The sequence below is a fragment of the Hirundo rustica genome, chromosome Z (assembly GCF_015227805.2).
Source record: "Hirundo rustica isolate bHirRus1 chromosome Z, bHirRus1.pri.v3, whole genome shotgun sequence".
NCBI lineage: Eukaryota > Metazoa > Chordata > Aves > Passeriformes > Hirundinidae > Hirundo > Hirundo rustica.
The window spans coordinates 18,151,671-18,428,753 of NC_053488.1; the positions used below are offsets into that span (position 1 = coordinate 18,151,671).

General features: G+C 37.1%; 3 protein-coding genes across 16 annotated transcripts in view; 2 read left to right on the forward strand and 1 right to left on the reverse strand.

The window, feature by feature from the left end:
* The window catches only part of NUP155 (nucleoporin 155), a 14,286-nt gene extending 4,038 nt beyond the window's left edge, over positions 1 to 10,248 (forward strand). Inside the window, exons 5-18 of the mRNA XM_040089951.1 lie at positions 1 to 83; positions 1,858 to 2,049; positions 2,676 to 2,814; positions 3,489 to 3,624; positions 4,049 to 4,202; positions 4,459 to 4,563; positions 4,677 to 4,831; positions 5,267 to 5,396; positions 5,656 to 5,769; positions 6,231 to 6,351; positions 6,793 to 6,903; positions 7,632 to 7,768; positions 8,440 to 8,540; positions 9,752 to 10,248. The exon at positions 1 to 83 is cut by the window's left edge and continues 51 nt beyond it. Coding sequence (XP_039945885.1) covers positions 1 to 83; positions 1,858 to 2,049; positions 2,676 to 2,814; positions 3,489 to 3,624; positions 4,049 to 4,202; positions 4,459 to 4,563; positions 4,677 to 4,831; positions 5,267 to 5,396; positions 5,656 to 5,769; positions 6,231 to 6,351; positions 6,793 to 6,903; positions 7,632 to 7,768; positions 8,440 to 8,540; positions 9,752 to 9,890 — 1,817 coding nt within the window. The 3' untranslated portion in view covers positions 9,891 to 10,248. The remainder of the gene's footprint in view (positions 84 to 1,857; positions 2,050 to 2,675; positions 2,815 to 3,488; positions 3,625 to 4,048; positions 4,203 to 4,458; positions 4,564 to 4,676; positions 4,832 to 5,266; positions 5,397 to 5,655; positions 5,770 to 6,230; positions 6,352 to 6,792; positions 6,904 to 7,631; positions 7,769 to 8,439; positions 8,541 to 9,751) is intronic.
* A 5,171-nt stretch (positions 10,249 to 15,419) lies between these two features.
* On the forward strand, positions 15,420 to 72,129 carry CPLANE1 (ciliogenesis and planar polarity effector complex subunit 1). Of its 8 annotated transcripts, none has more exons than XM_040090175.2 (53): positions 15,420 to 15,565; positions 15,696 to 15,842; positions 16,631 to 16,766; positions 16,947 to 17,066; positions 17,862 to 18,091; positions 18,412 to 18,518; positions 20,246 to 20,402; positions 21,154 to 21,257; positions 21,398 to 21,580; positions 22,955 to 23,204; positions 24,194 to 24,346; positions 25,582 to 26,339; positions 28,700 to 28,884; positions 29,773 to 29,853; positions 30,522 to 30,686; positions 31,378 to 31,551; positions 33,887 to 34,115; positions 34,354 to 34,487; positions 36,035 to 36,252; positions 36,486 to 36,650; positions 37,712 to 37,850; positions 38,194 to 38,303; positions 39,370 to 39,525; positions 39,688 to 39,796; positions 40,150 to 40,450; positions 40,887 to 41,820; positions 42,975 to 43,135; positions 44,123 to 44,259; positions 44,831 to 44,913; positions 45,745 to 45,813; positions 47,996 to 48,075; positions 50,464 to 50,656; positions 51,275 to 51,532; positions 51,705 to 52,454; positions 53,324 to 53,490; positions 54,688 to 54,817; positions 55,731 to 55,785; positions 56,834 to 56,938; positions 57,422 to 57,514; positions 58,179 to 58,291; positions 58,541 to 58,739; positions 59,001 to 59,242; positions 60,565 to 60,658; positions 61,302 to 61,469; positions 62,874 to 62,904; positions 64,125 to 64,253; positions 64,973 to 65,138; positions 66,756 to 66,817; positions 67,227 to 67,391; positions 68,679 to 68,794; positions 69,636 to 69,719; positions 71,042 to 71,211; positions 71,610 to 72,129. In XM_040090175.2, exons 2-53 carry the CDS (start codon positions 15,762 to 15,764, stop codon positions 71,748 to 71,750), a joined length of 9,540 nt encoding a protein of 3,179 aa, XP_039946109.1. In that variant the 5' UTR covers positions 15,420 to 15,565; positions 15,696 to 15,761; the 3' UTR covers positions 71,751 to 72,129. The 8 variants fall into 8 exon arrangements, with proteins under 8 accessions (XP_039946109.1, XP_058280082.1, XP_058280080.1 ...); XM_058424099.1 differs by having other exon boundaries at positions 50,467 to 50,656; XM_058424097.1 differs by having other exon boundaries at positions 44,126 to 44,259.
* Positions 72,130 to 85,730: 13,601 nt separating this feature from the next.
* Positions 85,731 to 235,333, reverse strand: NIPBL (NIPBL cohesin loading factor). Of its 7 annotated transcripts, XM_058423982.1 has the most exons (48): positions 235,181 to 235,333; positions 227,516 to 227,623; positions 180,447 to 180,590; positions 177,867 to 178,032; positions 176,632 to 176,762; positions 173,435 to 173,534; positions 171,685 to 171,836; positions 170,572 to 170,732; positions 167,631 to 167,724; positions 157,397 to 158,029; positions 143,505 to 145,025; positions 129,277 to 129,459; positions 124,753 to 124,950; positions 124,514 to 124,585; positions 124,339 to 124,428; positions 123,092 to 123,195; positions 121,824 to 121,910; positions 119,393 to 119,624; positions 118,054 to 118,205; positions 117,266 to 117,346; positions 116,144 to 116,244; positions 114,928 to 115,066; positions 114,640 to 114,722; positions 113,462 to 113,594; positions 112,413 to 112,556; positions 108,707 to 108,796; positions 108,245 to 108,459; positions 108,042 to 108,144; positions 107,118 to 107,216; positions 106,880 to 107,026; positions 105,166 to 105,300; positions 103,699 to 103,797; positions 102,157 to 102,210; positions 100,934 to 101,042; positions 100,224 to 100,360; positions 98,518 to 98,658; positions 98,116 to 98,209; positions 97,851 to 98,005; positions 97,491 to 97,581; positions 94,238 to 94,411; positions 93,550 to 93,740; positions 92,710 to 92,817; positions 91,145 to 91,345; positions 90,683 to 90,829; positions 88,847 to 89,142; positions 88,377 to 88,551; positions 87,616 to 87,801; positions 85,731 to 87,054 (listed from the first exon to the last, which is right to left on the reverse strand). In XM_058423982.1, exons 3-48 carry the CDS (start codon positions 180,508 to 180,510, stop codon positions 86,689 to 86,691), a joined length of 8,334 nt encoding a protein of 2,777 aa, XP_058279965.1. In that variant the 5' UTR covers positions 180,511 to 180,590; positions 227,516 to 227,623; positions 235,181 to 235,333; the 3' UTR covers positions 85,731 to 86,688. The 7 variants fall into 7 exon arrangements, with proteins under 7 accessions (XP_058279965.1, XP_058279964.1, XP_039945136.1 ...); XM_058423981.1 differs by lacking the exons at positions 227,516 to 227,623; positions 235,181 to 235,333 and adding an exon at positions 226,021 to 226,640 and having other exon boundaries at positions 124,759 to 124,950; XM_040089202.2 differs by lacking the exons at positions 227,516 to 227,623; positions 235,181 to 235,333 and adding an exon at positions 226,021 to 226,640.
* Positions 235,334 to 277,083: the final 41,750 nt, after the last annotated feature.

Below are 277,083 nucleotides of genomic sequence, written 5' to 3' on the forward strand. Positions count from 1 at the left end.
TTCGCAAAACCTGCCAGGCACTGGCTTTATGGAAGTTGCTATGTGAGCACCAATTCAGTGTTGCTGTAGGTGAGCTTCAGAAGGTAAGATCTGGATAATACAATTTTACTTTGTTATGTACTAATTGCCTTAATTTCTTTTGCTACTTAAGTATTCCAAAAGAACTATTATTTAAATTAATTGAGAAACATATTAATTTTAAACCACATATATGTGTTTTTTATGTTGTGACTGCATCTATATGTGGTCACAAATGTTTAAGAGACTGACATGTACTATTGATATAATCACTCAATTTATATTGGAGGTGTCACTAACAATAAATTGTTCTACTTTTTTTCTTAGTTAATACTGAGTCTTGTTTTATGAATGACTGTTTTTTACCTTAAGCACATTCTGCAAAATGTGCTGAAAAGAATAGACCAGTATTTTCTAGCCAAGTGGAATTCACTCTTTGCCTTAGTGTTGGTGAAGGGTGGAGACCAATAGGGTAGTAAAGTCCTTGCTCTTCTGTGTAAGTAGGGTACCAGAATGTATCACAGTACAGCTGAGGTTGGAAGGAATCACTGGAGATCATCTGTCCCCTGTGCAGTGGAGGGAATAATCTAATTGGCTCTCAAAGCACGGCAGCTAGAGCAGATTGCCCAGGATTGTGTCCAGTAAGGATTTTAATATTTATAAACATGAAAACTCCACAGTGTCTCTGAGCAACCTGTTCCAGTCTTGAACCACTTCTAAAGCAAGAACGATTTCTATTCAGGTGAAATTTCCTTTGCTTCAGTTTTTTACCATTGTTCAGTGTCCTATTACTGTTTACAGTTGAGAAAACCCTACTCTGCATTCTTTACACTTTCTCAAAAATATTAGTAAGTTCCCACATACTGCCCTCTAAGCCCTCCAGGCTAAATTATCGCAGTTTTCAAGCTTCTGGTTTGTGAAGAAGGAAACTTGTAGAACAATGGGTGCTGCTGCTGTGTACCCTTTGATAGCATCAAATTCACAGCCAACCCAAAAAAGCTATTAATTTGAATACTAGGCATTTTGTCCTAAAACTTGGTAGGATTATTTGACAAGGTGTATTTTTTCTTCACAAAAAGAATCATTTTAAAACCTTACAGAGGCACAGAAGCCGTTGCTTTTTGTGCTGTTGCATTGGGGAGCTTTGGGCAACTTTTATTTGTCTTGGACAAGGAGCTAACTAACTGTTTAACAAGTAAAAAGTTTTCCTTTGTCTTCAGTAGATTTAGAGTTGTGTAGTCATAGTATCATGCTGTTAGTATCATCTATAGACACTACATAGACACTACTGGCAACTTTGTGTGCAAATGTTCATAATAAATTTTAAAAAATTAGAAATCTTCAGTGTAACGTAATCTTAAAAAGCATGAACAGTTCAGACCTTGAACTTTTCAAACTCCTGCTTTTATTGAATCTGTAATTTTTTTAATCTATAACAGTAATTAGATTATTAAAAACTTTGACAGACTCATAGGGTGTGAATTATGACAATGCCCTGTGAAGTAAAAAGAACTGCTAATTCCATTCTTACTGTCAGAGATCTGAAACAGAGGTGATACAGAGTGAAGATGGCAGAGGAAGTCTGTTAACAGTTTTCGCTGTCCTTAGGCATCCAGGGATCTAGTGTCCTCAGTAGTAGCTCTTGCTTTATTGTTTTTATTTTGCTATAAAATGTGTATTTTAAATAATGTATTTCTATGCTATACATTGTAGACATTGGAGTTTTGTATGTTTTTAATTATTAGAAACAGTTAATTTTGCTGCTGGAACATTCAGACGTTTTGAAATAGGGTCAAGTAAAACATTTGGTAAACTAATAAAATTCTGTCTCATCTTCAGGAACTTCAAGAACAGCTAAAGATAACTGCTTTTAAAGACTTGGTTATTAGAGATAGAGAGCTGACTGGAGCACTCATTGCATCTCTTATAAACTGTTACATAAGAGATAATGCAGCTGTGGATGGAATAATTGCCCATTTGCAAGATATCTGTCCTCTTCTTTATAGCACTGATGATGCTGTGTGTTCAAAGGTAAGTACGCCTCCAGATTTTACAGCTCCAAACCACTTGAGAGCGTGCTCAAATGAGGTATGTTGGGCAGCTTGTAAGTCATTATTATGCTCAAGTAACTTCAGAAGCAGAAGAAATAATGAAGTCAATTTGTGGGCATATTTTCGTCTTCTAGTTGATTAATGCTGAACATTACACAAAAATTATTTGAAGCATTTGTGGTTATTTGTAATTTTCATAGTCTCTTAACTTAGTCTGATCTCTAATCTTAACTTGGTCTTCTTTGTGTTGATAAAATGTTTTCGTATTCCAGTCTTTCCTCAGCATAGTATCTTGGTTTTCATCTGTTCCACAATTTACTGGAATTTGTGACAGACAATTGTGTTTAGGAACTTAGATCTTGGAAGCTTTTCAAATCAATTTGAAACAAATAACTGGTGAGGAGAGAACAGAAAACTAGTTGGTCAAACCTTCAGCTCTTCTAATGCTATTGTAGCCTTTCTGCTGGAAACTTAGTGACTAGAAAATGCTTTTGAGAGGATGGTCTTTCTGCTGTTTCAGCTCTGAAATTTGGGATAATAGCTCATTAACAGTATCCATGATCTGTTCACAGTGTGCTCATGTTAATAATTTCCATTTGCTTTTAGGCAAATGAACTTCTTCAGCGTTCTCGACAAGCTCAAAGCAAAATGGAAAAAGAGAAGATGCTGAGGGAGTCACTGAAAGAGTACCAGAAGATCAGTAATCAAGTAGACCTTACTAATGTTTGTGCACAGTACAGGCAGGGTAAGAGCCAGTTACTGATCATGCTGAATAATTCTGTGGTATACTTTCATGCCATGTTTTCTTTTTGTTTTGTTTACTAACTTAGAACTCAATTTTATAGTTTTTTACCATAAACACTTGGTTAATAACTCTTACAATTAAAATGTGCCAGCCTTTTCTTTTTTAGAGCCTTGCTAGATTTCACAAACCAAGCAAGAAATCCATTTCTATATTAAAATAGTCCCATGCACTTACTTTATATTGCAGTGTCCATTTGTTTCATATATGTAGTTAAAATATTTTTAGAAAGTTATTAGGTTCTGTGTAAGCAGAGGGTTTCAGGTACCTTTTATACAAAGTACCCTGTTTGAAAGATGGTTCTGAATCCTAATTAGTGAAGTAGAAGCTAGTGTATCAGTTACATACATATTTCAGTTATGTAACAGTTAAGAAATGGACCTCTGTGCAGTATTATATATTGTGCAGGATATTCTGTGTAACTTAGAATTTTAACTTCAAACTTGCATGTAAGAGCCAGAGGGTAGGAACAGTTGTAGACTTTATATGATACAGACCAGAGTGATGAGTGTAGCATTTTCTTGCAGGCTAAAATGAGAAATGTTTGATGTCACTAACCATTTTGTTATGAATTTAATACACTAATGAACAGTAATGTTTGTTTTGATTTTTCCTAGTGCGTTTCTATGAGGGAGTAGTAGAGCTCTCTCTTACAGCTGCTGAAAAGAAAGATCCCCAAGGTCTTGGCCTTCATTTCTATAAAAATGGAGAACCAGAAGAAGATGTTGTTGGACTCCAGGCTTTTCAAGAAAGGCAAGTTTTCAGGATAATTTATGATCATTATATGGGGTGCTTTATTTCAAGTGACAGAAAAACTAGCTCTTTTAGGGAAGGAATGCAGGATAATAATAATCAAGCATTTTAATGATAAAGGACACAATATAAATATTTTTGCCCAGTATGCTCCCCTTGACTGTGATTTATATGGCAGCAAATTAATCTGAAATAAGGGATGATAGATACAGAAAACATTGCAATCAGAATGCTACAGAAGTACTTCTTAAAAAGATGAATGCGAACAAACTAGATTGTGACAACCAACTGACAATAATCTGTGACCTTTTTAAATTTTAGTAACTGCCTCCAAAGGCATACAATAACACACTAGAGAAGACTGTTTCATAGACAGTTGCAGTGAAAATTAGGAGTCTTTTATTTTCTTATGTTCTGTTTACAGATTGAACAGCTACAAGTGTATCACTGACACCCTTCAAGAGTTAGTGAATCAAAGTAAAGCTGCTCCTCAGTCTCCCAGTGTACCCAAAAAACCAGGTCCTCCAGTGCTGTCATCTGACCCCAACATGTTAAGCAATGAAGAAGCTGGACACCATGTAAGAAACTCATAAAAAAGTCATGACTGCACTCCAGAAAATAATGTGAAGGGGTTTCAAATTTATTAATTTTAATAAAACTATGGAGTAGTTTAGTGAAGTGAAGATTTGTCATGAATTGGCCTCAATATATAGAGCATCCATCAACATGATGACATGTAAATAACATGAATCTAAATATTGTAATATGGTAATTCAGGGCTTAAAGTAATGTAGGCACTTCTCTAATAGCAGCTTTGGCCTTTTCTTCCCATAGTTTGAACAAATGCTAAAGCTGGCTCAGCGTTCAACAGATGAACTCTTCAGTATTGCACTTTACAATTGGTTGATACAAGCTGACTTGGCAGACAAGCTGTTACAGGTGAGCTTGTCTATACACCGTGAACTGGGAGAGGTGATTATGTAATAATGTAATAATGCTTTAAAAAATGGGGAAGAGCACGAGTGTAATTGTTATCTTTCTGATGTCTGCAGGTTACTGCCCCCTTTTTGGAACCCTACCTGGAGCGGATGACCAAGATTGACCAAAACAAAGTCCGCTATATGGATTTACTCTGGAGATACTTTGAAAAGAACAGAAATTTTAGTAATGCTGCCAGAGTCTTGGCTAAGTTGGCTGACCTCCATAGGTATGGATTATGGGTGATCTATTGTTTATATATTGAGGTAATTATGAGGGTTTTTTGAGGAAAAAATAAAACTAAAATCAAAACCTTTTGTGTAAGTATTTTAAGAAAAGGAGGTTTTCTAAAGAAAAAATAGAATGTGCTAGCTTTAAATCTAGGCAATTGTTGGAAATAAATGATAGTGTTTATTTTTGTATTATACATTACTTTGCAATGTATTTCCTGTAACTACAATATATTAAGTGGCCCGTTCTTACTGAGAAGTACACTAGAACTGAGCTTGTAGCAAAGGTGTCATTGAGTAGTTGGATTTCATCCTGCATGATTTAGTAAAATCTGGAAAAGACACATATTACTTCCCAGAGTCTAGCTGGAATATAACTGACCCTCAAATAATTATATTAAGTACTCATTTTATTATGAATATTTGTTCTGCAGCACAGAAATTTCTCTTCAGCAGCGTCTTGAATACATTTCGCGTGCCATTTTGAGTGCCAAAAGTTCCACTGCCATATCCTCTTTAGCTGCAGATGGTGAATTCCTACATGAACTAGAAGAGAAAATGGAAGTAAGAATCTAAGCTACACACTAAATGCATTGTTTCACTTTGTCTCATTGGCTCATAACAGTTTTATTTCCAGTTCTGTATAAATGAATTTCTGTGCTTTCTTCCTGACATGGCAAAGTTAGGCAGTTGAAAACAGACTTAATGGTGTAAGGCAGCAACATTTCTACATTTAAATAACCTAAAGTTAATTCTGGGTATATTCTTAAACTTTGATTAAATTGATTCAATCTTGAAATTCTGTATTTTCCTCTTAAACAAGGTTGCAAGGATCCAGCTTCAAATACAAGAAACATTACAGCGGCAGTATTCCCATCATTCTTCAGTACAAGATGCAATCTCTCAGCTTGATGCTGAGCTGATGGATATAACTAAGGTGATTGAAATTTCCTTGTGTTAAAGTCCAGTTCATCAAATTTTGGGGAGAAAAAATGTTTTGCAAAAAATGATTCTGTGCTGACTATGAAGAGTAATAGGTGGTTTATCATTCCTGGTCTCAGAATGTCAGTTACCCTAGACTGTCAATTTCTGTACTTGATTAGTCTGTCCGTCTTCAGTATTTTAATTTCTTTCACATATTTATCTTCATTATGAAGTCTCTTAGACTTCTTCATTTGTTGAAAAAATTGTTGGAAAATTAATTTTTCATTTCAAATTCATATAAAATTTAGTGCTGTACCTAAGAAATTAAACTAAATGTAGCAAAAAAATTAGTGATTGACAACAGTTACTTAAGTTGCATCTTTATTAGTCTATCAGACAAAATAAGGAACATCTGATTTTTAAAATTTAATTTGATCCTGCATGAAAAATAAAGTTTGGTCATTTTTCTTTCAGCTGTATGGAGAATTTGCTGACCCTTTTAAGCTCTCAGAGTGTAAGCTTGCAATTATACATTGTGCAGGTCATTCTGATCCTATCTTGGTGCAAACTCTCTGGCAAGAAGTCATTGAAAAAGGTAGGTCTCAGTGGAGTAGGAGTTGTGATGATTTTTCTCATCCTTTACCATGAGTTAGTAATTCACTCTCTGTACCTGATAGTTTTGATTATTTGGGTTTTTTTCCCCTTGGTTTTTGGGCTCACATTTACCATTGTGCAAACAACATTGATGGAGATCTGAGGGTAAAGCTGTTTGTTGTGGGGTTCTGGAATGTGGTTTTGTTTGTTTGTGGTTTTTTAAGTAGGTTTGCATGGAACTTCATGGAAGCATAAAAAATTCAAAATGTACATGCACAAACAGCAGAAAAGGTTGTATTTTTACTCTCATATGCTGATTTTTTGTTGGCAAGAGTGTAAGATTTTCATACGTTATTTAAAAATATAGATGCTTCAGTGTCATTCTGTATAAATGTGGAACTATTCCTCAAGTTCTCTCTAAGTGTTTTGTTTTCACTTCCAGAGTTGAGTGACAGTGTATCTCTGAGCCCCACTGACAGAATGCAAGCCCTTTGTCTGAAGCTGGCATTGCTTGGAAAGATCTATGCTGGCACACCTCGCTACTTTCCTTTAGGCAAGTTGTTGGCCTGTATAGTAAATAAGCATATATGTAAAGTTCTAAACTGAGAAGTGTTTCTCATTTTCTAATCTCAAAAGAAATGGGAAATAAATGAAGTTTAAGTGGCTGCAGCAGTTGCTTTTGGATGGTTGTGCAGATCCCATTTTAGTAAGTAGTAGAATTTGTTTGCATCAAAGCACAAAGTACAGAATGTGTATTTATACGTTTAAGATTTTAAGCAAGTACATTTATCTTCAGTTTCTTGAAATTATATAAACCATCTGCTAACTGAACAGGTAGATTCTGAAAACAGTTTGTGAGATTTCTAGATAATTTATAGAATTTCTGCTTTTCTGATGCTCATATGTTTTGACAATATGCTATTATATAAAACCCTGGGAAATAAAATGTTCAGCAGTAAATCTTCTTTCATAATACTAAAATATTGTGCAACAACATTAAATATGAACATTTAGTGCTGACCAATACACTGTTAATTGTTACGGGCAATTCAGTAATTTTGCTGGCCATTGTAGCAAATATAGTGATACTATGTGTTTTGTGTAGAAACAAAAGTTAATGAATTTTTCTTAACAGCACAGTTGCGTGGCAAAACCATAACTAGTAAGTATGAGTAATCCCTGCAGTGCACTGCTGATAGTAAATTACTTTTAAATGCGTTTGTTTTCTAGAATCCCAGTAACAAGTTGGAATATAAATGTTCCCTCATTTATGTCCTCCAGATTTTCTAGTGCAGTTTCTAGAGCAACAAGTCTGCAGTTTGAACTGGGATGTAGGTTTTGTAACATACACAATGCAAGAAATTGGAGTGCCATTGCCAAAGCTGCTTGAAGTATATGACCAGCTGTTCAAAGCACGGGTAAGGAAAATGGCACAAAATAGAAATTCTGTTTTCAACTATTATCAAGGTCTCTCTTTAGTGGGAAACATGAAATAATATAACAAAGGATATAACAAAATATGCATTCAAGCTTTGCTTTCTCTACTCAAAAACTTTAAAAAAGCTGCATTTTCCCCCTATGAATAAAATCTGTGGATTTTATTTATTCCAATCCCACAGCATGGTGAGGAAATTTGTTAATTCCTTTAGTTCATCTGGAGCTAGTTTAGGATTAGAATCCTTATGTTACAGAACGAGCAGCATATATTGAATATATTAGTTTTATTTGTTTCCTAATAATGATTAAAATTTATTATATTATTACATCTTGTCTGATCCATTGATGCAATAAACAAAGAGATTTGATTTGTCTGAGTTAAATCTCATAGAGTTAAATCTATGTATATTTTTATATGTAATTCAAAATAATATTTAAATGTAGACTTAAATATAGATTAAGGTAGAATTCCCATTTATCTAACTTTTTTGATACAATAAATAAATAATTGCTACAGCTGGCAATTTCTGTACGCCACAGCACACTTTTTTTTGTCTTGTTTCCTTAATATTTGTGTCCTTAATATTTTGTGGTTGGTGGTTTTTTTGTTTTGTTTTGTTTGTTTGATTGTTTTGTTTTGGTTTTTTTTTAGGATCCATATTGGAGTAGAATGAAAAAGCCTTTGCACCTCTTGGAGTGTATTCATGTATTACTATCAGGATATGTACAGGATCCAAGCAGAGTACCTATGAGGTAAAAGGATAGTTATATCCTAATGAACAGTGAAATATAAAATATTCTAAAGTACTTGACTCCTGCAATTCTCAAAGCTTTTTTTCTTTTCTTTTGGGTGAATTTTAATATTGTGTTCCTAACACTTGTCATTCAAAACCATTTGGTAGAAACCTGTAGAATTCTCCATTACAAACTACTTCCACAAAGGTAATTTTCTTCACATCACTGAAGACCTATGAGGAACTGAGAGGATTATTTTGTAATTTTTGGCAATATACTTTAAGGATGTGTTCAGACAAATCTGATGCAATGTGTGAAAGTGGGGGAAAATGAGAACTGGGCATTTTGTTACTAAAACAGTGAACTGTTTTGTGTACAAATTCGAGAAGTTCTGGGTTACTCTAGAAAAGAGAAGACCAAACATTGGGCTGGATCTTCCCCAATTGTTTCTAAGAGGCTGATAATGAGTCAGTTTCCAAGACTAAAATTCAGCTTAGTTCACATCAGGAAGAAATTGAGGTGTAATAATAGAAAAAGTTTCTAGAGAAAAAAGATAGCTAAGTACTTTAAAAAGTTTCCTTTGTATTATCTCTAGCTTTGACAATTTTTGTTTGAATAGACTATACGAACTTCAGTCAGGGCTATCTTGTCTCAAAACCAAAAAGTAGAATAAGGCAAAGTGTTGATAACTCTTCTAAATATGTTTCTGATTCTTTTGAAAAATACATGTATAAATATCCCCTGTTCACATCCAGTTTACTTCTATATTTTATCATTTTATTGGTCTTTTATGGTTGGCTGATTTAAATACCTACTTAGATAATACATAAACTGAGATTTGAATTAAGACATTTAAACTGCTATCTAAATAACTTACACATTACACATAATAATTTCTAAAGTAATATTAAAATTTATACAATATAATAATTTCTAAAGTAATATTAAAATATTTCACATTGCTGTAAATTGCACCATGTTTGTATAGTTTATATTTAATATCAGATAAATAGTAATGCATCATTTATTTTCCCATTATGCCTTAGTCACAGGTATTAGATTTCAAAAATAAATTTCTCTTAATAGTTAAATACTTAAAAGTGGCGGACAGATGTCTTACTGATATACTATTGCATTGCATCTCAAAGGATGCTCATGTTCTAGTTCAGATGAATTCTAACATATGGGATTAAAAAGGAGCTCATTGTTATTCTGTGTTTTCTTTGCAGGCGACGATTCACAAATGCTTGCTTGGATGCTGTTAGTTGCTACCTGGTTGAACTTCAGTCTATGAGCCCCACACTAATGGTGCAGACTACTATTGGGAATTTTAAATCTCTACAGGCCAAGTTAGAACGGCTTCACTAATTTACCAGTACAAGAACAGAATCATTAGTGCAAACTGAAATAAAGGCACTGAATTATGAACAAACAAATGCTCAAATGTGTTGCCTGTATTCATGCTATTCTAAAAGTATCTACAAATTGTAGAATGTAAATGTGACAAATGGAGTTTCTTTTACTACAACTAGGTTTTTTAACGATAGAAAGCTTTTTTAATACTGTTGAAATAAAATACATTGTGTGATCATTGCCTTGGGGATAAAGAATATTTCAAAAATATTTTCTTTTTCTTTGTTTTAAATAATGGGGAAAACCAAATTATTTCCCCTGTACCGTCTTAATATGATGTATCTGTTAAAATCAAATAAAGATGTCAAAAAGTAATTTCTGTCTATTTTTATTACGTGCATTTAAACACCTAGAATCCCCTCCCTCCCCTGCTGCCCATGAGGCTCTGGATGCAGCCCAGGACACGTTTGGCTCTCTGGGCTGGGGCACATCCAGCCTCTCACCCAGCAGCACCCCAAGTCCTGGGCAGGGCTGCTCTGGGTCTGTTCATGCCCAGACTATGGTGATACCAGGGGCTGTCCCTACCCAGGAGCAGCATGAGCACTTGGCCTTTGTTAAACCTCTTGAGATTCCCATGGGCCCACTCTTCATCTGCAGATTTGCTGATGGTGCACGCAATTCCTTTGTCATTAAGGAAGATATTAAATAATGGTCCCAATACCAGGGACCCCTTAAGGACACCACTTGTCACTGATGTCCATCAGTTGTCCTCTGGATGTGACCATCAAACCAATTCCTTACTCACTAAACAGATCACGCATCAAACCCATGTCTCAAATTTTGAGAGAAGTATGTGTGGGGGACTATCTGAAAGCCTTTGCAGAAGTCCAGACAAATGCCATCTGCAGCCCTTCATTTGCCCACTGTAGGAGTCACTCCATCATGAAGGTTATTGAGTTGATCAGGTACAACTTAGCCTTGGTGAAGCTGTGCAAGTTGTCCCAAATCACCTCTCTGTCTTCCAAGTGTCTCAGTACAGTTTCTAAGAGAACCTGTTCCATGATCTTCCCAGGCATAGAGGGGAGGCTGACAGTTTAGTAGTTCCCATGGTTGTTTTTTCTTCTCTTTCTAAAGGTGAATGTTTTCTTCAGTCACCTGAGACTTCACTTGACTGCCATGACTTTTCAATCATGGAGAGTGATTGGACAATGTCCTCAGGACTCTTAAGATCCACCATGTCCTACAGACTTAGGTAAATTCAGGTTCTTTAGGTCATCATGAACCTGATCTTTCTATGCAGTGGGAAGCACTTTGCTCCCCCAGTTTCCACCCTGCTGTCCATCAACACAAGAGGTGTGGGAAGAGAGCTTTCTGTTGAAGACTGAGGCAAAAATGCTGAGTACCTAAGCCGTCATCTGTTAAGTTTTCCATCACTGTTTATCAGGGGGGTTACACCTTCCACGACCTTCATTTTCTAGTTCACAAAGCTGTAGAAGCCTTTCCTGTTACTTATGTCACTTGCCAGGTTCAGTTTGAGCTTCTCCTTGACCTTCCTCACTTCATCCCTACATAACAAATCTTTATAATCTTCCCAGATTCCCTATCCTAGTTTCCATTATCTGTGCATTTACTTCTTGTTGGAGTCCAGGGCATTCCTCTGGTTGCCCTGGAGGGTCAGGGACCTGGGCAGGGGGGTCTGGGACCCCAGCCCAGAGCCCAGAGCTCAGAGAGACACTGGATTTGATTTCAGTCCATGGGAGAGGCTTCTTGCACTGCAGGAAGCATTGCAGGCCACAAGAGTGTGAAAATAGTAGTTTAGAATATCACAGGGTGAAAAAACAGTGGGTTTGGGATTCTTGGCATTGAAGTGAATGGGGCAAGATGGAGAATTTAGGGCGTTGTCCCTTTCTTCTTCCTTCTTGTTCCCTCGCTCCATTTCTGCAGTGACGTTGGCACAAAGTAGTTAGTGAGGATTGGGTCAGAGTAAAGATGACCTTTTTAGTAATAGTGATAGACATTGGTAATAAATAGTAAATAAAGAATATGTAGCAATTAGTATAAAAGATAAGGACAGCCCAGAGACAGGAGGAGTCACCAGATGTCCGAGCCGCGGCAAACATCTTTTGGACACTGAGAAAATTGTAAGATAAGAACTAATAAACGAAGCATGTAACCTTGAAGACTCCGTCTTTTCCTGCGTTTGGCACAGAGCTCTGCAGAGGGCCAGAACTCTAAAACCACCTGAATGCCGGGGAATTTAAGCTCCTGAAAAGGAGCCCCAACAACTTCTTTCCCTTTAGACTAACCAGTAGTTCCCTAATCTGCCTTGCTGGTCCCTTGCCTTCCTTGCCCAATTTCTTGCTCCTGGGGATTGCTATGTCTTGTACTCTATGGAAGACAAAACCATTAGAAGAGGGTTTTAATCCATCAGCCTGTAGGTTTAGCACCCAGCTTGCTTCCTCTGCTCCACTCTGCTCCTCCCAGTGCCTCTCGAGGACATGGGACCCCCATCAAAGGGCCTTTGTCCAGACAAGGGGAATGATAAGTGTTGGAAAATGAGGACATTGATCTTGCTGCTTCTCATATGCTGAGTGCTCTGCAGGACCTTTACTATGAAATATGATTGCTCTAAAATTTTGCTTAAAGTACATTTCTTTTCTCTGAACTACCAGATACATTTTAGTGATTTTAAGCCAGCAAATGCATTCAGTGAAATAATATAAAAATTAAAATACAACTCTTTTTTATCTTGTTAGATGAAAAAAAGAGCTGAAATATTAGAATTAGCTTTTTTTTTATTTGTCAGTGTTAAAAGCTCCTTACAAAGTATTTAAATAGAAGTAGTCCTGTGTGTCCTGGGAAAAACGCTTCTTTCCATATAAAATATACCATCTTTTAGTATTAGAAGTTACTTTCTGCTAAGCTATATCTCATACCAAGAGTGTCATGCATTTACTGTGGTCTTGTTAATGCCATTCTCTTCACAAAAATAATGTCCAAAGTTTGCCTGATGTATTTAACTAAATTTCAATATTTGCATAAAAATATGTTCTGTTCAGCCACATTCTATAATCTATGTGATTACTAAACAGGTTTCTAATTTCAGATTTGGAGAAATAACTGAAAAGTTGGGAACACACACAAATCACAGACTTGAATTTCAGCTCTTCTGGTTCTCTCTCCAGTTAATGGAATAAGGATCCCTCTGGCAACATTGCAAATTTATCAAAGTAGTAGTGTTTCAAAGTGTCTCACAATTTACTTCTGATATTTTTCAGATGACAGCGGGTAATTCCAGTATACACATAACATTTTGTTTTCATAACATTTGCTCTGCTCTCAGATGGAGAAAGGATAGGTTCTGTGTCCCAACTTAAATTTGGAGGTATATGGAAAACGGATGAAAGAGAAGGGTGGATTAATGCAGTAGATGAAATAAATGATGATAATTACAGGGAAGTAACAGACCAACATAAATGTGAAACATTGCTCATTAACTGTATTATCAGTATAATTTTTTTTTTTTCTTCTGTAACTTTCAATCAAGACTGTCATTTGAGAAAGGCGGCAGACGATGGGAACAAGGGTGAGTTTCAAAGAATAGCTGCTTTAAGGGAATCAAGGGCAATTCTTCAGGATGATGAAATATGGTGACAGCTTACCCTACTTGTATTTTACCTTGTCATGGTTTAAACCCCTCTAGCAAGTATCACACAGCCACTTCTCACTCCCACACCCCTTTCCACAGGATAGGGGGAATTGGAAAAAAAGTAAAATCCATAGGTTGACATAAATGCTTAATAATTGAAAAAAAGTTAACATAATAGTAACCAAAAGGAAGGTAACAAAAAGAGGAATAAAACCAAGAAGCACAAGTAAGGCATAATGCAATTGCTCATCATGGATTGACTGGTGCCCAGCCTGTCCCTGAGCACTGTGGGGTTCCTCCCACCCAATTCCCTCAAGTTATATATTGAGCGTGATGTTCCATGGTGTGGAAAATCCCCTTGGCCTGTTCATAGCAGCCCTCCCGGCCGTGTTCCCTCCTGTCTTCTTCTGTACGTGGTTGGTGACAGAGCACAGGACACTGAAAACTCCTTTATATAAAGTGAGTACTGTGGTGCAACAACTAAAGCATCAGTATGTTATCAATATTGTTCTGCTAAATCAAAAGCACAGATACTTGGAAGAAAGTTAATTTTAACTCAGCTGAAACCAGGACAACCAAAATTCCAGTAACTCCTGTATTTTATAGAGAAAACAGATCCCTTACAGCTGTCTCCTGCTGTTACTGATGCTCCTCATCCCTAAATATGGATGCTGATGCAAATTGTTCCCCATGGAGCCACAGCACTATGTCCTGTTGCCTGTTAATATTGTGTCTGGCCTTCCCCACTGTGGGAGACATGTTGATCATCAAGTCTCCATAGTCAGTTTTGTGAGACTTCACAGAACCCTAAAATGGTCTGAGTTGGAAGGGACATTAGAGATCAAATAGTTCAATCCGTCTGCCATATGGCAGGGACACATTCAAGTAGACCAGGCTGCTCAGAGTCCCATCCAGCCTGGCATTCAGTGTTACCGGGGATGAGGCATTTTCAACTCCTCTGGGTGACCCGTGCCAGCGCCCTCCTCATCCTCAAAGAATTTATTTCTAACATTTAATGTAAATATTTTATCTTTTAGTTTAAACTTATTCCCCTTTGTCCCACACACCCTTGCAAAAAGTCCCATTTTTCTCTTTTTTAATAAGCCCCTATTAAGTACCGTTTTGCCTCAATGAGGTTTCCGCACAACTTCCTCCAAGCTGAACAAGCCCAGTTTTTTCAGCCTGTCTTCATCGCTGCCCTCCTTGGGACCCTTTCCAACTGGCCAAATGCCCTGCCCGTGCTGGGGACCCCAGAGCTGGATGCAGCGCTCCAGGGGGGATCTCACCAGAGCAGAGCAGAGCAGAGCAGAGCAGAGCAGAGCAGAGCGTCTCCATCATCCTTCTGACCATGCTGCTTTGAATACAGGCCAGCATGCGGGCGGCTTTCTGGGCGACGAGCGAGGCTTCTACCCGTCTTGCCAAGCCAGCACGTTCGGAGACGCGAGGCCAACCAGCCGCCGCGCGCGGAGCCCGCCCGGGGCCCCTCTCGAAGCTCCGCCCCGAACTCCGGACGCTCCCGCCGGGAGCTGCGGGGCGGGGCTGCGGCTGCGCCCTGCGCTCTGCTCCGGCCCGGCCCGGCGGCTGCGGCGGCGCCGAGGAGCGCGGGGCGGCGAGGTCGGGCTCTCTCAGCGTCCCGGCTCCGGCGAGCGAGCAGCGGTCTGGGCGTGCAGCACTTCCTGCTGCTCGTGCCCCGGAGGAAGAGTCCGCCCCGGGGGCCATCTCCGCCCTGAGCCGGGCACAGGCAGCGCGGGTTGCCGCGGGTGGCCCCCGGCGGCGGTGGGGGAAACCCGAGCCGCCCTCCGCTCCCCGCGCTGGGCTGGCGGGCTGGCCCCGCGCACGGCCGGTGCCCCTGCCCTGGAGTACCGCCTCTCCCGCCGGACCGGGCTGCAGGACTGTTTCCCCATCTTGTGCATTTTTGGAGTCCTTAGCAATGCACTTGCGGCTTCTGTCTCTCAACTGCTTTTGAACTAGTGTGGCCCTCACCGCTGAGCAGCACATCGCCCGTGAGCTGCCCGGAGGAAATTTTAGTCGGGAAGTACGGGTAAGCAGTTCTCTTTGTGTTTAGCAGGAACCTGCTAGAGATAGTCAAGACTGTTCGTCTGAATTCGCCTCTGCACCTATCTCCAGGTAACAAAAACGTCTGGTCTCTTTTTCTTTTTTTCTTTCTTCAGTTTCTCTATAATTGTGTGAAATTGTGTGAATTGTGTGAAAAAGCCACTACTTGCTTTTCTGTAAGAATGAAGATTAAGCTAGATGTGCTCGTCTCTACGTGTATCAAGCAAAGAAAACCATGGCCTCGCGTATCATGGGTTGGACAGGTAAGTGTAATAAACTTTTTGAGTTTTAATTGTATAATACTTTGCACTTCATTTGCATTCAAAGGGTGTAAAAACAACCTCAGTAAGCATTTTGAGAGACCTTAAGAGTTATAAAAAATGTTACTTTTATGTTACTGATATGAGGCTGGAGATTCAACATTTTTCAGAGAAACATTGCAGAGTCTTTTTTTTTCCTACCCCCAAGGACCCACACCTTAGATGAGATTTTTGTTTTGATGGTTCTATTTTTTCATGGCCTTTTGTACAGTATGTCGTGGAAAATGTGGGTGATTATTTTTCCCAGTTTCATCCTGCATGTCTTGAAAGACATACTGTCTTAGACTTCTTTGATAAAATCATACTAAATTTCTTTCTTCTGTGATTTGAATTTAAGTTGGTAGCAATTTAAGGCTTATTATTTTTTTTTTTTCCTATTGAAGTCACTGGCAATTACCTCACTGAATTGAACACTACTAGACAAGATAACTAGTGTCCAGTTTTTGTCATTTTTAGCAGGTAGTGCTTTGAATAACTTTTTAATAATGACTGTAAGGTAGGTTTGGTATTTTGAAACTGGTGAATCAAATTCATCATCACTGTAACTCCATGCTAGATATAATCTACTATAAAGCAAGTATGCCAAAGAATGAAATTGATACGGCAATTGCTGCCTTGTTGTATTTTTTAAAATTATTTTTCCCCTAACATTTTTTATCTCTGCAGTATTCTGTAGTGTGTGTAGAATATGGCATTTTGAAAACTTAAATGCACTTTTATTCTTTCAATAGGAAAAAGAGGCTGTTTTTCTTCTAGATGGTAAACATATAAATGAAATTAACCTGGCATCAGGGAAGACGAAGAAGAAAATCCCTTCTCTGCAGTCATTGTTGAAAAATGTGGTTGTCTTAACAACATCAGGAAATGGTTAAGTATAATATCTTATGTATTATAAGCCCCGGTTATTTTATTTGTTTTTGTAACAGTCTGGAAAGGCAGATATCTAAAGCATCTCCCACTTTACTTAAAACTGTGGCTAAGATGGAAGAGAATTTTAAGTACTTCACAGTAATATTTTTCAAAACTTCTCTCCCCCAATGAACACAGCTGCTTGGTTGGCAGGAATACTTACAACAGGAGAGCTCTTTCTTTGGAATAAAGATCAGGACTGCTTGAAAATTGTACCATCAATCGAAGAATCCAAGAAAGTAGTAGCAGCAGCACAAGGTAGGTTTTTTTCAATTCATCCTGTGGAAAAATGGAATAAAATGGAAGTTGTATTCCTTTCTTTAAAAGTTATTATATGAGTAAAAAATGGATTCTCACATTAGTTTGCATTTGTGTATTTTGTGTGCTAGCTAAACTTTGTCGTTTGGGTTCTACAGGTTTTTCATTTAGCAATCCTCTGTAAATAGTTCATTTTCACATACTGTATTTTTAATGGTTAATTTTTACTGTAAAATATTCTCTACTAAGTTATCGATGAGGGCAGATGATTTGATCATATAAACAATATATGGATAATTTGAAGCTTATTCTCTAGTGGGCTTTTATGACAAATGCTAGCTGGAAAGAATAAAATATAGACACATATTTGTAAACTTAGGTATCAAATTTTGTCTTGTATTGGATAGCATCACTGATACTGATTTAGATACTGATCTAAAGTTAAATGTTGCATGAGAAATTCTGTCATTTCAGGGAAGATCAGTGGTATGCTTAAGAGCTAAAAGTAATCCATAGTAGAGCACTTAGGCAATCTCAGGAAACATCTCCAGTGGTTGAGTGTTGTGGGAAAGATAATTCATAGGAAGCATAGAGATGAATATCCATCTGACTTTACTGCTGCCCAAGATTTGCTGTCAGTGATGAAGCTGGAAATTAAAGATACTTAACGTGGCAGCTTGGATTTCTTGTTATAGATGGGAAATTTCCTTTTTCTCTTCTTTTCAATTCTTTGTCTAACAAAGGAACAGAAACAATCCTGGCACATTGTTGTGTTTGTTCATTTTTTTCCTCCAGAGTGTTTAATGAGGTTGTACTTATATGTATCTGGAGATGGCAGAAAGATACTGTTAACTACTCCTACATTGTGTGCCTTTTTGTGGGAGAACATAGAACATGAAAATACAGCCTCTGGTAAAAACTCTCCTTCTGGGCGTTGGACACAAATTTTACCAGAAGAATCAGTCATACTGCCTTCTACTGAAGAAAAAGAAATTGGAGTGGATGCTGCTTTTGTACACAGTGAGGTAAAAAACAAACCCTAAAGCCGTAATTTTATTTCTTAATTAAATTAAAGCGATAAAAGCTACAGTGAATTTTGAAAGCAATGTCTGTCTCTTTGGCATTTTGCATAGTTACATTTGATAGCAACATAAGAACAGCCCTATCAGATCATAGTTTTTGGCCCACTTACGTTCTTGCCAGCCTTTACATTTCTGAATCACAACATTGTGTTATTTAATCTGATTTGTAGTAGCTATTGATGTAAATGTATAGATAATTAAAGAGAAATGTGTATATGACAAGCTTTTTGGCGTTGTTTTGATTGTTTTCTCTTTTTTTACAGGTACTAGGTGATTGCTGCTTGTGTTCCTTTGTTTTTTACTTTGGCAAGTGTTTGGTGCTCACATTTTTGACTCTTCGATGGCATGAAAATGCCTTTAAAAATGCTTGGTAAGTTCAAAGGTATCTGAAGTTACAACGGTGTCAGGAATGTTTTAATTATTTTTTGGAGTTGGGATGCAGAGATGCAACTGAACACAACTATTTACTTGGATGTTCCATTAACCTGTGGTTGTATAACCTATACTTATGTTTACATATGGATGTTTATAGTATGCCCTCTATCATTTTAAAGCTGTTCTCCCCTGTCCTTTACATGTCTCTTTTAAAATGTGTTTATTACAACAGCATTTATTTACATATTCCATACTTCATTATTAGCTTACACCTAGATCAAACTGGGAGTATTAATCATTCTGTATGGGTAGCTATGTATACATATGCCTGTTGGTGCACATGTTTTAGTTTCATAGTTTTTGCATGATGATAATAGAATATACTTTTCTAGTTTTTTCTTATATTGCTTATATATCTTATAAGTAATATAAGAAAAAATATTTTCTTATATTTCTTGTACTGTGTAGCCATGAATGCCCTATCTCTTTGTCTTCTTTACTATGTGGATTTCTGTATTTTATTTTTTTTTTATGTTTCCCCCTTCATTTCTTTTGCTTGATGTTAGAGTGTGTGTATGCATTTCTTTATCTGGGTTGGGATCAAGTACTGAAATAATTATACTGATACAATCACTTAAAAATGCAGTTGAGTAATAATCTGGAGCACATGCGTAGTCCATTCCTCTTCTTGGGTCCTCTCCATCCTTGGGTCTCTGGGTTTAAATGGATACGCCCTCTGCCTGTGTTATTTGAATAACTTGCTAAAATTTTGCTCTGAGCAGAATGTGGTACAACTGCTTTTGTTATGTGATGTCCTTTTGATACTTAGTAATGATGTCCTCCTATCTTCAGTTTATCAGTGGCATGGTAATTCCTTTCTGGTACTATATAAGAAATGAAATAGAGCATAATATACACAGTGCAGAAATGCATATGTATGTGTGTATCTAGCAAGCTAGCTATTCATACCATAGTAATTGCAGTCTGAAATTGTACCCACATTTCTCAGACGTCTTACTCATATTTTCTTAGGCCAGCTCATGCTTAATTTCACTGCTTGCTGTTGTTTAATTCATTTTTTCATATTAATGCTTCTTTTTTTTTCCTGTCAGTTAGATGGCATAATTCAAGACAGAATCCTTTTTGTGTTTTCTGTCATGTTTTGAATCTTTTTAGGATCACAGAATGGTTTGGATTGAATAGGACCTGTAAATGTCACATAGCCCAACCTCCCTGCCATGGGCAGGAACACGTTCCACTAGATCAGGTTACTGGAAGCATAATCCAGCATGTCATTAAATACTTCCAGCAATGGGTCGTCCACAAATTTTTTGTTCCGAGCCTCGTACTGTTGATTTTCAAATTGGGAGTATTCCTGTGGTGGGTGGTATTGCAAGGTCTGAGGAAGCTGTTCCTGGCTGGAATGCAAGTGCCTCAATTATATGTCATTGATCTGTATATATTTGCATGTTCTAGACTTACAAATCCTGTAAGAATCCCATCCCATAAAAATAATTCTTAGTGCTCAGACTTAATTTTTAAATGTGGTTAAGTACAAAATATTTTTTAATTTGTAAGGAATTTGAAGAAAAACAGGTGGTTTTTTTAATAGCTCATGCTTTATATGTTTTTTGTCTTGTGTGTTTTTTACTATATAGGAATGATCCCATTCTGCAAAATGGAGTAACCACTTGGTTTTGTTGTCTTTTTGTTGGTATTCAGTTCTTTGCCATACCAGATCCAGTGGGTACAGCAGACTTGTTCTCTTGTTAATTTGGTTCCTCAGTGTGAGTCTGTAAAGTCAAGAGGAGCTCTTCTATGTGCATTTGCAAGAGATGGACTTCTGCTTGCAGTAGCTGTAAATCAAACTGATCCAAAGGTATGTATGACAGTGCATCATTTAAGCTAAGAGTTTAGTTTGAATGAAGTGGTAACAAGGATTTAAGAGCATAGTTTAAGATGATTTGTCAGCACTCATAACGGGACATGAAATTATATTTACATTGTTATCCATTGCTAAAAACTTTAACTAAAACTCATAATTATTTGTGTGTGATGTTCAGTTAGAAGTTGGTATAAGATCCTCTGTCATTTCTAATCTGTAATAAAAAAAATAATTTCAGTTACTACATTTTATCTGCAAAGATTCTGGGTGATTGTCAGTCAAACCTCAACCTTACATGTTTTGGAGTTCCCACTTCATAATGTTATTCCTATTTATAACTCAGAGGTCAAATTTTAATGTACTTTAAATGCTAATGATGACAGGGAATATGGGCCAGATTTTTGATGTACCAGGTTGGGATGATGCAATCTTTCAAAGCTCCAGTTGTTAAATATCAGAAAGAAGAGTGATCTTATATTGGGTGTTTTAGAAAAAGTTACATTAAAAAGAATATTGAATTACATATTAAGTATGTAATAGTCCTTAGTTATTTTTCAAGTGTGGAACAACATGTAGAATTCAGTAAGTGTTCAAACAGTAGTAAATATTGAAATGCAATGTTACTTCCATGTATAATGATGTTACCACTGCACCAAATATAATGCATAAGTTAGTAGCAGACTTTTTTTTACAATAATGACATTTTAATACAAACATTTATGATGTCTTTATTTTTTCTTTCTAGGCAACTCAGGTTTTGTTTTTAAACACATTGAATTTTGTAACTATTTCGGGTAGCCTTAAAGGTTGTAGTAGCAAGAATAGCATTATCCCATCCAGGTTCATCAGGTCAGTAATTGATGCTGTTTTTGCAGCTGTTATGGATCTTTTGGTTTTGTGTTTTTCTTGGTTTGTTTATTTTATAACCATTCTAATCCTCTGATGTAGAAGTTTGACAGAAAAAATATTTTTTTACCTGCCCAATTTAGATCTTACTGGGTTGGCGATATGAGTTGGACTCCTGATAGCCTTTTCTTGGCTTGCATGTTAAAACGTGGATGTTTGGTTTTATTGACATGTATGGGGGAATTGCTGACCTTAATTGCCTCTGGATGCTCTGTAGAATTTGGACCAGCACAGTTTATTCCATTTCATCCACTAATAACATACAGGTAAAAGGGTTTTAAAAAATATTTATGTTTCTGTCTTCTGGTCTTACCTTACTTTCAATCATATTTGTTATAATTTTGCATAACTGTTATCTTTAAGATTCACTCTTTTGCTTTTCATGTGTCTTTTCAATATCTGTTTCTCATTCATAGTTCTCTTCTATTTCTTATAATATGTTTGTCATGATGAAAATTGACATTATGACAATGTAAGTGTGCATGAAGTGTTTTGTTTTCCTAAAAGATGTTTGAATTTATTAGTAATTAAAATTAGCATGCTTTCATGATATATGAAGAATTTAAACTTACAAAAGTTCTAAAAGCGCAAGTTTATTTTCATTCAGTGCTATTTCTCTGCTTATTGCCTAATTTTACGTATAGAATCTGATCTAAGATATTGTAAATAACATATTTGCATGGACAGAAAGCAGTTAGATTTAAAATGTTGTTTTAGGAGTCTCCACATCTAAATTCTGAGATTATGCTGCTGGATGCATGAGAGAGTAGAAGGATCTTTGATAACGCACTTCAGCGTAAACTGAAAGTGATGTGGTCTAAATAGAGAAAACAAAATAGAATCTAAACTTTATTTTTCAAAATCTTATTTACTTTGCATGACTTAAACCAGATAGTGTGTAAATATAACAGTTTGTGAAGACATTCAAAGCAGTATATTACCTTCTTACACTATCTGATTGAAAAATTACATACTGAAATGTATTAAAATGCATGTATAATGATGATATATTAAATGTGTGCAGCCAGTTTGTTGGGGTTTTTTTCAAATAAACATAAACAATGCTATGTGGGTAATATTAGAGTACACGTCTTACACAATTTTCTGGAACTCAGTAAGGAGGGATTTCAGTACTAGAAAGACCTTTTTGAAAGACAAGACTTGTGTGTTTATAAAATTTTTCTGTTGAATATCTGAACTGATGCTGAAATCATAAGATTCAGATTTTCAAGGGGTTTTTGTCTTTCATATATGACTTTCATAACCTAACCCTTCAAATTTCTTCTTCAAGCATTTATCATACCAAATAAGAGCTAGATAAGAAAGTGTGATATAGAATTTTAGAGTCTAATTATGAAAAAATACAATTATTACTAATGAAATAATAAATGGATACTGAAAGCTGTTTTAATTTATTTAAATTAAAAGAAGTTGCTGTTGTAGCAAAATATTGGCATCTTGCAAGCATAAATAGTGTTATCCAGAGTGTTCACCCTGTGAAACCATAGATTCTTCCCAAGGATTCTGAAGAGATTTATTTGAATAGTAGATTGCATGGTATTACATGTTCTGAAATTATTCTGTTCATGATTATTACATATGATAGTTGTTTCTTAATTTATGACATATTTCTACTTTAGACAGCACCACTCTTCTTGTCGAGATTCCAGCCAGTCTCTTGGTTCTTCACATTCTGAACGTGATCTCATGAAACAGAAATTCTCTGTGGCTTCACATTCACGACTGCCCTACCTCATTGTCTCTGATGGATACATGATAACACTGCTAAGATTTCCCAACAGCTTCTCACCATCAGGGTTTATAAGATCCCTTTTGCTTGATTCAGCCCAACAGCTTGAAAATATCTGTCAGAATTTGCTGAACTTCAAGGTAGGGTTATTAACTATTTTGTAAGTCTTAAGTAAAAACCTTTATGTGCATGAAAGAGTGTAAATTCTAGACCGAGTCCCTTTGAATTGTAAAGTTAAGTAACCATATTGATCTGCAAAGCAATGAATACAGAGTTCCTGAAATTTTATTCCTTTGATATCTGAGTGATTTTTCAGTAAAATGTAGTGAGTGAGACAGTATGAACTGTCACTATATTATTTTTCTGGAATTGTAAAAGAAACAGGGATTTCTATACCTGTAGAGTTGATTGGGGACGTTGACAGTCATTATGCTACTCTCATCAACTCACCCTTTCAGAATGATGCAGAAAGAACTCTGTAAATCCTCTATAACTTAGTCCCAATGGTACTGCATACATTTGTCCACTAGGTCTCCAGTCAAGGGTGGCATAATTAAAGCATTTCTGTTTAATTTTCTGTCACTTCTGAATTGATCTAAGTCTGGGAGAAGGGAAGCCATTGAAGGCAGAGGTCCTGCAACTGTTGCTGACCCCATAAGATGTAATAGATATTTAATTCAGAATAATTGTATTTGCTGATAGAATGCTTCTTCTAATTCAGTTTCTATTCTGATTTTTGGAGAAGTGAGCTATCTTGATATTCCTGCATAAGCTAGAATAGTGAGCAAGGATTTAGGATTTAAAGAGATATATTACTAGTAAAAATACAGAAAAACCCCTACATACAGGCAAATTTTTGGAGCTTTTTCAGGCATCAGGAAAGCATTCCTTCTTTCAGTATGAAGTAAACTAAAGTTGTGTGGTGTGAAAGAATTCTGCTTCCCTGAAACATGGTAAAATGGTAGTTTGTTTCTGTGCAACAGGTGCTTGCTGACCTGTTCTCCCTGTCTGTCTGGGACTTTTGAACTGAAGTTTTTTGTATCAGTGACCGATTTCCTTGACTTGTTCAGAAAGTATCTGTCTTGCTAGAAACTGATAATATGTTTTCTGTTATTATTATTTCTTTTAGTGTAAAGAGAGGTCTCGGTACTTACGATCACTGTTGTCTTTAAAAGCTAGTCTTTTAAAACAAGTTCAAACCCAAAATTCTATCTTTTCTACCATTCCAAGATTCCTGGAGGAGGACACAACAGAAATGAACCAGAAAACCATGGATTTACTGGTACTTAATAGCATTTTCCCCTTAAGACTGTGAAATTATGTAAATTTAAAGTATTCTAAATGGAAGTAACAGTGGGGGCTTTTAAAAATTAATAATATTTTTTTTTATTTTAACTATTTAAAATAATTCTATATTTTCATTTTCTTTATAGACATGAGGAATATGCTTATTTATAAGCATATATATATAATAGTATGCTTATTTTCTCAAACTGATACTTGATTTTTATTTTTAGGCAGGTTATTTCTTTCAGCATGTATTGACTTTTTGAAGAATATCTGCCCATAAAACTGTATCTCAGTTTATTGTGTTTCAATATATAGAATGAGGATCATCCAGTTCCAGCCCCCTGCCAGGGTCAGGGACACCTTTCATTAGACCTGAATTTCTCAAAGCCCCATCCAACCTGGCCTTGGACATTTCATGCATAGGGCAGCCAGAGTTTCTCTGGGCAGCCCATTCCAGAGTCTTACCACGGTAAAGAATTTCTGCCTGAAGTTTTATTTTAGCCTGCCCTCTCTCAGTTTAAAACCATTGCCCCTTGTCCTATCACTATGTGTCCATATAAAAGTCTCTCTCTTGCTCTCTTGTAGCCTTCTTTATGTAATGAAAGGTGCTGTAAGGTCTCCCTGAAACCCTAATACTTTAGTTTCGCTTCATAATACAATGTAACACTAGCTGTTAGATATACTGGGGCTGTGGACTATTTTAGTAATAGTCTTAATATAAATAAATACTTATCCTGAGTTCTAGAGGATTCTTTATTCAGTTCCAAAATCTGTATTTGTCTTTTGGAAGAGTGGCCCTGCTATCATAATTATTGAACAGCCTTTCCCAACTTCATTTCATCCTTTTGAGTTTTGGTTTGTTCTTTGAAGCTTTTGTGCTTTTGTTGAATGACTTTTATATCTTACAGGTATCTGGCAAAATCTCTGTTTTGTGCTCTAGGCTTAATGAAGGACGGGGTTTCACTTTCTCATATAAAATCTACTGCTGTATTGGCAGTGGAATTTTGTTGTTAGGTAATTTAATTTCTGTCTCCCCAAATGTTTTGCAAATAACAACATTTAATTTGAGATGAAACTGCAGTTTATTAAATGTACTAGCATTTAAGCAAGGTAATTAAGCATAAAATTTCATTTATGAGGCTGACTAAATGGTGATTCTTTGCAGTCAGTGTGCTCTCTCTCAGTAAACTCGAATTAAATTGTTGGTTTTTTGCTTGTCTGATTTAGGACCATGAAGAAGAATCAGACAATGAGAAGCAGTTTTACAACAGCACTTCGAGCTTCTGTAACCAAAGAATCTATTCATTTGTTGGTAAAGCTGATGAGGGCTGCTTAGAATTCGCATCAATGTTTGATACCATCCATGCAGAAGATGATATTGAAGAGAAAGATAAATCATCGTTGGAACTATATTCCATTCAGAAAAAACTTCTTGCTGCATGGCAGATAGGGATTTCAAAAAATATAGAAGAGAAAGGTGCCTTACTGAATTACACAGTGAACTGCATTATCCATTTTTTCAGCATTGTTCACTGTATGAAATGCACTTTGCTAAGCCAGGATGAATCTATAAACAAGTCTGTGAAGAATACTCAATGGATGCGTTGTGTCCTGAAGTATTTTCAGCAGTGTTTGACTGTCTTGTACTGGCATTCAAGAGCCAGTGTGACTGGGCATGTAGCAAAGCTAACATTAGAAACTTTAAAACTGATGCTTATACAGCAACAAGATCAGTTGTTTTCAAAAAACCTTTTGGCATGCTTCTGTCTTCTGAAAATGGTTTCTCACACCTTAAGCAGAGTGTGTGTGCTACAGTATGAGAATTTTTTTGCATCTCCTGACAGTAATATTCTTGTGGAACTTGACTCCCTCACTGTGCCTCTTTTCTTAGTTCTTGATGACAATACTACTCATCAGTTCAGCTCACTGAATTCTCTGCTTAGAGAATGTCCTCAAGTAAACTATGACGCAAAAACAGAAAAAAGGTATGAATAAACTTTGCTTGGGGAAAAAAGTGTACAGCAACTGGGTGATCAGGCCCATCTGGTGCAGGTTTATGAAAGGCAGATCCTGCATGACCAACCTGGTCTTCTGTGACAGGTGACCTTCGTGATGGATGAGGGAAAGGCTGTGGATATTGTGGATATTGTCTGCTGGACTTTAGTAAAACCTTTAACATAGGTTCCCACAACTTTCTTCTGGAGAAATTGGCTGCTTGTGCCTTGGATAGAAGCACTCTTTGTTAGGTTAAGATGAATTAATGGCTGAGGTCTGGGCCTAGGAAGTGGTGGTGAACGGAGTTACATCCCGCTGCAGCCAGTCACTGTGGTGTTCCCTAAGGCTCGGTATTGGGGCCAGCCCTGATTAATATCTTTATCAATAATCTGGGTGAGGGGATCGAGAACACCTTCAGTTTGCAGATGACACCAAGTCGGGCATGAGTGTTGATCTGCTGGAGTGCAGGAAGGCTCTGCAGAAGGATCTGCATTGATGCATTGATGTGCTGAAGTCAATGGTGTGAGGTTCTACAAGGCCACGTACCAGGTCCTGTCCTTGGTCACAACAACCTCATGCAGCTCCAGGCTGGGGTAGAGGGGCTGGAAAGCTGCCCAGCAGAAAAGGACCTGGGGATGCTGGTTGACAGCAGCTGCATTGAGCCAGTGTGTGTCCAGGTGGCCAAAAAAGGCTAGTGGACTCCTGGCAGCAAGACCAGGGAAGTGACTCTTGTACCTGGTGAGGTCAGCATATCAAGTCCTGTGTCTAGTTCTGGGTCCCACAGTACCTGAAAGCGTTGTCAGGCATTAGACCTGGCTGCCTGGGGGGGTGGGCTGAGTCTCCATTCCTAGGCATTTAAAAGATGCGTAGTTGTGGTGTTTAGGGACATAGTTTAGAAGTGGGCTTGGCAATGTTAATGGCTGGAGACAAAGATCTTAAGGGTGTTTTCCAACCTAAGTGTTTCAGTGTGAGAGAACAAAAATACTATGTGTTAAAGTATAATGAAATATCTTTTTTTTTTTTTTTTTTTTTTTTTTTTTTTCCTTCCCCCTGCCTTTTACTCAGTGGAAAGGCATGATAAACAATTAAAGCATACAGGTTAAGGCTCAGACCTATAGTTGAATTTAGTTCGGTTATGGTGACTGAAATATCACTGCAAATCAGTTGGGAGATAACTGATATGTTGATAGCTGACACCAGGCCTGGTAGTGCAGCATCAATCCAGATATTGAAGCTTTAGATGCTTTAACTGTCTCTTGTGCATTTTACTCCTTCCTAGTTGCAAACTCTATGGAGCAAGAGTCTGCTCATATGCATTATATCAATGGTGTCAATTTAGTCAGCAAAGTTTTTATTCATTATGGCTGTAGTGTTTCAGAGCAATAAGAAAAACCCATTTGTGGAAATTTACTAAACTGTCAGAGCTATTTCTTCCATACACATAAACTTGACTAAAGTGTGCTGTCTAACTTTTGGGAAGGTATACTGATATCACTGGAGTATTTCTGTGCTGCAAAACTCCAGTGAATCAAAGTGTACTGTTCACATGAGCAAGCTTCTCCTTTCCAGAGATTTAAAACCTAAGTTGCATTATAACTCACAAATTAATTCCTACTACAGTAAGAGGTATTTCTTCCATAATCCTTAAATACAGTACTGTGTTCACTGCAAATCTGATACGCAAGTTTCAGTTGTCTCAGAGAAGATAATCTATAGTTTTGATTAATTGTCCTTCAGGTGCTGATAGTTATATGCTCACTGTGCATATGACTGACTGTGTTAATTATGAACCCAGTAGTACTTCAAGATACAGATGTGTTGCAGTTTGGTGCAAGCTTTTTCAAGTTTCTAACAATGTATATTTGCTTGTATTGTTAAACTTATTACATATCTGAGGTATATGCTACAACATATCCCTCAGATATGTAATAAGTTTAACAACTTGCTAGCCCTAAAGCCATACTCTTCAATCTTTTTTTCTTGTCTTTGCTTTTCTGTGTTATGCTTTAATTGATTTTCAGTTGTGTTTATAAAGATTCTAATACCTGTTCTGAGGTTTCTCTGTCTGAGATGATTTCATTTTCCCATTGTTTAGCTAGCAAGGGGATTAATTTGGGGGGGGTCTTAAGCTTCTTAAAATAGATTTCTATGCTTAAGAAAATTCAGAAGAATTAATGTTTGTTAGTCAAAAATGAGGCAAAATTTCTTCAATTTTTTTCCCTCACTGATTTCAATAAAGTAGTTGATGCAGCTTAATTTTCAGGTGCATAATGCAAAATAAAAGAAATTGATATAAGCAACTTCTTTAATGCTTGTGTAATTTCATAATATTATACTTGTTGAATTACAGGTTGGCTGTACTATGGCGACTATTGTATAAGAAAGTGGTTTGGTATCAGGTGCAGCTGAAAAGAAAAGTGAACAAGAATTCAGAAGAGGCTTCTGTTGTCTCACTGCTTTTAAGTCATATACAAGCAACCATCCAGTCTTCAGGAGCGACATTAGAACAGCATCTGAAGATTAATTCTGTACCTGGTTAGTAAAAATGTTCATTGAAAACTAGGAAAATTATGTCCAACTTAACAATGAGTAACTTACTAGCAGATTTTTAAAAACTGAACTTGGGACTTCTCTTAAAATTCTGATCATAATTCTGTCTTAAATACTTAGCGTCCTGGTATGTCGGTAGATTGTATTATGGTTCTTTAGAGCCTGTTAAACTAAATAAGAAGACTGAATTGACTTCAGTTTGCTTTGGGTCATGTCCTAAAGAATCTGAATGGAAGATTTTAATTCTGACCTTCTGTGTTGTTTCTTCTGAAGTAAATGGTCATCACAATGTGTTTCTTAACTGGATTTCTGTGTAGAAAGCTTGTTCACTCCATGTGGTCATTGTGGGCATGACTGTGTTCTATTAATAAATGTAGTCAGCTTCAACTAAGCATCTAAATTAGTTTAACCTAAGGTACTTGGTAATCTAGCATATTTATTTTCCAAAGAATATATGGTTATAGCCTAATTTCTTACATTTTACATCTATGTTCTACCTTCCTTTTGGCTTTTTGGACTGCTAAGCCCAGCTTCCCATTTATGTCTCCATTTACAATTCTGTTTCCTTGCCACGTTCTTGGTCTCTCTCCCTTAAATGACAATTCCAACTCCTCTTCCTACAGCACTCCATACAATACATTAGCTGCTCCTGGAGGAGTGCTCATAGATTACCTGTCCTGGCGAGGAATATTCGTCATCTTCTCTCAGGTGCTCAAAACTTAGACTTAATTGTGAGAATAGAAGTTTACTGGGGGCTCACATATTTTGTTCTGCTTTCAGTAGATCTCTGATGCTGAAATAAGAGCATAGGTATTGGTAAATGTAAAAGTAATTATGTAGAGCTTTTAATTTGTTAATAAGTGACTTTTATAGGTGAGGAGCAGTTCCTTTTAGGCTCATACAGAGAATCTGTGGACATTTGGAAAAGATCTCTTTGTGAACTCAAGACAAAAGGTAAGGGATAAAATCTTTGAGGGTGGAGGGGATAAGCTATATAATCATTTCACATTTGTAGCTCTGTTTGCCCTTGAAAAAGAAGGAGGAAAACCAGGTGAACAAAAATCAATTCCTTTAGTAGCTGTAAAATGAAAAGAATTAGTTTTGGAAAGTAACAAAATAAAACTTGTGTCAGGAGTTTTTGTAAGAGTTGATTAAGAACAGATATACCAGAGTCTCTTGCCAGGCATCATGAGAAAATTTTCTGCTGGTTATTAGAATAAGGAATACTTCATTGAGGAAAAAAATTCAGAATATTGGAGACTTGGTGGATGTCTAAGCAACTCTGCTGTGGTTCAGGCATTCTTTCTTTGAAGGCTAGGCTTCCTTAAACTCTCCTGTCTTAAAAGTGTCTTCAAAGTTATGCATAGTATTGTTTTGAAAACTCATATCTCTAAAAATAAAAACGTTGTGGATGAGCATTAGCTTACTAGGGACTTAGAGGCTGTATAGAAGGATCATGTCCTAAAGTAGCTACTCATGATTTCTACTCCTCAAAGTGTACTGTTTATGTAGATGTGTTTCTGAAGAGGAAAGAACTAGTACTTTCACTTGCTGCATCTGTTTTTGTGTTTACTGTTTCTGTTCCACTTGGACTTCTACCCTTTTTAAATCTTTTAATGCAGGAGGAAAAAGAGCATGTTTTCTTCAGTGTAGATACTATCTTGCAATATTGTTTTGTCACCTGTATCAGTATAATATGTGTGAAGCTCAGGGACTCTGTGATCATCTGGTAAGAGAGATTCTAAGGCGATCACACCTTTCCACAAGACACATGGAAAAGTTTTCTGGTATGTTTACATTGCCTAAAAGTGTGATAAGGTATGTTGACACTGTTTGAATAACCCAGTGTCCTTACATGCACACCTGACAGCTTTTGACACTTTTTGCTTTACACTGTTTTCAGTGACTTTTTCTGATCCTCAGATGATACTTCAGCTGCACTTGTGGGAATATTGTCTCATTGTCTACTAGTCACCTGCTAAATACTTTTAGATATCAAATCCTCTCAAAGGTAGACTTTGAATAAGAAAAATAAGAGGGAAGTTATATTATTTGATTTTATATTAATTTCTTTATTATAGAACATGAAAAAATAGCAGATTTTAGTTTGGTCACCAGTCCTGATTTGACAGTGGGATGTTTTTGCAGATGCTTGTAAATTTTTTTTTTTTTTTACAAAGTCTTAAGTGAAATCTGAATTTCCAAGTTTGAACAATGCAGGTCTAAATTTAGGTACTAAAGGTCCATCTCCAGTCATTAAAAACCTGATATAAAAGTCTTCTAGTATTAGTATAATGTTTAATTAGTGTAAAAGATTAAGCTCTCTAAGTTATGAAAGCTTGTCAAGGAATTATGTGAGTTTGTTTCTTTAAAAAAGCTGTATAACCTGTGATGATTAAATAATTTTAGCATTCAAATTTAAAATAATTTTTCTCATCATGTTGTAATTCGATTTTTTTTTTTTTTTTTTTTTTTAAGATATCAAGTATTTTCAGCATGAACTATGGATAGTAACCAGCATTCCTACTGACACTGCCTTGGCTGTGATTCGATCCATGGCACGATTCATGGCTGCTTATTTCACAAAGCAGCTGCTCTATATCTTCCCCCCCCACAATGTTGACATCCTTCATCCACTTCACATCAAACAAGGTATTTCCTGAACAAGCAGTTCTAGTTGCATGAATCGTAGAACTTTTTTCACATTTATCAGTGATGTCTGTTATGCTTTAACTTGATGATCAAGTTAGTTTATCAGTGGAGTATGAGACAAAAACAAACCATAAGGATGTCTCAAGAAAAGTGTAGCTGATACAAGCTGATACTAGAAGACAATCACTACCCAAGTCCTGCTTGGCCACACTATTCCTGATACAAGCCAGGATGCCCTTGGCCACCTGAGCACACACTGGCTCGTGTTCAGCTGCTGTCAAGCAGCATGCTTTTTCCACTGGACAGCTTTCCAGGCTCTCTTCTCCCAGCCTGTAATGTAGCCAGAGGTTGTACAGAACCTGACACTTGGCCTTGTTAAATGCTGTTAAATTGTCCTCAGCCTGTCAATCCTGAACCCTCTGCAGTGCCTTCCTGTACCCTATCATAGAAGGAGATCAGGTTGGTCAAGCAGGACCTGCCTTTTTCAAATCCCTCCTGGCCGGGCCTTATCCTGGTTGTCCTGTACGTTTCATGATGGCCCTCAAGATGATTCATGACTTCCCCTTGCACCACATTCAAGCTGATAGATCTGTAGTTCTCCAGACCTTTCTTCCAGCTTTTCCTGTAGATGTGTGTCCCTTTTGGCTACCTCTAGTCAGCTGGAACCTTTCTGGTGAGCCAGGACCATGGCTAATGATGGAAGCTGTCTCAGTGAGTACTTCCTCCAGCTTCCTCAGTACCCTTTGGTGGATCCCACCCAGCCCAGTAGAATAGTGTCTTAAGTGGTGTGTCAGGTTGCTTGACCATTTTCCCTTGGACTGGGATCTTCATTCTGTTCCCCCTTCCTGTCTTCCAGCTCAGAGGACAGAAAACTGGTATTACTATTAAAGACTGAGGAAGGGAAGGCATTAAGTACCTTAGCCTTTTTATCATCCGTTGTCACAATTTTGCCTAAAGATCTGTCTCTGACTGACTTTGATCCTCCCAAAAGTGAGATACCAGCAGTGCTGGAGAAGTAGTTGAATTGGTTCTGATGTGGTGTGACCCCAGTTGAAAAGCCAGAGGAAAGCATTTTTTGCCTGACAGTCGAGTTCTTGGAATTCAAATCCAAAATTGTCTAAGCAAGTAGGAATGCCAAGTTGCTTGGTATGGAACTCAAGTAATACTTGTTAGTTTAAGTCCTGCTTCTCAGCTTTCTTCTGAGAATTACTGTTTATCACAGTGAGTGTTTTCAGATTCCATTTAAAGATTTCCTTTGTTAGGAAATTTTTATTTTCAGAGCCACTTTTTCAAGTGTTTGTGGGAATAAAGATTTGTTTGAAATCATATTAAGTACTCTATCAGTAAGATGATATTATAATGCCACACATTTTTTTACAGTATAAACTTACTTTCATTGATTAGGCTTTCTGCCATGTATATGGATACACTGAGTATTTTTAATGTTTCTGTTACTGCAGCATGCACTGGTATCTACTTCTTTCTTCATGGTCTTTTGAGTGCTTTATTTGGACAGCTTTCAAGATAAAACCTACAAAATAAAACCTTGGAGTTTTGATTTTCATACTTGATTAGGCAAAGATCAATGTATGTGGTGAGACAGCAAGGGTAAAATTACGTTGCACAAGCTGGTTTAGTATGAATGTCTCCTAAGTAATGCTATTGTCTGAACAAAACAGAAACTGTGAGAGAAGCAAATAACTCCTTAGAATTCATGTCGATCAGCATATCTCCAGGAGAACCAGGAAGCAAAACCTTGAAAAACAAATCTAAATCTAAGCAAAGAAGGAGATTCTAAATTTGTCTGAAGTTTGTCTCTATATACTCTCCCAAAATCAAAGAGTCACAGAATATTATGTGCTGTTCTTTCTCAAAAAAGTATTTTAATGTTCTGTCTTCTGCAGTAAGCACAGTGTGTACAAACAATGTGGGTACACTAGGAAAACTCTAGAAATTTCTGTTTATCTCAGGTGTACCCTCTGGTATATCCTACAGATATTAGGAATATTTGCAAATGGTCCATCAGTGTGATCAAGTCTTTAAAGTAAAAAAAAAAAAAAAAACAACAAACCACAAGTTTTGCACTTGCTTTCATATCCCACATTATTAAGCAGGAAAATAGCCTATTCTGAACACGCTGTTATACCATTGCATGAGCTGCATCTGCTGCTGCAGATCCTCTTCCATAGTGTACCTCTAATAAAAGTAAATTAATAATAAAAGCAGCTATACACTGAAACTAATCCACAAGCAATGTGAATGAATGAATTCTAGATTATTCATCTGTTAGCATAAGGATTTATGTCAACTTTAAAATGTGTTTTTCATGTCACAGACTTACCTCCTCGTGTCATTCCCCTGCAACACTGTTTGGTTACCAGAGCTGTCAGGGACCAGAACCTTTCATCTGTGTGGACAGCTGAATATGCTCTTGATTTGTTCTTTATTGGTGGACTCATTCCAGAGGCTGTGTGGTTTTCACACACGCTTGGGGACTGGAAGCTGTCTGTTTCAATTGGTCTGGCCTACCAGCTATATTATCAGAACTCTGATGAGTTCTCAAGGTAAATTTGCTATTGGAATTACTATATTATATTTTGTTACATAGTTATTTCCATGACGTTTATTGTGACAAGCCATATATATTGCCTCAGAAATTCATATTCCTAGACTCTAGTAGGTGTAGAAATTAAGGTGTTATGATTAGTTATTTTGGCATAGATGTTTGTTTAACAGATCGTCATTGGATTATGTATGGATATTACTTTGTTATTCATGACCAGTTTCTTGTTATACTTTCAGAATGAAAAAACCAGAATGTCAACTGCCATTAAGCTTATTACCAATGCAGACTTTTCAGGAAAAGTTACAGTCTTTGCTAGGACAGCCAGTAACTTCTGAAACATCAGGACATATTAAATACAAGAAGTTCACAGGTATTTCAAATAAAAAATACTTGTGGTTATTTTTCATGTTATTTGACTACATATTCAGTGTTATACACTGTCTGAGAAAGAAGCAATTGCTTTGTCTTCTCCAGTGTGTGTATTACTCTTATAATATATTTGAGCACTTTGATTTCATGAAGGTGTGTGGTTTGGCTTCGACCATTCCAGAAATGGAACATATTATCAATATTGTCTTCTCATTTGTATTGTCCAAATCTTTCTTTGACTATATTTTATATTAATTTCTTTGGAAGAAAATGAATCTTCATTACAATAAACAAGCAAAAAATTAATGTGTTAACAGTATGGAAAGTGTCATCACACTTGAACTTAACTACAAGGAGGTGTTGAGTTTTGCCTTTTCCTTTCTGATAAAGTGGATCCCCAGGTCCAGCAGCTAGCAAGGCTGAGAATGTATTCCCGGTAGGCACGTACACGAGCACACATACACAGCGCCTAGATATGACTGGCCACACATGAACACCTACATGAACACCTCACCTATACCTGCCCACTACAGGCACCACCAACAATCCTGTCACCTTTCCTTCTCCTGTAGGGTGAAGGTCTGCATATTTTGTACACCTGTTTGTACAGTGTGTATCACTCCACTAGCTGGGCCAGTAACGTGACCATTAGCTGAGTAGATGGCCAGCAGACCCAGCTGCTGAGTGTCACAGGTTGCTCATGTCTGTGTATGTGAGCCCCCAAAGCCCCTGCCCCTCTGGTACAGACGCACTCACAAACACCCTCTTCCCGCCCACGTGCACTATCCATACACCTCCACAGCAGCTGGCCTGGAGTATACAGTCCTGTCAGTATACAGGATACGGCAGAGAGCTGGTGTGGGCTCCTCAGCCTGTCCAGGTGCCTGACCTTTAGAGACACACACACCTATGTACACTCTGTCTTTCTGGCTCATGGCTCCCTTGGTCTCCTCTTGTCTTGCCCTTACGGACGTGAATACACACAAGCAGGCCTCTCAGTTGTCTCTCTGGCTTTTGGCCAGGTCTTCACTGGTCCCTGCAGATACCATGAGCTCCTGACTTGATACTTAGCTGCTGAAATTCACACTGTTAGCTAGATCCCTGTCCTGACTTACAGTCTACAGAAAGTTTACTGGTACAATCTCTATATTTTATTCTCTTTTTGTCTGAAAACATTTCAAGTTCATGTCAGCAGATGGATGTACTTACTGATAAAAGAGTTGCTTTAGTCATTAATAATAAAATACCTGTTTATGCCTTCTTTGTAAGAATGATTTGCCAGAATGTTATGCCAAGCAAATACCTGGCTAAAAAGTTCAGTCCTCTACCTAGAAAGGCAATAAGCTTCTTTGTAATGGGGCAAAACTTAAAATTAATCATTGAATACTAGTTTTTAAATGGATGAGATCTTATCTTAAAGCAAGTAGATGAGGTTTATCATTGTAATATATGAATGCAAATTTAAACAACATAAACTCATGTTGTCAGAATGAGGATCCATGTATTGATTAAATAAGTTTATCAGTTTCTGGGCTTAATATTTTATAGATCCCATTGAAGAGGAAGATGCAGATGTTCTTTACAGTTCAATACAGGAACTACTGAAAGCAGCTGTTATGGCAGATGTTGATATTCTCTCAGAGACATTTCAGCTTTTGATGGATTCTGCCAGGGATCTTTGCAGAAAGTTTTATGGTTTGGTTCCAGTTGGGCTCTGTCTTCCAGCACCACCATTGTACTGTCCTCAACCAGCTTCACTCAGTGATGTGAGTGTGTTTCTTGTATGTTTGCTTGAATGTATTTATGAATCTTTATGAGCTTTATTCTGGTTCTTTTGCTCATTTACCTAAGTAATACAGCAGTGATGAGAAAGTATGTGTGCCTCTGTGTTTTTTCCATAAATGATCTATGCTGTAAGGAAGAAGAGATTAGGACCAGTAACAACATTGAGTTATATATCCTTTCTAATTTTGGGCTTTGTTTGTGTTTGCATTTTCAGGAAGACAGCGATGACATTCTTTTAAAAATGGAGAAAGAAGTCCGCCAGAAAGTGTCAGGAGTTCTTCAGAGAATTATCTTGCTCTTCCGGGCTGCTCATTGTTCTTGCTCTGCAGCACAGTGGTATATTACACAACTGAAGTGGGCTAGAAAAGTTATGCAGAAAGTAAACATTTAACTTTATATTTTTAACTTGTTTATCAGTTGTAAATATTACTGATGAGTTTGTAGTTGCAGAAGCATTCAGTCTCACCTTGGTTTTTATGTCATGTTTTTACATGTCATCTAGTTTTACATGTCATGTTCATTTTTTTAGGAAACTAGATCTTGAAGATACAGGGTATCTAATTCATAAAGTGTTTCCTTTTGGGTGTTTTTCTATATCTACTTGGTAACATACAAATTCATTTATTTTCCATTGAAAGAAAAAAAGCAGATTTTAATTGGGAGTTATTGCTGTTAGCTGGAAATAATCTCCAAATCACTTAGCGCTGAATAAGTAACAGAGAAGGTAATGCTCACTTAAGGTAAAGGGATCATCTTAGCAGACAGAACTTGTAAGACCTCATTTTACTTTTGTGCAATTTTTTTGCACAGAAGCAAGTTTAGAATAAATTAATTAAACATTTCTGTGTAAATTCAGTCTTAGGTTGTTGTAACATAGCTACTTAAAGAAGGTTGAGCTGATACAGAAGGGAGTGTATGTGGCTCTCCCTTCCTACAACTGCCCGGCACCGGCATTAATGCAGTGACAGAGACCAGGAACTGGTCTGACTGAAAAGTATTTACTTCTGTTTGCATGGTCACATGCCTAATGTTGGTACGGGGAGCTGGTCAGACATACCAACTGAAACGAGGCAAAGCTGGTCAGCCTTCGTGACAGCAACCTGCTGAATTAGTTTAGGTTTTTTGGTTTGGTTTTTTTTTTTTTTGATTATTGTGATCTTAGTTCTTCTTACACTTTGTGTTAGTCTTGTATGGTAATCATGGTAATCATGAGTGCCATTCAAACAAAGACGTTTTTTGTGCCATAGCTCATATTAAACATATTCCTTCAAAGGAATTTTCAGAATAGTGATTTGAAGAAAATGGAAAACAGGCTTCAAAGGAGTTTTACTGATCTTGGCAGTATTCTAATAACCAAAAGGCTGTCCATTTAATAGAGATACATGTAAAATGTTAACTTTTTTATATCTGTTTTGGTTGGGGTTTTACCTATTTTTATAGATTCGAATGAAAGGTTCTCTTCCTTTGCTGAGTCCCTTCCCAGAGACTTTGCTTCGTTATTGCAATTTCTGCACTGTTCTCTATGGATCTACATCTTCTGGAGACCATCAGTTTGATGACATTACCTGTAAAATTTTAGGTCTGTATGCAGTAACATAAAATAATGTAGACCTGGAAAAAAGAACACCAGTGAAAATTCACAGGAGGCAAATTAACTCTTATTAGCTTGAAATAGTATATTGCAATGCATGAGGAACACATTTCATTTTCAGTTTTTGTGTTAGTTATCAAAACTCTTATTCTAAAATGTGTTGTTCTGGTTTGGGGATGGGGGTCATGTTACAGACCTGACAGGTGTGAAAGAACACGAACACTTAAGTGGGATAAGGAGCTCTAGCTCCAGAGCAATACTGAAAAATCTCAGGGTGTTCTGTTTAATTTCTTTAAATAGAGTTTCACCATATTGCATGTTTGTATTGTAGGGTGGTTCAGAGAGTTCTGTGCGTTATGTTGGATGTTTCATGTTCGTGAAAAATTATCTGACAACTGTAGGCGGTACCAAACTGCAAGGGAAAATATTAACAATATCAAGGTAATTGCATACTAATATAATAGAGATGCATCTTTATGTAGCTATGAGAAGAATTCTAAAGGTCTGCACTATATTTCTGTGAGAACTTCTATTTGCTTAAGAGAACAAAATGAGCACAGTGCTTGCCATGTAAATTATGTATTTGATGCACAGTGTGCTGTGCATGTGATCTCCACTTTCCTGACAGTATTTCTGTTAGGCTTTTGCTTGGTGTTTGAGTCAGAAGAGCTGCCAGGAGAGCAATAGCTTCCATACTTGACCTAAGAATTTACTTTCTGGTTTGTTTTCTTTCCCCATTAGGTCAAGATATTTTGAGAATTTCTTGAATAATATATACCTAAATACACCAAAAATGAGGTACATCGTGTGTTAAGAGTGTCAGAAAGAGTAATAAAAAAATTAAAATTTTGTCACGTTTTCTCTACTTACACCTCCATCAATTGATGTCAGAGGTCCAGGAAGAAAAAAAAAAGAAACTACTAGCATATTTGTCATGTATTCTGTAAGAAGTCCAAGATTTCTTCACCAGAAAAAACAAGTTTCAGATAAACAGGATGGCTCTGTTTCAAATGGTAGAATGTTCTGATTTTTTCTGTACTTTGTGTGACAGTGACAAATGAGATAGAAAATACTGTTCAAAATAAACCGATCCATCTTAAAAGCCTCTTGCAAAGGTTAATTATTTTGCTCACAAGAAAGAATTTATGATCACCTGAAGTCAATGTAGATTTATTTCACAGTTTAGGCAAATCCTCAAGTTTTAATTGTGACTGCAAACAAACTCTTCAGCAAAGTGCTAATGGAATTATTTCCTAATCTGGTTTTAAAAAGCCCTTTCTTTTCTCTATCTCTTTTGAGATACATTTATATAATGTACATTTTTAATGTACATTATGATCTGTTACAATGTTGATCCGTATCCTGCCCTCATACACTACTCTGCTTGGCAGATCAGGTAGAGTTTATTTTCTGTGGGCTAGGAAAGAAGCAGAACTATTTGCAGTGTTTGAATAATTTTGCTGAAGTATATTGTTCATACAATAATGTTTCTGGTGGTTTTTTTTAGGATTCAGATGGATATGATGCCTACACAGTTGAGCATTGTCTGAATGCAGTAGAGTGGGCTTGTCGAATGCTTCCTTTCTGCAGATTCATGAATGTTGAAGAATTAGTTCAAGATGTAATTTTGAGTCTGCTTGGGGAGTTGCCACCAGTAAAAAAGGTAAAAGACCTTAAAACTAGAATAAAAGCAATAGAGATTATCACAAATATTTCTTCTCCTCGGAAAACCTACTTGTTAGATTTTTTCATGGTGTAAGTTCTGTCTGAAAAGACACCTACTTGAATGATAGCTGCTGGAAAAGATGCTTTTTTCTTTGTGTAGGTGGCAGAGATTTTTGTAAAAGCATTTCCTAATCCTGAAGATATAAGAGTTTCATTAAGAGATAAATATCATGGACTTCAGCAGCGACTCAGACAGAGTACTGTTAAAGGTACTGTTCCTCATTCTTCAGGAAGTTTTAAACATGATTTGTTTTTTATCCTAGTTATCAGCTTGTGACAATACTTTCTTTCATACCCCATGCAAAACAGTTATTGTAGTTTTCAGTTGGACAATTTTGAGTCTTGTGACAAATTTTGTGTTTTCTTTCTGATACGTCTATACCAGCCACAGAGTATCATGGCTTTAAAAATGTTGATATTTCTTCACTTTATCACAGTTTCTTGTTGAATTTGTAAATGGCTCTAATTTATGATTTTAATTGACATCTAATTCGTGTCTCAATTGGAGAGACTAACTTTAAATAGAAAATTAAGATTGAAAACTTGGTTTTCTTTCTTTCAGTAGGTCCTGAAAGCGAAGAAATGATGTCTGTTGTTATACAGGCTGCTGAAGAAGTGAGAAAGAAGGCCTTGAGACGTGTAGTAAAGAACATAGGCCCTATAGAAATTAATATTTGGGAGCCATTAGAAGAGGGAACATCAAATGATGAGGAGCACTGTTATGACAGATTCTCCCTAGGCACTAGTCTAAGCACAAGCACAATTACTGATGTTGGGAATCCTCAGGTACATAGTGATGCAGACACACTTTCTGATGCTTTGCTTAATGAAGGAACAACACCTGAAACACTTTCATTCCCAAGGTATGAAAAAATTGCAGCAGAAAGCTTTTGATTTAAATTAGGGCAGGAAAAAAAATGAAAAAAAGAGAGTTGTCTCCTGCTGATCAATCTCTTCACCAAACAGGTTAATTGTCACTCTAGGTGATTTATCAAGTGAAGAATTACAGACTTTCCAAGTCTTAGAACTGCCAGTGTTACATCAGTTAGTATGTGACTAATATATTATTGGAAGTGTAAGTTACTATCAGCTATGTCTGCGTTCATATGTGTTACTGCCTTGTTTCTGCCTATAGATTTTGAATTTGATTAATTTGCCACCTATACTACTTCGTACTAATGTAAATTGGGGGTTGTTGGCTATTTTTAACTTCACTGGAAGATCAGGAATTAATGTTGTGTGTAATTCTTCTTAAAATGGATTTGGATATTAATGGTTCTTATATTTATTGTCTTACAGGGAAAATGAACTCCAACGACAAAAGGAAATAGATAGCAAAAATACTACACACAAGATAGAAGCTCCTAACTGTAAAACAAAACATAAAGACAAAGTGTGTAAGAGAGACACGTCTAATCAATGTAATTTGCCTGTAGTTGGTGCATGGGAATTTGAACGTGATGACGATGAATATGTTAGATTTTTAGAACTCTTTTTGAGTTATGTTCTTGAGAGAGACCTGATAAAGTACAGTGACCTTGGAATTCCATTTCTCACTAGCTTTTCTGGGCTGCTTCAAGAGCATGAATTGAACTCTCTCTTTTTTGATGTTCACACAACACTAAAACGGCGACAAAACAAAACTAGGAGTCAAAGTGTGTTTAGAGCGGGGTCTTGCTATACTATCACCCTGGCGTCTTGTGATCCTGAAAAAGGGTCTGCCTGTAATGAAAACAAAAATATTTTGGAAAACCCAACAATTGTACAGTCTGTTGGACAGACCACAAAAACTTCTGTGTGTAACCTAACAAAAGGACATAAAGAAGGCTTATTTGGTTTAAAATACAAGGCAATATATAGAGCTCAGACTGACAGTCAAGGAGTCACTGTTGCACAAACAAGCCAGACCTTTCCTAACCGTACTTCCTCTACCCTGCAAACTCAGGCAATTTCTAAATACATTTACAAAACTCTTGATGTAGTTGGTATTGTACCAGCAGAAGAACTGCCTATAGAATTGATGGGCAAGTTCAGCAATATTTCAAAATTGCTGGAGTGGATGATCAGATGGTCCGATAAAAGACTGCTCTGTGGTTCCAATAAACGAGGTTCCTTAGAAGAGACTCTCCCAATGGTACATTTGAAAACATCATCAGCAGCTGTCCTTACATCTTTATGGTTGTTAGAACAGTTATACAGAGACAGATTTCAAACAAGGAGCATAAAATTTGAGGTAAGAAAAAGGATGAGACAAGTGTCAATGAAATGTGTGAGTTATGCCAGTGAAAAAAAAATCACATACATGTTTTACATCATATTTCTGTTTTCAGTAGAATGTGGAATATTAATTAATTACCTTCCTTTTAAGGGTTGCTAAGAAAAGGGAAAAATTCGAGAAATACTGAATTTCTGTCAGTAGAAATACTTGAGTTGGAGATGAAAGTTCTCTTTGGAAATTCAATATATAGGTCATTCATCCAGATAACACATTTTTTGCACAAATTCCTGTAAATTTGGCCACTGTGTCTAGTTTTAGACATCATCTTAGAAAAAACATACTGTTGGAGATAGAATAGGGCAAGGTATAAAGAACTCTCTTGCGAGAGTTTAAGTTTATTTGTCTTTGAGGACAGTGCGGATACAGTCTAGCTGCAGTATTTTAACTGGTTAAAGACCAGTGAAAAATGACTAGCACTGTTACAGAGATTTGGAGTGTATGTGTGGATATGAAGGAAGAGATTTGCCAGAAGAATCTGGTACGTGTTGCTTTAATTTATACTTTAGGGACAACTGGATCACTTAGCTTCTTTGAGTACATAGAGTCAGGGAATACATGAAAGGCTTTGAGGAGAAAAGGTTGTGGGACTTCATTTGAGAAGGCTTTTCTCCAATTTTAAAAGAGGTTTTTTTTCTTACTTTTGGTTTGTATTTTTTGGGGTGACAAGTATTTTATTTACAACTAAATTTTGTGCATGCATCTTACCACAAGTTTACGTATGTCTTTTTGCCTTTCATACTGTTTTCAGTGGTAATTTGAGAGTTCTATATTGTCTGGATAAGGCCAAATCTTACTGTATATATTTGTCTTGATTATATTGTCATATTGACAATTCTTTGATAATTCACACTCAGTTGGCACTGACAAATCTTTCTTTATATTTCCTTTGGATAATTCAAAGGACCATTGCTTTACTTAATGCAAAAAGGGGAGAAACTCATGTTTCACAAGCAGCTATAAATGGAGGATTTCTTGGCTCTATGATAAAGAAAATTATATGAATTAAGCATAATCATTCTATATGAAAGCATTGTGGAGTTTTTTTTAAAGTAACTGGTATAATTCTTTTTTAACTAGTGAATTTTGATTATCAATATTTTTATTAATAGCATCCAGAAGATCAGTATCTGAAAGAAATTGCATCTGTATCAGAAGCCCAGTCTAAAACAGTGGAAGAAAGCAGTATGGATGAAGGCTCTTCCACAGTGGCCAATTCCCCTCTGGATGTCCAGATCATACAAGTTTATGATGATCTTTGTGGTGATTTGGGGTAATTTTTTTTTTTTTTTCCCTTAACCTAAGAACTCTAGTTGGTGTAATTCCTCTACTGAGCAGCATGAAGAAATCTACTGTTATTATGTGTTATATACATGTTTAATTCTGTGCAAAAAGTCAAACTTGGGCATATTGGTTACAGCTGTATGAAGCAAATTAAATATTCTCTATCAGCACATGTACATTAGGTAGAAAATAGTGTAGCAGTTGCATATTAAATGAATTTTACATGGTCATTTATAAGCTTAGTGATATGGAAATAGAATCTAGATTTCCAATATAACGGGTGTCATGGTTTTCTCAAAGAATTCAGATAACTTCCTCTCTCTTCATTGTAATTTTCTTTGATTTGAGATGAGTGGTCCAGAATGTTAGTTTATTTCCCCCTGGATCTGTAATCTAGCTTTGTTCATATGTGTGCATGTCAGAAAAATAGATGTAAAAAGCAGTAAATATTTTATTTGTTAATATCTTGCACTCTCCTGAAGATAAAGAATCCTTAACCTAAATTCTTCCGTGGCATTTCATCTTATGTTGCAACAAAGAAAAAAATAGATCTCTAGTATTAGAATATTTAAGAGAGAGTGAGTTATATAGATCTCTAGTATTCTGAAAAAAGCCTCTAGTATTTTGAGACCTGACTGTACATCTTGTCTGACAATTTTCTATTTTTTTAATAAACAAAGTTTCTGTGAGGGAGGTAAATGTAGCCTTAACCAGATGATTTTGAAGGCATGGCACAGTTCGTCTGGAAGCAGCCTATCTGAAAGAATTTACCATATTAATGACACTAAAATATCACAGTTATGTGAAAAAAATTAGGCTTTGTTTAAGTCGTAGTCAGAGAGAAAACCTAAATGAACTTTGATTATCTCATAAGAGTGTTTATTTTACAGTTAAACACTAGCCTGCAGTCTGAAAGGAATAGCATACTTGAAGTGAACCAGATACGTTGTTAATTACATTTTCTAATCCCTATTAGCAGAATGTCTGCAAAGTCAAAATATTTTTATAAGAAGGAAATTAATCATGGAAATAGTTCTGTGCCTCATATAACTGAAGACCTGAATGAAGTGGGACCATTTGTTCAGCAGGAGTTGGCTGTAACAACAGAACAAGGTTTATTTTAATGATATATCCTTTTACTGTGGTGTGACATATAAAGTAGTAGGTGTTTGCATGAATACGATTTTATGTCCCTCTGTTTATTTAACCAAAAATTGTGAATGTCTTCATTGTTCTGTTGGAATTATTTTATCCAGTTTGTATTATAACTGAATTATGTAAAATTGTTTTATCAAGACTTTCTGATTGCTTTTTCACTGTGCCACTTTTTTCTATAAAGATAGAACAATGTATGTTAACATACATTGTTCTGTTCTCTCATATGCTTTCATTCTGGAAATAGTCACACAACTGTGCAAAACTGTTCACAAATTTTAAGAGCTTATTATGCATAAATTATCATATTCATACTGTTTACATAAACTGGGGATTTTTTATGTCTCTCCTTGGGTGCATGCATCAACACTAGTAAGAACACAAATTTTGAATTTGCTGAAACCAGACCGAACACTTCGCTCTGCATTGGTGGAAAAAGTGGACTAATGTGTCCTGCTGTCAGAAATCATGTAACAGTACTATAATCTGTGCAGTTTTCTAATTTAGAGTAATTGTGTTTATTTTGTAGACGTCTTTGAGGAGCCATATGAAACTTCAAGGAGCTCCAGTATTTCTGTCAAGATCAGACCTGTAGAACACCAAAGAGAACAGGCAAGTTACCATGGAATCATCAGAGATCATATAAGCATTTGGTTTTGGAAGGGACCTTAAAGATCATCTCATTCCAAACCCCATCCTGTGGACAGAGATAGATCAGATTATCCAGGGCCCCGTCCAACTTGATCTTGAATGCTTTCATGGATGGGACATCCACAGCTTCTCTGTGTAACCTGTTCCAGTGCCTCTTCTTCTCAAAGTAAAGAATTACTCCCTAAAAATCTAGTCTAAGACCACCCCTTTTCAGTCTGAAGTAATTCTTCCCTCTCCTGTTACTATGTGCTCTTGTAAAAGGTCCATCTCCATCTTTCCTGTAGACTCCTTTAGGTACTGAAAGACTGCTCTGAGGTCTCCCTAGAGCTTTCTCCTCTTTATGCTGAACAACCCCAACTCCGTCAGCCTTTCCTCATGGGGAGAGGTACTCCAGGCCGCTGAACACCCTTTGTTCTGGACTTGTTTTATCAGGTATTGTCCTTCTTATACTGGGGGACACAGAGCTGAACACAGTGGTCCAGTGAGTCTTCTGAGGACAGAATAGAGGGGAGAATTGCCTTCCAAAATATGCTAGCCATGGTGCTTTGGACACAGCCCAGGATATGTTTGGCTTGGACAACCTGTCAGTATTCCTCACCCTGTCTTTGTTTCAACCCTCTGTAGGCTTCATTTTTGTGTTTGACTTTGTCCGGGAACTCCTTGTTCATCCATTCAAGCCTCCTGACATTTTTCCTAACTTCCTCTTTGTTGGGATGCATCCCTCCTGAGGCTGGAGGAGGTGATTCTTTATGGAGGTGAATATTAACTAGATTGTGCCCCTCTTCCTTCTAGGGTGCTATCCCATGGGACTCTACCAATCAGATCCCTGAAGAGGCCAAAGTCTACTCTCCTGAAGTGAAGGTCAGTGAGCTTTCTGTGTGCCCTCCTTACTGCCCTGACGAACTCAAACTCCACCATTTTCTTGGTTGCTGCAGCTAAGGCTGCCCTTGAGCTTTGCATTCCCATAGTCCTCCTTGTTGGTCAGAATGAGGTCCACCATAGTACCTCTCCTTGCTGTCTGTTCTGTTACATGTGGAAGGTAGTTATTGTCAATAACTTCCAGAACTTCCAGGATTGCCTGTGCCCTGCTGTGTTGCCCCTCCAACAGATACTGGGATGGTTGAAATTCCCTGTGTGGACCAGGGCTTGCAAACACAAAATTGTTCCTATCTGCATATAGAGGACCTCATCTGCTTTGTCTTCCTAGTTGGGCAGCCTTTTATTAGGCCCCCACTGTAATGTCCCTGTACCTGCCCTCCCTGTAAACCTGAGCCATGAATTCTTGGTTAAGTCCTCATCCGTTCCCAGGCAAAGCTTCATGCACTCCAGCTAGTTACTGACAGACTCAGTCTGTCACTCCTCATCTCCCCTGCCTGTGCTTCCTAAAGAGCCTGCGTCCATCCATGCCAACACTCCAATCATCAGAGCCATCATACCACCTGTCTGCAATGCCAGTAAGATCACACATGGCAGATGTATGTCTCCAACTCTTTTTTTATTTCCCATGCTTTATATGCTTGCATCAAGGCCCCCGGTGAAGCTGAGTTACTGGCGGGAGTTATTTTAATTCCTTTGTGTAGCTCTTCAGCTGCTCTGCTGACATGCAGTTCCTGCTGACATGCAGAAAAAGGCATCTTTTTCTGACCCTGGCAAAAAATGGCTCCTCCCGTGGCAACTTTAGTTTAAAGCCCTCTTTCCCCTTGCTGAGACTACGACCAAAGGTGCTCTTCCCCTTCTCTGATGGATGAACCCCATCAGCCTTCAGCAGACCAGGTTCTCAAAGCAAGTCCCCATAGCTGAAGAAGCCATACCCCTGGTTTGAATCTGGTGAATCAATCATTTGTTGATTCACCGGATTCAGACACTTTCAAACCTCTTCCTTTTGACTGTGCACTCCAGAGCCCTCACTGCCACTCCCTTCTCAACCTGCTCATGGATGTGTCACTGGCACCCACGTGAAACAACCGTAGTGGGTAATAGTGGGCTGTACAGGGCTTGGTTGTCTCTCGGAGACATCCCTGACAGGAGCCACAGGGAAGCAGCACCTCTCCAGAGAGTGTGTCAGGTTGGCAAATGGATGCCTTGTTGCCTCTCAGAAGAGAGTTGCCTCCTGCTACCACCCATCAACCTTACTTAGTTGAGCTGGTTGTAACACAGGGAACAGGTCTGGCTGCCTTACTCAGCTCCAGCATTTTTCCTGACGTGACAGGATCCTACATGGGATTGTTATGAATACTGTTTTCAAAGTATCCTGAATTCATCAATATATTTGTGAACTTGAGGGGTAAATAATTTAGGGTTGGTGAATCTTCTTCGTTGATTAATAATAAAACAATTAAAAGGTAGTAAAGTGAGATCTACTCTGAACCCTTTTGAAAATGTATGTGCTTTCATATATGTATATATAGTAGATGTAATGATATACATAAAATTGAGCTGATTTTTCAAAAATTTAAATATATCAAGATCTTTATTTTGCTTCTCTCTGCTTCTCTCAGTCTGGATTTATAAATGAGACTTCTTTTTTCATGAATAATTTTTGGTCATAGGTATCTTTTCCTTGAAAGTGGCTAAGGGCAGGGCTATTATGCTATGTTTTGTGGTCTTCAGTTTTTTTGATACATTTTACTGTAGTGAATCTATGGCATGTGTAAAATCCTACATTTGTTTCATTTTCTTAGTTTGTAGATAGTTTGTGAATAATGGGATTGTTTCTACATTTTCATCTTTACCTAGGGGGTGGGTGTGAGATTAGCAGAATATATATCCAGGGTACTACATGAATATGAACTTGGGACTAAAATCTCATAGTAATGAGATTGTTGTAAGAAAAAGAAAGATGCTCAGGTGAATTGTTACATCTCTTTGTTGCTGATCTGTAACTGTCTTCTGATAAGTATGTAACTTTGATTTTTAGTCAGATTTTTTTAATTGGATGATTAATCAAAAATACATTTGCCATAGGCTAAAAAACTTGTATTTTATTGAAGCAGGAGGGACAGAAAAATTTGCGAGTTCAGATACATCTTTTTATATTCAACAGGTTGCCATTTCAGCAGTAGATAGTGCTCAAGAAGGTCAAAATGTGGAAGAAACAAAGGAAGAAAAGGCTGAACAGAATATGTAAGGGACTTGTTGTGGTTTTTTTTTTTAATTCCTCTTTTACCTTTGCTTAAAAATCTAAAGTAGTTTTGTTAATGATTGTATCCAGTTCTTGCTCTTGCTTGTAGCAACAAAGCCATAGTTTCAAACCGTTTCAGTCATCTCCTATTTCATGTAGAGGTATTTCACATAAATGAAGGCCTGAGTCATTATTTTAAAACAAGCGTGGTTTGTGGAAAGGTATATTTTGTCTAGGAGAAACAATAACTGGAAAAATGGAAAATCTTATTACAATAGCGTATAAATAAATGTCCCTATGTATACATAATGTTTGTGAAAGACTTTAAAATTACTTTTAGAAAGACTTGAAATCCTCTACTTTTTAAAATCACATATTTTTGTTTGAACTGAGTGTAAGATGCGCCTCGAGAATTTATTATGGCATTGTTTTTTCTTTTCTAGAGATGCAGATTATAGTGATAGTATAACATTACTATTAGTTAAATTAACACAGTATTAGTTAAATATAACACAGTATTAGTTAAATTGGATTTTCTCTTCCTTTGTCTACCAGAATCTACCTCTTTTTTTTGCCTGCTATTTGTCATGAGTAGCCAGAACTTTTTCAGTGCTTTTGTTTGAGTCAGTTTCTGATTGCTAGGGGAGACAAAACATGAATGTCAATATTTGCCAGCTCAGATTGCAGTGTAATGCAGTAATTGAAGCAATGCAGATCAGTACAGCTTTTGTCAGGTGGCTTTCAGGTATTTTATCTCATACGAATTAAAATACTTTTTCAGGAGGATATGTGTATATTTGTACACATACAAGTATATAAAATGAAAACAGCATAACAAATTATTATATTATTTTCAATACTAATTTTTCTCTCTTTATAGTATGACTGAGTTTCTTACTAGCACTATTTCCCACCCATTCTCTTTAAAACAAGATGCAGAAGTTCTTAGGTCAGGTAAACCCATACTGTTTCACGTAATGAGATGAAATTTGCAGTTTGAAGTAATGTGATGTGTAGATTTGACTGCAAAATAATTGCAGGTATAGTGTAATTTGCGCTATAATCCTTGTGGATCATATACTCTCCTCTGTTGTTTGGAATATCGCATGAATCAAATGTTAATTCACAGCTACCAGATTTCAAGAGGCATGACAGTTTTGTTTTCTGGTCTGGGCAGATTTTGTTATATAATATTACTATAGAAGATACTTGGTTATATAGAACACCTGAACAATAATATTTTAAACTTATAATTAATTAAAATTATTAAAATGTGTCTATTGTATGGTAACTGATAGATTTACATAAATATATACAAAATAGAGAGAATGTTGGAATTGGGAAAAGGAGTCAGGAGTCAATCTCAGGCTTTCAGTTCTAGAACAGTCCTCTGTGAGGCTTTTTTCAGTTTAGAGGAAGATTTGAACTATGCATTCTTTTGGGTTCCATTTTCATGTCTCTTTAATCCCTTTTCATTCATGAGCTTCTCATGCAAATTATTTTCAAAAAAAATTTTTTTTGTCCAACTTCTGGCATCGCTTGCACATTCTGATTGCCTTCCAAAAGATTTCATATGCCCCTTCACACCTATTACATATCTAAAACTGTTACTCGTTAGCCGTTCCCTTATGCCTCTGTTTGTTCACATGCTTAGAGGCCATCCTGTACAACTTGGAAAAGTCCTCCAAGGGTTGCCTATATCCATAGCAATGTCAGCATTTTTCTTAAACAGAGAAATGTCTTTTGAGTCAATTTCTGTTGGTGTAAGTAAAGTCCTTCAGTTTCTTTGTAGCTGAATGTAAATCCTAGCCCTCTCTTCTTCATGTACTTAATATTCTTTACGTACTGAAAGATCTTGTTATCACTGTGGGAAAATGCAATGTATTGTACATGCTACTTTAATTTCAAATTATTTTCTTTAATCTGAAATTTTGTAACTTTTTAACCCCAAATATCTGAAAGACCGTTACTTTAAGTCAAAGTGCATGTACCTTTTGCCTTATTTCAACTAAGAATTCCCTCTTCATTTTCCATCAGCTGTTCGACTTTATGACTAACCAGGCCTTTTTTCTTTTTTGTTAAATCAGTTTTCTACCTGCACCTCTAGTGAAAATAATATTTTAGATACACTTGTGGCTACAAAATCAGATAAAACATACTTCTTTACTATTGTTTTTCATTCAGTATTTTAAGAAATGATAGGAAATATGTCCTACATGCTTTCTGGTCAAGACTGTGCGCTTTTAATTATTAAGTTGTTCCTACAAATTAATAATATTTTTAAAATATACAGGTATCTTTAAAATTTTTGTGGATTGATTTAAGATGACATTTTATATGTGTTTTGAACTCTGAATGTTTTTTCATAATTTGTTTATTTCTTTCTTAAGTAGTGCAGACATTTCTGTAAGCAGATCTCAGCCTTCTCAGACTACTGTGTCAACTATGCCAAGTCTTGCCTCCCATACTTCTTCTTGTGCAAAGAAGCAAGAAGTCAAGGAAGAAGTCCCTAGAGAAGAGAAACCAAACACATCAGAAACTGTCAGGCAGATACTGCAAGATGAAATGTTTAAATTAGTTCAGGTGAGAGCATCTAATTATTTTAAGTAGTTTTCGTGGTACCAACTGTGTTGTTTAAAAAATGGAATTAATTACTGTTTTAAAGATCTTCTGTGTGTGGTTGTTCTTGATTTAACCATCATGTTAACCGCTGTTCCATCAGTTCTATGTTAACCACTATGAAACTTATTTTAGACTTAATTCTTTCTTTTAATTCAAGAAAATAAGTGAAAAAATAATAGATATTTGAGTGTGTTTTAGCTCACATAAGACAATGTCCTTTAATAGTTCACATTTGGAAAAAATCTGATGCTGTAATAACTTCTCAGCTGTACTAGAATTTAAGTGATGGTAGTACGTTGAGCCAATTCTAAGTGACCTTACATTTGTTGACACTTCACAAAAAAGAGAAGACATTTGTCTTGCTTTAGTATAACCTGTCTGTGGCAGGTATTTATTGTATTTTACAAGAAAGTCCAGTACAGTGAACAATCATACAAATTAATCATTATTGAATTGTCCCATTATTGGGTTGTTGTTTTGTCACCTGATGGGGAACAGCTGTAAGATAGGTTAGACATTTTTGCTAAGATTTCTGTTAAAGTTATTGGCATTGTTAACTTTGTTCGTGTGTGTATTTAGCTGCAGCAGATCAACTTCATGAGTCTAATGCAAATAGTGCAGTCGTCCTTTACCAATGTGCCAAATGTGCAACAAATGTTACAGCAGCATCAATCGGTTCACCTGGCAGGGATCCAACCTGCACCCACTGCTCAAAGCAATGCTTCTCCAAAAACACAAGTGCCCACTCAAGAAGAAAAAGGAAAAACTGGTCAAGAGAGCTCTGTTTTTCAGCCATGGGAGAGTCTAGAAGATGAAAGCAACAATGACCAAATAAAAGTAGGTATATCAAAGCGTGGTTTAGGAGGACTGTTCAGTATATCTGATGTGCTGTCTATCCTGTTGAGTTAGGAAAAGTGTTCATAGTGATTGATGTAGATAGAACTACTTTTGTGCATATTTAGTGCATGGTTGATACATAAATGGTGGCTTGTTTGATTTTCTCATTTAGAATCATCTGGATATGAGTGCGTCTTTGACATTATTTGAAAGCAACAGCAAGGAAACAGGATTAATGCCACCATCCCAAGATTTGCATTCTTCAGTGCCTACTAAACCACTTCATCTTCTAGCTCCTTCCTCAGGCATCCAGAAAAAAATGAAGCTTATCCCTGTTGAAAAAAAAATTAGTTATTCAAATGGATTTCCTTTGCTTAAGTTTCAATCAAATTACCATGTCAAACCAGCATTTCTGCATCCAACAGAAATGTCATCAGCATTTGCCAGACCACCAGCAGTACCACGAATAGCTTGGAGTTCATCAGATTCCTTACGGAACCACCAGTCATCATACCCACCAAGAAAGAGCAAAGCGGAAGAGGATTTCCACCGAAGTAGATACAACCATGAGATTCCAGGAGAAATGCATAAGGAAAAGGAGAGATGGGCAGAAGCAGTGCATGAGGGACCTCTCAAACATCTGAATTCAGATCAATGTGAAGGACAGCAAGAAGATTTACCTCAGCCTCAGTTCCCTGCAAATGTCAATGTGTTCAGAGCACCGACCACTCAGAACCTGGCTGGTATTCCACTGCTGCACTTGCAACTTGACCCAGTACCTGGAGTTCCACCAGCTGTAAAGCAGCCAATCACTACTACTTTAATACCTGTTAAACCTGCAACAAAGGATGCTGACTCCAGAGAAACACTACAACATGCAGGAATATCACTACTTCAGATTAATTTACCTCAGAAAAAAAAGGTGCTGGATTTTAATAATAACATTTTTCTAAGTTCTAGTGTTTTGTCAGTTTCATGGTTTCTTACTCATCACAAGTAAGTTCATGTTTACAACCTGTGGAATTTGGGATTGTTTGGCACAGGTACCAGGAAGATCTAGAGCTAAGGGTACCTGCTTATTGACGTGTCAATATGAGGTAGACTGCAAGCCTACCTCATATTGACATTTGATTGATTCTACATTCCATAGTCCATCAACATTCAGCCCACTGGTAATGAGTGTAAAGAATTTACCATCTAAAATACTAGACAAGATTTGTATGGTTAAAAAATAGGCTTTTTTTCCCAGAAATTATAATAGAATTATTTACAGAAATAGGATGTGGTGAAAAATCACACAGGGCAGAAGTGGAATGGTAAAAAACTTGGTAAGAAAATCTTACGGACGCTGAATACTGGATGTTTTGAAAAGTGTTATTTCTTATAGACTTACATGCTTGCATATCCCAGTTGAGAAGAATGGAAATGCTTTTCCTTTAAAGGTGCTTCTTCAGTCCTTGTCTGCACTGGATGGTTCCTAACTTCACGCTGAACTACATGAATAAGAAATGCAAATATTAGTGAAATATATTCTGTGGAGAAAATTAATATGCTCTGTGGAGAAAATGCATACATTTTAATTAATTTTCAGAAAACAGTTTACACGTGTACAGATTGGCAGAGGTTCTGGTCTGATGCTATTAATATTCCACTTCCATATTCTTTACCAAATGCTACAATAGTTTTGGTTTTGTAACTGAAATCCAAACTGGACTTAATTTTTTCATCCAATATGACTGAGGTTCCCCTCCCTATTTTATGTCTTCTTTATCTCTCTCTGAACCCTCTTAGGCACCAAAACTCATCCCACTTCAAGATCTCATTGCATTTGAGCAACGCCACAAGCATTATTCTGTGCCCAGTACTTCCTTTGGACAAGACCAAACCAAACATATCCAGCTACTAAGAACTGATGTTGAACCATTTGAACTTAGAGATGTGCGGAACACTAGAAAAAGGCAAGCCAGATTTTTAAAGTGGTACTTCATTTTGACAGACTACATAGTAACCTGTACCTTCTAGCTTTGACATCAGAGAGAGTGTATACTCTCAGCAGAGAATAAAATACTGTGTTAGTAAAGACACAGCAGAAGTGTATCATTAGGGTGTGAGGAGTTCTTGCTCTTAGGAGATTAATAGGAAGAAGATTCAAGAGGAAATGTTTTTCCTTCCACTGTTTTAAAGTCTTGTTGTCTTCTGACTGTTTGCTCTGCACTCTTTATGAAATGCTTCATTCCTTACACAGTGAATTTTAGTAGACTGCTGTCTGGGCTGCACATTGCCACTGCTGTCATCTTCAAGGAGGAAAGGATTGTATGCCCTTTCAGCATGATTAAATATGTAGGCTGTTTTTAATACAAACAGTGATGAACAAAATTCCTGCTGAAGCTGGATTGGTTTTTTATTGCTAAGTACGTTATTTATAACTTAGAAAATTTGATCTGTTTGATGTTAATTGATTGCACAAACAGTTAAAACAGTTTGTTTAAGCTGCTTTGTTCATTTCTCATAGAATGCTGATAAAGTGTTCCAGGATAGAATATTTGGTTTCTTTAAGTTATGATGCTTTTTAATTCTGTCATTTTGGAGTGGAGGCTGAAGAGGAGTTTTTCACTCTTAAAGTGAAAATTTGCTACACAAATAACTGCAGATAGGGTTTAGAATACATTTTAATAGTATCTGTAGAAGTGCTTAAAACTAACTGCTGTCATATAATCTACTTGTCACATATTAAAGAAGAAGCTACAGTTGCTGTGTCATCTACTTGTCACCTAGTAATTAGAAAACTGCTATGTTACTGAAGTTTGCTTCTTACAGGTTCCTTATAGGTGTTTGGTATAGTAATTATTAATTATACACAAGATATAGATGTGAAATGATACGTGGTTTGTAATATTTAATATAAATAGCTTATTAGGCAATTAATAGATTTTAGTGTGATTGCTGGTATTTTTGTGGGTTCCTGCAACATCTGTGTAGATTTCAAGCAGGCAGAAACTGTGGTTTGAACGGATCTGTATGCAGCAGCTGTTTATCTTTTCTAGTCTTTATTTCAGTGTTTATTTCTATAGCAATGTTACCTAGAAAACAACAATAAGTATTGTTATTATTTCAGAGCACTTCTTACTGTTTATCTGTAATTAATATGTTGACAGTAAAAAGAGGCGTAGTAAGAAACAACTGAAAGAGAAGGAGGTTGAGAAGAAACCAAGCGTGTCCTTCCGTCCAGACGACTCCATCATCAGTATTAGTGACACTGCAGTGGTTGCTGAATCAGAGACTGGGGTATAGAATTATGGTTTTTTCTTAGCCTTTTTCCATTCAAGTATTATCAGAAAAGAAGCAGAAAACTGTAAACCAAACAATAGTATACTTCTCTTCCAGGCTTTAGCCTAGAAACAGTATGCATATTTTTAATTCACATACTTGTGTTTTCTGAAAACAGGTGATTGATTTTTATAAAGGATTCCAAGGTTGCTAGTTTGGAACATGAACTTGTCTGTTTTGATAGGATATAAGTCTGTATGTACATTTATAGTAAATACATTTAAAAATGTTAAAAATGAAAAAATATATTTTTTTTTTCCTGTTAGTAACGATAGGACACGTGATCTAGGCATTTCTCTTTCCACGTGGGGCTGGATGGATGACAGTATAAGAGTAAGGATGCAGAGCATTGGAATCTCAATTCTGTCTCAGCCCAGACACTGAAAAAAGAAAGCCTTCATCAGACTGGGTTTTGATATCTTTATGGGGTTATCCTTGCAAGTACAAAATTTCAAGGTGGAACACTACAAATTTAATGCTGGATCACTACCCAGAGCTGTTTCTGGTCCATACCGTATTTCCTCTGAGACTCCACTCCAGCGTAGCAGCTGGAGAGCCTCAGCAGACCTGGAGATGTTAGCTGGGGTACAGCAGAGGTAGGATAGACTCAAAGAGGAATAAGGAATTTGTTACTGCAGATCACCCCAAGGTAAATAAGAGAATGTTTTATAGTCAGTAAAATTCCTCTACGTTGGAATCGATATGGGGAATTTAGAAAGGGATTGAGAAAAGTGAGTGACAATTATTCCTTTTTATTTCCCCCAAACTCATTACCCGTATGAGGTATATGGTATAGTTAACATCACCAAGAAAGCCTTTAATCTGCACTGCACCTGTTTTTAAAGATGGTTCTTTCTTTTTCTTATGTTAGGATCACAAACCAAAATCAACATCTGACATTCAAGATGGTTTTTTCATCTCTGTGGGCAAGTACAAGTCTTTTTAATGCTTTGAGTGCCCAAATAAAAAAGAAAATCAAGAAACATGAGTCTATTAGAAGTCACATTAAAATTCTACAATCATCAATGTCTTAAAAACTAGGATAATGTGGTCTGTGGGCAATAGAGCTTCTGGGATCTTTCCCCAGACCTTTCAGGATGTACAACAGGTGTCCAGAATTTTGGGGAGATACTAGTTTTTTAGGGAGTTGGTTTGGAGAGAGATGCAGGCAAATTTAAGATCTTGTATAAATTATCTGAATGTTCAGAATAGTTTTCTCAAAATTTTATTAGTATTTTAATTTTTCTTCAAAATGAATTATAGTCTGGTATTTATGTTTATAAACAGTAGAGTTAATGAAATTATAACAGTATGTCAAGTTAATTTAATTAGCTGTGGTTGACAGTGATTTTTGATTAATCAAAATAATTCAGTAAACATTTCAAATCCTAAAATTTTTTTTATTTTAAAAAGATATTATTCCAACATTATTTGCCTGCATATTCTAATTACACAAAATTAGGGCTCCTGTAAAAGAAACTCAATGCATTCAGTGTTTCTAGCTTGCAATATGAAGACTATGCTTCTGGAAAGTTTTTCTTCTTTATAGTATGTTAATTCAAGACAATAATTCAGTTCTGTCACAGGACACAATGTAATTAATTCTCTGAAATTTGTCCTTAAAGAAAGGCAAACTGTAGAAACAACAATAAGGAAATTAAGATCCTCCCTTCCTTTTAGAATGTAAAGCAGACTGTTCAGCATACTAAAATATTTAATTTAAAATCACATATCTAAACTGAATCTTGGTTTTAATTCAATGTAACATTGTAAGTGTCAGTTGTATATTCACATAAAGTTGGTAGCACAAACTTTTCTTGGAATCATTTATGAGGTATGCTTAGAGAAAAGTCAAAATTATCTCTCAGAAATACAAATAAGAAAATGTTGGAGCCCACAGCTGTAAGTTAGTATCATTGCTTTCAAAGATGTCTAATTTTTATATCATGCCTATTTTGTATTATCACATTTTAGATGCAATGGAGAAGGCAAGTACTACCTCAGCAGATCTACATTATTTGGCTTCTGTAGGGAAAAAACCAGCAGAAACTCAAGATGCAAGTACAAATACTAGCCCAGGTAAGTGCTGTCCAGGTGAACTACAGAAACCAACTGTTTCTGGTGTTGTTTCTTTATTAGTTGTGATATTTAGTCAGTTTTCGAAATGCAGTAGGCTTGTAAAGGGGAAGCAGTTTTTTGTGCTCTCATTTCTTATTTCAAAAGTAATTAAATGAGAAAATATTGGAATATACATTGTGAATCAGTCATTAAAATAATTGTAATTGAAAAATATTGCTTATGTAATTTCGTGAGAGTCTCCTCATGCTTTCTGTAAGTCAGTTCTCCTGTGACTTTTTCTGAAAGCTTGTTTTAACTTGACTTTTTTCTTAATGCACTTTAGACAATGTTACATACTTGACTGAAATTCTTTCCTTGCCTCTTCCCCCACTTTTCTTTGGCTGTGAACTGGCAAATCGGAAATGTACACTCAGATAATGCCATTGGTATCTATACGTTCCTTAAACTCATGCATTCTGGTCTTCTTTTTTTTTTCCAATCAAGTGCTCAAATCATATCAAGATCATGGAATCAATGGTGGAAATGAGGCTTCTGAAGTTCTGAAAAGCAAGCTGGTAACAGCTGCTCCTGCATCAGGTGTCGCTGCAGTCTTTCTCTGCTTCATTTATTGTTTGGAAAGTCTGTAAAACTGTTACTGTTCTAATGTGGGTTTTGTACCTGAGACAGCTTAATGCAGGGTGTAGATAATATGCTAATTTATCTGACTTCTTGAAACCCAATCCTTATTTTATGGATTTTAGCTTGATTCTAGTTCCCACTTAATCTTTGGGATTTAGTGTAATGTGGAACAAATTATTTGATCAGTGGGATGTTAAAACAGTTCACATGAAATTGAGCTGCAGTAGCATTGTTCCATAAATACATTACATAGATTTCAGTGCCCAAGTATTTTTGCTATGGTACAAAGAGAGCACACTAATTTTTGCATTATTGTAAAATTCAACAGTGTTTTTCTATTTGAATATAATTTTACATCACTTGACTCATTTGCAGATAGCTTTATTAGGGGTTTCTATCTGAGTAATCTAATTTCTTTGGATTAAGTAAAGATGCAGATTTTTTTTTTTACTTAAGTAGGAGGGGCTTGGATATTAATAGCAGTCTAGATGGCAGCTTAGTCAAAGCCTTTCTTATCTTCTAAAGAATGCAGAGCTGTTTCCAAACAGTCTTTAATTTTTTGTGGCTTTTACTAAATATAAATACAGTAAATATAATACTGACTATTATTATTTACTTGTAGAATCATCTAGCTTCTCTGTGATACCACCGCCAGACATGTGTTTAAACTTGAGTTTCCCCACCGAAGTGAATGAGGAACCTTTGCCATCCTTTCTGTCAGATGCACCTGATTTGGTTAGTGATCTAATGTACATATGGCTGAAATGCATTTTAAGTATACTGTTTACCTTCATGAATTTGGGTTCTTTGTATCTTCATGAGTCAGTTGTGTAATATGGTAGGGAAGGTTGTATATATTTTGTTCACAAAACAAAAGCCTTTCATTTACAAATGTAAAGAGGTAAGCACAAGAAATGGTGAGCAATGCACTATCACCTCATTCAAAACACATACTGCATAATTCTTCATTATCTTGTTGTTTAGCATAAACAGGAATATATCAGTGTGATTGACATTGAAAGCAGTGGCATCCATAGCAATTTGCTCATGATATCTGAGTCTGCAGAAGAGGTAGCTGCTGCACAGCGGAATGAGAAGCTTGAAATTCCATCTACTGCTAAACTTCATCACGCAGCAGCTTCTGTTACTAACGCAGGGGCACCTGGGGCACTTCAGAAGCAAGGTAAACCATTTCATTTTTAAATCCAAGAGAAGGTAATACTCTTGTTGTAATACTCCCCCAGAAAATCTGCAGCCTTTCCCAATTAACCTCATGGTTTTTCAGTCTTAAACATCAACGTTGAAACATTTGACTTCTTCTGTAATGATTCTTGCCTTCTAAAACACCCTATTAGGTATACCACATTTATGCCTAATTACTTGCAGTGTTCAGGTGCTTGTGGCTTATTCAGTGATATTGGTGCATTTTTTTTTTAATTTTAAGATGTTCATCAGAAAAATGTATTGAACAAATTGCAAAAGCAAGATGTGTTAGATTCTGCTACGGATATTGTAACTTGGAACATAGCACATGAAGATGGAGGAACTCTTCCTTCTTCAGGGCTTCCTTCCAAAGTAATTGAAAAAGACTACTTTTCCACAAAGCAGAAGGAAATGATTATGCAACTACAGACACTACAGAACATAGTACAAAATATGGAGCAGGATTTCAGGAATAGCAAAATGGTGAGTGCTAACTCTTGGTTTTTAAACAGTTTATTTTTTCATCTAAAGACAAAACCTACATTTCAGAACAATGTGTTCTCAAATCTGCTTAGTGTCTGTTGAGAGATATTGAGAATTATATTATATTAATGATAGGATATGATACTATTTTTGTAGTATTATACATTATATATATATATAATATTATCTATATTATAACAAAAGTTTTACATACATACATATATATATGCACACACATATATACAATGTTCTTTCTTATTTAATAATGAATCTGTTGTCTGACATGGTTGCTTACAGTGGACCAAATGTTGACCAGAATGGTTGATGTTATTAGGGAATGGGCAGAACACATTTTGTTTCTTTGTAACTGAGTCCAGGCTGAGCACAACACCTTTTTGGCAAAGATTTCTGCAGTTGTGCCTCTGCAAAACACTGTGTGACTGCTTCTAGAAAGTGATCCAATTTGTTTTATAAAATATTTGCATTTTTGCCATTTTTATAAATCCTAATATGGAAGTAAAATAAAAATGGGCTTTGATGGGTCATGTAAATCTCTTCTAACTCAGGGTTTTCTGTGATTCACAGAAATACAAAGACCTCATTGTGTCACTTACATACAGTTATTACACTCAGGTGGATTATTTACATTCTTCATCAAGGTTGTTATTTCAGTCAGATTTTTTAAAAGCTTGTAGGGAAAAAAATCTTGATATATTCTTATTTGTTTCAGCATTTCATAGCACCTGGGTTTTAAAACTTCTGGGTATCTAGCCAAATCCTGAAGAAAACCCCTTTTTTGGCCTTTTTTCTTTGGTTCATACTAGTTGGTCATTCCTTTTGTAGCAATTTCTCATGTATTACATATCAGTTACAAAATCTGTTCTTTTTGAGATAATGCTCAGTAAAATGTCTCACTCTGGGTCAGTCAGTTTTAGTTTTCATTTTTCAGTTTGAAACTTCAGACTTAAGAAGATGGTGGAAGTATTTTAATATCTGTGGATTTTAGATAAAATATGTATTAGAAAACTTCAGCTTTTTTAAAAATAATGTGATCAATAGGAGTAAAACTGTTCAAACAAATAACAGATATTTTTCTCAAAGTAAGTATCCAGAAGATTGCAATTCTTACATGAAGTTAATCTACTTGAGCTACTTAGATTCCTAACTTCCTTGTTTTCAGTCGGAAAACTGCATTAAAATGTTTGTAAAATGCTGACAAGAAAAATATATTTTAAATGGACTTTGAATAAATATATATGGTGTAAGTCTCAGAAATATCTTGAAGAAAGTATCATTACCTAGTTTTTGGGTTTAACTTACAGTTAGTGAAGCTGATAGAAGATTTTGAAATGGCTGCTGATTCAGACCTTGGTGCTCGTCCTGCAGTCTCTGAAGCTGCTGGAGTCATTGGTGCTGGTATGTGTCCAGTTAGCAGAAGGATAATAAACATGCCATGGAATATGCATCTTAAATAACTTTCTGTTACCTACCACTGGCATTTAATGCAATCCGTAAAAGGTTTTACTGAAAAATGAACTAAAAATACCAGAGAAAGAAGGAAAATGAAAGGTAGCAGATCTGAATATTAAGTTATAATATCTACTGGTTTTATTAAAATCAGCTTAACTATTTACTAGAGCAGATGTATTGAATGATTTATTGTTTATTTAAGAATTAAGTACATAGTACCTACTTAAAGCTACCGTACTGTGCCAAGAGCATAGTCTAATCTACTTACGGAGTTAATACAAAGCCAAGTGGTGGAACCGAATCGTGGCTATATCTGTATTCATACGTAAGACGATATTTAGGATGTCCTTGAGGCTCACACGGAGCAGTTCCTGTTCCAGTCATTTCCTTTGTGTGTGCAGGGCTGGGTCACACTGCACAGCCCTGGACGTGCCCTTCCATACGGAGGCACAGCTGATCCAGGTCCAGACTGTTGTAGGTGGCAGATAAATTTAAAATGCCACTTGCCGAGATATATGAGAGATAGTTTCTGCACTGTGAGGATTCTCCATTGGTCTACGTTAAGTACAACTTTTTTTTTTTTCCACAGAATCAGAACATCATTTGACAGGCATGATTTTTGAACATATTATAGATGATCAAAAGGAGAGCTTAAACTTGGAATATCCTATGACCAGTTCTGCTACAGTGGATGCACACTCTCCTGCCTCTGCAGCCTTGGCTTCTAACTCTCCCAGTGGCCTGAAGTCACCTTCTGGTATAACCTTTATTGTATATTTTTCCCCTTTGCATCTTTTAAAAATAAGTAAACCTTCTCTTCATGCTGTAATATTTCCTCATGGCTGTTACACAGGATGTTATGTAATGCCGATGAGCTCATTAAAGTCAGGCGTGAGTCTTTCTAGATTGCATTATTTAGAATGACTTCGTTGATGTGCTCTGATAAAGAGTTTGTTACATGACATAACAGCATCACTAAGCTTTGAAAAACAGTTTGGCAGTGAATCATACTTGCACTCAAATTCACTGTTACTGAAAGAAAATAGCAATGGGTCTGTTTCTGAAACCCATCACTGTCCTGATTTGTTCTTATTTATCTAAGTTTATATAAATAGCTATGGTATCACAGAACACTCAAAGCTTCCTCCAAAAGCTGTCTTGATCATCCCTGTCATCTACCTATGTCTAGAGAGGTGACATCTCTGTTAAATCCAGTTTACATCAACAAAATCAGTTGGTTTATTTCTCGTACATTAACTACTGTCTGTGTCCTAAAAGATTATTTTATGAGGTCTAATCATTTTGAAAACTGAGAGTAAATTGATTTTTGCAACTATGAAGTCTGCAGTAGCATTAAAAGGAGGAGGAAAAAATGATTCTGCAAGAAACCTGTTGCCTGAGGTTAAAAATGCATTTGTATTTTTTCCTCTGCTTATTGCCTGCATTGCTTGCAGTCAGGTTCCCAAAAGTGATACGTGCTTTGCACATCTGAATGTTCATTTGATAGTCACATTTACAGCAATCTGTCTTACTAAAATATGGTTCCTGTGTCTGTATACAGCACAAGTGAATCTCAAATAGTACACACACCCAGTTAAATTTTGAAAACAGTAATAGTTTTTTAAGTATAGATTTGTTATTGCAAGCTAAGAAAACTATAGGCAATACTAAGTTACAACTATAATTTTTTGAGATGGAGAGATTAGGTTAGGAGAGGAAGCAGTGCTCTTCCTTCCAAGACAACCACGCTACTCTTCTGTTTCATCTTCTGAATTCCAAGCTTCTTCTGAGTACCAGGACTCCTCAAGTAAGTGTCAGTCATTAATTTTCCATGAAACACTGTATAATTAATTGGAACACATAATTTCCAGTTAGTTGGTTATGACAGAAAACTGTCAACAGCAACAATACCTTCCTCGCAAAACCACCCACAAAAGCCAGGAACTGTTAATGATCTCTGGAGCTTCTGTGCTCACATGGCAGTCAATGATATGTTGTATCACAGGCTGTTAAGCTTATGTACAATATTAATTTATTTTTAATGTCAGCATATTGAGGTTGATCTGTTTCTGTATTTTATCCCACAAGCTGTTTAACCTGTGTATGATTAGTGAGTGTACAAGTGCAAAGATATTATTAACAAGGATTGTTTCTGTTTCAGGTTCTCACATATGCAGAGATCTATGTCCTGGGTATGTATTTTGAGACTGGCTTTTTTGACAGTTTACCAAAAAGGTGACTGTCAGGGTGGAATCACCACTTCATAAAAATCGAGAGGGGTATTTTTTTCCAGCTGAATAAAACCATGTCTTTTTAGCTAATTTCAGGCATTTACTCTGACTTCGGTGATGCCTGTTAGATATACTTAATGCAAAAGCTGCAGAAGCATTCCAAGTTTTTTTTCTAGTTACAAGTACTGAAGCTTAATGTAAGTTAATGTAGATGGTACTCTTGTCTATGTGGATTTTTTATCTCTCCTAATTGCAAACCACGTTTTCAGCAAAGTACATGCAACTGCTGCAGGTAATTTTCTACAAAGGCCAGCTATCACCAGATGGTTTTTAAAGTCGTACTGTGTGAAAAGTGTAAAGCAACTGACTGAAGATTTCAAAACTGGAAAAGAGCCTGTGCATTAAATAAAATGCTCTGACACATATATTTTTACTTTTAGCTACTGTTAGTCTTGTGGATCCAGTAGAAAAGAGTAGCTGGTTTCTTTCCTTTCTGGTCATTCTGCTCCATCACCCTTCTTTATTGCTTTGCTTGAAGCATAGCAGTAAACAGAACGGTTTATCCTATTTTTCTAGTATTTTAAGTGGAACTGGTTTTTGTGACTGAAGTAGGTTAGGAAGTGATTACATTAGGTGGAGTATGGGTGTGAGGCACTAAATTTTAGCAGACAGTGATAGCTTGTTGTCCTAAACTATGAAATTTGTTTTTTACTGGGAGCAACTGATTAAAAGAGAGAAATGGGGAGAATTTACACAAAGCTGTGCTCTCACTGACACTCTTTCTTGCTCAGAAGGTCAGTGAGATGTGGATTGAACCTGGTAGCGCCCCATAACCTTATCTTCTCAGGGCAGCAATACAAACCCTGTGGGTGCTCCTGGCTGCCAGACTCAGTCTCCTCTGGGCCAGCCATGGTCCCACACCCCACAGCAGAGCTCAAGCATTTCAGTTCTGGGTCATCCCTCTGATGCTAAGCCTTGCTCCTTCTGTCCTCATCAAAGCTGACTCAAGTGTACTTACACAGTGGAGATGTGGGGAAAGAATATTCAGTCCAATTGCTTTATGTAAAACGATCTGGATATTGTTGTTTTAAGTATAAAAGAAAGAGTTTTAAATTGTTGTTCTTACAGGAATATTATACATTAATTTAGTAACAGCTTTTTTCCTCCCACCTAACATCAAGCTCTCTAGAAGATCCCCTGCAAATTACTGGTCTGAGTGACGTTACTGATGTGAAGGATCGTGTGGTAGAAAGTGACACCTCTCTGTTGGAGCTGGGTTTTGCGAAAGGACAGGCTAAGAAAATCTCAAGGTAATACCATGGCTGGTTTTTGTTGTGTGTTGCTAAAAGCATTTTAGCCCTGGTTATTCTCATAATTCACACCTTGTAAACAATGGAAGCAAGTATATAGTTTGATGTTAATTGGACTACCCACAAACCTACTAGTCTTTATTGCCAAATGTACTAATTGTTCTAATATTCTGGTTTTGAAATTCTTTCCTTCCCAGTTGCTTGTTCCGTCTTGTTCCTAGGTGTAGGTTGTTTTCACACAGCAGCCCCAGATTCCAGCTTGCCATGCTCCCCTCCCTGCTGGAGATTTCTATACCTTCCTGACTGTCAGTTATAAAATCAGCTGAATTCTTTCCTGAGAGAGATCAAAGTGACAGCTTTGAAAGTTTCCTACTCCAGTCTGTGATATCAGTTGCTTACAAGGCAAAAACATACAGCTGTTCAGGTTGCCAATCTACTGCCTTGGTGACAGAGTTCCTACCAGTTTAAGCTCTAGCTCTATAATCTGAATGTGTCTGACAAGTAAAAGAAAAAAATTAATTTTTCGAAATCACTTGTTTACCAGGATTTTATGTAGTAAAATTTTGCAAAAGAAAAATTTCCCCTCTTGTTAATTACTTGTGATTCCAGCTGTGTCAGAATTTTGAAGGGTTCTCAATATTTTTGTTATATCAGGTAGTTGCCATTGTTTGCAATTTACAGGATATGCTAGATTATTTCCTGTTTACATCTGCCCTCAGGGTTCTTGATTCTGCTTCTGGGCATTCTCAAAGAACAGAAAAGGAGAGGAAAGAGATACAAACATGGATGAAAAGAAAGCAAAAGGAAAGAATGAGAGAATATTTGAAGAAACTGGATGAACAAAGACAGAAAGAACATCATCCATTCAACTTGAGAAAGAATATGGTAAGATTGACAGCTGTCTTGAAGAGTGCTTATTATACAAGTGTTGATTATTCAGGTTAGACAATGTAAAGGCTGGGAGTAGTTGTTTTTTCCCTTATTGTAATGTTGTATTTCTACATGTAAGATTTTATTTTACTGGAGCTGGCCATAGTTGTATCAGGTAAGTAAATATAGCAGCGTTCTTCACAGGCTGCAGTGGTGACTATTGGCTGCAGATGGCCCTGGACTGTAATGGACAGAGCTGAAACATTCACTGATGAAAGATGGTTTTTTCAGGGATTGATAGCTACAGCAGTTGTTAAGATGTGTTTACAACTTGTTTCATCTTCCCACACACCTCCCCAAAACCCCCAGAGAATTTAAAAAGCAGAGTTCAGATGCCAGCATCCTTTACAAACATGGCAGGATACTGAAGGCAGCCATCACTGTCATTTACCAACACAGAGGTGCGTGCAAAAATCATAAGGGGTCAGTAGAGATGCTAGAATAAGCCATATATGTCAAGTATCTTACAAAATTTCAGTGAACAGTTCACTCCCAGACTTTTTTACATTTTAAATTTAATTAGTAAAAACATGTTTATGGCCTGACCTGGAAAGTTTTCTGTGCTGGAAATAATGGAAAATTAAAATAAAACATAGAAAAGCATTTCAGAAGAAAATTTCCAATCTGTATTAACTCTTAAAATATGCATTTACCATCTGGATGCCTTCAGGACCTGAATAGACCCTGCTGAGTCCCAAGAAGCTCTGGAGTTACAAGAGATGAGACCTAACAACACCAAATATATCCCTATACTGTCTACTTGTTGAATTCAGGATATGCTGTATATATTTCCAGGCTGAAGCTCTATTTGTTTTGACTGCCAAGCAGCAAATACGTAACATACACAAGTTCCCTGTTACTAAATAATTAAATGGTATTCACTTTCAGAAAGAGTAACAAATCTATATGGAAAAAAGTATTTCCCCTAGTTTTAAATAGTCTTTCTGCATGGAACTGGGGTGCTCTTCTGCACATGTGTGGGGAGAAGTGATTTAAGAAAAATGAGTCCTGCTTCTCTCCCTTTCTTGTGTTGTCAGCCCATAAATATATACTTGATACTTTTGCTATGGGCTTTTCTCCTGAAATCATTAGTGGAGGAATTCTCAGCTTTCAGTGGATGGTTTGGGTTTGGTTTGGATTGGTTTGTATTTTTTTTTTAAGAAGTATTAAAGACTTCAAATTGTACTTGATCAAACACAGGTCAAAGGGCAGCATTGCCCTGTTTTTTAAATTAATTATTGGGAACATCACTGATTTTTAGAAAACTGGAGGTGAGGCCATTTGAAACTTTGAGCTTACTATGAGGACATCTCCTTAGGGATGCTAATATTTTAAGCATATGAGATATGGAAGATGTGACTGCAGGATTTCAGTATATTTTTTGAGACTGGAAATTTATAGAGACAATCTAACTTGAATTTCCTGGTAGGGCATATGCTTTTGTACTGATTGTTTTCTGAAGAGTTCCTTGAGCAGTAATTTTCAAATAAAGTGAGTACGTTTTGAGAGTGAGAGACTGGAATGAGACCACAGTACATAATTAGTTAATGATTTTTATACTTTCTTAAACAGCATCATAGTCCTACTTCAAAGGATATTAGAGTCTTCCAGAAGAAAAAAGAAGAAAAAGACAAGTAAGTTGCTGTTTGTATATTAGTTTTCCAGTCCTGAGAAAGAGGTTAGAGATACTTCTAACTGTTTTGCTTACGAAACTTCTGATATGAATGAAATTTCAACCAAAAGCATAAGTAATTCATGTTTACTTTACCATTTGGAAAACTGAATATTTTTCATCCGTTGACTATATATGTTGCTTTCCAAATATCATTGTTTGTTTTCTTTCCCCAACACTTACTCATTCATTCTGTCAAACCAGTTGGTAAGAAATCTTCTAACTTTTTGCTAATGATCTCTTAAAAGGCTTAGTATATTTTATGTAAGATCTTGTAAAAAAACCATTCTTCATGTAGCCTTACAGGACTCACAAGCCAGCTGTGGTGAAATGAGTGACAGTGTGAGGTAATGTATAATATTTCTCTGCAGAGCCCTGTTGTCTGAGCATCACAGAATCAGAATATCACAGGCATTTTCCCTGATGAATGAAATGTTATCTGAAACACTGGCATCACCAGCAAGTGATCACAAAACATTGTCCAGCACAAGATCACCTCAAACTTACAGAAGGAGGAATGTGGCATCTAGTACAGGGTAAGTATTAAACCTGCTCTGTTCTACTGATGTCTTTACCACACTCCAAATCTTGTAGCAAATTTAGACAGGATTAGCTTGAGAGAAAAGTCATATGCTGGCAGAATCAAACATACAATTTGTGGGGATCAGAGGACTCTTGAGTCCCTGTTCCAGGCTTGGTAAAACCAGTACTGCAAATCTTGGAGGGAGCCTTAAAAATGCCTTTTGGAGCACCGAATAAGCTAACTCAGGAGTCGAGGTGTAATCAGCGTCCTAACCCATTCCGCTCAATATCGATTCCTTTACAGAAAGGGTGGTTAAACACTGGAACAGGCTGCCCAGGGAGGTGGTGGAGTCACCATCCCTGGAGGTGTGACTGGACATGGCACTTGGTGCCAGGGTCTAGTTGACAGGGTTGTGATCCCATCGAAGGTTGTACTTGATGGTCTTGCAGGTCCTCTGCAATCTTAATGATTCCGTGAGTTCCACTGATCTATAACCAGCAATACAGGCCTGAGGAGCATCTTAACGACAAGCAAGAAGCTAATAAAAATTCTGCGGTGCAAACTCTAGACTTGTTCTCTTTCTTGCTAACTTTTTCATTGCTTAGGGTTTCCTTGTTCTTTCTTTAGCAGTTCGCTTATTGCCTTCTGAGGAGGTGAGGGTATCTGAGTATTATAAATTGATACATTTATTCAGTTTTATGGCATTAATTTTTCATGTGTATATGTGTAATCCAGGTGTATATTGCGTTGTAATTTTGCTTCTTATATATATTTTATGCTTATCAGATTATTAGAGGGAACTTTGTGCTTCAGATAATCCTGTAGTTCAATATTTCTGCTTCTTTTTTTCAGTACAGTACCTTTTTTAGGTACAGATCCAGGATACAGCATTAAACTGAATGTAGTCAGTACTGTGCAGAACCTTCTGGTGGTGTCCAGGGGAAGTTTAAGTGCATCAGCCCAGCCAGAATCAGACATGCTAAGAAACATCCTGCAGGAAGCCACTTAGGAGTGGCAGGAACTGCTAGTTAATAAGTTTTGTTGTACCTACAGTGGCTCTCTGTAAAGCCAGCTTGATGCATCTTCACTGTGATTGCAGCAGTTCTGAGTCTGGTGAGGTTTATTGTCCCCACAAGTAGTGTGTGGTGCTGATCCTCCGCTAAAGAGGCTCAATGTGATTTCTCTGAATTTCTCTTTTCTGAATATGCCCTGTGAGATCTAAGTTGTGAGGAGGAATGGTACATGGTACAGAGTAGCAAGTATTTAGCTTTGTTGTGTCAGGTTTTTTATCTTCTTGTAGAGGGCATCTGAACAGTCCTGTTCTGGCAGAAAGGAGCAGCAGAATTGCTGCCAAGCCTGGCTGTGGTCAAAAAGTACAACATTTCACTCCAGCTCTTGGTTTAACACAGTCCAGAGGTAAGAACAGAACTTTTTTAATGATGGCACATACTGAAGAGGATTTTCAAGTGACTGCTGGATTTTTGGGAGGGAGGAGCTTTGATATCTGTGTAAAACATGAGATTTATAATCCTGGATATTTTCTGTCCTGAGCCTTTGCAGTTCTGCTGCCATTTGGTAAAATCTTGCACGTGGCCAGAATGGAATATGCTACATGAAGATTTATCGAGTCTCTGTGGGTGTCCAGCACTTTTTAGAATGGCTTAATAATAGCGAGATGGCTCCTTAGAGGTGTTTTGTAAAGCAGTAAGTTTTAATAAAAGCAAAATAACAAACCATTTAGAAATAAAAGGAAAAGCCAAGCATAGGTGTTAGAGAAACCTCTGAAACCTTGCTAAAAACACCCTAAAAAGCCCAGTGCACCTCTGTGCTGGTTCTTAAGTACTGAACGACTTAGAGGGGTTCTATTGGCAATTTGCCAATAGAAACAGCTCTAGGTTTTGAGAAGCATTGCTAAAGCCCAACCAACAGCCCTGTGCTGGCATTGAGCCAATACTGATGAAAAGGGTGTAGAGCGTTCTAGTTTGGTTTCCTTATATGTTTAAAGGTAAGCTGAAACTTCTTCCCTTTTATAGAAACACCTGCTTGGATGTGGAAATGCATTCCTACCCCTACTGACCTCCTAAATTATGAGAGTTACCTTTTCTTATCACTTCTCTTTAAATCCAAAGTAGCTTAAATTGCCATAGCAAGAGTACTGTGTAATCCAGGCAGCAAACTTGTAGATGAAAATTTCTAAGCATCTTTGTGTATATTTGATATTACTTTTAAAAAGGAAATGCTTACTTTGTCTTTCCAGGAAATGCCTCTATGCTCCTTCCGAAAAGTACCTCCAGAAGAAGGCTGAGAAATGCTACAAATTGTCCTGTTAAATCCAGACACTGTAAGTTACACAGAACAATGGCATAGTGCTATATAACACAGGGCAGGAAATGAGATGCAGATACAGCATTTGTTTAGGAGACTAAAACCCATAGGTTTTTCCCCATGTAAAAGTCCTTTTAATTAGAAACTTATGAAATATTGTAGTCACCTCTGTTTACCTTCTGAACAGTATTAGCCAGATGGCAGTTTCAAGATTACTGAAATAAGGGTGTTGGCTTTTAGTGAATTCCTGAAACACGTTATGAAATCATGAGAGATGGAGGCTTTGAGTCTTATTTTTTAATTCAAACCCACAGCAAGAAAATTAATTAGCAGACTAGGACACAAGAATTATGCCTCTCCCTTACCTTTCTATGCTGCTTACTTTCCAAACTTTTTAAAAAAGGAATTGTCTTTGTTATCCCTCTGTAAAATATGACATCTGTAAACATGACTTAAGATATCATTTTGTCATAATGTTAGCATGGACAATTTTTACTAAGTTTAAGAAAAAAAACTCTTTTGGATTTTAGTGATTCTTTTTTCCATGCCTATCTTTGTAGGTCTGGATCCATGAAAGATTACTCCTAATAAAATTCTTTATCAAATATCATACTTGTTAACAGAAGCAGAATTTCTGATCAAAGAACGAGGAGTGAATCAGTCTGAGACTTTAGGAAATACTGTGGCCTGATTCTATTCTGCCTTACACCAGAATTACACTATTTTCATACTCTGGACAGTCAAAGGTCAATGTATTTGACTTGACAGCGTAGGAAATTGAGAGAAGCAACAATAAGTAGAAAGGCACTTTTCCTGAATCACTTCTACTCATCTGGAAAAGCAATTTTTTCTCCATTCCATATATAAACTCTATATTCAAGTTGTTCTTTCTCTGATTTCCTGGCACCTTCTTGTATCTGTTTTTCCAGTATATCACATCACTGCTGAGGGTTTCATCAAAGTTCAGTGTCTTCTAAAGAGGCACAAATCCAGAATTTATTTAGTTTAGTCCTCTGCCAAATAATTAAGCAAAGTGCTTTTTTGGAGGGACTGCACCACAAAGCCTGGATGCTGTAGGCACCATGCACAGTCCTGTTCCACTTTGTGTTCTGCCTTTGGAAGGCAGTTCAGAGCCTGTGGCTGGAAGGGGCCAGCAGCCTTTTTCTCACCATAACCCCATATCAATTCTAGATAACGGAGCTTGCTGTTTTTACATGGATTTACACACAGCTTCAGTTCTTAGAACCTGGAGCTTCTATTCTTGAAGGAGTTTCAAGAGATTGAGATGAAAGGTGCAAGAAGTGTTACAGTGCTATGTCTGGCCTGTTTTCTCCTCAGCTGCTGAGTGCAGAGTCAGCAGAAGCTCAACAAAAAAACCTCCTCAAGTTGCCACTGCAGTTCAGACAGAAGGTGTTGATCTTGACACTGATCGAGACGTGGTGAGTCCGTGGACTGTGCCTGATGATATCCAAAGAATACTTCAAGATACTTCTGACTCCATGTTCCAGGTAGAGTACCTACTTACTCTATAAACTGCTTGATACTTGCCACTTAACACTTTGTTTACTTCTGTTTTATTTAAAAGTGTTTCTCTATTCAACACCTGTGAGAGAGATAGATACAGAGGGACGTAAATGGTGGGGCTTCAGCAGAACTACTTTCTTTTTCACAAGCAGAGTCGTTCTTGTGAGCCTTGAAACTGCATGTTCCTTTTAACAGTTGTTTAGGCAAATTGCCTGCCCAGGCAACAGACACCAGTGGGAGGACTTAAACAGAAAAACAGATTGCATTTGTTGCAGAATAGTTAGACACATGACTTGATTTGGACATGTTTTAAAAGAGTGGGATCATTTCTCCCGTCCACGAATGAAGCACAATGATCAGTTTGTTTTCTCTTACCCCACAGGGCTCTGCAGTGCACGGCATGAGTTTCTCTCCTCTCGGCAGTATCAACACAGACAGTGTTTCTGAAAGCACAGGGAGCATCCTCAGCAAGCTGGACTGGAATGCAGTAGAGGCTATGATAGCAGATGTGGAAGACAAGTGAATATCCTCATACACTGTTCTCGTCCAGACAGTTGCTGGTGTTTAGGTTTTGTTTTTTAAAAATAGTACTTGTTCTTCTTAAAATGGATTGAGGCCTGCATTGGTTTCATTCTTAAGCAGCATGGAAACTCTCACTGTTTCCAGCCTTGCCTAGATGAAGCTGAATTCCTTAAAATGTCGTTTTCCCTCCAAATATCTTCAGGTCAAGAAGAACTAAATATAGTTGGTAACGGCAGACTCACAGTCTTAAACAGATCTGGGTCAGCTGCTTTACACAGAAACATATAAACACAACAGATGTTATTTTATTTTAAGAGCATTGTACTACTACTTTGCTTTTGTATTTAATATTTAACATTATTATGAAGCTATTTTTGTAACATAAGGGTTGTGTTAAACTGGTTTAATAAAAGTGATTTTATTAGTTTCTGCTGTAAATGATTTACACATGTAGCACTATTAAGTATTGTTGTGTACCTCTAGATTGTATGTGTACATGTGCACTACCCTCATATTTTAAATCCAGCCTGTTTGTGCAGTAGTTTTGAGAAATCTTATACGAATTTGAGTGATTGTTAGAAAGAGGTCAGAAATGAAAATGAAAAATAGACTGTTGTTAGGAAAGTCAGGCAGCAGTGTGAGAAACAAGGGGCAAGTACTTAACTGTGGTAAAAACAATATAGCTGTTCATCCATCTGCAGGAGGCTGCTGTTTGGATCTCCTCCAGCAACCCTCAGGGGTTTGTACAAAAATTTCCCATGTGCTCAGTGACCATCAAGTAGTTGTGATGTCTGAGCAGATGCAGCCGTGGTGGCTTTTTCCCAACAGCTGCAGTTTTTACTTTGTAGTGAAGAAATCTGAATTTTTCATAGAAGTCAAAGGTGTATTAGTTTCCAGTGGTTAACTACTGTCACTCCAAATGAATAGTTAAAAACCTTGAAAATTTCATGTTTCCAAGTGAAGCTGCATCTGGGTAAACATCAAAAAATAAGGTTCAGAGGGAGACTGTTACAGGATTACACACATGCCTGGATAGAACTGATAGTTCCTCTATGCTCAGAGGTCCAGACTGGCCATGCTTCTTTTAGCCATCCTCAGAACCTCCATCAGCTTTTCTCACAGGATTGACCAGAGTGCAAAACTCAGCACTGGGTTTGATCATCTTCAGATGAAAGGGGCCAGTGCCTTTGAAGAGACAGTCCAAGCATAAGATTGTGACTTTACCCCAAGTATAATACTGTATTTCTTCAGAGTGGCAGCAAACAAATAATCAAGAAGTACTTTCTGTTCCTGGTGGAAAAATACTATGAGAAATACCAGTTTAGCCAAGTGTGGAATCTGGTAATGCCCACAGCCATCTGTGAGAAGGAAGAAGAAGCAGTCAGCCCGTTTCATTTTAGGAGTGGTATAGGAAATACTCTCTTGACATGCCTCCAAATCCACAGCATCACAAATCATTAACACAAGGGCAGAGAGACAGTTCAAAGACCTCTCAGTCAGGATTGTCAGCATTGAACTCACTTTGCCTGAGCTGTGACAGCAGCAGAGCCTGGGCAGGCAGAGCTGCTTCTGCAGAGCCACAGCAGTGAGAAAAACTACTTGGGACACGTGAGAAGATCATCAAGAGCGATCTCTTAACCAAGATGCTTCCATGGACCCTCAAATTTTTTTTTGCAATTTCTCATCTTCTATCATGTAACTTTTAGGGCTGAAGAGGAGGAAACTGTTCAGAATATCTTTTTCTGAGAGAAACAGTCACTTGAAATTGATGAAATCTTGAAATAGACATTAAAAAATCCTTGAGGAGATCTGCTGTCATAGAAGCAATAAGGATCAAACAAAAATCTCTAAAATCATTCCAACCTTTTAGAAACAAATTTTAAAAAGCCCATTTTCTCTAATGTCCTAGTAAAGGTAGTCAAAATGCAGCTGTATATGTATTTACTAATCTGAACTGCTTTACTGTTTAATTGCCTTATTACTTGCTTAACTTTTCAGGCCCAAAGTTTCTCTTGAAAAGCTGAAAGAGAAGTTAATGCTATGTTCAAATCTGAAAGCTTAAGATTTTCCTCAAGCACTGAATTGCAGAATTTGAAACTTTGGAAAAGGAAGAAGTTGGTAAAATTTTCTTTTTCCAGTCTGCCTCATTTTTGCCCATCCCTTTGAGGGTTTTTGTTAGTATTTTGTGATTTTTTTTTTTTTTGACCACAGCCTTTCACCTGTTCCAGTGACTCACCACCTTCAACAGAAAAAATTCTTCTCTATATCTGGCCTGAGTTTATCCTCTTTCAGTTTAAACCCATTCTCTACCACTATATATTCTTGTAAAAACTCCCTCTCCAGCTTTCTTGTGGGGCCCCTCCAGGTACTGGAAGGAGCTCTAAGGTCTCCCCAGAGCTTTCTCCTTTCCAGGCTGGACAATCCCAATTCTCAGTCTGTCCTCGGAGCAGAGGTGCTCCTTCCCTCTGATCATCTCCATGGCCCCTGGCTGCAGTGCTCCAGGTGGCTCTCAGCAGAGCAGAGCAGAGGGGCAGAACCCCCTCCCTCCCCTGCTGCCTGTTCTGGAAAAAAAAGAGAGAGTCAGAGACTTGCTCTTTTTATATGTTGCTTTATTATCAAGCCTGGCTCTGGGGGAGCTTGCTTGCTCTCTTGGCAACGAGGAGGAGGAGGTACACACAGCTTCGCTCCACAGCAAAGCTGGGGACTCCCCCACCCCTCACGGGCCTTTTCCCCTTGCCGGGGAGTCCGTCTCTCTTCACTGATCAGGGGGCATCCAGCGATGGGGGACTCCTCCTCCGGTCACGGCGACTAAATAAAGCTGCTTCGGCGGACCCCCCTACCCCTTGCACTAGTCTAAAGTGTGACTTCAGTCCTGGATTCTACTTTGGTTCTCTGCTTTTTGGAGTCTCTCGTTCTTGAGTTGTTCCCAGATTTCCAGTGTTCTTTTTATTTGCATATTCAGACACTATCCGGCGAATGGGAGCAGAGATACAGGTAATAAGGTGAATTCTTAAGTAATAAACAAGTAAATAAGGTGATAAATCAATATTAAAGCAGGAATAAGGCAAATTCTTTATACAGAACTAGCATTAACAATCTTAATGAAATTACTTAACAATTAAGTAACTAAAACACAGATTATTTGAATAGAACTTATTTATAACACTGCCCATGGGGCTCTGGGTGCAGCCCAGGACACATTCAGCTTTCTTTTCCAGGAGTTTCCTGGATTCCTACCTACTTAACATTCTCAACATTCCCAAGCAATGTTTACACTTTGCATAGAATAAATATTTAGAAACATAACTTTGTTTATTTTAATTTTGGGTTAATGGGCGGCATGGAAAGTCTTCAAAGTAGCCTCTTTGGTAAAATAATTAGAAAAGTGAAGAATAACATTGCCAGAAATGACAAAATCCTCATTGTTCAGTTACAGTGTCTGTTCTGCTTAATGTACTTATCAATGGTCTGGATGCTGGAGTTGAATGCACCAGTAGCAAATTTGCTGATGATCCAGACTGGGAGGTGCTGTGGATTCTCTTGAGGGACAAGAGGCCTTTGCAGAGGGATCCAGATAGACTGGAGCACTGAGCAATCTTAAATGGGGTGGAATTTGACAAGTCCGAATGCTAATTCCTCACCTTGGGATGGAGTAACACCGGGCACAGGGATAAAATGGGAGAGGAGCGGCTGGACAGGTGCAGAGGGAGATGGGGCTGGCCGGTGCCGGGCTCAGTGTGGGTCAGCAGGGCCCGGGCAGCCCCGAGGACAAAGCCCATCCCAGAGCTCCGAGCACGGCACCGCCGGCCCGCACAGGGCACGGCACCGCCAGGCTCAGCCTGCAGCGGCCTCCACCTGGGCCCTGCCGGGCCCGCAGGTGAGGGGCGGGAAGGTCCTTCAGTGCATCCTGAGGAGGGAAACGGAGCTGGAATCTCCTGCGAGGAGCAGCTGAAGTCTTTGGGCTTGTCCACTTGAGAGAAAAGGAGGCTGAGGGGTGACGCCACTGCTCTCAACAGCTTCGTGAGGAAGGGAAGGGCACAGGGAGGTGCTCTGCTCTTCTCCCTGGCATCCAGGGGCAGGATGCGTGGGAATGGTTCAGACTGGATACTAGAAAGCATTTCCTTACCACAAGGGTTGTGGATGGTCACAGAGAGGAACATGCATCCTGGAGCAGTGATCAATGCCCCACATCAGTGTTCAGGAGGCATTTGGACAGTGTCAGTAGCAGTAGGCTTTAATGTTTGGTTAGTCCTAAAGTGTTCCTTGGGTTAGCAAAAAGGTCTTTGGAAGTGGCAGCTGGATTAGATGATTGTTGCAGATCCCTTCCAGCCATAGCAGTTCAGTTCAGTTCTGTTCCATCCCACTCCATTCCAATTTCTCTACTGTGACATTGAAATGCCAGGTTAATTTCGTTAACCAAGCAGTGACACTACAGTGCAGCAGCTGCAAATTCATGGCAAAATCATGGGGCAAACTGTGGGAGCCCCTGGGGCCCCCACAAAGAAGTGTGCTCTCCCATGGAGAGAGAATAAAGTATAATTGTGCAGAACTCCTCCACAGGAGCGTATCAGGGAAGCCGATGGTTAGAGGCACTAAAGTGCAAAGAAAACCCCTCACCCCTTGCCCCCCATGCAAATTCCTCAATCCCCATTGGTTGAACCTCACATCCTGGTTTTTCTATTCCCCCATTGGTGTAGATTTGGATCCTTCCTCTGATTGGTTGTTTCGCCAATTCCCTTTCCTATTGGCCTGTGTTTTAATCCCTGCCCCTGTAGTTCAGCATAAAAATAGGGCACCAGAGGGCTTCCGGGTCTTTAGGTGGAGTCCTTCCGAAGAGGGGAGGAGCCCTGGGAGACCAAGAGCTGCTTCCTGGCTATTGTTGCTGCGCCGCCTGCGGAGGAGCTGCTTGCTCGGCTGCCTGGGCAGTAGCCTCTGCCCCCCTGAGATCGCTTGAGCTGTTGAGGCTCGGTTGCCCCAGTAACCATCACAAGGGAGCTAAATCACGGGGGAGTGCCTGTGCCTCTGAGACCCAAGGTGCCTTTTTAAAGGCGCTTCGTCGAGGAAGGTCGCAGCACCCCGAAGACCCTCAGGGACCTCCGGTGGTCAGCAGCAAAAAGCAATGAATATTACACTGGGGGTCATTAACCCCAGCAGCTCCGCGGCATCTTTTACCACAATCACTATGTAAGAAACCTGTGATATATGTCCTAAAGTTAATTCGTGTTAAAAGATAAAAGTGTAATATTATCCCTATAAATAAAAGTTTTGTTTTAATCCAGTAAACTATGAGTTAACTCAGAAGAAAGCAGCTCAGTAAAAGTGCAGGAATCTCTCTCGCCTGAAAAGACAAAGTGGGGGGCACGAGACACAACATGATTAAGAATTACCAGAAGGGAGACACAAACATGCCTTGGCTACAAATCGTTAAAAAGGAATGTAACATCTGTTCTAAAATTATTTCATGTTAATAGAATATAAAATGTAATACCGAATGTATAACCATAAGTCCTGTATAAACTAGCATGTTAGAAGTTAAGTTTTGTTTTAGCATTTTGTGGGTTAACTCGGGAAGAAGGGGATTTAATAGAATACAAAAATGTCCCTAGCCTGAAAAGGCATGGGAGGGACACGGAAAGAGCTTGATTGGAATTACCAGAAAGGAGGACAGAAGACTGTCACTGCCAGGAATCGCTGAAAGGAAACAAAAGGCAACGGAACACAGAGATGATAGCCCGGAGAACCCGATGATGGTTTCAGATCTGTATCTCGATGGTCTCCGGCCAAAATCAGCATGTCTACACCACACCTGGAACTGACCATTAACAGCATTGTCCTCCTCTGCTGATCCATTCAGACTCTTAGAACTGAAACCTGCATGTTTAATGAAGCTGCCTCGGAGGGAGGACTTTCGACATCCCGAGCCTCTCTCTGCGATCCAGTGTATAAAAAGAGACTGCTGCAAACCCCAGATGTGAACTTGGGGGATAACAGACTGGCAGAGTGTGTTATCGTTGTTCACCCAGCGCCGACCCCGGGCTCCACGCTGTCCTTTTAATTGTGGCTGTCCGAGACTGTTATTTTGTCTCTTAATAAATTTCCAAATTTTGATTTATAGAATTTGGTCCTCTCATTTATAACAAAACCTCATTTAAAATATTAAAGGCCTATTTTCTTCCTTAACACAGAAACATGTGAAAATCCTCTTTTGAGTTTTGAATTTGCTCATCTGCCTGTGCATGCTACCCCGTAGATATAGGATGACCCAGAGGTTTCTTTCTCTCAGCTCTGTAGCTGATGCAGTAGCCTCACTCAAACAGAGTGCCGGCAGGATGCCTTCTGTTGTCATTCCCTACAGGACGCCTTGGCAGATGCTCCTCCGGGCTGGCAGTGCAGCAGGACCATGGCAACCCCTTCTCTGATGCACCTGACACAGCCAGGATGGTGCCGTGGCGACCATCATTAAAAGCCATTTCCTGAGCCTGCTGCCATGGACGCTTGTGCTGAGATGTTGCTGCGGCTGGGTGCTGTGGCAACCAGCCACTGCTGCTGCTTGTTTGGAATCTCATCCAAAGAAGCATAAACTTCCTTTAGCACTCTAATAGCATGACATTTCCATCTGAATGAAAGATAGAGAAGTTCAGAGATAAAGCATATGATTATAATCTTTGGATTAAATCCTATATAGAGGCTGTACATCATGCATTTTACATTTTAATATGTTTTGATCTTTGTTTTCTGTGGTGTTTTCTGTCAGAAAGGTTTCAAAAGTCAAAAGCAACTTATTTCAGGGAGTTTAAAAAAAAACAAACAGCAACAAAGCAAAAGCACAAAACAAAAGCAAAACTTAAAAAACAAAAAAACCCACCCCAAAAACAAACAAACAACCAAAACCAAAGCAAAACAAAACAAAACAACCCACCAAACCACTAACCAAACCCAAAAAAGAGATATTGGAGACAACATCCAACACCAACTCTAAAAACCCAAAAAAGTACAAGAATTAAAATGAGAAGATGAAAAAGACAAAGCTACAATAGTAAGAATATACTGCTTCAACTGTTTAGGTTCTTTAATATGACGTCTTGATTATTGAGGGAGTCAGGGGTAATGAAGTCAATGGTTCTTACCACTGGCTGACATGAGAGAAGCACTTTCAGCAGAAGTATCTCTAAGCCAGAACTCTAGCTGAGATATTTAAACTGAGAGGCCACTAACAAGATGTCAAATTCTGTGAAAAGACAGATTAAGACAAATAGGGTTGGCATTTATGTTTTCTCTTCAAAACCTCTGGCCACTGAAGAAAGAGAAATAGATAGGTTTCAAGAGGAACATACAAGAAAAGACAAGTGAAGTTTCTTTTCAGGCTCCCTGTCTCCTCAAAGCCAAACTTGCACCTTCTAAAGATGGAAGTGGGTGTCTTCAGCTATGGAATTTTAAGGATCCTACATAGGCTTCAACAAATTATGTGTGGCATTGGAATGTAATTGTAAAATTGTAAGTTTTTGTAGAAAAAAGAAATAAAACTTTACTACCCAAACAATAAATACAACTCTAGAACTTGCTTTTGAAATATTGTCAGTTTGAGATACAGACAGGAGGTAAAGCGTCAAAAGACTACCCTGAGCCTCACCTGGGGATTTTTCAAATACACTAAAATAAGGGAAGGAGTTTTGTTTGTTTGTTTGTGGTTCATTTTTGTTTTGTTTTGGTTTTTTTCCTGATACGGAAAAACACAAGTAATAGATGGAAGGAAAGTTCAAAAAGTACTTAAATTTGAAAAGGGCCTGCTGCCAGTAATACCTGCTTTGTAATGACCAGTTATGTGCACCTTCCAACAAATATCAAGTATGACATTAAAGAAGTGGCCAGAGTGGGTTTCCCATCCAAGACTTTAAAAAATTACTTGACTTTCCTACTTAAAGGTAGGAAAAATTATACTAACTATGGAGGATCCTGTAACTGGGATCAGTTGTCCAAAGGAAGAAGTCAGCATATAGAAGCCTATATACATGGCTGGTCTGGAAAGTTTGGTCTGGAGGACTCGAAGGCTGAACACAGACTTAATAACAACTTCTGCACCAGTTATTTCATGTGGCTTTCAACATGAGGGGAAGGAATGGAATCCTCTCTCTCTTGAGCGGAACAACCACACTACTTTTGGACAGCACATAAAAAGCCTTGATGAGGAATTATCCAAACCACGCAGAACTTGGTACTACATGAATCTGTCCTGCAGGTTTGTCAGTGGAGATGGAACTGCAGAGACTCATCACACAGGTGATGTTCAAGGCTAACCCTGAATCTGAACATCTACCTCCACATGAGACTATTCAAAACAATAATAAAAAAGCTCTCATAAATAAGAAACAAATAGCAAATAAATTTTCTCAAGGAATCATCACACTTTCTTTGCCCATGATCACTGAATACATTTAGTCTAAGCAAGGAAACTGTCAGAGTCCAGGGCATTCCTTTGGTTGCCCTGGAAGGTCAGAGACCTGGGCAGAGGGGTCTGGGACCTGGGCAGAGTGGTCTGGGACCTGGGCAGAGAGGTCTGGGACCTGGGCAGACGGGTCTGGGACCTGGGCAGAGAGGTCTGGGACCTGGGCAGAGGGGTCTGGGACCTGGGCAGACGGGTCTGGGACCTGGGCAGAGTGGTCTGGGACCTGGGCAGAGTGGTCTGGGACCTGGGCAGAGAGGTATGGGACCTGGGCAGAGGGGTCTGGGACCTGGGCAGAGTGGTCTGGGATCTGGACAGAGTGGTCTGGGACCTGGGCAGAGTGGTCTGGGATCTGGACAGAGTGGTCTGGGACCTGGGCAGAGTGGTCTGGGATCTGGACAGAGTGGTCTGGGACCTGGGCAGAGTGGTCTGGGATCTGGACAGAGTGGTCTGGGACCTGGGCAGAGTGGTCTGGGATCTGGACAGAGTGGTCTGGGACCTGGGCAGAGTGGTCTGGGACCTGGGCAGAGGGGTCTGGGACCTGGGCAGAGGGGTCTGGGACCTGGGCAGAGTGGTCTGGGACCCGGGCAGAGTGGTCTGGGACCTGGGCAGAGGGGTCTGGGACCTGGGCAGAGTGGTCTGGGACCTGGGCAGAGTGGTCTGGGACCTGGGCAGAGGGGTCTGGGACCTGGGCAGAGGGGTCTGGGACCTGGGCAGAGTGGTCTGGGACCTGGGCAGAGGGGTCTGGGACCCGGGCAGAGTGGTCTGGGATCTGAACAAGGGAGTCTGGGACCCTGGCACAGAGCCCAGTGAAACACTGGCTTTGATCCCAGTCCATGAGAGAGGTTTCCTTCACTGTAAGATGAATTACAGCCCCCAAGAGAGTGAAAGATAGTAGTTTAGCTTATCACAGGGTGAAAAACAGTGTTTTTGGGTTTTTAGTATGGAAGTAGATGGGAGCAAGATGGAGGATTTTGGGCGTTGTCTCTTGCTGCTTCTTTCTTCTTCCTTCACTCCATTTTCTGCAGTGACAGTGGCACAAAGTAGTTTAAGGAGATTGGGTCAAAGTAGAGATGACCTGTTTAGTGTAAGTGATAGGTATTGGCAAATAACTATAAATAAAGTGTACGTAACCATTAGTATAAGAGGCAGCGACAGCCCAGTGCTGGGGGAGTTGTCAGATGCCCAAGCAGCTGCACAGACCTCAGCTGGGCATTGAGAGAGTTGTAAGATAAGAAACAGTAAACCAAGCGCGCAACCTTGAAAATCAGGACCTGAAGACTCCGTCTCTTTTTTGCGTCTGGCTCAGGGCTTTGCAGAAGGCAAAAGACTCTAAAACCACATGAAAAATCTAAGAGAAGCCCACTAAATGTCTTCCTCTATACATGTATTTCTGGATTTCAGGAATTTAAGTGCAGTGAAGGAGTATTTCTTTACAATCGTGAATCCTAAAAAGAGAAAAAAACATGCAAAATAAGAGGTTGAAAGAAGACTTGCTTAAAAGAAATGTCTTCAGTCTGTGCTTGTGAAGTCAAAATGAAAAGCAGATGGTCCCCTGTATGTTTTCTCAAAAATAAGGTACACATAGTGACAAAATGGGGATGTTTCCAGCAAATTTTGTAGCCTTTTATAGTTGGGGAGAGAAATATAGACAAGGGATAGGTAAAACAAATGCAGAAGCTCTCTTGGGAGAAGGGAAAGGAGGAAGTGCATTGGAAGTGAGCTGATGGACAGTATGGAGAGTGAGGTGCTGCCAGCACCAGCAGTGACCCACCCAACACAGCTCAGCGCTGGTGACTGCAGCTGCTGGGAAGCAGAGGTCACACTGCAGGCACAGCTGCAACACCCTGTTAATGACCATTCCCCAGGAAAATGGGGGTGACATCAGATAAACCACCTTTCTACATTTTAGGAAGCAGGATCTTATTTTAAAATAGAAATACGAGCCTTTTAACACAGTTGCACAAAGAATAGTGATGGAACAAAGCTCCTTTGAAGCCCAATCCAATTGCTTTGAAGAAGGAGCTTCTGAAATAACGAGTAGCATGGGTCACTCAGTGCCTGACACTGCAGATGGGACAGGCACCCATCAGTGATGTCCTGCTGTAACCGCAGTGCAGCGAGTCCCTCCCCTGGGATGGTTGCCAAGGGCACAGTGCACCCTTGGGCCGCCACCCCGCTGGTGCTGGTGGCCTGAGCCAGTTCAGTTCCTAGCAGGATAAACTCTCCCCTGCCCCTGCCCGTGCCCCCAAACCCCCAGGGCAAGGATTGTCTGGAGGATATCTGACCCCACGGTTTGGGTAGCTGTGAGCAGTGCATGCAGCTACACTGCCCCTGAATAACACAGAAATTAGAAATTATGAAGTTATGTCTGATGGGGTGAACACAGACTGGCAACAGATCTCCAACAATAATCTGCAAATGCATTCCCTGGATGATTTACAGGTGCCCAGACATAATTTGAGCACTGCGAGCATAGCGAGAGAAGGACCAATAAAGTGAGTGCACTTTCTAGGATTAAAAACTTGCAAGTTTCATTTTGGAAGGGTCCAAACTGAACTCTTAAAACATTTATTTTAAATAAATGAAATATGAAAATACTATGAACTTATTTGTATATAACAATAACACTTTAATATTTAGTCAAGGAACCATGAGATCTAAAAACTTGCTACTTACATTAAGAACTCACCCATTACAACTCAGAACTTCAATGATAAGATGACAAATTCTCTGAAGAACATGGAAACGCTCATACGATCATGGTGTGACTCTTTGGTGAGTGGAGGAACACCAGTATATAGGAATTGTGGCTTGTACTCCTGCTATGTGTAGGGGTTGAAAGTTCAGGAGCGTTGGGACATAAGAAAGCATAGAAATGGTGTTTGTCCGAATTCAGCGTCACTAAGATCTGCCTGGGGCTTGGAGTCAAGGCAAAGGATCAGTGAACTCATCTGTTCGTTTCCCTGGAATATCATTAACACATGCATTTGGCAGAATGTCCTGCTGTTAACTAGCACCAAATGAGCCAGACCTGATGAAAGATTAAAAACTTTTTTTTTTTTAACATAAGCCACAAACACATTTAAGAGCTATTTTAGGGCTGCAAGGTATTTCATGTTAGAGCTACTGTTTAGCACAACCTAATTATTCCACAGTAACAATACTCTTACTAGTGACACCACAACAGCAAAACAAAGGCTAAAGCTTGACTCAAATTTTAAAAATTTAAATTGCATTTTCTTAATGGCCACACTTCAGTAAAATACTTATGCTGAATATTTCCCATGCCTACTTTGTACACATTAGAGTTAATATAAGCAATAAAGAACCTCAAAAATACAAAAGGGTGTTATTGAATAATTTAAAAAAATACTTAGAATTACAGTTCTGTCAAAAACTATTGTGATCTTGAAAATATTCAATAATTATTCTGAAATTTTACAGTACTGAAGTGGAAGATTAAAAATAATAATTTCATTCTTATTTAGATTGCGGAAGTGTCTGTGTTTTCTTAAAAAGTTCAATATGGCTAGTGTTAATTCTAAAAGCTTATACCCCTTAGTTAGGTAAGCTACTGCAACAAGTTACATGTACAGATCCTGTACTCAAAGGGGAAAAGCAGGAAAAATAAAAAAATTCAGTAATCTTACAGTTATATATGTAAAAATCTATAGCCATACAGTGAAAAAATACTACAAAGCTATGTCAATACAAAGGAGTAAAATTGTGTCACTGAATCAATTACTGCACTGCAGCACTTAAACAAAAACCAAAACCAAACCAAACACTTTCTCATGTAGAAAAAGTTTTAACTTGATATTTGCTGTTGCTGCTGATGTGGTTAATGCTGATAAAACTGCAGTTGCTACTCAAGAGGTTGAGCCCTGCACCGATGCCACTGGTGTTGAGACTGGGCACTCGACTCCATGCAGCAGAGAAACATCAGCCCGAGACACACACAGCAAACAGGAGTTTGTTTCCCACAACGGGACACTGCTACCTTTTCCTTTCACAGCAGGTAACCAGAGTACTTGTGATTGGCAAAACCAGACCAGGTATTACTCTGTACTTTGGGAGGGTAAAATTCAACTCTTAACTAGTAAGAATCATATTCAATTTATTTAATCATCTATAATCAACTTAATAACTGTAAATTATATAACAGCCATCACATCCCATCAAGGAGCATGTATGCCACTGGCATATCATACAATATAGCAACGGTCAAAAGCCTCTCAACTAAGACAACTTTAGACTTCAGGTTTATATTGTTTAACTATATTTTTTTCTGATAATTTTATTCCAATAAATACCAAGAAAATTGAAATAATCCCCCATCTTTGCTACTGGAAAAGCCACATGAAATGAACAAGGAAATATCTGTATTACCTATTAAAAATAAGATGCTTTAATATAATTGCATCAGAAATTACTAACAGCCAACTTAAACTGCAACTGTATGAAATCCTTGGATTTAACACTTGGGAGTTTCTTGGTGAAGTATTTTCAACTCTGCTTATCAGTAATATCTGACACGTCATACAATCCCTCTAGTCTCCAAGTATGAGTGTGACAGTATAAAAGCTGCACTTGGCCCTGAGATATATAGTCTTTCATTGTTTGCTACAAAAATGTTCTGTTTTCAGAGCTGCAGAGGGCTGACTCCTGCTTCTTGTACTTCTCCCTCCTTTAACAATACCGATCTTAGCCCAAGAGGAGCCTTTTTTGTATGGCAAAGAGAACACTATCAACACTATAAAGCAAAGAGTTGCTAAAACATTTCTGTTCAGAAAAATTCCACTGGTGAAACAACAAAAAGACATTCCCCAATGATCTACTAACTGGATTCTAAGGAGTTATTAATAATTTGTTTAATTGTTGTTTGGACTTTTTTACATATCAATATTTTGGAATACTGTTACTATTCTTTGCAAATTGAATAACGTATTAGAATTCTGCAAGTTAGTTTCATAAAAACAGTCCCCTACCATATATTAAATTCTTAAAAGAAACAAAACATAATATAAAAATAATTAGGTTGAGGAACACCTGTTTTTGATAAATACATTTGAAAAGACAGCAGGGTTTAATAGACTCCTACAAAGTTCAGCTGTTTTTAGATTTTTTTTCCTGTTTGCAAATACGCTGTGTTTCTTGCTCTCTAAGAAGACAAACTGCTTATGAAAGGTTGTGGAAAGGCAGTTGAAGCAAGTGCTTCTGGAAGATTTCAATAGCATTTTTTCAATTTACAGAATGTGAAAACATCTTTCAATTAGTAAAAAAATTAGTCTAATATACAAACATTTTTTTAAAAAATTCATTTGTGAAGGAATGTACTGTAATTGCCTACTTATACCCATTCACTCCTCAGACACTGGTAGCTAGCTCCTCTTGATACAAGCCTCTCTATATTAATCCAGAGAAATGTGTACATGGCCAGTTCGCCCAAGCAGAAGAGTAATTCAGCTTTCCCCAAATTTGAACTATCATAAATTACCACTTGGACAGCATTAGAAAGAAATTGAAGCATACAAGGAATAAACTATAGTTTCTTTTTATATCAAAAGGTACTCTTGAAAATGTGTTTGGCACAGTGCTAAATCATAGAGTTAATACTAAATATTGCAGGATACAATAAAACTCTGAAGTTAACTTGTGTTTACACCCTTTTAGGGATAAAAATAAAAAGATACCAATTATTCAGAAGTCAGCCTATACAAACTGTATAAACAATATTTTATGTCTTGTTTTGAAAACCACTGATATAGTAAATTTTACATAAAAGACTGCAAAATAATATAAATGGATTTAAACAGATCTTTACAATAAGAAATTCAAATGGAAACAGACAAGTAACAAAGAGAAGTAAAAAAATTTATTGCAGTATTCGTTCCACCAGATTTGCTGGGGATCCCTTTTCTTGTATTATTTCAGGGTGACCTAATACATCAAAATCTACATTTACAAAAACTCCTCCTGCAGATAGGTCAGAGATACTGCATGCTTTTTTTTTTTTTTTTTTTTTTTTTTTTTTTTTTTTTTTTTTTTCCTTCAACAGAATAAATTATATATCCAGGAGATTCTGCCACTTTACAGCCTGGAAAACAATGCTTTCCTGGAAACTGGGCTAAGCTAAAGAAAGCCATCCGCTGCTAGGTTAAACTCCAAGAACACTTTATTAAGAACATTAACAGACTAATTTCCAACATTCACTTGTTTATTTTTTTTAAACAGAAAGGTTTTTTTTTCAAGATATAAACAATTTTTTTGTTAAACTATAATACAGTGGGAGTAAAAATGAACTGAGAAGTTTCTGCTGCACAACAGCGAAGGAAGCTCCCACAAAAATGTTTACCAAACATTTCCTTCTTTTTTCCCCGCGTCCCACGTTCCATTCTTACTCTTCATTTAACTGATTTTTTTTTGCCAGAAAGTTGATATTTCAAGTTTTTCTGTTATTTCAATTCCTGTAAATTTGGCTGCATGTACAAATTCATTAGCTGGAAGTTCCATCCTTGGCGGCATACAGCGATCGTAAAGTCTGCACAACTTTATTAGTCAGCTTATTAGCACTCGTTAGAGCAATTTTTTTGTAAATAATGTCTGACTCTTTAATAGTGTCTACCCAAGGCACCAGTTTGCGGCCATCACGGCGCTTAGCCTCAGTCCAGGAGCCACTGTAGGAGCCTGCCATCCACTGAACACTGAAGCCATTGCTGGTTTTCTGTACTACTCTTGCAATTTGTGGTCGGTCTTTGTACTTTGGACAGCAAATAGCGATGACATCCATGACATCAACACTTTCATTCATCTGTGCTGCCAACTCCGTAGAGTCTGAATTTCGTTTTGACCTTCTCAATGACTAAAACATTGGGGGGAAAAAAGACCAAGTGTTACACAAAAGAACTTTAGTGAAATTATTGCTTTTATTGCTTTTAATCCCTTGACGCCGGGAGTTGGGATTCCCCGGCACACATTCCATTGCCGGCAATGAGACGCACCGCGACCGCCAGCGCCAAGGGGTTAACATATCCTTGTAAAACCACATACTCTTAATTTGTACCCGTGTCTTTATCTCTTATTGATATATAAAATTATATATACACATGAATCATAAAGCTACATAAAAACTTGGCAACAATAAAAAGGATAACACACAGTACATTCCAAAGGAAAATTAATAACTTTTTATACGGGATAAATCTCATTTTCTAGTTTGGTTTTTTTTATTGTCTTTTCTGTTAAACTTTCTACAAAAGTTGTATAAACGGTTAAGTAGAGAATCTCTATCTACAAAATGCTTTTTTTCATGTGGATTACATTACTTGGTGTACATTTAATATAATAAACTGACATTTATAAGCACATAAAAATCATTTTACGTAATACGCTGCGAAATACGTTGACTCCTCCTCCGCCTCACCCCTGAAGTGCCTCCTCCTCTATCCTCCCCATCACTTTCATCGTCCTCTGTCTCAGCTGCATTGTTTTTAGGGCTGCCTCCTCCAAGCAGCGAGGTAATTGCTTTGTTCCGAGCATTTGTGCTAGCTGACACCTCTCCATCTTCTTCCTCTTCATCAGGATCCAAATGTTCCATAAGGAGCTTGAACTGTTTAAAAAAAAAAAAAAAAGATCAGTTCATTTTTTAACTTTAAACATGGACATTTACATCACATGACATTATGCTAGAAACAAGTAGGAACATAAAGAAACAGTAAAACAAACAGCAGACAACTTGAACAGCTTATGGTGTGTTCTACAAACTTAACTTCCTGATTTTTCCTTTGTAGATACACAAAACCTTTCTTCCTGTGTTTTCCAAATGGCAAGTTTTCTCTAACTGTTATTGGTGCGGGGTGAGGGACAATTAATAAACCACGTCCAGTCTCTGTTCCCACAATGGAAAGAGTCAGGAATAAAGTGAACAAGTAATATGGGAGAAGTATACAACATGGATACCAGAAATTGTAAAATATTCCATAAAGATGAATATCCTTTAGCTGAAATTAATTATCATTGAGTTTAAACTTATTAGAAATCTTTGAAATACAGTCCTGCTCAAAATCCTGGAAGGAAGATCCACACATCACATGAGCTAACCAGGAACTTAACATGTTGAAATGTACTTTCAAGTTTATACTGTGTTAAATGATTTCAGACTTTCTGCAAAGCAACTTTACTTACATCTAAGTACTGTTTTACTATACTCCTCTTCACTTCTTCTGTGATCTTGGAATTAGCCATATCACTCCGCAGAAAATCCAAAGTTTGTTTTGGATGGAAATGCACTCCTGTCTTCCTGTTTATAGCTTTATCATAAACTTTTGCAGATTCAGATGGAGAATATTTTTGAATTTTACTGTTTAAAGAAAACAAAATAGAAGACTTTTAAAGGAAAGTCCAGAGTAATTTGAACAAAAAGCTTTTAAATTCTCCAATATAAGTATCTTTGAATCATTCATTATATACAATAGATAGCCTTGTACGAAATTGAATAATTGGGGTTTCTGAAGCCAAAGTTCAACTTAATATTTTTTTTTCTCTGTTACACAAATGAATCACTTAAACAAGTAGTTAAAATTAACTTAAATAAATAGAAAAACCTCTAAACAACTCACTGCAAAATAAGTGTCCTATTATCTAAATAGCCTTACCTATCAGAGAATCCACAGAGGTTCTTTAGATGCTGTTTCAGCATCAGAAGTAATAATATGCCTTGGGAGACATTAGCAAATTCAATTAAAGGAGCTGAATTTTCAGGCAAACACTTCATCACAGCATTTATATCATTTTCTTCATCAGAGTCTGAATCAGAGTCCACCCGTTTCCGTAACCTCCGAGGCTTGGAAGCTTCCTCCTCACTTTCGCTCCCGCTACCACTGTTACTGTCACTCTCGGTCTCCTCATCCGATGAAGGCTTTCTTTCCTTTTTTTTGTCTTTCACCATAGACTGTAAGACAGAGAGGTTAATTCACGTTCCAAAATCAGGGCAAGTAATATCATGTATGTTCCTAAAACAATCTGTCCAAATTAGCGAGAATTCCCTGAACAGTGTTATTAATTTGTAACTTGATAGTCTTAAAATTATTTGTGGCAAAGAGACACTGAAAAGTTTATCCAAAACTAAGATTTTCTTGCAAGGTGCATACAGAAGGAACTGAAGCAACAAGCACTCCCCGGTATGTTATCATTAAAAGACTGATGAAGTTCATTAGCAGTGACACCAAAATACAGTAGAAGGCCAAACACAATAAATCAGGAAGAAAACTCTGGTTTTCTTTCACCTGAATATAATTTCTGTGTTTCATGGAGATTTCCATATGTGATTTTGTGTCTAAGCTGGTTTTAAATCTTTGTCTCTTAAAATTCAATGACACTATTACACTGCTGACCAAAGTGATCATATTAATATTATTAATGATTACTAATAATCAGTTGCCCTGTGCCTGGCAGTGTTCAAGGCCAGGCTGAGTAGGGCTCTGAGCAATCTGGTCTAGTGGAAGGTGTCCCTGCCCATAACAGAAGGCTGAAACAAGGTGATCTTTAAGGTGCCTCCCAACCCTAGCCATTTTATGATTCTGTGATTAGTTCTGTGTTTACTTGTAGATGTACAGAATTTCACATATGCATTATTACTGCACACAGTATGATTTTTCAGGACACAGACCTAAACAGGATCTCATCCTATTGGTGCTGGGTGCTACACAATGGTTCTCAACCTGAAGAATGTATTAACTATTTCTAGCAGACGAAAAATCAACTTTGGTAGGGTGAGAGTTTGAAGCACAGTACTTTTCAAGCAGAGAACTTTCAGGCATCACTCTGTATTTATTAGTCAAACTGGACATTCTAGAAACTGGTTTTCTTCCTGACAATTTGCACCTTCTACTGTAATAGTAATTCAAGAAAGGAAGACATTGAAATCTTTAAGAAGCAGAGGCCTCTCATTTTACAGGCTTGTGTGTTGCCATAACAACAGGTACTCAGTCATGGTTCAGGTTCTTATGTGCTGCCTTAAGAAATACTGCCCACTCCTCTCTTGCAATAAACAATGTATTTTAAATCTCTCAGGCAACACAAATGCAACTCCCATCAGCTACTTGACAACAAAATAAACTGCCAACTGGATTTTATTATTAAAATTCTACAAACAGCCACAACGAACTAGTATTCCATGATGATTCTGGGGTCTTGTGCTTTCAGATGCATACAATTAACTGTTATTCAGCCATATTGGAAAATATAGATTTGATTCCAAAGTTCTTTTTTAATAATATAAGCAGCAATGCAAACAGAGCTCTTGAGTAATGTCAACCACGTACAGGTCAGAACAGACAGTGTTGCTTGTTTTTTGACTATTGTTGACATGCCAAGTAATGCAACTGGTTTGCACAGTAATAATGGTACTGCATTCACTGAACAACTGACCACATTACAGAGAAGTTTATGTTTCCATCATCATAAATATTCTAAAACATAAATACACATACCTCTTTAAATGACTGTAGTAGGTTGCTACCAGAAACTGATAGTGTAATGTCTATATGATGCATTATAAACAGTGGCTCTTCCTGTGTTTGGTAAGGAAAACAGGCTAGATTGTCTGCTATGTACAAAAGCATATTGACCTCTGTTTTCTGGAAGTTAAAGAAAAAAATACACATAAATGCATGTGGAAATATCCTGGATTCATACCTGAAGATCTATTATATCTGATCAGTCCAAAATTAATAAAAAAAGGTACAGAGTGATGCAACATGCATTCTATTACACAGCTAAATATTAGAACACGTTAAAATATTATTGCATGCCTTATATTAGAAAGCAAAAAAATGTACATTGGGAACAAGGCTATCAATAATTATGCCATAAAAATATATTGTAAAAGGAGAACTTCAGTTTGTAATGTTGCATTTTAACTTCTTTTAAATTGAATGAAATGTGGTGCTTACTGCAGTATCATCAAAGAGATTGAGTAAAGAAATTAGAAAGGCTCGTCTGTGTTGACGGTTCCCTCGAATCATGGAGTAGAGGTGTGAACACAGTGCACTAGATGATTCATCATGTCTAAAACCTCTCACAGGGTCTTTTGGGCAGGTATTAATTGCCTGTTGTACTTGGTAAGACATCTTCATACCAGCCACTGCTTTCATCTGAAATAGAAATATAATTATTTTTATTCAAAATCTTGCTTCCAAAACGGTAGAACTGAAGTCTTTTAAAGAGATACACATCTGAAATTTAAATTTAAAACATGCACTGAGGCAATACTACCTTTTGAGGTGGCAAACAGATTTGTGCTGTCAAACACAACTTGTGGCCAAGATCAGAATGTCTTGTGAACTGCTTTGACTGCAAATTCTACTAGGAACATACAGCTAATCTGTTTACCCACTATAGCCAGGTATTTCAATTAAAATGATTTTCAGGAACATTAAAAATCTTTTCATACATAAACAGAATATTCTACCATTTTACCTCATGTATATGCTTGGTAACCCCTGTAGTGAAACCAATAACTGAATACATATGAGTAAAACAGAACTAACAAAGAGAAAATCAGTGTGTTGGGTTTTTTTCATCCATTCAATACTTTCCAGTTGATTTTACTCACTTCAATGGTCCTGCTCTAGTTTCAGAACAAACTGAATCTCTAGTTAGGCTGCATAGCCAACTGTCCTCATACTACCTCTGCTGCTGTTCGGCAAAGTTGTCTATACCCTGTCTTAAATCCCAGCTGCCTAACATAGCAAATTCCAACTGCTAGCCTTCACTTAAATGATGGCTAAACTATAAATGATGGCATAAACTTTAAATGATGGCATCTGTTTGGATGCCATCAACAGTGCAACGCTCAAATGCACTGGAATACAAAGAAGGATAGGTGAGAAGTCCTACAACATAGTACACACACTGAACCCAGACTGGGATCTTCCAAAATAAGGAGAATGCTGCAGCTTAATTTCAGATCTTAAGCAGAAATGGCACTATGCCAAAACTCCACAAACTCACATAGCCCTTAATTTTTCCTTTCAGCAAGATTCATCAGATGTAAATAGCTTCCTATGCTTCTTCTGCTTAGATTACAATTTATAAAGCCTTGGTGCCTTGCACACTCTAATATATATACTCTAAAGACTTCTACTGACTGTTACATGGTGTTTTCTTTCCTAGTCCACTGATACAGGAAAATTACTGCTAAACATTATGTCCTCGTCACTTGTCTTACCTCTTATCAAATAAAGGCTCTTAAGTACTATTTAGTGGGGAAAATATTACTGTGAATCAAAAATTAAAGGAAATTTTGGACTAGAAGAGACACTTTAAATTATATTATCCCTTATGTTTCTCAGAACAGAAATCTCCAAACAGGGAAAAGAGTCATCTTTACCACTGCTTACAGTTATTATTTATTCTTTTACTTTCTACTCCTTTTCTGAAGCTGAAGCATATTCAAGTGTTAAAACACTAGAGAGCATAACAGTATTTTGTAAAATGTTAAATTAGAATTACTTACGTGAATGAACCCAGCATATTTTTTGTCTATTTCCACCAACTGTTGGTCAGCTTTATTTCGCATAGAGGGCTCTGGATCTGTGCCCATAGCAATTAAGTATGGCACACACTTGAAAAACAAATGAAATGGTTATTCAGAGGCATTGTACCTCCTCTTTCCCAGTCTTTGTACTTTGTTTCTACTGCAGAAATTAGAATAGGAAGGTCTATGCAACTTACTACCCTTCTTTCAAGTAAATAGAAAAAAATACTACGAGACACCAGCATTCTAGCAAAATTGGAGGTTTCAGGTAGTATTTCCCTTTTTCTCAAACTCTGAAGTCTATTTAAAATACAGAAAATTGCTTTTAAAAACCCCAAAAACCCCACTAATGACTGAACATGTGAAATGGTTGCAGCATCGAAAAGTAATTACAAAACATTATGTAAGCAAAGAATGATGGAGATGATGATTGAAGTTCTGACACTGACTGTGGAATTCCGTAGTGTTTGAATATAGGATATAGGGATTGAGGTAGAAGCAAGCTGACACAGAATGAAGAACTAAATAAAGAAAATATTTGAGCATATACCTCAAAGTTGTAACAGATATATGCTCCAATGTACATATCTAAATGATCTTTAGATAATGCCTGGGCTTTTACATCTTAACCCAAAACCAGATAAACATTTGGAATCTTGTGGGCTAACAACATAAAGCAGATTTCAAATTATGCCTCTTGCTATTGTAAGAAACTACTGTAACATAAGTAGAAGAGAAGACCTGGAAATTCATGTAGCAAGTGTGAAAGCCTCTAAAAACATGAATAAAATAAAGCCCCACCACAAAAGCCTGTCATACCTGAACAGGATGGATGAGACCTTGGTTTAATGTCAGTGCAATGACATTTAGAGCAAAGTGGCGTACACTGGACTGGTTATGAAAGAAAGCCTCAAGGACCTGTTTGAGATATAGCTGCATGATGGAACTACTCATCCCTGAGGAAATATCTCCCATTTCTTTCAGGTCTTCCTGTTTTGCTACTTTTTTCCCTGTAGAAAGGACAAAAGTAATAGCATACTCACCATAGTATAACCACTTATTTTGCCATAATTTGCTATATGCCCATCTTTAAGTCTCACAATACACATTTCAGCTGTCTTAGAATGGGTTTATAATCTCATGAAACACAGAACAATCTAATGTACAAATATATATTTAAAAAATAGACCAAAAAGGTATTAATTCCTTTAAAAAGTATTTTTAAAACCATTGCACTAATTTTTTTTTAACTGCAAATCAAACTTAGAAGGTTTTTTGATAAAAAATATTATTACCTTAATTACAACAATTATGAATTCTGGATTACTTGCAGTATTTATACATCTTGGAACTAAATAATACATATTTTTCGATCATTCTAAAATACATTGGGTACAAAACTACTGATCTGTTTACAATTTTAAATGACTTGTTGAAGATATACAGTAACTATGCAACAAAGTCAGGTTTTGCAAGGCTCATGAGCACAGAAGAACTCAGCACTTACAGTCTCTGTCTGCCTGCTGCATACGTGTATCCTCCTCCTGCAAGTAGGTCTGGAGGTTTTTTAACACCTGGATTTTTAAGTTCACTGAACAGTTCTTATCTGAAAGAATGCTGTTGTACAGAGTCTTCACTTCTTGTTCAAACATTAAACTTGGGTGCTGTATAAATGCAAATCCTAAGAGTGGAGAAAAGAGGAAATGTTTCTCATTACTATAATCTAGAATTTGTATTTCTGCTTTTTAAGCTCTTCAGAAGAAAGGTATGAAATTTATTTCCTCCCAGCAGGATAGCTTTTTCTAGTCCAAACAATATTGTGCTTCCATACGGACACCATCCATTGCTTAGAAAAAGTTCTGATAGCCATGACAGTTCTATTAACCATGACTCTGTTTGAAGGATAAAATGGAGTGTTGATCCAGGGCAGCTGCACTGAAAAGTCATACAGGTCTGGAAACAGGTCCATTGTAGTGGCCTGCACCTCAATGACTAGGAGTTATCGTAAGAATAAGAAAGGAATATTACCAAAAATTACCTGTTATTTTACTAATACAGATGTTCTACATCTAGAGAAAACATTTTGCTGCAACTGTAAAGTGTGACTTATAGGGACGCAGAGAAAATGTGGAAAGATTGATAAATATCCTAAGTATTTAACATCATAATAGAAAAAATAGTCACTAGGGAACACAGTAAAATTTATACTGCATGCTATCATTATTCGTATACCTATTGTAGTCTTCTCTTGAAGATCACCTGAAGTGTTCCCAAGACTATGTATTTTGGAAGACACACAGAACAGTTCTTAGCTGTAGTCTTACCCCTGCCAATGAATTGGCTGTTCTTAAGTTGGTATTTAATAAAGACTTTTCTAAATTACTCGCAGTATATACCATTTTAGATAAGGTATGTAGATTTAGAAGTGCTGCTGACAAAGTCTTATGGAGTATCTTAAAAAAAACAGTAATGGGAACATAACATCCTAATTTAATTTACATTTAACTACTTCTTTATTTTTAAGACTGTTTAGGAAAAGCAGACATTAAATGCATTTTCTACAACCACTAAATTTTAAATGGGCACACAGAAAAAATAGGCACATTAAAAGAAAAAATGGGGGGGGAAAATGAAAGCAAATAAAATTATGCAAGAGCAATATATAAAAATAGCTATTAGAGAGGCAAGATTGAGCCAAGTTTTAAAAACAGGCTCCATACACACAAAATTACAGTGTAGGTAAAGGCTTACAAGGCAAGACCTCAGTCTGTTTCAGATCTCATTTCAGTCTCAAAACAAGAATTCAGAGAAGCAGGTGAGAGAATGGGAAAAAAGAAGAAAAAGAAATCATGGCGGTCTTTGGAGTATGTGGTTATGACTGTGCAGTCTATACAAGTGTATATTGATGTTTGTAACTTGACCACCTCTCTGCAAAGTCCAACCCATTTCTTATGGTTAATTTTAAAAATGAAAAGCACATAGACATATCTGTAAGAACTCATAAAACTTTATCTCCGTTCACTTTAAGAAAACTAAACCATCAGTATTCTCAGGGAAATTCTTACTTTTCTATCCCCAGTTAACTGGGGAAGAAATCTTACTTGGCATAACAGGCTGTTATAGGAGATAAACAAAAGGCACCTGCTCTATGTTTTCTTAAGGACTGAATTCACATCTCAGAGATGCTGTCACACCATTTCTCTTCACGCCTTTGTTTTCACTCTGTTAAGAATCTTTAGAGTAAGCACTGAACTTGGTTGAGTAAAACATTAACTGTTAGGTACTTGAAAGTTTAGCTAAATTTATTAACAAATTTATATTCTCAACTTGTTTTGCAAGTACACCTCTTGAAGAGAAGCATAACCATGATTATTAACCTTAGGATTAAACTTAATCCTTTAACAGTACATCCTGAGGCAATGGCTAAAACCGTTGAGTGTCCCTACTAAAGTGACAGGCTGATAGGAAAGTACATTCTTCACACGACACTTTTCACCATATATAAATGTTGAGTTAGCTTGCTAGTCCTTTTCACTGTGCTGCTGCTCACAAACATTGAATGAGTTCAACAACTTCGCTCAGTGGAAACTTGCACTGTCTACCACATCTCCATACATCCAATAGCTATCTTCAGTATCAGTACTTGGATTAAATCAATATATCACTAAAAACAGTGAGGTTTAATTAAAATAAAGATTGATGTACTTACAGGCAGAAAAAAATCTGAAGAATGACTAGTGACAAAACAGATCACAGCACAGTCTATAATTTAGAAACATTTTTGGCAAATGCGACATACTCCATACCCATGAGCAGAGTGATCCATGGTTAGGAGTACAGACCCTACCCCACATATGATATTCTGTAGGGTGCAATTAAACTGGACTGGACTATAGGTAAGTGTCATGCACATTGACATAATGCCTAGAAAAATTGCAAGTAGTCCAGAGAACCACACATTGCTCCTGCAACAGAGGCAACTCCAATGCCATTAATCCTGCCCAAATGTCTTGAAATGGTTTCTCACAGAATATGAAATGAAGATTCAGTCTTGATCCTTATCCTCAGAGCCCTCCCTAGTCTGTATTAGAGTAGGATATCTGAAAAACCTAAACAGCAACATAAAGAGCCAAATCCTTGCCCACAGTTAAATCATACAATTGAGGCTCTCATGCCTTGGAGACAATTTATTTTAGACCAAGCAATAACCATGAATTGAACTCCTCCAGACACCAAGACTTATCTGCCCAAACAAACATTTTCTCAGATGTAAAATTTTTGTGCCTCAGCAGCAGTTCATTTTCTACTGCAAGTTTCTACTGAAATGCCATACTAATCTCACAAAGGCCATCTAGCTACTATAAACAGCAGTTCCCTTGATTTCTGCAGAATGTCTGCTTCTACCCCTAAGATGTTCCAACTTTTTCCGTCCTTTTTTACCTTGTGGACTGAAAAACAAGATTTGGAGTTACAACATACTTGCATGTGGAGTAAAAAAATAGCATCTTCATTACCTTGGAAATTTGCTGCCCTCTACAACTCGGTCACACATCAAAAGGCATTCACTATCAAAAGCAGCCAGGCTGCTGCAGACTTAATGCAACTAGCAACCCTTTGAGAGCTTTACTGTGATTAGTTTTCAAACAAAATATGCATTAAGTTTTGATTTTAAGCAAATTCTTCTGTGATTACACAAATATATGAATTCTTACTGATATGCATGGATTTTTACTAGAGCAGAACAATAAAAAATTCCTTACCAAGACCGATAATGGCTTTTGTCTGGACTTCTTCATCTGAATGCTTTGTGAAATACATCAGCAGTTCTAGTACTTTATCCTTAATGTTAACCTGGGCAAATTAAAATAAAAGTAATAGCTATTTGAAGATGAAACATGTTTTTAATCTCTTACAGAAAACATATATGTAAAAAAAGGAAAGGAGAAACACAACTTTACTGCATAGTCCTTGCAAAATCATGTATTTAAAGACCAAAAAGCTATACCATATGCATCATGGAAAAATATATACCTTTGGGGGACTAGGAAATATATGCTTTCAAATTAAAGTGGAGCATTTATTATCCCTAAGACATGGAGAACAAATGAAAGTTATTTTACCTTACTGTTGCCCTTAAAGTCTTCCTGATCAAAATCAAAATGCCGACACAGTGCTCCAACAGTGAAAAGTGATCTAAGGAGTGCTGGTTTATTGGCAGTAAGTATTGTACTGTTGGGGTCTTCTTGGTGTTGATTTTTTAATTTAGAAAGTGCACCTGCAGTAAAATAAAAGTTTTTATCGCAGTGTTTAATTGTGGTGTATCCCTCAGATAAGACTTGTACTCAAAACTGAAAAGTGTCAATTACATATTATGATTTTGCTTACCATAGTATCTGTTAAAACAAGCCCACACAAATTTATAGTTCTGGGTGACCTTGTTCACAACAGCGCCAAGACAGCTCACACAGTGCTGAACAACCTGGGAGCAAGAAAGAACAAATTATTTACTTAGAAGTTTAAACTGAGATTCTTGTGAAGTTATGCAGGAAAAAGCTGTGCTGAACTAAAATTAACAATTTAACAGGTAAAATGTAGTGTCCCTCCCCAGCCTGTTCTGAAAACCTACTCAAACTCATTAAAATACAGAAAAAACACATGGAAACGCTAGTAAACCAAGTACACTGATTTTTTTATGACTCAAATTATCTTCATAATGAAGACAAAACTGTCTTTAAACAAAAGTCACGTGAAATGGAATCAGTAGAATAGTAGCAATTAAAAACTTACTGTCATGCCATATTTGATGATGAGTTTCATGAGATCTTCCTCAATAGTGGCAAGAAAGGTCTCACTTGGGTGCTCCATTAGCGGCACTACAAGCTCTAAGATCTTTGCAACATTGCAGATCACCATGAAATCGTTCTGGGTCTGAAACAACAGCATTTATAGTTTTCAACACTTCTGGCCATGGACAAGTCAAGTACTATTAATATGCACTGAAAGTTAAAAACTCCAGCTTCCTTAAGACGTTTGGTTAGCATCTAAAAGAATATTTATATATTTACATCTGCTATTAAATTACATATTATTATGAAATCTATTTACTACAGGCATTCTGGGGAAAAGAAGTCTAGATGAGCAGAATTACACCTCTTATCAAGGCTGTGTCAGACGTGAAAACCTTTGGGTCTGATAATTTTCTGGAGTCTTACAAGAAATCTAGGAACACTTCCTGAGATTGGGACACTAGAGAAGACACAACACCTGAACACCAGGTATCAGCAACAAAATGAAGTTGTGTTATGTTTAAAGTTTAATGTTTTGTTTAAAGTTTAATGCACTTTAAACAAAAAGTAATAATGTGCACAAGTGTAGAAATTGCAATTAAAATTACTGCTGGTTTGCATTATCTTGACTGTATGTGTATTTTAAATCTGGAATCTATTGAAAACATCTGTTAAAGATGTTCCCACTAGAAATGGACTTTTGACAAATCCAGCTTGCTAATCAGGATAGTATAAATCCTGAATGTTAGTATCAAGTTACTCAACATGTTCAAGCTGTTAGAAGTAATTCTAATTCATCTCAACCATGAGATTTTTTTTTTACACATTTATTTTTGTGTAAAAACAAAACAAACCATTTGCAACCCACTAAATGAACTGCAACAAGAAAATATTTAGCTAAGTCTTTCCTATACCGTTTGTTCAGAAGCAGCTCTAAGAGCCTGTTGTAAATGTGCCTAGATAACATGGAAAATGCCTGGAAAATGCCAGGCTGTATCTACAATCTAAGTTGGTAACAAGTACCCCTTAAGCCCGCCCTGGGCCCCTCACCTATTGAAAGGCATTGCTGCCACCCTCATGCTTATCGTCCTTGAGCAATGGGTGCATGATCCTGCCCTCCTCCTTCTAACCAATCAGGATGCCAGATCAAAATGGCAGAAACCACTGCAAGGATTCAGAGACCCGAATGGGGGAGGCTTTCAGTGTTAGAACTCCTTCTTACAATGTCTTACAGGGGAATACAAGAGCACTAAAGTTAGAGAAGTGAGAAATAAAGTCTAGAAGAAGATTAAATAAGATGTTTTAGTTCTCATATATTTGCTATATATTAGATTGCTCTGTCTTATGGAACCTTATCCTTAGTCTTAAGATTCATTTGTTAAACATTAACTATTTTTAGGACTGTGACTGTAAACTAAAACAATCCTAAGAAACTATTTCCTGAAGGGAGAAAAACTGGGAAAGAGGAAGCAAAGGTTTCAGTTTCATTTGGCTGAAAAATATGGAGGTAGAAAATGAGGAAGAACATCTTAAAAGCTAAAGGGATCATCAAAAGGATCTAGTAACTTCCAAAGCTATGATGCTCATGAAAAACTCCACAATTTTTCCTACTTTAAATTTCATCAAGTATACAAGAGAGATGTTAATTTTCATGCTCAGTTATCTAGGGAAAAGACTGATTTTCTCTACTTAGAGAAAATTACTTACACTACATTTAGTGGTCAGGTATGGCTGCATGGTCATGGCATGTTTGACCATTAGTTGGGGCCTTATTTTGCTGAATAAGAACAAAGTGGTTATGCAAGCAACCAAGCGACCAGAATTCACACCTTTATTGTCAGAATCTGCAAAAGATTAGAAAATACAAAAAAGATAGTAAACCAAGTACTGTTTAAGCAATGAAAAACATATGGCCTAAACACTGTTTGAGTATCTCTTTCATTGCATCTTTAAAGATCAAAACAAAATGTTCTTACTAGAAATGGGAACATAATGTGTTAACATTTATATGTGACTACAAAAGACTTGAAAAAAGAAGTAAAGATACATCAAAGACATCACTAGTTTTTAAACTCCTTACTCTAAATGTTAGACTAGCCCAGCCAATGATTCCTATTACAAATGTAGAACATAATAGTGCCAATAAAATTTGCCGTGTTAGTTTTGATTTTAGTGATCTGAAAGTTTGAATCAGTTATTTTAAAAATAGTTCCACTATTGTGGTTAGCTAGTGAAGATTAGGCAAGTTTTATTATTACACAGTGCTTAAAATTACATCACTTAAGAACAATGATTTATTACAATCCGCTTTTAAGAGGAATTCCAGAACAGTAACTTTTTGCAATGAAGTAATTTTAACAACTGTTACAATATCATAAAAATTCAAAGGATTTTAGCTGAGTTTTAAATAATATTACCAGATAAAGATTCTTCATATTTAAGAATGTGCTCGACCAAATTGTCAACAAGTTGAGTACAGGCTTTCTTCACAGGTTTATATGAGGCATCCTCTTCCGACTTCAACAGCTGCAGCAGATGAAACAGAAAATGGTTTAGGGTTAATCTGCATTAATCTGCATGCTGGTTTTATAACAATTACTACAAATGCATGAGAATTTTAGACTACAAAAATATTTAATTCTCCATAAAATTTACATGGTGAAGAAAAAATTATGGGAAGTAAAAAAGCAACATAAATTAAAAAAAAAACTGCAATAAAAATTTATAGTAGTTCTCCTGATTTTTTGCATCTATATGCAAGCTGCTATTATGCTTAATGAAATAATGCAGAAACAAGCAAGAGTTCAAAGATTTTTAAAATGCTTAGAGAAATAAATTGCAAATCCAAAACAAATGGTTTTGACACTAAGCTAACATACCAAATGAGGATCTAGCATAGCTGTATATCAACACTTTATTTAAACTTTTTACGTATGAGTTTGGGTACTAAAATTGTGTCCATGAAGACTCTTCTAGTATCTAAGAAAGACTTAGACCATATAGCCTTTTCTTCAGTGAAGAGGCTCTTAATGAAGAGGTGCTGATTTATTTGATACCCTATTTTCATGACACACCAGGAAAGAGCAGAATCTTAGGAATTTCTTGCTTAAAAATTAACCAGTGTATGCAAGATATAGAGAATGAGAACACAGATTAAGAGATATAAATAAACCAAGCTCAATTCTTAGAAATATTGGCATTAGATATAAGTAGAATAGAATATAACTTATACTGTGAAGATTCACTACTTCCATAAATTGTGTAGAAAATATTGGATGTGAAAATCCACTTATCTACGGTTTAAAAAAAATCTGACATTACTAGATACTTTATTTCAGAATTAAGTCTCTTGGCTGTGGACTTTGTGTTATGTCAGTCATTACTGAAAAACTAATGAAATTAAACAAACAAATGAAACTCCTTCAAAGACCAAGAAGTGAAATATTTTCAAAAGATCATTTCCAAAGACATAAACTAATGCCAAAGAAAACTGCACCAAGAAAGACAGGAAAAAAGGTCAGATGTTAAAGAGCAGGAGTTGAATATGCTATTGGAGTTCCCTTTCTACGTGTTTTATAAGCAAAAGGAACACTAAAATTCTAACAATGATTGTACTATACATTCAAAATTCATTACTTACATTTTGAAGAAGCTGTTCAAACCAATCATACCCTGTATCTCTACAAGCTGCAACCTATAAGGATTTTTGAGAATAAACTGGTTAATAAACAAGGCATATGAGGAAAAATTATTTCAATATACATGTCTTCTCAAAAGATCAGCTAACATGTAGACACTTCTATATGCATTAAGAACAATAGAGACCAGAAACTGTCTTCTGCATTTGAAAAGCAGTTCCCACCATTTAGGAATTTGTATTTCATACAACACAAAGTCTACATGCTTTACTGGAGATTGCTGTCTCTAATGCAAGGCAAGCTTCCATTCTGTAGAAAATTTTGCACGAAATTTATGTATAAACACAATCCTGGTGCTTTGAAAATGGACATGCATGTGTATCACAGAACCACAGGATCTCTCGAGTGGGAAGGGATCTACAGGGACCATCCAACTCCTAGCCTTGCACAGCATACCCCAAGAGTCACACACCATATGCCTGAGAGCTTTGTCCGAATCTTCTTAAACTCTGGTTTAAAGGCTGGTACTGTGACCACTGCCCTGTGGAGCCTGTTCCAGTGCCCAGCCACCCTCTGGGTGAAAAACCTTTTGCTGATATCCCACTTAAACCTCCCCTGACACAACTTCAGGCCATTCCCTTGTGTCTTCGGCACCATAGAAAAGTGTACACACACACACACTCATATTTATTTAGGTATATATATACATATCTACACGTGTATTTTTATATAAACAGACCAAGCCTTCACCACTATCATGTCACACAGGTGGTTCAAATTAGAACTGGCAGGAGAACTGAGAATTAAACTGAAGTCAAACTGACTGATGTCTGAGATAGGAAAAATGCAAACTAGACTATAATTTTTTAAAATACTGTAAAGCAAAAAGAGATTTAAATCTATAGTTGAAAGTAATGCAGTGGTTTTTTTATTTGATATTTAGATTTTTGAATTATTGATATTAAAACATCTTTCAGCACAGTGGTTTTGTACAATGTATTTTCACTACAAATTAAGGCATTTTTATCTGAAACAGATTTTTTTATTTTGGAGAAATGCTATTTAATTTGCTGCTCCTAAAAAGTAAGATACAGTTGTGCAGACACCAGTTTACTCTGAGTAAAAACATGGCCCTGTATTTATTTAAAAAGCTTATTAACCTTGCCAAATAAAGGCTATCAGTTGCTTGATGAAAAAGTTCTATTAAGAGACAAATACTTAGGTAGACTTAACTATCCGCTGCTAGTAGCAATTCCTGTAGAATGTTACATACAATAGAAATTGGTTGTGTTTTAACTGAACAAGTACTTGATAGAATCTGAATATAGTTTAGTCACAGTTATTGTTGCCAGCAGAGTAGTGAGCATTTAAAATTTCCTACAGCCTGCTCAATCACATGAATACTTTTGGCATATATTTCATGCCAGGAAATATAAGGAGAAACCATCTGACATATTATTGTGTTCAAAAAAATACAGATAATATTTCTAAGATACTAAAAGAATTACTGAATTTTGCACACAACTCAAATTTGTTTAACATACCACATCAGTGATGTTTAGTATTTTCCTTGTCATCGCTTCTTTGTCATGGTGTGGAGTTGGAGTAAACCAGAGCTTCTGGAATGTCTCATTTACTAATTTCTGAAGGAAAATAAAATATTAGCATAAATAAATAAAGTTACATTGTCACGTATTATTTCTAATACATCCATATAACAGATATGCTAATGATCTGTGCCTTTTCATAAGGAATTACGCAACTCAAATGCGACTGTAGTAGGAGATGTTATCTGAGACAGACCCAGATCTACTATTACAGGACTTACACTAATCTCATGTCAAACTTCATTAAAATGAAACCATGGGAACTGATGCTACAGAAAATAAAGTTACCACCTTCCTGCATTAATTTGTATTCCTCAATAAAACACAGCTGAGAAGCTGACAACTGAACAAAAAATCCCTACAGCAGAACTGCATCAGCAGTGTTAAGTTCCTTTAGTTTACAAGACATCTGTGACAACGTGGGAAAGAGAGAGAAGCCAAATCTCTACACTCAAATATAGAAAGTTGTTACCTTCCAATGTTTCTGTATGGAGGAAAATACTGAATAGAATGCAAGTGAACAAAAATTATTCCCAAACTACTTCTCATTCATGGAATTGTTAAAAATACATTGAAGTTTATGCCTCATTTTTTCTTATTGTTAGAAAGGTAAGAGAAAGTAGGGGAGAGAACATGGTCATCCTCCCTTTCCAGCAGCACCTTGGCTCTAGCTGTTCATCTGCTTGTTGATTAAGAGTCTTCTCAGAAAGCCACTGTACATTCATGTACCTCAAGAGGTAAAAAATATCTGCTGCAGCTTTAAAGTTTTCAAATTTTACTGAAAGTGTGATACAAAATTATTAGAGGTGTGTCTGTAATTACTCAACGGTTTTAAAATTGTTGCATCAAATTAAAGAAAACAATCATTGTCAAGTTTAAGATTTAACTCATTATATTAGGATTGTGCCCTTCTGCAAATACACACTACAGAAAGGGTAGAGTAAGACCACATAAGCAACATTACAGGGGGAATAACTGCATCACTGAACATTCAGAATTAATACAAAATTAGCATACATTAATACTTTATAACTGTAATAGTTATATATTGCATATATTATTGTCAAGTAGTTAATTTTTACTTAAAATTTATTAATTTGCAGAAATCAAAGTTTTATATGCCAATTTTACTTGTTAGAAAAGAGAAGATACTTGCACGAAGAAAAAAAAATCTCAGGAAAATATTTAAAATATTTTGACTGTCAGCAAGAAGTTACAGAAAAGAGAGGATGGAAAGAAAGATAAATAAATCAGAGAGAATTACAGAAAGCTAAAATATCAGCCCTTAAAATTTCTTAAGTCATAAATATTACAAAGGAGAAACGAAATTCTTTTATTTTTATCAAAATAGAGAAATACTAAAGTAACAATAATTAAAATTCTGAAGGGTATGTTTCAATCTACCTTAATGCCTTCCTCATCATTGACTCTCCGTATCATTTTCACACACATTTCTGTAATTTTGGGAAAGGTTGGTTGTTCAATGCAGATATCCCTAAGTATTTTTATGACTCTTTTTCTGACACTGATACCAGTATCCTGTGAACAAAAAGAATTATACTCTTGAAAACAAATCAGAAACATTAATGTATGTTCTATATGAGTTAATACGTGAAGATAACCCAATTTGACTTGTAAAAGTTATTTAGAAAAGGCAACTACAATCTTCTGGAATGCATTTATACTAAAGCACAGCATAACTTGTTCTAAAGTCTCTGGCTGAGTTCTCAGAATGCTGAAACACTTTCTCTACCTATACATTCCATTTAAGAGCTCATGTTGCAAATGTATAATCTACTTCTTAACTCAAGAATTTATAAGCCAGATGTGGTGGCTACTTTAGTAGTTAACTACTTTATTGGAACACACAAGATTCACTGTATATTTGGACAGTAATCCTTTAAGCCTTTGGATAAAGCTTATGGATAACACACATGCAGGCAGTTGTTTCCATTTTACTAGGCTTCATCTAAGTAGATAGATGAGGAGCTTCACTTCATATCACCTTACTCAAAATCTGTTGAATCTGAATGTCTGATTTATTGTACACACAAGACCTACTCATCTCCAAAATCCTTCAGAAACTTGTTTTATTATGTAACTATAGTGGATGTGTAGTACTTGACTAAAATGCTGACATGGATATTATAAGCTAATGTTATCCAATAGTTAAATTAACATTGAACATCTAGACAAAAAACCTATTTTTTTTTTTGTAAAAAAAACTAATAAACCTTTTAAAACCCTAAAAATAGCATAGAAAAGCTGTCCTCAATGATCCATATTTCAGACTTCAAATATGAAGCAAAATTCCTTATTTCACCTTAGCTGGTTAAAGCTAGAGTAGAGTTAATTTATTCTCAGTAGCTGTTACAGTGCTGTGTTTTGGATTCAGAATGAGAATAGTGTTGATAACACACTAATGTTTTGGTTTTGGCTAAGTCATGCTTATCCTAAGTCAAGGACTTTTTTTTCCTCTCCTTGTCTCATGTTCTGCCAATGAGGATGTAGGCAAAAGAAACTGGGAGGGAGCATACCAGGACAGGTGACCTGAACTGGCCAAAGGGATACTCCACAGAATGTAATGCCTGTATATAAACCAAGAGGAGTTATCAGAAAGCACAGACAATCTAGGTTTGGGAATGGGCTCTGGCATCAGTCAGCAGCTGGTGAGCAATTGCTTTGTGCATCAATGGTTTGTTTCCTTTTTACTGTAATTATGTGTTTTATTTTATTTTCAATTATTAAATATTCTTATCTCAACATGTAAATTTTGCTGCAATCCTCCCAGGGTTGGGGTAAGAGATGCGGCGGTTGAGTGAGCATCTGCGTTGTGTGTGCTAAACTTCTGTTTGGGCTTAAACCATGACAGCTAATTTGAGTATTAATAATGGAATCTAAAGGAATATAGCCCTGGTCCTGATGCAGTATGACTTTCTGTAGAAATTCACCTTTCAACGTAATAAAGCCTCCCTAGAAGCAAATGGTGCATTTTAAAAGGTGTCCTTAAAAGCATGATGGCTACCATTCAAACAATTCCAATTTATTAAACACAGTCAGCTAAAAGCAAATTTTCCAATGCCACTTAGTTTACCATGAATAACACAAGTCACCGTACCAATATTCTTTCAATCAGCATGTCATAATACTGCTCAGCAAGCTGAGGACGACAGAGCACAAATCGTCCAAGCAGCTCCACAGCTGCTTCTCGTACACTAGTGGAGTTATCCATTAGCCGCCCATGAACTCCTCGTTGCATATCCAGCTAAAAATAACATATGAAACAAAGATTCAGAATAAGAAATAAAGATTTATTTTAAAGGTTATATGTGCATGGTAGATATTTTCTTTTTTACCCTGGCTAGAATACTGGGGTCTACAGCAACAACCTCAGACAAACACTTCATGGCTTTTGTTCGAACAGCAATTGCATTTTCACCAAGTACACGCAGAATCTAGAAGAGAACAAAAACAAAGATTCTATTGTTTTGGGATGGTACCAAATAATAATTAAGAGGAAAAATTCATCAAAATAACATACAAATAGTATTGCTAAAATAATAATAACTAAAAGCTGAGTTTATCTTCTCAGAGAATAAAAAGGTGCATGCAAGTGATGGATATTTACCGTGATTTGCTCCTTCACTAAAATGGGTTTTAAGGTTCTTAACTTTAAATTCTACTTTTGTCATTTAGTTGTGGCTTTCACCATGGTTCTTTTGATGGCAGAGTTGGATATGGGCATTTTAGCAAAGGCTCTGTATGCATATCAGTTTAGGTAGTGCAACCTAAGCTAGTACTGAATTTCAAACATGTCACTGTTTGACATGTGTTAGTGCTCTTCTCCCAGAAAAACCAAGAAATTACACTGCTCAAACAGCAGCTTCCAAAGTGACTGCAACATGCACTGCAAACAACTGGCCAATCAGAGTTTTACTTTCAATCAAATTAAGCTCAATTTCATGAGTTAATCTTACCAAAGGAGCAAGCTGTGAAAATTATTTCAACACTTTGTAATGATCCTCTCACTGCATACAATAATTTTGCCATAGCCATACATGAATACATAAAATAATGTGTGCACATTATAACACACAAAACACATGCATGAAAAAGAAACCTGGTAACTTATGCCATCAATACAGATTAGTACATGGTGTTCTTATGGCCTGTAAATACGTTTGCTCAACAACAGACAGATATAGCACCTGGCTGTGAAAGTGTATGGAACCAGAATCCAACTGTGTCTCACTATACTATGACTTCCAGTCACTGTTTACCTGTGTCAAATAAATATCGAAGCTCTGGGCAAACGGCCTCATAGAGGCCAAGTAGCGAACAATCAAACATGCATCTTCATAGTCCACAGTATCAGAATTCATCCTGAAATAAATTCCATGTGTTAATCAGGACATGTTCCCAAGAAATTATTTAAAATACCAAATGCATGGCTAATAAAGAAGTAAGTGGTACTGAAACATACTTTAATGTACTGAACTGAGATGGAGCAGTTTTAATGATGCTGCGCAGAAACTTTTTGCGACTTTCTGCTCTATGCATGATTTGTCCTGTCGTCTCAACATCTTTTGCATGATGAGCTCCTTCAGATGAATCCTCATCCTTCTGAGATTTAATTGCTTTTTCTGTCTCCATAGTTGTATCACGGAACCACTGAGCTACATAAAACTTCCGAGAAAACTGGAGAAATAGAACAGGATGCACAGAAAACAAAACCAACAGACACAGAAAAAGAAAATTAACAGATTTATAATGAGATTTAGGGAATCTAATGCATCAACATTATTTTGGAAAATATAATCAACAGTATATGTTCAGGTGACAACTTAACTGAAGCACTAATATATATAATCAAAATCATTTTCTTCAGTGCATGTTTACTGAAATTATTTATCTTCATTCCTGATGAAAGAAAGCAGAAATTTACCACTAATGATGCATCAATTTCTGTGTTCTCATCCAGATAATCAAGTAAAGCCTTTTGCAGCTGTTGAATTTCATCATCTCCTCCTGAAACCTTTTAGAAATAGAAAGATAGTTATAAACAGGAATATTGCACACTCCTAATTGTTATCTGAAAATCTGCATGTCCACATAAAAAATACATTGAAGTCAGTTGTTTGCATAATTGTACAGCATTAATAATTTTTTACCAATTAGTTATAAGTAAAAACAATATTAAGAGCAGAATAAGACAGGTTATAAACAGACTAACTTATTTGGTTCATTTTTATTCTATGATCTTGCATGGGGACCCTTTGTCACAGAAAAATAAAAAAGGGTGAAACATCGAAAACACCCTTATTTCCTCCCTCAATATTATACTGAAACACCCAGATCCTTGCAGTTGCTGATACTACAGCAGAAAAAAGGTATTATTATTTTAGCCCAAAATTAATGCATTCAAGAGTTCAAAGCACGCCTACAAGATGATAGATAGATAGATAGATAGACAGATAGATAGATAGATAGATAGATAGATACACACACACACACTGATTAGGTATTTATTTAACACCCTGATTTATGTGCACATTGTGAGTAGAAATTCTTGCCTTTGACAAACTTGAAAATCTGGAGGTAAGTGGCTTAATATAAGGGATGCTTGATGCTTAACTCCTAACTACCTTCAAACAAATAAAAATCCCAGAACAAAGAGAAACTGTGAAGCCTATTAAATCATATTCAATAATCAAAATGAAAGTAGAAGAATAATTTTTTGCTTTAAATTCTCAAAAAAAAAATTTCAGCCAAAAAAAATATTTTTCTTTGTCAGTAATGAAACTTCTAACTTATAACCACCTTTAGTTCTTTATTAACAGCATTGACTGAGAATCCTGACACACACGTAGCATGTAACGTAACTTGCAAACAGCAAAATTAACAGGTCCAGAACATCAGTGTATCAAGAGCCAAGCTAATGAAAAGCATGCAGATGTGTTGAGATAAACTAGACAATCTATTTCTAAAAAAAATATGCTGCTTGAAAATGTCAAAACAGAAGAGATTTTCCTCTAAAACCTATTCTATGAATCACGGGTCCAAACCACAGCAGAGAGCACTACATGCATTTATCAGTCATTGACTAATATTGTGGTAATGATATCAGAGTGCAGAAGAAAATATCCAACAGAAGTATTCAATTCAGCAGGAAAGAAAATTTGTAGAGGTATGAGCTAATTTCTGAACAGAAATAATAATTAAAGTTTCTGATGACAACATCTACAATGGGTCTTATTTTCTTGCCATTTGAGCAGGAAAGTGAGCTGTACTGTACACATTGTTCTTCTCTTACAAATTTGTAAGTAACACAACAGTCTACCCTGATTGTACTGCATAGTGCACACCTTCCATAACGCATGGATGGTACTGTTTACCATTACTGATGCTAAGTTTCCTGAGAAACTGAAAAAAAACTGTTTTAGCACTCATTTGCCGCAGCAATTTTATTTTCTGCAGATGCCAATGCCTAGCAGCTATCTGATCCTGTAAGAACCCAAAACCAACAGAAAAATTCAGGTCACCACTCAGGTATATATCTTTCTAGAATATTTTTCAATGCTCTTAGAATTTCTGAGGATAAGGAAAGAGAAAAAGATTCTGAAATAATTCCTAAGTATAATGTAAAATTGTCAGAATCACTGTCAACAGTGGAGAATGATAACTGCTTATCATACAGAAGTATAAATTACATTTTGCCATGGATATAAAGATTTGACACTGTATGTTGTAGAATATTCTAATCAAAAGAAATTATAGGAAGAATCAGCCTCATAAAGGAGTAGGTGACTTTTACTCTAATTAAATGCCTGAAAAGTATAGAAGTTTTTCCTTCAATATAAATCTAATGGTCATTATAAAGTATGTGTAATACATCTGTAGTTTTTCAGGGAAGTGGAAGGGAAATCCTGAGAATAGTTAGTTCAGAAAGAAATGTTTGGTGCCCATAAGAAAAATCCAAGTACCCATTTGTAAAAGGACACATGGCACATGAGATTTTCCCATATTATGTACTGTATAGAGCCCAAACCTATACCCCGCCTTAGCATATATTGCCACTCCTGCAGATTTTGAGCATCATTAGCAGAAATCCAAATATGGACTCTCTATTGAAAGACTTTGCATGGCCTGGTTTTAGTAGTGGGGGGGGCTACAGGGTAGCTTCTGTGGAAAGCTGCCAGAAGCTTTTTCCTTGTCCAGCAGAACCAGTCCCTGACAGCTCCAAAGATGGAGGTGCTGATCGCCAAGGTTGGGCTACTTGGAGCTGTCTCTGTGATAACATATTTAAGAAGAAAGAACAAAAAAGTTATTGTTCAGATATAACTGTGACCAGAGCAGAGCAGGGTGAGAACATGTGAGGAGAACAGCTCTACAGACACCAGGCCAGTGAAGGAAGAGGGGCAGGAGGTGCTCCAGGTGCCAGAGGCAAGATTCCCCTGCAGCCCCTGGTGCAGCCCACGGTGAGGAAGCTGCACCCCTGCAGCACAGGGAGGTCCACAGGGATGCAAAGATCCACCCCACCTGCAGCCCCAGGATGAGCCCCACACCAGAGCAGGTGGGTGCCTGAGAGGAGCCTGTGGGACACCTGTGGGAAGAGGCCTTGCTCCCAGGCTGGAGCAGCCTGTCCTTGGAGGACTGCAGCCATGGAAGAGTGACCCACTCTGCAGCAGTTTGAGGGGCACTGGTGCCCGTGGGATGGACCCACATTGCAGCAATTTGCAGGGAGCTGTTCCCCCTGAGATGAAGCTGTGCTGGAGAAGTTCATGGGGAAGCGTCTCCCATGGGAGGGTTTCTATGGTGCAGCAGGGGAATGACTCCTCTCCCTCAGCAGCGAGAGAAGCCCCGGGGGATGAACTCACCACAACCCCCATTCCCTGTCTCCTTGCACTGCTGGGGTAGGAGGCAGAGCTGGGAGGGAGGGAGGGCTGGGGGAAGGTGTTTTTAAGGGTTTATTTGACTTCTCATTATCCTGCTCTGATTTTGTTAGTAAGAAATTCACTTTATATCTCAAAGTTGAGCCTGTTTTGCCTGTGATGAGTGATCTCTCCTGGTCCATATGTCTCAACCCACAGACCCTTCCTTATATTTTTTCTCATCTATGCAGCTGCACAGGGGAGTCTGAGCGGCTTGGGTGAGGGCCGGGCATCTGGCCAGCATCAACCCACTACAGACACGTATGTAAGTTCAGTAAAAAACACCAATCCCCCACCACCAAGACCTCAAATTACACCACGTAAAAACTAATCCTATGAGACTAATGGATCAACCCTCTGAAGCATGTATTTGAGTGCCAGAAGCTCAGGTTCTACTTTGTGATAGCAAATGCAGGTTCATATGTATTTTTAAGGCCTCTTAAGATAGAATCCAACTGTTGCTCCAATATGTCCTCAGTATTGTCACAAGAAAACTAGCTAACCACTGTATTAATTATTTTATAGGATCACTACAGAAAAGGTGCAAGGAAGACACGAGCTGACAAATGTGATACTTATAAATTGTGTATATTCGATTCAGAAACCTAAACAGTGAATTAGGACTGATTCCCCACAATGCCAATTTTTCAAGTATATTCAAAAATGTCAAGCACTTGAATGGATAGGTCTCCATCGGGCTGCCATGGCTGTCTCACACACCTGTTTGAGGATTCTGGCTAAAGATCCTTGATCCATTTTGCTGGTAACTGCATCTTTCCTCAGTCTTGCCGCTACAGTTCCAAGATAGTCAAGTGACGCAACCCTTAATGCCATTTCTGTAGATTTGTTACTGAACTGGTGTACCTGAGAAAAGCAGAATAGATATTTAAAAATAAATACTTATTTATGCCACGGAGATTCTTCTCACAAAAAATTGCTTTACCTTATTAAAATGTTCACCTAACTTCCATATTGCATAAAATTACATCATTTACTATTGCATCACACATACATTACTTACTTTGTATTAATGTTTCTTTTTCATTTGGTCTCTCTCACTCTACAAATACATCTATCAAGAGGGTTTTTTTTTAAATACATATTTTCATTAAACAAACTGAACAACTAGCACATCAGATTGCCAACAGCAGAGACTTGAAGCACCATTACGCTACCTCCTCATTATTCACACAAATATAAAGATACATTTTACCAAGAATGGGACCATACAATATTTTTTCAATAAGCAGCTCAAATAACTCTGTTAATTACATTATAATACTGAAGAGCAACACTCAAAAAACACACTAACAAAACCAGTACCATTCTGTAAAATTTGATAAGCATTTGTTGTAGTTGTAAAAAACTAAACCCCTGAGTTGTTTTCTGGTTCTGTGATAAAGAAATAGTCCATAAAAGATACTTAATATGTACAATTACAGCTACTAGGCTGACTTTACTCCAAATAAATACACTTATTAGATGCTATGAAATGACACTTTTTAATGTTGAAACTGTAATCAAATAGTGGAACTGAACTTCCATGGAAAACTATACATATAATCTTTAACAAGTTCCATATGAATGATCCTCTAACCAAAATTTTATTATTTTTGTATTGCATAGTAGTGATACGAGCAAGGGAATCCTTATATGCTGCATATGTGTCAACGACCAGAAAGCATTCCTACAGTAGTTTCAGCAGAAATAAACAAGTCTTCATTGTAATAAGAAATGAATGCATATAGTTAAAACCAAGAATCCCTTACCAACAGCCTTCCCAGTAAGCTAAGTAGCAACTCTGCAGCTGGCCATTCTGGTTTATTGACCGTTGAAAGGAGATCTTGAATAAAGTTCTCAAACAGTGGCCTGTAATCTTCTTCCCCTTGTTTACTGCCACACCTGTTAAAAAGAAAATGCTTTTTGTAAGCGGATTTAACAGCCATGTACTGTTTTCTTCTGACAGAAGTAACCCTTTTTTCATCAGAAAAAATAGTTTTATGTAATTCCAAGAAAACAAATCTAAAATACTACCAGAAAATTTGTTTTATTTGTTTGCAGAGAAATAGCTTAAACAGTTATCACTTGAAGTTGCACTGGAAATGAAGAAGCTAATCCATGACAGCAGAATTTTGTTGCTAAGATTTTTAATTTTAGCTTTGCATTAGTCTATATTAACTTGGATAGACAAAGTAGGTCGAATTATAAAAATGAAGCTAGAGCAGGATATTTAAGTGTTGATATGTTTACATTCTTTAAGCTTGGTTTCAATTATCTGACAACACATCTCAGTATTATGCTTCACAAAGGTCACAATTAGAATGCCAAATAAACACCAGTCAATCAACTGACCAATAAATAAAAACCATGAAAAACCCCACCAAAAGTTAACATACCTGATACTTTCTGGCTTCTATATATCATCCCTAAGTTTAACATCAGAAGCATGCAATTGCTAGATGGTTTATTAAATAGTTTTTCAGCTTTAAGTATTGAAATTAATATAATAAAAGCCTAAATACTTGTTCTTTGAAATCCTATGGTTAATTCAGGTACATTTTTTATTCCTTTTGAGCTACTAGAGGTAAAACTCATAACTTTAGCACAGTAAAAGTAATTTTTAGGTTTTTTTGTATCTGGTGACTGAATCAGCATGGTTTCACCACTTAAATATTTGCTCAGCTTTCTCTTCCAGGCAAGTAGAGACCCATAATAAAGGAATCCTCCCTGAACTGTTAGACTAAATGTATGAAGAACACTCGGCAGAATTTCTCTTCGATAAACATTTTTGTCTAAGCAAGAAACTCTCTTAGGCATCTATAAAGTACATTATTATAGGTAACTTTATGTTTATGAAGAGGTATTTATCACTGTTCAGTGGTCAGGTATTAAAGTATTCACTTGGAGTTGTGTTTATCAATAGACTAAAGAATGCAACAGTACTTACTTCTTAAGAAAAATAGAAAGGAAGTTTTGTGCCGTCCTCATGGCAGTTTCATATGAGTTAGTAATAAGCACATCTTGATCCACCTAAAAATAACAAGATACATTTGTCTATTATCTTAGCATAGCTCTATGATTTCCAGATCAGCATTTCTCATGCATCAAAAAATTACAGCAGACATAAAATTACAGTGCTTGATTACTACAGCACTGTAATAATGTATTATACCGATGAACACATGTAAGTAATTTCTGCACACACACATCAAAAAGGCTTTTAAAAATATCTTACTTTCTTGTTTGATTCCTCCTCAGAATTAGAATCCTTTTCTGCTGATGGTAAGTGCACCACACACTGAATAAGTTGCAGAACTAGTGCTGTTACCATCTGAATGTACATAGGCTCTCCATCAGTGTCACTGCTGTTTAACCTGTTAGTAAGAAAAGACAGTATTAACACTAAAAGTAAAGAAATAGGACAAAGCAAAAAAAAAAGTTTGCTCATAAGTAGTATTTTTCAAAAATTATTACCACAGCTAGAAATCCACATTCTAGACCTTTCTTTCCATTAGTTTGCTTCTTTTTATGCAGTGTAACATTTGACCTATCAAAACCAGTAAGTATTGTTCTTGCACAGAAGAGGAGAACTAAAACAGTACACAGTTCATTGGCTGAGACAGCTACAGGAATATTTAATAAAGCAAACATCTACCTGCTAAAATACTTAATAATAAGCTTATTATGTATAATAACATGTTATCTCCAACACAACACAACCCAACAGAACACACCAAACTGTTGCTGTAATAATTCTTCTGTAGTATTTAATGTATGTGAAATGTGTAGGACTTTTAAAGAACAGAAAATAATGACCATGACCTAAGACTGACTTTTACAAGAGCTACACCTACAATAATCTGCAGCAGGGTAGCAGATGACAAACTTCAGCAGGCAACTGTCTTAAGTTGGTAAGAAGACTATGTTTCTCCCCGACATAACCTCAGAAATAGTATGAATTTACTGAGCATACACATACCAATACCACCTTATTGCTACACTTAACATCAAAAGGTGGTAAACCCAGACATATGAGATGATATGAATATGAAACTGATTCCCTTCCTGAAAAGAGTGCTCTGAATTCAGCCAGAATTTTCCTACAAAGATTTAGCAATGAAGAAATTCTGTAACTCCATACAAACAGAATTAAAGAATTGACCAACAAAAAAGTAATCCTCAACACACACTAACATTACACCCATTCACATTCTTAGTGAGAAAAATAGTAAGATATTTCAATTATTTTTGTAAGCAGGCACTAAAGTGATAGCATAAAACCGAGCAATTATTACAAGACATTTGTCAATTTGTTTTGATATCTCAACTTGCACAAAGTGCAGCTTGTAGAGTCGCATCTTTAGTGTAATTATCAATGAAGCCTAAAATCCTACATCTACAAAACTGTAAATATAATAGTCTACAAGTTATTAATTTACATCAGAAGTTACCTGAAGTTTCTCAAACTCCTCTTGCTAGTTGGTAGTCTCGCAAGGGAAGTGAAAATTTCTTCTAGTATTAGCTGTCTGTGTTTTTCATAGCGGGAGAACACCTATTTAATAGTTACAGGATTATTAGACAATGGTTCATGGTTACATAAAATATAGGTTTTTAAATATATTGTAAATAATTATCTATGACAGCATACACTGGACATGCCACATTAATAAATTATAATTCACCTTATTAATGCATTGCTTTCCCAATGCAAGAATTTCTTTAAAAAATACATAAAAACTAAGTAGAGATTTTTTAAAAACCTTTACATAAATGTGTAATAGGTCTTGAAAATACCCTCTATTTAAAATATTTTTGTCGATAGTATAACACACTATATAGGAAAGTCAAACAGTACAATACTAAGTTTTTTTGACTTAGTATTTCTTTCTCTGAGTACAAAGGAAAACTGTCATAACACTATTTATGTAAACACATGTAGGTTGTAGAGTACATTTGAGAAAACAGTCTTACTTCGTATGCCAGGCTTTAATGTTTGCCTGACATGATATGTTCTTTCAATTTACGAGGCAGAACTTGTAATCATAATCAAACTTGATTTTGCTTCCCCTTTTGTTTGGGAAGAAAACTGAAGTATATAATCCTTACAAAGATTAAAATCTCCCACTTGAACTGGACATTTGTGTTCCATAATTTATTCTGTTATACAGAAATACCATACCAGTTCTATGACTTATTGCGTAAATTCAAATCTGAACACAGAAAACAAGGAAAACCACATGGCTAGGATTAATGATTTTTAAAAAAATCTTAAAATAAAAAAGGGACAGGTAAGAGGAAGGAGTTTGTGTTTACATTTTAACTGACAATCAAAATTAAGCAGCTTCTTGCTTGCTTGAAGTAGGCAATTTCTTTCTATAGAGTACTCTGTAAACAGGGGCAGCTCAGGGAGATATAACACTATTCCTATATTATGATATCAAACTGTAAAACATGAAAGAATAGCAGTAATTCTACACTCCAATTCTCTACAAGAGAGAAAATACAGACTAGGTAAATGCCCTAAGAGCTATCAGCAGTACAGGTACAAGTACAATAAATTAGAAAGTACTTACTGCAGTCACTAATTTGATGGCACATAACTGAAGCTCACTGACATTTTCTACAAAGAAAGGTGTTATTCCCATCGATGACACCTATCAATGGATACAAGTTATTTTAAGTATATAGGACTAACAAACTGGTATTTATGCAGTTCCTTGAGTCAGTTATTCATTCAGCAGGTAAAGCATTCACCAATTACTTCATATTATCTGCAAATAATTAAATTAGGGCACAGGTCTTACGAGGAGTGGTTGAGGGGGTATCAGGCTGTTTAGCATGGAGGAGGCTCCAAGAGGGGCCTTATAGTCCTCTACAGCTCCCTGAAAGGAGTGCATAGCCAGGTGAGGTTGGTCTCTTCACCCAGCTAACAAATGATAATACAAAGGAAATGGGCCATGAGTGGATTTTAAGCGCCCATGGAAGCAGTTCAGCCAATATCTCTATATATTTGAAAGACATGTGCATAGGATGTTTAAGGACATGGTTTAGTAGTGCACTCGGCAGTTTAGACTTTATGTTCTTGAGGATTTTTTCCAGTGTAAATGATTCTACTCTATACTTGAATACAATTGGGTTGAACTTTCCTTAAGATGAAGAATATGCAACTTCTTAAAAAGAAACTCTTCTTAAGAAGAGAAGATGCAAATGACATACTACACAACAAACTAGTACTCTGATGTTTAGCATTCAAAAGCTTGTACTGATTTCAAACTTCATGTCACTGAGACAATTATACTTCACATTTACTCGAGAAAAAGCAAAGCTAACATTTTTGGACAGGAATTCTGAAAAAACCCACCTGAAGAATAGTTGTATCTGTGAGAAGCTGTATCTCTAGCAACTCTGACAAGCTGCTGACAATGTCACAAACTTTGTTATACAACATCACTATAACTCTTTGCTTGTGGGTGGAACACTTGGCACGTTTTGCTTTTGAACTTAAAACACCACCTAGAAAATAAAATATACATTCATTAATATTTTCAGTATTTCAAGTACTAGAAAGGTGATCTTCCTCAAAAAGTGCCCCCAAAACAACTGCATGATTATAGCTTTGCAAAAGCAATTTAGAAAAACTACTTAGTAGCTGGAAAGCAGGAATTTCACATGATAATTATTTTCCATAATTACTCTAAATTCTGGACCTGCAATTTTTAGAAAGATTCTTGAAATTGGAGCCATGCATCTGTAAGGTATGTACATGAAAATAAGAGGCTAAACAAATCATTACACACATGGAGATGATGACTTTGAAATCACTTATTTTGACATATAAGTACTATATATAAAAGTTGAACATCAAACTTTTTTAATCTAAATACTTTGGTTACATTGATATTATTGCAGTAAACCAAGACCAAGGTGCTATATGACTCAGTTCTTCAGATCAAAAAACCATTTCATTGTTTTTTAACTCTGTATAATCATCCTCAAACTAACCATGCATTAATTCAGGATACTGTATGTGATAACAAAGAACTGTCAGTATAAAAGTTGCATATAAATACTTATTCCAGAAAGTAATTTACACTAGATTAATTTTTTATAGCTTTTAATATGTGTTGGAGAGGATGAAACAGGAAAACCTTACAAATATGATTGCTTGGCAAAAGATTCTAACAGCATGAAACCTATGAGTGAAATAGAAATGAAAGCAAGCTTTGAGATGTAGGATGCCAAGCTGGAAGACAGTGATTGAGTTAGCTGAAGGCAAAATCCTTGTTGATTCAGCAATATCCCTAACAGACAAAAGGATGCCAAGGATCCAAAGGGGAGAGGGTGGCAGGGAAAAGGAGTCTAGAAAGTAGCTTTTAGGGTTTGGAATGTAGCACAATATGGTCATGTAGTAGTTCCTATAGGCTGTATGTAAATTCTGTAGCATTTGTGTCCTGTACTGGTTGGTTAGTGTAAACTAGAATATTCAACACAGAAGGAGATATAATGCACTGTAACAAGAACCGAGGCCTCTTGGCTTGGGCACACTTTTAGCTGTGGCTGGCAGCTTAAGCAAAGCTCTCGCACCAACGTACTATGCAATAAACCACATGCTTCAAGAGCTGCCCTGGACTCCAGAGATCTCTCATCACCGTCCCCGATATCTCTCCCACAAATACGGAAAGATTTCTTAGCATACTAACCACCATGAGGATCCACTCTATACACAGGATCATACTGAGGATAGAGAGTGTTCTGCAAATGAAATTTTGTGTACTGAATAACTCTTTCTATTACATCCTCAATATATACAGCTTTAGGCATATTTGGTGATGTCATAATGTTGATAGCAGTAAGACAAGCATCAGCAGATTTTGTCACTCTTTCCATAATAAGATCTCGCCATAATCTCTCCTCATCTTCAGTGTCATTATTCTGCAACCAGCAAGAAAAATGAGAGTATGAACAAGAAGTCAAATTTTTATTCTCACCAAATAAAAGAATATAACATTACATCAATATGCTTACATACACTCACATATAAAATATTTTATTTCCTTTATGATACCAACTTAATTAGTTTAAAAAATTAAATAATTTTTTTTTTTACTAGCAATAAGTTTGTAATGTCTCTCTAGGCTACTGATCTTCAAAATCCTGTATTCTGTATTCTTCTATTAGAACACAAAGAAGGTTCCTGTGTCTTATTGGGAAGCACTATGAGGGAAGACCGCTGCATGCTCTATTTAAGACTGATGTACATTAAGCAAAATCTAATTCCTTCATCTGGTCTTTTCTTCAGTGACACCAGTTGCTGCTTTGATCAATCTAATTTCTGCCACTAGAGGGAATTCTTATACAAAAAGACTCTTGAAAGTCACATGAAATAAATCTGTAAGTACACAACTTTTTCTGCTTCATAGACCAACCCATCTATTATCAACATCTTATCGAGTATGTCCCTTTAGATTACCACAGGCTACTGAGTCTCTGTATTACTACGTTTATATGAGGTACTAAGACAAACATACATGACGTTAAATATGACCATCCAGCACTACTTAAATATTGTAAAAGGATTATTACAGCAAAGCTAGGTAGAATTTTTCATAGCTTCTCTAGAACAGACAGAGCCTCCAGAGAACAAGAATCTTTACTACCTATATAAGTTCACATTTCAACACTGTTGGCCTTCATTGTAAAGATCAGAAGTCAGTGGAACTGTAACAGCTTTTTGCCTCTGGGGTAAGAGAATTTGATCCAATAGAACAGTGCATTATATAGATGATATACATAATTACAGAATCAAAAATCTGCAAATCAAGAGGTCCCTGCAAACTTCTCAGATACAATGGCATTACAAAATTTGCTACGTACACAAATGATATCTTAAGGAAAAATAAATTCCCTAATTAATCTTGGAAATTAAATGAATATTAACGCATCCTTTGCCTCTAAAATATATACTGATATAGAGGTAAGAGATCTTCACTGCACTGTAAAAGTAGCAAGCCTTAAGAGAGACTTCCTTTGCCACATGATTTGGATAATTTTTAATGGGTTTAAGAAAATCTAAAACTCATTTGTTTGTTTTCAAAAAAACTTTTTTTTTTTTTAAATCCAAGTTTGTCTCTGAATTGCAAGCACTGGACAATTTCATTAGCTTCTTAATAATCTTGAATTCTACTTCAAAAAACTAAAAGATAAGTATCACTTTAAAATCATTAGCATAAAGACTTCATCACAATGTGGCTGATGAAGTCACAATGAAGTAGACCAAGTAAACCAGTATTTCCTTTTTATGCATTTTCTGTATTGTAAAAGATATTCAGAACCATATACTGAAACTTTGAAACCCCTATCAACTATCTAGATGAAAGTATTTAGGTACAAATAATGTGGCTCTGGTTTTCATGTGCAAGTTCAAATTCTTCCTTTCTGATATAAACTAATACTCAACTATTTCTACAGATGAGGAGGTTTTTTTCTATAAAACTCAATTCTAATCTGGCTGCAATATTGTTTTGAATAGAAAAATCATAAATAAATATGTGAAATGTGAAATATGGAACATCAACCTCATGAAACCTCAAAGTCTTTGCATAGTTTTTGGTATACCAGGGGAAAAAACCCATCCTAAAATATTAAACTTCCTGTTAATTTTATTTACATTGACATTGTCACTTTGCAGTGTAAGAACACTTAAACCTTAAACTTCCTCCTTAATGCTCAGGAGAAAGACTCCAGGTGAAAACTGTAGTATTTCTTCCATTTTGTAAGGGATGTTTTATGGACACATAGCAAAGAAACGTCCAACAATGCAGATTACACCAGAATTATCATGAATATTTCAGGATGAAACTATAATATCTAAAATGAAACAAAAGAAAATGCAGTTGCTCTTAATACATCTGTTAGTTGTCACTACTATAGTAAAACATGATTAGTACTGAAAAAATATAATTAATTGAATTTTGCTTCAAGTATTAAAATTTGGCAAACTCAATCACATACATGTTATATCAGAAATCCCTTTCACACATATACAGAATATTTGAACCTAACACCAAATAGGACTCAAGTGAAGAAAACTATTCTGCACAGTGGTGTGTAATTACGAAATTTCAAACCCACGTGGTTAAGTAAAGTAGAAAGCTTTGATCCATCTTGAATATTCTTCTCCAAAATATTCAGGACTTTTACTGTTTTATCTGTTGAGAGCTAAAATAAACAAAGAAACATGTCAAACAACTGCAGGAATATAAATTATTTCAAATTGCTGAAAACATTGAGGAATGAGGGGCAGAACTTGTACAATCTGAATCACTTCAACTGTAAGCAATTTTGATAAGGAGAATGCAGATACTATAATGAAAACAGATAAAATATATACCAGGATTGCAATTAAACTGCATTTTCAACCAGCTAAATCCACAGAAACAGATTTTTAAATTGCCTGTCATTAATGTTGCGCAGTTATTTGGTTCTAGAAATAGAAACTTACCAAATCCACATATGATCTACAAATTCTAACTGACCATATAGAGCTTTATCAGGAGAAAATCCATACTGCATGAACAAGCAGACATAAATTCCCTGATACTTGAGAGATAGTTAAAGGGAAATGTATTCTTAATATTAGTGTTAGTGTCAAAGAAGTAGCATATTGAAAAAAGTAAATTGAACTCACTTACTGATCTTCTGTAGAAGTCTGATAAAATAATTTGCGGAATACTTTAAACTTGAGGAGAGCCAGTTTCTTGCATCTAGATACTATTCACCATTGGAAGTGACAGAACTGATTTTATATAGACATGTATGTATGTATGTATGTATGTATGTATGCGTGTGTGTGAAAAATACGGAACAGTGGTTAAGGGTGAGAACTGTAAGGAAAGAGAAACGATCATGCCACCCACAAACTACAGAGGAAGGTAGGGAGATTGAATGAAAATCCATGAGGAATATCTAAAGTTTGGATTAAAGAAGTTCGGAATAGTCCAGAGTACGTTGTTTCACAGACACTCCACAAACATAAGTGGTCAAGAGTAGGCAAAGAGTTTAACTGCCCAAAGCCAAGAGCTTCAGGAAGATAAAACGAATTTAGGAAGACTCTTTCTAGAGGTGAGACATCAACAAGTTTGCACCAACAAAAGTTCCTCTAGCTGACTGGGGAAGAGTAGGACAGAGGAGGACCTTTCAACAAAAACTCTCAGCTTCAGAAAGAGTAACAGTTAGGATGTTGTAACTTCCTAAGCACTTCAGCTGAGTGAGCAGAAGCTCAGCTGTTCTTCCTATCTGTGCACCCTTGAAGAGGTGGGAACGTCACTACAGAGGAAATAAGTTTTTGTATGTTAATCAATATTTTATGTGCCAAAAAAAGTCAGATTATGAAGAGGTACCTTGTCCATAATGCCCATTGCCTTGATTTTTGCAGATTCACTACCCAACTCACTAAGCTGATGTTTGCCCAGTAGCAATTCCTGTGGAATCTCATCATCATCACCTAAAAAAAAAAAAAAAAAAAATTAACAATCATATTTCTAGTAAGACTTCTAGGAAATTGGTATTTTTTATTCCAGTATGATAATGCTAACTGAAAAAAAGAGCTGATTGTCCAAATAGCCAGCATCTAATGGTTCCAAATAATTATCGTCTAACAAAGACTGCTAATGACACCTTTTGGTTGTGTTGAAACAATGAATACTTTGGTCAGTATGACAGGTCCTGAAATATCATTTAAGAGCCTACATGAGGCATGCACTTCTGAAAGTCACAAACTGAAAATTTTTAAAATAGCAAACCCCATTTGTTGCGGTACTTATGCCATCATTTTCAATTCAGTAAAACAAATCTTTAACTATTGTAGACCTAATCTGGGCAACAGCAATAGATGAAAAACATCTAAGAAATTAAGCACATTGAGATAATCTCAGTCTTAACTGTATTTAACCTTAGACTAAAGTCATGCTACCAGACACAGAAGGATCCAGTGAGCTCACTTTTAAGTTCAAGGTTGCATACTCTATGGCTTTAAAAACTATAGCAACTTGTTTACTATGCCCCTCCCCTTGTTTTAATCCTGCTACAAAGATGGTAGGAAAAAAAATCTATGAATATTCCATAATCCATTTCAAAAGAAAGTCACCTTTGGCAATGAGCTACTTCCTTAGACACTTAGCTAAGGAGACTGTTTTCCACTGAAACAGGTAAGTGATTTAGTGCCTTAGCCATAAATTCACAAGGACTCTGCTGCCTCAATTGAATAATCATATCTGCATGTAGCAGAAATGTAATTTTGTGCCTCAGACATTCCTATCAAGAGAACCATCTTGTTTACATGTTCGACAGAAGGTAACAACCTAATGACATCCCAAAGAAATATTCTTTCCACTCCAAGGGACTACTCATGATTTATGCCCTTTTGGAATCTGCAGAGAGGAGGAAGAAGGATCTCCTTCAGGCAGTGGCAAGCGAAACTGGAAAGATAAAGGCCACCACTCAAGGTGGAAGCCCATATAAATCCAGCATGTCCTAGGAAATTATCACATGAAATTCAACTACCATGAAGGAAGTGCAAAAATATCAATACAGTTTGTTCTCAGGTTTCTAACTGGGACAAACATTTTGAAAATTTCTGATGTATTACCAAAAGCTGTAAAATCCATGTCTTCCAGATTTTCCAAAATATTCTCTATTGAAGCAGTAAACCTTTTAAAGGTTGAAGAATCCATCATTTCTGAAAAAAAGGGGAATTCATAAACAATTATCTTAAATATAAAGCAGAAAATACAAAGTGTAGAAAATAAATCTTCTAAAATTACCTTCAGGCGTTAGTTTAGGTTCATAAGCTTTCCTCTTCTTTTGTTTTTCTTTCTTCTTCATTTTTCTAGCCACTAATTAAGAGAATAAACACTTTCTCAAAACTTAAAGGATTATTTACATTTCTTACACTTGTACTCAATATTCCATGTAAAGATGTCCATTTTAAAATGTTTAACATATCCATTAAAAAAACACTAGTATTATGGAATAAAATTACATCCTTATAATGATCAGTTACCCTCACTGAGGCTAGGAGGAGAAGAATAATCATCCATATCAGAGTCATCGGGGCTGCGATTACGGTAACGGCCACTACCAGAAATTCTTCTTCCTTCATGATATTGACTACTTCTCCTATGGTCACCAGAACTCCTTCTGTCATGTTCTTCATACTCCCAAGCTTCATCTCTATCCTTCTTGTGCCTCTTACGAGAAGCTAGAAATAAATGCATTTTCATGTTAAATACAAAACTTACACTTTTAATAGTTCAAAATCAAACATTTTTAAACATTTAAAAGGTGTGCAGATGTAGGGCTTAGGGACATGGTCTAGTAGTGAACTTTACAATAGTTGTATGATTGGACTTGACAGTCATAAAGGTCATAAATGATTCTACCATCTGCAAGTCCAACACTCTCGTAAAGCTGTTATCTAAATTAAATGGACACTAAAGTTATTAGATTCATCTCTGTTATGGCTTATTTATTTTAATGTTTTCTTTTGAATTACTGAAAAACTGTGCTTGAAATGGGCAAAGATACCAGAAAACCTTTAAAAATATGGATTTACAGGGCATTTGTCTTTTTAAAAGCAAAGTAAGCAAAGTCGAACAAAACAAAATAAGCTTCATCCTTTTATAAGACAATATTGAGATAATGTCCCGGTTATCTAAATTGTGACAGTTACTGGGTGTTCATATTCCAATTCAGTGATTGCTAACACACCAAGTTCCAGTGAGACCTGGTAACCTATTTTCTAAAAGATATTCTGTTTTGCCAAGACAACTAAAATTTTGCCTTGGCATATACTGCAGGAAATTTGTATAAAGGAGAAAGCTGGAGTCACAATTCTGGGCAAAGAACAAGCTTCTACCACAGATAATTATTCTAATTAATTTTCATGCAGGACCAAAAAGAGCAGCAAAAGTGAATGTTGAAGAAGTTGGAGTAAATGTTGCATACAGAGATTTGGTGGAAATAAAAATGGGGGAGCAGAATGACAGTTCTCTGTTACTTTGAAAGAAAGTCTCATATGTTTTGAAGTTGACAGAATGCTCAGTTTTAAAAGAGAAGGAAACAGATGAGGAGGTAGCTTCCTCCATGAAATCAGCCAACTTTCCATTTTTTAACATAATCAGCTAACTAAGCTACTAAAGAGATGTCTAACACGGACTGTACTGCAAAGATCAAAATACTTCCAAAATATCACATTCTAGACTGGCAGTGTTAATTGCCAGTTTATTGCTTCTGGACCTGCATGTAACCGTCCTGATACTGTGTGTCTCTACCAAAGTCTCCTTGGCATGACTGTATATAAGTCATATGAATGGCTCATATGAATGAGCAGAATGGCTCAAAGCATCCATACAGAACTGGAACTGAATTGAGAAGATCTTACCATTAATTAAGAAATTTAAGAAACATACCAGGTTATATTCAGTATATAGTTATAGTCAGCAGTCAACCCAGGATTAGAATTGATAAAAATAACCTATAAGGGAACACTTCTGTTTAGCAATGAACCCTAGAGGTTTCAAATTCCAGAAATGTAGCAGATGTGGTCCATCTCTTTGGGACACGTAATAACTCAAGCCCAAAGTTGTACTACATCTGGATCAGATTTCCTTCTGGAAAAATATAGTCATGTTCAGGATGGCAGAGGTACTAGCACTGCCTAAAACAGTTGAGAGGTAACTATGACCAAAGAAATGTGAGCCATCTGGGACCCTCAGCGGGTAGGAAACTGGCTGGATGGTCACACCCAAAGTGTGTGAGCCATCAAGTCAATGGCTTGATGGTCAAATGGAGACCAATGACAAGTTGCATTCCTCAGGGGTTGGTGTTAGGGCCAGCAATACAACATCTTGGTGACACTGACAGTGAGACGGAGAGCACCCGCAGCAAGCTGCAGATGGCACAGAGCTGCGTGGTACACTGGAGGGAATGGATGCTATCCAGTGGGGAGGGATTGTGACATGCTCTAGAGGTTAGCCTGCGTGAACTCTTTCACAAGGACACGGAGTCCTAAGACAAGGGGTAATGAGCTGAAACCACAAGAAAGCAGTGGTTATTTCTTTCTGATTAGTTATCAGAAAGAAATACTTTATGTGAGAGTGGTGAGGCAGTGAGCAGGTTGCTTAGTGAAGCTATGGATGCCTGGAAATGTTCAAGGCCAGGCCGGACAGGGCCCTGAGCAACCTGGTCTAGTGGGGCATTCCTGCCCATGGCAGGGAGGTTGGGACTAGATGACCTTTAAGGTTTTTTCCTAACCCTAAGTGAAACCATTCTATGATAGCCAGAGTAAACGTACTGGAGAAGAAAGTAAGAGTTCTATGCGAAAAGGCTTTACACATCTTAACTGATTCCTTTAACAGTGTTTTCTGAAGACAGATGGCTCTTTCTCCAGTTTACAAAAACCTGTAACACCACATTCATCTGTAGGATGAATTCTGACCCCAGTTATATCTCCGCAAGGAAAGCAACTTACAATATTGCTTTCTGTCAGAATTTTAGACTGACCAGTTTATCAATGCTGCATGACAAAACAGAATGTGTTACGGTTCTGCTAGCTCTATGAGACAAATAATGTGAACATTGGAGCAGTTATTCACAACCACTGCTCTACCATATTTATTTTGAAGTCAATAAAATTGACTAAAAATTTAAGTATTAATAACATTTCAAGAGTTAGGACTGATTTTATACATAAGTAAATACTGTTTGGAATATAAACACCCAATTTCCTTCTGAATTCTGCCAAACATTTATGCAATATCACATTTAGTAATTATTGTAAGAGAATGACTTAATCAGTCTTTAATTTCTCATTATTTAGTTTAATGGCATGTCCCTTCTTAATGAAATATTCAAAGAAACTTCTCTATTTCTATAGTAACCATTATTTAATATTTTTTTAAATTCAGTTTTAGGCAAATAGAATAATTAAGTAATGTGTATTTGTAACAATACAAACCTATTCAGTGTACTTGTCACAAATGTTTCACTTTTGATAGCTTTGTCTTATTTTAAATTTAATTCAGTTCTACAGCATTCTTTAAGAAATACGATATTTTTAAACCAGATGTACTCACTAAGTTGATTAGAATGATGGTCAGATCTCTTGAGTGGATATAATGAAATTAGAATTCCTTAAGGCATATAACTATTGTGCAAGTTTTCTTTAACTTATTCTACTTTGTATTTAAGAATTTCAACAGCCACTGTGGCTAATATACAGATCGGGGTATTTAAAATTCTTGACAATTCTCTCCATTCCCAACCAACTTTGCTAAGTGAATTTATTTTTTAATGATATGGTAAAAATATAATATGGAATTCCCAGATGAAGCAATTAATCATTAATCCTTTGCCATAATTTAGACTGATTATAATTTACCTCAAGACATCACATTCTTGCACAGAGCATTATTCAGCTATAATTAAAAGGGAAAACAAATAAACAGAAGGACATTCTTTTCAGCACCTTTGATAAAGATCAAAGGTAACAGTGTTATAATTTTAATGTGCAAAGTTACAGCGTATATGTTGGATGAATAGTTGCATACTAAGGAGCAGAAGAAACAAATCTTTCTTTTTTGGACCTTAAGAAATACTAAATTCAAACCCGTTATATTTATGAAAATTCATTAAGACGTTTCTATAAACCAAGGTGCAAAACTCGGGGAAAAATCACTACAAGCAAGTTTCCTTCTCAGGCTAACAGGCTTCTCCTGTAGCCCTGCATGGCTACACAGCTCAGACTGAACTGATTCACTCTGTGTTTCCAGTGCTGGTTAACTGTACAACCATAGACATTAAACAACTACACTTGTATCACCAAGTAGGAAACGCCTTCCTAACTTAGAGGCAAATAACAATTTTTTTTTTTCTTAAGAACTTTATTCACTTGCACATCAAAATTCTAAATAGAAGCTTTCTCCCTTCCTTTGAAAACAGTAAATGCAAGAATAACAGAAGCAGCAAATGGTATTTTGAGAATTCATCAAGAACAACTTCTGTTTTTCAAGGAATATGATGAGAAATACTAGATGAAATATTTTCAGAAACTTCTGTGTAGTATGATTCCCAATTTATTATGTCAGAAAATTTCAAGAAGGTATTTTTCATTTTTCTTATCAATAAAACTAAGAATAATTCAGTAATTTATTTAATAAAATTTCTATCTGCAGACATTTGTATGTAAATTCTGTGCTTCTTTAGAGGATCTTTCTTTGATCTGGTTAGAAATGTTTTATGGTACAATTGAAAGGCAAAAAACCCCAGAACCTAGGGAGCAGTTTCCAGGAAAAAACCCAGGAAAATAAATTAAACAACTCATTGCTTTTAATCTTGAATGACAAATTGCAATTGAGTAGCTTTTCTTTTAAAAGAGAACCAAGGGTTCTTGGCCTGGCAGTTGTCAAGACAGCAAATTTGGGGCAATATGTTTTAGGGCAGCCAACTTAAAAAAAATGTGTATCTTTTTGTAAAAACAGAATATTAGCTTTTTTTACCTTAAGGAACAGAATTATGTACTACTTACATTCAAAAGCTTCTTCACTGTCATTATCTTCATCAGAACTGATTTCAGCATATTTTGGTTTCTCATTAACTGTGCTACGTTTGCGCTTGTTCATTTTCACACGTTCACAAAGTGGCATGGTGGATTCAATTTCTGCCAGGAGCTCAGGAGGCAACTCCTTTAACACTGACTGATCTATGCTACCTATTAGTGGAGAGTAAGAAGAGCAAATGTGAACCTGAAGATAAAAAAGAGGGCCCAATACTACAGTCCTTTCTCAGGAACCGTTGACAGGATAACCACTAACAATCAGTTAAATCACAATTAGATATACCTGAATGTATTTGACAGCCTTTTTTTTAAAGTTCACACTACAATTTGAAATAACAACACAATAAATTGCATACACACTTCCTTCAAAAAAATATTTTGTCAGTCATAAAAATGAATTACCTTTGAATCACCTTTTGAATTACCTTTGTAGAATGATATCCTTGCTCTACTCCACAGATTTCAGTCTTATTTCAGTTCATCCTCTGAATTTATCAGGGCTTCTAACAGTCGTAAGTAAATTATGAATTCTTACTGCCTCATTAACATTTCTGTTTACTATCATTCATAGTAATTAGTGTACAAAAGACAGTATAATTCCCTTTTCCAGTAAAGAGAGACAACCTGTAGTAAAACTTGTGGGATCATATCCCTAAATACAGGCCAAATCATTGACAACTCAGCTTTTCCTTCAGATTTTTTCTTACCTCCTACTGGTAGGTTGATGATGCAACACAAATTATCACTTGATTTTTTTACCAAACAAAATTGAAACATTTGTATTTAATACAGACAAACAGCTAGCTGAACCACAAACCAGGTTTCTTTTCCACAGTGATAAATAGGTAGACAATATCACCATTCTCATAATTTTGAAACCAAAATTAAACCCATCTGTATTCAGAATGAAGATTTACAGGCAAAAATTTTCCAACAGACACAAGGAAACCAAATTAATTCAAAAGTATTTCTTTGGGGTTTGTTTATTCAAAGTCTTTTTTAAAATTTATCAAAGACCCTATTACACAGATTCACAGGTTGTCAGACTACACTGAACTGTTAATCATTTTTCAGCAACAGAAGAAACATTTTTGTCAGAAGTGCCTCTCTCTCCTTCCCAATGCATACTATATTATTTGGATAGGAAATCACCTTCAAATTGCTACACACACGTATTACTCTAAAAACCCTATCTCCTGGATGATAATATACATTTAAATTGTATTCACTACATCACTACACTAACTCTCTAAAACTTATTTCCATTTTTGTGTTACTATCCTAACTTCTAATGCAAGAAAGTCCTTGGATTTTTTCTTTCTCTCTTCAAACATCTTTAATAAGAGTCTTACTATGAGATTCCAGCATAAAAATATATTCTGCAAGTCATCTCATTTAAGTGTATCTTAAAAACAATTTAACAAATATTGGGGGTTTTGAAGCAACATAGTGAAACATATACAAAGTAAAATGATTGTTAAAGTTGTCCCTGCTTCTTTCACATTGCACTCACTGTTACCTATTTGTGTTAGGTTGTCATCCTTATACAATCACCATGTACCAAAGCTACCCGAATTACCAATATTGCTTTTAAAAAATGCTGTAAACAGAACATTTCTTGGTGTGGTTGGCCGTGTTTCTTGGTTAGTGAATAATTTTGTTGGCTATGCACTTGACCTCAGACAGGTAGAAGTACAGTAGCATGGGCAGACCATTTCCTCTGTGTGTACCAGCAGCTGACTGGATGACAGTCAGGTCCTGGCTGGATGCTGCAGAGCTGTGCATCTGAGCACTGTGTCCCCATACTTTGTATGCCTATACAGTGCACGAGGAGCTTACATCCAGCCTCAGAATGCAGAAAAATTTACATATACAAGTTCTAAGAAAATTTCCACAAATGAAATTCAGAGGGCTGTAAATCCAGGCTCGCTAATGTGTATTTTCAATTTTATGCCCATTGGTAATTTCATTAAAATCAGCAGGACTACACACGTAGCATGAAGTCTACAATTAATCTGGCCAAACAAAAACATTGCAAAAGACAGCTACAAGTAAATGAACAAAAGTTGCATTAAATCCTCAAATAACAAACAAAACCCATAGGGTATTCTATTATCTCCTAGGAATATCTGTTCTTGCTTTCTTTTTCACTGACTTCATTTTGTACTAATTCTTTAAATATAAATCAAAAAATCACATCATTCATTAAGCATAAATGAAAAAGCTTGACTACTTTAAATATTTGTAAAACTAATTTTATTTCTGTTTCAAAAGTTTCAAGTTTCTATTATCTCGAGTGCTAAATTCAACTACTGCTTGATTTGTACTCTCTCATGTTACAGATATTTCAGATTACTGTGTAAGCTTACCCATTTTTCTTTTATTAGGAAATACGTAAACTTTACTTTATACAAGTAGGGAACAGCAGAAGAGAGAACAAATAGAATTATTATAAAGCTCTCTATAAGATATCATTGAAGTTTTTCTTTCTGTCACAACATTCCCTAAAGTAAGGTGCCACATACCCAGTTTTCTTAGCTGCTGAGGATTGTAAACAATCAAATATATAATTTTACTTATGTGGTACAAAGGAGTTAAGCATGACTGTACACACATGCACAACTCTAACATACATGGAAAAGGACTTATCATCAGTTCTGAAGAAAATCAGGGATATTCTGTACCTTTGGTCAAGTTAAGAGCTTGTTAGCATTTATTTTACTCTATTAATTATGCTACCTTGAGTCAGGGCAGCCCAAAAGTCACTAGAAATATCTTACTAAATTCCTTCTCTAATATCTCCTATTTTATAATGTAGGCACTATTTTATTGTTCAGTGTGGTAAAGAAATACTTACAAGAATTGAGTTCATCTAAGAATCCAATTACACGGCAATTAGAATTAGGTTATAAAGCACATGCTAATGCCTTTTCAGTTTATGGGAAACTTTTCTAAAACAATTAATAGAATATGTAGCAAAAATTCTTTTAAAATCTACAAATCCAAGTACAATCGCTTTCAATTTTCCAAGTTTTTTGCTAAGTTTGTTAAGACATAGTACCTACTTCCACGTCTTCACTTTATTCAGTTATATTTGACTCTAGGATGCATGGCTTTTTAAATAGTAAAGACTAAGTACCTATACTAAAAAGTTACTTGACAATCTAATATAGTCCCCAAATATCTTGCTGAAGAACTGTCAGAACTTAAGGAAAAACTCTATTTTCTGCAAAGTGTGTGATAAGGTTACACCATATGCTTGAGATCAGACTATAGGCATCTGTATTCTTCACATAATTTTCACATAATTTCAAAACTTCTGCAACTATTAAAACAAACACCCCAAAAAAACCCCCAAACCAGAAGAAAAGTACCATCATAACAAAATCTTTTTCCTACTGCCAGGAAGAGCATTTTAATAAACTCCACACTGGTGAGACTGAAGGGAAGACACAGAAGTACAATTAATTTCAAAGAACTGCATACATGAACAGTCATTTCTACAGTGCTTCTCCAAACATATGCAATGCTGTAAGTAATTTGCCAGAGAAGAACAAATTCTTGGTTTTGCTTGATTGCTATAATCAAAAAGTTTATAAGGAAAGATATTAATGAATCTTTATTTACTACTCAACGTCCACTGACCCTCAAGATTGTGTATTTTCTCACCAAGCATTTCTTTACAAAGTATAATACAATTAAAGATCAATCACAGAATATCAGTGAGAAATTAATTAGTCTGTAAGCCTGGTCCCATATCTTATAGTCTGGGAAGCTTCACAGAGGGTTTTACTATGTGTACTAGAAAAATTTCTATAAATATCTAGAGGATGTAGTTTCACATATAGCTTAAAAAACTAATGGAATAGAACAGATTTGATTCACAGTTCAGTATTGTGTTTTGCAGCTTCAACTTTGAAGAACAGCTTTGGCTAATATTCATGCATATGTAATCTTTAGGAGAATCCAATAACCTTGTATTGACTTTGCAAGTCAAGTAGATCCTCCTGATCCAGGCAGATATCCTTCAAAGAGGTTAAGCATTTAAGAAAAGGTAGCATTCCTATTCCACAGCACTTTTGCTGTGTCCATTCAAAATGGATAACACAATTATTTTTTGACATATCAATCTGTGTTCATAACAGTTTCACCTGGCTTCATGTAACAACTTCAAACAAGCACCTATGGAAAAAAGGATGATTCTTACTCATGCTTAGGTGAGCTTTCCAAGATCAGAGAGGCTGTTCCTGTCATGAAATCAAACCAAACATGAATAAACTTTTATTTTCTCAGAAATAACTTATCTTTGCTTTCCAAACTGGAAAATAAATGTATGGTTTAAATCAGATCTTGGTACAGTTTTCTGTGAAATACAAGCCATCAAGATTAAAATATAGTTAGAAATCTAAACTCTGAATTGTTACTTTCATAACTATGAGACAGTTAATACAGTGAAAATACAAACATTATCTTTTAAATTTCTGTGTACTAATTGTCTGCAATAAGCAAAACTGCAGTTAGTGCAAATTCCTATTAGTAATCTCTCTATACATCTTGATTTTAAAATGCAACTTTTTCTAACTGTGAAGACATTATATGAAAGAACACACAAGGGTCTGAGAGGGGAATAATGCCACCTGTTTGGGGTGAGGATATGAATCTTCACATTTCTCAATGTTTAGTAATTGAAGTTTGACCACTGAATTTATGTACTAGAGAACTGTCACTCACCTCCATTTAGACATTAAAAATAAACCCCGACTGACTACAGCTCAGTTTTGCACTTTTCTTGTTCCTTTTTTGTCACAAAAGACATTACCTGCTACTGGACTTCTCTTATTTTGCTGATGAGTAATATATCCACTCCTGTTATTTAATTCCACAGAGAATTTACCTCACCTTCCTTAAATATCCTGAGTATTTGATAATGGATATTCCTCCCTTTTCTAATAAAAGCTTACAGTCTAACTTTCCTCTTATGTCAGGCATATATATGTGGGAAGGAAAGCAGTTTTTTTCTGGATTAGCTCAACCAACCTTCAAACCTGTGCTAAATTAAATAAAATACCATTATTTCATAAGAAGAGTGCTGCTATCTTGTTGAATAGCTATGTCACTGCAGCTACAAAAGCAGTGACTTGAAGGTTAAATCTACAGCAAATACTCATGCAGATATGGTTGTGGTTTAGATAAGGAGCTAAAAGAAAAAAAAAAGGAAGAAAGGATAGAAGTACTTCTCTAAAATAGCTAACTCTTATTACAGCATGGCATTTAGGCACTGGAATGCAAAGGGCCACATGAATGCCTATAAATTGACTAAGAGTTGCTGGCTAAAGCTGAAAAATCTTTGGTTCTTTCTCAAGCGTGCAAGTTTAATGATATCATTTCACCAGGTTCTCCCTTAAAATGCTCCAGTGTGTTCTTTATAGGCTGCAGGGGGGGCCAGTGGACTGCCAACATAATTTTGTGCCCTGAACAGTTTCAGGAGCAGAAGGGAAATCCCAGTAATTTTTTAGGTGAATTTAAGTTTTGATGAGGACATACCCGCTCATGATGGATGTTCCACTTTTATCTCAATACCCTACCATCAGCTGAAAAACACATAATCAAATGAATTCTGGTGAAAACAAACTGAGCAGTACATCCACACCAGCAGCTTTTCTCTCTTCTCTTTCCTCTCCCCTCTCCCCTTCACTGCTGCAAAGCTTATGGAAAGGGATACAGCTACATCCTACAGGATGTATCTAAAAGGATATAATCCTCCACTGAGGGCTTTACCCTCATCTTTTGACTATATATATGAAGGGGTAACTCCAGAGCTCACCTTACATACACTCATGCCAGAAAAAGGGTGGAAAACTGAGATGCCCTCACCACCACCCAAGGGGCTGCACACACAGGAATTCTCTGCTGCAATCAATTTAGCAGGATGGAGAAAGGTAGTGTTACGGTGAAGTACATCCTACATTTCATGCAACCAGCTTTAACATATTTTTTTTAAACAATTCTTCCTCATTTGTCCCAATAGCAGCACAAAGGAAAGGCTCCCAGCCTAAAAAAAGAAAAGGTTCAGACTCCTTGCTGTTACTCCAGTCCTTAGCTCTGGCCTTGAAAAATGGGACCCAGACAGGCCGGTCAGAGAAAGATCTGGACACAGCAACAGAATAATTCCATGATACAGAAGTCATCATTAACCACAGCTAAGAAACATAGATGCAAAAATAATTTTACAATAGCACAAAATATGCTGAGAAGTAATGAACACTTTTAGAAGGAGGGAAGAGATTTCAAAAGGGAACTCTGAAATATCCAGGCAGAGAGTAGGGAATATATCCAACACACACTGTCCCAAGATGCCAAGAGAACTCACATTTATATTGGCATCAATGATGTCCTCAAGCTATTTGATTATGTAGGAACTTACTGCTAGCCGTATTGCTGACTTTCTGTATAGAAATTGATAAAAGGAGGCTAGACCACTCTACTTTTCCAAGATGCTGTACAAAAAATAAAGCAGCACCCAGAGTAAAAAGCAGCAATGTTGACAACTGAAATAATGTAAAGCTGCACAAACTCCCTTGCTTTTATGAATCAGTGTTGGGGGAGGCTTTTGGCTTTTGCTGTCATTGCTTTTGAACATATGCATTGAAATTTAGGCCAACTAATTTATTGTTTTAAGAAGTTAAGGTATTTTGTAGAGTTGCAAAACTCAGCATGCCGTTATGTGTTAATATTCTTCTATTAAAACTCCTTTCAGTACTCAAAAGAGGCTTAAAAAAGAGGGAAGGTGACTTTTTACACCGGCAGATAGTGATAGGACAAGAGGGAGCAGTTTTAAACCAAAAGAGAAGAGACATAGTTTAGATGTTGGAAAAAAGTTCTTTACTGAGAGGGTGGTGAGGTACTGGAACAAACTACCCAAAAAGATTGTGGGTGCCCCATCCCTGGCAGTTTTCAAGACCATGCTTGATGGGGCTCTGAGCAATCTGATCCAGTGTAAGGTGCCCCTGCCCATAGCAGAGGGTTGGAATGAGATGATCTTTAAGATCATTTCTAACCAAAACCATTAATTGACCCTGCAATGATTAATATGTGGCATACGAAATTTATGACTAATGTATTTTTCCAGCCATGGATTCTGATTGTTTACTGAGCCTGAGACAAAAGACCTTAATTAAATAAAATCAGATTATTCCTCAGAATTTCTCATCTCATAAAACAAGAACTTCTATATAAGCAATATAATACAACCAAAACTTTTGCAGAGAATAAGCAAACAAAAGCCATTATTTTACATCTCATCTGTGACTTCTAGGCACATCAAGAAGACCTGCTTATTCTTCTTACTATTGCACAGAAACATTCTCAGTCCTTATCACTGAAAATATTGCATGAAGCAGTCCTTATCACTGAAAATATTGCATGAAGCAGTCCTTATCACTGAAAATATTGCATGAAGCAACTAGTTTTGCTTCTTCAAGCTAGCAATTACATAAGGAACAACAACAAAAATTGTTGATGTTTTAGCTTTAAAAATAAAAGAGTACAGGAAAATTGCTTGGAAGATAATTAAACAGAATGTGTACTGAAGGCAAAGTTATTCAATGCAAACACAGTTTAGTAATTTGAAAGACAAAAAAGGTTTCATACTTTTTTTTTTCTGTTTGGTGGTAATATTCCCATGGAACAAAAATAAACTCCAAATTTCAAGTAAACAGTTTAAATTTTCTTACATGAAAATGTATTTAGTCTATTTTACCCTATTTAGTCTAATGTATTTAGTCACTTGTATTTAGTCTATTTTACCCTCCAACTAGAAGAAAATTCAAGCTAAAAATTTGAAGCACATATCCCAACACATAAGCCGAGATCAATAACCACCTCTAGATCCTTAGACACATGAACAAGTCTGCATTGCATACTGTAATTGACATCAGACACAATGGGCCACATTTACACGTTACAGTGCATTGTTTCAAAAAAATTATTTATGTGAAACAGCCTTAGCTTTCCCAGAAGCAAGAGGAACTCAATCAAGCATCCATGTCCATGAACCAAGAGCAGTTTCAGACAAGAAACGCTTCTGACAAATTAGGTAATAAATGCGTATCACTTACATGTGCCAAAGTAATTTTTCAAAAATCAACTAATTAAACAATGCTCTCCTAAATCTGCAAGCAGTCCAAGCATCATATTTTCAGAACAAGTATAATGAAATTAGAGGGTTGGGTCAAATTCATTGTCACTGCTAAGCATTCAATGTGACACACGTAAAGTTCAGTCTTCCTATCCAGAAAAATACCGTAGGAGCAAGAATCAAAATATTTACCTTAGTAGCAAAGTCTAAAGTAGAAACAAATAGCAGGAAAGCAGCCACCAGGCAAAGCTCTGTGCTGAAAATGTCACCTCTATTACCAGGAGAGATCAACATAAGGAATTACTCCAGTGTGCAGTGGCTGATTGCTGCTGTGTACCACCTTACCCAACATCTACTTCTGAAAAAACAGGACCAAAAATGAAGGCCCCAGAGAGTATGTACAATGCCCACACAAATACCAGCTACTTTCTGGAATGGGACAAACACACAATACCTTAAAAATCCCTGCAAGTAGGAGCAAAACCATCCCAGTGAAAGCATGTTGGAGAAATCAGATCTTCCTAGACTTTAAAAAGTTATATATCGTTTAGACTTTTAACTAAACAATGCTTGGGATATTTTTCAAAATGTGAACCTCTTTATCCAGAAAAAAACTCCAAATAAACAGGGTTTAATGAACAAAGTACATATTAAAATGGCTCTGCAAACCAAACATATCTTGAAATACTTCTAATGGCACAAGGATGAGCCAGTCCCTCTTCTAGTCTAGTTAAGCTCAGAGGACATAGTCATTAACATATCAGAAAAGAGAAAAACAAAAAGACTGCAGAACTCTTATAAAAGTCATAGCTGTTTTTCTATAATTACAATTAAATTTTAGTTTGAAGAAGGTTTTAAACATTTCAGCTGACAACAATCATTATAAATTTTCTGCTAAAAATGCTAAAATACAGTATTTTTTTCTTCTGAAACGTGGCATAATTTTCTACAGATCCACCTGGTGCTGCATGCACACGCAAGATGGTCAGCAGGTTAGTACATGCAAATACACCTGCTACCAGGATCTTCAAGACGGTGATTTCAAATTCAAGATACATGGACCTGAGGATTTTCACAATTCTAGCCTTTACAAAAGCAAAATTTATGGGAAGCAAGCTGAGTTTCAAACTTTCCCCTTCCCAGGGTAATATGTTTTTACTCCAGTTATTTCCTTATGGTCCCTCTGATTTCTGGGTGTCTGTTTCAGCATTAAGAAATTGTTATTTTAGAAACAAATTAGTGCGAACTCTAAAATTTGATATGCTAACATCCATAACCCAATTTTGTCTTTACAGAATTCCTGTACATGTAGGATTTAAACAAGGTTTAGAATTGGTACTTCCTTTCTGCCCACAGTTTTCATCTGTACCATAAAGCATCTTTAAGTAGCTTGGCTTGCTAACTAGAAGTCAGTGAGAGGTATCACAAGTTCACCCAACTGAGCCAACACAATCTGGATACAGCTTTTCATCCTGAAATACTCCCTTTCTTGTCACTACTAGAAGATAACTGATTGCTGTTTCTCAAGTGAAACTATTTCCAACAGTGCTAAAAGCCAAAGACAGACTGTCGTGTTACACAAATGCCAAATCAGAGTTACTACAGGCTCTGAAAAAATCACCTGGAATTAAAAACAAACAAACCAAAACCCCCAAACAAATCATATAAGCACAGAACACAGAAGAATCCAGAAGCATTTTTTTTAATGATACAAAGATGATTAAGCAGTAAGATTTTTAGCTGATCCTGTAAAGAGTTTATATGAAGAGCATCTTCAAAGAAATGTCAAGTCTTTACTCAAATTTCAGATCAGAGCAACAGGGAACATAGGAAGACTTGTAGTGAGCAACAAAACCTTATGTCTTCAGTTCTATATTGTGAAGTTAATGAAATCCCATAACAATCTACACAATGGAGGAATAGCATTCAGACCTGATTTTTTTTTTTTTTTTTTTTTTTTTTCCCCTTAAAACAATAAACCCCTTTTAGGTGATATAGGAAGATCCAAAAGATGCTTATTTTGCAAAGACAATCCTTCAAATTTATTACAAACCCACCCAGACATCTTACACAGACATTTACAGTTTCTCTCATTCCTTATAGTTAACAAAGGAAAATTTGTTTTGTTCAGAATGCAGTAACTGTGAAGCTGCTAACAGCTTCCATCCCAACACAGCTGATGAGCATAGCTCTAAAAAGCAGCAGAGAAGGTATTCACTAAAGCTCTGGAAAGAAAGGACAGCAAACATGAACTCCTCATTGCAGGCACAAGCTTAGAGAAGTTTCACGGATCCCACAACATCATACATTTGCATTAAAACCAAGATAAAAAGCATTCACAGATGTTAAAAGCAGACAAAGAAAATGTCACAGTTCATTCTGACTGGGACAAAATTGGCCACAAGACTTCAACACAAGACCCCGTAACAAATACTATGAAAAAAATCCCTAACTTTCCTCTGAGATACACTGAATCTTTCAGAAAAATGTTCAAAGATCAGGGGAGAGAGAGAAGGAGAGAAAAGTTCCTTCTTCCTTGTAAATGCCAAAAGGGACGCTTGGACTGATTCAATATTAATGGTCACATACAGTGGCTACTCCTCTCATAAAATTTCAAACGTATCTATAAAATTTGGTGACAATGTTACCTTGCCTTTTTGAAGTCCAATGCAAATATAGGCACAATTTTACAAATCAAAATTTACTAAAACAATGTAAAAAGTTGTACAGGCTTTCAGTTTGCAAAGAATTAATTGTAGCTGAACATGAGTCAATTCTATTGAGTTTTGTAATGAATGGGAATTAGCCCCTTAAGACAGAATCTCTAAATGGTGTTTTGAACTAGCTGAACAACCCTACTTTAAACTGCATTTCAGACAAATTATAGCAATGATATTGTACATGGCAAAGCCAGGAGAAGACATTTTCTTGAGGGATGGATGGATGAGAAAGCAAAAAAGAAAGGACAAGAGATACAAGGGTAATGAAATAAGAGAAAGTAAAATACTAAGCTACATGGCATAAGAGGCATGTGAGAAGTTGAATAATGATGCTAAAAGGCAACACTAGAAAAGAATTGTTACAATCTACTAAGTAGTATAGGAAGAACTAATAGAAGGTTTATGGAAATTACATTTCCTAGTGTATTAAAAAGTTTATAACTAAAAATGGCACCAAGTAAAACTGTGAACACTATTTCAGCTGGATTGAGGACACTGTGGCAGTGGCATGAATACATCTATATCCGTTAGCTGCTGACAAATAGACTTTGCCTTATAAAGAGAGATAAATTTATAAAATATGTACCTTTTCAAAATATGTACTGGTATTCATCTAGTTAATTAGCACAATGTTTTCTAGAAAGTTAGTTACCAGAAAAAAAAAAACAACCAAAACCATAACTAAGTATACACATCAAAAATCTGCAGTTCAAACACACTTTTTCCAAAATCTGCCTGCTGAACACTCAAAACATGATTTGCAACATAAAAATAGTTACATTATTTTTTTCATGAAACCTATTTCTAGTATGCAGTATTGTAAGAACCTTATTCTGAATACAATTGTAAAAAGACTCATATCAGATTCAAACCATTTTTCCCCTGAAAAACATATCCCAAGTTATTTCAAAGTGCAAGAAATGCAAGAAAATTATGAATTCAGAAAGAAAAAAAATGCAGAAAAACATTGTGGAGAAATTATAAAACAGACTTTGAAATCAATGCATTGTTCATCTATGAAGGCTACTAGAATCACACCAAAAGTCATTTAAACCTTTACACATTACTAAAGCATTCTACATACATAACCACATATAATACAGACTAGAAGAAAAAAGGAATTCAGAAACATTTTGGAAGGCACCCATGCACTACCTTTTGTTCTGAAGACTTTTAGTAACTGATTTTCTGCACATAAAAATTAATTCAAAATCTCTCATACTGAGACTAGACTTGAGTTCCATCAGAAAATTTTTAGCTTTTCTTATCAAGAACATAATCTGAAAGCTTCAGATTAAACTGAGAACAAAGATATCATAGTTTTATGGCTAACTCTACATACTTATTATTAGAAAATGAAATTTTGCCTCTTTTGAACCTCAAAAAAGGACAAGGGACAATGCTCTTATTTTCAGGAAAAAGAGAAATCCCTAATAAGGAGGCTAATATCTTATAAAGATGTAAAATACATCACAAATTATTATTAAGGCTTTTTAGAGTTTATATAAACAGGTTAGTAGATAGAAAACAGGAGTAGCACAAGAAATTAATGACACAGACAACACCTCTTTACAGGTGCACATAAAATAGTTATATATTCACATTCAAATTTCGACATAATTTCTTACCAGATTAGCTATGTAAGAAAATGTTTTAATCTTGAATTCATTATAGACCTCAAAATGGATTTAAACATCATCCTGCATACAGGTGTAAATCTCTACTCTGGCTTTTGATTTGTCTATTTTAAGAGATGACAACTCTATAAAAATGACTATATAAGAAATTTAAATTATTTAAATGTTAAATGCTAAAATAGGAAACCTGACCAGTTAGTAACATTGATTTCACAACATGAAATTATCTACTTCAGTCTAAAGCCAAAATGAAAGCATCAAGGACAAAAGCAATCTTATTTTAGAAGTGTTAAATCTGCAGAAGAGACAATTAGTTAAATATCAAACCTACAAGTGCGGTGGTGCAGAACTGTTTTATTAGGTTTTTATAAGAAGTTTATGTTATGGTTCATTTCACTGTATCCCCAATTCTGTATTCCTTTTGTGTTGTCTGTATAATAAGGTGTTTTGCATCAGTCCTCCCACTCCTCACCTGACTTGCAACATCCCCTCTGCCCCAACCCCCCTGCTCTGGGGCAGCCTGTCTATCACTTTGAGGAGCCCTCCCAGGTTGCAAAATCTCAGGGAGAGGGCTTCAGGTGATAGGCCCCCGGGGGCCGGGGGGAATTCCTTTAGCTTTGGATTTTAGTGGTCCGAGGCTTGGGGGTGGGCACACCTTGTCACCCCTGAATCCCCTGATTTGTTGTCTTGTAGTATCCTCCCTGGAACCCCTCCCCCGCTTATAGGGGGTAGGAGGGAGGAAAAAACTCTCTCAGCCTCTTAGCGTCTCAGCTCTCAGCTCGGAGTTGTGAGCCTCTCTGCTCCTCAACTCTGGAGCTAATAAACATATTTTAACCTGCTAAGCTGAGAGCCAGCCTTTTCTCTTCTGCTGCTGTTGGCTGTCACGACACTATCGGGTCCAGCTGCTAAGGCGAGAAGCTGAAATGAACTGGGACCCTCTGTGGCTGTGTTGACTTGAGCTAGCCGGAGGTCAGCTCCCACCCAGTGCGGGACGGAACCAGACTCATACAAGCTATTCTAAATTATTTCCTATCCATACTACTAACTTCAAAATGCCAGCTAAGTGCTCAGTTTTCTTCTTTCTGCATATAGTGGACACTAGAGACAATGACATATGAATTCTCCTACAGACCAGATGTTTTTCCATGCCTGCTGTCACAAAGTCTCAAGCATGGATCTTCCTTAATTGATTTGAATTTACAGTGTTAAAGAGGTAGATGGGACTTTGCAATTATGTTCTTACTACCACCATGTCAAAACATGCTTTGGAAAAACCCATTTCACTTCAAATTAAATATATAACAGAATTGTATACTTAGTATTTCCCATCATGCCAGTGACACTACAGTAGTGGCAGTCCTTTATACACACTTTATACACCTAAAATAGGTAAAATTATACATACAGCAGTTATATTTCACTGGATAAATTACCATAAAAAACTAATGCAGCTTAAGTACATCTTAAGACCACTTAAGTGTTGCCAGATTAAGTACCTGTACTGAAGTAAATAAGTAATTTCAGGTACATTTGTAGAAAGATTTCTGATAATGTTCTTAAATTAGTTTCACTTTATTTCTCACCATATAAACAAGCACATAAACTATCAAATGTTTGCATTTAAATTCTAACAGTAGAAGCAGAAAAATTTACAAGAACTCAAATGTAAAAGATATAATGCAATTAATATTAAAACAATCTTACCTTTATTAGGTTTGGATGACTTGTTCTTATTAGGTTTAAAACAAGAGCCCCTTGATTTATCTTCTCTGTCCTTAATAAATTTCTGCACATCATCCAAAGAAAGCTTTTGAAGGACAACTACAGGCTTAGCTCCTTTATTTAGATCTTCAACTAGCCCAATCTTTTCTACTTTGTCCTTATGTTCACCTCTGAATTCAGTTCTCCTTGACTCCTGAGTAACATTGCCATCTTTATCACGCTTGAGTTTTGGAATGACAAAATGTTTCAATGCACCAGATCTTCCTCCCAACAAATAACTGGGAAACTCAGCTTTACTGTCACCATGTGCTTTATTACTATCGACTTTACTCTTATTCCCATCTGTCCTTCGTTCATCTTTGCTGTTTGGTGACTTAAAACCAGGTTTATCAGGTCTTGATTTGCTAGAATCCCCTTTACCTTCCTGTTTAATACGAGGGCTGTCAGGTCTTGATTTCTGATCCCCAGAAGAAAACCTTGAATCACCAGACTCATGCCTATACTTCCTTTCAAATTTCTCAGGTTTTGAACCATCAGATTTAATGCCATGCTTAGAATCATGCTCATTTTTGTTTGAAGATCTCAAATATTCAGGCCTTCTAATCTTGGATGGATCTCCTCGGTATCTCTCTGACTCCCCCCTGTCCTCAGATCTTTGTTTAAGGCTATCATGGTCACGCCTTGTTGTATCAGAAACTGAGCGCCCATCAGGCCTCGGTTTTGTTGGATCAGGTCGACTTTCTGGTTTCATCCTTGAAGGATCAGATTTCACATCTAGTTTGTGCCTAGATATTTCAATTTTCTTATCTGACAAAGGTTTACTGGAGTCCCTTCTATTATCATGTTTGTGTTTTGGTGTTTCAGGCCTCCCTTCACTCTTCTGTTTTGGTGTTTCAGGTCTGCCTTCAGTCTTCTGTTTCGGCGTTTCTGGCCTCTGCCGTATTTCCTGTTTGCCATTATTTTGTTTTCCCTCATTTTGTTTCATCTCCATTTGCCTGCTCTCATTTTGTTTCAATTCTGTCTGTCTGTTCTCATTTTGTTTCATTTCCATTTGTCTGCTTTCAGGTTTCACTTCTAACTGCTTGCTCTCATTGTATTTACTTTCCAGCCGTCTGCTTTCATTTTGCTGGAATTCCATTTGTCTGTTTTCATTTTGCTGGATATCTGTCTTTTGACTTTCAAACTCTGACTTTTTTCTAAAAAATTCTGGATGGTTTTCAGGTTTAAATTTGAGAACTCCAACAGTGTCTTCTTGGGGAACACACACAAACCCATCATTATACGGCTTAATTTCTTCAGGTTTTTTGATGGTGTCCAAATCCTGAGTTATTGTTGCCTGAGAGTCTGCTCTTCCTGCATGCTGCAGATCAATACTAACCATCAATGCTGGCCTTGCCCCATTTCCTGCAGAACCTGTCTCCTGAGAAGTTGCTCTATTTCCTCCAGTAGCACCTCCAGCCTCTGGTGGTTTGTTTTCTTGTTTTCGCTTCTTCAGAGGCTTATCTGCAAGTTAAAAGAGAAAAAAAATCACAAATTATATATAAAAAATTATAAATGTCCAAGGAAGAACGCCCATTCCCTTCCACCCCCACAATTAATCCTCCTCAGCATGGATGCGCACGCAGAACAAAATCCACTGAATTTAAAAGCAAGACTACGTTTTCTCTAATACTTTTTCATGTATTCAGGCTATCATTCATTGTCCACCTCCCACAAATGCCAGTTAATCATTAAAAAAACCCTTCCTCAAAACATATGAAATCGAAGGCCATGTGTAATTCCCAAGAGAACCACCTAATAAAGCAGCTGCAATACAAAAGGACCAAAAACCCACCCCATTAAAAAAACCTCCAAACTACTCAATTACACTTGAAGCGGAAGTCTGAAAAGTCAGTAAAGGTGCAGCTCCACAACTGATTTTTGAGTAATACTACTAAAAAAGATATCTTCTGCAGATTCAACCTGCTTTGTTACACACGTACCAAGCAAGGATCTGCAGTGATTGCGACAGAGGTTTTCCCTACTTGGTTTAGTGAATCAGCTGGACTTCACACATATTTTAGTCAGGGAACGCACAAACAATGAGCAAAACTGATAAAGTAACTATTTCACCACTCCATGCTTCTCTTTGAAGCAAAGAAGTAAACCAAGAGTTGGAGTATCTATGTTAACACATGCATATTATGTGGGGGGCCACTACACATTTAAAAACTTGAGTAATTTTCCCTTTGCAATCATTATACTTTTTGCAGATGAAACAAAAAGTATAGTGATAATTTTCTGTAAAGAACCTAAGTCTGCAATAAGCCTTCAGTTTATACTAAAAAATCATTAGGAGCAGAATACAGAAAAATTGAGTCAACCACACACCCTGTAATTTGGTAGAATTCACAAAAATGAGCAGCATGTGGAAGTATACAAAAGAGTATATTCTACCCATATAAACAACTCATTATATTATCAACACAGAACTCTAAACTAAAAATAATTTCTGCCACAAAAACTAGATCCCTACATGCACTAAGGCTAATATTCTCATTTCTCAACTATCACTGTGCAATTTGACAAAAAAAAAAAAAAAAAAAAAAAATTACTTTCTCTGTAATCAGGGAATATGATTGTAAGTCTAAGGAATTACTCGACATAGATCTACTGTTGAAATGCCTAGACCACAAATGTAAAGTAAGAAAAATTCCGTACTTTGTGCCTATGACCAGATGCAATGAACTAACTCTCCTACTCAGAGCAGAACAGTAAGGATATAGTAAGGAGGATGCAAGCAAGGAATAGGGAAATAAATGTCAATTTAAAAACCCACACAGTCCTCTGGAATTATAAACCAGAATTACCACATATGAATTCTAATTTCTTCTAAAATTTTACAAGACTCTTATTTAGAAATACTTTGAAGGATCACCTCCAAAATTAAAATTAGGCCACAATAACAAGCAGTAACAATTCCAGTGATGTGAATTCCAGGTTTCCAGGCTTCTTTCCCCATCATTTTCATCCTCAAATCTATTTGGATACCTCTAACTTTCTAAAACTCAATTTTTTTGTACAAGATTTAATGGCTGGAAGACAGTAAAGACAGATACAATAAACTCCATGCGAAAACCGACCAACTGCAAATAAAGAACTTTGCAAAGCTAAATAAAAGCCTGTAGGAATAAATGCCAACTTTATGATAGACATGTGAGGCAAAATAAATTTTCCAAATCAAAGATGCAGCTTTTTAGCATGGAGATTTTTTGCTTTTTCTTTGCATCAGCAACTGCCAGATTCATATGAGGACTTACATAGATCAATTTCTCTTCACTATGGATTAGAACAAATATGCATACATCCACACACATCATTACCTTACTTCTCAATTAAAACTGTTTAAATTTTGAAATCTAATTTCAGAAACTCATTCTTACGAGAAAGCTGGCCAGCCTTGTCGTTTTAGTCCAGAAATGCCAAGCACACTGAAAAAGTCCTGTAAAGCTCTGATGGTGGATTTAACAGTAGTCTTTAAGACATTACTGTTATTCATTATCTGCCTCATTTCTTTAACTCAAGTTTTCATCTGTAGCAGAAAGGAACGTGCAGTCGTATTTCCACAACTACATTTCACTGTCTAATGCACCACCATAAGGCACGAGTGAAGGTGGTTACATTAACCTGCCAGGGTAAATGTTTCAGTTTTAAGCAAGAAAATGCTGTCCTCTCTTATGCCTATTATAGGAGCAGAAGGCCACAAGCTGTGATGCCTTAAACAGCTGTAGCTGGATCAACCAAAACTCACCTTTCAGAGCCCTCATGCTGAAGGCGCCAAGAACAAACAACCAAAACAATTCAAGTAGGGCCAATTCTCTGGCTTGGACTTCACTAAGTGACCAGTCTCAACATGCTGATGTTCTTCATCATCCAAAATGTCAAATTGTAAATTGAGAACACATAAGTAGATGATCACATCACAACTTGGCACACATATTCCCTCTAAATACAATGCTCTTCTGATGCACATTCTTCATTTCTCTTGACATTACTGATGTTTTAGTAACTTGACATCTTGCCTGAGAAGAAAGGGACACCTTCAGAGTTTTATTTTCTTAGCTGGCAAGGTGATTGCAGACAGAGGTACAGATCACTCATAGATTTCTTCTTATTTCCAGTGCATCTTGAAAGTGAGCCTCAAAACTAGACTTGATCACTACTGCTTTGCCTCTATGAGAATTCTGGATCTAGGACAAAAAAAGTTGTCCTGAGTATAAGAAAATATCCAGTCGAACTAGGGCAAAAAGGATAGGATGAATACATAGTACCACTGCCTTCACAAAGCAAAATGAAAAAACTCCATTAAATACATACAAAAACTTTTTAATTTGACAGAATAGCTGCAAAAATTTGAAAGCTGAAACATACCACTGTGTTTTGAGGGCTTGACAAAATCTTGAACTCACTTTCAGCTATATGAGAATGAGGATCAGTGAGGTGAGAAGAGAGCAGTGAACCCTGAAAACAGATGTCTTCAGATCTTCTCTTTTACAGTCAAATATATGCAAGCTTGCATACAGCTGCTTCGTTAAGTCATGAATCCCAAAATTAATAGATGAGCTTTTACAATATCCATTGAAATATACTTTGTATCCTTCAAGGTATCAGTATTCAAGCTTCATTCACTTCATTCCATAGACAGCAGGTTGTTTTGTTTTTGTTTTTGTTTTTAATATGAGGATCTAGGACTTCACCAAAATATCAGACGAATATCTTCCTTTGAAATCTTACAAACCTAGATCTAAAGCTTGTTGCAGTTCCAAATATGCTGGCTCACAATCTCTTTAGTCCAATAAAGTGTGATCAGGATGTTTTTGCTTCCATCTTTGCAACAGTTTTCATAGTAAATGGAGTATGTATTAAGTTACAGAAGTTTCTGTCTATATTAATGATTGAGTATACAAGTTCATTGTTTTTAGATTCTTTTCAAAATCATTATTCACTCTTCCACCTTTCTCTGAGGTTGTAGATGTATTCAAAATATACCTACATTTTTTCCAATTCTTTAACAGATTTATGGTAGTTCAAAGAACAGTTACTCTATGTATGAATCCTTTTGACTTGGCAAATTCCTTAGAATGTTTTCTTTACTTTGCAACATGCTCACTAAAAGGCAGTACCTTGGAAGTCAAAGCAAGATGGTAAACTACATTATACTAAAAAATAGAGCTGTGCTATCAAATGAAATCATTCACTGTGGCACAAGAAATAAAACTAGAACCATATGATTGACATGGATTTCCAAGTGGTAATCTCCCACCAATCCTCTTATGAACAGTGTTCCTGGAGACAGGTTATGGCCTTCACCTTTGGAAATATCTGTGTATCAAAGTTATGAGTACTTTAAGATTTAGAAATTAATTAATTAATCACTGTGGTACCTTTGTGCAAAAAACCACATTGCACTGGAAAAACCACAGACATCTCCAGATACATTTCTCCTGAAACTACAAGGCAATCGTGATTTGAAGAACATTCACCCTGAAAACAGATATGCTTGGAAGCTGAGGAAGAGTTAGAAGCAGCAGGTAGATGAGGAGAGTTGTATATAAATGTATCTCTATTATTTTACTCACCCTGGAATCTTTCCAAAGCAACAACAGTCAAGATACCTCTACATTACTGCTTCCTTGCAAGCCTGATGATTGCCTTAAATCCCGGAAAAAACTCTTTAAACAACTGATTATAACTGGATGATACCCAGTTGTAGAACTGCTTGGCCTAGCAAATTAAAATGGGCCTTTCGTAAGTATCTATGAAAAGGTAACAAGTCTAAATAATAACCATAAGCATGGTTGTTAAGCTTCCTTTTAGCAGTATGGTAACACTTCCTGCCATTAATACTGTTTGGTATGCTTATAAATAGACATAACAAATAAAGTTTTGATTCCCCACTTACACCTTGTACGGGACTCAGTGGGAGACTTCATATTCAAAATTGTTAAATGTGAATGTTTTCCGCTTCAGAGACACAAAAAAGATTGATCCTCTAATATTAAATTCAATATGAATCATTTAAATGGTAATTGAAAGTATAAATTTTCTTTTTGTAAAGGATAACCTTTAAGAGTTTTACATCTTTAAACTTCTAACTCTTATAATCTCCCATATTAGAGATTACTGGAGTATGCTTCCACTAATTTCAAAGAGCACTTATTTAATTATTTCACTAATTAACAAACTTAACTCAAATATACTAGTCCTCCAGGAGTTATTACATATTGTCAAACCTTCTATTTTTTAACAACATCAGAGACAAGTCAGACAGAGGCCAATTATAAGCTTATCTTATTTAAACTAGCAATCTAAACTAGCTTAGATTACAAATTTTTGACAAATGGCACATACCTAAATGTCTAAACAACAAATACTTGTCTACTATAAACTGTTTCCTTTTCTTAGATAATTTTCACAGATCTCTTCGAAGTTGTCAAAGTGTCCTGTCCTCCCAAACAACAGCGCTCTAGACCACAAGAACCTAATCTGTATACAAGGTATCTTTAAAATTACTTCAATGGCACCCGTGGATGACCTATCAGGGGAGTGATTGCAAAAACCAGTTCTTTTCTGCTCCTTCACGTATGCACACCGTCGACAACCCATAAGAGTTTGCTCCCATCTGACCTCCCCTCAGAGTCCTATGCCATCTTAAGAAAAGAACTGAACAACTGAAGAGAACCCTTGCTATCAGTAGAAGAGATTTCCACACTACTAGCTCCTCCCCTTGAAGGAGAGATTCAGCCAACACAGGGCAAAGATTTTATTCTCACTGCTTCCTGCCTTACAGAACAAATCTTGTATAGGAAGCTTTATAGAATGATACATAATTCCAAAAACCTCTGAAGAGGCCAGATGACTTTCAGCTGCTGCAGTTCAAAGAAAGAGACTTGCAAGACTCAGAACAGAAATAGCTGCTAATCTTTAGCAACCTGTTAAAAGACTTCATCAAACTTCTGGTCATTGTCCAAAAAGGAAACCCCATCAGAAACTATGTCTAAACTCACCCAGTTCAAAACACAAAAAGGCTACAGCAATTCCTGACATGCCTTAAGGTGTAGTAGACTTCATCAAAATTAAGATTCTGAAGTTTTGCTTCTTTTCTTAAATATAGCAATAACACAATCATCATATTGTCTCATGAATTTTTCTACTTAAGGATGTCTGGTTACTCACTATTCTCTGTCAATTATAGTAATACAAAGGAAATATTACACCAGGAAATAACAAAAATTGAACTGCAGAAAAGCATAATCAAATATGTACATTTGTTTAGAGAATGGAAACTGTAACTTAAGCTTCCTGAATTTAGTACTACTTTCACAAACCATATGACTTTAATTTAGGAGACAGATTTTTTTCAGCATAAACCCTGGATTTTATCCACACGATTTTGTGCAAAATAACAATTTTGTAAACTCACAGTATCTCAGCAAAAGCTAAAGTGCACTTAGTTTGAAATACGCAGTGCAATATCTAATTCCACAAGAAAAATGCAACACACTAACATCAGACTTAATTAATACTACTTAAGGGTCCCAGCTAACACTTCCAATTAGATTTTGATCCTTTGTATAGACAGAAAACTTTAGAAATAAGCAGCGACTTTACCTTCTCCCTTCAGACTGTTGATTTTGTTCTGCCTTGCACTCAAAAATATCATCAATTAACTAGATCAGTAACATTTTTATTCCATAACAATTTTAAAAAAAAGTGTCTTCTTAGGTTGATGTCAGCATGAACTTAGTGACTATGAACTACAGAAATGCTGGGATTAAGCTCTTAATAGGGCTCATTAACAACTCATGTGATTTCTTTATCTAGATTTAAATCCTTTATGGAGAAATGACTGTCCCAGTATGTAAATCATTACTGGGTTAATGGTATCATAAATTCTCTCATCCAGCAGGTACAATCAAGGGTATACATTACATGCAATTTATATTGAATTTTCTAGTCTTAGTTTACAGTGTAGACTGAAACAAAAAAGGTTTCTTGCTAAACTGCTACAGTTTAGTTATTTTTGACACCTTCTTACAAGAGCAGTTTTCTGCACTACCCTACGTAAAGCACAACTTGGGATAAAGAGGGGAATTTTGATTTCATGTTACATATGAGCACAAATAAAAATGCTATTAAATTATATGATCCTACTTTTTTAAAAAAATACATTTTCCATTTACTAGGTATTATAATCTTTATAAAAACTGTAAAAGCAAGTAACTTCTCACAGATAGGTGTAAACATTGCAACATTTCATTGCAATTCCTCTAATAGAACAGGAATTTCTTCCCCTTACTTTTCTTAAAACCTGTCTGAACACACACAAACAAAAAAATCTGTCTTTTACAGGACCTGGAGGCTGCAAAGTTAGTTTTTCTTGGAAGAACTATATAAGGTGCCAGTTTCATCTGTTGCATCACATTACAAAATGCAGACCTAATGAAAGCTTGTATATACAAAACACAGGATACCTAAGTCTCGCATTCTACTACACAGACACTCAGTTATTTATCTTTCACATTCTATCTCTTTACCTTCTGGTATTAATGACTGTAATCTGCAAGATAACTATACAAATTACTACTTGTAGCTCCATTTTTAGGAAATAAGCCCCCTACAACGTATTTTTGGAAACCAATGCTAATATACTGATTATAATTACACATTCCATCATTTCATTAATAGGCTACATAAAATTAGATATAAACAAATTATTCATTCTTAATAGTATTCTTCTATTAGTTTCCACTTTAGGGAATTTTATGGGGGACATGGGTAATAGGGAGAAAGGGAGAGGAGCTGGGTAAGAACTTAAAAGGTAAGAGAAAAAGTTACTTACCTATAATTGTAGTTTTGAGAGTTTTGCTCCGGCAGATTCACACTCTTGGGATGAGTGTCTCTGCTGCTAAGGGCTTGGAACGAACCAAAAAAAAAGAAGGCCCCACAGCAGGCATCCAAATGCCCCCTAACTGATCCAATTATTGGAAAAAAAGTTATTACAGCTTCACTTGTTCCTAATTCAAAGAATCCACAGTAAGATTCCAAAGAAGTGGGTAAAAAGGATCCTCAGGGGTAAAATATATAGGGAAAAACACACATATACAAGTCGGTTTGCCTCATTAAAAAAAAATTCCCTCTAATCATCTAGGTTTAAAAAAAAATTAGCCTCCCAATGAAATGGTTAATGATTTCATTATGCTTCTCACAAATGCCAGAAAACAATGTGTTTTACAAGCATAACTCCTCAATCTGTTAAGACAGCTGTATTATACAGAAGTATCTTTGAAGAAGCCTAAAGCCTAACCACACAATTCTGTGTATGGAAGAGCTCAGATTAAAACGTAGCAAATCTGAATAAAATAAAAAAGCTAAATCAATTTGCAAAAGATTATCTGAAAAAAATGGGTTACTTTCTGGGATTTTATGTAACTTTCAAGGTTATCTTCCCTTTTCTTCTCGCTAAAAGACTCCGAGCTCCTTTTAGCATTAATATGTTAAACATCTTTGTTTCTCAATATTTGAAGGTTTTAGAAAAGTATGAAAGATCTTGACATATAAACTTTGTATCTGAAAATTAATTCTGTAGAAGGTATAAATCTTGAAAAATAAGAACTTAATGTAATGTTTTAGGAAAGGTTTAGTCTAAAAGTGATGGACTAACTTTCAACTGCTTAACTACACACAAAGATAAGCCACTTGTACCTGAACAGCAGCAAAGCACAAGTTAATGCAAAGAACTGAGATTACCAAAATGAAATTTCTCCCTCAACACTCCCACCTCCCAAAAGGAAAAAAGATGTGTGAGAACAACAGAACTTCCTGGGACAACTTCTAAAACTTAATAGGATCTCCTGCAGTTTCTTGGAGTAGTCAACTTCAGAATGTGAACAATGCACAATTTCAGTTAAGGGAACAAAATTGCTTCAGAAGATAGACCTCTACTTGTTTCAAGAGCTTTCAACAGTACCATGTAGCATGGGAAGCGTGACTAGTGGCAACAATTAGAAGAGAAGAAAATGTGAATTAAGTTTCACTATCCTTCTGAAGAAATTATATCGTCAAAATATCACAACGTATCTAAGAGGATGGTTTACCTGTCAATCATTGTGGAAAATGTCAATCCAATTCTCTAATATCCCTTTTGAACCACTTTTTTTTCCAATTCAGATAATCTGAGTCTTTATAAATAATAGCTAGATCTAATAGTACACATTCTTTCTAAAGAGAAGATATGATCTAGTATTGATCAACATGTATCTGATGATGGTATAGAGGCCATTGTAAGGGGAGCAATGGGAACTGAAGACCTTAGTTATGTCACGTCACATGGACTATTTAGCAGTACTGCAGCTATTAAATATAAGAGATGTATTAGAATGTAACTTTTGGTGCCAAATGCCTAGATCCTTTAAATCTTCTTTCACTAATGGATACAGAAAAACTACTTCTTAAATTAATCAATAGAGATATTTTCTTCAGGGATAAAGAGGAGATGAACTCCTGCACTTCCACATAGAAGACAAGGATGAAACCAACTTGTTAAACTTCACACCTCTCTATCATGATAAATAAAGAGGATGCACTCCACTTAATCTGAGAGCCAAGCACCCCAAAAAGATAGAATAAGAAAAACATAGCCGCAAAAAGCACTTGGATATAAGGAAGGAAGTCTGTATTATAAAATCACTCCTTACACATATCTGATACACACTAGCCCAAATTTGTCAGATTTTGCACTAGTGATTTTTGCACTAGAGATTCCTTTTCTTAAAGCAAAAACATGAAAATCAGACTTCAAAAAGATAAGCTGCTTTTCAAAGAAAAAGGCACTTCTGCAAAACCCTGTGTTAGTTCCTCTTCTGAAACACAGACTGCTTCACTCTTTGATGGACTTTGATGAAAGCTAAACATTTGAACAGCTTTTAGAAACTATGATTTATTACAGAAAGTACTACATAAGTTACCACAAGGCTCCAATCCCGATTTCCCACCCATACCAAATACAATAAAAAAACCCGAGACCTTACCACTCCCTTAGCCAAGGTGTAAAATTTTTAGCAGGAATGCCCCTCCCCACCCCATTAATCTGCGTTTTCTCTGAAATAAACTCCTCCAAACTACTGGTTATTAGCCTCAGAAGAAACATGTCCTATACAACCAAACCCTTTACTGTTAAAAAGAAAGCATTTGAAAATCTGTGATGAAGTATAGAACTATGGAGATTTCATGTCTAAAATAAAGGACAGAAGAGACCACTAATTTACTGTCACTAGTTGTTTTGAGTAGTTTTGATGACTGTTGAGTATCACTTTAGTGAAAGTAATTTATGGAAACTGGCGTGAGTATAAACAGAAAACACAGCACGGCAGTGATATGCATTCCCATGCCTCTGATACAAAAGCAGAAAAGATGCTTTCATACAGGTTTTAGCATGTGCTAGCATTTTGAGTAAGTTCTCTAAAGGGATACTTGCGACTGTAAAGCATCAGTTGGCACTATGCACTCCCACTCTAACTAGACCAAGCACTTGCTACACCCACACTCTCTTCCTGACTTGCGATCTGAAGTTACAGTACATATACAAAAAGGCACAAATGCCAGGCTTTTGTATAAATACACTATGCAACTTTGCAGAAATGAATGACATATTTAGAAGTTACTGAGTATGTTTCTAACAGACATATTCCTATATGACTAATAGAGGATGCTTCCTCCTGCAGCCTGACAAAACCAAACAGCTCTAACTAGAACAATCCAGAGTGTATCAGCTAAACATAGCATAAACTTACAAGCAATGGCAAAAACATTACCAAAAAAATAAGAACTGTATTTCTCCAAGGTAACAATTTCAGGAAATCTGTTTCAAGACTACTAAAAATCTTCCTAATGTATACTAGGCAGTCATGGCTGAAACCTCAAGCAGCCAGAGTGAAAAGGTGAAAAGTACTGCTGTATATCATAAGGGCAACTTAGCACAAGTGAATAAATAGTGATAATTTGTCCCAGTATAAGGCAGCAACTCTTGTACCTGATTTATAGCAATTGTAGGAACTCAGGAAGATCTGAAGCCTACCAGAGGATGCAGGTAAGGGGAAACCATAAGGTTGGAATCTGTATTTGGGAAGATGGTTATTGACCAGTGATGAACAAAAAAGGTCACAGTCTATAAAAATCACTCCTTTCCCCAAAAGAAATAAATCAAGGCTCAGATCATGGATGTGTAACTATGGTAAACAAACTTTATAACTAATGCTCAACATTTTCTGAAAGCCACAACAAAATGGAAAGCGTGGTTTTAGTTTTGATCAAAGGGTTTGATAGCATTTGAAACCCAAGAATTTCAAACCAGTTAACAACATAAAAAGAAAGAGAAATCAAAATGAAATGCTGTCCATTTTTTCAGCTGCTTCTCAGGTAAAATGTGGTAGAGATTCTATTTCAAGTGTGTGGACATAAATGTAGCTTTTGAAGTATTAGGCCACAAACCAGAAGCTCTCCAACAATAAATTTAAAGTTAATGGAAGAGATTTAAGCAAATAAACAAATTCCCCATCTTCTTAAATTAAAATTAAAGACAGCAGAGATCAGTAGAGATCTCTTTTGAGGTGAGCACACCTTTTCTCCTTATATTCAGAGTTTTTCCTAAAAAAGATTGATTTAGTTACCACGTTTACAAACACAGATACACACAAACACACAAACTCTCTCCTTCCCTCACCATCCAGGCAACTCTAAAAATAGTAAAAAAACACTTTGAACAGAGAGAAAATTTGCTCCCTCTCTTCTGGTTAAGGACCCAAACTGTGTGTAAATTAATTCCATGCAAGTATGTCTACATGGACCACTTTCACCTATGAACTTCCAAAATCAGAATTTTCACCATTTTCCATTCTGCAAGACTTTTCTTGAGTTTCTAATAAATCAGGGTTACGCAACAAAAGATTTTTTTTCTCAGAAGTTAAACACGGTGCAGAGAAAGATTCTGAAAAATACTTATGGTAAATTATTACTATCTAATTCATAAAATACACCTGAAACCAAAGATCTTCAAACCAGTTAACAACAGAAAAAAGAAAGAGAAATCAAAATAAAAAAATCTGATAGATTCAATTAAATCCATTAAGACAAGAATGCACCTACCAATGTGAAGATAAAACATTTCGGAGATCCACCTTGTTCTGTGCTACAGACCACACAGATATATATATGGTAGTTCTCTAAAGTTTCTAATGCCTACATAACAATTAATATCCAGTTGAACAAACATTAGATAAAACGTAATTGTATATATTACCCAACATTACACTACCTTCATAAGAACAGAAAAGATGTGATTTTAGTCTACTATCTCCTTCACATTAAATCCAAATGGGGATATGAATAGAAATGGGATAAAACAGTTTTCCTGCATTTTCTTAAATTAGGCAACATGGATTAATAACACAACTATCAGAACTTACTACAAATTTTGATTTATGGTACTGCTGGGATTTTAGAAAGTACAAACAACATCAACTGTATTGCATTCAGTCTTATGGTTCAAAGTAAGAGTATTTTAAAAGAATTTTGAAACATATGAATTTCACTTTCCATCCATTAAGACCCCAAATAAAGAATATTAGATATTCAAAATATGCACATATGAAAGATTACAGTTTACTGTTGGAAGGGAATGGAGATGAATGTCGCAGAAGAGCCTACACTGAGTAAACAGAATTGAACTATGTGACAATGACAGGAAGTTCTTTATATATATATATATATGGGGTTTATATGCATATATATATATTTATATAATATAGAGTGTATATAGACACACACAATCCTTTTACCTTTATCTTGCACTTCTTTTGAAAATCGCTCCCTTTCAATAGCTGATTCACGTTCTATCCGCTCAATTTCAGCCAATGCATCCAATTCTACTTCATCATATGACGTTATAGCTCCTTGTTGCGAAACCTGTTGCTGTGTCTGTACCACAGGAGTTTGAGGTTGTTTTGCAGCAACTGAAGTGTTCTGTTGTAAAACAGGCACTTGTTGTGCCTGAAGGAAAGCTGTCTGTTCATGCTGCGGCAAACACTGAGCAGTGTTTATTGGGCGGTTAACATCCTGTGGAGTAACGGGTGTTTTAGAAGTCTGTCCTGGGTACTGCACATTAAAAGGAATATCACCCTCTGACACACTGCTGTTTTCCAAACCAGAAAGCATATCATCCTGCTGGTCCATATCCGAAGATCTTACACGAGACAGTCTTAATGTAAGCTTAGTGGAGTCCTTGGAAGGAGAGCTAATGATATCATACATTGCAGCTTTTTCAGTCTGGTCTTTTTCATCCTTGCCTAACTTCATTTTCTTTTGTTTCTTTTGCTTTCTTTCTGGAGAATCTAACAATATGTCTGGGGGAACATCTCTAGGTGATGAATAAGGTGGAGGCTGAGATTGTTGGATTAAAGGTTGTCTTGATCCTAGAATAATAATTCAGAAAAACTGAACAGTTATGTTGTTTCATGTTTATATAAAAACACACTAAATATAACCTACATACTTTTAATGTGTACCTCTACATATAACTGGGTTCACAAAAGGTCTAAATAAGATTGGTAGGAAGCACATCATCTGCAGATTAAGATGCAATCTGGATAGTTGCAGTGTATTATGTAGGAATTTTAGCGGTCCACTGCAAGTAGAGAAGGGATAATTTCAGAGAAGACGGAACAAAAAACCCCATCACCAAAAAAGAATAAATAAAAATAGTACCTAATGTTCAGAATATCAGCTATTAGAAAATGATCAACAAAAGCAAGTTGATGACAGAAAAAAGGAAAGATCAAAAAGACTCTTATTAAGGTCCAGTGATGAAGACTTAATGATCAGTGTATAGGCACTAGCCATTTCAGCCACACATTTTTAATAAAAAAAAAACCCAACCAAAGCATACACAACCTCCTTAACTTGGATTCTGACAATTTATTTTTAAATTTTCTTTTCTTTTTTTAAATTTTATTTTAGGTAAATTTATTCCAACCTCCCCCCCTCATTACTGTCTAGAAAATACTATCTAAAGGCATCTTGCTACCATTCCCTGCCTTATCTCCCCTCCTTTTTTGTTTAATATATGAATTTTTCACTTCTATGTGCACTCTTTCCAGGATTTGAGGGTATCTACAGAAATTTTAAAAAGAGGACACTTCTAATTAAATAATTGCTCCAATTAATTACATTTGAAGTTCTAATTCCTCTAACTAATCAGCTTCCTGTAACTGTTAGTCTAGAAAAAAAGTATGAAAAACAGAGAAGCTTTTCAACCTGTCCCATTGTAATTCTGAGCTATAGCTGTGGCTTAGAAGGGAATACTGTGCAAGGTGGGAAACACACACAGTGTCCTCTTAAAGCAACCCATTCAGATTCCATTCATCCATTGGGGAATACTGACGTTCAGAAAGCAGTGACTGAGACTATTATTAGCCATTCTGTTCAGGTCATCATAGGTCAGCACTCCTAACAACAAGCAAAAATTAACTGGAATTCAAGTCCCATGTGCTTAAATCAAGAAACATCACTAAACATGAAAGCAGCTTTATTCTGCAGTTTAAATTTCTACCAGATATTTTTGGAAGTGTTAAGAATCATTAAGCAATGTACCAAACCGTAGATGAAAAAACAGAATGGTTATCTCTGTCAAAGCTTCAATTTACATGAAAAGTGTGCTTTTACTGATGACCTCTTCACACACACAGATTGCTATGCTTTTGTCTCCCTAGACCATTCTGTAAGAAGTCCCACAACTTCTGTATGTAGTGAGCAGGGTATGACATGGGTTTATCTCAATCCTTCTTGGCCCTCAGCAACAAATCCATATTCTGTCAAATAACATCCACAAAGTTGGAAAGACCTGCCCTGACTCATCCCAATTTTCAAAACTGTTTTACTACTCTAATTCCCTTCCTCAAATCAAGATACCACACTCAGCAACCAGTACCAAAGTTCTCACTACACCCTAAGAAGATTTCTGCCTTGCTTTTCACCAGATTCCTATTCTCGTTAAGCTCCTCCCCACATCTACCATTTCTTTGGGTAATTTACAAGATGAAATGTAATGTGTAACAGGAATCCTTAGCTACTAATTTCTTTTATAGTAATGACTACCACTCAGGAAGTACAAACTGCAGGATGTATCTACAAATAGTAGAGGCAACTCAGACCTTTTTGTAGAGATATTCTGGACATCTTAATCTTGAATTATCCCTTATATGACTACTTCTAAAGTGGCAACAATGGAACACTTACTGTTTTTCAGAGTTACACTTCTAAACACAGGGGATGATTCTACCTTGTCCTAACCTTCTAGATAAATATGGCAAGATCTAATATGGTATTAATTCAGCATTTTTCATATTGAAAAGTAAGACTGAAGCAACAGATAAAGTTTTATCTTTGAATAAACTTGAGGAGGCCAGAAGGATTTCACTTCATTCCATTGAAAAGTCTTAGAATCCAGTAAATGAAGTAACAAAAGTAAAGTTTTGCCTCTCCTAGGCAGCACTACGATTAAGTATTTGAAAGTATTTTTCTCCCAAAGGAAATTCTTGAAACGCTTTGACAGTAAGGCCTATAAGCTGCATTTTAAAAGAACATGTTCCAGCAATAACTTTGCATATTTCTGGGATGTTTAATGATGGTTAAGCCTCTGACAACAAGGAGGCTCAGAAGCTACAATGCCTACGTATGGAGGTGAAAAGAAACTGAAAAATATGAAGCATTCTTGAACAGTTTCACCCTATCACAAACCATAGTAGTTTTGAACAGATACTGCATGATGAACACATAGCACATTCTGTTCAATACTGAGACTTCAGACAAAAGCCAGCAGTGTGCCCAGATGGCCAAGAAGGCACCTGGCTTGTATCAGCGATAGTGCGGCCAGCAGGAACAGGGCAGTGATTGTCACCCTGTACTCGGACTGGTGAAGACACACATTGAATGTTTTGTTCAGTTCTGGACTCCTCACTGCAAGAAAGACACTGAGGTGCCGGAGCATGACCGGAGAAGGGTAGCAGAGCTGGAGCACAAGTCCAGTGAGGAGTGGCTGAGGGAAATGGGGGTGTTTATTGTGGAGAAGAGGAGGTTCAGGAGAGACCTTATCACTCTCTACAACCACCTGAAAGGAGGTTGTGGCCAGGTGGGGATCAGCCTATTCTCCTAGGCAACTAGAGGAAACAGCCTCAAACCGTACAAGAGAAAGCTCAGGTTGGACCTCAGGAAGAATTTCTTCACTGAAAGCATTGGAATGGGCTGCCCAGGGGGGTGGTGGTGGAGTTACCATTACTGGAGGTGTCCAAGAAAGGGCTGGACATGGCAGTTGGTGCTAGGGTTTGATTGACATGATGATTTTTCTTTAAATGTTGGAACAGATGACTTGGACATCTATTCCAACTTGAATAATTCTATGAAAACTACATCCATTATACAGAGGGTTTTGTCTATTAATTTGGAGTCAGTCTGGAGTATTTCCTATGGGAGAAATCTTAGGCCATTGTATATCTGAGAAAAAATATCTTTACCAAGATTGGATAAAAGAAAAAAAACCCAACCCCAAAACTTAAAGAATACACAGACAGCTGTGATGAGTTTGCTGAACCAGTTGAGATTCCAAGATTGAGAAGGCTTGTTCTGCAAAAGGCTGTCAGTGCAGTAAATAATTTACAAATCTTCAGAAACTATCTTTAGCAATGAACCAAATTTTTTATTTTAGAACAGAGAAATATGTAGACAACTTTTGAGTCTAAACCTAAGGCTGGGCAGTAATTCAGGAGAAAAATAAATCTGACTTTCTGCAGTTGATTTTCCAGATATAGTATCATTAAAAGAATTTTGTGCCTGCTCTCTTTACATAGCAGGAATATGTACAGCTTCTGAGATAAAAGGAGGTTCTCCCCTGATTCAGGAACGTCACAGAATTATTACTAAACAGTAAATATGGACAATCAACCAGATAACACCAAACACAGCTGAGAAGCAGGCACCATCATAAGGAAGTGAGGTCTCTCCAGAGAACAAACACAACCATCAACAATACCTCTCTAGTCTTGCATCAACAGTCATTCTGACCACTCATGATAATCCTAGGGCTGGATCTCTACATTTCTTAGTTCTTCCCTTGGTTCCTAGCAGTAGATAGCACTGAAGTTTTGTCAAATGCCGTAGCAATTTGCAAACACCTTTTTTTCCGTGATTCTTGACCAGTATCTTATTCAATCCTATATAATGCAATCAACTATGAAAAGAATTTAATTACATTGACAGAGACTTAGCCTTTTTTAAAATGTAAAGTTTTGAATCCACTTCTGGTTTGTTTACCCTGGCTCTACTAGCCCACTGTGTATCACTACCTCGGATAGCAAACAAAGAAGCTTCTTTGCAGGAGACTCCACACTTTACTAACATCTCCATCTCGCGGTTTCGTCTGTACTTGCTAATCACACCACAATACTCACACCTTCTTTAAGTATTCGTAATACTTCCTCTGATCATCTCTAAGCCTATTCACATCACTTGCCTTTCAAAGATGATGAAGCAAAGTCACACTACTGATCATGCACTCTGTTGTGATCCACATGGTTAAAAAGCAATTACTAAGGTTATCAGCAAGTTAGGACTCACATATTTTTCAGTATTAAAAAATTATCTTTCCACTCGTACAATAACAACTTCCAAAGGGTCACACAAAACAATATCCTCATATTCCTTTAGTTCCCTTGCAGACAAAGGCTCTCAGATGTTGATAAAAGCCTTTTACCCATCCTACCCCTCTTCTGCCAGAAGTATCATTCCCTAAGCATGAAGCTGGAAAAACTGTTAAAGAACAAATGAAGAATAATGTTTAATACATGGTTCATAGTACACTGGAGAGAAACGTCAAGAATGTTCAAGAGCTACATTTTTATTTAAATCCATAGGAAAGTGATCATCCACACTCATGGAACATGATTTAAATAGGTATACACAAATTGGTGTATAAACCTTGACACAGTATTCCAGACATTTTACTGGAAAAGCCTTTGGAAAGAAAGGCTTTAAGAAACATATATGTGCTACATGTGAATTATTAAGGTTTCACATATGAGAAATTACTGTAAACAAGTTCCTGAGGACAGAAGCAGAAGAGAACCAGGACATTCATACTGTATTCACAATGACATTTATCTGTTGGAAAAGCTAGGAACTTTGTGATTACAGGACCTGAGGAACACACTGTTGCAAGCAGATTTTAAGAGCCTGCAGTTAAAATGTGTAAATGAAGAATGTCTTCCCCTCCCTTCCCTTCCCCACCCCCCCCCTCCCCCCACTTAACATGATCTTATTTATCACCTTCACATAAAAGGAAAGTTTTCATGAAAATGGAATTAGACAAATTCACCTTGGAACCCTGGCTAAACCAGTCTCAAATTTGGTAATAATCATCTTGAGAATCTGTGCCTCCAGTAGACTCAAAAAAGGAAAAACAGTCCCTTCAAAAGCATGGTAAAGGCCTACCCAGAGTATCACACATAGTTAGCATGATTTAAGTACAATAGAATAATTTTTCTGTAAGAACTGAGATAATGAGGAAATGGTATTCCAAAAGGAATTTGTTAAGAGTAAGTATCATCAAGTCTTGAAGAGTGCTGAGTGCCATACCTGGATTCTAGCATGGCTTTCTATATGGCTTCTCAAAATAATTTCCCTAACAATTTGAAGAGTGTTAATCTAGTGTAATCTAGACAAAAATACGTTGATTATTGTAAATCCTACTAGTGAAGCTATGCTCACACAAATTCAGTTTTTCTTAATAAAAACGAAGTGAGTATATGCAAAGAAATGCAGCTTTCCAGAGCACTGTCGTAAGAATAATAGTTTAAAATATTTGTCCGTAATGTCTTCTCATGTAACAGAATTAGGGACTATTTTATTAATCTAAATATCATTACTGCTTTTGTTTCTAAGTCTTTGAGAGGCCAACCCCTGCTTTTAAAATTAGAATCAAAAGTTCTCTAGATGAATTTGAGTAACTTTCTGAAACAAAACAAATTCTGAAACAAAACAAACAAAAAGCACAAACTTCTTACTAACCTGTGAATTGAAAACCATAAGAGGAAGATAGACAAGCTCTCTAGAAAGGCACTACAATGTTTAAAACAACTTGCAACATAAATTTAAGTTATCAGTAAAGAACAGCTATATTCGCATATACAACAGTAGTATCACACAAAGTAGCCTCCAGTACTTTCCTAACTACTCATCCTAGATCTTCAAATGGAGATGTATCTATGTCTAGGACAGTAGAACATCAAGACATATGTAGACCAATTAGAAGTCAGGTGAAAACATCAAAGTCAATTGGAATTTCAGAAATGATGATCTACATAAAGGTAATAGAAACGGTGCTGTTCAGCTTGTAGATTAGATTAGAGCAAGATAATGTTCTTTGCTACATAAATGTCTGACATTTAAAAAAAGGATGTAATCCGTTTTTCCATGCCCATTGGAAAGAAGTTAAGAAGCATCATGATTAACTGCAGCAAAAGTGATTCAGATTAAGCATTAGGAGCTTTCTAGCACTAAGAATTTGAATAACTTCTACGGAAAAGCCAAGGAAACTCTGTTACTGATATTCTAAAATATATGGAAGTTACTGAGAGGAAACTGCTACAGCTCAGCCAACATGAGCGTAAAAAGATGGCAAGCCCTCAAGTCCTTTCCTGCAGCTTTTTCAAAAATCCTAGAATCTTTCTCTGGATAGCTTTGCAAATTTTGCATTAAAGAAAATTTTACTTATTTAGATTAGCAGAAAACAATGACAGTTATTTTTAAAGAGCATAACTTAAATTCAAACTTAAAGGGCTAGCATATGAGACATAGATAAAGAACATAAATTTGAGAAGTTTTTACGGACAGATTATATTCACTTTCCACATCCTTTTCCAATAGTTTCCAGGGAAAAGTCCCACCACTCTACCCAGAGTTTGAAATGCCTCATTAAAAACTCAGCTTTGGATATTCTACTTGAGAATGGATGTAATCAGAGCCTCCTTGCATAAGAAAATTAAGACTTGAAGGAAGAAAAAAGAATGAATGCTTATTCACTGAAAAAAAAATCCTTGAATAAATTTCTTCTGTCTTCCTTTTGAAGGAGAGAATGGAAGATTGTATTTTTCTTCACAAGTAGCACTGAAGAGAGAGGACCGAACTCTACACCATTGTTTCGAGAAGATTCCTAATTTTTCTTGTTATCTAGCCTATATTCAGTGACCAAGTGTAATGCAATCTCTCTGGAGAAGTTCTGTGAAGCCCTAAGAGGGACAGATGTGATCTTTCCAAATTATTCAGAAAATAATTAAATATTCATTAACAATTTGTGGAAAAGAGTGCAAAATTACATAATTTCATATGAGTTGTTGCTAGTCCTTACAGATGTTTTCCTAAGTATTTAGGAAACTGTATGTAAACAGGACTGTAAATGATATGAACACACCTCTTCATAAAGTAATGGTCTAAAAACATTGTGGAAGGCTTTTCTTTAGCCAACTTTTTAGAGGTTTCCTCACAAGAAAATTAAGCATTAAAATAAAATGTAAGGTTCCATAGCAGTAGGAAAGTAGAACAAATTGATAAAATATTCTTAGGAGTAACGAATCTTCAAAAATGAAGATTGATTATAATATTCTTCAATAATGGAACCCAGAGGATATTTTATGAGGTTGACAAGAAGAAAACACTCCATGATACTCCATATTCTATTCACAGAATGAGTTTTTAAAAAGTGGATGTGACAACAGATGACAGCATGAAAATAGAGGCATTACAATGTTTGCATAGCTAAAACCAAAAATTTTGGGGATTAAACTTCAGCTACTCTTGTACCTTTAGTGAAGCAGAAGCGAAGCAAAGACAGTGAAATTTTACTCCACTGATTAAGTGCATAACCCAAAACACAAACAGAAGCCCTGCCATCTCTCAAATATTTGCCTATGGTGCAAATAAAACATGTCCCTCCTTCAGATTCTGTCAAACGGACAGCTACATTCAGTGTGAAGATAAGATTGTACAAGACTGTACAATCACGGTCTCCATTTCTCCCGAAGTCCTGTAACCTTTGGTAAATACCTCAAACCTCTACGTCATGTACGAAACCTCAGACATTGTAACAATCTTCCTGAGATCTCTCTCTGAATATCATTGGTTAAACCTTTTCCATTTTTCTTGTCCCTCCAGACAAACGGTAAGTATTTTGCTCATTTTGTTTATCAAGGCTTGTGACCTGCCAACCAAACTTTCAGGGACTAATAAGAGAGCAATAATATTTAAGCTCAGCATAAATAGTTGTATTCATCCCAACTTTCACTACAAATCATAGGCCCAAAATTCCCTGTAGGGGATCACGTGTTCTTAATAACACAGAAATTATTTACACCTCTTCCATAAATTTCTAAAATATAATATGGAGCATCAAGAACTGGTTCTCTCAATTAGGGTTCATTAATGTCTTAAAGATGGCAAAATGGTAACACCACTAGCAGCAGTATTTCAGTTGTGCAATTTATCAAAGGGAAAAGTAAAGTTGACATAGAGATAAATAAATCAGATAGCTCTTCTTGCACTTTAATGCTAGTGCTGAAACATTACAATCTGAACTATACAATCATTTCGTTTTCAAAAATAATCTGAAAAGGCATCCCTTCAAATCAGGGTTCTGAGACAGCAGCAATTTTAACAAAAAAAAAATTTCAAATATTGTCTGACTGAGTGGTAATCACTTGTCAGAATGGGTTAACTTAGATCCACAACCTTGTTAAATGTATAAGCTCGACAAAGAGTGAAGAAAAAACACCTTTACAAAAGTCTTACAGGAAGTCTTTAGAACAAGATCTCCTGAAACACTGAAGCTCCTGGCATCCTATACACATATTTCTCACCTGCCACCTGAACCATAGGAAAATTCAGTTAGGAAGGGACATTAGAAGGTGTTTAGTTCACCCTCATGCTCAAAGCAGGGTAAGGCAGGGACACATTATGTCAGGTTTCATCCCATCTGATCCTGAGAACCCCCAAGGACAGAAAACTCACAGATTCTATGGGGATCCTTTTCCACTGCTTGACTGTCCTGATAGTGAAAATGTTTTTCCTTAGACCTAGTCAGAACCTCCTATTTAAATTTAAGTCCATTCTATTTCACCCTTTTTTCATAACGATGAAAAGACTGACTCAGATCCTCCTGATAATCTCCTCTAGGCATGGAAAGACTGCCCTGAGATCCATCCCTGACAAACATGTCTCTTATCCAGGCTGCATAATACCTTCACCTTTTCTGTAATATCCACCATATTCTGTTCTCGTCTCTGCCTAAAGTGATCACTCAGTAAGACTTTTTTCTGTTTCAGGTCTATAGAGTAGAAAGCACTGTTTCATTTTTCAATTATTGCCCTGTAAATGTATAATCACTGAAAAAGAAAATTAACAAGAATATGCCCAACCCCGACCTTACCAAGTAGATTTTAGTATAAAGAATTATTTTGAGCAGATTTTTTTCTGTTTCCTCTCAGCTGGCAGACAGCTCACCCTGTATTTCTCCACAGCTAAGGTTTTCAGGCTTTTCGTTTATGCTATGTGTATTAAGCTCATTTATTGTCACATTTTTAATATTTCATGACTGTAATTAATGTTGCATAATAAAACACTTTTTTGCTGGTTAAGGGTTCAATACTCGTAATGCTGCCTTTAAAACTTTTCTTATGTAGAGCAACTGAATTCTTATAAAGAATTTAATTCTCAGATTGGGAAGGATTTTAAATCCTTCTGTCCTCCATAAATTTGACCTTCATTTCAAAGGATGATTAGTTAATATTCAGGACATCAGAAATTTCTTCTGGATCAGGGCTCAAAATAATTTTGCATCCAAAACACAATGACATAGTCTCTAGTACTATTTAAATACAGAAGTCAGGAGGAAAAACTAAATACCTCTTAAAATTCTCTATTCTTTAAAACTGGGGAAAATAAATTTATATATATATATGACTGCTAGACTACCTTTAAGGGCTCCATCACTTCCAGCTGGAGAGCAAACTGACTGTGGTGACCTCAAGGGAAAAGACGCAGCATTCCTTATTGAAGGATCGCCATCCTAAAGTAAGAATGATAAAAAAAGTTAACATATGAATATAAACATCTGTTAAAATAAAACCTGAAATTAGTACATAAACTGATAAAATGGATTGGACAAGAAAACATAAAAGAAATACTAGAAAAAGAGTAATTTACATTAAAATCTTTGTAATTTAGACTGCTATTAGACTGTAATATAAGCAAAGCTCCAATCGCACCTAAGAAGAATCCATAACCAGAACAGGCACACAAAAATAAATCTTTGTGCTTTCTAGTTAGACAAGCACTTTTGCGTTTACACTAAGATTCCATTTAGAACTTTTCATTGCAAGTACTCGTAGTAAAGAGCTGAAGAGCAGATGCATGTGCTTTATATGCCAGCACCTGAAAGAAATAGAGTATAAAATGTAGATCTTTAAAACTCTGTTTTTTTATATAATCTACCCTTAAAATATTATCTAGAATGCCATCATGCTCTTAAAGGTCAACAAAATAGCACTTTGTATCTACATCCTCAGCATACAGAAACCAGGACTGAACAGAATCTCTAGCAGTCCCATTACAGCAGCTGGGTTAGCCTCAAGTAAAACTCTTAGCTTGTAAGAGTTAAACATGAAACAGTGGCAATATGACGCACTTCCCTGACCTGCTTCAAAGCAATTATTAATTTCTGACAAATGTTTTTCATAATATATATACTAATTGCAATGTAATTAGGTCCATGCTCTATTTTTAGCAATGTAAATGCATATTTTTACTCCCATCTGATCCTCATATAAAATATGAAATGAACTATTCCAATCTTCATTCAGAGTTTTCCATGGGTTTTTCCAATGTTTTTGTGAAGCCCTCTGCTGGTCATGACTACTCATTCACACAATGCCCAAACTAAACTACAATTACAGAATGGTATTTCCCATTTCAACTACTGTTTTTTATACAGTACCTATGAGAACGTTTGGGTAAAGGAAAAGCCAGTAAATTCTGTATCTATGAAGAGAATATTTCTATAATTTCAAACAAATTCTAAAAATGTTACTCTTCCAAAAGGTACAGCCATATAATTGAATGAAGTCTCTAAAGAAGTTCTACAGTTATCTCATGCTTCCTAATTAAATTGGTTATTTCAGTAGTTAACATTCTAATGTGGCCCTTGTTGAGGTACCTGGATATAGGCAATTTTTTCACATAGCCTTTTCTTTCCTTTTTTTTTTTTTCTTTTAATCTGAATTATCTGTCTGATAAATGCTTTTTAACCTTTTGACCAATATAAACACAATTAATAGCATGTTAGAAGGTTAAACTGTAATTATGTTTTCACATGTCTGCATGAAAGAAATCAGCATCCAATAGTGAGATAGAAAGCTACATTGGTATTTCAGGGAGAAAGTAGCCTGCCCAGATGGACAATCACACAGCCTCTCTGATGATGGCCAAACAGCCAAATTCCACTTGTGTAGCCATAGACTGGGCCATTAACAGGCTATGCCTTGTGAAGAGGTAGATGACACGGCTAAGGGAAAAGGAAAGAGTTTGAAGTTTATGGATTTAAGGTGATTACAATCCAGAGAACACAAATCCATATGAAATCAGATTTCATCAGTTTTACCAACTAAGGGGACTTATCACACAAGTACATTGGATTTTTTTTCTTTCCATTCACAGCACAATAAATCTAAACTTATACTATGGTGTTAATTACACTTATTTTTTGCAAGAGTGCTTGCAAAAAGAGTTGCTGCCTTCTGAGGAAATTCTCAGGGGCAAAGGAGGTTAATATTCAGACCAGCACAATAAAATGAACTCATTATCAAAAGTATATGATGTTATTGTAAGTGAAACTGAACTGATATCCCACGGAGTTACCTATTTAGCTACTGCACTGAAATTATGGAACTGATTTTTTTTTTTTAAACTGACTTTTCTTTGACTTGTAATAAATCTCAAAAAGACACCCATATTGAAAAATAAGCTTAACTTATAACTTAACTTATCAGGCAACTTAGCTTATCAGGTATGCTTTATTAAGTCAGGAGACCTTTAACCATGATTGTCAAAGATACAGGCAAAGACAACTTTTGCTAAATTAACTAAACAGACTAACTAGGTATATGACATTTCGGGTAGAGATGTCATTCCTACCACAGCTGGCAAATTTTCAGAAATGTGCATTTACACTTTCTAAGTCTGGAGCATCACCAAATGATGAATTATGTTTTAGGAATGCTCTCAAGTTTACAAAAAAATTGAAATTAAATTGACTGAATGTGTAGTGAGCCTTTAAGGGTATCCTTGCTGATTTTGTATTTCAGCTACACACAATGTATTAGCTTTTTTAAAGCAATAAAATCCTAAAATTATAAAAGTAATTTGAGTCCTTGAGTTTTATGATTCTTAAAATATTCATTCATAAAGATCTTCTCCAAAGTAGAAAAGGTTGCAACATTATAATTATTATTTATACAGAGATGCAAAACTTTAATTAAAATTCTTCTAACTGTTTTCTACATAATAGCTTCTAAAATCATCTTTAAGAGTTATAATTACAAATAAAACACAGATAACACAGATAATATGAACAATTAAGAAAGGGCACAAAAGGATAAAAGTGCAAGTTTACAACATATACTACTTTTTATGTCTAGCATTTCTCCAATTAGACCAGCCACTGAGGATGTGCAGTATTTTCATGGTCTGTCCCTTTTCAAGTGAGTCTACACTTCTGAAATTGAAATCTACCTTCAGTGGTTTTATCCATCAACAGCATCATAAAATATCCAACTTTAATGTAAGGCAGTTCAACACACACTTGCTTAATCATAGTAAACATCTGCTTTATCATAATAAATTGATTTAGGTAACATACATCACTACTGAGTCTGTGCACCATCTGTAGGTAGTCTTCATTTGTGCCATGTCTAGAACTATCAGCATGATGATTAGCTGAATTTCCAGACAACTGACTTGAAACTTTATTTTCATGGAGATTCCTCATCCCAGCTGTGACAATGGGACTGGATACGGAAGCTGAAATATAAAAAAGTAAGTAACTATATTGATGTAGTCATGTAGTCAAACTTGAAAAGATTCAGAGAAAACACCCTAATGGCGGATATTAAAACATTGGATGCAAGAGGTCTAGAATCTGAACAAGAATCCAACTTGCCACAAATACCTTGATTAAAAATACATTATCTAAGATCTTTCAAAAGGATTTAGAATATTTTAAATTGATTACAGAAAACTTTGTTTACTTCTATGTAACTTTAATTTACTACCTTAGTAACTTTCAAGTTATTCATTAGACATATAACATTAAATATAAAGCAGCAGTATATGTATTCTAAGCACAATGTTAAACTTCAAGAAAAAGATATTTAAAAGAAATCTAACAGAATTCTACTTACCAACAAAGAAATGCCCTAGATACCTTAATACTGATCATGTGTTCAGGATTGTTTTTAGACAAGGGAAGAACAAAGAAATCCATTTGTTCGGAAGGACATCTTTGCCAGTTACTGCATACCTTGAGCATAATTCTAGTCAAAAAGGCCAGTAAGGCTTAAAGAATCTCTGAAGTCAACTTTAGTTAATCTTGAGTTAAGAAAACTTAACTTTTCTTTGGCAGAAATGAGGTTTTCCCTAATACATGTGAGTGATGCTCACAGCTAACAAATACAATTTTGGGTTGTTCAGATTTTTTTTATTGTCATATACAGGGCAACAATGCAAATTGGACATAAATAGGGGAGCATTGCAACATGAATGCGTTTTACCTTTTCTTCTTCTATTTTATTTTTTTAAAACAAAGTCGATGCCATCACTCCTTACAACCAAAAAAGCAAAGCTTCAATATACCTGCCTCGAAGATTTGCATTAAGCATGTGACTCCTTCAAAGAAATTAGAAACCCATGAAATGTGCACATGAAAATAAAGTTGACATGAAACAGGAGAATAAAATAGATATCACAGACTTACCTTGCTGCATTTGAGGATGAGCTGTATAACTTGGAGGATGTGAGTACGGCATGTATCCTGCAGGGCTTTGAGGAGCATATGGACTAGGCACTGGACTGTTCTGTTGTGCCAAAAATCTGTTACCAGAGCTTGTCTGTGGTGGCACAAACCGGCTAAAAAGAACATGAAATTGAAAAAAAGTTTTTAAATTTTTAAAATTTAGAACAGCAAATATAGACAAGTACATAATTTCTTTTGGAAATTATACCTTCTGAACATGAAAATTTCTTTAAGATAAAAAAAGCTCCCAACACAATTGAGAAGGTCCTTCAAAAGCAGAATTTTGAGCTATCTATACTTTCCTAATTGCAAATGTTACTTAAGAGTCAGAAGATAATAAAAAGCACTCATAAGACCTCCACCTAAGGAAAGGAAACAATGACACAACTATGTATGGAAATCAGATCTGCAATTTCCAAAAGTGAAACTCAAAAGTTTGAATGAAAGTGACAGCAGCAGTTTTAATCAACTTGGTCACTAGGATTAACAAGGAGCCATTTACTCTTTACTTTCCAGTAAGGTTCCAAATAACTCCATCTAACAGAACTACACTGTCAAGATTCAGGAATGTTATAGGCAGTTAGGTAGGACCTGACCCAAGTCCACTGAATACAATTTTCACTGGCTTTTTCTTAGACTCATTCTACTGATAGGAAGCCATAAAAATAACATTGACTTGTGACAATAATACATGCACATTATTAATTACATTCTTATATGAGCTTCTCAAAATTAAAATAACCAGATAAATACATCAGAAAGTACATTATAAGCTTTCACAACTCTCAGTTCTAAATAGGAACTCAGTTCTAAACAGGAATATAAGCTTCCATAGAAAGAAACAGCAAAGTATTTGACATAAGGACTTTGCAAGGATTTCAAGAAAACTTTGTATCATTCACAATTCAAACAACCTTTTTAGATATCCCTTTTATATATAAAAGTCAAAAACTGTACTGGTTGTTGTGAAGACACAGAACATTTCATTTGCCAGTTATGGTAACTTGAGGTGAAACCTGAAATCAGTTTATTTTACTAGTGGTATCTACTAACTGAAGATGGGACCTGTTAAAGCCGAATACCTGGGTTGAAACCACAAGCAGATCTCTCCCCTCTAGTCCAGAGTACTTTAATATATTAATAAAAGCCTAAATTATATGTAAATGCTATTTGCAAACTCTCAAAAACTTAAAAAACCAGAAATCTGATGACGATTCTGCTGGAAGATTGGCCAAACTACCGGCTCTAACTTTCTGCAAGAAGCCTTTTGCATAACCGTTACAGTAATACTCCATGCTTTTACAAATCTTTTTTTTCCCACCATTCTGCTAAACCAGTACTGGGACAAGCTGGAACACACCAGCCTATTCTGTCCTATCCTCTTGCCACCAGTCTCAGCCTCTGACATGGGGAAAAGACAACCAGAGGGTAAAAGGAGGCAGAGGGACTCCTTAGGCAAGATAGAACATTGGGCCAAATTATAGGATGGAGTAAGAGAGAGAATTCATGATGAATTCTCAAAGTATAGGGATTAGTACCTTGACAGAAAGAAGTTTGTGCATGAAGAAATTCACCCCACAGCCAGACAAATGCCAAATTTGTGTCAAGTGACACTGATCACCTTCCACTTACATATTTGCAACAACAATTGGCTGTCAGTGTAGGAAGAACTTGTACTTCACTCCCTTCCCACCCACTCAGAAAGGATTACCTGGAAGGGCTATGTGAGATAGTGGTTTGCTGATAATTGGAAGATGCAGGACTACCACGCATGGAATTCTGAGAAATATTAAACTGTGACATCATCATCCCTATTAAAAAAAAAGATAGCAGCATCACTTTACATGCATTTTCTTTTCAATCAATGAACTACCTCATTTCAGAATTTATTATATACAATGAGATTATGAACTTTAATGACATTATAAAATTTACTGACATTAAGATAATCTACCCACAACTGTTAAAAAAATTAGAAATTACAGAATCCATGTATGATGTCCATTTTACATTATGACATTAAAAAGTATTCCCTAAAGTTGTACTAATTTAGTTACAAATATTAACAGTAGTTTCTTCAACTCATCCTTAGATCTTCCTAAGTCAAAATCTACTAGTAAAGAGAAACATTTTAAACTAGGACATATATTCTGCACACCAGGCTGGTGTACAATACTTGTGCCAGTAAACAAAGATTTGGCAGATTCACAAGTCAGAAGATCACAGAAAACTTATCTTCAGTGTTGGAGCAAGTATAGCAATTAGTCATCCTGGGCTGACTGCTGCAAGATATTCTCACTGCTCCAATAATATTTAGTGGTCTCTTTCCACCCAGAGACAAAAGCTTTCTACTCCATCTCCACTAAGCTTAGAGGGAATGTTATCTAAGGAGGTGCTGAAATATCTCAATTGCAAAGCAGAACTAATATCCCAACCGTGGCTCCCACAGCTAGTATATAACCACAGTCAGGTGTTGGAAGTTCAGGTGTTGAACCAGCTGGCAAGCCACATGTATCAATGTTCTTGAAACTAACTAATTTAAAAGGCATTTGTACAATGTCATTAATTTGACTGAACTTTCAGTCAGCGCTGAAGTTGTCAGGCAGCTGGGTTAGATGTTCATGGTAGGTCTCTTCCAACTGAAATTTCGTATTCCAACTCACATCATTATAAAGGAGAATTTAAAGGATTTTTTTTTTCCTCTCTCCAATACAGGAATAAAGAATATACTAACAACTACATGAAAAAGTGACATACAAACACAAAAATGTAAATAAACTTGAAGTAATTTTAGTGACAGATTTTAATGTCTTACAGCTAAACACATGTCAGAACTCAAGAGCACACAGTACCCTGGGAAGCCACAGCAAATGATCTATAGCCTTAGGTAGAAGCTCGTAAATAGTACAAGTACTTTAGACAGTTAGACAAAAAGTCCCATTATGAAATTGTTGGAAGATTTTTGTTAATCCTACAGTTGCTATCACCCATTTCAATTTCTGCAATAATCACACAAGCAAAACTAGTTTCAGAAACCTTTCTTCTCACCCACATTTCTCCTCCACTTTCTCCAGCACAGACAGTGATAATCCCGCAGGAATTAAGCCATTACTACCTCCCAGTAGGTGGTAAATGCTGTATTCCATGTACTTGAACACACTAATAATGGCCCTAAACAGGAGTTAAAGTCCTGTGTTGTGCTGAAAAAAGTTACATATTTTCATACTTCAATATGGAGTGCATTTCACTGTCTGAAGATGAGGACTCCTCAACTTCTAGAAATTTGTTTAAATGGATACTGGTTGTCTCACAATAGAGGCAAGCAAACATGAAATCCAAGTGATTTTTTATGCTGAAAGAAGCACACAGCATGCCCACTGCCCACTCACCTCTCAATTCCACTCTTAACACAGCTAGGGACAGTATTTCAGCCAAACAACTAACCTTAACATTCCTGTACAGAAAGCTGACATAAGGATACCAGCATGAACTACACAGACAAAGTTTCAATTTGTGCTCTTTTTAAGGACTGAAAAAATATATCTATTTGTTTTCTCCTCCCTTATTTAAAACATGCTTTGAATCACAGATATGGTAGTTTCCGAGTTAAAAGAATGACAGAAAACATACAAATAATTTTCTAATGCAATTTTTTAAAATCCCCTAATTAACTTAATCTATGATGGATAGCTTTCACTTCTCTGTCTCTGTTATGGATGGCAGGGGCAGGGGCAAGACATGGAAGGCCCAGTAAGAGCAAAAAAGAAAGGAAAAAAAAAAAAAAAGGCAAAACTAAACTATATACCCCCCAAACCAAAAAGAACCCAGCTTTTCCAAAGTTTCCAGACAGATAACCGTATGTATGATAACGATGCAATGAGAAAGAAGTAAAAACAATCCCCAAACATTGGGTCTAAATGGATTTGAAATTAGTCTGTGGCCATTAGCAGTACAGTATCTTTCTACCTTTGCACATTGTTATCACATTACTACATAGCACTGAGAAAACACCATCCTAGTAGAAACATTAGAAGAACGAGATTCTTTATATATACACCCAGTCTTACTACAATTTTTATTCTTATAAAAGAGATATGCATAAACCCATTTTAGCATTCCTACCAAATGGCAAAAGATGCACTTAATAAAATCATAACTCAAAGTTCATGAAAATTCTTGTACAACTAAACTATATTACAGCAGCATACATGCTTAAGCTAGGATGGCTAAAATAACAGCTGATTTTTCAGTTATATATATATTCTTATTAAAAGTGCACATTTGAAGTTTTTCCTTTTACAGGCAAAAGTGCACTTGACTTCTTGTATAAATGTAAAAAAAATATTGAAGCAATTTACATTTATGGAAAGATGCATAAGGTTTTAATCTCCCAAAATTCATAAATCGCTCAGAGCTGTAGGGCATAACAAGTTGCTAAGATGAGGAATCGCAGGGAGGAGCTGGTAAGGATGCCTCATTCAATCGTATTCCTTACTCTAGAACAGTTAAGAACTCTCATTGCAATGATACACTATAATCATATAGATTTTTGGTAAGATCAATGCATATATTTTCAACTTCAATTATTTACCAAGACAAACATATGAACCCAGGCATAAAAAGTTCAAAATAAAATTGTTTCAAAATAAAATCCAACTACTATCCTAGAGATTAAACTCTGAGGTGAAATGAAACATTTTTTAGAAAAATACCCGGTAGCTTTTATTTTCCTTCTTTTTACTATATAATTGCTCTTAGATGTTAAGGTACATAGCTTTAAATCACTATCAAACACAAGGCAAGGCATAAATGCAACAGCTGTGCTCCAAATATACTTGTGGTTAGTAACAGCCCCCTAGATATACAGAACAACATAAAATTAATCAATAGATAATCAAAAATCCTTACCGCTTTGTACCCCGTATCTGTTTTGCATGCTTTTCTCCCTGAAAACATTAGGATTCCTTGCCAGAATAGCCTGCAGCAAGACTGGTATATCTCCCTCTGGATCATCACTGCCAAGGTTATCTTTCAACTCTCTGGAATTGTGGAAGTAAGCAAATAAAGAGGCAAATGCATTTTCAAATTATAAGAAACTATGAGTCAAGTAAAAAAAAAACAAAAACCAAAAAAAACCAAAAAAACAAAACCAAAACCAAAATGAAAGAAGACAATTTACTGTTAAAATATAGGAAAAATCAAGTCTGCAAAGCACTGCTTCCTGCCTCTAGATTTTTACTCTCTTCCTTAAGGAATGGCAGAAGAAATATTCCTATAGTCCTCATAGTCATTTTCTATTTCTAAGCTCATATATATGAGGTGGTCAGCTTAAGACTATCATAAGAAGTTTCCTAGGCAGATTTTTATATCATGATCTCTATGGAAGAACGCTTTGGTATAACATAAGAACATATTACTGCAGGAATGAAAATAACATATAAATGAATGTGTAACACTCAGGTTTCAACCCAATGGTTTGAAAATCTTTTTATTTTAAAAGGGGAAACTGGCATATCTATTCCCTCTGAAGCATAAAGAAATGCAATGGATTTCCTATAAACGCATCTGCTCACTCACTTCTTGTATGCTTTGAGGACTTTTAAAAGCTGCTTACATTTAAACAAAACAAGTAAGGAAACTACAAGGCTGTCAACATAAAACAATTCAAAGAACACCAGAGAGAAATTAAAAAAAAAAAAACCAACAAAAAGAGAATACATTAGCATACTTGATGTCTCAATTGTTAAACTAATTAAGTTCAATACCTAACCAGAATTGAAATGGATGTCAAAAATTTTCTTTTGGATATGTAATTTGTCTATCTGCATTAATGACTGACATTGAACGCAAATCAGTATTGCACAATCAACACCACAAAGTCTGCACTCTTACCTATCAAGAAGGGAATAAGCATCAGATCTGTAAAATAACCCCCACAGTTATGTATAAGAGCTGATGGACAATTATCAACATTGTCTGACTGAAACATATGACTCTTATATTGCAGCCACTTGCTAAGCAAGCCTAAGGAAAAACCTGCATATTCTAATTTTCATATTCCCACAAGCATCCTTCTTAATCCAGTTAAATTTGATTTCAAGGAGTAAAGATAGTGATCTGATGTAGAAGTTCAAAATACATACATGTGATCTGTTGACACCTGATTGAGACTGTGGACGAGCTGTGAAACCAGATTTTCATCCCTGCAAGCCAGAAGGCAGTTCACCTCTTCAGCTATCCGTCCATTGAAAAGCAGGCTTTTTGTTGTGGTAGCAGGTAAAGGTGATGGTAGAGGCAGCTGGTTCAAAACTGTTATTAGAAAACAGGAAGAACTTCAGAATCATTTCATGAGACACAAACATACAAATGTGGACACCCCCTTACTCTCTCATGAGATTAAGAAATAAAACCTGACAACTAGATTTAAAACACGTGGAATATATCTCCACTTTTTAATTCTTAAATTCACACAAAGAAACACACACACACCCACTCACATACTCACACTGGACTCTCTAAACATTCCAGAATATTAAGCTCTTTATTATGTTATGGCACCTTTCTCCTGGAGCCAAAAGCATGGATGAAAAAAAGGAAGTGTAAAATTTTTGTAGCTACATGCAGTACTATAAGGGCATTGAGGATTTCAGTTTTCTACTCTGATCTCAATATTTAATCAGTGTTACTACTTTGTAAGATCTATAAAGAAAAAGCAAAAAACCCAACCCACCAAAAGAACCAAACAACTCAACAATCAATTAAACCCACTAATTAAAGTCTCAGTTTCTTCTTCTCTTCTTGTATTTATTCCTATATAAACCATCCTCTCAAGACAGGCCTAGTAATGCTGGTTGTTTTGTTCACTGAAATGTCAATTCAATCAGAAAAACTTACATATCTCATGAAAAGATTTAGTGAAAACACTATTTCAATCAGATTATAAGCACACTTCAATTTCATAGGTCATTCTTATGTCTTCAGACATAACAAGGAAGTGCACACACAAGAAAGCTTGCCCAGATGATTGTAGAGCTACACTGACCAGAGGCGGGTAAGCCAGGAAAGGCCAAAAGGCTAGATTCCGAGAAAGGTCAGCTCAGTTGGTTCAGGAAAACAAGCTGACTCTAACTGCAAGTTACCAGGCTGATAACATCCCTGAGATCAAGGTTTTAACTGAGCCATTAGAAACAATTTCAGGAAAAAAACCAAACAATCTAACGGAAACATTTTTTGGTTCTTTCATATTTTGAAAATTAAAAAGTGGGTTGATTCCAACATTTTTACCCCTTATAACGTATACCACTGCTGTACTTGGAAATACATTGCCATTCAAATAAAAGTGTGCAATATATTGAAATTGCTGGCTTTCATTACTTGCATCAGATAACCTTGAATGTGCCTGAAACTTGGAAAAACTAGCAAAATCAGCAGAATATATTGATTACAGTAGCATGAATTTATCTAGTCTACTTTCCTGCCTTCAGACATCATATCATACATGTTTTCAGGGCAACTGGTCTTGTCCATCCAGTTCAGCATTTAAAAGAACTCTTGCATCAGAGTCTGATCAGTGACTTCCACCAGTTAAGTAACCTTACCTGCAAATGCTTAATTTCTGGAAAACTGTACATAGCCAGAAACTTACTATTTGCATTCTGATGGTCTGTTATTAGACATACATGGTCATACCTAGATAGCTATTTAAATAAACAACCTGCATCCTCTACTTCAATACCTCAGAATACACCAAAAGGATATGAAGTGGGTTCTTGTCCCATACATCTGCCTTTTTTACTGTGAGCAATTAAATTCAATTGCTGGAATATATACTTCCAGCGTTTCCTGGAAAGCCTCCAATTTTCAACAGTGTAACAACAGAAGTGCTTGGAAGAAGCACCTAAGGTCACTGAGTCCAACTATCCCCAGACAGAAAACTGAGCTACAAAATCTTTCTTACACTTGATACAAACAAGATGCCTCTTTGTCCCAACTGCTCTTACCGCAATGGTTGTTCTAGGATGTCACTATATAATAATAAATCCCCCCTTAGTTTTCACGAGAAAGTATTTTTTGGTCACATTATAATGATTTGGTTTTGTGTCAACATCAACTTGTAAGAGTTATTTTTCTTTCCTTGCATTTTGCCTTCCTAACATAATTGAAGTCAGCATACACACTTCATAGGCTCCTTTTGCAGGCTGGCTGAACAGCAAAGAAAAAAGACTAAGGTTCAGATGCTTATTTTTATTCTAGCAGTCATTTTTTGCACCTATTAACTAGTTCAGACTTGATGAACTAGGTTTCAAGTATATTCAGTATATTCTATAACTCTCTTGATCAGCTGCATATCAGTTTAATCCTGTGTCTCTTCAGTGAAGATGATGAGATGCATGTTTTAGAAGTACTTTATTTGTGTGGTACCCAGATAGGTTACTAAATGATATTGCAAACAAATAATGAATTCCTATATTTTGTTTCAGGTTTCCTTAAGGGTTTTTTTAAGCTACATTTCACTTTATGCTTAAATATGCATGGGTTTCTTGGACAGGCTTTTACAATTCAAGCAATAACAAGGCTAACATAGTTAATGGCAAGTCTCTTTCGAAACAGATTTAACTGTAAGAACTTTCAAAATAAAAACCTTTTACAATTTTGAAAATGCAGGTATTTACCAAAGAGGTAGAAAACTTCATAGTAAACACAAGAAAAAGAAGACTACTTACGATCTGTAAGACTAGCAATCCCTGCAAGAGTAGTGATGGGAACATGAGGCATATCCCCATTCATCCTGAAGTTCTGGGAGAGTAGTGCCTACACAGATATTTCAGTTCAGGTGCCAGCTATCATTACTTCCCATCTCCCGAGCACTAAACACAAAACAAAAAGAACAAAGGCAAATAAAATCTCTCAGTTTACTTTTTTAAAATTTTGCATTCATTAACATAAATTAAACAGACTACACTAACTTTAGCGGCATACTAAGTAAATTTTTTTAAGAGTGGGTCAAACAGTGTAGATTTTTAAGTAACAGGTGGAATTAGCCAACTAAAAAGCAATCTTCCTTCTGGTCTCAGAAGCAACCCCTTAATCAAAAAAAAGATACAAGATAAGGCAATTTTTAAAAAAAGTTCAGTGAGGGTATACAATACCGACAGAAAAAACTCCTAATGAAACTTGTTAATTCACGCTGAAGTATATAATTAGGTAATTATCTGTTATATTCACTTTCCTATTTTGCAGAAGGAGGCATTTTCATAGAAACTAGCAAAAACTAAAAGGAGTAATTACAGATTCAAGAATAAAGGAGCAAACATATTGACAAATACAAAATCAAAGTACATTTAAAAGTAGCTATTTCAAAATTGATTTGACAATATTTCTTAAATATATAACTCTGGTCAAACTATTACCAGAAATTCTAATTACATGTCCTGGGGAAAAAACAAAGTTTTGCCACCACTGATCTAGCTCTTTTATTTCCTGTAAAACAGAACATTTTATATTCAACTACAGAAAAATAAATTAGTTCACTTGGATTTCACTAATTATGAAGATCCTAAATGTAAGGAAGTCCACACTGCTAAAAAAATCCCAAAAACAGCAGTTCCAAGCCATCAAAAATTTACAAACATCACACATTGCAATCCCCTAATATATAGTGAAACTGACATGATTTTCCAAAAGACATTAAAGAAACTTGATATGTGGTTATCTGTTGTAGATAGACACCTGTGTTGACAGTTTGGGAAATAGTAAAGAGTCCTTACATAAACATTTATCTACTGAAATGCTGAAATCATGAGTTACTTATACTTGATTTACAAGCCTACACTTTTGAGAACTACATATAAAATACATACAAAATACAAGATCCTTGTAATTTTTAAGAATTACATATAAAATACATACAAATCAAGAGATCCTTATAATTTCTTTAGTAACATTTCTTAGTAACATTCTTTCTTATGACACACCAACATGGCAACACATGGCAATATACAACAATATATAGAGCATCACTGCAAATAAATATATATTGGCTCCAAGACAAGCAAAACAAATGTTGTAAGTCTTTCTGTGCTCAAAGTTTTCATCAGCCAGTGAAATTACCTTTTCAAAGTTTCCCTATCTGCACATTCTTTGAAAAAATACTAACACTGAGGTTAAACAGAACTGACAATGAGTTTACTTCCTTTGCCGCACCTGCCACTGTCTCATTCTGACCTGAATTACTTTTTTAAAATTAAAAATATAGTACATTGCAGACACAGAAATCTAGCAAGTAAGGGAAATGCTACACACAATAGATAGATACTCTATGTGGATCACTGTGTTTGGTTGGTTTTCTTGGGTTTTTTTTTAGTCCAGAAGAAAACTTCCCTCAGACCAGTTTCAAGTACTACTTGATACCCAAGGGTTATTTACAAATATATACAGAATTTCAGTGGTTGCCTAGTTCCACAAATAAGCAATTCTTTAAAAGAAATCTTAAAAATCAAAGAAAATACTCCAAGAGTCCCATAATGTGTTTGCAGCAACAAATCCACAGGAGATAACACTTTTAGAATCTAAGTTTTCACTGAAAGTCTAGAAACTAAAGAACACCTTTCACACATAAATTTTATTTACTATAAAAATATCATGTCTGATGACTTCTCCTGACTGAAACTGCATCACAGGAAAGGCCATGTCACTAGCCAGTATTATCAGAATTTTTTATGTAGCACAGAAACAATGAAATACAAGAAAAAAAGTCTGTTCACTTTCACTTCCTCATCATGTGAGAAAGCTGTTAACACAGAAGCTGCCTCTCCTCATTCAAGTATCACTGCCACAATAAGGGAAATTATACAGACATTTTATGGGAAAAATTCCTCCAAAACCAGACACTTAAAATTAGAAACCTTCTCCACAGATATATGATAAGAAACCTGAACCTGGCAAGGTCCAGACCATAGAGTGGAGCAAGTGCAGTGAGCAGAGGGAAAGTAAACTTTCTTTGTAAAGGAAGAGTAAAAGGGGTTGGTTTGTGTAACTAACAAAACAAAGGTCAAGAGGGGATGTGGTTGCTCTCTCTAAGGCAGTCAAAGAAGGTTACAAAGGAAGAAAGCCACAGAGCAATGCTAACACAACAATAAATGGGCACATAAACACAAGCAAGAAGAAAACCAGACAGTTTTCCACCATCAGAGCTGCCAATTTCTCAAACAGCCTTACATTAGCAGAGGTGAGCACCACCACAGTCTCCAAAGACAAACTGTACAGATGTTACAGAAGGGACAGCATGTGGTCGTCTGCACCAGCTGGAGGCTAAGCACGACAATTCAAGAAGTCTATATCTTACATTATGAAGTTTTTGCAAGCATGATAAAATTAATAAATAGATAAGGGTAAACAAAAAAGAAGGAGAGATGGATGGAATTAAGTGATGGGATTAGTTTACAAAACAAGCACAATATGAAGAAACCACAGAGTAACATTGGGGTCCAAATACTACATCTGTTGTGTTAAAGGCAAAATCATATCTGTTACAAAATTGGTAAATGAGGTGGGATTCAATTCCAGAAGCAGAGACTGAGATCCAGTGAAACTACAACTCGAATTTGATACTACTGAGAACATCAATAAACTCATTCATTTAAAGATTTTAAAATCTCAAGCAGTTAGGGGAATAAAGATTAATGGTATCCAAATGAAACATCAGTAAGCATGTAACAATAGCTTGACTGTCAGATAAGTTTTGTTGGGATTTTCTCCCCTAACTCCATTCCCCAAATGGAAGAAGAGTTAAAAGTACTACTGCAGCAGCTCACTATCACTCAAGAAGAAAAATGATTTTCAGTATCTAAAAATTTTCCATTGCCAGGCTTGTTCAGTAATTGTTAACAATAGTGTAACATTTTTACCCTTAACTGAAAAAAAATCAAACTGATAGTTACATTAGCTGAATTAAAGAAATCAAAGATCTGCACTGGAAGGCTTTTAACCAAGGCATTAGATTGTAGCGTAGCAGTTCCTACAAAGTATAAGAAATCCAGTATATATAAATGTATGAGGTCTTGTATATTTAGTATATAGGTATTTATGCTCCTGCTTCTTTGTGAGAAAGAACAGATACCATAGAAGACATTTTAGGGAGGAAGGAACTGCAGTATACAAAGGAAGCAACACAAAGAACTCCTCAGTGAAAGGAAAACAATGAAATGGCAGCATATCTAAAGAACACTGCATTAAAAATTATCATCATAATATACACTAATATAGAAAAGCCAACATAGCAAGGAAAGTGACATTAAAAAACTTTAGACTATGGTTAATAAGTACAAATTTACAGTGTTATTTTTGCAAGTTATCCTTTTCCCTTTTTTAAAAAATTATCTATATTGTTGTTTACTGCAAAAGCAAAATTAAAGTAGGAAGAAAGGATGAAAGTAAGTTGGGAACAATTTAACTACAGACATTGACATCCAGCAAAGAGAAACTACAAGCATAAAAGGGAAAAAATAATAACAACCCAAGCAAACAAAACAAATAAATTACCCTGTAAAAATAAAATAAGAAATAGAAACAAATTGCAATTTTATTTTTTCAGATATTGCAGCATTTAACTATCAATTAAATTACAAGAGGATTCTGACCACTGGTTATTGTATAAAGGTACAAGCTCTGCATTTATGAAACATTCTTCTTGGCTGAGAAACTGTCTTAGCTCTAACAAAAATACCAGGTCTTCCCAAACTTTGCCATGTGCGTGCATGAGAAGAGTAAAAAGCAAAGCAAAATGAAATATCCGTTTATGTAGTAATACAAAAAGGCTCAGCAGCAAAGTACAGATAAATAACCAGCCTTAGAACTGGGCAGCTTCTTATGTGCATTTAAGTGTTTCATTTCTTATTTTCCAGGGTATTCTTTAACTTATTATATATTTGGATTTAAACCAATGTATTATATATGTGACATGATATTTTCCAAGAAGTAAAAAAGTGGATTGAAATTAAATTTCAAAGAAAAGCTATATTAGTTATCTATGCTTTCCTTTTTAAAATACATTATATTAAGCAGAATACTTTACACAGTCTTGGTTTTCTTCCTCAGATTATGAAATCTTTATTTAGCATGAAAGTATCTTAAAAATCAGTTTCAGTTTCCTGAATGTTGAGTAACATCATATAGATATAACCATCGCACCATGATCTTGATTTCTTCAGCTGCATAAGCAAATTAGACCAGTATAACTATGTATTAGCTAATTCATAATTTAGATGATGAGTGGATGTTTTCTTTTCTTTTAAATCAGCAAAGCTGCAATCACAAATTTACGAATCTTTGTCCCATGGCCAGTTTTAAACTTCTACATTTTGCAATAAACTACTTCTGTTTGTTACTACATGAATCTCTCCTATCTCTCAGTCCATAAACTAGCCTTTAAAAATTGCTTAAAGACTGAGACTCACAAAGAAAATCAATTAATATCCTTTAGTTCTCATTCAGGTAAGATACTGTGACTGACGTACATCCCACAGATTTGTCCACAAGAGGGCGGATTCCTGGTTTCTATTCCAGAGCTACAGTTTAACACAATGACAGTAAGTTTCCAGAACTAAATGCTTTCAAAAATACTTAAAACAACATAATAAAGAAGGAGATGTAGTTGACAAAACATAATCTAATACTTAAGTATCTGGGAATGGGCAAGCATACACATTTACAACATAAAGCATTTAAAGCTAATTCAATCTCAGAAAAAGTCAGTACTGGAAATTAAGAGTGAATATTAATTAATCAGATGCCCAATGCAGCTGTCTAGGGTTAAAACAGTAACACAAGAAAACATGAAGCTACTGCATATTTATTTAAGCTGACAGCCAAAGAGGTGGTTGCAGCATGTGGGTGGAGGTAAAGGAAAAGGGAGGTGCAAGCAGGGGAGAGAGAGAGAGAGAGAGAGAGAGAGAGAGAGAGAGAGAGAGAGAGAGAGAGAATGTTTGTGTGTGTGTGTGTGTGTGCATTAGTGAAATCTGTATGTTTCATTCATAAATTGATCAGGCAACAGAAACAGTGATGCTGACAAAACAAGTGAAAAATGGGAAAGTTTGAGATAAAGATTACCTACCACAACTTCTAAACCAGTATTAGCATAATGTGAGTAGGTGCCCAAATCATCACTAACTACAAGCACTGCAAGGAAAAAAAAAAAAAAAACAAAACAGAAACAGTACTATACTGTTCAATTGTAAGTTGCCTATCTATATAACACAATCTTTATGGGAAAAAAAAAAATTAAAGCAGCCAGCTTCTTAATCTGTAACTACTACCACGTTCCTTTGGTCTCTGCTGGTCTAATCTGATAAACAATGACACTGATGTCTCTCCTGCCCATGTGATACCAGTGGCAGTGACACCACAGTACACAAAAAGAGAAATCACAATACAAGCAGTGGAAGCACAGACAGAATGAGATTGGTCTGTGGATTCAGTAAAAGACAGCCCCTAATGCAGGAGCACACATATTTCTACCAGGGTAAGCATCAGTCATGCTCTGCACCTTTAATAACTGGGGGAAGAGAGAAAGGGAGTTGACACAATCAGACCATGCCCAAATTCAGACCAAGCCCTTTGCAGAGAACAGATGCCTATAGGTAATACGCAGCTTCCCTGATCTGTGGGACAGTGGGACTGAACGCACCCAGTGCAACTTTGTGATAACTCTGAGCTGCGTGATGCAGTGCCACGCTGGAGGGAACAGGTGTCATCCAGGACTTGGACAGGCTTGAGAAGTGGAGCAGTTATGATACTAACCATCACTGAGAAACTAACAGAGGGAAAACACCCTACTTCAACCTACAACCTACTTCAGTAGCTCATACATTTATTTCTCATCTGCAGTACACATTCCACACGTGATTTTTACTCCAACGAAGAAAGTAAAGCTCTTTTGAGTGAGCACAGCCCTTGTGCTTGCTGAGGCACATATGCAGTGGCTGATATTAGAAATGGTTCATTTTATTGCAAGAAAATAGCTAAGGGATGTATAGAAGAGGAAAAAAAAATCAAAGAGTTCATTTAAGTCAATTCTGTCAAATGGAGAATACTTTAGGTTGCAATACCCATCTTTGTTAATAAAATAGTTGTGACAGGGAGGAAGTAGCAGCCTGATTTTTTTCAACTTTCTGGAACGTCTCATGTTAGCTGTTAGCAGTGCTGCCCTTTCCTAAACACAGTTGTATACTGACTTTTACTTGTATTTTAAAGCCTTTTTGATCGTTTATTAGGCTGGAACTTAACCAGACTCAAAGCCTAGTGATTAAACACTGAACCAAAACCCACTTACTACAGTAGTCTCTTCCAATTTTTTATCTTGCCTTTCTGCACTTGAACTCTCTCAGATGCTTCATAATCTTCATAAAACAAAACTGTTATGAAATTAACCTCTTGAGGCAGCAGCTCATTTTATACAAGTCTTCATGACACAAAATTTTTGCCTCTATTTTGACTTTCAAAATTAATTAAAACCCCTCCAAACTTCTTCCATGCACTCTAAGAAAACAGATGCACCAGTATACCATTTCTTTAGTCATCCACAATAAACACCAACATAAAGTTCTATATAAAAAGATTTAGTGAGCTGCATTTCAAAAACACATCACTGCCTCTTCATATTGGAATTAATATTGACCAGTGACATGTTATTCCGTTTGTCCTAATATTCATCTTGTTGCCTGTTTTTCAACTTTAACTTCTCCCACATACAAGAGAGATGCTATATAGTGGTGCAGCGAGTTAAGACGCTTCTCTTCTGAATTGCTGTATTACTTCCCCTCATCCTCTCAACACAATGAAGCAATACCTCCAAGCAAGGCTCTCAACTAGCCCTCTGAAACATATCCAGTTTCCCTTTCTCATATCAAATCCACTCCCATGCATCTCAGTGCCTGGATGAAGAGACCACACGCTGCAGCCTCTTTCTCAATTGGAACACAAGAATTTCCTCTATTCAACCAATTTTCACAGTCTTGAGACTTCCAGCCATTGTAAATGATAACTGAAATTTGATGATGCTTTCCAAAATTATTAGGCTGAGGGACTCACAGATAAAGAGATGACTAATGATCAATAGGCAGAAAATTATTAAATTCATCAGTGCTTTTAGTGACTGTGTGCAGAAACACAAAGAGCTTCAGTTATACTGTCCTACTGTACACATTTGCAAAATTACAGCAATGTAATTATTTTTGTAATCTTATAGCATTCACTACTAAAAACTGTTCTGTTTTACAAGAGGTATTATGTATTGCTCATGCAGCATACAGGCAGATATACTCTAAAGGAAAGTGTGCTAACATTTAAGAGACAAACTCCCCTAAACAATCAATGGATTTTAATATTTTAATTAAGATTACTAATCTTGGAAAAACATATTGCTTTGAAAGGTTGAACACAAGAGCAAAGGTAACTTGCAAAAAACCCCAACTGCAATGTTACTGTCTAATAAATACAGTAATTGTGTAGAGACTTCATGAGAGTAATTTTTTCATATGTTTGACAGCTGATTTTAGCTAATGTTTGTGTTCTAAAATTGAGAATTACATAAGCCTTTTGAACACACATCATCCAACCTAGCTAAAACTGTAGCCCTCCATGACTTTATGACTACAATTAGTGTCAGGATTTCCTGACGTTTTTCTTTATGGCATTTTAAAGAATTACCTTCCTATCCTATTTTGTTACAATCCCTTATTAACATTATAAACAAGTTACAAATAATCCTGTAAAACAGTGACACTAGCCAGCCAAGACAGTCCTTTTGCCCAGTTCCACACACCCTCTGGTTAGCTAAACTTCTGAAGCACAATGAGCTCAAAGACCTAGCACAGAAAACAAACATAATATAGATTGGGGGGGGGGGGGGGGATCAAACACATTTAAAATTTTATTAATAAACCCTTAAGCGTACCGCATGCAACATCTAGATGTACTGTGTCAGAATAACTGTTAATGAACTAAGCTCGAAGTAAGACCAGATTACCATGAGCAATTTGGGCTAGACAGTAACAATCTGGAATTTCTCAACAGTTAGGAAAAATATTATAAATAATATTTTGTGTTTGTTTTTGGTGTTTGGACTTTGTAGATCTGGGGATGGGTTCACACTGCTACCTACAAAAGTGCCTTATGTAATTCTGAGCTGTTGCTGCTACAGGTTCTCCTACAGCTGCAGCCAACACACAACAGAAGTTTCTTAAGCTCACAAACTGTACTGAAAGGAGGGATAAACTCCCAAAAACAAAACAAAAAAATCCTCCAAAGTGGTGTCTCTTTCACCTTACTGACCATTTTCCACATCTTATTCTTGATAGCCTGCAGATGTTACAAATCTAGACCAAAACTACACAGGAATTGCACCAAGTAGTTAGCAAAGCCACTCACAGCTTAAGGCAAGCTCACAGCTTCCATCAAGGTTAAGCTCTGCAACTTCCAAAACTTTCAAACTTACCACTGTCAGAGAATAAACAAACATTCAGTCAAGAACAAATATATGAAATTTTGTTGGTCATGCACAAAAAAAGCTTGGGGATTTTTAATGTGTGGTCTGTCCATGTTAAACATTCTCAGTTCACCTTCACTGGGTACTGCAGCAATACAAAGAAACACCGAATAGCTGTCAACACTGACATACTTGTAGAAGTCATAATTTAGAGCAAAACAAAAGGTAATTATTTATGTGGATAGGAATGCTATGACCCAGTTAGTATAAAACAAGTACAGTGAAGCACATTACTTTGAAGAAAATCTCCATTTCATAGAAATTCCCTAAAACATGCATCTGATTTTTTTTCTTCAACAAACTTAACTAAGTGAAACCATTTTGGAAATTGCCTTCATACTTGAGTAGAGCTCACTCAGTACAACTTAATTTTACAATAAAATAAAACCAACTGAATTTAAGCTACTAGTTCTGAAAGAGAATATCAACTCAAATGTTTAATGTAGCTCAGCTAAAATACTTTAATTCCTCCTCTTAATTTGCATTAAAAATTCCTTTATTTCTAATTATTTGAACAAAATCATATATTTTGAAATAGTTCAGCTGAACACAAATAATATACCTGTAAACTAGCTTCACATTAGTCTTTCCAAGAAGCAAGAACAATTTTACACATTGTAAATTTCCTATCAGAACTTCTGGTACAAACTTATCGATCACAATAAAAGTGTACGGAACACAGAAAACAGAAGATTAGCTATGACATTTCAATATTGAACTGTTGTCAATCTAGTAGATTTTACTTTCACATTGAGGAGCAGAGCAGATCATAAACTGTGACACAAAGAGCTGAGAATTGAGGAATGGTGCAAAAAATTTCACTTCATTTGCAGACTTCTTTGAAAAACACAGACATGGCCCATCTGTCATGGCTACCTCCTCATTTCACAATTCCACAAACTACAAGGCTGGAAAATACAAGTCAAAAAGAGCTTTCTGATTAGTCCATTAAACTAATGTGATCACCAACCAAACAAGTTATCTTTTGCTGACCTTTTCCCCACAACCAAAACAGATGTTTTTAAATGTAGTGTCTTTGTACTCTAGTGTGGTTTTGATCTTCTCCCTTAGGTCCATGTTTAATCAGATGTTTCACACAATTCCCAAGGATGAGGCTGAGTCACAGAGTTAGAAAGCTGCAGCTCAGTTGCTCAGACAGGTGGATGTGCAGATACAGCAGCACACTTAGAGAGATCAGGGAGGTAGATGGAAAAATTAGTTGAGCTAAATCAAAGCAGTAATTCCAACTGGGACTCTCATCCTGCTATGGAATTTAGCTTCTGCTGATGTGGAGAACAGCACAAAGACAAATAACTAAAAACGAAGACAGACACACTTCCCAAAACATTTATGAATTCTTGAAAACAGCATCTAGCTGACTGAAGGCACAATACACGAGTTTACTGCTCCCTGACCTGTCTTTCTCCTGCTCCAAATGCTTATCATTTATCTCCATCTATGATTAATCTCATTACTGCATAAAAAATGGTCTGCCCATGCAGGTATTTCTCTAAAGCTCTCCTCTTCAGTATGCAGCACAAAGAACAGCAGAAAAAAAGTTACTTTAAATTTGACAGGACTGCAAACTGCCATCACCTCTCCTGCTGAACAATGCCTTTCAGTACCAAAGAGGTAAACAGTTCATGACAAGAAATACCAAAGACATTGAACACATTTGTTTTCCTTACTTTGTTCCCCCTCCACTCCTCACCCTTTGAAGGAGAAGGAAAAAACAGAGAACTACCACTCTGTTTATGCATCCAGGAATAGTTATCTCACCACATTTTCCCCACAAAAAACCACAGAATGCTGAAGAAAGTTACTTCTGGAGGATATCATCCAATTTCCCACTCAAGCAGAGACACCATGATGTCCAGAAAACTGGAGGGGGGCGGTGGGGAGATAAACCTTACCAATTTTAAAAAAATCCATTGACTTAAATTGGTTTATTTTAAACTTTATTTTCTTTGGCTATAATCTTTATTAAAGATGACATAGAAGTACCTGATTTGCTCTATAACAAGATAAATCCAAAGACAATTCAACCATTGAGACAACATATTTTATTATACGTAGGAAAAAAAAATACTTCCCAAAATCTAAGGCTCCCTATTCACAAAGTCAAAGTGTAAACAATCCATAGAGCAACATTATATTAGCAAAATTGGTATTTTCAATGACTGCAGAATACTCTATTTTTGAACTCCTACTCTAGTAGTAATTTTCTCCATTTTCATTTTACGAATAAGCAGTGAGTTTTAGATTATTAAGGCCCAAAGGAAAGTAACATTTCTAATCTTGACAGTGACTGCAACAAAGAAAAACTTCTCTTGAAGTTCACATTAGCCTCTAACTTTAGACAAGTTAAGTTATGATTAACCACATAACCATACACCAAGACTATATACAGTTGGAAAAGGTCACCAGAAGCTAAAAGGGCATCAGTAATTGAGAAATTGTAACAAATTATATAAAGAATTAAGCCTACACTAAAGTTTATTTTCCAAATCTATTTCATATTATAGCTTTTACTTTTGGTTTTTAATTCTATTCATGCGTTACTTTGATGGAATGCAGAAAGTGAGTAACTTGAAGACAGCTAGCATGTACTGTAAATAGTAGTAATTTTTAAAAATCCCTTTTACTGTAAATAAGAATAACAAATAAAAAACCAAACCAAAGATGCTTTAAAAAAGCATCTTACAAAAAAGAAGTGAGTATCTCAACATCTCCAGTTGGAAGGAGTTTTTAAATTAGAAATATCTGTAATGACAGAGACATTTTTTTCCTACATGATTAGTGGATGCAATTTTCAATTCACAGATTCATGCAATTGTAGAAGATTTAGCTTTCAGCTTTAAGTGCTCTTCAATATGAGCTTAGTCTTGCTTTGACAAATATGATAAAGGTTAAACAAACTTTCTACAACCAGATGAAGAAGCTGAAAGAGAAACACATCCAAGTATATAACTTCTCCATTTGCCTAAACAGGGTGTAGCTGTAGTTTAGATTTCTCCTTTTGCAGTAACCCTTCTCTTAAATCATCAAATACAATGCCTTTCAACTGCTGAATTAATCATTATTTACACTTAGCATACAAATTCACAAACAAAATGCTTGCTTCCCAAGCCTTGAAGGAACAAATATTTTGGAAAATTGCTCAGTTCTTCCTAAGTAATTTTATGGCTGATCTGACCCACCTGAAACTTCTTTTGCAGGTTTCAAAGCAAAAGTCATAGCCTTTGCAACTGACAGAAAATATGTGGCTGACACAACCACCATCTGATTTCCCTCAATTTAATACAGTCTTCCAGCATGACTTTGCAAGCCAGTACCATCTCCCAAGGGAATTATTGCTAATTAGCACACAAAATTTGACAGTATATTATCCAGAGTTTGAATGAAGCTGAAAATAACGTTCCAAGTTAATACCAAAAAAAAAAAAAAAAAAAAAGAAGAAAGAAAGAAAAAAGCCAAATCAACCAACCAACAAACCGACCCACCCTTAAGGTGTTGGTTCTTAGAACATCAGTTCCTCTTGGAAAATTGGAAGTTCTTCAGAATCACTCCTCATCAGAAATTTTACAACTAGATGTAAAAAGGACTGGAAATGCCATAGCTCTTGAGCAGATTCCAAGCTCTAAGCTCAGAAGGCAATTTTGGTATCTAGCCTTCATAAACCAGGCAAAACCTCTAATAAAAATACTATTTCAATGTCCAGAATATTGTGTGAGACAAGTGATCTTGGAAAGATGTAAGCAGTCAGTCACTCCCACAAAATTTCTAGTAAATTTGTCTAACTCTTTTGAAGTAAATTTACTTAGAAAGAACTTAATCATTGCTTATTAAAACATAATGGAAAAAAAAGGGTTTCTAATATTAAAGGAAAGTTGAGTAACATATACCATGAAGTGTGAATATAATCTCTGATATATACAAACAAATCTTACCTGGAAAAAAATTGAGATAAGAATTTGAGGAAACTGGAAAGATTCACTCTACATGTCTCTGCTCTCTCAGTAATTTAGAGCACAGTTCTTTTTGGAAAGGATTAAGGGGACCCAGATTACATTTTTTTTCCTCATCATGAATGACAATGCCTACTTAATCAGTAAATATAAAAATTAGAGAGTATAGCTAGCCATTTATGAAGCAGAGTTTTTATCAACTGGTAAACTCCAATGAAGTATAACTTAAGAGGGGGACCCATGCAAACCTCATGAGGGTCAACAAGGCCGAGTGCAACATCCTCACGTGTGTCAGGGCAATCCCACGCACACACAGAGGAAGGACTTGCGGGTGCTCGTGGATGAAAAGCTGGACATGAGCTGTCAATGTAAGCTCTGAGCCCAGAAAGCCAAACATGTCATAGGCTGCTTTCAGAGCAGTGCGGGCTGCAGGGGAAGGAGGTGATTCTGCCCTCTGCTCCAATGTCAAGATCCACCTGGAGCAGTGTGTCCAGCTCTGGGGTCCCCAATATATGAAAGACATGAACCTGACAGACCAAGTCCAGAGGTGGCCACCAAGAGGCTCTGCTCCAGAGGGCTGGAGCACCTCTGCTATGAACACAGGGTTGAGAGAGTTGGGTCTGTCCAGCCTGAGGAAAAGAAGCTCTGGGAAGACTATAGCAACTTCCAGTATTCTATGGGAGCCTACAGGAAAGCTGGAGAGAGACTCTGTTACAAGGATATGCAGGACAGGGAGAATAGCCTTAAACTGATGTCAGGAGGAACTTGCTTGCTGTGAGGGTGGTAATGCAATGGAACAGGTTATCTAGAGAAGCTGCGGCTGCTCTTTCCCTGGAGGTGCTCACGAACAGGTTGGATAGGTCTCTGTGTAACCTGGTCTAGGTCTATGCACATGTAAGACCAGTAAAATGTAATTTTTTTGACTCAAAGCACTGTTTATCCTCTATGGTAGAAAGCTGTCATCACAACTTCTACCAACACACCTCTCTGAAGCTGCCCCCAGTAACTTAGTGAATACTTAATGACTTCCCAAGGAAAACAAGAGGAAAGAAAAGAATATTTTAATTGGTAAAATTAACACACATGAAAGGACATGTATTTTACAAGTCACCACATCACATATCACTTCCTATCTATGCTATTGCAAAAGCCTTAAAAGCAAAAAGGTGATAAAGTACCTAGACACTTAAATTGCTGCTTCTGAAATAAATGTAGGACAACAAATTCCAGTTTAAATGCTGCTTTAGAATATTACTGCATAGGGAAAGTCTTTTGCCTCTTCATCAAAAATTGTTCTATGCTGGAAGGAAGAGCATGCCTAAAACTCTGGACATCTATGTTTGTAAATACAAGATAGTGATTTAGTTTATTTGTTTAGTTTCATAATTCAGTCTATTTAAATGCAAGGTTGAAAATACTTTGTTTGCAGAAGCATGAATATGATTTTCTTACATTTTTAACATGCATCATAGAAATGCTGAGTTCATTGTTAATGTCCTGTAGTATGCACCACAGCCCCACAGCATCATGTCTTTTCCCAGCAAATCTTATCTATGGTTCAGCAGTGTTCCCCATACTTTTTGCATTACATAGTCCTGCCAGACTGCTATCATCCTGCACAATCCTTTCCCTACCCTTCCTGGATACTTGGAAAATTGTTACTTTATACAGCATAAAAATGAATTTCATGCTTGAAGTTTATGATGTCTCAACAGAAGTGAAGGACAGAGGGACATTCTTTAAGTTACTTTTAAAATGTTCAGCTGTACAATGACAGTGTATTTTGGTTTGATAGTCGAGGAAAAATATCTTTCAGTCATAATTTGTCCAAGGTTAGGGGGACATGGGACTGGAGGAGGCCACCCAGGTGATCAAATCTAGCCCCTGCAGTGGCCAGAATGATACAATGCATGTCTGTTTCAAAAGAAGCCACATAAGACTCAGTCCATGTATCATTTCAATTTATAACAATTTCATCTGATAGCATTTTCATACATACAGTAGTATCTTTTAAATTTTCCTTTCTCCCTACCCCCTTTTTTTTTTTTTTTTTTTTTCTCTAGGGAAGAGGGGGTATCAGTCATAGGAATGCACCAGGCAGACATCTCCTGCTAAATTTCCAACTCTAAGACTGGTAAGATACATTATTAATGAAGCAAGTACTGTTTTCCATGTGGTGACTGTTCTGTATTTTTTTCCATTTATTATCTTTTTTCTATTCGTTATGGAACAAGCAATTTGCAATTCATAGCTACATTTCACTTTTTATCTAAGCAGATACCCTCTCTGTATACACTAAATTTCCTCTTATGATTATAACTTTTTTTTTTGGCCTTTTTCTTTTTTGGCTTGTAAAATTAGATTTCCTAATGGAAAGAAGTACTTCAGACAGAGAGATTATATAAATGCACCATATAATTTACTAGGAACTTTTGTGGAGTCACTTGTTATGAATCTATATGCTTGTGGTGTTTTCTTGGTAGACCTAGTAAAGGTGCTTATGCTGGTGGATAATTTCTGTCAGTGAATATACACAGAAAACATTAAAAAATTGCTCCTAATTGAACATGTTGACCTAAGGAATTGCGCTTTTTATAGCTGAAATTTTAAATGCAGACAGAAGCAGGAAGCAGAGGAAAAGTGATGACTTTCTGACTGCCCTCTTTTTTTAAAACACTTTATAATGAAGTATCTCCCCTAGTTTGTTTGTACTACTTAGAAACAGACTATGAAGTTCTGCACTTTTCAGAAGTAGAATAAAAGAGGGAAATTTTGTCAGATTTTAGTGGGGAAGGATAGGTATTTAACTTTAACCCCCTAATCATTAGTTTATAGAAATAATTTGGGGTGATGTAAATTTTATTATTCTTTTGTATCATTCTCAGTAAGTTGTTCTAGAAACCATATGAACTCAGTTGTATGAAATTTACATCTGTTTTAAGAAAAACTGTGTAGTCATACTTACCATACTTAAATAATTGCAGTTAAAATGCCACAGCTTGAAATAATATTCAGTTATATTAAAATTTGCTTTCTGAGTATATCTCACTCAGTACATGTCTGTTAGTTTTTCTGTTTAATGATCATTTAAATAACTTTTTCACATGCTGAAAGTAGCGGTATAACAACTACAAGGTCATTCACTGCCTTTTGGAAGAGCTATGCAGTATCGGCCACTATGTATCCCTTGAGAAACTGTTCTTACTAGTTTTCATTTTCCAGTTTCTTCTTTGATCTTCAGTCCTTTTGCAACTATCAGGCGAAGGCCATCAAATCCTTGTCATTAATGACACTACTTGGGGGCAACTCCTGCATTTTTGTTAGGCTCCTGTATTTCTCAACAAAATATGCTAGGAAGTGAAAAACTTGTCAAGTTTTTGTCAAGACTATAATGGTGGTGTGAAATTCAGTCAATACGATACTCAATTCTCCTTTACCTGGAGATGGTTTTTGTTCCTGATATTCTGGGAGTTAGCACTGGTGCTATTATGTAAAATTTAAGTTCATTTGCCTTGATTTTGACTGGTGAGACTGTGCTGGCAGGAATCTCAGGCACTGAGGCCAGCTGGAAAGTCTGAAGCAGTGAAGATTACCCTCCAGCAAAGGAGGATCATGCTAGGGAACATTCAGGCAAACTGGATATGCACAAGAAAGTCCACTGCCCTGGTCAGGTGCATTGTGAGTGCTGAGTGAGCTGGCCAACATCACTGTGAGACTATTCTCAGCAATTCTTGAAATTTCTTGTATGGGAAGCAAAAGAAAATCCATTTACGGGAAAATCTGTTTGACTTAAGGGTAATCAAACAGTGGCATATGATGGGTTGTTAAAACTTTGTCATTGGAGTTACTCAAAAGCTGACAGGACACATCTCTGAGCAATCTGCTGTAGCTGACAGTGCTCTGAGCAGGGGCATTGGACTAGATGGCCTCCAGAGGTTCCTTCCAATCTTAAACATTATAGGATAATATAGGTTTTTTTAAAATACATTATTCTGTTAAGATAGAAAACTGGTTTTGTGTTTTGTAATTATTACATCTAGTTAGTGCCAGGTATCTTCTAAAAGATTCTTTCAGAGCATTACCTTCTAGCTTCAGTAACTTAACTTTTAGCTGTATTTTACTGTCAGGAAACATGAAGTCATCTTCTTGTCACACTAAACTAAACAAATATAGCTGGAATAAATTAAATCTCTGTCGTGTATGTACAAGCATAGATGTTCAGAGTTTTAGACATTCTCTTCCTTCCAGTATAGAACAATTTTTGATGAAGAGGTAAAAGGCTTTACCCATACAGTAACATCCCAAAGCAGCATTTTAACTGTAATATGTGGCCCATTGTACTTGTGTACTGACTATTGAAGAATTCAAGCTCACACTACCATCTTGGGTTTTACACATTATTCAGAATGGAAAGGTCACTTTGCAGGAAGAAGAAATTTAAATAACACAGTCTCATTTCCTTTGTAGCAAATCGAAAGTGCTATGACTCTTCCCACTAAGCAATGCACTCAGCATTACTTGTATAGCAGTTTACATGGCCTTAGCCTAAGAAAGGTGAGATACTTCATTTAAATTGCAAATTGAGTCTTGTATCTTCTGAAGATTTGAAGAAAAAAAAAAGTCTAAACTAAAACCAAATTTCTAAACTGTTAGAGTAGGTAATATTTTAAACACTCAAAATAACACCACAGAAGAAATAAGAGTGTGAACAGCATCTGGAATAAGAACTTCTCTACAACTATATGACCGTTTCTTAGGAAAGTCACAGTTCCAAATACTGCCAATAGATGATGTAACACCTTCAAAACCTGCACCTATTGAAGAGCCTCAAAGTGCCTTGTATTCACGACCATAGATGACAGGGGGTTTTCAGCAGTGATTTCAGAAATGGAAAAGGTACAAGGAGATAGAGATGGAAGATTTATTTAGCTTCAGAGGTCAATAATAGGAGGAAAAGATCATGATTTCAGTGTTCTTCTTGCAAAAGTGTTGAAATTCCTTGTCAATTAAAACTGCGTGAGAATCAATTCCAAGGGCAGGCTACAAAAAATCATGCATGGTCAAAACTATCTTCAGCTTAACTTTTTTCTGATCAAGTATAGAGGGCATCCAATGAACTTCTGTCCAGAACTCCCTACCAAGACAGCACAAAAGCATGCATAGGTCCATGTGACCCAATTAAATGAGTCTCTACACATATGCAGTATAGTACCTTCCATCTTTCCTTCCTCATGCTTGAAGAGCACACTACAGCTCTTCAAAACATCAAAACGAGACTTAGTGGAAGTATTCCCATATACCCTCTACAGTGCTGATTCAGAAAGCTTGCAAACAGCAACTGAGTTTTTAAAGTAAGTTTCAATGCAAGGAGACAAGCAAAAAACTTGCAATACATACTATCCAGGGAAAAAACGGCTCTCTAAAGAAAAGTCTGAGGTGTCTAAAAGCACATAGGAATGTCTCACAATTTCCTTACTTATCAAATTAGAATATCAAAATTACTGTCCATAATACAGGGACAACCAGGCTCAGTACGTTTCCGTTGCTCTGCACAGGGAAGCAACAAGGTAAACTTCATCAAGACAGTGAAGCCACGTACAGAAAACCACACAGTAAGCAGAACAACTCTCTTCAAAAGCTTACCATAAAGATGAAAGGATAAATGTCTAAAGCTAGAAAAAAAGCTAAACTACTATTTTCATTTACAATGTCCCTATTTATTCCATCTAAAACAGGGATTATGATTAATCTGAATATATATTTGGCTGGTAACTATTTCAGTTTCTCAGACATTTTACAAAATCATATCAGTATTTGACAACAAAAAATAAATAAAAAGAGGTAACTGTAAAAAATAAACTCAGGGGGAAAATACACTAACATGTTTTCCCACAGTGAGCTGTAATTTGATGAAAACTGATCACCAGTGGCTCAGAAAATAAAATTGGTCACTTTAACAGCACATTGGTTATACTGGAAAATTAACAAAATCAAGTATCAAAAACATTGCAGAAAAAGGCAAAGACTTCTGCAACATGCATGAGACCTCAGTATTCAGTGTGCCAAAAATCAAACACAGAAAGTACTGTGAAACAAATGCAAAAATTTAATACCAGAAACACTGGTAAGGATAAAGAATTTCATCAAAGTGTTTGACTAATGATATTGACTCAAGTATAATAAAATGCCTTTCAAAAAGAAGCACTCCTCAGAATGTATTTAATTTTACAAATTAAGTTACAAATTTAAAATTTCATTGTCCCATGATTCATGTCAGCTGTTATACATACATTTATAATTGCAGGTAAATGAAACTACTATAGTAATTCTAGATTTAAATTTCCCACCAAAATACCAATTGATTCAGTATCTCACTTTATGAAAAATGTCTTGTAAGAGGGAAATTGTCTCCTCTGATTTAACACTGATCAACAAATAGTAAAGCTCCAGTCTACATCTTTCATGTGTCAATTATCTAGAGATTAACCAAATATTAAATTCTTCCATCTTCTGGAGAGACGATCCCCAGGAAGTATGTTTTAATAAAAGCCTATCCTTGAAATCACAGCATTGGTCCCTTTCTAGTTATTGGTAAAGCCATCAGATAAAGTTCAAATGGGTAAATTCAGATAATCACTATATGACAATATAAGAAAAGCCTGTATCTATCAAGTAGTCAAGACAAGAACTATATGTTATCCCCTGACACTTATTTTATACAGTTCCTGTTGGTTTCAGTTGGAATTCTACCTCATAAAGCTAAACAAATACTGACCCTTGCAAAACTGAAGCACATGATAGCTATGTGGTTGAATAGTTTTGCTCTGGCTTCGTCAGTTTGTTTTGGGTTTGGGGGTGGTTTCAGGGTATAGTTTTGGTATTCGGTTTTCTTTTAATCTAACAATTCAATAATTCAAGATTCAGTTTTAAATGCTGCCTGCAGAGTTTCTGGATGCAAAGAATTAATGCTGCTAAAACTGGACTGCTGCTTTGCATTAACTGTACAGTTAGTGACATACGTCTCCATGTTCTTTTAGCTCTGGGCACAATTTAATATTTTACCAATTTTTAACATTGTTCAGCAATACTCTGCACAATTTATAAGAAACTCTAGGACTGTAACCAGCTGGTCAGCTGTTTACTGGCCAGTAAGCAGCACAGACTCCTAATTTTACATTTTGCTTTATCAGATTATTAAGGACTAAAAAATAACAGCTTTTAGACTCCAGAACACTGGTTTTCTCCTTTGTCCCTGTAAGTTCCTGCATTCACTGCAGCAATTTCTATAGAAGTTTGTCCTTCATCTCAGTCTGTGTGGACTGACTGTTGATTCCAGGTAAAATATTCCTCAAGGAATTACTCAATTAGTTTGTTCAGCCTGGAGGAGACCTCATAGCAGTCTACAGATTCCTCACCGTAGGGAAGGAAGGGGAAGTGGAAAGGTAGGCATTGATCTTTCTCTGTGATGACAAGTGGGACCATGGAAATGGTCTGAAGTTGTGTCAGGGGAGGTTTAGGTTGGACATCAGGAAAAGGTTCTTCTCCAGATGATGGTCAGGCACTGGAACAAGCTCCCCAGGGCAGTGGTCACAGCACCAGCCTGAAAGAGCTGAAGAAGTGTTTGGACAATGCTCTCAGACACATGGTGTGACTCTTTGGGATGGCTATACAGGGCCAGAAGCTGGACTCAATGACCCTTGCACTCCCTTTCAACTCAGTGTATTCCACGACTCTGTGATTTCAAATTCTACTTCGCATGACAAACCACATTTGAACCATGGATCACACTGACAATAATGACAATCATAAGGATCTATGAATGATTCTTGAAGCTTTTGGACACGAGGAACTGTTTGGACTGTTGGGGAATCCACAGTTTTAAGTCACCTGCTCCTCCCAGATGTCAGCTGTGGTACTTCCACACTGCAACAGTCAACAGATCTCACACTCTTCACGTTACAAACCCCAAAAATCTCATCAATCTATATGCTGGAAAGTATTTTTAACATTATGAGAACCCAAAGCACTTGATTTTTGCAACAAATTACACAGGAGAGAAAGGTAGGCAAGTCAAGGCAGTTTACCTTATAAATTACCCTTTGCTATCAACGAAAACTAGTAATAGTTACTTGCACAGTTGTAGAGGAAAAAGGAATTTTTTTAAATTCTAACAACTGTTGAAAAATTTAACACAAAAAAGCCAAACAAAAATATACCAATTTATAACACTGTACTCCCAGAAAAAGAGCTGGCCACCTGAATAAATCAGATATTAAGTTCCCATTCAAAGACAGCTACAGTCTAAAACTACCAGTAATTCCATTACTCTGAATATGGCTAAATATACTAGTCCCATAATATGATATTCGTGTTCTTGTAACTTTAGTTAGATTGTTTTTGTTAGTTTGTATATTTTTTTGACATCAGAAACAAATTTCTCACAGTGTTTTCTTAAGAAATAAGGATTTCCCTGATCATGAAGTGCAGACCATTATCATTTATATCACATAATGTACTTCAAACATTTAACAACTTCATAAACATTTTGCCTTCATCATTCTTACTGGAAGGTAATTGCAGTATTTCATTCTTTCACATTCTAGAGCTTTATATAAATTTCCAGGCTGAAATTATTCACTGCCAGTTTATGCTCCCTTTTCTTTGCATCTTCATGGCAGGTAGCTCCTGTTCTTTCCAGATGTGAACCCTTCCAGAGAATTTTGAGCTCACTTTTATCATGCTTCTCAAGCCCCTAAAGACAGGGCTGTAGAACACAAGCAGAATATACTCTTGACAAATTTAAAAGCAGGAGAATCACTTAAAACAAAACAAAACAAACAAAAACCAAACCAAACCAACAACAACAACAAAAAACAAACAAACAAACAAACAACAAAAAAAAAACACCAAAAAACCCCACCCAAAAAAACACCACCCATACCAAAACCCACCCCAAAACATGGTCCCAGGTTGAGAAATGGAACAAGAGACAATAAAGGCTTGGGAATTGCTGCATGAATAGGTCAAATATTAAGAGCACCACTTGTAAACACTCTCAGCTAGCTGGACATGAGCCAGCTGTAGCCCAAAAGTCATGTAAACAAATTAGTTCTAATTAGTTTAAATTAGTTTGGCTGCACTGTAACTTGTGCTGTGAGCCCTCTGTTACAAAAAAAAGTTTCTGCATCACATAAATTTTCCCAACATTCTTACTATCCTGGACACTTAATACCATATGATTATTTTCCTGAGCCCACAAGAATCACACACCAATACATTGCATGTCAATGCATATACTCTGATACTTGACTATTTCTACATAGACATACCTCTTCTGATAGATTAAAAAACTTCATATGCTTTTTAATAGTCTAATTTTGCTGATGACTAAGTATTTTGTAATGACATTAATACACACAGATCTTATGCTTTCTCTGATACATCATGCAGAAAAGCTGTCCGTTTACAGCATAAATTCGAGTAATAAATCTTTAAATGTACCAACATTTCACAATTCAATTTTATCCTACCTCTATTTCTGCAGCTCTTAAGGTCATCAAATGTTTCCTGACAGGTATTCCAGACCTTCCATATGCTGACAATGGACACCAGCCTTCTATCCATAAGTGGTAACTTCTTTTTTTATTTGGGGTTTTTTAGTAAGTCTTTATTTTATAAAGCTTGTGGATTCATCTTTCAGAACCCTTATTTCCTTATAACTATCTTTTAATGTCTAATACTGCTTTACATTACAGTGCATTCCTTCTTGCACTAACCTGCAAAATTGGATTTTTAACTGGCATATAACTTTTCAGTAGCTAAAATAAAGTATGTTCTTTAGAAATATTAAATTATATTCTTTAAATATCACTACTGTGAAAGAACACTGAGTTGAAGATATAACAGTAGTTTCCATCCACAAGAAAAGGTACATCCATAGGAACTGGAAATAAAGAATAAAAATATTAGGAAGAAACTGAGCTTCTAATTATGATTGCTTTCAGTAACACCCAGCAGGAAACACCTCTAGGTAAGTTACTTTAGTACAATGATTCCCACTCTTTCTTTCACATTTAAAATTCGTATTTCAAAAACTGGATATGCAATTACAGTAAATCAGATCTAGAAATTTGAAATTACGTTTTAAAAGCTACCTTTTAGATAAACATCTTTATCTTACTGAAATCTCTAATTCCATCAAATCCATGAGAGGCACCATATAACTTTTCACAGACAGGGAGTAACTTCCAAATCTTGTGCTTAAACGAAGCTTTGTATTCGCACTTGGATTATCCTGAATACATCACCCAAGTAAAACTGAACTGGACTGGTATTTTAACAATGCTTTCTCTCGATAACTCCTGTTGGTACCAAATATAGACAATGATTCTAAAAAGAAGCTGGCACAAAATCAGGCTATTTACTGTTAGAGGGACATCTGGACCTAACCTTTTGCTCAAAGTAAGAGCAACCTCAAAGTTAATGTCTGGGTTCTAAGGGCCATTCCAGTCAAAATCTGCTTTCAAGAATGGGGATTCACTGTGAATTTTTCCCAGTTACATCCAGTCAGCATTTCCCGTATTGCAACAGCAGCTGTTGCTTCTTTTGTTTTGCCCCTCAGAGAAGTCTGCCTTGCCTTCTACATAAACCTTTAAAACCAGGTTAAAGACAGTATTTCAATCCCTCTCTTAACTTTCTCTTCACCATGGCAACCAAACCTCATATTCTCCTTCCAAATTTCATGCTTCAGCCCCCTAACCATCCCAGTAACGCTCTGTCACACTTGCTCCATTTGGTCATGTTTCTTTTTAGCTAGTGTCATTTACATTCTGTTTTCAGACCAATTTTGTCTTCATGCCCCACAGTGTAATTCATTGTTAGAACTGTCATCACGGCATTTTGAGCCCACCTTTTTGTCTGCTATCTTCAACCAGCTTCCATATCTACCCCACGATGTTACAGCTGCAAGATTTTGCGTTTTTTTCCCGTATCACTTACATGCTTTGTCTTGCATCACAGTTCATTCCACCTCCTCCACACTGTCAATAAGACCAGCCTCCTCTCATACTAATAGGCCAATGCTTTGAATGCTTTGTTCTGTCTTCTGTATACAAAGTAAATTACCAAGATACATCACAAGTCCTTTGTGTTCTCCACCCTGATATATTTTTTGAACAATACTCTCCTTAAAAGCATAGAACACTTGCTGATTATCCTGAACAAGGTACAGCTTGTACACATGAAGGTGCTAGAGTTAACCATGATTAACTATTTATATAAATTTGTAAACATAACTGTATTTACCTATTTTATTTACTCACAATCTATCACATTTTTCCCGAGACTTATTCCAACTTTTAGTTTAGAAGGCAGCCACACAGCTGAGGAAATGAGCTACTCTTTCACCACTTCTGAAAAGCTTATTTCAGGTATGGATTTGATTCTTTTCCTGATATATTGCTGAAGGATTTTATATTGCCAATATTCTGGCTTAGATCCCTTCTTCAGGCTGCTGTGTACCAGTTGAGATATGGTCATTGCTGACCTCTTGCAGCTTTGCAACTCAAATATAGCAAACGTGCAAACAAGCATCTGTCAATATACAAAAACATTATGCTATCATACTTTGACAATGGAAGTTTAGGCCTAGAAAATTTGTGTTTTATACATCAGGAATATTTCAGTTTCATTTACTTTTGCATTAGTGTGACAATTATATTAAAAAATTGTATTGCAGGCTAGATTAAAGACAAAGAAGCTGGAATCTGAATCACTTCAGAATTATTAATATATTTAAAATTTAGACTATCTACAACCTAAAGGAATTTTAACAATTTACTATATTGTGTTCCTAAATGAAAATATGGAGCACATAATACCATGATCGGTTGCCGAAAGTTATTCCCCATAGCCTTCTGTAAATTAATACATCAAGAAACAGGAAGAGTAAATAGAAATTAGCATAAAAAACAATAAGTGCAGGACAACCTGAGATTCTGAGTGAGAGCAGTGAAGGTGCTGACATAAAGCGCAGGATAAAGTTCCATGTAACAGCTGAACTGACTGCCACTAAAAGCTACTGCTCTCACAGCACTGTCTCCGATTCATTATTCATTTCAATGAGAAAGCACAATATAGTACACAAACAGGATGGTAAGAATGGGATGACCCAATCTTATCCTGAAAGGGAGTACTCAAGGAAAAAAAAAAATCCGAACTTTAATCTTCTAATGTAATTAGGAGCTGGACTAAGAAACAGTAGAAAAGTGCTAAGCATTTCTTTATCTCCCTTTGCCTTTTTCTGTATATTTCCAAACTCTAAAGAAAAAAAACCCACAAATATATCTCATTTCCTATTACTGTTGTAACCAGAAACTCTCCAAAATGTTGTTTTACAAAAATGTTTTCTCAAATTCAGCTATTTTACTTCTTACTGACTTTCCTTTTCTCTCAGTTCTATTCACCAGCCAGGTTTCCTTCCAGGCTATCCCCACTGCTTCATGCAAAGATAAAAAGAAATATTTGCTACATAAACACCAAGAAAAACTAGGACTAATCTTACTCCTTTTGCTCCCTCGAGACAGGACACCAGCAATACAGTAAATCAATGTCAGTGCTGGTGGAAGCAGTGGTGAGAAAAGGACATTAGTGTTTGAGAGCACAGAGTAAATTTTTCTGTCCTATCTACCAATACTTCCAAATTCTTAAATATCAGAGTAATAATTTAAACCTGAGATGTATACCTGAACCCAGAACTACAGGGGCAAAAAACTACAAAGAAAAGCAAAAACACTCCCCCCACCCCAAGTCAAGAAGCTAAACCCACACAAAGAGAGAAAGGTCATGGCTACTTTATGATCAAACGAAAATTACTCTGATTAAAGGCCTGTCGCTCCAACTCTACTCTCTCTCTACTCCAGAGGCTTTCCAGTGATCCAAAGCAGGTAATTTGTTTCACCTGTTTCTACCACCCAGCAAAAGTTGGTCTATATGGGGAAACTGGTCATTTCAAATACTCGTTTCCAATGTTCAGCAACTGACAAACACCCTGACTGTCCCCACATACCTGGCAATACATATATTTATATGCATATAATAAACCCGTATACTATAACCAAATTAAAATGAAAACATACAACCACTAAAATACACCTAGGTCATTGAAGAATTTCTTTCATATTGTTTGGTAGAATCCGTGAAACTTTACCTACACTGCAGTATTACAACCCAGGCAACCACTGGCCATTTTCACTGGTACTATGTTAGAGAAAAACACCTAAGACTTAAGCAAGTTAGCACTACTGCAGACTAGAAAGTCAACAAAATTATCATTCTTTCTATTTTTATACTGTAGAAAGAATACCTATGCTTCTCTCTGGAGGAACAAACTCAAACTCCACCTGATATTTCACTTGCCAAGCAAACCCTAACAGTTCATTTGAATGAAGTTTTGGTCTACTGAATAAACTGACTGAAAACAACTCATAGTTGAGGTCTAAACTTCTGTGTATGTATGTAGATATTTAACCCATCACACAACATTGTGCAGAAGAATACATGGCATACTTTCAATTTAATCCTCACTGTTCACTGAAAATGACTAATTTTATATAGGTTCTTATTTCAGGTATCAAGGGCAAGCTCTACTCTGACTTGAATTATATTCTGTGGACAAGCTGACCTCAAAACTCCAAATTAAGCACACAGGGCCTTCTAAAGCATAACATCTTCTGTGTAAAACCTCAGGAATATTTTGGCACCAACTCCAACACTGTCAAGTAATCCTCTTCAAAAGGCTTAATGACCCAAGATGATTCATGACTCACAAACAACAGCACTAATAAATACTAGAAATTAAGTAGTACTTCAATGAAGGGGCAAGTACCACCCAGGTTTCAATAGCAATATTTCTCAGGAATATTTATGGATCCTGCAGATGTGTTCACTGGACTTAAAGGAGCAGAAAGTTGTCTTGAGTTTTAAAGGGTGGTAGGCAGACACTCTTGATCAGTATAAGTTGTGGTGAACAGTGAGAGGAATTTGACCATTAAACTGCACATAGGTTTTTTTCAGCCCTTAACATAAGACTTTTTAAAAGATACAACCTTACACAGGAATTCACTGAGACCTATCTAACACACAGAAAACACAAAGTCAAATGCAAAATATATAGTTAAGGCAAGGCTAACCAACAGAATGTAGTAACACTTTTTCAAAGTATCAGCCTGCATGTCAAAAGTGTATTGCTATTCTAGTGGTTGACTTCAAAAAAATTCTTACTGACACTATTTCTTCCACAATGCAGCCAAGATCTCTCAAGCAGTAGTAAGAAAAAGTGTTTCTTAACAATTTTTTTCTTAATAATTTAATTAACAATTAATTAATCATTCACAAAATTTCAAGTCAAAAGGCACAAGCTGTGTAAGCTGTGGAATGGCTGAATGCAATGATCTACATCTAGGAGGTCTTTTCCAACCAAAATAATTCTGCGATTCAAAGCTGAGTATGACACCTGACTAGCCAGGAGGACTCTTTTCTGAAGGTACAGGAAAATTTAAAAGTTAGAAAGCTTCTAAAAAGCTTTTTTTCACCCTTTTTTCAGTCATACCACCTTCCACATAATTTTACCATGTTTTGCACATTTTTTAAGCTAAGAACTTGAAAAGCTGAGAAATTATACTTAGAGATACTTTCAAGTACAAAGAAGAGTATTAATGGTATATATTACCATTAATATTACCATATGATCTCATAGTATGTCTCTCACTGGTTTAATACATTCAGTTGGACAGGCAAATCCTTATGAAAAATAATAGTGATTGTCACAGTAACACATGTCCTTCATTGTTTCAGAAAACAGACTGAAAGGCAGTTGACATCATCATAGTGAAATAATCAAATATTCTGAAAGGTTGTTTTTTAAGAACCAATACATTTTTTGTTAAGAGTCACACTTTGACTGCCTGGGGTTTTTTTCCAGGTTTTTTCCGCGTTTTTGAAACCAGTTTTCAAACTATACATTCGTTAGTTCTCTTTGTATTATATACAGACATGCACTCAGACAGGTAATGCAAGCAAGGTTAATGATATCAAGCCAATCATAAAAATTTCTAGCCAGTAGCACTTCCTAGTAATAGTACCTAAATTAAAAAAAATTTCAATATTAGTAAATTAAAGCTGTAGTTACAAGGGTGTCTGGACAAGAAATATCAAAAGGAGGTCTAAAAGAAGAATCACTGTAAAACTAGAAAATTATTAGAGGATTTCAGATTTCATTTTCACAGTTAAACTCCTACATATGACAACGTAATTGATAACATGATTTAAAACTAATACGAAATTTTATTTCCCACCTCAAACACAAAACATGGTAAGGGAAAGATATGTAATCCATAAAGGGCTCTTCAGTCAATATGTAATGACTGCATGCAACAGTATTACCACAGATACTAAATATTTTTTAAAAACCTGTCCTTTTCATAGATTCAAATGAAATTGCAGTGTTAAGGAGCCTCTTACCACAAAACATAAATAAAACTTGATAAAGAGGTTTCATTCACCAATTTTGAAACAAAGCATTTCTCCTTACTTTTCCAGGTTTGGAGAGTCAGAAGATCATAGCTGCATACATCAACTATTTCTCACTACAACTCAACAGCTCTGAATAAACTAGTTTAATAGACTCATTTAGTGTCAGTAATTGCAAAGGTTCTGCACTACCTATTATGGAAAAAGTATCGCTGCTCAGATGAACAAAGTACCTATTCTATAATTTAGGAGAGGGTGTGCACTGACTAAGCATGGTCACTCCTAATAAACTTCCTTGCTCTGAAAAAGAGATTTAATTTCACATCACCCATAAAAGCTTGGATTTATAGTCTTTATGCTTCCCTAGTACTATGCTGTCAAATTAATATAATTTTAATAATTTAAATATAAACCACCAATTTTATAGTACAGGAAATTAATAAATTCTGCTATACTTCATTGAATACCATAGTTTACCTAGCTGGTCTTAATATAATCATTGCACCCAGAGTATTTTTTTTTTTTTAGCTTAGGAAACTTAAATGTAGCACACTCAAAACTGGGGAGCTGAAAACAACAGATGTTCATATTACAATTGTCCTGTCATATGAACCTGACCAAAAAAAATACAGTAGGCAGGATTATGGATGAGAGATAAAAAACTGAACTGCAGACAACTTTGTGTCTTGTACTTTCCAAAAACACATCTAAGTTAAAAAAAAACAAACAAAAAACATGTTCGTGCCAAGGCAACTGAACTTCTCCAGAAGCCCTTGGTATCTCGTACAATATCTTAATAAACCTGCCTATTCAGCAAAAATTTTAAATAATCCGTAAGATCAAAGCTGTCTAAGGCTCTCTGAAGAGGACCATAATAGGATCTAGAAAATAACTGGAAATGCAAGAAGCATACAAGACTGGAAGATATCTTGCATCTATTAACTTATACTTGTACAGAAACAGAAATAATTTAATGGCCAGAAGTCCTAGGACATTATTCAGATTACATTAGAGCATATGAGACCCCTACAAATACAGTATAGTAGGGAGACACTGGTGAAAATGCCACCTCTCTCAGCTTTAGTGGCTAAAGAGAAAATATTTATGCTCTTCCCAAACACCTATCCATTTAACTCAGTAAGAATTTTTTTAATTAGAATGCTTCACTGAACTCTGTCATATGTCAAAGTAGACATATCTTAGAAAATATCTCCATGTAAATCAACTTTAATTTGAAATAACAGATCTCAGTTATTTCAGCTTTATAACATTACAGTATTTCTAAAAAAACCCCTTTAATTACATTCTACAATTGCAGCTCTAGTACACTTTGATTTTAGTTTTCCCCACAAATATCACTGTATCGTTTTCAAAAGTCAGATTAAGGATTTTTACTGATGTAAGATTTCCAAAAACCAGAGATGCCATACACTGTTTCTGTTTTGCTTTGGAGCAGAGTTTCATAAAAAACTGTATATTCCACACAGCGAGAAAGTCCTCACGAGATCATATAATGACTAAAAGTTAATATAAGTAAGAAAACAAAACACATTAATACATGTTAATCCATCTTACCCCAAAAGCCAAGAAAATAAAAGATCCAGGCAGAATTATCTGTTTCTATTATATTGAAATGTGTAAGTTGTTAATATCTTCCCATCAGCCAAAACATTTCTCAGGATCTAGTTCAGCAACATATTTTGAAAGTCAGTATTCCCGAATTGTTTATAAATACTTTTAATCAAGCACTGCAGTACTACAAAACAATGAAATTCATTGCAAATCAACAACAAATGCTCCCTCAGAAATCAATTTTCTCCCACAAACCTACCCAACTCATTGACATAAAAAATACGCCTCTTTATATTTTGCAAGGTGAGAAAGGGACCCTCTAGTTCGTGTCACATACTTCAAAGCTCCAGCCTCATTCATACTTTGCTTAACCAGTATCTTCTGTCAATGCTCCAAAGAAACAGGACAAGAAAGATTTTTATTTCTCTATACTCCCTGAGCATTCTTTCCTAATGTGGCATCTTCACTGACTTATGAAAGTCAGTGATTAAATAGCCAACTGCAAAATTGTGGGAGAGGGTGGGAAAAGAGAAAGAAGAGCAAGCCCTTACTAAAGAAAAATTACTACACTTTTCTAAAAAATAGAAAATCTAAGTCTCAGTGTAAGAGAAGCCTGGTTTAGGTTTAGCTAAGCCTGTTTTCAACTTCACTTACTAAAGTATTTACATGGCCTTTCCAGAAAGTATATTCTAATTACGTCATATTTCAAGCTCTTCCTTTTAAAAAGCGAGGACTCAATGAAGTTGACAAATAAAAAGCATGCCAAAAACCCCATTATTATGTGAAAGAAAATAGTGTTGTTGTCAATACTTTTTCAAAGAAACAACTGGTGAAACCTGAGAGAGGATAAAGGCACTGCTACTGCTTCTCTACTGATTCATGTACAGCAACTATTTTTCCATATTTATATAAATAAGTCACACCTTCCAATATGAGAAAGTTAGTTATCAAGTAATGACCAAAACTGAAAAATTTGCATTTTCCCATTTGTGAACCTTATTTCTATGAGCTGCAGATATCATGTAATTGATTAAATAAAAAAACATGTGTATCCTCAGATGAATTATATATAATTCTCTAAGCTAACATAAAATAAGTATGTCTTAGGCCGGGGACACAGTTCCAAGTTCTGGGTTGCACAGCTGACTGTGTTACGGGCATATGGGGAATGCCCAAGAACTCCTTCAAGAAGGTTAAATTAGTCCTCACAGGATTACACCACAAAAATGCACACTGAATCCTTCCATCCTTGACAATCCACAGACGTTCTTCATCTTTTATTTATTTATTCTCCAGGTACTTCATTCTAAACAACAACTCTTCTTAAAGGTTTGAACCTCACTGCTGTGAAGAGAAGTCTAATAACAGCTCTCAATTTTACTGAGGCTTTAATACAAAACTTTCGACTTTAGAATTTCGACAGCGCTATTGTCCCAGGTGTTGCTAAGGTAAAGGTGAACCGTGGCCCATATGCTACAAATACATGGATAATTATAACTGAATATGCAGATAATCAAATAAATTAATAAAGTGAAAACTAGAGTAGTAAGTCATGCATAATTTTTAAAAAGAATTTACAGAACTGGATGCTGCGTGCTTTATTTTCATAACCTGTTGAAGCACATCCATTTGCAATTATATTTTCCCTCTGTCTAGGAAGGGAGTGGATTTTAAAATACAGGTAAGATATATCTGAAGTGTCACAAAGGATCACAGAATATTCTGAGTTGGAAGACCTGTAAAGGTCATCATTAAGCTCATAAATGATGGTCCACATGGGGATCAAATCCCCAGCCTTGATGTTATTAGCAGCATGCTCTAACCAGCTGAGCTAAATTTTACCTGTCTTGAAAAAAAATATTAAACCCTCATAAAATCGAATTATTATCATTGTATCTTCTAATTACTTGAAAACTAAACATTTTAAAATATCCTAAAATAAGTGTGCTGTGCTTTTCAGTTCACTCTCTTGTAAGACAAGTACAGTTATAACTGTTTGCCAATCATAAATCACTGATGAATGAAAATAAGTACATACAAAGTAGGATGTAAACCACAGCACTGCTAGAAATATATATTTGTAGGGCAGTACCTTTGACGGAAGACTAAAGCTGATCTTTGCAGTCTTTCCTGAAATGCAGCTGGTAACACAACCCTTTTAGAATGATAGCGCAATCTTTCTGCTGTGAAACATTATTTCTCAAGTCACAAGCTCATTTTGGAGGTTTTTCTCTGCAGTTTTGCTAGAATCCATTTCCAAACAGGAAGCTATTGTAGCACAAAGGAGACATAGAAGCAACACATAGTTTTGGGAATAGTCTAACAATTCAGAAGCATAAAAAATTAGGGATGATACCCTTCTAATTTCACTCTCATGTCATCTGAAGAGAAACCAGAAGCATCTCAAACAGATCAGGCCTCAAGTACCTTAGATTTGCATAAAGCCTGACATATGTACACACTAAAGTAGGAATAAGGATTTCATTTGTATTTTGGATGCCAAGGCACCTATACATGCAGGCACACTAACAATTAGCAGCCACTTATCCAGTCCATAAAACTACCTTTTGATCTGTTTCCCAACAGAATAATTGTTAATTTACCATTCTCTGTCATTAAACACACAACTAAGGTGCTAGGGCACCTTAGCAAAAAAGTAAAGATCTCTTCTTGTATGACCAGGTAGTTTACATACAGAAAAAAATAAACCCTTCACATTAAACTCTCAGGATATGACTGTGAGACACATCTCAATTCATAATCCTTTTTTCTCTTTAATAGTTGCCATGGAGTACATAAATTAGAGACTGCAGAACGACAAGTGGCCTTCCCAGGCCAAATATTTGACATTACTGTCTGCCTGCTTTGGCACACATGATAATACTACGGTCTCAATCACAAATTTATACTGACAGTAGTATTCTGTATAGTACTGAACTCCTATCCCACATAATACAACATTCACTTACATTTGTGTCTTCCAGGTTTATATTATAAGGAACTTGAGCTTCCCCCATTGCTAATTATTCCTACTGTTTACTCAAACAAACATCCTCTTCTACATTTTCTAATATACTAACTGTCTAGAAACTGTCTTTTCTAAAAGTTTTTAAGGTGAATTCTCAAAGACAACTCTCTGTTTTTTCAATGGACAAGTATCTGAGTTATTACCCAAGCAAATACATAAGCACTGGCATTTACATTAAAAAAAACCCCAAACTTTCAAGTTATCTGATGGTAATTAACACACCACTGATAAGTGTATTAGCAAGCTAAATGAGTACTGAATTTATTAAACTATGTTCAGAGTTCAGATAATTACTGCAAAGCAATCACAACTGGGAGCCCACCACTATGTTTCAGCAATTGATACTCCCGACCACAACCCACTCCCACTTCATTTTTCCAAAATATAAACATCTTTACCTTAAAAAGATTCACGAAACACCTAACAATGATTATGAAAAAAACAATTTAATCACAGAACAACACTAAGTAGCTACTACTGGATCACAAAGCTATTGTTTGCCTTAATAGGCAAACCTAGCCTAAAAATTATTATGTATTATCCAAAGAAAAAAAAAACACCCTATTTTGTCTTGTGTGCACCCACTATTTATTACTATAACAATTGAGTTCATTCAATAAATATTTTATTATATGTGAATACATTAACATTAAGGTCCTTGTTATTTCTTATTTAAGGAAGCAAATATGTTGATATCAATTTTAAGTAATCATACCTGTGTAAATCCACTGAAAGTAAACCATTTCCAAAAGTGTAATTTTAAAGCATTATTAATGAACCTGCATGTAACTTGATTTACAGAATATTTATAAATCATAATCATGCACATGAAACTAAAATGAATTCTCCCTATCAAGGTAACTGTCATTTTGCAAATGAAACTTCTAAGTTCTGTACAGCAAGTTTAATGTCTTTGGTAACTGATGCTGTTTCTATAGGGTCACCTTCAAAGTATGTCAGTTTTCTAATTTTTGTTTGATTCATTACAAAATAGCCTAAGTATGTAAGGATCATCATAAAACCAATGTTTCTGTTCCTGTTTAAAATAATTATCTGCTATATCTATAACAAGCTTTCAAAATTTGTGTATTTTACAATGAGGATTTCACACATTTTATTCATTCTACCCAGAACACTTGTTCCAATTTACACTTGTATCAATAACTACGTGCGGGTAGTAGACCTTAAATGTTTTTGTTTCAGACAAATACTATTCTCTCCCAAATTTTATGCAGGGCTACGTGGAGTGTCAGCCACACTTGGGCAAGCTGATTAGTCCAAGCAGATTACACTCTCTAGTTAACTGTGCATCAGCTGACTGTCAATAATTTTACATAACTCTCATGAAAAATGCAAATTAATCCAACCTTCCTCAGCCAGCAATTAAACAGGTTTAAACTGACCCAAGTTATGTGCAATTGCCACATGCTACATGTACACAATTGGACATTCACTGTAACTGAGCATCAATAACTTCAGATTATCTGGACTCATGTGAATTCTCAGAAGTCCACCTACAGAGCTTTTTATAAGACTTCACTGACTGATTGTTTATCAAGACATGATTAGGAATTTGCTTAATACCATGACATCATACGTCTACTTTGTGTCTAGAAAAAACATTTGTCAGGAATAAACACAAACATTCACAAAAGAGAGAGAGTTCCTATTCTGAAATCTACTAATTCAATGCAAGCATTTAATATGCCACTAAATTAAATAAATGGTTCTCATTATTCTTTCTCCAGGTTGTGGGCTAAAATTACAGTATGATGTGAAAATTAAGACTGTTTACTTTCCAGTAGTATGATGGCTTGTTCATGTAATGATACTTAGTGAATTACAGACAAAACAGTCTTTAAACAATTCAATTTTTATTTCAAATCCTCATATATTTTAATTATATTTTTCATGGTAAAAATAAATTATCTATTTTTGCAAATAATGTGACTAAATTTTACATCACACTAGATAGAATGCCAGAGGGAATTACTCCAGTAAGTAAATATGCAGAGTCATAACTCTAAATAATCTTTCATAATAGTGACTGTAGAGTGCACAGTGTGTTCCTACAACTCTCTAAGCCATTAGTCACCTAACTTATCACCAGAAAAGTTCACCCACAACCTTACTTCAGTGTACATCAGAACTAAGCAGCATCTGTTTTACACCTAAGTATGTGAAATCTTCAGAGCAGGAAAGTTGAGTCATAAACATGCTTTGGACATACCTAGCATAGAATATTGATTACTTAGCACTGCACAATAGCCACTGCCTCCAACACTTCATTTAAAATCTCAGGAGGACAGAAAACACATGCTTGAGGTTATCAGATGCATTCTGAAATCTTCCTCAAGCATCAGGACATTCAAACATGTATTTGTCACTATCTCAGGGTCTTTGACTGGCTCTATACTCTATGGGCTGGTGACCACTCTCTTATCCTCCTGCTGAAGGAGTACTACATCACAGTGCAAAGAAAATTAGATTGGAACAGGGCAAAAACCTGAAGGAGAGAATATGATTTTCAAATCGCGTGATTCAAACTGAACTCCAGGATGTAAAAATCACTCCAGTGTTCTCTATCAACTAACTAATATGGATCCCTTACTTAGCACTACAGGAGCTGAGTTCCATTTTGCATCTCACACATCTCAAACTTTTGACTGACATTCAAGGGCTAATCTTTTCAACAACAATATCACAACAAAGCCCCTTTTTGACCTCACTCCAATTCCTTCCTATGAAGTAGAAATCAAGATTGAAAATTTTACTTATTGCATTCTAACAGCTATTTTACAAGACAATGCATAGAAATCCATCACACTAAATGCATAGCTGTATGTTAAAACTTTTATAATTAAAAATGTTAGAGGCATGACTTTAAAAACATCCTCTAAAGCAGAGCACTCAGCACTGAAAAGCTGATATCAACAAATACTAAAACATTACTTTTTCTGAGTATCAACTCAAAAGTTTCTAGACTTTTACAGGAAATCCCACACCCCCTGGCTGAAAGTCCTTGCAAAGTCAATCAACAGTCAATAAATGTCCCTTGCCGCCAAGAATTCTGACAATCCTTGGATTATGTAATTGTGTAACACTTCTCTGCCACCTCCAGGCCCAATCTTCCTCCAGCTTACAGGAGGGATCTGCTCTGGAAATGTATCAGAGGCTATTCATAAGGCTGTAAGGTCTGTTGTACACATGATGCTTCAAGTCCAAGTAAAAACAAAGAAAATATGAAGGGAAAGAGGCTTCAGATCAGATAGCAGGAAACAGAAAAACGCCACTCTTGGGAATCTCATTCTATTTTTATTACCAATGGTAAATATTTCTGTGTTCCTTTATCCTGCCGGCTCCAAAGGCATTTGAACAAACACTGATTAGTCATATTTGTAACCAAAATTAACAAAATCTGTTCTCCTATTACCATACAAATCATGATTTAAAAAACCCCAAAAAGTTAATTTCAAATTAAGGTTCTACACTTGTTCCAGTTAGACTTCCAAAATAAAGACTAACTTCTTCATCTAACTACTCAACTTACATGATTACATACTATCCTCAAAAACATTTTAAAATAAACACTTGTGGAGCTTAATTGTGGAATTACAATACTCCAGTACAGACCACAGAAAAGCTCATAAGGAAATTAAGACTTCTGTCTCTGGAGCAGGGCTTCGTGACATGAAACAACTCAGGCAAAAGGCTACATACTGAACACCAGAGAAATCAAAACGTTTAATCATAAAAGACAGGACTGCAAGCAATCTTTAGAGTTTATCCGTTTCCCCAAGGCAGAATCAATATCTAAGGAAAATACTTGGAGACATTCATATAGCCTGTTGTATTAAAAAAATTTTAAACCAGTTCCATTTATTTTATACCATCAGTGAGACATCCTGTAGTCAACAAAAAAAGGGATGACAGACTCAAGAGTACCAAAACGCATTCATAAAGGTGGCATACGTACCCAGACATGTCATCTGAACTACAGAATCTCCTAACATTTGCTCTTACAAGAACTAGTCCAAATTTCTGAGTGGTTTGTTTTGTTTATTTATTTTTCCTAAGCAATTTTTTAGGGGAAAAAAATTTTAGGGGAAAATATTTTTTAGGGGGAAAAAAAAAAAGACAACTCAAACAATGAATTCCTCTGTGTGAAATAATGCTTCTTTGCCTAGCCAACCCTTGTTTTGTACTTCTGGCTTCTCAAGCAATTTCTTCTCTTTCCCCTCTCTGGCCTCTCTCAGAACACATTTCCCATCCGTTCTCATCCCTGAACTGCTTTCCTTGACTGTACAAGCAAATCCACAGCATCTTTTTGCCTTGACTTCTTGATAAGGCTGTTTCACAGCTCTTCCTTTATCTTTCTTAAGGACATTTTTATCTGCCCCACCAGCTCCTTTTTCCAGGCACTACAGTTCAGTCATTATTTCACAGAACAACAGAATGAATCTGGGTTGGAAGGAACCTTAAAGGTCATTCTCCCTGCCACGGGCAAATACACCTTCCACTAACCCCATCCAACCTGGCCTTGAACACTTCTAGGGATGGCGCAGCTACAGTTTCTCTGGGCAACATATTAAGTGTCTCACCACTCCCACAGTAAGAAATTCCTTTCTAAAACCTAATCTAAACCTTCCCTCTTGTCATCTTAAAGCCATTCCCTGCTGTCCTAGCACTACATGCCCTTGTAAAAGATCCCTCTCCAGCTTTCATGAAATGCCACACTTAGGTACCGAAAGGTGCTATGAAGTCTCTCCCCAGAGCCTCCTTTTCCTCAGTCTGAACAATCCCAGTTCTCTCAGACTATCTTCATAGGAGATGTGCTGATCATCTTAAGGAGTGGCCCTGCTCCTTAAGCACTTCAAAGCTCTCTCAATTCCTACCTTTCAAACTCCAGTCCCTCCCTGCGTAAGTCCAGTTCCAGTCCACTGCTCTCCTTTCCATCCATCTGCAATTTCACTTGTCTTTTACACACTCAAATTAGTCAGTATTGTGGATAAGCAGAGAATGGACACCATAAAACTAAGGGTTTGTACATCTATTTCACTGCTTAGAACTTTTTAGAAAAGCTCTGCTGCGCACACAAAATTTTTCAACAATAGTGCCTACAATCAGGGAAGTCAGACTTTTTTAGACACTAATATTGCCCAATTTTTTGAAAGCTTTTCAAATGGCAATAAAATAAATCCTGGATGTAAAAAAGTCATCTCACACTGAAATTCTAAACTCCTTTTCCCAAAGAACAACAGTGCTCCAACTGCTTGAAAAAAAGATCAGGAATAATTTTTAAACTTTTTTTTTTCCTCTATCTCAACCCTTAGAAGCCAGTGAACTATGTTCACTTTAAACATTATTCAGACAATAAATCAATAAAGGGCATTCACTCAACAGGGAAGATTTTGGCTCAAATGACTGAAGCTTAACAAAGTCAGAAGTAAAACCAATGCCCTTAATTAATACTTCAGTAATCAGGAAACTGAGAGGAGAACCAGTCCTACCTACATGCAAGGAGAAACAACACATTCTTAAAATCAGCTAGTAACTCTCTTTAGCAATGCTTTAAATCCTTGTAACTGCCAAATTTGAACAGGATAAATGAAGTTGTGCTACGCTACAGGTTATGCCTCAACATGAGTTCTTAAAATAAAAGCCAGGAAGAGCCAACCATTACAGAGCACATCAGCAGGAAAAAAAAAAAAAAAAAAAAAAAAAAAAAAAAAAAAAAAAAAAAAAAAAAAAAAAAAAAAAAAATCCATTTTCCATTATTTCAAAAGAAGGGGGGAAAATATATATATATATATATATATATATATATATATAAATACCCACACAGTAAAAAACAATTACCTTAGTTTTAACTAGAAACTTCACAAACATATCACCCAGCAGATTTTAATTTTTCCATTCAGAAAAAAACCTAAACAACAAAGTTTTTTAAAAAATCAAAGATTTTAGATCTTCACAAAGAACTCCCCCTAAGTTCTCACCACAGTCTCATTAGAATCTCATAAAAACTTTTCCAGCTTTTATACTACAAAAAGCAGGTTCCAGATTATTTTTTCTACAGGAGTTTTTAAAAGTCAGCTGCTGTACATAGCATCTGGTGAGGAGCCCTCTAATTTCTATCCTCCTATCTTTTCAATATCCAGAAAGCATATCTGAAGAAAAAGAGAAAGCAACACATCTGAATGGAAAAGATGAAAGAAATGTGGACAGTCACTAAGCCATAAGACCTGAAAACAAAATATCAGAGACAGAGTATTTGCAACCTCATCCTTTCTGAGGTCGGCATAGAGGAAAGACTAAGTTCAAGCATGACAGATAGAGATTGCATTATCACAAATATATGTTTGTTATTCAGTGAGTTTAAGGGAGGAAAAAAGAGAAAAAAGGTTAGTACTACAAAACAAAAAGGTTAGTATTACAAAACAAGCATAAAAGTACTAAGAAATGTTAAAATTTTGGTTACTCTTACCTATATTTTAGTTCCTTTTTCATTGTGATAGTCAGTGATTATATGTTCATATACCATTTCTTGTTATCCACAGGATCACTACCCCATATATGGCACATGACATGTATGTCATGAAACACAAACTCACAAAGTAAAAGGATGCGCCTTGTGTGGAATATAACATTTCTTACTCAGGAATTTGAATAAAACGCTGTTAATTTTTAAAAATCACTGAGAAGTTCCACATTCAAGACATCTTTTGCCAAAACCTGACATTTATGAAAATCAACTCTTCTTAAAAAAATCTAAACCAAAACCAGAAAAAACAAAACAAACTAACAAAAAACCTCCACAATCATGCTCTTCCAAAAAACCTTCACAAGAAAAGATAGAAAGGATTTAATAAGACTAAAGTGCTACTTATTCTGCCTGTTCCACAATGTACTCAGAGCCCCTGAGCCATGCTTTGAGCATGATACAAAAAGCCATAGGGGAAGATAAAAGTTCAAGAACTTCTGCACCAATTACACATTTGGGCCTGGTCTTCCTACATCCTCAAAGCAATTTTCTGGTAAGGAATGCACTTACTACACCTCAGAACAGCCTTGCTTCACTAAACATCTTAGAAGAGCCTGACAACGGACCAACATCACAGTGGCCTGACCACGGGGTGCAGCAATCAAGCACTCTACACCAAGCGCAACAATTATCATTGACAAGAGACGCCAAGAGCCCAAGCTTTATCCCCAAGAATCGCAATCCAATGCTTAGGATACTTTCCAACAGTAACGAGCAATCCTAGATAGTAACAGTAACATTTTGTATCTCTAAGTTCAATATTGTGGCCACAACGTTCAATTACTTGCGGGATTTGAGTTACAATCTATTCCCGTTCTCTCCTCTCTCTAATAAACTTGAAAATATCGATGCTGATTCTTTTCTAGGTTCGCAGGATAGGATAGCTTTTTTTTCCAACTGTTGACATGATCAAAAGAGTTGAAAATTTAGAGATGTTTAAGGCCTTCAGTGAAAACCCATTCTATACTTCTTAGGGCTTCAGCAGGAGAAACAATGAGCCTAACAAGTGTAGAACACACATGAGAACAAATAAGGCCAAACCCCACAATGTTATGAACTTCCTAAGTGCTCTAAAGTAACTTCAGAAATCTGAAGAGTAAAGCAGGTCACAAATTTACTTTAATTTGTAAAATTTATAAGCTTTTAAAATTCACTATTTTAATTCTGTTTCAGTCTTTCATCTATAAAATTGAAAAAATATTTTACAGATGTGCAAAAACAAAGCTCTCTGACGTCTGCAAAGCACCTTATTTTGAGATAACTCTACAAATTAAAATATAAAAACATTTCAGCCTTCCTGAAGGACTGGGATGTACACAGCAGGTAATAAGGCAGCAGGCTACACACTGAATAAGAATATAGACTAAGTTAAGGCTATAAGAATATAGTGGTCAGCTGGTATTTCCCATGCACTGCATAAGGCACTGAACTGGGGCTGCGAGGGTAGCATACTATGGCGCAGTTAAATGCCCAGCTCCTCAGTCTGCTGTTTCCTTATATGACTCCCTTATTTTGCAGCCTAAGGCTTTCTGACACTGTTCTTCTAAAATGTGTTGCATGTCTACACATACACACTGCTACAAAACTCAAAATGCTTCAAATCAAGCCATAGCAATAAAATGAAAAATTTAATTATCTACTCATATAAAAAGAATCTGAGATATCTGATTACTTACATTTAAAACCGATACAAATTCTAAAGGCCAAAAAATTGACTTTTTCTAGAAATTTTTATGACTTCAACATGAAAACTGGTCTTGGATATTCACATTCTTTTGAAGTTATTTGTGTAGACCAGGTAATCACCTTAAACTACAATATCAACAACTGCGTTCAATCTGACTGGAATCCCTTTTAGTTTCTACATACAGTTGGGCCAAAATCCTTTCTTCCCTCCCTTTTGCTGGGGAGATTTGCCATGGTTAACACTAGGAACAGGAAGTGAAACACAAATCACAGGTCCTGCACAATCCCCTAGAATGCAATTTCCGTACTCATGGGGTGTCATACATGTCAGAGTAAAGCACTTCTTTCATGCCTACTTTGGGGGTCAGGATCAGGTACTAAGAAATTTGTTTGCAATACAAAGAAAATAAAAATACAGATGTAGATGAATGAATTATATTAAGGACTTTGCCATTGTTAAACACTTCCTCTTTTTTTATTAAAAGGAATCATTATTGTACAGGGTTATTAGCAACAATACACAGGTATAACCAAGTTCAACCATTTCCTTGCAGGCATCTCCCCGCAACTGAGTGTTCACTACTGCTGATGTTTCAAAATCAGAAGCTAACCTGAAATACTTCTGATAAAGGCAAATGAAAAACAACATGAAAAATCAGTGGAAAGACACTGAAATGAGTATTCTTTCAATTGTTAAATATTCTTAGTGTTTTGTGATACTGAATAGCCATCCTAATGCCACATGACCCACATCACACCTGTCAACAAAATCTAAAGGCATCACTACTCACATTTTTCTGATTAAGTATGCCCATAGTTGTTATCCAAATTACACACATTCATGAATATTACACACTCCTCTAACATAATTTCTAGAAATCATAAAGTTGTGAATTTGAAGACTTGATTTCTTTGCTAGGTCTAGATATTCAGGATAGAAGTAGATAGAAGTACATATTTTTCTCTTTCTAGTTACAGAAATTTTCCAGAACTTCATTTCTTGTGTAATTTTTATGAAATATTAATATAAACTTGATATAGTCAGTTTAACACTTTGTAACATAATAGACATGAAAGTCCAGTTGCCACTGAACATATAAAAACAGGAATAAGAGCTCTAGCTCAAATCAATTCATATTTTTCTCCTAGCATCCTCCAAAGTATAGTTTATTTATATTGTAGAGGACTATATACATGAAACACTTAGGATTAAAGTTATATTACCTTAATAATCACATTAACACAACAACACAAACAAACAAAAAGCCTCTGTCCTAAGGAAATTACCATCTACAGCCTTGATCCTGCAAGAAAAGTTGTTTGAACATTTATGTACATGGAGTCTCAAGCATAAGGTTTCACGGGTACCTGTGCTCTTATGCAGAATAAGGATCTTCAAAAGGACTTAGGTATAAAATTTTGCTTCTCTGATCGTGTCTGTTGCTTCCAAGTCAAAACTTAAACATTGCAATTTTTTTTTTTTTTAATTATTATTTTACTGGCATGCCTGTTCCTATGTCTTGATTTTTAAAAAGTATAAAACCAGCTTGAATCAACAGCAGAAGACTTCAGGAAGATATTTTTGTTGGAATAATTATAGGTAAAATGTTCAAGAATTTGAGAGAAAAAAAACCCCAACCTGTACAGAGGAAGCAAATTCAAAATGTACAAAGCAGGCAAAAGTATGAAAATAAAAGATAGAAAGAAGCATTTTCCTTTTTTGATAAAATAATAGTTACAACTAATATATTGAGAATAATTAATTTTGTATTTCTATAACATCAATAAAATACATACTTTGTCCTTAAGCAGCTAGCTGTTGTGATAAACACTGGATCAGAAGAAGCTCCTAACATCAGGGAAAAAGTAGTATGAAAGTACCATAGGCCTGCTTCGCACACACACTTTTAAATATGATAAAACAAGCAACTCAAAAGAAAAATAAGTCCTCTTATAAATACTTCAACTTTAAATATTTCTGTAAAACTATATAAACTGTGACCAAGCAACTAATTCAAGATTAACTACATATGGTTCATAAGAACAAACCCAAAAAACTAATTACAAATAAAAATAGACAACATCTTATATTTCCCTTTATAAATACACACATTTTTTTGTTCCAGAAAAGTGCATCCGTTCTGATTAAAAAAAAAAAAAAAAAAAAAAAAAAAAAAAAAAAAAAAAAAAAAAAAAAAAAAAAAAAAGATGCTGTAAACACAACCACACAAGCCTGGCAAGATAAACTTGACAGAAACTCAGGAACTGTGTAACTACAGTAGCTCATTTCCTGCTCATATCTAGAATATTTAAAGCAAACCTCCTTAAATGAAAAATCAGTCAGAAAAGTTCACTACTGTTAGCTTAACAAACACATTCTTCTTAAAACGGCAGCTGCCTGAAAAAGACGAAAGAAACGCTAGGGCTGTAATGTCGCTTCCTGATGATGAAAACTACCCAAGAACTACAAGAACTACAACTACTTCTGCACAGTCCTTTCTTTCCTGTGAAGCAGAGTTACACTCGGTCTCCATGCACGCTACGGGGCAAAAGCAAACAGCAATTTCGCTGTTACACACCGAGGTGGGGACAGTTAGAGACGACCAGTGGCTCCCTCTGCATTTCACAAAGTTTAAAAATAAAAAGCTGCTTTTTAGAACAGTAAATGGTTCCTCTCCACGCACGTAGGCCTGAGGCCCTGTTGCAAACAGTGTCTAACAGGACCAGGCAGCACAAAGACAGGAATGGGAGATTAGTGGGAGGAAGGGAGGCCGGGATTGGGGCTCAGCAGGATCTTCTGGCTTTTTAAAATTCAAACTGCTCCCTGACCAATACAAATCACGGACACACTACTGACTACAACACGGATTTACAGCATTAAAAACATGCCTTCTACTTGACAGCTATATTATCTTCACCCTTTTAAACATCTATCAGGGCACGCGAGAGGCAGGATAGCAGAGTTTTATTTGCAAGACTCTGAATACAATGCACCAGAAAGTTACTCCATTAGATATAGTGACCATATATAGTGACGTATTATAACAACAAATCTACCCGAACAACTGAAAAACCTGCTGAAAATTTAATAAATTATGTAATCTCAGTAATTGTTGACTACTAACAAAATTCCTCTCTACAAAGATGGAAACTTCATATTTTAAAATTTCCTACAACTATGTAATTTCTGTAGAAGTATTTTTATTAGTTCACAGGGTGTTTGTTTAAATGTGCCTAAGTTTTTAGCAACACTTACAACTCTATCACTTCTAAGTCCAAGGTTTACTTCATTGTAAATCAGCTACTATTTATAAATAAAGACCTGAGACTAATAAACAATCATTTTCAAAACACATTTGACCTGTAAAAATGACACCTAATTATATATTCAAACATCATGGACACAAACAGCCAATAACAACCTTGGGACCTCAAAGTGATATAGCCAGACAAGGAAAGATGACACTTTTTAAGCATTCCTCATACTTCACTTAAATAAATTTACATTTGATTCTCAAGTACTTTGGTTAAAATCTCATCTTCACCTTGGTCCCTTAAATGCCATAAATGGAGCACTTTACACATGAACCCTTGCCTATTTTCCGTTTGTTAGAAGCAGAAAATGGTATTTCTTTTTTTAATATATATTCCTGTAATGTATACAGCACACAGACACCAATATTGTGTGGAGTACCTGATAGAATATGCTCGCCTGTCTGTATTTCCTGGATCTGCAGGTGTTTGTGTTGTGACAATCAGCCTTCAAGAACTATTTTATGCTATAAATATACTAAGTCATTAACATAATCAATAATGTTATTTAGAAATGAAATGTCCGCAGATTATAAAACCAAAAGCGTTTAAACTTTTGAATGTTCAGAACACACTTGGTTAGAAGAATAAGGTAACATCAAAGAGAAGTGGCATTTTTGTTCCTGAGTATTTACATTGTCTCTCCTCCCCTATGCCTCCACTTACTCCTGACCCACTTCAGAGGGCTGTCTGCGCTGGGACCCTCCTTCCTTGCCCTAGGTGAAGTTGTAAATATGGCAAAGGATCAGTGTACATTTACGACTAATTGTATTGTTTCCTCCTCCTCCTGCTCTTTTCGGGCTGAGGCCTGTCACTGAGCAGCCGCTTCGCCGTTCTAATCCCCGAGCTGGAGTAAAGGCGCTGGCCGGCGGGCCTGCGCCCTCCGCCGGGCCTGGGCCTCCCGGCAGCCCGGCACGAACAAACCTCCTCCGCCCGACCCGACCGAGCAGGAAGGGGGGCTGCGAAATGAACACCTCCGGTTGCCACTTACTCCCCTCTACCCCGGATAACAGCTAATCCCCTCTGCTCCCGGCAGTGCTGGGCCGCTGGGCTGAGAGGCCCGGCCCGCTGCTGGAGAGGGCAGGGAGGGGAAGGGGAGACAAGGAGGGGGGATTACCTGAGCAAATCGGAGTCTGAATCCAACGAGAATCCGAGAGAGGGGGAGAGAAATCCGCCCCCCTCCCTCCTCAGAGGAGCCGCCGCCGCCGCTGGGCCGCCGCCACCGCCGCGGAGCAGGAGGAGGAGGGGAGATAATATAACAACAATAATCCGGGCCGGGAGGGGGGCTGGCTCCTCTTCCGTCTCCTCCTCAGTGCAGCGAACATGTAGAGCCGGGGGGTGTGCGGCCGAGGCAAATCCCTTCCCCCCGAGCCTGCTTCACAACATCAACACGGGCCGGGCCGCGCCGCGCCGAACCGGTTCCGAGACGCGCTCCGAGCCGGGGAGAGCGGAGGGTGGCCGAGGGGCAGCGCTGCCAAGGGGCCGCCGCCGCCGCCGCTCCCTCCGAGAGTGCGAGCGCAGGAGGGCGGGGAGGGGCGGCCTGGGCACGGTGAGTCGGTACCGAGCGGGGGGGCAGGGGGAAAGAAGGGCGAGGAGGAGGAGGGGGAAGGATCCTGTCTGTGTCTCTCTCGCTCCCTCTCAGAACAAAATGCCGACCGGAAGTGCAGCGGCAGGAATGACTCCCTCCACCGGCGCCAAACACCAGCAACCTCCCCCTTCCCTCCGCTGCCTCCTCCTCGCCCGATCGCTCCCTCTCTCCACCAGCGCCGCTTCCGCCGCTGCAGCTGGCGGGGCTCCCTTCCCTCGCCTCGCCTCTCCCGGCAGAGCCTCCCCTGCGTAGCTCTCGTAGCTCTCCCTTCCACATTCCACACCCCTCCGGCTGCTGCATGACTTTTTCTTTTATTTTCTTTTATTTTTCTTTTTTTTTTTTTTCTTTTATTTTTTTTTTTTCCTTTTTTTTTGTATTCTCCCTCCCCCCTGTCTTTTGGTGCGCGGAACGAGACCGAAGTTTATGCTTAAGCCTGCGCTGAGGATCTGTGAAGAATGGACCGTTGGAAAAAGAATACACGTTTTGGTGTTTATTTTTTTGTCCTGTCTAAGCATGGTGGGGAGGACGAGGAAGAGGACTGCAAAATGCTGCCTCGCAGAAGGCAGACCTGGAAAGGGGCCTTAAACTGAACCCTCAAAGGCGGTAGCTCCTGCGGGTGGGACACTCGCTGGAGTTACTGTCGCCGCCCATGCCCTTTCTCTGTGGATGTGAGGCCGCGCCGCAGGAACCGAAACACCCGCTACTCAAAGCGTTGCCGAGGCGAGGGATTTCCAGATGGACATACGGAACGGAAGTGGCTTTCAAAAACGGGCTTTTTGGACGAGCACTGGGGAAATGTTCAGGTGAAATGTCCTTCGCTGGAGGCTGAGGCTCCACCGCCATCAGATTTATTGGAAATATTTTAATTGTGTGTTGTGAAGGAGTATTTGGAGAAAGAGCTTGTCCTAATTTGAAAGGCTTTCTGGTGTTCCTCTGGTGTTCCTCAGAGGTAAAACTGAATAATCATAGCACAGGATAATAATGAAGAAGCATTTATGAATTAACTATGTATTTTAGTACTCACTTAATGTCGTTCTGCTGCTCGGTATTTGGACAAAAATCCTTTCATTTCTAGAGGAAGCACTGCTGGTCTGTCGACTTCAGGAATCAGCTGGACACAGCTGTTAATACCCTGTGACATATAAACACACCCTTTCAGCGCTGGATGAATGTTATTTGCACGAAGGGATAAAATCTTACACCAGTGCACCTGAATGTCTCCAATGCTTAGGATTTTTTTTAATAGTGCTCTGTCTTTAATACAGATTTCAAATGCCTCTATCAACCTTAAACTACTACAAAATTCGTAATTTTGGATGAATCAAAGTTTGGTTTATAAGTGTATGTGTTTTTGTTTAAAAGTACAGAAATGAAGACAGCACCGGAAAATACGGTAATTCAGTAGTGGAAATACTATTATCTAATGGCACATATTAACAGAGACAGAGTAAACTGGGTTCTGAAAAAAATGTATTGCAGACCTTTGTTCCAAGTTAATATAAAAGGTCCCAATCCTATAATCGTTTATGCATTTACAACTTCAAGTTATCCATTTGAAATCAAGGGAAATAATTGGTGTTGCTAGTGAAATGCCCTTAAGTCTTTGCACTTAATACATTGCAACTCTGTAACTCAAGGGGGAAACTATTTCCTTTCTTTTGGAAATACAATACAATTTAATGAACTCGCTATCTGGAGTTCACGTACCATATATGTGTACTTATACATTGATGAATTCTCAGGAAAATGTACTTCTAAATTTACAAAGCTCAGGAATCCTATTTCAATCTACTTCTAAGTAATTGTTACCAATTCATGTTGATGGAGTCTTTCTGTGATTTCAGTAATCTATTTAAATAAGTATTATTTTCCTTAGTTGGTGAATTAATATGTAAATAACATACAGAACATTGAATTTTTAATTTTCAAATGCCAACTATGTTTTAGACTTTACAAACATCATGGTCAGGCACAACACCTATTTGATTATTGTTTCAGTGAGAATATCACTAGACCATTTAATGCTTTTAAAATACCATTCAATTAAAAGAACCTGTAGAAATGTCTTTTACTTTAGTACTATGCTGTATTACCTGCACAAGAGATCAACTAATTTAAGCCTTTAGTTCTTTCAGAAGGTGGTGTGTAACACACACAGGCAGATCAGGATTTTATTTTCCTGAAAGGAAATGGAATATTTTCATTCCACTTTTAAAAATGAAAGATTTAATTCTTTGACTGCATTCAGACAAGTAGTTCCTTGTATTCTGCTTCAAAACTCACTCGCGGCAATCTGTTTCAGAATGGAGTCTCACTGTATTCCTAAAACACTTTAGTATGCACAGTGCCTGAAATGACCAGAAAAGTGGTAAATCAAGTATTTCAGATTACCTGACAACTACTGCAAAAGCCTTTAAACCTTATTTCTGTTCCAGGCCTTAGTCATGGGGTGGGGATAGCCCTAATCTGTATGGGAGGAGCTATGCAGCCAGGCAACCATGACTGTAGCACACTAAAGAGCATACACTGCATGAACAAAGCTGGCCACAGTGTGGAGAAGGGCAGAGCTCTCTGAATTCCCCTGACAAATGCACACGTATGTAGTCTAGAAAATGAACTGCAAGTTTCAGGGTAAAGCTTTAGAACCTAATCCTGCTCCCTTTGATGTCAAGGCCGAATGCATTTTTTTCCCCAAACAAACGACTGAGTTCCCATAAGTTTAACCTATTTATACAGTCTGTTATTCTCAGACTCGTTTCTTGTTCTTCAAAGTAAATCTTAATTCAAATGGCAGGAATTAAAGATATTAATGTAGAGAGTACTCAAGCAATTTTCACAAACATATTGAAAGCTGCAGGTATGTCTCTTGCTGCTGTTTACAACTGCTGCTGCTGTATACTGAGATAAGCTTTCTAAATGCAAAGATAGTATTTGTGAGTACACTTCTGAAAGTAGAGAAGGGACCTCTTTGCCCTCTTCACTCTGATGTTAACTTCCCTGACGGCTACATGTTGTTATTCAACTCCATAAATTATGAACATCATGTAATACTAGAGTAAAAATACACCTGGCACCAATGTTTTCTTAGATATGATTGTTGTAATTTGATTTTTTTCCTGTAGAATGATTGAAAGATGCATTGGGTTTTACCATTTTTGTCTCTTTAAGGGCCAGTATTATATTCAGGTACCTGTCATTTTAAGTTAATGTGAGGCACAAACACTGCATTCTGTTTACCTCTTAGTAATGCACAGGTATGTTTAGTACCCATATTATAGTATATGTACTTCTAGGTAAATTTTTAAAATAATTAGGACATGTCAGTAAATTTTTTTTTTTAAATTATGACTGTTCATTTGATATACTCACTCAATAATTTAAAAGAAATTTCCTATAAAAAGTGGGAGCTTGTTAGCAGAATACAGTAACAAAATCATTAGCTATCATCCTAAATTTAAGTACTCAAATTATTTAGAATCTGGTGTTACAGCTGTACCACACAATGATTAGGAAGAATTTAATCATGTATGCTGTATGACATGTAATACAAAGTTATGTTCTGTGCATTGCCTCGAGTTCACAGGAACAAATAATAGCACCATGTAACTAATTGACTGGGGAATATTCAAAAGTAAGCAACCTAAATATGAAACTTTAAGTGGTACAGGTTAAATAAAAAGCCAAGGAGGCCTGTAGACTGAGGAGTCAAATATTTGTATGGTTACTTGCTTTAAGTTTACAACTTCATGGAGACTACAGATTTTAATTTATTTTTCCTGGTAAGCAGGATGGAGGTAATATTTTTTCCTTCTTCAAATTATTTATCCTCATTGACTAACAAGAATTTAATATGAAGTTAAATGGTACTTTTTCATTTTAAGTGACAAACTTGAATTATCTCTACCATGTTAAGAATGAGCTTCTGTTTGTATACAATACAAATTCTATGGCAGGCATATATATTAAAATGTATAAATGTTTCTATGGAGAAAAAATGACAGAAGACAATACTCTGGTACTTTCGTTTGAATGTCAAAGTAAGCTCTGGATTATGAAAAGCACTAGGGATTCTGAATAAAGTTAAAATAAAGACAAGTAAAAGATGTAATTTAGACTATAAAACATACATAATAATAAGACACATTATATAATTGAAAAAAAGCCAGTGATAGATTGCTGGGCAAATAGACTGTTCCAGAATTATTATTACATCAAAACTATAAAAATAGACCTAATAATGGTTGATTTTTTAGGGAAGATAAATGATCAGTTATGCACTGCCATTAAAGATAACCTGAAATCCAGCCAACGATGTTCTTTAAGCTCTTATTCCTGATCACCTGCTGTGATTTCCCACCTTTTTTTTTTTTTTTTTCTTCCCCTTATTTTGAGCATTATGTAACTCTGTAACTCTGTCCTCTCAATTGTCTTGGTTTGTCTACGTACTGGGAGGACAACTTACTGTCATGTTAGGCACATAAGAAATACTGTTGAATATCCTACAAGACTATTATTGAGACCCACAATGAAAAATTTTAAGACAGAAATATAAAAACATTCAGAACTTCACAGGTCAGCAAATAATGTAGACATTCTTCTTCTGGCAAAAGACAGAAGTTAAAAATTGGCCTTAAGGGCTGTTGTATTCAGCTGAAAGTCATACTTGTATGCATTAAAAAAAAAAAAAGAGACTATCATAACATGCCTTACTGTTCTGTTTTTAATGAACTTGCAAGAAAAAGAAGATTTAAGACAGAGATATGCTTATCTATATAACGTAGGTTAAAAAACCTCTTGGGCTCCAGCCTTTAAAAACTGCTTCCTTGGAAGAGAGAATCATCCTATTCTTCTGAAGTGTTAACTATCCTCAGCCAAAGCATGAAATGGCTACGTATAAATATCAGGTTAAACATGCCTGGGACGGTTCTCTGGCATTGGAGCTTGTAGCCACATAATATTCCATGTTTCACCCTTCTGTTCTTCTAGATAGTCACATGCATGTTTTGCCCATTGGGAATGGTTCATGACTAACACCAATGCCTAAATTGTGCACAGGAATTGTTTGGGAAAGTGCAAGCTGGCATACTTTGAGCCTGTGCCAAGGTCTGTTTGAACACTTTAATACACCATTTTTAGATTATTTCCAATGTCCATGCATGTTCCATTTATGTTGCATTTTATAGACACACCTAAAGCAATCTTCTCAAAGTGATTTGAGGAAGGTAAGAAGAAACTGTGGTTCCCCATCTAAGGATAAATCATATTCACATTTCTAATTATTTCTTTATTCAAGCAATTAATGACCTTATATTTACTCAGAAACCAAATAAAAGAAACTTGATTGAAATTTGGCTTTTAGTTTAGATATTTGTTCATATGAAGATATTTAAAAAGTACACAGTGTCTAAACCAGACTTCTAACCTCTAGCAGATGTACCTCTTGGTTTAGACATCCTGTGGCCTTTATGAAAGGATCTTACAGTGAGATCGGGAAGAGGAAACATAGTGCAATAAGATGAAGTAAGCACAAGTAACTTTTGAACTCCTTTGGGTTATGGCTGTCAACATCAATTTGTAATGAAAATTATTTCTGAAGTGTAATGTATTTATTTTAAGATAAGAATAGAAAAGGAGTAAGGATAAATAAAACATCATCTGTTTTTTTCTGAATGCTGAGTATTCCATTTATAACTTTTCTTCTTCCTTTTTTTTTTTTTTTTTTTTTTTTTTTTTTTTTTTTTTTTTTTTTTTGTAGCTGGCCAAATTTGTGACATTGCTGGAAATTTTCTCCTCAGCATGGTCACAGGCACAAATAGCAGTCCATCTATTTTCTTAGGACTTTAGAAGATGTGTGGGTGCTCCATTAGTGAACCAGAAAGCAGTATAAATTTGTCACCGATTTAATTTCTCACAGACTTGCAATACTGTGCATTCTGAAGCACAAAGCCTTTTTAAAATTTTTGTTTCAACTTTTGACAGGGACAATGAGTGGTCCAGAAAACTGAGCTGTTGACCTGGAGTAGCTCAAATTAAATACAAATATATGTCTCTGGCTAGATGATGCAGCCTAAAAATCACATCAAAATGTTCTATTCATGAAAAATATTCTTTTCTGGATCCTGATGTATTTAAATTCCAGTTTTTGATATTTACATTTCTGTATTTATTCTCCCACTTTTTAAAAATACATGCTCAATTTCCTCAGGTTTCCTAAACATAATTCATCTTATAAAAGAAGCACACCATAGAAAACTTTTGCCTCAGAGGTAAACATTTGGAGAAGTAACACACTAAGCATAAGCCGTTTCCTTAAAGCTTACAGGTAAGTGGAAATAATTTAAAAATTGTGATGATAATGAAAGACCAGTAGTGTGCACAGCATTGTTAATTTGTAGTTTTGAATTATTAATTTACATTTTGTAGGTCTGCCAACTTTTTCTGCTGTTGATTGCATTCCAGTGCAAGTGAAGAATGAAAAATGGTACTGTGACTCTCCTGAGGAGGCTGTGATCTGTATACCTGTGCTATTGCTAGTATGTTTTCCATGCTGGGTTCAATTTATTAACATGGTGTGTTATCCATAAAATCACTGTCAGATAAAATGTATTGCAGCTAATTGTCACAGGCAGTGCTCTTCAAAATCACTGTAAGAAGTAGTTCAGCTTTCTGGGAAAAAAAAGAAACAGTTTCCACAAGAACATGGGTGCATGTCACCACCAAAAACAAAGACACATGTAGTTGGCACATGTTTTGTTGGATATTTGAGGATAGGCATGTGTGAGAAAAAAAGATGTAAAATGCCACAGAAACAGATGCAGAGAAGACACAGAAACCTATACATAGGCCTGAGCAATCACTGGGGATGTAGCTGTAAGAAAGGCAGAGCAAAAGAGATTCAAGATGACTATCAACCAAAAAGGAGCTGAGACTTTTAGTGAAACATTCACATGGTTTCAGAGGAAAAGAATGTACACACAATCTTTATAAATAGAGTGCATCAAAACATCGATGCCATCTATTTTTTTCTGACCAGAGACACTGCACTAACCAAGTCAAACTAAGTAAGAATACATTGCCAATTTTAAAGGCAGTTGCCTAAATAGATCCATAAATTACAATAACCTGGCAGCATTCATAATATGCATTTCCCTGTCAGGAAAATATGTGCATATACACCACAAAATACTTTATATACTTTCAGTCACTAGACTTTTTCCTAAATTTACTCATTACTTTCATATCTTCCATGGCTGTTTCCCCACATTTCCAGACTTGAGAAGTCTTCTGTTTATTCCAGGCTACACTAGTGATTAACCTCCTCTGGTTAAAGTATTTTTTTCCTCCTGCATTTCCTCGGGCAATGTTTATCTTTTCTCTGCCATTAGGCTGTGTTTTCCCTAATGTTTTGGATTGCTTCCTTCTTACTTGCTCCCAAAGGTTAGAGGCAGCATAAAAAAGCCCTTATTTTCTTGACTTTCCTATTTTGATTTTTCTTCATTGGCAAAATAATCCATGAAGTGAATCTCTATCTGCTTCACTTAAAGAATCACTGGCTTAAAAAGAGGATGTCTCAATTTAAAAAAAAAAAAAAAAAAAAAAAAATCTTACTAGGTTTATTTTTTTTCTTACAAATCATGTTTACAGAATAGCCAAATGCCCAGAGAAGTAAAAGCAGAATGCACTATGAGTAGAAAGTGAATGAAAAACTGACTTTGGTGGGTATGCTATTTTAATACTGTAAAAAAGGAATTTGTGATTGAATGTTTGGATAAAAAGTTCAGTTAAAAAAAGGAATAATCTGCTGGTAAAGAGATTATTTGTGAAAGCCATGCCATAAATTTCTGTTTAAATTAGAGGATAGCATAAAAAGTACTTACATGAAAAACTGTCACAAAAATTGTTATATGTGTGCGGACCTGAAAGTATGATCTTTCCTTTTAAATTTTTTTTCACAACAAATTTCATTTAGATTGTATTTTTTTTTCATTCAAAATGTAAATGTTCTACTGTGTTTATGATTGTCTGTGAATAACTTTGCATATTGCTAAACTCAGATGTTGCTTCATAATCTTCAGAAATACTGAAGTTGACTGTCCAGCCTAGGGGCATGCCAAGTAGAGATGTCACCCATATCTGAGCTTTCCTTAAGAATTAAATTCCATGAAAAATCGATCAGCTAAAAAATGAGTGATAGATATTCAGGGGGTTTGTTTTGGTTGTAAAAACTAGATTTATCAAGCTAAATGCATTTTTTTCTAGTCTATCTGAATTTTGAATGGGAAGTATGTTTTATTTTACAGTTAATTGTGATATCCTTATAATCCCCTTATTTTTTACATCTCATAAACACCATCTAGAACTTGAAAAGTGAGAAAAATCCTTGGTATTCCTTTACTGTCGATGATTAACTCAAAATTATAACATGTCCTGCGGGGGAAAGAGTGTCACATACGTGTGGGATAGCTTGGCTGTGAGGCTTTGTTTCCTTACCACGGACATTGTGTTACACATCATTCCTGAGACCTTCATGGTGTTATGAAGTTACTATAAAACTGTGTAACAGCCGAACATTCAAGATGTACTAAAGTGACAAACTTTAGCAGTTACACCTTCTTCCTCCTTCTCACTCCTTTAATAATCTTCCCTCCCAACAATAAAATTGTGTATATTTAAATGAAGATTTTCTTACCAGGCCTCTACCAGCTTTACCCTCTTCTAAAAGCAGTTCAGAGATGTCTATTATGAGACTTCTTTAGGGCTGGTGTTCTTCACATGTAATACATATAATCTGTCCAGTTCCCAAAAATTTCATTCAAAATGCTATTTACTGCTGTGAAAATGCCTGAAATAGAAAATTTCACATGTAATTTCAGGGACGTTAAAGAGCTGTAATAACCTAGCTACAGGAATACAACTACATGTTTAGGTAGCTGTAGAATGATATTTAATTATTACCACTAGGAAGAGGGGGGTTCCATCTGCAGAAATTTAAAGGATAAACTCTTAGAACTCTCTATGTGTCAAGCAAAAATTTACAGTACTATTAATCCAGTAGGTTTTCTCCAGCATATACACTTTTGATTGCAAAAACATATTGCAGCTTTTTAATTAAACACTATTTTTGGTAATGTAGAGCTCAGGAAAGGTTCTGGATTGCTAGCTGAGTGCACCGAGATCCTTATTTAGATTAAAACAAAAACAAACAAACAACACACAAACACAAACAAAAACAAAAACAAACCAACCAAAACACCCCCCCACCACACACACACACACACACACCCACCAAAAAAAAAAAAAAAAACCCAAAAAACCCACACCCACACCCAAACCCACACCACTGCAGGAATAATGATTAAAGCAGACTTCCTGGTACTGTTTCACTGTTGCACCCCAGAGGGACCCAAGTTATAATGTAGTTCAATTTGTCACACGTCTCTGAAATATGTGGATCCTCCATCTATACTATGTTACCACAGTATTACTGAAATAATACTGCTCAGCTGGTACTGAAGAATAATTAGGCAGGAAAGAATTTTTCTTATAAATAATACAGAAGAAAATATGTTACAAAAATTAATTTGGCTTCTCGAAGACAATGTCCCTCTTATCCCCTCATTGTAAGCTCTAAATTTGTTAATACTGTGAGATTTTGATCTGCTGTTAAGTTTCAGAGTTTCTCAAAGGAAGTGGGCTTGGCATTTTATAGTTGCCTGGGAAGCACTGCCCATGCTTATGATTGCACAGAAATATTTTTAGTATGATGGAAAGCTCTCCATCACTAATAGCTGCTCTTAAACCAGCTCCTTCATAAGACTTGAAGCACTCTCAGTTTCCTTCTGTCGAGGTGCAGACCTAAGAACCGAGTTCCTCCCTTTCCTAGTTCTTACCACTAATAGCAAAAATAAGGCGGGGGGTTGTGGGGTTGTGGCGTTGTGTTTGTTTGTTTGTCTTGTTTGTCTTTTTTCTCTGTACTGATGTATTAAATCGATCCTAAAGAACACAGACAATGTCTCTAAGACACTCCGAAACGCTGGTGTGAGCAGATGTCGGAAGACGCCTTCCGCCTGTTCCCGAACAGCCTAGGGCGGATTTCAGCCCCGGCTCTCCAACAACGCCCGTGAAATCCGGCCGAGTTACTCGCGTTTATGTTAAGGACTCCCAAACCTGTTTGTCACACCTCTTCCACTGGGCTCGGCGCGACAGATTCCATGATTATCTGTACTAAAGAAAGCCGCTGACCCCCTGACGAGCAGCACCCCGGGCTGCCCCGGCAGCTTCCCGCGCCTTTGTCACCTCAGAACCCTCCTGCCCGTCACCGCTCCCCTGCCCGCCCTTCCTCCTCTCCTCCCAGTCCCGCTTAGGCAAACGAGGCCTGTTACAAGCAGCCAGTGAAGAGGAAAACTCTAGCGATGCTGAAAAGAGAAAATAAAGTGTATCCAAAACTCCTAAAGCGCCCTGCGAGCCCCAAACACGCTACCGGGGTGCCGCCTCGCCTCCTCCCTCAGACCGGGCAGAGCTCAACTTGCCCACGCAGGAGAAAAGACAGAGGTGCCCCGAGGATTTTAGCTCAGTTCACCTGTTCTAACTCACAGACCTGCTTCTCACGCTTTATAACGACTGCTTATAGCTTTCCTTTTCGAGTCTTGACTTTATCTGATAGCGAATAATTAGCAATGTGTAAGTGGGTCCCCCCTCTCGAGGTCATGGAACAGTCCGCCGGGTTCCGGGCTCTGAGGCTCAGCGTTTAACCCCTTTCCTGCCGATCCCGAGGGATCTGCCTGAGGAGGCGGGGTGGGAAGCTGCGTCGGGGTCTGCTGCTGCGCTGGAGCACCGGGGCAGGTCAGGGTAGTGAACGCACTTCATACAGGCGGTGTGAAGCAGGGGCACCGACCACCCACCCGAAAAACGGCCTTAAATGCCATCTGATAAAGTTATCCAACCTGTCTTCTTAGTAGTATTGTGGAAACAACGTGGGTTTTGTTTGTTTGTTTGTTTGCAGGCTTGTTTGTTTTTATGATTCCCAGCGGAGAATTTTGTAGACCCTGTATAGACGGCACCTACCTGTCCCCCAGGTGAGCAGTCTCCTCATCCCTGCAGACAGAGCAGGGACGATGCAGAGCAAGCATCGTCCTTGCTCAGCCGGAGCAGCTGCTTTCCTCAGGTGGGCTCAGTCACGCACGGAAAATCACACTATGAAAAGCCACTGTCCATAGAGGAGACAGAGGAGTCCTGCAACTTCATTCGCATGACGGGAAAGAGTCCACTGAGCCACGTGCCCGCGGGGTTTTCTCTCTCGAGGTTTCGGAGGGCGCAGCCTCCTTTTATCCTAAACTCCCGGCCGCCCGTTGCCCTCTTCCTTTCCCCATCCACTGAGGTACTAGGAAGCTACAGAATTCCCGAACCCCCTAACACATATCCCCCCTTGAACCTGTCATTCTACTCCGAAGTTCAGAAGCTGAGGCTTGTGCAGACTCTTGCCTTTTTCAGGAGTCACGCTGTCTGAGCTCTGTAACAAACGGGCGGCTTGAAGTCACTAGACATATTAAGACCCCGATTTCAAAGACCTTAATGCTCATTCCTTCACCCACAGAATTGTTGGTAAACAATCCACATTAGCACAAAACGTTAGCACGTATTTTTCCTACCAGTCACCTCTCAGAAACTCTTCTCTTCAGCAATCGCTGGAGAACTGGAGGTGTCCTGACCCTGAGAGCTGGGGTCCCAACCTGCCTTTCCAAATTTAAGAATTCAAATGTTAAGATGGTGTGGGAAAGATTAAAAAAAAAAAAAAAAAAAAAAAAAATTGCTGAGAGAGTAAAGAAATTTATTAATTTTGTACTTACTCTTTAAAATTATGTAATGAAATGGGTAATTAGACCAAAATTTCCATGTTTTGTGTTTTGTCTTCTTTTTTCTTTGGTATTCCTTCTTTCTCTGTTCTTGCTTCTCCTTAACTTTGAGTGGCAATTCAATCCCACAAAAAGTTTTTGTTAAACAAAATAAAAGCATGTAAAAACCCCTATCATCTTCTTCTCATTTCTTAGTCTCTTCAGTCCATTGCCATATTAAATACTAGAAACTCTACTTCTCTTCCTCACATTATCTCTTAGGGTCTGAGTACTGGATGCTTGTGGTGTTTACACTGATGTTAATGCTTCCAATTAAATGTTTTCCTTTCAGTATCTTCCATCTTTGACAAATTTTCCAGCTCAGTATTCCTTCTCAGAATCAAGCTTTTTCTTTCCTTTCTCCTTTATTCTCTGATTCTCACAGGATCATGACCTGAACCATATTGAACTGTATGGTAAGAACTACATTTCTTAGGAAGAAGGGAAGGAATATAGCTTAAAGTAAATGCAGGAGGAAATTGGTAATTTTACTCCAGTTTATTTAAATTAATCAAAGTTATTAATTATTAGGCCTGCGCTGGTAGAAAGGAGCATGTGGAAAGACTTCTGGCAGAAAAACTTCTGCAAGTTGCACAGGTGCAGGAGAGATTTTTCTAGAAACCTCCCAAGTGATATGAATGGATCTACAAATTTGAGTTCCTTGTCTGCTTAAGGCCAAGGAAGGTAAGTTACTTGTGCTGGTGTCTGACAAATCATGTATATTGATATCATATTTTCCTTTAACATACTAGAGATTAGAATATTTAAATTGATTGCAGCTGCATAACTTCTTGTCTGAAAAATGTTTTGCACTTTCAGTTTATGTTTCAACATCAGGCCTGGCTATCTAATCTAGAAAGCACACATGGTGTACAGCTGCAAACACAGTCTTCAAAAGTGGAAGTAGAAGGAATACTCATTTTGCAAACTAACAACAATTCAATGCAATATTTTATTTAAAACATTGCAAATGAATAAAGTCTGCCTTTGCTTAGAGTTGGATGAGTTCTTAAAAAAAAAGTGTATGGTATTATACTCACCTAGTGAATTTTATTGTTTGCTTGTTTTCAATCAAATCTCCTTTTCACAGGAGAAAGTGTTTTGAACACTGGGAACTTTTGAAGTGGTGTTTGATTCTGTTGAACTAATGACCCTTCTCTACACAGAAATGTGCTTTTTACTCAAACACTTGCAAGATGGCTACAATTCTTTAGGTTTTGTTGTTTGTTTGTTTTGAGGTCTTTGCATGTGGTGGTGCCCAGGAAGTTCTACTTGAACATGAGGAAGAACTTCTTTACTGTGCAGTGACAAAGAACTGCACAGGTTGCCCAGAGAGATTGTGGAGTCCTCACCTGAGACATCCAAGCCTGGACATAATCCTGTGCCCTGTGCCCTGCTTGAACAGGGATGTTGGACTAAATGTCCCACTGTGGGCTCTTCCAACCTGACTGATTCCGTGATTCTGTGAATGTATTTAGGTATGACAATACACAGGTCAGAAAAAAGCCCCTAAATGCAACATTGATTTGTGAAGCTAAAAATTATACTCTTTTATAGCTGAAATCTATCTGAAGTACATACACTATGATACCTTGGCCATAGTAAAATTTTGAGAATAGTTACCATGTCACTGAATGCCCTCTAATGTCACTGAAAATATCAATATAACTTTTAAATATTAGCCCTACTGGATGTAAAATTTGTCTTGGAATCAAATTTTTCCCTTACTATTTCCCTTACTATTGCATTAGAGTTACTTCTTTAATGTTACAAGCAAGGATAATAAGTGTTAGAAGTCCTTCTCTGTTCTTTGAATATTTACCCCATAGACATGATTTTTCCAGTAGTGCTTTCTTGTCCTTGTTTCAGGAGTTGAGCAAATTGTGCCCATTTGTTTTATTTCCCTAAAATAATTTTGCTGCTTTGGTGGCTCATTAATTTGCAAGAAGCCCATTTTTTGTAATGAATCTTTACTCCAAATGACAGTTAGAGAAGAGCTTCTAGTTTTCACCTCCAAACATGACATTTATGACATTCAAAAATATATGCTGAATGTTTTGGTCCAAGGAAGCGGGAGGTAAGGTATCCAGAGCTCTTAGCTTGTTACTTTGAAAGTGCTCTGATTTAAATTCCGGCCTCCTATCTGGAAGTTAGTTGATCTCTGGGCATGAAGATCTAGGTAAAGCAGGTAGTGTGCAATCCATCAGTTGAAGTTTGGTCAGGAACCTGCTCTCAGCTTATGGAGTTCGGCCCTGTCACGGGCAGCCGGGCTCTTCCCCACTAGATGGTAGTAGAGGAGCAGCTCTGGCTACCCTGTTTTTAGAGCTGCACGTTCACCTCCTGAGGGTTCACATTCCCGCTCGTGAATAGCCTCGCGGAGGTACTTTGGAATAAGCTTCTTCCTTGTTTCGTAAAAAGTGAAGACTCCGGTAAGATTTTAAAGAAGGCTGAACTTTACAAAGAGAGGGGACGGATCCAAGTCACTCAATGATTGTGCAAACTTATTAGGATATTTTGTGGAGTATCTATTCCAGAAATATGTCATTCTAAATGGCATGAGTTGGACAGTCTTTTGTCTAACTCAAAAATAATGGTTTAATTCAGCACATAGCAATCTATCAGTCCAGATATATCAGAGGGATGTCTGTGGAACTGTTTTTCATTTGTAAAGACAGCAGCAAAAGTTGAAGCTGTGAATGTATTTAGAGACACAGGTAGGTAGTTGTATCAAAAATACATGATATAAACTTCAGGTAGCTGGGTGGTAAGGGCTGTGGGAAAATAATGGTGCATATGAAATGTAACCAATAGCAATTAAAAGTCTCACAATTCTTTTTTACGTGTGAAACTGAGTTTTTAAAATAAACAGGTAAAAATCTTCCTCAAATGAGCAATTTTGTAAATGTGGATGGGCTGCAAAAGAATTCCTCCACAGTTCTTGCTCCCCAGTGGTTTCCATGCTACTTTCTCTGATCCTCTGTTTATCTCAGTGCTTACTCTCCAGGCCTGATTCCTCTAAAAAGGTGTGGGTTATCTGAGATGCAGACTGCAACCATGAAAGCAGAGCAAATGAAAAATAGGAACATTGAATAATAAAGTTAATTTGGAAAGCCTTTGTTTGTTACTCATTCGCGAGAGGCTAAGAAAATTGCCTAGAGTAGTTTAGCAAATCAAAACATAACTTCACTCCCTACACTGAAAAATTTTAATTGGCCTTTGCAATTTTCCTTGTCTGCATCCAGTTTTAATTTCTGAAATACTAAGTTGTGACAACACCCTGGTACAAGTTGTTGCTACTAGAAATAGTCAGGAAGTAAGACATTTCAGGAAATAGGGATTTTCCAGTATGACTTTTTGCTGTCAATACGATTATTAATATTTGATACCAAAACACCTTGGCTGAACCATACCAGTTCAGACTTTCCTTCTGACTTTCTTACAGACACATTGATGTTGTCACTCATCCTGTCATACTATACCTCTTGTGATTGTTCAGGTGTTCTTTTCACAACATCGAATAATTGTCTCATCTTTACAGGTAGTAAAAAGTCTTTTTCTGAAGAAATCTGTGATCATTTTTCTCCCTGAGTGGGATCAGATGACATACTGGTAATATGTCCTCCCTATACTGTAGCTTCCACTGTTAGAAACACCATAGAGTTGCAATAGTGGGTGAGAAATTAACAAGTAGTACAAAAATCACTTAGAGATATTTATTAAGGTTGTGGTAGGTATTTGCTGGAATTTCTACACATCATTTAATTTTCCCTCTCAGCTTGAGTGATGTAAGTGCTTGGATAAACTATCACAAAATGATCATGTCCACCTTTTTACTCTGGGAATATATGTATATATTAACATATTTTTTTCTAATGCTCTGCTTGTTCTCACAATAATTTCTGCTTCTCATTCAGTTTCCATCTTTATTTTTATTACTTACTGTAGTGTTGCACTTGAGAAAGAGTAATTCAAAAGACATCTAAGCACAACCAGGAAAACCAGAAGAAAACAATATTTCAGAGTTTTGTTTCTGAAGTAAAGGAGTTTTGTGTCTGAAGTAAAGGAGTTTTGGAATCACAGTATTAGACATCATATTTCTAAATATGAAACAAACAGATTTAGCAAAGAAAAAAAAATTAATATGAATTGTAGAGCAAGTAGGTTAAAGAAATAGTAAAGCGACAACATTAATAAAGTAATTAGTATAGAAAGTTGTTAGTGTTGAACAAATAAGTGATTTTTACATATTTTAATTATGTTTGTCACCTTCTGCCAAATTTGTTTATACCAGTAGTTTACTGACATTTGAAAATATATTTAGTGAAATGTAAGAAAACATGTATAGTATTCTGTTTATTAAGAGTTGGATCCATGAAGATTACATGTAATAGAAAGATTAAGAGCTGATCTAGAGTGGTCAAAGAGATCTGTGAAAAATTATTTGACTCTAGAAAGCCAAGTTCATGCGTCCCTCTTTACTAGTATTTATACGTGTCCATTGTTTGCATGTTTCAGTATAATTTTCACAAACTTGCCTGCAGTGAACATTAGGATTTCTAGGCTGTAATTCCAGGTATATTGGAAAAAAATTATGGCAGTAATTTTCTTTTATGATCGTTTTTTTGTGATACAGGAAGTATGGGAGTTTTACAGGTGAGAAAAAGAAAAATTATTTAGAGTTTTGAAATAAGCAGGTAATATCAATTGAAGTAAAGCGACAAAAGTAATGACTTTATGCCAAATTTATACAGAAATGCATTGAAGAATACGACTTAGTCAAAGGCATTTAGAATCTAATGTAATAATCATTGTGATATGTAGAATTGTTGTTAGGTAATATAATAAATAGGAATACTGTCACTCAGGACTAAGATCTAGTTTATGCTCTTCTGCAATGTGATTTGAGTCCACATCTTTAAGACTGGCAAATGTGCATTGTGTTTCATAATGTATTCTTACAAATTCCATAAATACAACAATGAATTCATTCTTCTTGTTTTGTGTCTATTCTGTTTTACATCTAGCTATTTGGACAAATGAATAAACCTCCCTATGATGTTTTCCTCTTAAGTAGACTCAGTACATGTAATTGCACACATAATAACATAATATTTTATACTATTAAGAGAATCTGATAATCTACTGATTATTTTGTGTCTTCAGTGATAAACACATATGTGGTTTATTTCCAGTTTGAAAGCAAAACAGTATTTACTAGTACATTCATTAGCCTTGACAAAGTAAATTTTTCCATTTAAAAAAATAAATTGATTAGAATAACGATAGAGATGTCTGTAAAATAACTGTTGTAGTGCCACTGTGATATTGCTGAACTGGCCACTGAGAAAGGGAGTATCTTCCATCAGACCCAGTCACTGTTACCTGATGAACAGTGTTGGTGCAAAGCTTGGAATTTTCTTGCCAACAACATTTTGGCTTGGGCAATTTCAACTACTTGGAAGCTATATAATGTGAGATTTCTAGTTAGAAACCTTCAGCTCTGTTGAATGAGAATTACATTCATGCTAGAGTGGTTCACTCTTGTCTCATTTTCAACCCCTTCCAGAACCTTAACAGAAGCTTCCCTTCTGTCTCTTCAATGCTTCTTGCTGCTGTTGGTACTGCCAACTTCTCTGCTTTAACTCCAGGGGTCTGGCTCATTAATTTATTGAATCACAGCTAATTCCCAGTTTTCTATTCTGAAGTGTAGAGTCTGTTTTCTAGGCCTTATCTGTAATTGTTAAAAAATCTGTTGTGTTTGTATGAAAGAGAATATACATATTGTTATTTATAATAGTTGCCTGTTAGTACAGAATGCCAGCAATCTGTATTGATAACAAGACAGAAAACAACCCCCTCACCCTAAATAACTTACATTTTAAATGAACAGCCAAGGGAAGAATGGGAAATAATGGCAGGGTAGAACAACTGAACAGCTCAGTTTAATGCTTATCTTGTCATGCTGTTTGTTCTTTATTTTTTTACCTTATGTCTCCTTAAAAATGGAGAGTATTTTGTTATCCTACTAATTCTTGAACTGACAAGGGGATCTGGCTTTCATGGGCCTTTAAGGCTGACATTAAGATACTAAAGAAAAAAAATCCAAGTAAATGCATTAAACAAGTTGTTATTTTGATTTTGGAGAACAAATCTATACATATTAGTAGACCAATCCTATTTTTACAGATTGTTCTAGTGCACCAACAGTTACTTTACTGTTCACTATAAGATTTTTTCAAAGGTACAAACTCTTAAAAAAAACCCCCAACCTGCTTTAAAATTCATGCACGCTTCTAAATTATGTCAGTTTCTGCTAATACAATTTAGAACAGATTCATTCTGATAATAGAAAGTTTCACAGAAAAGGGTGAAAACAGTTTACAGTTGTCTTAAAACATCATTTAGGGTCTGTACTGTGCCCTAAATGGATGAGACTGCATATACAAGGTGCATGGCCAGAACACACCCAGGTGTGTTTCTATTTAGGGTGGTTTTCATATCTAGACTCTTACGTAATCATATAAAAATGATGAGGAAAACTTCCAACAAAGTCTCAGGGAAGGTTAATGGTGCAAATTCTGCTTCCTCTCTGTCTTGGATTATGTACCCTAAAAATGTGTATTCTATTTCATTTGTTGAAAGCTGTTTATTGGGAGATGTTTTATCCTTCTTACTCCAGGGGGAAGGGGGGCGGATGCCTTCTGATAATGGCCCAGACATTAAATCCAGGTGGGTCAGTGTTTCTTATCTCTTTCACCACCCCTCCATCCTCCAGGGGGACATCTTCTGATAATGGGCCATCAGGGCCCACCAATGACATGACACATTCCATCATCCCATTGTGAGATGCTCCACACAGGGGGGGAGCAGCCAGCTGTTCCTAGCTAGATAAGAACTGGGACTGAAGGACACAAGGGATCCTGTTTTTCCACTGGATTCCTGGAGGAAACCAGACCCATCTCGTCACCACTAGACTTTCTACAGGACCATCTCTACTCCACAGAACCACATCTGTTACTCCAGGAGGACTTATTTAGGCTGCTTCCAACACCCTGGCCAATAGGGTGCCAGGTCGTATCTCTGACTCTGTCAGGGTTTTTCCAGGAGTTTTGTTTTCTCCCTTGCTTGTTTTTTTTTTTTTTTTTTTTTTAATACTACCGCATTTGTATTTTCCTTCTTTTTAGTATTCCTAGTAAAGAACTGTTACTCCTATTCCCTTATCTTTCCCTGAAAGCCCCTAATTGCAAAATTATAATAATTGGGAGGGAAGGGAGTTTACATTCTCCATTCCAAGGGAGGCTCTAGCTTTATTTGGCAGACAACTGTCTTTCAAAACCACTACACTCTCTTGCACAGATAAATCACTCAGTGGGTAAAGTAAGTACTCCAGCTTCAGCTGGAGTTGAAAAGTTTAATTTGCATACTGCATATCTGCAGTGGTGAACAGGTCTCAGAATATGGAAGAACAATGTGTTATGTCTTTAGTCAGGAAAAAGTTTATTTGAAAATTGTACGTCTTAGTAGTTACTACAGACAGTGTGATTTCTCTCTATCTGATCAACAAAAGAGCCTAATAAATAATAGCATAGTGCTTTATTTTCTATTTCATTACCTAATGTGTATCCTGCTAGGGAATTTTGTGGCTTGAACTGAGAAAATTTTGTGGCTGAATTTTCAGAGAAAATTCTTGCTTATAGTTCTGCAACCATTTAATTTTTCTGAATTTCCCTATTACGATTCTGAGTAGCTATTGCATCAGAAATAACAGGTGTACAGTGCTGTTATTGCCAAATCATATTATTTATCTCCTAAAATGTTCCCAAATTGAAAAACACAAAATAAATACAATAAATTACACAACACATTAGAAAAATATTCAAATTAAGGTGCACTTCCTAGGAAATACACATTTTAAATTATATTAGTTAAATATCTTACTAAGCAATTATTCTTGAATCCTCAAAAAAGAACAATGGACTTAAAAGGCTTTCTTTTTCAGCTGAAAATGACCGTAAGGAAAAATTAATGAAAATGCAAGTAAACTTTTATAATTGTAACAGACAGTCCATTAATTTTTTCTGGAATAATTTAGAAGTACAGGTATATCTCCACGAGACTGGACGACCGCTGATGGCAAAAAGAAAGAGCCTGCTCTTTGTGCGGGGGGAAAATATTGCTTTATTCTCCAGTCCTGCCCAGCTTGGCTGGAGATCTTCCCAATGGCTCGTCGGTGCCCAAGAGACCTCGGCCCCGCCCATAAGTGGGCTTTTTCCCCAGGGGGCAGGGCCCAGAGGCAGGGACAGGACATCATCCAATCAGGGAGAAGTGGCAGTGGAAGAGAGTTAGGTTACAGATGAGTAAGGAAAAACCACATGATACCCATTACAAATCCAATAAAACACAATATAAACCCAATTAATGCATTACAATATTTCTCCTTTTCTTATTAAATTAAGAAGGAGGAAGGCTCGGTTTGTGGGAGATGCTCAAAGTTCAGACCTTGAGTACCTTTAAAGTTGCAGAAGAAAAATGACCTTTAGTGCAAACAAACTGTTTAGAAAAACACTGTTAAGGAATAATAATTATAAGGAGAAGGTTCGGCAACTTTCTCCTCCAGGAAGCACTGGCTACTTGCGGGGCCTCTGCAGGCAGTTTTGCAGTTTTAGGGATGAAAGGTTTCACCCACTTGGCTGGCACCCACTTGGGACCTGAGGGAGTGGACACGCAGGCGTACCCACGACCCCAGGTGATCAGATCATGAGGACCCTCTGTTTCCCTGGCTGCTGGATCCTTTACCATTACCAGTGGCTTTGCTTTCAACTGCAGTTGGCAGTTCTCTCTGAAATGGCACACAATTGGTGGGTTAAGATTTTCAAATGCGCAATTTAAAAAAATCAGAGTGAACAAGGCTTTGGACAACTGGATTTGGGGTGTTTCTAATTTTAGGGACTGATGTTGTTGGTTGAGGACCCTTTTGAGATTTTGGTGTGTCCTTTCCACAATGGCCTGACCTGTCGGGGAGTAGGGGATGCCTGTTTTGTGCTCTACTCCCCATTGCTGCAGGAAGCTTCTGAACTCCTTGGATGTGTACATGGGTCCATTATCAGTTTTTATTGATTTGGGGATGCCCAGGAAGGAGAAAGTCTGTATTAGGTGTTTTATGGCATCACTGGACTTCTCCCCTGTGTGGGCAGAGGCATAGACAGCTCCAGAAAAGGTGTCCACAGATACATGGACATACCTTTGTCTACCAAAGGACATGATGTGTGTCACGTCCATCTGCCATACCTCACAGCTGTTCAATCCCCTGGGGTTTGCTCCTGCACTCAGGGCTGGGAGTGCGTGTTGCTGGCACGAGGGACACATTGACACAATTGCCCGAGCCTGTTCCCGACTCAGATGGAACTGGCAGACTAGGCCTGGTGCATTCTGGTGAAAAAGCTGATGGCTGATTTTGGCTTGTCTGAAGATGTTTGGGAGTGGGGCCATCTCCACAGGCACAGCAAGAGCATCAGCCCTTCTGTTGCCCTCGGCTGTGAACCCTGGTAAATCGGTGTGTGATCTGATGTGCATCACATAAAACTGTTGCTCTCGCTGGGAGATCAGATTTACTAGTTTTGAGAGCAAGTTGAAAAGTGCAGAATTGGAGACCTCACTCAGTACAGCTTGTTCAGCTCTGGATACTACACCTGCTACATAGGCTGAATCTGTGACCAAATTGAATGGCTCAGAAAACTTTTCAAAAGCTCTAACAACTGCAGCCAACTCAGCTACCTGAGGTGATCCTTCCACCTCAACAATATCTTTTTCCCTCTGCTGAGTTTGAGGATTTTTCCATGTTATTACTGATTTATGAGGTGTTCCAGATCCATCTGTAAAACCGGTTAAAGCCTTTAAAGGCCTCCTGCTCTGAACACTTTTTAATGACAAATTGAACTGAATTTGTTCTCTAAATCATTTGTGAGCAGGCCGATGAATTGAAATTTGACCTGTGTAGCTATCCAGAGCAAACTGCAAAGCTTCATTTTCATGAATCAGGTGCTCTAACATTGCTTTTGTGATTTGGCCTGAGTTTATCTCAGTTGGGATGTGAATACACTCAAAATCACATCCTGTCAACTCCCTGATCCGGGTCCTGGCTTTCCGGATCAATTCTGCTACCAATTCCTGTGGCCTGGTCATTCTTTTGGACCGGTGGTGACTGAGGAAAACCCACTCTATGATTAAGAGGGGATCCCTACAGTCTTTGTCCTTTTTTGATTTTTCCACTCTTTCCCACTGAAAAATCATCCCGTGTAAGTGTGGAAATTTGCCTAAAATGATGAATTTGAATGGCAAGTCTGATTTGCACCTATTGGTCTGTCTGGTGGCCATACAGTCCTGTACCTTTTCTAGGGCTGCTCTTGCCTCTTGGGTGAGGGTCCTAGGAGAACTTAGCTCCTCTTCCCCTTTTAAAAGATTAAATAGGGGGTCTAGGTCTTTAGTGGTCAGACCTAGCCAAGGTCTTACCCAATTTAAGGACCCACACAACGGCTGGACATCTGCTGAGGTCTTGATGTTATTTTTGACAACCAATTTTTGTGGCACAATGGTCTGCTTACCAATCTCCAGACCCAGGTACTTCCAGGGTGGCATCCTTTGAATCTTTTCCTCCTGAAGCTCGAACTCTGCAGCAACCAAAGAATCGAATGTCAGGTCAAGAATGTGGGACAGTAAGTCATCACTGGGGGCACACACGAGCACATCATCCATGTAGTGCAGGGTGATGACTTCTCCTACAGCTGCACGCCCTGGGGACAGCAGTAAGAGAGGTACCACTGACAAACAGATGGCAAGTTTTTCATCCCTTGAGGAAGAAATTTCCAGTGGTATCTTTTCCTCAGGGCTTCTCGGTTGAGGATAGGGACCGAGAAGGCAAAACATGGGGCATCGTCAGGGTGAAGAGGGATCTGTAAAAAACAATCTTTGATATCAATAATTGCCAAATTCCAATTTTGGGGGAGCACTGCTGGGGATGGCATCCCTGGTTGGAGAGAACTCATGTCCTCAATGACATTATTAATTTGACGGAGGTCGTGGAGGAGCCCCCACTTGCCTTTGTTTGCCTTTTTTATAACAAAGACTGGGGAATTCCATGGAGACGTGGTTTCCACAATGTGGCCTTTAACTAGCTGTTCATCCACTGGCTCCTGACGCGCCTTCAATTTTTCTTTACTGAGCGGCCACTGCTCTACCCAGGCTGGTGAATCAGTTTTCCAATTGAGTTTCTGGGTAGGGCGCTCTTCAGTGGCCGCAGCCTGAAAAACTAGGGGGTCAGCTGGAATGCCATTCGTGACGCCCCACTGGGCCACCAGGTCTCTCTCCCACAATGGCTCTGAATAATCTAAAACAAGTGGACGCAGTGTAGCTAATTGTCCATTTGGCCCCTTAATTTGCACAACACTTTTTGACTGTTTTGCCCATTTCATTCCCCCTACACCTTCTATGTGTCCAGCCACATTTTGCAGTTCCCAATGTGGGGGCCACATCTTTTCTGGTACAATCGTTACATCCACGCCTGTGTCCAATACCCCTCTGAGGTTTATTGCCTCCCCACCGTGACAGACCTCACACCCTATTATGAGTTTGTCCCTCCCAATAACTCGTGTGGGGCAAACATCAAGGTGTTTGTTCCTTGTGCTGTCTTTTTCAGGGAACGGGTCAGGTGCTGGAATTGCCTGAGCTATTATCTGCCCCTTAGGCAGAAACAAAGGTGGACGGACACAGCGCAGCCAGAGAACTAGGTGTTTAGGGTTTGATGAGACAAGACCCGGAAGGATCTCGATCTCTCTCGGTGCATACTTGGTGTCCCCAAGGATGACATACTTACTGCCAGCATGTTGCCAGGAGCCTGGCACTTGTAGATCCAATGAACCTAAATGCCAGTCTGTGTCACTTAGGTGCAAGGATTTTGTCAGTTGCAACCTAAAAGGCTTTTGGAGACATTCTGTGGTTAGGCAGGGTCTGCTCACGTCCTGATCTGAAAGGGTCATATCTGGTGACTTCTGCTGAAAGGTAGAACTTGAAAGGCAGGATTATTTAATTTAACATTTGCATTTTCTAGTTTTTTCTCCCCCCTCCTTGGATTTGCCCTATTTATGTTGGCACACTGGGCAAGTAAGCGCTGACATTTTAGTTTTTTGAAAAATTACCTTTGAACTCTTGAGACCTCCCACCCCCATTGTCCCAAAAGAGCAGAAATTGCTTCTTTAAAGGGCATTGAGATGCCCAATGTCCAGCCTGATCACACAGGAGACACGTTCTTCTTCTCTTGCGTGGTGGCTGCGGCACAGGCACAGGGGGCATGGCATCTGCTGTGGCAGCTCTTTGCAGTGGTCTGAATGCGTCTCTGGAGTCATGAAAGGAACTTTTGGGGTACAAACATGCAGCATGTCATCTAGGGTTGGAGCCGGTTCCATGGGCAGGCTGAGGATAGCTGTCTTGCACTGTTCATTTGGTTGGTCAGTGCCATCTCCTCCAGGACCTGTTCTTGGGCTCCTTCATTCTTAACCTGTAACTCGATAGCTCGGGTCAATCGCTCCACAAACGTTACAAAAAGTTCTGATGGAAGCTGCTCTATTTTACTGTAAGGTTGGAAGGACCCATCGGGCTGGATTGAAAAGAATGCTTTGAAAGCAGTCTCTTTAATGCGTTATAAAACAGCTAAAGGAATTTCCTGAGCTTGCTTGAGTGCTGCAACCCATTCACCGTCACCACATAGATGTTCTAACCGAATTGGCAAATTATTATTATCAACAGCCGTTTCAGGATTTTGCCAAAGCTCTGGGAGTAAATCTCTTAATCTTTTTTCCCATGTGGAGTCCCAAAGCCTAAACTGTGTGGATGAAAGGAGGGCAGAAAAAAGCTGCCAGAGGTCAAAGGGAACAATAGGATTCCCTGCTAAATTTGCTTTTAAAAGGCTGCAAAAATATTCACTTTGGCGTCCAAATTTGGCGTGAGCTTTGCACAAATCCTGAATCGCTTGTTGGGGGAAGGGGTCCCAATTACTGTGGACAGCATCCCCCCTTTTTGACCGTCGGTATGTGACAGGGGTGGCAGAAGAGTCGGAATCGCTTCCCGCTTCCAGGTTCCCGGCTCCCCCCAACTCCCCTCCGGGGTGTGGGAACCGGGGCTGTGGGCGGGGAAACCGTGGGAACCAGGGGCAGGGAGGGGCTGGAGGCTTGAGTCACACGGGGAGGAGTCAGAGGGTGGAGGTTTGAGGGTGGGGGCAGAGTCAGAGGAGAGGGCGGTGCCGGGAGCAGCACCGAAGGGAAGGAGGGGTCTGGGGAGAAGAAGGGATTGCGAAAGGGATTGCGGGAAAGAGGGACAGACAAAGAGAGAGGCTCCTTGTGACTCGAGAGCACGTGGTTTCAGCCATTTTGGGGAACAAAGGAGTCCCCTCCATCTTGTGACCCCCCTTCCGAACTAAGACTAGCTTGGGATTTGCTAAGATGTGGGTTTTGTGCACTCGAACTGCCTGCAAAAGCAAACAAAATCCGGGGTTTACAAACTGGGGAAGAAGGGAGTTTTGGGGAAAGTTTAGGGGTTTCTCGAGGAATATTCGATTTTGGGAAGAGATTTTGGGGTCAGGATAGGGAGAAACGGAGGAGACTGGGGAAAGTCCACAAGGAACCTGCTTTTTTTTCTTTTCACTTTGTTTTTGCATTGCAAATAAAATCTGCAAGGTCCAAAGAGCAAAATTTGTTTTTTCTTTATCATTAGGGGAGCTTGATTGAGAAAATTTTTTTACAACAGTTTCCCAAAATTCTGGGGAGCTTATTTGCTCAGACGATACACCTGGAAATTGAGCAAATAACCGCCGAAGGAAATTTTTAAATTGCTTCTTGGAAAAATGGGTTTTTCCATCATCTGACACACTTAAAATCTGATAATAGGCTCTTTTTTGAGACACAGATAGCCTAGAACCCATTTTTGGCTCAGATTTTAAGTTTCTATGTCTCCTTTTTAACTGTGACTGAGAAACCAAAAGGAAAAAAACCTCAATAGAGAGAGAAAAAAGCCAAAAAGGGCAAACAGTTTCCTTTTCCACCCACCCCCAGGCTGCCAAAAGAAAGCACTTTGAAGGTTTTTTACTCTGAAAGCAGAAACCTTCTGCGAAAGGAGAAACTCTTTTCTCTGAGGTTCAATGCCCCTTAAAAAGATTTTCCCTTAAAAAACCAAAGGTGGTACTCACCGAAAATCCAGCTTTCCTTTCCTTTCTGTCCTAATCACTCCTTTTGCATGAGACTGACCCTTTTTGGTGCAAAAAGAGCTTCCAGTCTCTGATCCCAGGATCAGCTTTCAACGAACATGTGGTCACTCTCTCTGGGAGCAGCTTTCTGGTCGAGGGCTTCTTTGCAGCACTCCGATGGGTTTTTTGAGTCCAAAGGAGAAAACTGCAGCCCTGGCCATGGAATCCTGTGCTTTGTAGACTCCACAGTGAACGCCAAGCCTGACGGGTCTGTCTCTCCGTGGGATTCCTCGGCCATGTGCTCCCCGAGTGGCTCTTCCAGCTTTTTGGGCGCCATTTATGGCTTCAAGCCATACGTAAGGCGCCAGTTGTGGTATTTCTTCACAACACTGGATGACCACCGATGGCAAAAAGAAAGAGCCTGCTCTTTGTCTGGGAGGGAAAATACTGCTTTATTCTCCAGTCCTGCCCAGCTTGGCTGGAGATCTTCCCAACAGCTCACCAGTGCCAGGGAGACCTTGGCCCCGCCCGTACGGGGGCCTTTTCCCCAGGGGGCAGGGCCCAGAGGCAGGGACAAGACATCATCCAATCAGGGAGAAGTGGCAGTGGAAGAGAGTTAGGTTACAGATGAGTAAGGAAAAACCACATGATACCCGTTACAAATCCAATAAAACACAATATAAACCCAATTAATGCATTACAACACAGGTAAATAAACCAGTTTAATTTTTTTTTTCCTAAGACAATAACAACAAAATAATATAAATACACTGACACTGGGATAAGTGTTTGATGTTAGGGTAATAATGATATTAGCACAGCTGGATGCCTTCTCAGCATTATTGAGTTCCTGAAAATTTTTGCATCTAAAATTTGCACCATACACTTTCTATTTTTAGAAGAGTTCTATTATCCTTACTATTATTTTTTAATGTGGTTGATTTGTTTTAGTTTTGTGCATTCACCAGGTTTAAAAACCGTGCTGTCATACTGCTCTGTTATGGAACCCAGTTGGTAATACATCAATTTGCAAAGTGAGAACAAAAACAAATTAAGCAGATAAAAATAATCTGTTTGGTCTAATAGTAGTTAAGACTCACAATTCAAATATCAATATAGAATATGAAACCTTATTAGGAATGACAGTCAAAGAAGAGGAGTAAGATATTATTCCATGCATTGAGGCACTCAAGCTTGCTCTGAGTGGCAGAATCTAAGTGGTGAAGTCCGTCGTGGTAATAGTAGAGAAAAATCTCAGATTTTTCACAGTGGTAATAATAGAGAAAAATAATAGAGAAAAATAATAGAGAAAAATAATAGAGAAAAATAATAGAGAAAGTGTGCTTTTGTGGTCAGTCAGGATGAAATATCAGGAAAAAGTGATGAGGAAGATGAAATAATTTCAGACTAGGCTGACCTTTGGTAGAAGTACAGCATATACCAAGATGCAAAATATTGACAAGGTCTTGGAATGTGTTCACCACATTTGTTATTTCAGCCTTGAGAAGGAAAACAAGGTGAAACGCATCTGACATTGAAATTGTCAGTATAAAGTTCTGGGAAAATTTGAAGATGAAGAGCAACACTGATGATTGTGAAATTATAGAACTCATGATTTTTAAGATGAGAATAAAAATCCCAAAAGTAAAAAAATTCTATAGTAAAGAGTCATAATGGAATAAAAGTCTTCGAATGCCAGAAGACCCTTAGAAAAAATATTAACAACATTAAAGACAGAAATATTTCAAAGTGAAGAACCTTGGAATAAACAACAACAACAAAAAAGTAGGATAGCCAAAGACAGATTTGCGAAGAAGGATGAGCGAGTATTAGTAGCCATCCTGAATATGTGTCAGAACTGTCAAACTACAAGTCAATAATCAAGCACGATGTTTAGATGTTTAAATAAAAGTATATTCAGTAAGATATATGAAGTACTATGTCCACTGTGTTTGAAACTGAAAAAGACTAAAATGGAGTAGGGGGTTTTTAGAGTTTTGATGACTGTATTTCATTAAAGTTTTGGACAACTCAAGAATCAGCAGAGAAAAACATGCTGCAAAACATGATACAGTAAAAACAAACATGCTGGAGAACATGATATGCCTAAAAAGTTGAAAAAAATGGACTTTACAAAAATATAAATGAACAAAATAACATAAAATTAATTCTTGCTGTACAACTAAAGATAGGATGTCTTGTGTTCAAATATGTAAAGTGCACCTGAAAATAGGAAGGCAAACACCAGTGTTTGTTCTGAGACAAAAATCAGAACTCAGTTTGCAGGAAGAAAGATTTATGTTAAGCATTAAAGGGGAAACAAAACGAAACAACAACCCGCCCCCCCCCCCCCCAAAAAAAAAAAGAAAAAACACCAAAAAAAACCCCAACAACCAAAATCAAAACAAAAAACCCCAACAAAACAAACACCCCCCCCCCCCCCCCCCCAAACCAATGCCAGTATTTTCACAATTTGATACTTAAATAATGAAGTAGATGGCCTGTACAGATTGTAGTATCTTTATCTCACTGAAGATTTAAGGACAGTTGCTGTGAACAGTTTAGATCTTTTCTTTGGGCAAGAGAATGGACTATATCAGTTTTCTTTCAATTCTTTCTGATTCTTATATTTTTAAATCTCCTTTACAGAATGAAGTAAACTGTGAGAAAAAGGCACAAAGACTAGCAGGGTAAATTAACAGTTTTTATCTGAATTATTGTCCTCTGTTAATGAAGGTAGAGATTTGCACTGTTATTTAAAAAACAGAAGACCTGCATTTGTAGATTCCAATTGGAATATAAGTTTGCAACAAAAAAAAACCCCCATATTTCATCTCTCTAATGAGACATTGATGATGGTAATTTTTTAAGAAGTCATTGTATTCTGGAGATAATGGGATTTGTACCTATAGGAATGTATTTAATGTAGTTCCATAGTAACATAAGAAAGGTAAAGTCTAACCTTTTTTAGGAAGGACTGATTTGATGTAGTCCTTTTATTTAAAATCCTTCAGATTGTACCTCTTGTGAAATGATTTATTTCTAATGAATCTGCATTGGGCATTGGCTGCAGAGCATGACTTGTAGAAGTGAGCCCTAAACACTAAAAAAGGCTGTCTTTAGCCTTGTCTTGACTCCGGGACTACATTTAAAATACTAAACTATGTTAAATGAAATTTCAACTAAGGAGCTACCGTTGAGAAGCGTGCCTCTTTTTTTTTTTTTTTTTTTTTTTTTTTTTTTTCCTTTTCTTTTCTTTTCTTTTTTCTTCCCCCCATTTACACTGTGCATATGAGCCCATAATAAATTTTATTGCCTTTTAATGGTTGGCTGGTTGGTTAGGTTTTTCTGTTTGGTTGGGTTTGGTTTTTTTGTTTTTTATTTTGTTTGGTGGGGGTTTTTTGTGGGTTTGGGTTTTTTTCCTTCCCTCTGGACTACAGCAACTCATAGATGATAAAAATCTTTCTCGAGTTGAGAACTGTAAGGAGTATGTTTTCAAAGTTGCTTTTGATTAATTTACTTGCTTTAGATAGTTTCTGTAACAGGGAACTGTGAGTTACATTTCAAACAATATAAGGGTCGTGGGGTAGCTGTGAAGGTTGAGGGACATAAACAAACATAAAATTTTCATGAAAATCAGGGGTTGTAGATTTTTAACTCCAATGGTAGAGGTCATGACTTAAAAATGTAGGTGGGAATTTGAAGAAGCTCCCAATTTGTCTGCTTTCTTTTTTTGTGTGTTTTGGGTATACTCAATTTCAAATAACACATTTCAGTGTCTTTTGGTTGTGTGGGTTTTGGTTGTTTGTTTTTTTTTTTTTTTTTTTTTTTTTTTGTTTTGTTTTGTTTTGTTTTGTTTTGTTTTCTTTTGGTTTTTTTGTTAAGGTATGGGTTATGATTATGGTATAGTTTTGGTCTGTGTATTTGATGCATTTGCTTAATGAGTTGTTCAGGAATGATAAGCAGCCTGACACAAAATCCAATACTGTTAATAAAAATTTCCTATGCACCTAAAAGAAAATAGATGTGGGCTCTAAAGATGCTTGCATGGCTTCATGAGCAGCTTTTGTTCCAACAAGCTGTTACAAATTTGCTCTTACAATGTATAACACAACCTTTGTATGTTTATGATACTAGGAGGACAAAAAACATTCTGGTGTCACCACCAGAATGAAAACTCACATTTTTCAGGTGCATGGCTTTAATTTTGCCACTTAACATTTTCCAATAAAAGGAAATTGACACTAATGATTTTATTTTTATTTTACTTTTTTAACTTTCATTTTTAAAGACAATAATGTTTTATTAAAGAAAATGTAAGTTGAAGGTACAATCAATTTGTTCTGCTAATCACCTATTTAGGAAAAATGCAAAAATAAGGATGAAGTAACATCATCTGCAGCACTTCACCTCTACATAACAGTTTAAAATTTCCTCTAGAGTAATTGATTACTGGTTTTCTTGAAGGTCAGTCCCATTTCTTCCTATTCTCCCACAACGGGAACTACTGTACACAGCCATAGGATAACAATGGTCTCTATTCTCCCAGCAGTTACCAGGGAGACTGAACTAATTAGGAATCATGCACATTGGAAGCACTTTCTATTAGGGACTGGGAAAAGCAGTAATTATTCCTGAATAAGAAAAATAATGATCATATTGGTCCTTATAAAAATTTGGGGTTGCCTCACTAAAACTAGTAAAGTTTGTTTTCACTCTGGAATTTTAGGTGTCCTCCTGATTACCCAACTTTCCTACTTGTATGATACATGTGCTAAAAATTTTTAAAAATTTAATAAACATCAGGTAAATACTATGACAGAAAAATGTCTTTGAACTAAAAATCTGTGACAGATTCTGATCCTGGTAAGGCTAACCAGAATGACCAAAACTCCATTGTGCTGGCCTGAAAACAAAACCAATCAGAGACTCCAAGGCAGAAAAAACCAAATTAATAGGAAAAAAAAAAAGGTAAAATAAAATAAAATAAATGCAGTAGTACAAAAGGTCACTGACAGAGTCAAAATACGACCTGACACCCTGTTAGTTAGGGTGGTGGTAGCAGCCCAGATGAAGTGGTCTTGTTGAACCAGTCATCCTGCAGAAAGATCTGGTAGCTCTTGCCCTCTGGAATCCAGTGGGTAAGGCTACCTGCACTGTCCCAAATCCCAGATTATATCCAGGTGGGAATGCTTGGCTCCTCCCCCTGGGCAGAAGATCTCACAACAGGCTGATATCATTTTATCAGTCTTGTAATGGGTCCTTGATTGCCCACTAAACAGAGATAGCTCCCAGAGGGAGTTACCTATGAGTCATGCAGCAGGGCATTGATGGGCCATACACAGAAGATGGTCTGGAGGGAGGGGGCAAGGGAAACACTGCCCAACCCAGTTTCAACAGCTCTTGTAGGTGTTCATAGAATACATACTGTGGGCACATCTTACATTGTAACCTAGGACATCCATGAACCTCAGTGATGTAAGTTAGGGCCCTAAGAATACATCTAGAACACAAATGTACTTGTTGATTATGATTATGGCTTTGAATTTAAATCCACTGAAGATTTGTGTATTTTTCTTATTCAAGTGGAATGTTTTATATCATCACATACTTTTAGTGACAGCTATTCTGACAAGAAAGTTAGGAAGTTTTAAGCTGACATAATTTTTATATAATTTGTAGTACATTTTGCAATGTTCACTTCCTCATTCTATAAGCAAAGAACATGGCATTATTAAAATTTATTTTACAGCAAGCTAGTATCTTCTAACACCTAGTCCTTTGAAATAACTCACCTAGTTGATCAAAGGAAGACAGCTGGTTGAATTTTCCTGGATTTCAGCAAAGTTTTCTACACTGTCTCTCATGGTATCCTTCTGGAGAAAATGTCCAGCTGTGAGCTGGAAAAGTGCATCATGCCACGGATGAGCAACTGGCTCATGGGTGGGGCACAAAGGGTTACAGTGGGGTTGTACACCACCACAAAGCGTGGGGTGACATCAGGCTGGTGACCTGTCACTAGTGGGGTTCCACAGGGCTCCATCCTCAGCCCTGTGCTCTTCAACATTTCCCCAAACTTGGACACAGGATTGAAAGGGATACTGAGCAAATTTGCCAATAAACAAAAATGGGAGGAACTTCTGACTTCCTCAAAGGAAGAAAGAACATGTGAAAATCCTCAGGAAATGAGTGGGCTGGGCAATCACAAACCATGTGAAGTTAACAAGGACAAGTGAAAGATTCTTGCACCTGGCAACTCTTGTGTGTAGGGACTGAGGAAGAAGAGGCTGAAGAACAGCACTGTGGAAAGGGACGTGGGGCTCCTGGTCAATGGCAAACTGAACACAAGCCAGCAGTGCCCTGGCAGCCAGGAGGGCCAACCCTGTCCTGGGGGGCATCAGGAAAAGCATCACCAGCTGGGCAAGGGAGGGGATTGTCCTGCTCTGCTCTGCACTGGGGCAGCCTCACCTCGAGTGCTGGGGACAGTTTTGGGTACCACAGTATAAAAATAAGATATTAGCCTGTAAGAGAGTGTCCAAAGGAGGGCCACGAGGATGATGGAGGGTCTGAGGGGAAGCTGTGTGAGGAGTGGCTGAGGTCACCTGCTCTGTTCAGCCTGGAGGAGACTGAGGGGAGACCTCACTGCAGTTACAGCTTCCTTGTGAAGGCAAGCCAAGAGGCAGGCGCTCATCTCTTCTCTGGGGTGAGAGTGACAGAGCCTCATGGAACAGCATGAAGTTGTGTCGGGGAGGTTTAGGTTGGAAAATTGAAAGCAGTTGTACCCTTCGACACACAGAGAAAGGTTGGGTACTGGAATAGTCTCCCTGGGGAAGTGGTCACAGCACCAGTCCTGGGCAAGGCTCTGTGACACGTGGTGTGAATCTTGAGGTGTTCAGTGCAGAGCCAGGAGTTGGACGCAATGCATCCCTTCCAAGTCAGAACATTCTCCGATTCTGTGAAATAATGTTGAGAAATGGATTGCCTTTCTGTTTATATTTACATGCATCAAAATCTCGTGTGCAAATAAGCAAATAATACTGTTTCTGAAGATTCTGTTGCTGAATCTATGGTTCCATTAAGGAAATAATTACCAAGAATAATATCATTCTATTTATCAGCTTCATGAAAATTTAGAAGGCTGTTAGTAAGTGTTTTTTTATTGTATCTAATGATGCAGACAGTAAAATAACTTCACCTTGAAAATTGAAAGGAGAGATGCATGCTTTGAAACCTTGAAGACAATAATCTCAGCATCTGAATAGAGCATTAGCTTTCTAATCAGACAAGATTAGGTGGAATTCAGTGTTGAAGTTCCTCATGATGGCTGCAAAAGTCTGCAATTTGCCTTAAGTGAAAATTGCTGAAAGAAATATGAAGAGGTGCCATACCCGTGCAATCACACAGAACGTAACTCCACTTCTCAAATCAATGGCAATATGATTGTTGATGCTGATAGAAGGAGAAGTGAGTCAATATTTTCTGAACAGCAGAATTTCTTCATTGAATTTCTATTTTTTTAATGTAGTTGTCACCTATGATTACAAAGAAACAAAATTTACAGGAAGTATAATGGATCAGTAAAAAGTTATTTAGGGCCAAAAACATGAGAAACAAACTAAAAATGTTTTAGCCAAATAATTTTCTGATGTTCTACATTAAAAAAGTAAGACAACTCTCTTTCCAAGTTTGAAGGTGGAGCCTAATTATATTTAATGTATATCTTGTAATTTTTAGGCAGAGGAATACTGTTGCAGGGCAATAGTACTACACCAAAGTAGTGCAAGACTAACCTAGTGTCTGTCTTAACTACGAAAATAATACTGTAGCATTTCATTATCTCATTACTCTTCTGGCAAATAATTTGGATTATGAAGTATTGTGATTTTTTGGAGGGAATACATATTGTTTGGGGGATTGGTTGAGATGATTTGTTTTTATAATTTTTGCCATAGAGCAGAAACACCAGTTAATTTAATTCAATGAGTTTTACCAATTAATAGGCACACTGTATGAGAAGCTGAGACATGTACTTTATGATTGGTTGCTGAACAATTCTTTATTTCTCTTACTAGCTTTTTAGTTAATAAGTAGGTTGATTCACAATGTACCAGCAAATACAACATAACATCTGGTAAATGTCAGGCTATAAACTGAAGCAGTGGAAACATAGAGGATTTCTCTGTGTGTTTATGACATAACCCTTGCAGGTGACATACACAGTGAAGTGAAAGGAGACCCCAAATCAATCATATATGCTTTTCAGTTCCTGCTACCCAACATGTCATAATTATGCAAGCATATGTGCAAAATCGGTATTGTTATATCTTCTGATGTATCTAGGCCACAAACTAGCACCCTTTCACTATTCTTCCCTTCGTCATAAGTGCATCATTGCCAGTTATAATCACAAGTTAAATTCTGCTATTTTGAATAACACCAGACTGTTTTCCTTTCCACCCTTCTGTGGGTGCAGAACACTTACTCTCCATTCCACTCCTCCTCAGACACCATCTCAGTGATGTTTGTTTCATCTTCATTCATAAAGATGAAAATTTTGGACTTTTCATAAATAGCAGAAAGCCAACACCAGCAGTGAGAAAGAGGCTGCAAAAATTAGATGTGAGTCAAAATTATGCTGATCTTCCTCTCCTTGGTTCTGAAAAAATATCCACCATGAGCTTCACTGCATAATTTTGGTGTTCTACAGCTGCAAGAGTCTGTCTGAAGTTCCCCTCATTTGCCTCACGATCGTCATAAGGACCCCGAGGACCCACTGCAGTTCTGGCCTGCTCGAGGTGGATGCTTGCCAATCATCTGCAGGTGCATTTTCCTGTGTCACCATGCCACGGTACATGGGCTTTGAGCAGTGTAATGGTAGTTCTGTACCTGAAGATTACATCTGCTTCACGGTCCCCGCTTCACGACAATAGCCTATGAATTTCCCCACCTCTTGGCCAAGGGAACTTTCTGGGGTAACTTTGGTGGTCCCCCACGGAAAATCCTTCATCTGCTTTGCAACCACCGTGACAGAGAGAGATCAAAACCCCCTTCCAAGGACTGAGATTGAGACCCCTATATGAAGCCCCTCTCAAGGACTGAGACATCAGACCCCTGCAACCCTAATTCAGGGATGGGGGCTGACTTAACTGCAGCGAGATGTTTGCCTGGAGGCGTGATCGTTGGACCAAGAAGACAATGGCTCTCGCTTACTGCTAAGAACATGGACTACCTGTTCCCCCTCAGTGGCTTCAGTAGATTTACCTGTTCCCCCCCCCCCGTGATTGAGGACTATAATAAAAACCCCTGAGTTAACCAGAGATTTTGAGAGAGACTCTCCCCGATGTGACGGGCGGACCCATCGACCGGACCACGAGGACTCCGTCTCCACGTTTGGTAGCTATATCCCCCCTTTCCTCTACCTCTTTCTCTATCTCTTTCTCTCACTCTTAATCCCTCTATCGCATTTGCTATGGTCAATCAATAAAAGGTACATTTGTTTTAATGCTGAAATCCCCTCTGTGTTGTGTTTTGCACTCTGAGATCAGTAAACGAACCATCACGCTTATATGAGCGGATCGTGACAACAGCTGGAAAGGTAAAAAGCTTCTGTGATAACAGACTTCTACACTTTGCTTGAGTAGATACGTTTGCTTTGCTTATTTTTTTCTGTAGGATCTGCTGGGCTATATGGTAGGATATATTTAGGAGTGAAATCTTTTGACAAGTTGAACAGTGGCAGTCTTGTAAAGCTCAAGAGCCTGTGAGAGATTCGATTTGCTAATTTTAATCACATTAGACTAACTGTGCTGTGTATCCTAAACTGTGATGTTCATACGGAATGATGTTAGTGATTTACATCACAAAAGGCAGTTTACCTTTGTATTTGAGATCTATATGTGATGAGGAGCTAATTACTAGGATTATAGCAGTAAACTGTGAAAATAAGATTCCTTTTTGCCATTGTCCACCTGAGAATTACACAAACTATCTGATTATCACACATGTTGAGATAGCTTATATCTATCATAGTGAGTCATCCTTTCATGTGGGAGAAAGAAAATGAAAACTGAGATTGTTATGTGATGGTGACCTCCCATTTTTAAAATATTTACTGTTTGTACTTGCTGTTCACCAAATACAGCCATTTGGAGCAGCAGTTGCTGCACAGAATTCAATAGAGGCCTTTTATTTCATAGCTACTGAGAAGATCCAAGCAAGGCAGAACATTTAAGCAGACCACAAAATGCTGCCAAAGACCTTCATGGCATGTGTAGTGCTTTGAATTATATTGGATTTCTGTTCATAATCCTTCTTGTTCCTAGAACATATCTGGCGTTACATTACCTTTTCCTTTTTTCTGCTTTGTTTTTCCCTTCTCCTGCAGCTACAGGTTTGCGTGATTTCTTATTATGATCCAGCTGAGCAGGGTTGAGAATTTATACACAACTGGTCAGGAATCATGATGTGGTTTTGTAAAGTCATTGTGTGTGTTTGTGTTTTCAGGGTGGTAAATCAGAGCTTATGGTTTGCACTGGAAATCTGATAGATGTATTCTGGTATGATGAAATAGAGTTACATATGAGAACAGTGCCTGCCAAACTTCTGTAGCTTGGGCTTTCACCATTCACTTTGCGCATTCAAGATCAATTTCTCTCACAAATTGTTGTTCATCGCTCTTCGTTCTATGAATACATACATACAACATTCAACATGCATTGTACACGTGTATTTGGTTTTCTGAGAACAAGAGCTGAAGTTTTGCCAGGTCTCTTTACAACTAGAAAAGATCTTAGGTAGTGTCTTTAAGTCACTTTGTAAGAAAGTTACTGACTTGTACAAGAAGAAATGGATCCTTCATAGGAGCCTCTTACAGTCTCCCTTTTTGAGCTTGAAAAGAAATATTTTTGAAAAAAATATTTATTAACATTTTCAAGCATCACAGAACCAGAGAATCGTCCATATTAGAAGGGATCTTCAAGATCATCAAGTCCTGCAGCCTTACCATAATCACCCCTAAATCATATCCCAAAATGCCACATCCAGATGCCTTTGAACACTTCCAAACACAGTGATTCCATCACCTCCCTGGGCAACTTATTCCAATGGCTAACCTCTCCTTCAGTTTAAAAATATTTCTAATACCTAATCAGGACCTCCAAATATTAATCTTGGAAAGCAGCATTTAACAACATTCATAAAATATGCTTAAATCCAAAGACCAAAAGAATATGCAGCTAAGGGCATAGTGCACTTGGGCCACCCACTTGAAAAGCAGAGCGCCCCTGCACTAAAATCTGTGAGAAGCTCTGAGCAGAGGATGTAAATTGAAGATGCAGTATACATTAGCATCAAATTTGAAATCAGACTTTAAAAAGGACATTGCCATTCCTTTAATGCTTGGACTGTATTGTGGCCTCTGTAAAGATGTCACTTTTCTGTAGGTGTCCCTGAGATGTAACTAGCCATTTTCAATTGAACCTTTATTCTTCTTAAACACTTATTGAGGTAAGTTGGTAGAAATGAAAAGAGTCCATGCACATATGAATCTCTGAGACTCATACAAACACAAAAGAAATTGCTTTCAAAGAATACATCTGAGTTGAAGACAAAACCAGTTTCAAATTTGTTATATATGAAGAATTTAAATTATTAACCAATTTATCTTTGAATTTCTGTATAACAACTTTAAAAAATTCTGCCTTTGTCATGCCAGGAGCCCCATGTTCTCCATTTGTCTGTCAAAATGAGAATATACTATTTTATTGCTAATTACGCTTTTATGTTACATTAGCAAAACACTTTGGATTTTGTTTTTAAATGTCTCTTACTTAAATTAAGTGACAATTAAAATATACCTTGTATTATGTCACTGTTTCTTTAAAGAGTGGGATTTATGTTAGGTGTAGGAGAAACTCAGAAAATAATCTCAACCTGCTTTAATAGGATCATTCCTCTAGTCAATTCCTTTGGTATCAAAAGGCCATTAATTTTTCTTTTTTCAGAAGTCACACTGTAAAAAGGCAGTCTACATTTACATAGTACATTGTAGGTTGAGAGCTTATGGAAGGAATACAAGAAGCAGGATTTATTGTTATTCTCTTAGAAAATACAGCATACTAATATAATGTAGGAAACTTCTTGACATTCTCAGCTGGTTTATGTGAATAGGAATTTTCCTATGAATAACGAATTTTTCTGTATTTGGAACTAGTTTGCAAATATTATAAATTTAAAAAGGTGTCTTAGATATCATTATTGTTATATTTATCCATTTTCCCATTTTTCAACATTCTGCATGTGCTAGATACAAGATATTTAATTTCTCTGTCCCCCTTCCCCTTTTGCTGTAAGGCACTGCGTTTAAATTCAGGCAAGATACTATCCTATTGAAATCCCAATAAAGATGTATGCGCTTGGCTTGTAGACTAAGTTTTCCAGACATTGATAAACCTCTGATTAAGTTACACCATCATGGAGAAAATCTACAAAGTTTTGGTTGCTGCAGTGTTTGTTGACACTGCACTAACACCACAGGAGCTGGCAGTGCAGAGGAAGAAGGTACGTTAGTTTTCCCACATGCCATTCTGATAGATAGGTAGATCACAAAGAAAAGATGTGTGGGTATTCAAGGAAAAAACTGCTCCTGATTTGGATGGCTGTGCTTGTATCCACCAATAATTTCCTACATGAGCTTGCCACTCTGGGATGACATTTGTAACTCTTGTGAGGGTTTCTAATTAAGGTCCTAAGTTCACCCTTCTGAAGGGAGTTAAATGAGTTCTTGGCTGGAGAAAGCTAGATGGAGACAAGAATCGAGTACATGTTTGTCTCCTATGGCTCTTCTCATGGTTCATATGGTCCTCTGCAAATTTGACTCCTTGCCTAATAAAGTCCTGTAAGAATAATTCTGGAAGACTTGTGGGTTACTAGAGGTCCAAGTCCTCATTATTCTTGCTACTTCTTCGCATCCACAGCCCACGTCTTTCAGGGTGCTGTGTAACAGAATGTACCTAGCCGCCCACTAGGTAGGTAGGTAGGTACTTTTAAAATTTGGCAGGTACTTTTAACCTGCATCTCTGAGGAGTTATAGTGCTGGCACAAAGTAGTACAGCCTCACTGACCAGATGTGTGATTAATGCTTGTCTGGACTCCTAAACAGAGATTTCTCCACCACTGGGAAAGCGGCTATGGTGTGGAGATACTAGCTTGAAGCTGGGCATCTTCATATACAGTAACAAATACCAAGTTCAGGAAACTCAAGGCTAGAACTATGTTTACAAAGAATATAACCATTCATCTTACCTCACAATGATAAGCTGTATGAGATACTCAGCAAGGAGCTGAAATTGAACATCTGGCAGTTTAAAACAACAAAAATTTGTAACATAGGGAGCTGACACCAAGGAATCTAGGGATATAGGTGGAGGGATCCTTATTGCCAAGCCACCACAATTCCTGCGGTCATTGTTTTGGCTGTCAGAGAGATTGGCTGGTTTAGAACAAGGCACTACTCTAACAAGGGTCTAGATTTAATGCACTTCCTTAAATATCTATTATGGCAACCCAAAAGCAATCCTATTCAAGAGAGTGGATCCTGGCAAAAACTCCTCTAGCAGGTAACTGTAGTCTAGTCAGGACAGTCTAAGGGCATTAGAACATGCCATTCCAAGTCCAGTCCTTGAATTCCTAGGAAATGTATGTCAGATCACCCGACACAACCCAGAGGGCTCAAATATCAAATCTATTTCCCGGAATGAATTGAAAACTGCTTTTCTGAGATGCTGAAATCTGGCAAATAGTTTTGAGTGGTTTCCCATGGGACTCAGGTATTAATGTAAAAATACAATGCATAGGAAAGATGGACATGAATTTGGAAACAGCAAGTACTTGCAAGGATAATACAAATACTGTTTCACAAATAAAATTCTGAGAGTTTTAAAAAAGAAGGAATTTGCCTGTTTAAAGCAGAACATGAAAGAAAAATGATTGGCTACAAGGACAAGTATCTTCTTACTAAAAGCTCTCAACACATTCAGAAGTGTAAGGAAAGAGGATTGTTATGTCATTTTTTAAATAAAAGGAACAAATGCATAAACCCACTAATTTTCTTCAGCGTTTTCCAAGAACTGTAGGATTCTTACTAAACAAAGTTACAAAGTCCCACTAAGCCAACAGCAATGAAGTCTTGGTTGTGTTTCTTGACAGAGATAAAAAAGTTTAACTGAAGAGAAATTTGTGACTCCAGAAACTGTTACCCTGGTTTTTCTGAGTTTTTTATTGCCTTTTGATTTTTCATAAAATGGAGTCAGATCTTTTTAGTTACTGTACAATATTAAAAGCAGTTCTACCTTTTTCCCACATATGTAACATAAACTAATCCTTTGTTTTTCATTCTCTGTCCTTTGTTTGCATATTTCTAACCTGAAAAAAATTGTAACTGACAGTTGGTTTAGCCACTTGGCTGAGGGGTGAAAAACCCCAGAAGCCAATCTTCTGCTAGACCCACAAATGTATAAAAAGTAAGAAATAAACAAAGAGGCTCTCTCTCCGCCTGGACTCAGCCTTGAGCAGGATCGGAGGAACCTCTGCGCTGGAAAATCTCTCTCCGTGTGACTGCTTTGTGTGTCTCGGTAACAAGAAACTAAGGCAGATGGTTTCAGTTGGCTTGACTTCAGTGGAGAGATTCTTCACTTTTGAGTGGAAAGGCTGGGGCAGTAAGATGAAGCATAAAGTATTTACCATCATATCTAGAACCTGCCTAATTACATGGTACAAAAAAAAAAACCACCAAAAAACCCCCACCTTCCCAAAAAATGAACAAACAAACAAACAAAAAACCCCAAACAAACAAACAAAAAAGCTTTAATGACTGATGATTTATATAAATCAAGATACATTACAGATGGTGTCTTGTACCCCCAAGTATTTACAGAATATAAAAATAATTACAGATTACTCGACTTTTACATAGCATCAAGAAGGTAATTATTTTAATGTTATATTACAGGTGGCAGAAAGCAATGGAAATGCCTTTGTGTTTGTTATGGTAGTCATATTGTTATTAAAAATATATTGCTGGATTGCTGGACAATCATTATGATAAAGTCAGATAAATTGAGAATTATTACAGATCTGAGTAAGGTCCTTAAGTTTGAGCATTACATGATGAAAATGATTCAGGGAGAGATTTTAAACTCTGTATGCCAACAAAAAGAGTTGGATAGCATTTGTATTATATTTAAAAAAAATTTAAAATCACAGGAATACAGTAGTTTTCTTTGATATGTTCCTATTTATGTGACATTCCTTCAGTATAGCCTTAGTAGTAAGGCACACTGATACGGGTCTTTCAGAGAGAAGGTAAGTTTTAATGTGCTCTTAATTTATGATGCACTTGGTGACAGTGGTGGACTGTGTAATCCTATGGTAGGCTGTTGGGGAGGATGAAGCCAGAAAGCCCTCTAAATATGATTGCTTAGATTCTGAGAATGTGAAAATCTCATTCGATTGCCTATGCATTTTGGTGAAAAAATGCATGATTCAGTTTGGCTTGTTCAACAGTGTTAGGCAAGGTGGTTGCAGCAAGCACTGAGGTAGAATTTTCAATGCTTGCTGCACCTTCCTCATCAGGTGCTGCTGATGCCAATGCATCAGCTCGTGCATTTCCCTCTGCCATAAATCCTGGAAGACCAGAATGAGCTCTAATGTGAGAAATAAAATAAGGGTTAGTTCTGTGTGATAAAATTTGATAGAGACAGGTGAGCCAAAGACACAACTTGTTGTTGTTCATATCCTTTGAAACAGATCCTTCAGTTCTCTTAATAACATTAGCAACGTATGCTGAATCAGTGATCAGGTTGAAAGGTTCTGGAAAGAGCTGAAATGCTCTTACAACTGCTGCCAATTCAACAATTTGGGGAGAACCTTCAACCTTTTGAACATCTTGTTCCCAGGTTTTAGTATTTTTATTTTGCCATGTGACGACCGAATTGTGCGTTCGCCCTGACCCGTCAGTGAAGATGGTGACTGCATCTAAAGGCTCTTCACTGATCAGGGGTTTTTCTTTGTAACATAATTTAGCTTTGATCATTTTGTGTGCTGGAAAATGAATGGAACAAATGCCTCGGAAATCGAGCAATACAGCAAGTCTTCTGATTTTTGCATTGCCCAATCAAAATAGGTTTTCTTCATGGGCAAATAGATAATTGTGAATTCGCGACCTGCTCTTGAAAGAAGCCTTGCTCTGCCTTTGATGATGATTTGAGACATCATTTCTAAAGGTGCGAGGATCATCTTTGGCGACCTGTACGAGATAAAAACCTATTCAATCATTAACAAGGGATCTTTGTGAGAAGAATCCCATTGAAAGATGAGACCACACAGTCTCAGCTTTTCTCCTAAAATTGCAAGGAAAAAGGGTTTGTCAGGGACACAGCTATGTGCCTGCCTGCTCTGCAGAGCACTAGTAATTTCTTCTAAGGCCTTGTAAGCCTTAGGAGTGAGGGGTCTAGGGGATCTGATGTCATTGTCCCCTTTCAACAAACCAAAAAGTGGAGCAAGTTCATCAGCCGTGATTCCTAGGACAGGCCTAACCCAGTTAATTTCCCCTAAAAGCTGTTGTAAGTCCTGCAAAGTGTGAACATCAGTTCGGATTTGTATCTTTTGAGGAGTAATGGACTATTCTGTTAGTATCCAACATAAATATTTCCAGGGAGCAGTCTCTTGTATTTTTGATTCAGAGATCACTAGCCCAGTCTTTTTGATTTCAGCAACAATGCAATTACGAGTCATTTCCATTTGTTCTCGTGTTGGTGCTGCGATGAGCAAATCATCCATATAGTGGAGAATAACTGATTGTGTGAACTGTTCACGGACTGGAGACAGCATGCGGACTACAAAATATTGGCAGATAGTTGGTGAATTTTTCATCCCCTGAGGCAGAACGAGCCAATGGTATTTTTGGAGCAGTTCTTGCAAGTTTGTACTTGGAACAGAAAAGGCAAAATGAGGAGCATTGTCTGGATGCAGTGGGATATTGAAAAAACAGTCTTTTAGATCTATGATTACAAGTGGCCAATCTCTCGGGATCATGGAAAGGTTGGGTAGGCCAGGTTGGAGAGGGCCCACATTCTCAGTCACTGCATTGATCTTTCTGAGAGCCTGTAACAATTGCCAGGTGTTGGAGGTTTTCTTATGGATTACAAACACAGGTGAGTTCCAGGGACTGTTAGTGGGCTTGATGTGGCCTTTTTGCAGTTGTTCAGCCACTAGATCCTTGAGGGCACTCAGCTTATTGTCTGGTAGGGGCCACTGGTCAACCCAGACAGGGGTGTCAGTTTTCCAGGTCAGCTTTAGAGTGCTGAGTGCTTTAGTGGCCCCTATGAAAAACCCAGTTCAATTTTGGCTCCCCATTGAGAAAGCAAGTCCCTTCCCCACACTGTGATGGGCTTTTGCACCACATAGGGCTAGATTGATGCTTTCTTCTTATCTGGTCCTGTAATGCTAATTACAGATTCACTTTGCAAGCACGGAGTGACACTTCCGATGCCTGTGAGAGTACCTGGGGGAGTTACTAACTTCCAATCTGTTGGCCAGCAGTAAGAAGAGATCACAGAAACATCTGCCCCCGTATCAATCATCCCTTTGATATTAACTTGAACCCCACCATTTGACAACTCACAAGTTAGCATTGGTCTTTTTCACTTATGTGTTGAACCCATAGAACTTCAGGATTTTCAGGAGTGACGGGGAAACAGTGTGGTGGCATTTGGTCCATACTTCCCATAGGCAATGCTATAGCAATAGCTGTAGGGGTTCTGGGAGGAATATGCAATGGGGGATAGCATGCATTGGCTAGCACTAGCAATTCTTCGTTGCAGTTAAGAGACATCACACAAGGCAAAACAAGCAGTCCCAGAATGCTATTCCTTTCCTTACCAACAACTAAAAAGTCTTGCCTATGTTGTGAAGGCCCAGTGATCCCTGTTGAGATATAGTCGTAGCCATTATCTTTTAAAAAGGTTGTTGGCTTGCAGGTTGCCAAGGTGCACCAGGTACCTGGGGGTAGTAGGCTTGGGTCATTACTTGGGATTGTGCTGGTGGTGAAGCGAAGAGCTTTTGGGTCGGGGTATTCACAAATTTTTCCTCGGGCGCTTGGGGTGCCATTACTTGTTTCTTCACGTGATGGTGCTGCGTGGTCCCCTTGGAGTTTTTTTGATTGTATTTTCTGCTGATGTCCTGTCTGGCTTGACACTGCCAGGCAGGATGCTTTCCCTTCTTACAGGTGGAGCAGCGATCTGGTGCTTGCACACCTCTTTTGATGTCCGGGCAGTTCCTCATGATATGACCAGGTCGTTTGCAGAAGTAGCAAGGTCCTGAAGGTACAGTAGCTTGCATAACAGCCATGGTGTTGTCTTGTTGTTGTGAGCTTAGATGCAGGGCGGCTAAGGTTTCAGCAAGTTTCTGGTCTCATGTTTCAGCTTGTGCTGCTTGTGCTGTGAGAGCCCTTTCAATCTTTTCTCCTATAGTTTTTCCAAGTTCATTTGCTTGAATTGTTGCCACGTGCTGTGGGCTCCCAATTTGGTTACAGGCGTCAATCGTTTCAGGCACCGTGGGTCTTTCCTTTCCTTTCCCAGGGCTTTGATTACTCTTTTACATTCTGGGCTTGCATTATTTTCAGTAATGTCCCGTATCATTATTGGGTGAGCTATATCATCACCACATTGTCTTTCTGCTGCTTGGATCACTTGATCCACAAATGTGGTAAATGGTTCAGATGAATCTTGACTAATCAGGTTGCATGCTTTTTCAAAACTTTCTGCAGGCTGAATTTGTACAAAGGCTCTACGAGCCATCTTTTTAATGTCATCTAATGCTATTCTGGGTAAATTCACTTGATTAATCATTCTGATCATCAGGAGGGTCACCAGTTAGCTTAGACATAGTAAGGGTACGAAGGTCCACATCAGTACATTGTCTATACATCTGCAGTACGTTTGTAAGCAACCTTCTCCATTTGAATTCCCACAGCATATATTGAGAATCTGTGAGAATTATACCAGCAAGGTTTTTGCAGTCATTTGGTGTAAGTATATGTCCTTCCAGGGTACTTTTTAGCAGTTGTTTAAAATACGGAGAGCAGATGCCACTCTCATTTATCGCTTTTCGCAATTCTTTCACGTCCTGAGATGGGATAGCTGTCCATGTTCTGGGACCACTGGCTTGTTGGCTGAATATCACAGGCATGGCTAAAGGATTTAGATTTTCTTCTTTGCAAATTTCGCGTGTGACTTCATGCCAGTCTGTCAGTTGAAGGTCATCAAAACATTTCTGGGGACCTTCCAAAATCGGGATTGGTGGTGGTGGATCTTCAGGTTTAAGAGGGTTGGCAGCTGCAAGGGCAAAACAGTTCTCTGTCTGTCCTGTATTTGTTGAAGTGGCTGCCACATTCCATCCTCCCCCTTCTCGTTGCACGGTTTGTGTGCCAAACTGTGGTGCAGTCCTGCTTGGGTAGGGCGTGGCTGTAGCATGTAGGTGCGGTGGAAGAAGAGACGTGGAAGGATACATATAAGTTGCTGTAGAATCATGTTGTTGTTGTGCTGTGTGCAGACTCGGCAGTGGATGAAGGGCGGCTGGAGGCTGTGGTTGCGCAGGAACTGCTGGTGGCTGTAGTGTCGGGGGCTGTGCAGGACGTGCTGCAGTGGGCACTACTTGTGATGGGACTGTAACGGGATCCGGCTGGGCGTACACTTCGGCGTGGAGCGTGTGGGAACCGGGAGGCTGTATCAAAGGCGGTGATGTGGCTGGACGGGTCTGGCGAAGTGACAAGGCTGATCCGGCGGTTGCATGAACTGTGCATGCTGGGGTTGCACGGACTGCTCACGCGTGGGTCGCGTCACGGAGTCGGCGTAGTAAGGTGTCATGGCAGCGGGCCGCATGGGGCGTGCGGGAGATGGCGGAGGCGCAGGAACTGCAGCAGGGATCGCAGCTGCGGGAGGGAACACCAGGACGTCTGCGGGCACAGGAGATGCCGGGGCTGCGGCAGGGGGCCTTGGGGCGCCACTGCGTGAAGGGGACAAGTAGGGCGGGGGCGGCGCCGCTAGCCCGGTCGTGGCCACAGCTTCCAGCGCAGCCACAGCGGCGGCAGGGACGGGAGAGCTGGCTGCGACACGTAGTGGAGCGGGGACTGGGCGCGCATGGCCAGCCGCCATCTATGCCGCGGCACTCGGCCGCTGGTAGCTCGCAGGCTGGGCCGGGGCAGGGGCTGTGCGGTCTGGGCAGACGGAGAGGCCATGCACCGCTGCAGCGGGGATGCTGGAAGGGGGCGGTGACACCGGTGGAGGCCCCGCGGCGCAGAAGGCGCGTGGCGGCGTCACGGGCTGGACCGCTCCGTCCGCAGCACAAACGATGGTGCGTCGGCAGCGATGGGAACGGGCTGGAGCACCCACCGCGGCACAGCGCTGGGTCACTCTGCATGGGCCCGAACATGACGGGGAGTGGCGGGCATCTCTGCGTTAACCGATGGTGCAGGTGCCGGCACCGCTGCCGCCGGCAGCACCACAGGCTCCGGCACAGCCACCGACACTGGAGACCGGGACTCAACGAGAGGCAGCGGCGGTGAGGCAGCAGCGGGCACAGACGAGAGTGGTGGCACCGCCAGCACCACGTCGGCAGCAGCGAGGGGAGCCTGTGCCGCTTGCAAAAGCATCGCTGCCTGACTGTGCAGGAGGCCGGCAACGGCGGCGGCCACAGCCGCAAAAGCCGTGGCCGGTGGAGCAGCGGGACCCGCGGGGGGGAGACGGGGTACAGCCAGAGCCGTGGGGTAAGGGGGGGGTGGGGCTGCTGCGGTGCCGGCAGCGAGAAGCGCCGCTGCGATGCCGTCGGTGGGCGGGCTCGCAGGGGCTGAAGTGAGGATGGGGCCTGACATGATGACGCTGGAGCGAGGGGAGGGAGCCCTGGTAACCGGGATTGCAGGGGTGAACGGGACCGAGGGCACGGGGATGGAGGGAGCAGGGGGAGGGGCCGCGGGGTCCGGTGGGGGTGCTGGGACCGAGGGAACGGGTGCCGCGACCACGAGGGTGGGGGACGGGGCCGCGGCGCTCAGCGGGGCCACGGAAACTGAAACCACATGGCGCGGGGTGGGGGGGGGGGGGGGCGGTTTCCGCTACAGACCCTCTGCCGCCCGGAGGAGATCTCCAGGAACAGCGTGACTAGGCGGAGCGGCTGCAGTAGCGTTTTTTGCAGCAAAGAGCTCAACCAGAGCCCTGCATGATGGGACAAACTCAACGACAGCGGAATTCTTGTGTGAAATATCATTAAAGAGTCTCTTTCCAACTGAGTCCCAAAAGTCTCTGGTAAAGATGGCTGAACGGTCAGCATTGGGAAAGTTAACTAGAGTCCATTCTAAAAGGTCTTTTAGCTCTTGCTTATGTAAAGTACTGTTATTGCCGCGTAAAAGATGCTAAAGTTGCTTATAGAGATCTCGATCAAGGGCAGGGTGGGAATGTCCCATTTTTTTTTTTACACCAGTGTAGTTCACCTCAATGTTGCAGAAGCAGATCCTCACTCGAGATCCGACGTGGAGGTTGGCCAGACACGGCTCTCAGGACACTGCGTGGCGTCCCCCTCAGAGCTCGGGCTTCAGGCGTTACTCAGGAACGGCTTTTTCCGTGCTCGGGACACCAACCTCCCCTCGGCGCTTCAGTGTGAGCAGTACAAAGCAGTGCCCACGTTTGCTCAATGCACGTGGCAATGTACCACGGCAAAGGTCCCTCCGTGAGCCCCAGTGGCCGCCGCTCAGCAGCAGCCGTCGGTGCTTGAGGGATGCCAGGCAAAAACCTCCTCGGAGCTCCGAGTGTTCGCTACTTAGTAACAATCCTCGTACTCAAGGTTTTGCCCGGGGCAAATTTTTAGAGCTCCAGCTTCAAGCTGCCCAGCAACGATATGCCGCGCTAATGACACCCATTATGCCGATAATGGTAATTTAGTTACCATCCATGGGGAAGTCTCTCACCGTTTGAAAGGCTGGGTCGGCGTTTTCCAGGTTGAGCACCAATCTGTAGAAATTGCTTTGCTGCAGACTCCTGGACGGTGTAGATAAATATAGACGAGAGATCTCTGAAGCTGGGGTTTAGAAGATGAGGTTTATTGTAAAGGATAAAGGCCTTGCTCTGAGCTGCCAGGTGCAGCTCATGGCAAGGCCTAGGGAGGTGGGGGAAGGGAGAGGTAGGGAGAGGAAATTCCAAGAGAGGAAAGTCCTCGGGGAAGGGTGCCAGGCAAAAAGAGGGACCAGCCCCCTGGGGATCCCTTAGCAGGGGGCTTCAAGGTGGGCTGGAACAGGGCTTGGGCCAATGGGGTTACAGATCCCTGATACTTCAGGAGAGGGGTACAGGTGTGGGATGAACCATACATTGGGGGTGAGACAGAACATTCCTTTTGACCTCTGGGTCTGGCTGCAGGTGACCTTCAGCTGGTCACATAACTGTTTTAACAGACCTCCAGTAGCTCTCAAACATCAAAACTTACTTTCAATTCTATCTCATTTACAGGTATCACATTCTCAGGATCTAAGCAGTCATAGGGCTTTCTGGCTTCATCCTCCCCAACATCTCCCCCATTCTTATTAACAACTAAAATGCTAGACACTGTCTTATTCATTATTTTTTGCACACACTGAAGTATGCAGGGAACCGCTGCTAAAACTACAATTACTACTACTAGAATAATCAAGCCTATTCTACAAAGTTCCTTTACCCAAGGTGCAAAGCTCAAACCATCAAATTGTCTAGCCAAGATGGGTCATCTATTGTAATTTGGCTAGCTAAACCTCTTAAATCTTGCAATTGTTTATGAATAGAAACAGAATGATCAGATAAATTCATGCAGCATAAACCTTCAAAATCTGGATTTTTATCTCCTTTGACATTTCAACTGAAAAAACCTACCAGATCACTGGAATAAAGGATTCTCTGTTCTCAAGGTATGTTGAGAATTGTTTGCTAGAATTTATGTTTGCACTCTTCTGAAAAGGATTTAGGGAATCAGTCTGACTTAAAAATTTCTGGTTAGAATTACCACTAGGACACATTACAGCAGTGAGCCATCCTTAAAACTGGAATAATTGTCATTTTAAGGGTCTTGTTTAGAGGATTTTCTGAACATAAGAGTCATCCTTTTAACATCCCATTTTGCCTTTGTTTACAGTATCTACACTTATAGCTGTACATAGCAATTTATCTGCATATATCTCTATATATGTATATTACAGTATCTACAAATACATCTACAGATAGAGCTGACATTAGTGAGATATGCAGTAGACAGCACCATCTATTGCCTCTCACTTCTCTCTCTTTTTTAAAGTTGAAAATACAATTTTGCATTTATTTAAATGGGATCTACACAGTAGTGAAGTAAATTCAGGGGAAGAACAAAAAGTTTATTCTGGGGTTTTAAGTACTCATGGTAAATATTCTATTCAGTTTTTATCTCAACAGCAGTGTTTGGATGTGAAACCTCTCCCCTTTCTCAAGTTTGCACTTTAGAAGTGTCAACTTCACGTTTCTCCTTATTTCTTAGCTGTGTATTAGAAAATGCAAGTGATCTTGAGGAAGGTTGTTCTTTGCCTGATGCCTTCTCTCTGCATACCATGACATTAAGTCAGCTGGGTGGGGAAGCACTCCTGTGTTTTGAATACATGAGGTGCATCCTGCAGATTTTCATGGTTAAACTGCTTAGGAAAACAGCACAATGCACAGGGAGCACCAAGAGAAATAACATGTTGTTTCTGTTACAGATGGGGCAACAACTGCTACTTTTTAGTTTTCAGAGCCGTGTGTGCTGTAGTACCAGAGTGTATATATATATTACACATTCTCTTGACATTTTTAAAATTAAATGTTTATAAATTTAGAATGCTTAGGTACATCAACATTTATCTAAATGGTAAGCTGCCTACCACTTCCACATCAGTCCTCCATGAAGGCAACACTTTAATATGCTGTATGCAGGAGAGTTTTTCAGTCAAATTTCCACTTTCAGATACTGCTGCCATCTCCAGACAATGGAATACCATACCACTAACCAGCCTAGGTGTTTGCAAGTCATTTGTGATGGGAGAGGAAGGCAGTTTCATCACCTGAGTTAATAACAAAAGAGTTAAAATATAATTTTGATAGATAATCCTATTAAGAGGAAAATTGAAAAGTACTTAAAGACCCTGCTTTATACTTATAAGCTATTCTATAGCATTATATCTAAGACAAATACTCAGATTTTGTAAACAAAATTTCCTTTCTAATTTACAAGCTTTTCTGAGTCTTTTTTTTCAGATTACATTTTTATTGTGGTTTCTTTTCTTTTTTCTTTTCTTTTCTTTTCTTTTCTTTTCTTTTCTTTTCTTTTCTTTTCTTTTCTTTTCTCTTTTTCTTTTCTTTTCTTTTCTTTTTTGTTGGGCTTTTCCTTCTTTTCTTT

Coding starts and splice junctions, on each gene's coding strand:
- CPLANE1 (XM_040090175.2), top strand. CDS start 15,762: ATGAAGATTAAGCTAGATGTGCTCGTCTCTACGTGTATCAAGCAAAGA. Junction 37,851..38,193: donor CATTACCTGTAAAATTTTAG/GTCTGTATGCAG, acceptor TTTGTATTGTAG/GGTGGTTCAGAGAGTTCTGT. Junction 71,212..71,609: donor CTTCTGACTCCATGTTCCAG/GTAGAGTACCTA, acceptor CTTACCCCACAG/GGCTCTGCAGTGCACGGCAT.
- NIPBL (XM_058423982.1), bottom strand. CDS start 180,510: ATGAATGGGGATATGCCTCATGTTCCCATCACTACTCTTGCAGGGATT. Junction 158,030..167,630: donor AAGTGATGGAGCCCTTAAAG/GTAGTCTAGCAG, acceptor TTATTATTCTAG/GATCAAGACAACCTTTAATC. Junction 107,027..107,117: donor ACCCCAGTATTCTAGCCAGG/GTAAAAAAGAAA, acceptor TGTTATTTTTAG/CTGGATATGCAACGAGGAGT.